Raw genomic sequence first — 223359 nt, 5'->3', positions numbered from 1 at the left:
ATCAAATTAAAATTATTTACATGAAATATATTCCTGCGCAAACATAAAATGCAATTTTATTAATATAAAAATGAAACATACATGTGAAAATGTAACTAATGACAGATTAAGTAACAACAACAGATTACATACATGCATATGTATATCACAGTGTTATTCAGAGGGATGAATAAAAGCAGAGACAAAATAAAGCTATAAATATGTAATCAATAAAAATCCATTAAAGATTTTGGAAATAGACCTTCAATATGAATTAGTCAAAACATTAAAACACATATTGTTTAACTTGAATTCAACTTCACATATAGTTGAACACATATTGAATTCAAGTCATAAAATATATTAAATTGAATTACAATTATACAAAGTCGTAATGAAACGTAACTAAGACCGGATTTGGAACAGAATAACCGACGTTTAAAGTGTTATCGACAGTTTGGAGTCACACAAGACAATAATGTTTGACTGTTACTTTAACCGTCGGTTATTTTATTGGAAACCGGTGTTATATTATGAAAGCCAAGTCGACGCTCCGGCCCCATAGTGCGAACGAGCGCGCACCGACGCCATACTAACGCAATCGCTACAAATAATAATTCCCTATCAAATATCGACCACACAACCACTAGACGCCTAATGTTAGCTTACTATATTATGCAACGTCATTCATGTCATTATTTTTGAAAACAACTAGTATAAAATCGCGATCCTAAATAGTTTTCGATAATTATTATCGATACAATTTACAATCACAACTGGTATGTCACTAGTTACACGTGCCACACCATAGAAGAAAAGGAAGAAAAGGGATGCGTAATCAGGTGCATACGAAAGAAAGAGATGCAAATATAATCGACGCGCTTTGTCAATTGACCAGTACCAGCGTAAAAAGAACTCCGGTAAAATATTGTTCGTAATATTTAAATTATACGCTTAAATCAAACTTAAATATGAAAAGTCATCCCGTCCTTCTGCGAACTTGAGGTTTTACTCGTTTTACCACACCATTTAATACTACAAGGAGCCATTGTTTCTTTTTTTAAAGGTTTTTTTCGGACGTGTTAACAGATCACGGAACTGGCCGAAACTGCTAGTTGCGGTACGTATGGCAGCGGTTATAAGTCCTATTAGACACATGCGTTGACAGAAACAGTTCGTCTGTTATTAGGCGTCTAGTGGTTGTGTGGTCGATGCTATCAAATTATCCACTTTAATAATTTAAACTTTACAATCAACGCATTACAAAACACAATACCCTTATAGCTGACGGTATTCGCTGGCCTCAAGGAATAAAGATTTACATCGCGAGTTACGACCGAAGGCCATTCGTCAGTGTGCAAACATAACTTATTATTTATTCTATTTCAATTCACGCTAAAGCCAATGTGTATGGTCTGGTGGCACATGCTCAAGTTTCTAGTTCAAATTGCATCAACGCTTCTCATGGTAAATACAGACTTGCAGGCGTATGGATAAAGGCCAAATTCCCTTGATCCACAACTATGCTTCTACTTGATCAAGCATCATGCAATATTAACAACAAACACGACCGTGTGGATCCACCATTGATTGATGGGTAAGTTGCTACTTAACTCTAACTAATGAACGCTTAAGGTACACTATATAAACAATTCAGCTATTATTCACTATCTAACAAATTATTGTGTAAACCGATCAACACTAACAACTAGCAATCTTGACTATGTAACACAAAATAGAAGTCATATAGAACTGATGTATTAACGTTATGTAGACGCGCTTTGGTCTTTGGCTTGAAGATAGCTAATTAAAAATCAATTGCTAATTTAAAGACGGTTTATTAATACTAATTTCATGATGGAATTGCAATCTGCAGGTCTATCGACTTTATACTTTTCCTTAAAGAATAATATTATTGATTTCTTCTTATACACTCGATTAGAGATATGCCATTTCTACTAATCAGTTATAAACATTATTTTAACACAAATATTACGAGTTACATAAGTGAATATACAAGGACACTTGAACAACAGACCCCATAACAATCTATTGTAAACTACTGTTCAACTCTCGGCAATGTAAAAGTAAAAGATAAAACTGTCAAGCATTCACTAAAACTAATCTTTGAACATCCTCATAACTGTCATAAAATTCGTCAATCTTATTCCTTGCCCAGCGAATGATCTAAAAAATAGAAAAATTAATGATTTAAGCGAACAATTGCTTTTCAATAAATATAGTCGACATCCGAACGGCCAAGTCGGCCAATCACTACACTTCACGTTAAATGATAAAATTACAATGTTCGCAAAAATAGATCTTTCAATAAATAGATCGAATCGTCTAGCTACATTTATAAATTGACGACTGTCATGCACACGACACTGAAGGAACGGAATGAAAGAGTTTCGTCACAGAACTGCTACGGCCTGTGTGACTCGTGAAGACCAACTGCAGACTATATAATCTCCGACTCACTGCTCAATCTCCACTCCCCTTTCTCTACACTTTCTTTTCTTATTCCAATTCGCTTGCGCTTCCTTTTTGGTCACGTTAAAACTGGATACCCCGGGAATCTTCTTTAAATGATTTCCAATAGCCTACCGAACACTGCATCTCAGTTACTCGACTTTCCACAGATTACTTCACAGGAAATCTTTTTCTAATGAACACCGTGTGCTTTTTCTTAACATTTCGCACATAAAACGACATCAATATCAATTATTTTCTATTGTTCTTCTGCATTATCAGATGATTAATAAGGTCTCATTGCATATTGCCAAGTTCTACGATTTCACATGCAAGTGTGGAACATGGAACATCATTTTTAACCCTATCATATAGTTTTTCTATGTATTCTTAAAACAATGCAGAAAACCTCTATTCTATTTACTCGGTAAGTCTTGGCCCACTTATCAATATTGCTGAAAATTTCAAAGACCTGCACATGCTGGAAACACTCATCGCTGTATCCTTCTTCTATTTAAACAGTACATAGTGAATCTTTACCTACATCAATGTATCATCAAAAACTATAAACCTGGGAAATCTATTTTAAACTGCATCCGCCTGAACTATGTGAACATATTCTGCTTCTATTTGACACTTCCGACGCTTCTAACTTCACCACAATCATCACTTCATTACAATCCATGAAACCTGATCCCCACTAGCTCACAAGCAGTCACACACCCGGCCGCTGGTCCAAATACGTCTAAGCTGTCACACGGTACTGCGATGCACGGTTCGAGTCACACGTGACACCGGGTGTGACGTAACTGCGCGCCGATCGCACCGTCAGCCACGACGGTGGTAGCGCACACTTGCCCCGGGCGGGCCGCGGGCACGTGCATCCCGCGCGGCGGCCGGGGCGCTACTGCGCGCGCGGCGGGCTGGCCGGCGTGGAGGGGGGCGCGGGCGCGGGGGGCGCGGCGACCACCCCCCACCGCAAACCCTAGTCCTCCGACATGAACGAGTTCTGCGACTTGAGCTCCTCGAGCCGCGATATTTGTTGGCGTAGGTACATTATCCTGAAAATGTCAAAAGAGATGGCCTTAAATTCGTGTACTTTATTAAGTTTTTCAAATATAATGTGTATTATTCAATTTATAGGACATTACATCATCCTCAAATAGATCTCAAGGGAAATATTTTATCAAGGTAATATGCTGCAGGCAAATTTAATATCACACTAGCAGTCCCAAGTAGTTTTTTGGAAAATTTTAAAAGCTTTTAACCTTTTATCGTAATACAAGTGCAGACAAATCGATTTAGTTTTGAATTTGAAACAAACACGACAAGGTGATACCAATAAATCAAAGTCTACCAAAAAAACAAATGTATAAATTATTCAAGACTACCGCCCGCAGCTTCGCCCGTTTTGTCTAAAACCTAATAAATTTCATACTAAAACCTTCCTCTTGAAACACTCTATCTATTAAAAAAAACCGCATCAAAATCCGTTGCGTAAGATTTAAGCATACAAAGGGATATAGGGATAGAGAAAGCGACTTTGTTTTATACTATGTAGTGATTAACATGTTTATTCGTCTTTACTAGTATAAATACATCAGCTAACTAAACAGCTAACAATAAGCCTCCTAACTACTTACTATTTTAATACACGCCCTGGAAAAAACATTTAGTCACAAATCAAGCATATCAAGAAATAAATTTTGGTTTTGTTTTTTTGCTCAGTATAGCACACCAAGAATGCGAACAAGACAAACAAATCAAGGCAATTTAATGTAAAAAAAAATGTATTTTTTCTATGATTAATTTGAACAAATAATTTATCTTTAACTTTTTACATACATGTCGAAAACTCAAAAATTTGTAAAAAAAAACTATTTTCTTTTGAATAGTAAATACAACGACCTGTTTCAAGAATTGCCTTGACCACATCAAAAGCTTACGACACAATAGGCTTTATACTCACACACAATTGCATAAAGAACAAGTTCCACTCATCTATTCCAAAATATAGTCCAGCAGGTTAAATGTATTTTTATTGATAAATAAATAAAAAAAAGGTACGCTTCTTAAACCGGCTATTCACGTAACTGCAGCACAGGCAATATTGGAATTGCACCCTTAATTGGCTGCTTAATTATGATGTGTATAGGCAAGCAGGGGCAATTTAGAGAACAACTGAAATTGCTCCGACCGCCGACCAACCGAGATTGTTCCAATATTTAAAAAGAGCAACTATGGAGTTTCTTGCCGGTTCTTCTCCATAGATACTTTCCAAATCGGTGGTAGATGTAAAAATTATGTATTGACGTTTCAAAAGTGCTTCTCGAAGAAGTCTAATTGAATAAATAAATGTTTGAGTTTGAGTTTATTGCCTCTGCGGCAGTGAGTAGCCAGTAGGCTGTACACGGGCAGATCGAGCATTTAACGGCTGAGCGACGTACACGGACTGCTCGAGCGGTCGGTCGTTGACTGCTCGAGCTGTCACTAAAAACCGAGCATTTGACGGCTTGAAGCAGTCGCGACTGCTCGTGCAGTCATGTGTACGGCGAATGAATGTCTATAGTTCACCATATGGTCGCGGCTTCAAGTCGTCGGCCTCAACTGCTTGAAGCGGTCCGTGTACGGCCGCCCTTAGGGGTATTTCTGTTATAACGCGAATCATGTAAAAAGAACGCTGGATGAAAGTGATGGGGTGTGTTTTGGCATGTATTGAGTTTAGCACGAAAGTTATTTGCTGCTTATTTTATTTTTGAAGTAGGCTCTCGAGTCGTGGCTTCGCAACTACATATTTGTTATTCTTATACCACCTCATAACACCAAATAGACCAATAAATCGCCAATGCGCAGCTTAACCGTCAGCGTTCTTTTTACATGACGCGACCTATAACACACACAAGGGTGTGTATAGCTCAAAGCACACACGCACACACACACACACAAGGGTGTATAGCTCAAAGCACACACACACACACAAACACACAATACACACTTTTGCTCCTGCAGCGTGGCCTGTATCTCGGTGTGTCGCACTATAGAGCGGGAGCACTTGAGCTCGGTGGACACACGCGTACACTGCAGGCAACCAAGCTGGTACGCTTCCTCTGTATATTTGTTGGCCTGCAGAGAAAATAATAGACATTATTATTTGAATTATAGCTATAGTCGAACAGTTTTTGAAGTAAAAACTTCTTTAGCGGCGTTAGGTATAAAATCTTAAACTTGCGTCAGGACACGTGGCCTGATCGAAAAAGCGTAATACGGATGTTTTTTTTTTTTTTAGCGCTGAATAATCAAGTTTTCACTTCTTCCGACACCCCCGGAGTGCAACCCGTCTTTTTTTTTACCAGTACAACTATATATCACCTGTTTCTCCAATATGTCCGCTGGCCAGCCGGTCACGTGCGCGGTGAGCTCTGCGCGCACGTGGTTCAGCAGCGACGGCGTCAGCATCGGCGCCGCTTGCTGCAGGCTGCCCACTACTGACGAGTAGCTGCCGAGGCACTCCACTGTAACCGAGGTGATGCTTTAGTACTGTGCTGTCACACCCCGGACACTCCATACAAAATTATCGTTTTGACAGTCACACTGTAGACTGCAAATGTGTGTGTTAACGCTTTATGGTTGGCACATTTTTGACTAGCGTAAAAAAAATTCGCGTTTTTCTGATGAAATACATCCGTAAACAGCACAATATCTAACCATTTTCTACGAAAAACGATAATCACAAATCCAAAATAATAAAATTACTTTAAGTCAATTTGATTAATGTTGTCAATCTTAGTTGCGTATCGTCCCTGTAGAAAAATGCGGACCATTTATAGCATGATTGATGATCGTGCGGGGTGAGGTAAGTGTTTAATTTTGGCGGGAGGTGGAGTGTCCGTTCTGTAGCGTTTAGCTACTATTGTGTATTCTGTGCTAACATCGAGAGACACCACACAGAAATAAACTCACTCTTCCTGGGCAGCGCGTTGTCCAGGTGCAGCGGCGGCGCGTGCGGGTCGACGCTCTCCGAGTGCGTGGGCGTGGGCGGGCCCGCGTCGCGCTGCGGCGTCTCCGAGCGGCTGCGCGGCGTGCCGCCGTTGTTGCACGCCGACGTCGACGCGCACGGCGCGGCCACTATGCGCGGCAGCGCTGCGGCCAGCAGCGACCCGCTCTGTGTACACCATTTATTATTTATTTATTAAACATACTTAAATACAATTACAATTACAATATACAATTAATATCCATGTAAAAGTATATAAATATAAAAAGGCTACTAAAACAATTTATACAAGCCAACGTTTCCCTAGCTAGGTTACTGGGCAACCTGTGTTTAGGAGAAACAGCTTGCCTCTAAAATAAATTCACAAAAAGCCTCTTAGCAAGTACTCAATTATAAATTAAAATTGGTTACAATAGAAAGTAAGAGAAAAAAAAGACAGGTTGCACTCCGGGAGTGCCGGCAGAAGTGAAAACTTGATTATTTACAACGTTGAGCATGTTTGATATTTTGGAATGGTATCCCCATTATATGGATTAATTTTGGTGCCAATTAATAAGGAGCAGCGTGTAGCTAGTCGCTCGTTACACGATATACGGGTTTATTTTAGCACCAATCGCAAGACAATAGTAAAAGTGAATCCAGAAAACACACACTTAGATGAACTTTAATATTAGCTGTATTTATTTGATACAAAATTGCCTATTTACCTATATTATCCATACAATAAAATTAAAAAAGTATTTTTATAGTAGAGTTCGTAACAAATAAACTTAAAAATGTTTTTATCAACAGAAAGCTACATGAATCCTCACTCACCGTCTGATTAGAGTTATCCAAGACAACGACCGGCGGCACAGCGCCGGGCTCCGGTCTCGGAGGCCCGCCCTCTCTATATGAGCCCTCCGATAGCGGAGTACTCCGGTCCGGCGATATGTCCATATCCTGCAGCAAGTGGTGGCCATCTGAAAAACGTTACACCTCTTATAGGAGACTATAGATCGCCACGTACGCCCGCCCAGTTTTGCATACCTCATACATAATACGGTCGACCATTTAAATAATTCTTATATCATTTTTTGTCATGGCGATACATGTTTATGTTCATTTTCAGTGTACCTATGCTAATCGATGAATGATATAGAAATATTTTATTGAATTTGTAGTGTGAAACATCGACTCTGTATATTTTTTAAGATTTGAACATAGACTAAGTGCTTATTACTACAAAAAAATATGCAGTTCATTTAGTTATTTAAGATAATTAAAATTATCTAAAATTTTACGAGAAAGTAGGAATTTACGATGATATGTCATTATAAAGCAGTATACAAAATAAAATTTTAATAAACGACATCAAAGGACACTCGTACATAATAATAGAAGATGTCATGAATGTTAAATTGCGACAAAATTATATTGAATTATACATTTTATTTCTAGAAATCAAAATGGATAACACAAACTTAAAAAAAAAACAACTCCGAAAATAAAGATCATAAACTAACCTTCGAGATATTAAAAAAAATCACATTTATCAAACTAAAGCTCTTCCTCCAACTTTCCTACAAAGATCAGCACAGATCAATATTCAATATTCCAGTAATGTAAAAAGTATAGTATCAAGAAAAAAAATAAAGAAATTCGTATAACCTCAAAAAGTTATGCGAAGTTATTGCGACAAAACGAAAGATAGAACGATTTTTGTCATGTTTATTTAAAAAAAAAAACAATTTTTGTAAATTTAAAATCAATCAAATAAATTCTGCAATATTAACTTAAAACACACATACAAAAACAAATATTGTATAAAAGTTTTAAAACACCACGATACGTACTCTGGGACTGTTTCCATATCATTTTTATTCACAACACGTATATTATGCAAAATAAAGAAAAATATATTTATTTATACACAACAAAACCTTTGTCAAGAATAAATCGCAACTCGCAACAGCCGCAGGAAAATATTGTGTATGAAATACAGTATCAACACAACACGATAACAAACGCAAAGATGTCATTGAAGAATATATAAATAATTCTCGTACTACCTACATCAATGTGTTATAAAAATCAACCTATCAAAAAGATATTTTGCAGAAAATTAAAAAAAAAAAAATTAAATTGTTATGACAAGTGATGAACGTAATATGTACTAGATATTTGTCAACTTCTATGCATAAAAAATAAGATATATTACTGGAATAACATATTTAGGGTTGGATAAAACTTATTCGTCGAATAATGTATAAAACTACCATTTTAAAAACGTATTCTAATTGCCCGTATTTGACAGTTTACGTGACATTTTAATATTATCGTGCAATACTTTATTGGACGGATAAGTTTTATCCAACCATTGAAAAATCGGCCCTTAGCCCAAAAAAACCTAAAAGTTCTACCAACTCCCGTGGCCCCGTCATTATTTGAGCTGGAAGGTAATCAGTGGGATTTTGGTCGGTAGAAATCCCTCATAACCTACGGCACTTTCCCGGGGGCCGTGGGTTGTCTATGCATGATTTCCCCACATTTTATGTATGTCGACTTACAAAAAAGTCTAATATAGACCATTGTCGATAATTTTAAACAACAAAAAATATAATATTAGAATGAAACTCACTGAAAACAGAATACTTATAACAAAAAAAGGCAAAAACAATTTACAAGCGATCCGAGGCCGAGAAGTGGGAATGACATTTCAAAGGTTTTTCAAAATTGTTTTTCTCAATCTCCGGCAAAGTCGTACAGAAAATAATACAGATAATAATATTTAAAGATTAACAACGTTTTGACTTGTACTTTTTTAGGGTTCCGAACATCAAAGTAAAAGGAAAAAACGAAACACTTATAGGATACTTTGTTGTACATCTGTCTGTCTGTCTATCAACACCCTTTTTCTCAGGAACGGGTAGAGGTATCAAGCTGAAATCTATATCTATATATTATATAAAAATGATACCCGTTTTCTTTGGTCACGGCATCACGCGTGAACGGGTGGACCGATTTCGATTTTTTTTTTATTATATTCCTTGAAGTACGAGGATGGTTCTTATGGAGAGAAAACGTAAACATGTACCACGGGCGAAGCCGGAGCGGAACGCTATAGTTATCTATAGAATAATCAAGTCGGTCCCTTGAAGCTATGAACAAATCAAACTTATAAGCCAACGCAATCTAAAGATACAGCCATAAATGCCGAATATTTTCGCTAATTTCGACATTCGCAAGGGAATCATAACCTACAATGTACTTCCCGTAAACACAGAGTCTTGAAATTTGGTCAAAAGCAATGTCTTATAGCACAGATAGCAGGAAAAATTGCTAAACCATACATTCTAGAGTTACAACATAATAAAAAGTAGGTTTGTTCGGAGCACTCAGTGCACGAGTCCGACGCGCACTTGGCCGGTTTTATTTCGTATCGTCAAAATCTCAAACAAACATGATAAAAAGTTCGAATAACCGTGTTAAATAAATATTACATTTTACTAAAGTCGGCCAAAAGGAGATACATTTTTATGTCTTGACCTCCACAAAAATATGTTAATTCATAACACTCGTAGCTGCCAACTTAGCGGAGCGTCAGTGTCGCTGGTAGCGAGGGCAGACATCTTGAACGTCACTTTTGGACAAGACGTTCCTCGCGAACCACGCTTGTGGCGAATCACCTATTATCTTGGAGATCACATAAGTTAATGAGTTCTGTTGAAGGCTCTCAGCCCATCCTGGTCCTTAATATATGTATTATACTAGCGGTCCGCCCCGGCTTCGCCCGTGGTACCTACATGTTTAAACTATCCTATCTCTCAAGTTGGATCGAACTGCACATGGTGTGCGAATTTTATTATAATCGGTTAAGTGGTTTAGGAGTCCATTGAGGAGAAACATTGTGACACGAGATTTATATATTATCTTAATCTTAATCTTAATACTATTATAAAGGCGAAAGTTTGTAAGGATGTATATGGATGTATGGATGTTTGTTACTCTTTCACGTAAAATCTACTGAACCGATTACAATGAAATTTAGCACACATATAGAGGCTAACTTGGATTAACACATAGGATAAGTTTTATCCCGGAAATCCCACGGGAACGGGAACTATGCGGGTTTTCCTTTGAAAACGCGGGCGAAGCCGCGGGCTGAAAACTAGTATTAAGATAAATGATAAGTGACGCACCTTTCCCGTCGTGCGCGGCGTGCGGCGCGTGCTTCGTGCGCGTCCGCTCGACGACGTTCTCGCGCGAGCCGCTCCAGTACCGCTCCGACGTGCTGTTCGCGCGCTTGCTCGACTTCTCCGACTCCCGCCGCCGCGACCGCGAGCTCGATCTCTTGTCGCGATCTAAGGATAACAACGCTTTTAGAAAAATACATCTATTCTGAGGAGTTACTATTTCTTTTTGTTTGATAATCATTTATTTTCCTCAAAAACATACAACAACCTATATAGCATAATATCATAATATACATAAATTGAAGAGCGCTGGTGTCTGCGATAGGCAGATCCTGTAATGCAGATCGCAAGGCTCAGTCAAACTGCCTAAAGTTTGCCAAGTAGCATTATTAAAAACATGGAATACGTCGTTTAGAGGAACATACTACTACGTAGAAGTAATTCCAGTGTGACACCGCCTCCGTGGTACACGCTTAAGCGTAGAACCGAGGGAACCAATCATATCGCTATCGTTTGAAGCGATACTATTGCTTCTTTACAAACACATCCCTTTCTACGCATCCTCGCACATCTCTGGAAAAGCACCCTAATACCACCACTCTCCCAAACTGGAATTAATCATGCTCACGTCATGTTAGATCACCTTTTACAGTTAGCCTGTCTGTTTGGACTGAAAACAACCCAGACGTTTATTTCTTCACATTCTATATTCGATTCGAAAAGGCTATGTCTGTGATGATATCTTTAAACTCTGTCTGGGTCGTAGTGCCTATAAATAAAGGTGTAGGTTCTCACTCGATTCCAAGAAAAGCTCTGACTCGGGCTTAAGTATCTTGTTTATACTGAAGTATAATGTTTTTCTATTTAGATAATTTTATTTATAAGAAGTCGATACCGAATTCTGTTCGATAGTAGTTAGTTAATGGTTTCATTGTAAAACCTATCCTAATCAATTTACCAAAAAATTACTAATTAATAATATATCCATACTAATATTATAAATGCGAAAGTAACTGTCTGTCTGTCTGTTACTCAATCACGCCTTAACTACTGAACCAATTTGCATGAAATTTGGTATAGAGATATTTTGATATCCGAGAAAGGACATAGGCTACTTTTTATCCCGGGAAATAGGATAGGTTTTACCCCGGAAATCCCACGGGAACGGGAACTATGCGGGCTTTCTTTGACTGCGCGGACGAATTTTATAAAAATTTCTTATCGAAAGATGCATCGTTGTATTATATAAAACCATTAACGAAGAAGAGGGCCTTCGAACAAGACGGCTTATTGAAGGCAGCGACTGATTCTTCTATAAAGTAAATCCATATTTAACAAAGTTAAATTCAACAAAATCGTACGGTGAACCGATAGGAGCGGAAGATCGAATAATTTCACACCTGTTGGCATTTCTTTCGATCGATTGCGCTAAGACTTAGTTATTCTAATGAAATAAATACTAGACTTAGTTCTCGTGCTGACACCAAATCAATAAACCAACCAACCATTTCGTATTTCCCGTCCGTCTAAGGATTTATATTTCCCCATTTTTTATATCTAAATACATTCACTGAGTCATCAATCATCATATCGAATCTATAAGCAACTGATGAATATTACTTTATACTTACAATACAGGGCAAATCAATACAATGTTGATATTAAGTTTCGATCAAATTTCTAAGAATCTAACAACCCTTTCTGGCGATTAAATATTAACGCAAAATGTTTTGAGCCACCAAGGCGCCTGGTTTAATTTTCAGTTATGGCTGTCGAATGACGCGCCTCTTTCGGTTTATTACAAATTTATGAAAATTAGCTTAGATCTTAGGCTTTAATATAAAAAAATAAACGGCATCTATTAAGGATCGAAGTTAGTAACTTGTAGGATTTTCCCACAACGACAATGTTAGCACTTACTAGTTACTACATAAGAGGCAATTTCTAGAAGCAGAATTTAATTTCCTCTTTATATAATTTATTTTAGTATAACTGTAAAAATTAACATACAAATAACAACTAAAAGCTTATCGTTACAAGTAATCTAGAATCAATATTATAGTAATACTGCATACTAATAGAATTTCTAAAGACATACGTTCGGATTTACCCATTCTTAAAAACAAGTAAACCTTGTTTGTAAACCTTGTTTTTAAGAATGGGTAAAAGATTTACTCTACAATACTATCAAAAGAACGATCGAATACCGAAAAAAAAAACAGATAAAAACACAATACACAATTCAGGATAACAAATACCTCATTTCATAATTACATATTATTCCAACGTAAATATACACAACGGTTTAGAAAAAATTCGTTGAAACTACCAACAATTTAAATTTGATCACTATTAATTAGAGACTATTTTATCGAAAAATTAATTTAACAAAAGCCACGAGTGGTGGCAGAGATATGTATATTTTTCAAAAGTACCAACCTGCCATGTCAGGAGCTGGAATAACATTAAAGAAATGGCCATTAAAATTGAGTATTGCCAATAATAGACACAATTTAACGAGATACCCGCGTGGGAAGTTCCAGGAGAGCGTACATCCGCCATCCGAGTGAGGAATCGACAACTTATTTCCAATGTTCATGTTTTCACAATAGGTGTGCCAATTAGGCGAGATTACAGATATTATAAGTGTCATTATAGGCTGAGTTCAAAGGAAATCGCGTGTGGAAAAGCCCACATTCAAGCATTATTCGAGCAATCTATAATCAAATAAATGCCCTTGAGAAGTACAATGAATTAGATATTTTCACAAATGAAAAATATTGAAGAAAATCAAGCTATGAAAAGTAACGTTACAACAGACTTATTTTGTTTTGACCAACCATTTTTCAACTCGCTCTTCTCCATTCTAGCTGAATTTTGAAAAACAATTCCAAACCAACAAAGATTTTGAGGTTTTATTACATACGATCGAGGTCCTATTAACCCACTCCGAGTTCAGTTCATTACTACCTTTATTTATGCCCGGGATTTCTCATATATACTAGGCATTTTGCGGAGGAAGGAATCAAACGATGCAGTAAACAAATTACGTCCAATCGAAGGCATTCAATTCTAACTTTAGTATCTCAAGTAGGGATGCAACAGTACAATAGTGTTGAACAATACGATATCGATAATTCAGCGTCCAATAGTTGCACTAAATAGTTAGTAACTTGTAGAATTGAAGTTCTGTATCGTGTTCTCGCCAACTATTGAGTGAGAAACTCAAGAGATGAGTTTGAGATTAACTCGAGCGTCGTGGGAACTTATTGGATTTCCTAGATAAGATGACAGGAAATGGAATGGCAGGAATGAATGGTTCCATAATGTTTACCTCTTCGTGGTAAAGCGAATGCTTGTGTTTTGAAACTCTGTAGTAGGTATGTTCCAAAAATATAAAAAGCAGACATAAAACATTAACTTTTAAAACAAAATAAGTAACGAACAATGCTATAAGTTTACTTAATAGTTTATGTTATGAATTTTAGATTAAGAATTCACCCAATTCAGTAATGTAAAACAGTATTGTGTTGTAAATTATAATGCCTTTATAATAATTAAGTTAGGGTCGTAAACATAAGCCCTAAAGCACTGGCCAATTGTTTGAACTACACAATGGTCTATTCTCACGACTCTTAATTGAAATAGTTACCCACCACCATTTATCAAATAAGCTATGTGCTCTAAAGCGTTCCCGTTTCTTTACGTCGAGGAAATCATTCTCTATCGATAAAAAACATCACTATCCGCCCCGTTACGTCCCTGATTTCAACCCACTTACAGCCTTATTACTGTTCCCTGCTGGGCGTTGCAATTCAAAGGAATTGATCGTGAAAGTCCTTAGCTCCATATTTGCGAACTGGGAGATAGACTTCCTTTGAGAGTTCCTATTAAATCACTGCGACACGGTTTCCAGCAAATTGTAGACAGCACTTCCACTTTGAATGGAAATACCCTTTTTCTATTTTCGTTTTATAATTTTAAAACGTTCTAGATGTAAGCAAACTCCATCAACCTATAAATATTCATATTTTTTTTAATCGAGCAGAAAATTATTTTCATGCAAATGTTTTTCCTCCATCGTAAATTTTGAATGTGAATGTAATCTCGGACCTAGGTATTCATGTATATTTCAAGTATATTTTGATATAAATTCAACGAACCAACTAATACTTGCTTATTGAAATAAAGTGAATATTTTCTAGAGGTGTATTATACTAATTTAATAAATTATCGAATATTAATAAAAACATCCTTCTACCCACTTCTACCCTTTTCTAAAGCCCTTTCTACTAATAAATATTTATTAACATTATCGCGTTGCCATAATTTGTCTCTAAGAGTATTTTATTTTTATTTTATTTTATTTTGGTACAGTAACAGATTGCAGAACAATACCTTATATCTAGCTCTTACCTAAAAATACATATAAATTCTACAACCCAATTAATACCGTACACAGCTTTGAACCAAAAAAGAAAAACAGTTTACATTATGACCATGTTTTTTTGTTCCTAATCTATATCTATACCAAGCTATAGCTAGGAACAAACATAAACCAAGAACAAAAAAAAATTCTAACAGATATAAATTAAAAATCAATATCTATCTTAGCATTCAGGGTATATTCAACAGAAGCATGAATATTTTATTGTTCTTTAAGTAAATAGGTCGAGGAAATGACGACAGTGTAAAAAGTTTCTAGTGACCCTCATTGAATTTATTGTTCTATAGCCAAGGAAAATATATTAAATTTAACATATATGAAAACCTACTAATGTTATAAATAGGATAGTGTATGGGATGCAGGGATTTTCTTGTGAATTGTTGCGAATATGTTAATTGATACCCATTATTCCAAAATAATTTATTGACAAGATTTTATGTGTTGATTCGACAGTGTAATTTGTTATCTTTGTACACACATTATGCAAATAATGAGATTTATTTATTTATTTATTATTTATTGATCGCCTCTTTGGAACAGTGGTACGCGTGAGCGTAGCACCGAGGGGTCCTGGTTTCGATTCCCGGTGGAGACGAAGAAAAAAATGTCTCGGGCTGGTAAGAAACAGCAGGCTGTACACCTACTTGTCCCTAAGAAAATCGATCAGTGAAACAAATGTATAATGCATCTACCCCTTACCCCACTAAGGGACATGGGACTCCTCACACATTCCAAAATAATTTTCCTACAAACAGAATAATTTTCTTTACTATTTTTACAAATGTAAAGAATGCATTGTGGTCGTCCTTTCATCGGTACCAACATGTAAATAAATTAATATTGCCATATTTCTTACTTCACAAACAAACAAAATATAACATAACAATAGACATTAAACCACGAAAACGTTCAGTTTAATGTAATATAATTGCAAATATATTATACCCTCACGTTTATTATAATATAATTTTATTATGTCGAAAAGCGTGACGACTCATAGATTTTTTTTTTTTTATGGCCAATCAATGCTTATTATTATTTAATATTGGCAACCTCAGACCAACTCATAATCTCGACTCAAATTCGCAAAATGAGGGAGATAAAAATGTAACAAAAATGATGCATAAATATATTCATAGAAAAGGAAAGATAACCGATGAGTGAAGTTCAGAGACATTCTTCATAGTTGCTATTAGTATCGAGAATCATCAGACTCGTCTTTGAATACAAAGTTTCACAAACAAGCAACTTGTTATTTAAGTATTTATCAAATCTACATTGAAACTGCGAAACGTACGTAAAATGACTGTGAGGTTGATAAGGGAGAATAAAGCATACATAATTGCGCTCACCGTGGTATACATTCGGTAGAGGCAGGCGACAGTACGTCTTCCATCGTTATAGTTCAACAGGTCACGTTGAGAAAGACAATCAAGGAATCGTGGCACGTGACATCGGTCGCGCTGTTGCCTGGAGAGAGAAGTGTCCGTAAAGTTCGGGGACTTGGGATTGTGTCGACAGCTCTGGCTCGATCGATTCGTGGTAACTTTTATGTTTTTAAACGCGAACAACGCTCGTCACGTTGCCTAATTTAACGTGAGTTACAAATATTTGCGTAATGACAATTCACGTTGGGCCTACTTCGAAAATTATGTTTACCACAAAAAATTTTCGAAATCTTACGAGATTACCTGAAATAACAATTAATAAACAACTAATTGACCAATATTCTACCAAGATAGTACCTTCTCACTTAAAATAAAAAGCAAGTCAGCGCAACGTACGTTTCACAGTACTTTATATCTTAATGAAGGCTTTCCTATAATTCTGTCTAGCACAATTTTAGATAATAAATAAGTCTTGGAACAATGTGCGCTATGCACCACCATTTATTCCCTTAATTTAATAAAATAAATCCAAGAAGACGTGCTCGCTTCTCTCCATTAAGTCTATAAATCGTAATTAACTCTAAAGCAAAAGACGGTCTAGAAGCGGCCGCCAATTTAAATCCTAACTGCATTTATTATCGCAGTCGAGGCGGGCTTTACGTCGCCAGCTAGAAGGGAAATTGAAAAATCCCTCCGTATTTATGTAAATAGAAATTTAATTTAACAGTGCAATAAAACTATGACATCGGGGCGAGAATTAAAGTATGACGTTTTATTATTATTCACCGATTAATGAACGATTCAAGTCAACAACACGAGCGTGATATTTTAATCATCAACTATTGAGCGGCCACAGAAGGGTTGATTGCCGTCGACAAAACCTCTGCCCTAACAATAGGAATTTTCAATGCATCTGATTAAAAATTCTCATTACTAACACCGTTTGTTCCGATGTTGGCTGTTGTTGTTTTGAATTTATCCGTGATTTGGATTGTAATGTAAAAATAGATTTAGAAATCCATTTCTATTCAAGTTTTTATACTCGATGTTTTTAACTTGAGCAATTATAACTTCTTAGCTTTCTTTATTTTATATCGGATCGAGATAAAGTTCTCAAGCAAAGTTTACAAGTAAATAAGTACCAAGATTGCTAAAGAGACTAGTTGACAAAGACTAGACTTTAGCTTTTGTGACGTTGACTTTATAACCCATTACTTATCTAACTTACAAACGGGCGTATGTTCAACGACTAGATTATTTAGATAAAGTGTCAACAATGTCGGGGAAATACCTATTTTTACCTTAAAATATAAATTATATATCGGTTTGGGAGAAACCACAATCCAACTTTGCTTAAATCTATGCTAATATTATAAAGCTGAAGAGTTTGTTTGTTTGAACACGCTAATCTCAGGAACTGCTGGTCCGATTTGCAAAATTCTTTCGGTGTAATGTATCATCACGCTAAGACCAACAGGAACGGAGCCACGCGGATGACGAGGAGATAGAGAGAGACGGAACCGCGGTGCGCAGCTAGTACGAAGTAAATTGAACGAATTCGTTATACAACCAGATTTACTACAAAAGATTTACCCAGACACTTAACACAGTTTTTAATGGACTGAAGAAAATAAGACATATAATTTCGTGCCTATGTTATGTGAATACACTAAAAATAAGAAGCACACAAATTCGTAACTCATTTCTTTTTCAGCTATAAAAACTAGTTACTTATTATTTTCAGTGATATGTACAAATTTTTCTCGTCATCAATTTTACTTTACATATTTTATTCTGCGTAAGTTTTCAAACAATTATGAAAAACCTAGTTTTCTACGAAAAAACAACGTATTCCAAAATATTGTTTTTTAAACCATTACCTAGATAGAATCTTTCATAAACTCGTAAAAATAAGCTGAGAAGGCTAAGTTACTTATTTCAAACACTTTAAAAGAAGGTTCAATAGAAAGCTGCTTAACGATATTACAAGACGTTAGCTCAATAGAGCGCTTTTCAGGTTGAAAAATTGCTAGAAAGTCGGAAGCGACCTACATAGATTATATTCAAGATCATAAGTACTAAGGGGACCCATCAGAGTAATTAATTATAATGCTGTTGGTAGATTACCTTTATGATTTTTTAAAAAATAATTTCTACATTTTATGCAAAATTTTTAAGATAAATTAAAATTATAATATTATGTAATCCATACTAATATTATAAATGCGAAAGTAACTCTGTCTGTCTGTCTGTTACTCAATCACGCCGAAACTACTGAACCAATTGTCATGAAATTTTGTATGGAGATATTTTGATACCCGAGAAAGGACATAGGCTACTTTTTATCCCGGGAAAATGACGCAATCCCGGAAATCCCACGGGAACGGGAACTATGCGGGTTTTTCTTGACTGCGAGGGCGAAGCCGCGGGCGGAAACCTAGTATAATATATAATTATATTAAACTAACTACGTAGTACGTCATGTGCGAGATCCTCTGATACGGGCCTCTTTAGAACAAACACATAAATGTGTTATTTATGTCTTTGAAGGAAACATTACCATCTTCTGCGTTCCCAAACGGATTTGACGGCTAAACCTTCAAGAAAAGGGCATATTTATATCTCAAAGGCCGGCAACACATTCGCGGTGACCCTAACATCGCGAATGCTTAGGGCAGCAGGCATCACTTTCCATCAGGTGACCCCACCTGCTCGTTTGCCCGCTTTAACGATTAAAAATAAATAAAACACTGAACATTATATAAGCAACAAAACATTGGGAAAAGGGACAGCATGTCAATTATGTGCACCTATGCATGAAATATGCCAATCTCCTAACAACGGGGTTCCAACAAAACAATATAATGTGTACCGTGGCTGTAAATGAGTTATTTCATATTCATACAAATTATATATAATATGCACAATTATTTAAACTCAATTTAATGATTTCGTGAGTATATAAACGGAATTTTTACACATATTTTATGTATATAATAAGTTAACTGTTTGAGTTACATTTAACAAATTTGTAATCAGGCGAAAATCTTAAGAAAATGTCCGGCTGATTTTATTTATTTATTTATTCAGGTCTGAATAGGTTGAAAAATATTTTTTTTTTGTTTTCTCTGTGAGTGTGTCCTGACAAAAGGTGGACAAAATATATTTAGGGAATCTAATTACGAAACAGCATAATAATATAATAGACATAGATAAAATATTGACAAAATTATGGATGAGAGTATAGTCTAATGATTAACATTATAACATACCGATATCATCAACATCAACCATACATATTTTCATGATCTATTTGAAAAATTCTTATATTCTAAAGATCCTCTAATGAAGTACATATTTCATCAATTTCTATATTGCCAAAATACAAATATGAATACCACTTGTTATGCTTAATATTGTATGTAATTTATTGTGAGAATAATCAATAAATACAGCAACTTGCACAATTCCTAACGTAATTTCTTTCAGCATTCCTAATAAACGAAATAAGTAAACAAATGAAACAAGTAAATAAACAAAATACTCACTACTTCTGGACGATGACGATGAATATGTAGTCTGGTGATCTTTGGATGAATTCTTCCTCGAGTCCCACTCCTTGGGCTTCTCCCACTGTGACACTTCAAGCTCACTGTTATAGTAATATTTCTTGCCCGACGAACTAATGTGTTCCGACCACTCACTAGAGGGCGCACTCGAGGGGGGCGCACTCCTTTTATAATATTTGCTACTCGAATTAACACTACTGTTCATTCCACTAGTCCTTTTTTTCTCGGATTCACATCGCTCGTGGTTGTTCTTCTCTCGTTCACCTTCTTTACTGCGTTTCTCCTTCGGCGATCTGACATCTGAAATTTGGATAATTATTATATTTGTATTTTGTTAACATTATTAGTTTTTCCTGAACAGAATTTAATAAACAATTTTGTAACTTATTTTACTAAATGCCAAATCAGATCATTTACTTGTTATTATTATGGACTATAGATATTATGCGTAATCACTACATAGTATAAAACAAAGTCGCTTTCCCTGTCCCTATGTCCCTTTGTACGCTTAAATCGTTGAAACTACGCAACGGATTTTGATGCGGTTTTTTTTAATAGATAGAGTGATTCAAGAGGAAGGTTTTAGTATATAATTTATTAGGTTTTAGACAAAGCGGGTGAAGCCGCGGGCGGAAAGCTAGTAATACTGATAAAAAGTTGGAATAATAATTTAAATGGGAGCATAAATAATTTATTCTTATTTGAAATTACTTTAGAACATTTTTGAATATTGTTTGCTAAAAAAAATCTACAAATACCTTATGTACCATACTTCTTACTTTCTTAATGAAAATTTGAAAATGTAATGGGAATGCTACACTGTTCAAACATAATTTTTAAATGCTAAAAATACAATTGCATTGCCTTTGTAATTTATTTCTATATATTATTGCAAAATTTCGCATTGTTTTTTGTTTACAATCATAGGAGTACTCATTCAAATAATTAATTGCTGAAAATTATTTTAGGACAAAATGAATACCACACTACCTTATGTGAGAATCTGCAGTAATATTCGCAGAATCACAGATAAAGGTTGCTGTTTTCTGATGCTAATATTCTAAATTCGTTTTTTGTATTAGTGATCATTATCTTGGAGCTTTATGAGGTAGTCTTGAAAGTTGTTAAACCTAAACAGCAAAAAGCCAGACTCATTCTTTACTTGTTTTATTTTAATCATGATTAACAGGAGGAGAAAGATAGTATATAATCTTCTTCTTCTTCTTATATATAAAAATGAATCGCAAAATGTGTTGGTAAGCGCATAACTCGAGAACTGCTGAACCGATTTCGATAATTCTTTTTTTATTATATTCCTTGAAGTACGAGGATGGTTTTTATGTAGGGAAAACGTAAATATGTACCACGGGCGAAGCCGGGGCGGACCGCTAGTAATAAATATAATCAACACAATATTGACTGAATAAGTTTTCAACAAGACTTTAGTATCTTTGATTAAACATGAAATTAAACTTTAACTCATGTAAAAAAGGGACAAGTATATGAAAATTAAAAATATTTAAGACAAATGTTTCCATTAAATGTGTTTTATTTGAAATAAAGTCTATGTATAAAAATTTTGCATTTGCTTTATTAGGTTTGTCATATCTTAATGGAAATTTTGAGTTTTTGTTATTGTTAAAATAAATAAAACATTATAAAAAGAAAAATTATAATGATTCAACTGCTATTAGAATTATTTACTTCTTGAATATATAAATGTGAAAAATATTTTACTTAAATTGTTCATCTGATCAAAATAGTTTAAAATTAAATAATAGAACAATATAATATATTGTAGTAATTTTTGATTAATATTTGTATATAAATAACCTGTCTTTGTGATTTCATATAATATTCACATTTCATGAAGTTTGTTGAAAAATGTTGCTAGGTCAAGAATATTATTTATATTTTATAAGCTATTCTTTAATTCAACAATCTTGCTTTCAACTAGCTTTTCAAAATTTAATTCTAATATATAATAATATAATATACGGGGATGTTTGTTTTATAATGCCATTTAATAATTTTTAACAAAATTAATGAACCTAAAAAGATACCGTAAAACGGGGTGAATAAGGACTCAGGGGTGAATAGGGTCAAATCGAGGAATCTAGTTTCGAAGCCACAAAATAAAAAAACAAGAACTTCCAATTGCTACCTTTTTTTTCTTCTAAAAGTAGAATATATTATCTTCTAACTGGCAACACCGAAGCGTTGTGAAGTTAGTAAAAGGTGTCAAAAATCTTTTTTCAAATAAGACTGTAGATGTGAGGTTGCGGTATTGTCCCATAAGTTGACCGTTTTTTGGAAATTCAAGTGTTTTTTTGACAACGTGTGGAGTTAGCCAACGATATAATATCTTTAAGAAGCTACACAAAAAGAGAAAAGTCTAGATTTTACATAGTTTTTGTATGAGATCGTTTTCTTTAAAACCTCTGGGATTATTTATTTTTCGAGGTGAATAAATACGGTAACGGGGTGACAAGGGACGGCTAAAGTAAAAATAGAGTCGCCTATACTTGGTAAATAGGGACATATGAAAGTTGATTAGGAACGGTAAAGTTTGAATAGGGTCAGGGCTGCTACAACATGAATTGAACATTTTACCGCATTGTTTTGCATGATTTCACTTTTTATTAAAATAAGGCATTTTCATTTTATTTATTTTAAACTTATATACAAGCATGCGTACATAGGTACGAACTTGTATGATTTAAAAAACAAGCCTACAAACAAATAATAAAAGTACGTAGTGTGTTTAACTAACAATATATGGGTCTTCGTTGTTTTATACATTTTAATATTTTACTTTTATAGGTTTCTTTATTCTTTGAATTTCTTTACGCTTTTTTTCAACTTAAAAAAAACCTGGAGGTTCTAAATTCGACTGTATGTTTTTTGTTTGGTTTGTAGGTATGTGGCGCTATTACTCCGTCATTATCGTGAATTGATTTTGATTATTTTTTTGTTGTATCATCAGAGCAGGCCTAATAATAACTTTTATCGAAATTGGTTCATCATTTTTTTTAGAAAATTGACGAAAAAGATAAACATGTATGCACATTTTTACAGAGATTATATAATAATATTATAACGCTAAGTAGCTTTCTGCACGATATCGAAGTCGATCGGTTTTAACGTTTTTAGCGTACAATAAAAGATTTTGGATTTATTGTATTATTTTTATTTCCAAAAATTTTAAATTTAATGAAGAAAATTAAACTTTTAGCAGAAGGTAATTAGTTCTTTTTTTTAAATAGGAAAGAGACAACCCTACTAGTTTTTCCCAAGTTACCCATGTCTCGTTCCAGGTCACCCCACTTCAAGTATGAATAGGGACAGCCTATATTTTTCTTAAAATATCTAAATTTTAACTAATTCTGGGGATATTTTTAACATTTACGAAAAGTATTAACTGCCGGAAACCCTTGGAAAGAGTTATCAATATTGCATTTGTCCTACAACATCGATTAATTTCAGTGACAAGTTCGATTTTGTCCCTTTTCACCCCATTTTACGGTACATTAATTGTGCTAAATACCATCAAAGATAAACAGTTAGTGTTAATATAACAGAAACTAAAGTAAGCTAAGACTTATATTGTTTTTCTAAAAAAAACTGATGGACAGTAGAGAAATTTGTTTTTGAAATTCTATTTTGGATTTTTAAAAAACTTTAAAAATATATACCTGTATACTTATTCCTAGAGGATTTGTAGTCTCTATCTCTCTCCTTTTCTGAACCTTTCTGCATGTAGGAATTTCTAGATGTGACATATCCTCGTTCATCAACCATGTGGTAGTGGTGGTGCGAGTGGGCAGAGTGTCCCATGTGCCCGTGGGACATGTTCCCATTGGGGGATCTGAGTGGTGTGTACCGCTCAGATGATCCATACTCATTAGTCCTCTTCGAATTATATTTCTGCTTTAAAAACATGTTTTAACACTTTTATTATCGTCCATATCACACTTACAGTCAATTATATATGCCAAATAAATTCAATATTATCATGCTAACACAATCTGAGATGTGTCAAAACTTTCTTTTACAAACTTTGTTTTGATGCAAATCACGGAAATAACTTTTCAAAGGAGAGTGGTGAGGAACGTAACTTTGATATATTTACAAATATGACACAAAAACATGAATTTAATTTACTAATGATACTGTTAGGTCGCGTATAAATAAGTAAAATTTTCGAGGACGATTGTTGCTATCCTTATCGCGTTCGTCCCTTTAATATAATATTATGAATTATCTGGAGCGAACATCGAGTGGTTAAAAGTAGGAAAAGAATGGGCGCAATGTGTTATTACGTAGAGTACTAGTACCTAAACGAACTCAGTACTTTAGTTCTTAGAAATCGTAATAAGTTAACAACTTTTACTTTAAAAGTTTCCCGTATATCTTACCTGATATGGATGGGCCTGATGCTTCTCAAAGTACCTGAAATCAGACAAAAACATTTAGTCTTCTCATCTGAGTTACAGTAAAACTATCGGCGACCGCCATCTACAGATTGCTAGGTTTATGCATCAAAAAGTTTACCGTACCCATCGCTTATTCGGTGAGGTTTCCTTGCATGCATTACCATCAATGCAAAAATACGATTTTTACGGCCTCAGTAATAAAATTTAAACAGAGACCACTGTCATTAAAACAGATTTACAGGAGGCCGTGATATATCTTGATGGACGCCATGTCACATTCGAGACACTCAAGAGAGAGTCGATAGAGACGCGAAAGAGATAAAAACTAACCAACGATGAGAGAGGAACGACGAGGACATCCGACGTCTGTTTAGTTTTGTCTATGAATCATAAATTTGATTAGCTATTTTCTGAATATTTCGTTTTAAAAAATGTTTCAAAATGTTTTTATAGAGGATTAATAAAATAGTAAAGCATCTATGAATAAATAAACCTTTTAGATAATTTTTTTAGCTCGATAAACTTGGACACTGGACAGTCTTATCGCTCTAATTAAAGTATTAATAGACGTTCGAATATGGTACGGGCCGCTAAAAAAATAAAAACGAAAATCAGTAAAAAAAATGTATGCGTGTACTAGAGTACACACGTAAGAAGTGAAACTTCTTTATGACCTTAAAAATGTCACGAGTATGGCGTAACGCAAAAATGTCACGCGTACGGCGTAACGCAAAAATGTAACGCGTACGGCGTAACGCAAAAATGTTGCACAAAATTTTTGTCCAACCCCGATAAAGAAGTTTCACTTCAATAACAATACTTTTGCCTCTATCGACAATATCGAAAATTTCAAAAAGGGATAAGTGCGACGTCCTCGCTGTCCAGTGTCCAGTAGCACGGAAAGCACTGGACCGATTGGTGCGGTCTGGTGGTGTGGCGTGTCGATCGCACCGCACGAGTGCAGTGGTCCTGGCGCACCAAGTTCAAACGTCTATTAATGCTATAACATTGCATGTTTCGTACGTGAACGTGAACTAAAGGTGAACGATGAAGATTGAAGTTGTTTACATTTCTAAAATAATTTGCTTGATAGTTTATATATTATTGTCTATATTTTATTTACTACGCGGTTAAGAACATTGTATTTGGTCCAGATCGTAAGACATGATCACATTGCATGTAATATTTTTTCTAAGTATTTTTTAATAATTTTATTGTATAATTATTAATCTATACATTTCATATTCCAAATCAAAATTAGAGATGGGATCAGATATGGCAATTTTTACAAATACCAATTTCAAACATTGTTTTATGGTTGTAAATAATTTAATCATATGCATGACATTATTTAAGTCCGCATGCAAGGTTTGTGTCTGAATAAAACATAGGCCACATCTCAACTTGCCTGATGGAGCTCGTGGTCAAGCGCTTCCATATCATACAATAAAAAAAAGACGGGTTGCACTCCGGGAGTGCCGGCAGAAGTGAAAACTTGATTATTAACGTTCAGCATGTTTGATATTTTGGAATGGTATCCGAAGGGTATCCGTCTTACGCATGGAATATAAGATCTAAAAAAATCCGTCTTAAAGGGGTGACAGACGTACGAGTAAGTACGCGAACTTGTGGCTCGACGAGGGATCATCATGTGCGAACTGTTAAAAATAACTATAGGTACAGCTCATGTACAGCTTCTATTTATATAATGAATGACATATATTTTCTGGTAAATTCGTTTTTCTGTTACTATGTAATCTGATGTTAAATAGGTACAGTTACTATTAATATAATAGATACGTTATTTTCTGATAAACCAATTTTGCTGTTACTTCTCACTATATACGTTACTAGTGGTCCGCCCCGGCTTCGAATCAATCCCTTTACGCTTTTTCGATCAGGCCACGCGAGTTTAAGATTTTATACCCAATGCCGCTAAAGAAGTTTTCACTTCAAAAATAATAATAAAATCACAATAAAATACAAAAATGCTCTAAGTGCTCATAAAATAAAAACTAGCGGGCATATCCGAATAAAATTTTTGTGGGACCAATTCGACACCATTCCCCATCAAACAAAAAAAGAAGAAACAGAAGAATCACGTAAATCGGTTCAGAAACCTGGGAGTAATCGGTGTACATACATAAAAAAATATACCGGCCGAATTGATAACCTCCACCTTTTTTTGAAGTCGGTTAAAAATTAGAACTGATCAGTTCAATGGATTTTTTGTGCATTCCACGTACATTATAGTACGTGTACCTTGACACAACACATATTAAATAATTATATTAAATCTAAAATATTTTTTTAATTACTTAGTTCTGTGACCTAAATAGATAAATAGAGTTTTGAAGGCATAATCTTTATAATATAAATATATATCTTATATATAAAAATGAATCGCAAAATGTGTTGGTAAGCGCATAACTCGAGAACGGCTGAACCGATTTCGATATTTCTTTTTTTATTATATTCCTTGAAGTACAAGGATGGTTCTTATGTAGAGAAAACGTAAACATGTACCACGGGCGAAGCCGGGGCGGACCGCTAGTTATATAATATATATAGGTCTTAGGTATAATATATTAAATGAAACCCGTTTTCCTCGGTCACGGCATCACGCGTGAACCGATTTCGATAATTCTTTTTTTATTATATACCTTGAAGTACGAGGATGGTTCTTATGTAGAGAAAACGTAAATATGTACCACGGGTGAAGCCGAGGAGGACCGCTAGTACATAAATAAGAATAAATGTGGAGAGAAGTAATGTTTATATACCTGTGGGGGAGAATACTTTATATATTTATCTGTGGAGTATGGATTATTTAGAGTTGGTAGCCCTGATTCCTGACGTCATTTCGAGGATTATTGATTACTGAATTCACAAATGAATTTTAAAAAAGAGAAATAAAGATAACCTTACTCACAGTTGTTAGTTATATATTAGAAAAAATACAAAAAAATCATGTCGAAGCCGGTGGATTTAGAATTAAAAAAGGCATTTGCCGAACTCCATGTGAAAATGCTCGAAACAAGTAAGAAAATACAAGTAATTGATACACAAATGGATGTACTAAGACAAGTCATGCGACATGTTGAAATCACCCAACATGAATTGGGTGCTTTACCACCTGATACAAAAACTTACGAAACCGTCGGCAGAATGTTCCTTCGTACGGACCTCGATGACATTAAACGAAATCTCAAGAACAAGGTGAATAATTTCAATTCGCGAACCGACGAACTTCGAGAGAACAAGTTTTATTTGGAGAAAAGTCTAAAAGAAAGCCAAGACAACCTCAGGGAAATGGTGCAACAGAAAAAGGAAATGGGTGAAAAGGCTACATAAATCCTAGCTAGTAAAACGATCATCAGTTCTTACGATTTGGTCATCACATTTGAGGCAGATATGCAACTACAGGACATAATATTTTATTTAACTAATCGAAAAATAACAACTTTAAATTGAAATCATTGTAACTCACAAACTAGATTCCAGAGTCGAGCACGGGATTTATTTCAATTCATCAGCCCACAACTGTCTCCAGGTTTATTTAAAAATGATTCCTCAAGTTCTTCATTTATTTCTACTCTCATTGCATAAATAATTCTAGTTATTAATGATTACATTTGTATATTATTTATTAATAAAGAGTAATTAAGAATTTGTGTTATTTTTAAATTATAAAATCCATTTTGTAGATTAATCATTTATTTTCTTTCTGCAACATATACTTAAATTTATCTTATAACAAAGTAAATCTGGTTAGATTCTACACACTTAAAAGCTTAATAATTGTAGAAATATATGTAAGAAATTAAACCATTTACCTATTGACATAAATGCAACAGTGAGGATGTTTGTTAAATAATAACTTATACAATCATAAAATAATATACTTAGTTGAAAAAGAAATATGGGTCACATACAAAAAGGGATTTATTTTGAGTATATTGTACATTTAGTTGCCTGGTCAATTTTTCTTGTAGGGCAGTTCACTTTATGCTGCATGCAGATGAAAATAGTCTCCAAATTAGACACTACCTGGGATTGCAAGTTAATAGTATAAATTTAATTTTCAAAAGGATTTCTCTAAACTATCACTTCCGCAATTTAGTTTTTAGATCAAGTGCCTTGAATAAGAGTTGTCTTAATCTGGTATAAATATTTAATATCTTGTCCTTTGAAAGGGGGTAATTATAAAGAACAATGCATAAAAGATGTTAATAAATAGACATTCAATGTTGACATGAGGCTGGTAATAGTGCATAAACAATCACTTATTATATTTCAACTATCGTAAATAGACATCTAATTTACTAGAATAATACGAATCAAAATTGTTAGGCATTTGCAACAATTTTCCAATATAGATAATTCTAGTAATCCCATAAATGCCATCTAGTTGCAAAACAAAAAAACGCTTGTACTATTAAACTAGACAATCAATTAAATTACTTAAATACACTTTTAAATAAATATTAAACACCTAGATATCAGAAAAAGACAATGTTCATCGCTCCACACTTTTCATGAATGGGAATCGAACCCACTCATGTAGTGAAGATAGTATAATTATTGTACCAATCAACAATATTCAACATAACATCTACGTAATATTATATGCCAATACAAACTAACTGAAACTGTATCCCTATTTGAGTGAATACAAATCAAAACACTGAATTTACTTGGATCATCAAAATGGTTTTCTACTACTCTTTATGGTCACTAAAATGAATATACACTTGCATTAATTAAACTACAAATTGTGATTAATAATTTACTACATTGGGATTCAAATTTTGGGTCATAAAAATTTGCACAAATATTATGCATTTACTGCATAATGTAAGGTGAAGTTAAATATTCTGAAGCACATTGAAAATCTTTATTTTCATTTTTACACAGAAAATTATTTCATAGATTCTTACATCAATCTTAAATCTTAACACTAAAATCCAGTGAATTATAATAATATTCAAAATTATTCGTATATAGCGAAAGTATAATTATATGTATATTTAATAAAACATGATTTTAAACAATTATCAAAATATTTACACAACAAGGTAAAGAAAATTTAAACATAAAATTTTAATTAATAATAACAAATACATGATGTGACCTTAATAAGCGATAAGTAAATTAAAGCTAAAAGCTTAGAAGCGAAATTCATAATCATTTATTTATTATAATTATAATATTGAAATAATATTATTAAAAAATTGCTACTGATATTGCATGGCCTGCTCAAGAGAATGAGAACATCGCATAAAAAAGTTAACTATAAATGCTAAGTATGCTAACAAAATGTACAAGTAAAATAAAAATAACTTCCTTATACTAACTTCAGACACAAAAATGCTACGAACTGTTTTGTTCACATTTAACATTTATTTATTTAATAATAATTTACTATATAATAATATTGAAACTGACAGCAAACTACACATTGGGTTTAACATCGATTCGCTTCAACATTTACTCGAGAATATCTTTCGAAATGGACCTAAGAGGGATTTATGCTTGAAACGCTAACATCAATAATTTCAATATAACACGAACATAGAAGATTGCACGTACATAAATATTATGCATAAAAGATAAAATTGTCATGATGTAGAACAGCGATCGTTATAATATTATTATGAAACGTTCGTAAAATTCAAAAAACGTATGGCAAACCTACAAACAATTCAATCGTTCCGATAACATCCTGAGCATCCCGGGTCGTAACACGCGTAAGTCGAGTCGCCTTGAGGTCAGCCGTAAAGCCAATATTATATCCAGGAGGAGCGGTTGATGGCGTCGTAGGGCTGGCGCACGCCGAGTGGCGGCGGGTAGGCGGGCGGGTACAGGCCCATGGTCTGCCGCTGCAGCTCCGCCTGGTAGCGCTGGATGTACTGCTGGTAGAGCGGCGAGCCCGCGTCGCCCACGAGCCCGTAGCCGGCGCGCACCGGCGAGTGCGCCATGAAGGGGAAGCCGGCGCCGGTCGGCTTGTCCGCGCCCGCCTCGCCGCCGCGCTGCTGGTGCGCCACCGCCGCCGCCATGTAGTTCGCGGCCATCAGCTGGCTCGTGCTGTTCCGGAAGTCGTCGATCGAGAACCCCGCGTTCTCCCCGTACATGCCGCTCAGGGCCATGTTCGTCGACGCTCCGAAGTTGAACGCGGTCGTCGGCATTATGCTCGTCTTGACCGATGTCAACGCGTCGTTCCCGCAAGATGTTGGATGTTGGTAAGTTTGCGCGGTGGGAACAGTCGGCTTCGGGTCTGCGGTCCTCTTTCTTTTCGGCTTCGCTTTAGGATCGATTTGAGCGGTCGCCGGTGTTGTTGTATTTTTGTATACGATATTATTATCCTTGCTCATTGACACGGCGGGTTGCGAATAAATGTTGCTATGAGAGACGGTCGTGTTGACGTCAGAAACTAGACCTTTATTGAACATGTGTGCCATTTGAAATGTTTTGTCGTGGTACAACGACGAAGTAGTGGTGGCGAAGCTGGATAAATAGCGCTCGTCGTTAGAATATCTCTCCAACATTTGAGGAATGTTGGGCAAATTTCGGAGTGAATCAATTGGAAGGGTAGAATGAGTGCTGTAAGGGGTTTTGTAAGAGATAGAGGAAACGAGAGGATGGTTTTGAGCCAGTTTTTCTGCTTTCTGGGCCTTAGCCATTGCGTCAATATTTTTAGCTATAGCGTCATCAGCACTCGATGTCACAATAGCATTCTCAGGTTTGTGCATTCCCCGAGGGTTGGGAATCCTTAGTTCAGAAGGAATATTCTGCGACAATTCCGGCGTCCGTTGGTTGGTTAGTCGTGGCATATTTGCATAGTTATTGTACTGCTGATGTTGCATATTTTTATAATTTAAGGCTGCTGCAGTGTCAGCCTTGTTCTTTTCTTCATTATTTACTGCATAGGTAGAAGAATAGTCCGATGGTAGGATATCTTGTTTACGCATTTGGTTGGTGTTCTTCCAGTTTCCATAGTCCAAGGCAGTAGACGATGCTATGTTGTTGGCATATAACTTTTTATTGGCCAATTCAATATCGTTGAGTGAAAAATTGCTTATTGCTTGACCAGTTGAGTGGTCATATTGATTTTGATGAGCGTGGGCTATATTTTGATTAATGCTCATGTCAGTGTGTTGCCGCTCATGCGAATGCGCTGGAGTCATGTTGCAACCAGTTATATTGGGTTTAGAAAGCGGCCTCGGTAACTGTTGGCTGTTCATTCCGAGATTAATAGCAATCGCTTCTATCTCATAACCCTTATGTGCTTGAGTGGATGCTTTCTCTCGTGCCAGATATTCCACTTCGCGATTGTCGGTGCTATTCCTTCTATCTTCTGTATTGAAGTATCCCATATTAACCATGTCCACGCCGTCCTTCTTAGTCATTCCGAGTGGTTTAGTTAAGTCCACATTGTTCATGTCACGTTTATTTGCATGCGCCGGCTCATTATTTTCATAGGCGGGCTTCCGAATGTCGTACTGTTGCCTGTCTGTATATTCAGGCGGGCGCATGTCCCTGGCGTTGTTCAATTTTGCCATTTGAGATCTTTCGCTCAAAGCGAGAGCAATATCGTCCACTGACGGGGTATTCATCACCATATTGTTGACTTGTGTTATCTTAGCATAGTCATTCTTCGGTGGTTCTGGTTCTTTATGCTGAACAACTTTATCCGGCTGAATTTGCTCGGGTTCGTTGTAAGTACGCTTTTTCACTGGGAACAACGAAGATTTCGGTTCAAGCATCAGTGGAGCATTGTGATTAACATGGGAATTAGAATTAGCCGTCGGCTGTGGTGATATTTGGGGTTGTGAGTAATTTGTCTGCACCGGTGAATACTGTACTGAAGATGGAGAGTATGGGCTATTGAAATGACTGGGATACATTTCAGGCGCTGCTGAGTTGTAATCGTCATTGGCTCTAGTCGATTTATTGATAGCTGTAGCTTTAGCTGAATCATAGTAAGGGGGCGCGTTTTGAGTGTACGTCGGTATCGGGGATTTGTTATGGTCAATGAAATAGTTTGGAGTCGCGGAACCGGGTGCGCTAGATGATGACGCATACACGTGTTGAGGATACGGAGAGTATGGAGACTGTGGACCCTCGCGAGGACTGCAACTCTTATCTGGGCTACTCTTAAGCGATGTCGTATCTTGGTAGAAGCCAGCTCGGACTGTGCCGTTAATTATGGGGTATGTGATCTTTTGGAAATCGTCATTTCGCGGAGAAGCCGGAGATCTCAATAGCGGAGATGTGTGTGACATTTGATGTCGCGGTGAATCTAAATCTTGACTGAACGATGATCGTTCAGAAATAGAACTGCCTGTGCTCGTCCTTCTTTGACGAGGTGTCGCCGACATGCTCGGGTGTGGGCTGTCTCCTCCATCAGGGTTTGGTGAGTTCGGATCGTTAGGAGAGTCAAATTTAACTGCGCCCACCCGAGGACTAGTTTTAACTTCATTATTTTCAACTGGTTTCTCTTCATTTTCAGTTTCTTCAGCCTTTTTCTTGGTAGCAGCAACGGGCGCGGGTGTTTTAGGCGCTCCAAACGCTTTGAACCAGGCGCTAAGATTCGGTGTGGCTTTTTCCTGGCTAGGCTTCATCATAAATGGTGGCTCAGTTTCAACTTCTGCATCTTTTTTGTTACACATAGCAGGTATTTTTTCTGGTTCTTTTTCAATAATAATCTCAGGTATGATTACGTCTCCTTCTGTTTCAGTAGCTTTAGAAGCAGTTGTCTGTTCTTTGTCGTTTTCATCTTTACCAAAGTTATGATCATCACCGAGGGTAAAATCAACAGTCGGTAATACAGATCCCAGACTCAGTTTAGGACTCGGTTCTTCATCCTTCGAATCTCGAGCTTTATTGGCTTGACCTGATTGATCAGTGTCGTCAGATTTATCAGCGGTTTTATTAACAAGATTAGTCAATAAATTGCCCTTGCTCTTTCCGGGTTGAAGTCTATCAATAGTTCTTTGTATTTCGCGACGTTTAATCAGTTTCGGTTCGCGCGAAGAGGGGCGTTTCCTTGAAGCTTCTTTTCTGCTGGCGAGTGGTCTTTCTCCTTGCGATAGTTCGTCGTCTTGGCGACTGCTGCTATCTTGTTCTTCAGTCGAGACTGTAGGAGCAGGGCTGTCGCAAGGCGAGCTCACAGTGGATCCTTTTGGAGCTTCATCGAGCCATTTACTGATATCTTTCACAGCTTCTTCTAACGCCTCAGATGCGGATTCGTTCTTGGCTGAACTCTTTTTAACCTGCTTTTTATTTGTGCACTTTCCTTTAACGGTTTCAAGGGGCTCATCATCAGAGCAGTCGTCGTCACTATCCTCCTCTTTATAATCTTTTTTCTTTTCCACCCGCCTAGTACTCCGCGGAGTGAACAGACTAGCAAATAGTGATGTATCTTTGTATTTCTCATTTTTAGCCTTCAATTTTTCAATTGTTTCACGTAGCTTTTGATTCTTTTCCTTTTCTGGAATATTCAGATTTTGCTTGTGCTTGTCACTCTTTTGCTTATAATCAAATAGCGATTCCCATACATCTTTGGCTGCATGTCGCCGCCTTTCCTTGATTTTATCATATTTGTCTTTGAGAAATTCACATTCAGCATGATGTTTTGATGTTGCGGGTTGATCATAGTCAACTTTGTCAAATTCGGCTTTGCTGGTGTCTGGTTTGTCGAGTTCTGTAGGAGAAGGGGAGGGAGTGTGTATGGAGGGCAGGGGACTGGCGCTGCGACTTCTATTCGAGCTCGACACCGACTCTTGAGAGTCACTACGCTTTAAAATCTCTGGTGGCTCTGGTTCTGGATCTTGATGCTTACTCTTCTTCTTCTTTTGCCTCGACTTTTTGCCTTCCTTGTCTTTATTCTTGCCGTGCTTTTTGCCATGTTTACTCTTGGATCCATGTTCTTTATTCTTCTTGTGATTTTTGGAATGTTTTCCATGCCGGTGATGGTGGCCCTTGCGTTTTTTCTTCCCCTTATCCTTGTGAGATTCTTTAGATTTTTTCGCGTCAGCTTCGTCTTCATCTTCGTCACCTTTTTCATCTTTTTTCTTGTCGGCTCTATCTTGAGCTTCGTCATTATCATTGTCACTCGCAGGATTTTCTGGCTCGTCATCATCAGATTTCTCCTTCTTGATTGAAGAGGTGCTTGATTTTGGTTCTGCAAAATAATGAAAAAAACATATAATAAATATTATAAAAAAAATACCTATTCATGTCACTAGTAACTTGTGTAATTCATAATAATATCTGCACACTGGCGAACTTAGGAAAATATCTTTCTGATAATAATTTCTCTTGCTTAAAAGATAATTGAGTTATGAATGAACGGTTGCTGATAACATATAAGTAATTGTTACCTACATTCTCATTCCACCTTTTCCATTTACATCAAATTAAAAAATCCTTAAAGTATTTTTTTCGAACCACCATCTTAATCATTATCTCTGACTTTATGAACAAAACTAGATTTCCGCCCGCGGCTTCGCCCGCGTTTTCAAAGGAAAACCCGCATAGTTCCCGTTCCCGTGGGATTTCCGGGATAAAACCTATCCTATGTGTTAATCCAAGTTACCCTCTATATGTGTGCTAAATTTCATTGTAATCGGTTCAGTAGTTTTTACGTGAAAGAGTAACAAACATCCATACATCCATACTTACAAACTTTCGCCTTTATAATAGTATTAAGATTAAGATGTACACCTACCCGCATCTTCGGAATGTGACTTTCGTTTTTTTCTCTTCCCGGGCGCGTGTCTGGCCGGCGAGTCGCTGGCCTTGCGTTTATGGCGCCTGGTTGGAGTCGGGAGCTGGTACTCTACTGCTATTTCTTCATCGGATGAGGACACACGGTATAGATACTTCTCGGTAAGGCGGTCGAACGCCGCTTGCAGGTTGTCCACCATTGCTGTGTATTCTGTGAGGAAAATTCGATTTTTAGAGTATACTAGAAGTCCGCCCCGGCTTCGCCCGTGGTACATATTTCGCAATAAAAGGTAGCCTATGTCCTTTCTCGGGTATCAAAATATCTCCATACCAAATTTCATGCAAATTGGTTCAATAGTTTAGGCGTGATTGAGTAACAGACAGAGAGTAACTTTCGCATTTATAATATTAGTATGGACGATAGGTATCAACATATGTTGAAGGAAGGGTATTTAGGTACAATAATTTATACATGGCTAATTTTAATGTATTAACGTAAATTTTATGACGATTCAAAAGTGCTTAAGAAGACTAATTGAATAAATAAATGTTTGAGTTTCAGTTTAATATGTCAAATAAGGTCAGACACCGATCATTTTTTATCCATTACAATAAATTAAAATCTTAATATATATAAATCTCGTGTCACAATTTTTGTTCTCAATGGACTCCTAAACAACTTAACCGATTATAATAAAATTCGCACACCATGTACAGTTCGATCCAACTAGAGAGATAGGATAGTTTAAACATGTAGGTACCACGGGCGAAGCCGGGGCGGACCGCTAGTATTACAATAAGGATGTTTGTATTTTTTAATTACAACAAAACCTACATAAATAAATTACCCATCTTACCATTATCATGTCCATTGTACAATCTGCAGTTATTGACAATCAGTTTGAAGTCTGCTTTGAACGACGAGAAGTCCGGGTAGAAGCCGCTGTCCAGCCTTTCCTCCATCTTGTGGAGGTCCATGGGTCTGCGGATCACCGTGTAATAGTTCGGAGCGTACTCCTCCTCGACCGGGTCCAGGAACGGCCAAGCGTCTTCGTGGTTCGTCAGCTGTTCTAGCACTTTGTACATGTCGATCTGGATGTCTTCGTCCGTCTGGCTGAATCTGTAATCCAATAAAATTTATTTTATTTTATTTATTTATTTATTTACGCTTTATTGTACAACAGTCTTATAAAATAAAAGTACAACAAAACCATTCAAAATGTACAAATGGCGGCCTTATGGCTCTAAGCCATCGGCATAAGCCATTTTAACGTGATAACGTTTTTAAAATCGTTTTAGTCGGGTGACATGTTCAGAAACTTGTGTCACACCAAAACCTCACGATCGCGATCGCAGGTATAACGAGAGAGAGACGGACCGATCTCCCGTCTCATCTCGAGCGCTGCCACCAATAAGACGTTATCACGTAAACATCTCGATCGTATACCGACTTTACAGGCAACCAATTTTTTTGATATAGAATGATTATTGTGGTTTTAGTAAGCAACAGGAATTGTGACAATTTAGATTATACATCAGTACAAGATCTACCTGTTTGTATCTATTAAATTTTCACTTTTTGTGAAACAGGAAACATTCTAATTAACAAAAAAAATCTGCCATAACCACCTGAAATCTGCCAGCTATGTATACGAGAATTTCATGTTGTGTTTGATTCAACCGATTAAAAAAAGGAGAAGGTTCTAATTTGACTGTCTTCCGACTTTTTTATGTTTGATAGTTTTTTTTTACTAATCTTAATATATATAAATCTCGTGTCACAATGTTTGTCCTCAATCGACTCCTACACCACTAAACCGATTATAATTAAATTCATCAGTGCAGTTCGATCCAACTTGAGAGATAGGATAGTTTAAACATGTAGGTACACCACTAAAACATTAATTTGTACCACAATTTCCAAAAACAGTGTCACACTCACATCTGCGACGTCTTCACCTTGCGCCTAGTGCTGTTGACCGGCTCGTCGTTGTCCGGTATCACGATCTGGCCCGTGGCCGACGCGAGCGAGTTGTTCGTCTTGCGCCCGGTGCGTATCGGCTGCTCTGGCGGTGGTTCGCCCTGTGACAACGTTATGAGGTAATAAGTCAGGCCTTATAAAACAATCAGAAAGCGTACGAAAGTAGAAGATTTGATCTGTAAAACACGGAAGCTTAAATGGGAATGGACTGGCCATATATTAAGAGGATGTGAAAAATGGAATAGAACATTGATTTTCTGGTATCCCAAAAATGGAAAAAGGAAACGGGGGAGACAGATTAGAAGGTGGGAAGACGAAATCGTAGCAACAGCGGGAAAAACATGGACGAGGACAGCACTGAACAGAAAAGAGTGGAAGGGAATGGAGGAGGCCTTTGCCAAATTAGGGCAAACAGACCAATCTGCCGATGTCGACTCATCAGAGTCTTAATTAAGTTTTTAAATGCACATATTGTTTACTATTGTTGTGTTTGATTAAGGCTAATAAATAAATAAATAAGTCAGTCCCCGGAACCATAGACACAATAGAAAATCTATTGTGTCGTGGACCGATCGGGCCACTTGGGGCTCAATGGGTTAAAACGCTCATAAGCAACATCCTAATTCCTATCCTACTTAATATTATAAATGCGAAAGTTTGTGAGGATGGATGTGTATGTTTATGTTTGTTACGCTTTCACGCAAATACTAGTGAACCGATTACAATAAAATTTAGCACATGTAGTTATAGAGGCTAATTTGAATTAACACATAGGATAGGTTTTATTCCGGAAATCGCACAGGAACGGGAACTATGCGAGTTTTTCTTTAGAATGCGGGCGAAGCCGCGGGCGGAAAGCTAGTATTATAAATGTGAAAGTTTGTGAGGGTGGATGGATGTTTGTTACTCTTCCATGCACATACTACTGAACCGATTACAATTAAATTTGGTATGTAGGTAGCTGAAGACCCAGAATAAGACATAGGCTACTAAATTTATATCCCGGAAATCCCACAGGAACGGGTTTTCTTTGAAAACGCGGTCGGAAATCTAGTTTTTTTCTATATAATAGAGCAGGCCGTATAGCTTATGGATCTAAAATAAAACAATATTCAGGCACATAAAAAATCTACAGAAGGAAAAGCCAAACCTTCTGAAGAAATATAAATAATAGAGAACTGTGAAAATGGCACAAATATAATAGTAGAAACTAAAGCCCTAGTTAGTTTCAAACTGAGTTACAGGATTTGTAAAATAAATGTTATGCCATCTTTAGAATTTCATTTTAACTGCTTGAAGTTCGCGGAAATCTTATTAAAATGGACGGAGTTTATTGGAAATGCATTAAATATAATTAACTAGCGGTCCGCCCCGGCTTCGCCCGTGGTACATGTTTACGTTTTCTCTACATAAGAACCATCCTCGTACTTCAAGGAATATAATAAAAAAAGAATTATCGAAATCGGTTCAGCAGTTCTCGAGTTATGCGCTTACCAACACATTTTGCGATTCATTTTTATATATAAGATTAGCGTAAAAATAAAGTTCTAATTGAGTTTGTAGAAAACCAGGTTCTATCTTATTATTTTAACCCGTGACGCGTCCTACGTACAGGCGGTTGCTCGTAACTCAAAATGGTACTGTAGCGTCCTGCGTACAACGCCTGTTCATAACGCGGCCAATGACTTTGAAGGTCACCTGTAGTTCTTACAAGTGAATGTTTCCAGTATAAAAAATATTTCTCTATGCCTTATACATTTTTAATTCGAATCGGTACGACTCCGACGCTGGCAATAAAGACTAAAACCACAAAATAAAAATAAAAAGTGAATCATTGATTGAGTTGCGTCATCGGCCATAGTTTGTGACATTTGTCTTGTTCAACGAATATTTGGATTGTGAATTATGCCGAGAGGAATAATTAGATGAGTGATAATTGAGACGTATATTACTGGAAATTTTACGTAGAATACGTTTATGATATTGGTTTTAGGGATATTTGAAGAATACTCAGTGAAAAAGTGTCTCAACTTTTCAGTGCGGAAGACGCAAAATGGCGCTTTTTTTCTTGTTTGTGAATAATGGAGATTTGTTATTATTCATAGTGAAATACGTTGTGTTAAATGTGTGAAAATATAAGTGAATGTATTTGGCAATCGTGTAGTGATATGAAAACGTGAATATGATCATTTGATGACTCAGCATTATCATGTAAGTGTTAGTATGTAAGCAATTAAAATTAAAACAAAAGAAAATCAATTTTTTATAATTTTATAGAAAAAATATATCGTCATGATTACATTTTTATGCTATAACTAGTTTCTTCCTCTTTCCAAAAATATATCATACATGGCATATTATTATTATTATTATACAATAGGGTAAATAAAATTTTCAAACTCGGTAGTCATAAAAAAGCTAGATTTCGTGAACTCCCTTGACACTATCGGGATCGGTGCCGGCTGTGCGCCGGACGCGTAACGGGTTAAGCGTGTCATAAAAAAATTATCTTAGATTTCCAAAAACGACGTTAAAGTTCTCAATTAATAGCGTATCTTTTTTAACCACGTTTATATTGTCTTCACCTGTATGTTCGTATGTAACCGAATTCTTTAGACTCGATTTTTACATACTTTGTTTTGATAGATTTAATTCAAACTTTATACAGTTATCAAAGAACAGTGGCAATACAACAATTTATTATATTTACTTCTGTAATGTCGCATTTTAGTTTTAAGATTTTTTTTTCTTTATTTTTACATTTATTTATTTGTTTAGTTTAAAGTCCTTGATTTTGTTTTCTCATTCAATAGTGTGGTATAAGAATAAACACTTTCTTTCTTTCTCGTTTTCTTATTATCCTGGATAAAAAAAAACGACGTGTGGCACTCGGGGACTGCCGCGGTAAAGCTATTGCATGCTATGCCTTCAAGCCACACCTCCACCAGTCGGAGTGGGGAGCGTGAGGATTTTTCGTTACGGAATTTCTGATTCGGTCCCCGCGCTCAAGGCCCGCGATAGAAGCTATGCAATAGCTTAATAAAATAGTAAATTTTTTTGGTTGATAATATATTAAGTCTTGAAAGGTTGTTTATTAACTTACTTTATGCGTAGCGGATGAGTTTTTTGACTTCTTTCCCTTGCTCTTGGTCTTCGACTTGCTGCTGCTCTTCTGCGGCATCTCCTCTGGCCCCGAGCTGTCGGAGCTGTCTGATGACGACGATATCGACTTGGATCTGGATGTGCAAATACAATGTTACTTTGAATTATGTCCCTATGTATGCTTAAATCTTTAAAACTCCGCAACGGATTTTGCTGCGGTTTTTTTAACAGATAGAGTGATTTAAGAGGAAGGTTTTAGTATATAATTTGTTAGGTTTTAGACAAAGCGGGCGAAGCCGCGGGCGGTAAGCTAGTATATATGTATTACAAAATCGTAAGTATTCATTGCTTGCAATTTGTTCGGTTGATCCCTATCCAAGATAAAACATGCAGATTTTCCATTTTAACTTATTATTTTATGGTACATACTTGGATATAATAATCATTCATTTTTTATTTGCAATTGAACATGATATTAACTTACTTATAACTATATAAGATACATTTTGAACAATAATAAACATTCTCAATTATTTGTAAAACTCGTATTTGTTTACTGAATTAACTCATTCTCTAATCTCTACATAAAATTTAAGTTAAATTAAATATTTTTAATTCTATAATACCGAAAACAAGGATTGTAAATGTTATGTTTTAAGAAATTAACACAATCGTTCGTAATTTTACACTACGGTTATAATAAATATTTGAGAAAATCTATGAAATTAAAATGTATACATTTATTTAAAAAAATACCTGTCACCTATGATATGGCTGCACTCCACAAATAAAATTGGAAACAAACTAAAAAAAAATAACCGCGAGACAACATTGACGATCGATTCAAACTGAATCTAAACAAAAACAAAAATATTTTATTTTTATTATAAGAAAATTAATGTTTTATTATTATTTGTTATTTCCCCGACAATACGAGAAAAACCAAATTCACGATACAAAAATAATAAACAATAACATCGTTGTATTCTAGTAATTTAATTTTCACCGCTCATTTCAAAATAATCCCGAGACAAAATTGCCGCAACCGTAACCGAAGCTTAAAAACACAAACAAAAACAAAACTTTTCAATTGAAAACATCACGTTTCAACAGTGACTAAACTACACTACACTGACCTCAGCAGATTCCTTCGCTTGGCGCGGTTGCGGCGCGCGAGGTCCTGGCTCTCCTTGCTGTCGGAGTCCTTCGACGTGTCCACATCGGTGGTGGCCTTGCTGCTCTCCTCCTCCTCCTTCTGCCGAATCTTCTGCAGCACGCGGCTAGACGTGCGCCGCGGGGCAAGTTCGAGCAACCTTCGAGGCAAACGCAACCTATTAACCATAATTACAAACCGCTCGATACACAGTACCAAAAGGGACACGGTTAATTACAAAAAAATAAAATTTCGCAAGCATCGCGCGCACTCCGCGTGGAAGCCATTGCCATGGCGTTGTGACGGGGTGCGGAGTGGCGCGTAGCGAACTTTTATTCGCAACACATGTAAGTGTTCAAAGCATTGTAAAAGCGCGATGGGATGAGACAATGTGCTTCACGCACTTTGCCACATTATAATGTGTGACGATGAGAATGCATCTTGATCGAATTAAAAAAAAATTATAAATATGATCATTACAACTATTATATTCTATACGAACTATTTTTAAGTATTGAAAAGCAAGTGTCTAAAATTGAATAGGTATACTAGAGGAAATTTTTTGGTTTATTTTTTTGTAGATAAAATAAAAACTTATGAAGTGGTATTTGATTTACTCAAAATTGACCTACACAAGTTCAAGAGGAATCTCAAGGACAAGTGTTATCAAATGCTTCCGTTTTGGCATTGTGAAAACTTAGAGAGTATTTAGAGAAATTCAAAACTTATTGCAAGTTATTCTTAAGCCCTTGGTAAGGTGACTTGTCCCTTGCAGCCTATCGTTGAAAGTGAAGCTTTGAAGTATCGACTGCAACGAAGGGAGCTAGCTAATAGCCTAACCATTTAGCTGACTTCATAAACAGCACCCATAATTAATGTGATCGAAGAAAAACCCTACACGAGAACTTTGAAACCAACCTATTAAATTTTAACCATTCTTAACACGCTACCATGTGTTCAAGTTTAGGTAGGTACATAGAAGGTCTTCATTATTATGAGAAAAAGCTCAACACGTGCCTTACATTATTATCGAATTTTCTTGACTACCTACGCTCCTACTCAAGAGCACCGAGAGTGGGCCGTATGGTTTTCTTAATCCTTTCATACATTATTTTTAACACACGTAGGTGTATCAAGTATCAACACACGTAGGTAAAGTACATGCGTTAAATCGATAATGTTTTTATATAGGCATTTTTTATATATTTAGGGTTATTTGTTTAAAAGAAAGACATTTTTATGTGAACTCGATAAAATATCAAACATTGAGATAACTCCTAAATATAAACTGTTTGAAATTTGAAATCTATTTTCCGGGAAAAATTGAAAATATAATTTCATCCGACTCAGAATTTCATTATAGTACTTTCAATAATGTAACACAAAAGATGTAACTTTGCTGCGCTTTTTGTGCTTTTTGGTCACGTCAAAGGACCGTAGTTTGAAAACTAAAGAGACGCAAAGGCGGTTGAGTCGTTTTTCAAGTACTCGAAGGATGTAAAAAGAGCTTTCAACAGGTACCTTCGCAGGCATCTGTACGTAATTGCGCTCTGTCTCCGGGGGCCATAGTACGCTGGTCGCAAACTCTAATTAAAATTAAAACCCCTGGAGCAGAAACAAGCGTCAAAGCGTTTGCGAGAATCGAGAAAATAATATTTCATTCGCGAGCATCCCTCTGTAGTTCCCATAACTTAGCTGAGAGTAAATATTGCGTCGCAAGCGGACTTCGGTCCTAGAGTTTAGGCTGTGTTCCTAATCAATAACGACAAGGGCATCTCGCATAATATATTGTGAACGCACAGCAGAGCGCTGTTATCAATTACGCAGGTCATCGGAAACGTAGATACAGATATGTTGTATCGTGTATTGTAAATTAATTGCCAATGCAACGTGATAATGTTCATTAATAACACCCTGATACGAATATCCCATAAAGAGGCGGCATCATTGATTTTAACCAAATTAATTGATTCATTTAATTTGACAAAGTTCCACTAAATATCATATTAGCAAAAATGAAACACTTATATTGTTGTAATATTTAAAAAATCCGTGATATAAAAAGTAGCAAATTATAAATAGTTAACAGATATAAATTAGAAAATCATATCAGGAGAAGCAATAATATTATTTCCATAACGAACAATGACATGAAAACTAATTGCGGATCAGGCGAATTGAGCTTTCGCTGAAATTTATTGACGCTTAACTTTTGTATTTTAAATACTAGAAAATATTATTATAATTGCAATTAGTTTATAGAAAACAGGATGAATAAAAATATGATGTTTATTTCGCTATCGATTTTGTTTTAATATGAAAGAGAACTGGAAAAGCTCTTATGATCAGAGTCGGTAAACAAAATTACGTCCAGTGGATCGAAAAGGGCCACAATAAAGATCATTTTGATACAAAATGCTTTCACAATGCTCCCACGTGGCACGTGGACGATGGAATACATGCCGTATGGTTTCCTTTACAAGTCCAAATGTGATACGCAATAACATTTCTAATAGAAAACTCGCGCATTTTGTGGAAAAATCTCATTTACTTGTCCAAGTTTGATTAATATTATAATGCGCTTTTATGTTTTTTTTTGTCCTAGAGATCAATATTGATAAATATTCAATTAGAATTATAAAAGAGTTCTTCGCGGAATCACACAGCATTGTGTTTTATTATCAACAAATTTATTGCTCTATTGTCGGAATCGTCATTTGTCTTAATCGGAATTTCCAAATTTTCGATCAAAATATATATTTCGCAATTTCGAAAAATTCATTTTGCTGCTTGCTGCAATGCTTTCATATAGCTATTAAAAGTACGTCATACTTTATAACATTCGCTCAAAATAAAAAAATTCGCTTTGCATATAATGTAAGTCACAAACATAGTAAATGGTTGGCAAGCAGTATCAATACTTGATGGAAACAAACAGCTAACAGCCAGGTGCAGGCTGCATCGGTAATCGCCTGCATTACTTACGTCATCGATTTTCAATTATTTTAAATATTTTATTGTCTCAAACAAGTTAGTAAGTTAAAATCGATGGAAGTACGAAAATAGATGCAATCGTTAGTAATATCCTACTTACTAAACATTGCCTTTGCCATGTGGTGGAAGTAGGGTGGTTATGACAATGTAATGATCAAAAGTTATAGAAATATAAAGTGAAACATTCTAGCTGCAGATAAAATATAAGTTACTGAAAAATTATTAAAATCTCCTAAATTTTAAACATCATAATAAGTTTGGCTCCAATAAATAATGTTCTGATTTATTTCACACACATACAAAATTTTACAATTTATGTGAAATATATGTAACTACATATATCTTATTAGGTACAACAAATAGTTCTGACGCATTTAGTTCCATGAAAGAGACAAGTAAGGTATATTTATAGGACACATGAACCTAAAGAGGTGCTATTGTAATATGAAGGAACATTGAAAAATAACAAAGAATGCTTTGCACAAGAATAGTGATAACAAAAGAAAATGACTTGTGTTATCCAATTACATCCTTTCAGTGAGTTACATCTTAACAAAACATTTCTTCTCCTATTTAGACTTTCAATCTGATATTCTAAGAACAGAAAATTGGACAAGATTATTCAATCTTGTTCAATTCTCTAATACCTAGAATCAAGTTGCATGTTCTCATATTAAAATTATTTTTATACTAAATTCAATGAAACCAGAAAATTTCCTCAGATTATTTTTGCTACTTTATCAAATTTAAAATAGATTTAAGTCTTCAGTCCCTGATATTAAATAAAAAAAATTTAAATATCACATTTGGTAAATGTTGATTATGGCCTGTACCTTCAAAGGAGGCCTAATCCTGTGAAGTTGGAACATAATGGGCTGATGATGATGATGATCAAAGAGCGCAATTCAATGTGTTATGTACATTTTATACATATTTAACTTACCTTTTCCGCTGTAGACGTTCCTTCTCTTGAAATAGTCTTGGTATTTCTGGCATAAAATTCTGTGAGAGCGATCGGAACAGTTCCTTCTCAACCTTGCTGGTGGCCTTGCTGAACTTCTGTGTCAGGTGGGTCCAATCCTCTTCCGTAAAGCACACGACCTGCCACACCCTCTCTGTTTCATCATCGTTCCACTCTTCCCCATGTAGCCAGCCGCGCTTCTTATCCTTGCTCTTCTTTTTCTTTTTCCCTTTCGGCTTCTTCACTATATCCTCTCTGTACAATCTTGTGCCATAGAAATACCAGTACGCTGAGTCATTGTCATCCCATCTAAAGAAGCAAAATCCCACCTGAAGTATTTGTTTCTCATACACATTGCAACATTTGTACTCAATATGTTAATTACTCACCCGAGTGGTTCCACCCTCAGGCTCTCGGCTTCCAGGTTCTTAAACAAATCGAAAACATCCTCAGCGTCTAATCGGAAATCACATAGTGCATACAGGATCTCAACTTTTCTGCGCAGCGGCAGAAACTGAAAGTCAATGTCAGTATTGAAGGGGTTGTATCGTCCTGATTCTTGACATTTTTGCCGGAATAGACGTCTCAAATACATCTGAAAAAAAAGCTTCAGTTAGTCCTATATCTAGTGCGTAGTACGCGAAATAACATATGTTTACAGTATTGGGTATATTACCTGATAATTAAACGCTGAGATGTCATTGTTGCCCAAACACCCATTTAGGAGTCGAACAATTAACTCTGTCAGCAAAGAACTACCAGAGTCCTCGGTTCCGTCTGTTAGAAGAGCTTCCTCGAGCTCCTACAATATGTTCATGTTTTTTGTTTATAATTATCAATAAATAAGGTCTATAAAGCGTAACAACGTAAATATATGAGAGTTAATGATTTTACTCACTTCAATGTCAAAATCCAGAAGATTGAAAGCAGTCCGAAATAATGAGCAAAAATACGCAATACTTGGTACTTCCCACCATGATTGTATGTCAAGGAACCGTGAGAAATTCATTCAGGGATGTTGTGTAGAGAAAAACACAAACTGATCCTCTTTTTTTCACAGAATCCTATCTAGAACTCGATAAAAGATGGTAACATAACCTTAAATCACTATTCCTTCACTGTACGATGAAGGAATCTATGCGAAACGCGCTTCCATATTATCGGGGTTGCTTTAGAATGATGTAATTAAGTTTTGTAAAATTTATTTTTTATTCTCAAACACAGACACGAATATGCGTTGTGTATTGGAGAACACAAACGCCATAACAGTTTACAAGTTATTCAAGTACAATACTAGCACGAGATGATAAATCATCTTCTTGTCCTAGATCTGATCGCAATTTAATTTATAAAATCTTTATATATTTTTTACAATGGTATAGTTGTCTTATTATCTTAAATTTTATCCATAATATTACTTTTGAATAAAATAAAGCACTCAACGATTTCAGTGCTAACGGAAGTTATTATAGATAAGTATATCTTGTTTTGTTTTATTTTTGCTCTGCCTCTATAGTCTCTCATTTCATTGATCACAAATTCGTTCAATACAACATAGACAATTTTAGTATTACCAACACAAAATTTGTTATATATATTAGAGTTTAGGCCGTGTTTCCATCTGCAAGTAAACTTCAGTCTGTCTGACAGCAACAAATTATTACTATTCTTTAATTACGACAAAATATGGTTTTTGAAGTGAAACTTCTTTATCGGGGTTGGAAAAAATTAAGTGTAACATTTTTTCGTGACGCGTGACATTTTTCCGTTACGCGCCTTTTTCTTATCCCTACCACGCGTGATTCGACGTATTTCTGTAAAGTTGCATAAAATAAATTATTTTTTGAAAAATATGTTTCACTTCTTACACACACTAGTGCACGTACACATTTTTTTTTTCTCTTAAAAATTATAGAACTAACATTATATATTATTAGACGACTTAACTGATTTATAAAAAGTCAATTTTATAAATATTCTCCATAAAATACATTTATAATACTTTAACCGACTAATAAAAACAATATTTTATGCACATCAGACATTTTTTATTTTCATCGATACTTTCGGCAATAATTGTGGTCCGATTTGTTCCAAAAGCTATCATACTGTAGCAGGTGGTCCTGTGAGGTGGTCCGACTATCATCAAATCAGGATGTTCGAATCATAAATCGAGGCTAAATAACTTAATCGATAGCAGTTTTGACTGACTTCCCCGTTTCCGCTTCAAAACTATAAATTATGTAAGATAGGTCACAAATTACAATGGCTCTATCTTAATTTTTGATGCGGTCAGGTCGGTCAGGTGGTGCAAAATGGTACCTACTCTTCAAAGCTCAACAGCGAATAGCTAGGACTTTTTGACAATTTTGTAAATGGATTTAACTACAATATTCCTAGCCTGTTGTAAACTTCTCGGTAACATAGGTCATATTATATGATCTACCCAGGGCTGGCTTTCAAAGATGAGTACATACTACCCGTGAATGGTGAATAGGAAGAACATTATTTTTGTTTAAACTTGCACTTTGAGTATAAACCCACCCATGGGTCTGTACTGAAAGATCTTGCGTTACATTTTTTATTCGTGCTAAATATTACTTATAAAAAAAAATCTATGCGTGTACTAGAGTACACACGTAAGAAGTGAAACTTCTTTATGACCTTAAAAATGTCACGAGTATGGCGTAACGCAAAAATGTCACGCGTACGGCGTAACGCAAAAATGTCACGCGTACGGCGTAACGCAAAAATGTTACACTAAATTTTTGTCCAACCCCGATAAAGAAGTTTCACTTCAAATATTTTTAAATAGTTTATGATAATACCTATATTTATGAAATTAAATTACACCAATATTAAGTATAAAAAGAAAAGATTTTTTACTGCATTGAATAAGGGCTTCTTAGGCCGTGTTTCCACCTGCAAGTAAACTCGCGGAAGTCTTGCATGAGTTACTTGCAATATCGTTTACATGTCCAGCAATTTATTGCTACAATAACTGTCATGCGAGAAGCTCGCGGATCATACTATCGCAACTTATCGCGGAGGTGTTTACACACCAGATCTTGCGAGTGTCGGGATAGGAATTAGTGTCACAATTTTTCTATTCTATTTTGTGAATTAATGTCGTCATCTTGACGCACGTGTAGCAGCATTAACAATTTTATTTTCAAAAAAGAAAAAAAGATCAATTTGGGTTCGAGACTGGATTTCTAGGAGACATGAAGCTGGTACTTACCATAATTTACTGCGCGAAATACAACTGGAAGATGGTCAATAAAAACAAATTTATATAAATATATAAAAAAAATATCAACTTGTAATAAATAAAATTGTAATATTGCTGTACTATAATTTATAATGTGTACAGTGCGACACAAAAGAGATGAAAATAAATGAGGGCGCCACCGTCGCTCATATAGCAACACTGATACTGCGACGCAAGCGATCTTGATACTATAGAATAAAAATCCAAAAATCTATATAATATAATCTAAAATAAATACCGCGATTTAAACCGTTATAATTGTTTCATTGTAGCAATAGCGTAAAATATTTAAGACAAAAATACATTAGTATTTTAATTGACCTACCTAGGTCAAATTTTACTTAAATGTATTTGGAATTAGTTATTTTATAAAAATCGGTCAAGTGTTTAGACTGCAGAGGCGCACATAGAATCAAACATACAAACAAACAAGCATACATGCAGCTCAAACACATTACCCTCTTTCTGGGTCCGTCGGGTAGAAAAAAACAAGGCGATTTGAAAACCACATATATTTATTTTTTTTGTAGATAGATTTTGTACATTAATATAATTCATCAAAATTTAAATATTCTACTCCTTCAAAGGACTGATCATCAATCTGTTTCGAAGTACTGGCAAGAGGGTACGCGGCATCTTCAGTATCTGTAAATATGATACAGTAAATATGATTTTTTTTCTTATGGTTTGATTGATTAATAGATAGATAGCTGTATGAAAACAGTTATCACTATACTATGTAGTAAAATCTAAACTAGGTACTTTATTTGAGGCTGGTTGGATTGGATATAACTTCTTGACTCAAATTGTGCTGGTCGCACTATAAAAACTAGTTTTTGTTTACATACAAATAACCTCAAATTAAATTGCGAAAACGTAATAATCGCCATACATACATACATTAAACACTCGTCACTAATGGAATATTCTATTTTACGTAGTACTGAGCAAAAATAAATGGAATCTCACCGGTATATTCTGATGTACGTTTGTAAACGTTTTCCAAATCAGTCAATAAATTTCCAGCTTGAAATTCGGACAAACACCGAATAAAAACTTTATACACCACATCACGGACACCGCTACGTTTAACCTTTTTCATGATGACTCCTTTTTTATTTAAATTTCTTGTTCTAAATAACAATTTTATCTCAATAATTCTCCACTTCACGAAAAAAACAAAAAATTTTTATTCAACTTGACAGCTACATTGCCAATTCAGGGTTGCCAGGTAATGAAAAACGAATTAGTTCCAAAATAATTAATTTCATCTCTTTTATGTCGTACTATACTTTATAAATGTAAAATTATGAACTATTGTGAATAATATATTCTTTAAATAAAAAATGTTGTGTGGTTTTATGAAACCACGGTAAAATTGAAACTGTTCGAACGGTTCCGAACACTGCTTTGTGTAGCGCATGTCGCGTGACGGTCGGCTGCCGAGTAGGTATACCTACTCGGCAGCCGCGATACACGCGACATGCGGTACACAGACCATAAAGTTTGAGACGATGTAATAAAAGTTTCACTTTAAAAACTTACGTAAATTAGTTAAATTATATAAAATTAAATAAGCATAATATAAATATTTGTATGCCAATTTGTTGGCGAATTGTGCGGACATGAAATTTATTATAAAAACTTTCTAACCACAATTCAACAAATAAATTTTCATTTCATTTTCAAAAAATAATCACTTTATTCCATCTCTAAGATCTCATAAAATTCTATTTACTTTATAGTTTCTCCACAAGAGCATTCACGACTCATTATTTTCAAATAAACAAAAATAAAAGCCGTGCGGGCGATACTTGCAGCTTGCTGCGAGATATACGGAACTAGAGCGAGAAGCAGCGAGATCTGTCGCGAGTAGACCAAAGACTACTATGTTGTATATAGAGTAGACGCAGTCATGTTTACACACGCTTTCGCAACTTCTCGCAAGAAGCGCTTGACAAACTGTCGCGACAGAACTTGCTACATCGTTTACACTTGCAAGCTGCTGTCAGACAGACTGTCGGACAGTTCTTGCAGAAGTTTGCTTGCAGATGGAAACGCCGCCTTAGATTTATATGTTCCTAGTTCCTACATTATCTGTAGACCTTAGTTTCGTTAACAACAGTCAACATCAACTTCAACAATTATTTTAATTACTGCCAAGCACAGTGCCTAGTGCCAAAATTTAGATAAAAGTACATAGGTATAAAATTTATTTTTAGAAAAAAGAAGAAATTGTTGTAATAATAAATACAACTTGCATGATCTAAATCTATTAAAAATGAGTGGTGATGTATTACAAGTGAGTCTTAAATGAATACGGCTTTATAGGGAGTAACCCATCCAAAGCATTGAAATGTGTAATCAATAATAATTTATCGATGCTAATTGTGTATGTACCTATTTTATTTGCATTGACTACTGTATTTCTTAAATGTTCTGTAAAATACTATGTAGTCCATAAGTCATAATAAGTAAACATTAATTAAAGTTATCAATCTGGTTATACATCCAAAATTCGCTGAATCCATATTTTAGTAGTTACTTGCAACAATGTACCTATCCACTTTGTTGCATGTTATGATTTGTAAGGAAGTGATTACGAACAATCGCCCATTCTTATCCTAATCATTTCTAAGAAGACGCGATCTCCAGATCGTGGTACTGTTTAAACATAGAATAAATCAGTTACACACTAACCATCTTATTGTACGGACCTTAATTAAATTCATATAAATTAAAATATATTTTTTTAAAAGACAACCCGCGGTCGCTGGAACTTGACTGGCGCAGCCGGTAGGATTTTCGCGTGGAAATCCTTATTCAGTAATCCTTATATTACTGTTTTCGCGCAAAAACTCCAAACTCAGTTTTACGCGAATATCTATGTAAAAGGACTGTCTATACGCAGCTGCAAATGCGAAAATTCCGAACCAAATAAATTCGTCAAGTGATTGTGTGAAAGTGTCGTGCAGTGTGTGTAACTCAGGAAGAATGCAGAGGAGCAGCTTGTGAGTAAACCTTTTCACTTCCCTGTTTTGTCTCATTTTCCACAATTGACAATCAGCATCATTGGACCATATGTTAATCTGATTTTGTTAGCACAAAAATAGGCTTGCATAATTAGTTTACATATAATAGCTACAACTTGGCTACAATGCGTAGTACTAGGTTAAGTAAATTAAAAGTAAAGTAAAATTGATTTTGGTATAATATAAATTATGATTCCCCAGGAAATATTAAATATTATACCTAAATAGGACGGTACTGAACTTATTTATAGCAAAAAGCGAATATGTAATAAGAAATTTTAAAGTCGAAGGAAATAGGAATCAAAACGAATACTTATTTCACGCAATTACAAGTAGGCTAGTTGGTGAATCAGCTAACTTATTAAGCGAACATCAAGATATTGTGTCTTGGGAAGAGTTCAAAAAATACTTTCTCAACATTTCTGTGATACAAGATCCGAAGAGTGCATAGCGCTAGAGCTAAAGTCATTAAAAATTAAACATGGCGAATCGTACAACCAGTTTTGTCAGAGAATACAAAGCATAAGAAGTAGTTTAGCATTTAAAGTTAATAGGCTAACTGACACAGGTATAAAATCCGCAAAAACTGTAATATATGATAACGCAGCGCTAAATGTGTTTTTATATAACTTACCGGAAGATTTGATAAGAATTGCCGGCTTAAAAGGAATTACAAATTTAGAAGATGCTATAAGCACAGTTACGGAGGAAGTAAATTTCTTAAAAATAAAATAGTAAAAGGCAACGCGCACAATTAAATGCGTCCAACGCAACCTTTTATACCTAATTTTAAACCAATTTCATGTATCTTCTTATATATAAAAATGAATCGCAAAATGTGTTGGTAAGCGCATAACTCGAGAACGGCTGAACTGATTTCGATAATTCTTTTTTTATTATATTCCTTGAAGTACGAGGATGGTTCTTATGTAGAGAAAACGTAAATATATACCACGGGCGAAGCCGGCGCGAACCGCTAGTAACAATCACTACATAGTATAAAACAAAGTCGCATTCTCTGTCCCTATTTCCCTATGTCCCTATGTCCCTATGTCCCTTTGTACGCTTAGATCTTTGAAACTACGCAACGGATTTTGATGCGGTTTTTTTTAATAGATAGAGTGATTCAAGAGGAAGGTTTATATGTATAATAACATCCATTAAATAGTGGAGAAGTACTGTTATTTTTGAGGTTTCTAATGTGATGTCGTAAATAATTACATTTCTTCCGCTTACATTGCAAACGCAGGCTGAACCCTACGAGTTTTATCAAAATAATGTACTAAGTATTGTACACATTGAAAAGGTCTACAGAAAAGTCCGCGATGGCATATGTCTATCTCTTATGGATAACCCACAATAACTTTTTTTTGTCATTTACTTTTTACGACAAATAATGGCTAATTTTCGAAGCGATTTTAACCAATACAGCATTAATCCTTAACCAATTAAATACCTTGAATACATTGTTCATTTAATATAGATCTATATGGCCCTTTACACCGTATGATTTAAGTGAATATTTTCGAAGATATTACAGATTTAAAAATTTCGGGACGTACCGTTTGCGGCGGTACCGGCCGGCTGGGCCGCTATGTTACATATATACAACGTTAAAAGTTTTTCTGTAGTGTATTTAGTATCAGCATTGCACCCGTGCGAAGCCGGGGCGGGTCGCTAGTAAAAAAATAAATCGCAAAATGTGTTGGTAAGCGCATAACTCAAGAACGGTTGAACCGATTCCGTTAATTCTTTTTTTATAACATTCCTTGAAGTACGAGGATGGTTCTTATGGCGAGAAAAGTTGTAACATGTACCACTGGCGAAGCCGGGGCGGACCACTAGTATAACAATAAATTTAATCAATGAGTAGGTAATAATTTTAAATTTGATATTCCTAACCAACCGCAGGGATACAAACCCAAATTTAATCAAAATAAAGGATATAAACCTCCTATTTTAAATCAACAACCACCAAACCGAAGTTTTGGCCAATTTAAGCCACAAATGAATAATTTTAATAATAACTTTAAATACGGTAACTATTCCGAGTACAGGAAATTTTAAATTTGTTATACCTTACCAATTCAAACAGAATCCATTACAAGATTCTGATGTTTCAATGCGCACCGCGCCAATAAGACAAAACATGTTGGAAAACAAGAATTATGAAAATGAAGCAAATTTCTTAAAAAATCCGTCACTCGAAATGTACATATGGATAATGAAAATGTAAGAGTATTATTATAATAAACAATTAAATCCTAATGAAGAAAATTTTCAAGAGAATGCCTCAATAGACAACCCGAGGTAATAAACTTAAACTATTGTGACAGTATATTTAGATTACCTCCCATTGTAATACCGGAATTAAATTCACATTTTCTTATAGACACTGGTAGCAGTAGGTCTTTCATTAGCCTCGAAAAAGCGAATGAATTTTATTCTAAGCACAAATTTCATGGCACTTAGAAGTTCTTTGCGTTTAGGTGTAATCAACCTGGAGCCCCAATAGGTATGTTTGGCCTTAAAGTCACCACCAACAATAAATCTGTCGCCAAAACTCTTGAGAAGGCTAACGTATTTCTCTTTATTAAAAGATTCTCTCGGTGGGAAATACAAGGCTGATATAGATGCAGAACCACGCTTGGTTTCAACGCATACTGATACGGCCTGTACTTCTTGTTCTTCGATTTTACTTATATCATAGTGCTTCAACTTTTCTTTTATTATCACTGCACTTCCACCTCTAGCTGTATTATTTGGGTGAAGTGCGAGATATACTTTGTAACCTTTAAATTTAATGTATGATTGTTTGGTGAAGTTTGTTTCCGATACTAGGCACACGTCAATATTTTCTATTTCAAGGACAGTTTGTAATTCATTGTGGTGTTTAAGAAGCCCATTGGCATTGCATTCTATTATGCTAAGTATTTGAGTCATTTTTTAGCAGTAGATGTAGCATTTCTATTGCTACTTTCCAGTTTCCTTAGTCTCTCGTCAAATGTGGACATAAGGCTTAAAGTTTGGTTGAGTTTTCCTTCAACGCTGGTTCTTTTTTTTTTATATTAGGGCGGGCAACGGAGCAGGTGGGTCACCTAGTGAGGTAAACACCACCGCCCATGAGCACTCACAAAGTTACCTTTGTGAGGCTGTTGCCGACTGTCGAAGGTAGGTATAGGCTCTCCTTTTAAATAAATTCATGTCATACATGTGCGGGAATACTGAACGGGGTAGATTGTTCCACAGGGTGGTGGTACGTGGAAAAAAAAGTTTCGCGAGAAGGGTACGGTACTCGTTCGCCAGCGGTCCAAATGATGTGCATGGAACTTGGCTTTGTGGCGGGCGGTGCGATGATGAAATTCCGCAGCAGGTATGAGCTCAAATTGCTCGTCTGAACACTCCCCATGGTATATGCGATAGAAGACACACAGTGAGGCAATGTCCCTTCGCAAAGCAAGAGGGTCAAGCCGATGGCTAAGTTTTGGGTCGCCAATCATTCTAACTGCTCTACGTTGTACGCGATCAAGTGGAAGGAGTTGGTAAAACGGGGCTCCAGCCCAGAGATGTGAGCAGTACTCCATGTGTGGCTGTATCTGAGCTTTATAAAGTAAAAGAAGGTGGTCAGGCCTGAAGTACTGCTTCGTTCTTTCATTTGGTTGCTTCCTTTCGATGGTAACCACTCGCGATTTGTGCAAAGGTGATGTGCTTACTTACTTGCCTGCTTTCTTTCACAGCTGAAAAAGAAAGAAAGAAAGAAAAGAAATTTATTGCCAAAAAAAAATAGCCAAACAACATTATACAATTTATCTTACAATTAGGCAAACGGATACAGCCTCAGCAAAATGCTGCACACAAGTAGCGCTGATTTTCAGGCTGTACCGGCTATTGCAGTTCGTCTTAATATTAAAAAAGAATTTGAAATGAAAATTTGGAATGGAAGAAGATGTAATGTATTATTTACATAAATCATTCTGTTTTTCGCGGCAGGTTTAATTTTAAAGCCGCCCCCTGGCGACTTTTCTAAGAGGAGATCAAAGAACGATTGGTAGTTCCTGATGTCATCTACTATTATAGGTGGAGGAAGTGGCACCTTTTTGGGCTTTGCTTTCTCCTTACTTTCCTCATTTCGCTCTTCTTTATCGGAAATATGAGTGGGTGAAGTGTTCAGTTTGCGTTTTTTCCTGCTCTTGGTTCTAATCCACTCCGTTTCTTTGGCAAGTTCTTCTTCATCAGTGCTGTATTCTACATGGGGAGAAGACTTCTTTTTAATTTCTTTTTTCTCTGAAATTTCCGTTTCCACTGGAGTCAAAGAGTTAAATTTTTGTTGAAGAAGTTTTAGTTGTTCCTCCTCCTTACAATTACAATTAGGCAAACGGATACAGCCTCAGCAAAATGCTGCACACAAGTAGCGCTGATTTTCAGGCTGTACCGGCTATTGCAGTTCGTCTTAATATTAAAAAAGAATTTGAAATGAAAATTTTGAATGGAAGAAGATGTAATGTATTATTTACATAAATCATTCTATTTTTCGCGGCAGGGTGGTCAGGTTTTATTGGCGATATGTGCTCACTGAGACCCAAATCCTGCATCATGTTAAGTGTGTTAACCAATTACACCCTTGGGCCTGATAGTTCTCGGACCTTGTTCAAATACAAGTCATAGTCTTTTGTTCGAATGGTCTTTATCCATCCTCCACACTTAGTTTTTTCGTCGCTTTATTTTTAAGCGTCTGCATTTCTTTTGCTACCATGCATCCTCTATAGTTCGCAGGATGTGGAGCGCCACAATGCACACACTTTGGCTTTTCTTCTGCTGGCTTTTTACAATCTTTTGTTAGATGTTTACCAGTGCATTTTACACATCTTGGATCCTTGGAGCAATATTTTTGGGTGTGCCCGTGGGCTTGACATCTTTTACACTGAGGAAATAATTTACAGGTTTTCATGGGATGGATTTCCACCCTGCATACTAATATAGACGTTATCTCATAGATTTTGTTTATTTCCTCTCCGTTATTAAAGGTAAGCATGAACATAGTGAGAGGTGTCTTGTCCTTCCACCTCAGCTTGTTAACTGCCTCCTCGTCTTTGAACCCTTTTCTTTTCAGGTCTTCTACAATTCTATCTTGGTTGCATGTATGTTGAAATTTCTTAGCTATAACTCGTATTGGTCTTAATTGTTTGTTTTCGTAGGAATGCCAATGAAAGCCATCGGCAGTGAAAAACTCTGTGATGGTCCGATATACTGTTTCATTTTCGGTATAAATTTTTACGGTTTCTCCGTGCATAATTTTAATTTTAAAGCCGCCCCCCCCTGGCGACTTTTCTAAAAGGAGATCAAAGAACGATTGGTAGTTCCTGATGTCATCTACTATTATAGGTGGAGGAAGTGGCACCTTTTTGGGCTTTGCTTTCTCTTTACTTTCCTCATTTCGCTCTTCTTTATCGGAGATATGAGTGGGTGAAGTGTTCAGTTTGCGTTTTTTCCTGCTCTTGGTTCTAATCCACTCCGTTTCTTTGGCAAGTTCTTCTTCATCAGTGCTGTATTCTACATGGGAAGAAGACTTCTTTTCAATTTCTTTTTTCTCTGAAATTTCCGTTTCCACTGGAGTCAAAGAGTTAAATTTTTGTTGAAGAAGTTTTAGTTGTTCCTCCAGATGCCTTACGTGGGTTTGAAGTTTTTCACGTACAATTTTCTCTCTGGAGTAGTACTCGTATCCCTCGTACACCCTTGGGCCTGATAGTTCTCGGACCTTGTTCAGATACAAGTCATAGTCTTTTGTTCTAATGGTCTTTATCCATCCTCCACACTTAGTTTTTTCGTCGCTTTATTTTTAAGCGTCTGCATTTCTTTTGCTACCATGCATCCTCTATAGTTCGCAAAATGTGGAGCGCCACAATGCACACACTTTGGCTTTTCTTCTGCTGGCTTTTTACAATCTTTTGTTAGATGTTTACCAGTGCATTTTACACATCTTGGATCCTTGGAGCAATATTTTTGGGTGTGCCCGTGGGCTTGACACCTTTTACACTGAGGAACTAATTTACAGGTTTTCAAGGGATGGATTTCCACCCTGCATCCTAATATAGACGTTATCTCATAGATTTTGTTTATTTCCTCTCCTTTATTAAAGGTAAGCATGAACATAGTGAGAGGTGTCTTGTCCTTCCACCTCAGCTTGTTTACTGCCTCCTCGACTTTGAAGCCTTTTCTTTTCAGGTCTTCTACAATTCTATCTTGGTTGCATGTATGTTGCAATTTCTTAGCTGTAACTCGTATTGGTCTTAATTGTTTGTTTTCGTAGGAACTATACTGTTTCATTTTCGGTATTAATTTTTACGGTTTCTCCGTGCATAATTTTAATCGTAAAGCCGCCCCCTGGCGACTTTTCTAAGAGGAGATCAAAGAACGATTGGTAGTTCCTGATGTCATCTACTATTATAGGTGGAGGAAGTGGCACCTTTTTGGGCTTTGCTTTCTCCTTACTTTCCTCATTTCGCTCTTCTTTATCGGAGATATGAGTGGGTGAAGTGTTCAGTTTGCGTTTTTTCCTGCTCTTGGTTCTAATCCACTTCCTTTGGCAAGTTCTTCTTCATCAGTGCTGTATTCTACATGGGAAGAAGACTTCTTTTCAATTTCTTTAAAGATTTAAGCATACAAAGGGACATTAGACTAGAGTAGATAATTTTTGAAACAAAAAAAAATCGCAGTCGGATGAAACCCATTAGAAAAGGAGCGGAATATGATAAAAATGTAAGGAAAAATAAATTACGGTCAATCCGAGTTGGGGAAGCGGGAGGGGGGAGCTTTTAAGAGAAAAAAATGGTTTCTCTCGATTTCCGACAAAACTACAAGTCCTATAGAAAAAAGTTCAATCGCAAAGTTGTAGGTAATTAAAAGTTCTACAACTTATGTATTCACAATTTTTTCACATAACCTAAAAATTAAGGTGAAAAATTCAAAAAACCAAGTTTTTGGTCTTTTATTTTTATCTACTTCAAAATTTATTTTTTTTCTACGAAATTTGGTGGAATAATACTTTATTACGTCCCAAATACACTGTAATTTATTTGATTGAAAATATTTATTTTTTCGCTTTATTTTGAATTAATACCAAAAAAACAACCTTATTTTCAATCGAAAAGTCACCCGTCAAAATATCAGCCTTTTTCAAAAACTTGGGGTGCCTTTTATTCATTGAAATCTCTACTTTCATATGGTGTAAAAAAAATAAACACCACCATAGTAAATGTTCTCAGGAAATGCATACAAACAGTGTGAAAATTAGCTTTTACTAAATCAGGCACACTTCTCGAACTACCTGAAATGTTTTTATCGATATCATTTTGCTTTTGAATATGCTGCAAAATATTAAACTTAGAACAGATAATTATTTTTCTTTTGAAATATTACCGAAAAGCCGATACAAGAGAAGATATAGAGTTCAAGAAGTGTGCCTGATTTAGTAAAAGCTCATTATTACACTGTTTGTATGCATTTCCTGAGAACATTTACTATAGTGGTGTTTATTTTTTTTACACCATATGAAAGTAGAGATTTCAATGAATAAAAGGCACCCCAAGTTTTTGAAAAAAGCTGATATTTTGACGGGTGACTTTTCGATTGAAAATTCGGTTGTTTTTTTGGTATTAATTCAAAATAAGGCGAAAAAATAAATATTTTCAATCAAATAAATTACAGTGTATTTGGGACATAATAAAGTAAGTTTCCACCAAATTTCGTAGAAAAAAAATAAATTTTGAAGTAGATAAAAATAAAAGACCAAAAACTTGGTTTTTTGAATTTTTCACCTAAATTTTGAGGTTATGTGAAAAAATTGTAAATACAAAAGTTGTAGATCATTTTATTACCTACAACTTTGTCATGGAACTTTTTTCCGTAGGACTTGTAGTTTTGTCGGAAATCGAGAGAAACCATTTTTTTCTCTTAAAAGCTCCCCCCTCCCACTTCCCGAACTCGGATTGACCGTAATTTATTTTTCCTTTTATTTTCATCATATTCCCCTCCTTTTCTAATGGGTTTCATCCGACTGCGATTTTTTTATCTTTTCATTATTTTTAAAGGCTTCTACCCTAGTCTTCATAGGGACAGAGAAAGCGATTTGTTTTATACTATGTAGTGATATTGTAGAATATATTATTCTCTACAAATTTTGTTTAAATTTTTTTTTTATACGGTGAACCGTTTTCGAGATAGAGGGCGGAGAGCGCGCGGTCACAGCATCACTTCAGGTCAACCGGTGTGCGCCATATATAGTTGATGAACTATCAATGATTATAAATATTTGTCAATTTTTATTAACTATTATATTATATTTTATCATTTTTTTCCTAACTTATCCACTTTTTATTCAGTATTAATTTATTTAACAACACTTACCTGCCCATGTAATTGCAGAATTGTTAATGAAAATATAGGAATTATATTAAATGTATGGGAGTGTTTTGTGTAAAATTTTTGAATATTTCCCGTTTTATTTTTAAAAAGTTATTGTTGTCATTTTACTCATTAGGTAAAGGGCTTTCGATATCAGTATAAAGTTTTTCATATCTGCAATAGTTACGGAATAATCGCCTGTGCACACATAACCATGTTACACCCTGAATACGAGGATTTAGGGTTAAATTTGAATAATTACAGGTAAATTAGCTTGGAGAAATTTTTGCGTTTGTAGTAGTGTATGGTCAGCAAATAAAATAAAACAACATTTTATTTTTAGTTTTTATTTTATATATTTATGGGATTTTAAATTAAACTATATGTGTTTCTCCTCTGAAAAAGATGAGACTTTATTTTAATATTTGCACATTTAACATACATATAACTTTTACATTAACAATGTTACTAAAATGAAAAATTTACTAACCTGAAAAAGAAACGACATTTAAAGTTTAATTCTTTAGTTTGAGAAGTCAAAGGCTTGCCTCGACCATGTTTTAACACTGGAGCCATTTTGAATTAACAATATAAAGTTACAACACTTACACACAAATTAAACACTAGTTATGGCCCTGCCTTCATACAAAACTGCTGAATACGCCGTTCGCACGGGAATAGAATGTGGATGCGATTTCCCTTAGTTAAAAACACAATAACACGATTTAAAAGTTTGTTGACTTCGATAATTCACAAAAATGACATTTATATGAAATTTTACACATGCTGTAAATGTAAATGTCAGTGATAGTTTTTGCACGCCTCATAAGCGAAGCGTTGAGGTGGGTACTACTGTCACTTCGCGCAAAACATCTGATTTTTCAAACTTAAAATGTCTTTATGTATCATACATTGCACTTGTAAGATAATACATACACACACATATTAAGAAAAAACGCTATTTTTAACATTCATGATATTTTTGATGTCATTTTTGTTATTTAAACTAGTTAAAAAACAGTTTAAAAAAGTTCTGTCTTGGACGTCCGTGTAGACACACGTACAGACGTATGTGCGGAGGATTTTCTTGTTAACACGATAGCGACCGAAATACTTTACTAATCGAGTCTTTTTTTTTTCTCTTACGCTTGAGTATGCTCAGGAATAGAACCCTTTCATTTTTCAGGGTCTGATTCGATGTGGTTTAATTGTTATTAAATAAACAAAAATAATAATCAATAAATAATTATTAAAAAAAAAATTATGACGCGTGCACTTTTGGATTTTCCAAACTATTTTTTACTTCTTTTTTAATTTGGATAAGGCGCATTTTTATTCCTCCGTATGTATGACGTCATCATAACATTTATCGTTTTTATTTAATTTCTCTTAAAAAATGCGATTAAAAAATGAAATAAAAAATTTCTGTAATCGCAAGAGCAAAATAAAGAAACGAAAGTTTTTTTTCTTTCATGGCCTTATAAAAAATTAAATGTTGTCAATTACTTAAATGAATATGTAAATAGTTGTTTTAATATAAAGAATTTTGATTTAGATTTTAAAGCGACACAAATTCAAACAGATTTTATGATGAATATTGTTTACTAGCGGTCCGCCCCGGCTTCGCCCGTGGTACATATTTACGTTTTCTCTACGTAAGAACCATCCTCGTACTTCAAGGAATATAATAAAAAAAAATTAACGAAAACGGTTCAGCCGTTCTCAAGTTATGCGCTTACCAACACATTTTGGGATTCATTTTTATATTATAAGACTAGCGGTCCGCCCCGGCTTCGCCCGTGGTAAATGTTTACGTTTTCTCTACATAAAAACCATCCTCGTACTTCAAGGAATATAATAAAAAAAAAATAATAACGAAATCGGTTCAGCCGTTCTCAAGTTATGCGCTTACCAACACATTTTGGGATTCATTTTTATATTATAAGATATAGATATAGTGGTTATTATTATATAGATATAGATATACGGGCTCAATGGCGTGCCATAACTGAGGCCTATGTCCAGCAGTGGACAAACATAGGCTGTTAATGATGATGATGATGATAGTGGTTATTACTTATTAGTGCCATCAGTTAGAATAAAACGTGGTTTACTTAACCCAATTGGTTCTTTTATTAAAGCAATTACTGGTAATATGGATAATGAAGATGCCATAAAATATGAACAGTTAATTAGTAAATTAAATAACAAGCAAAACGCTATATGGATTACAAGGTGACTGTTATTACAGAAGTGATGGGAAAACTTAACAATATTATAAATGTTACAGGAAGCAATTTCATTCAAATGAAAGAAAAACTTAATGAAATTAATATGTACGAATTTAAATATAACAGAAACATTAAGTCATAAGATAATTCATTTTTATAATATTTTTACACATAATTTTCAAATTATTTATATTAAACTGAATGAGATTGAAACCGCATTAGCTTTTGCAAAAATTAAACTTTTTCATCAATCAATTATTGATACCGATGAACTTATGTAAGTATATCCTTAAAGAAATATAAATTACAAATAAGTTAGTATATCCTGTAAACTTAAAAAAATATTGTTAAAATAGAGCAAAGTATTGAGCTTAAAGCATATGTAAAACAAAATCAGATTAAATTCATCATGCATTTACCGTTAATTAATAAGGAAATTTACAATTATTATAAATTACATATTACCGTTACCTGTCCAAATTGATGTTGATAATCAAACTTCCATTATCCTGCCTAAATATCCTTATATCCTAGTGAAAGGGTTGAAAGTAAGTATGCTGACGCAGTCCTGTTTAGATTTCGACGAAGCACGTTTCTTATGTCCTGAAATGGAAACCACATCCTTGCTGCAGGACGAATGTATTACAGAACTTATTAATTTTTCATCAATCATAAGTACATGCCGTTCATTACCCATTATTATTGGATATTTAAAGATTGAACTTTTACAACTCAATCGATGGCTCGTTTACACCAGAACTGAAATTATTATGTCAAAATTTTGTAATAATGAGGTAAGCCATGAAAAACTCCGTGGTACCTACCTGATCACTGTAAATGATGATTGTTATGTTAGAATACAGGACCACACTATGAGAAAGAAACAATCTCAAGGAAAGAACATTGTTTCCGCCAGTATACCAATTATTAACTTACCGCATATATGGAAAATAGCATTAAACGGTGAAAGAAAACCTTTAAATTTAAAGGAAATTGACCTCACCGATATTCAGCTTTTAAACCTATTACTGAAGAAAAGTGAAGTGATAAGTGAAAAGGCAATTAGTGAAAATAGTGGAAACAGTGAGCTTTTAAGAGTATAATTATAGAAAAAAAAATTGTTTTAACAGTTTTAATTTTAATTATTTGTCTTGTTATCAGCTCGTTTGCCCGCTTATACTTAAAAAAATATATTTGTCTTGTATTCATAGTTTATAAGAAATCGTATAAAAATGTAATTAGAAACAGGAATGTTCGAAATCATCCCCAACCCCATGAGGATAATCTCGAACTTAATACGTAGGGAGGAGTTATACATCCAAAATTCGCTGAATCAATATTTTAGTAGTTAATCTAAATATTAATACTTGCAACAATGCAATAGTTATGATTTGTAAGGAAGTGATTAGTGAGAATCGTCCACTCAACCGTCGCGACGACATCCCTAATCATTTCTAAGAAGACGCGATCTCCAGATCGTGGTACTGTTTAAACATAGAATAAATCAGTTACACACTAACCATCTTATTGTAATACTGTATGTACGTAATTAAATTCATTTAAATTTAAATATTTTTTTTTTAAAGACATCCCGCGGTCGCTGGACCTTGACATAAACAAATATTTATTATTTAATTAGCGGTTATCAGTCGTTACTGGCGGTAGATGTAAAATTATTTTTCATTTGTCTCAGACTTGTGGTGCGTTGAAAGCGCGTGGTGGTTATTGCAGACAAATATCAGTGGCGTGAAAAATAAATCTATAATATTAATCAGTTTTCGAACTATGCATATACATGAAAAACAGCAATGCCCCGGGATATATTAAGTGATAGCCTAGCTGTATTACGTATTGTAGAGGTAATATCCAAATCTGTTTTCTTAAAATTTCTCATTTGAGTTTAATCACTTTTAGATCTTTGAATTTTAAAATATTCTTTCAAATTTCTTGAAATGTGTTTTAATTATTTATAACAAATATTATCTTGCTAATATTCATAATGATCTTTGAAATATTGTTGGATAATATTGTGTTTGCATTGGAACCACATGGAAGATGTGAATATTAAAAAATATAATCAATCATATTACTATGCTATAGATACCATAAAATAATTCATTTTCAACCTAGATTCTATTTATAAATTGAAATGAAAAATTTTAGATTTATAGGTAGTTTATTTGTTTAATAATATATGTTATTTTAATGAATTTTTATTTTTATTTAAAAATTTATGACTACACATGACTTCTTGCTTGTTTGTTAGTAAAATAACTTGATTCAATTTTAGCATGAAGATGAAGAAGATTGGCCACTTGATGATAAAATGTCGTGCAAACAAACAGCAAAGAAGCCAGTGAACGCAGCAAGCAAACCACAGGGACCCGCCAAGGATGACTGTGCCTGTTATTACAACTATGGGTATGTATCTCTTGAATAACTTGACTTATTATCTAACAGAATATCTTAATATATATATAAATCTCGTGTCACAATGTTTGTCCTCAATGGACTCCTAAACCACTTAACCGATTATAATAAAATTCGCACACCATGTGCAGTTCGATCCAACTTGAGAGATAGGATAGTTTAAACATGTAGGTACCACGGGCGAAGCCGGGGCGGACCGCTAGTTAAATAATATAACTCTATTAATGTTGGTAATAACATTAGATCATTCCTTTATTGTTCTTGCAAGGAATGTGCTAAAGTAATCAAACAGTTATTATGTTTCCCACATGATTGTAATAAGATTGTGCATTTAGTAATATGCTTTTTTTATTTTTTAACTTTATAAATTAGGTCCAATGTTAATTATTGTTTAGTTTTCTTTCTTCTTTTGTAGTAATGCCATTATACATATATTATACTAGCTGTCCGCCCCGGCTTCACCCGTGGTACCTACATGTTTAAACTATCCTATCTCTCAAGTTGGATCAAACTGCACATGGTGTGCGAATTTTATTATAATCGGTTAAGTGGTTTAGGAGTCCATTGAGGACAAACATAGTGACACGAAATTTATATATATTTAGATGTACATAATGAAATATATACTTTAAAAATACCATCAAATATCATTATCATACATATTTTATGGGGAGATTAAAGTTAAATAATATAAAAACAATGCATTTTGTAAAAATAAACATGTTTTTTTGAATATATTGGGTTGCGCATCTTGACGAGATCTCTCGTTATCTCAAATCTCTAAACACCCACATTTAGCAGTGAAAGGAAGCAGTTGATTTGTTGAGTTAGTATTTATGTATCATGAAGTCATGCTCATATTATGTAGATTGTTTCTAAACCGAATATGTACTACATTTTTAATCCTTAATATATTATATACATCCATGTAAATTCCATAGTAAGTATAACTGTTATGTGTTACATTAACAAATAAGGTGAAGATTCTAATTATTCTATTTCATAATACTTTTTCATAACAAACTAGTAATGCACTCTTGATTGTGACTACATATTATATTGTTTCATAATTCTTAAATGATTACTGAAACAACCAAATAAGCCTGAGCAGAAACATGAATCCAATAATTTATATTGATTAATCTATACCTTATTCAGAACTAAGTTTCATTGTCATACAATTGTTATCATTACCTATTTAAGTTAATATTATGCTATAGTTCTATTATTATTGTGTCATTAAGAAAGGTGGACCCCAAAATGCAGGCTGTCCTAGTTTGGGGTCCAAATGTGACATGTTTGTACCTAACCCACAAATTGTTCAATAAATGATTTTTTTATTTTATTTTTTATTTATATTCTAAGCTTATTGAATCATTTCAGTCTCGGAGACGCCACAACAAACAGACAGAATGACCCTGTATACCAGTACAAGACCAACAGCCTGCCAGCGACTGGCATTATACAAACATGGGACAACCTGGTGTGTTCTGCGTTACGAATATCACCAGAGGATATAGCCAATCAGCTGTCGTTGTTAGATCTATCGTGCTTCAAAGCGATACGGCCAGAGGAGTTGGTTAACTGTGGGTGGACTAAAGTGAACAAAGCTACTGTGGCACCCAATGTTGTGGCGTTCACGAAGAGGTTTAATAGGGTGAGTGGTCTTTATAATCTACTAATACACATAAATTTAAATAAACAATTACAAACAAAAAAACAACATCTGTCTTAAGACAAAAAACTTTAGACCGGGTTTTACTTTACATGCAGGTTCTCTTTAATCTGGTTTTGTCATATTTCACATCGACAACTATTAAAGTGACAGATCCCTGGTTTAAAGTTAGACTGTGTTTAAATTGTTTTGTGGTAATACCACATAACTCTTATGATGCACTATTTCTGACTTGGTTTAAGTCAGAAACAGTGCATCATGAATGGTTTTCAGTAGGGCTTGTACTCAGGATCTACTCAATAAAACAAACCAGTTAGGGTGACTTGTCAATCTATGACGGAATTATTGATAGATGAAAATAGCCCTTTAATTATTGAAATATTCAACACAGATGCTTACAATGAAAAATGAATTGAGTTTCTTTCTTGTAGCCTGTAGGTATTCGTTATTGACTATTAAGCGCTTATAAATACGATTTGTTAATTTCCAACCATGTTATACTAAATCAAAGAAAACCTAATTAGTGAATGCCGAATGGGTATCATAAACAATACATTCTTGACACTATTATATTCCGATATATAATTACATAAGCAATTGTATGATGAATAAGGAATGCATTCATAAGATTTTAAAACGATATGCCTGATATAAATGGTGTGTATTCATTGCAAATTAATAATGATTTTGAAGGCATGCCAAATTAAATGTATTACAGTTCTTAAATATGTAGGTCAATAATTAAGAATACCCCTTTTTTATTTAGATAGTTTCAAGCATATTAAATTCAACAAAAAGAAATCAGTATCTAGTTGTCGTTTTGCGATTTATACTGACTACATAAAACAAGGAATAAGTATGTTCGGTGTTGTCGTAAATAGTGAACAATTCCTGTCATATAACATACTAACTGCTCCGCGCGGTTTCACTCCCATGGCTCCACTCCTGTTAGTCCTAGCGTGATGATATAATATAGCCTATAACCTTCCTCGATAAATGGGCTATCTAACACCGAAAGAATTTTTCAAATCGGACCAGTACCAGTTCCCGAGATTAGCGCGTTCAAACAAACTTCAGCTTTATAATATTAGTATAGATAAATACTGAGTGAACTTCGTCTTCATCAACACGCAAGCACTATTATCAAACATAGTATTATTACTCGTAATTTATCCAATAACTTATTTTAACATGATAGTAACAAATAGTATTATAGATTAATTATACATATTATCAGTCGCTGTTTTTTGTCTAAATAATTTTCTAATTAATCATGAAAATATGTATTTGAGTTAGATCGACGTTTATAATGATACTAGAGGTCCGCCCCGGCTTCGCCCGTGGTATATATTTCGCTATAAAAGATAGCCTATGTCCTTTCTTGGGTATCAAAATATCTCCATACCAAATTTCATGCAATTGCTCCATACCAAATGCATGCAAAATAATTTATCAATATCTTATTACTTTAAATAAATTATAAGTAGCATATTAAATTCCAGAAGATCAAAATGTAGACCAGGACGTAAAGAATATTCCATCCCTATCCTATTTTTCACACGAGCAAATATAATCGTACATAATGTAATATTGTTATCAGTAACCACCCACTTGTGAATCGTCGGTTATGACGGATTCTTTGTTTGTTTCAAGGTAATCGGTTACTTCCTTGTTTTATTTGATTTTGGTCTATATACGATCGTTTATTTACTTGCTAAATTATTGCTAATTAGTTGAGTATCTTGTGTACTAGGTGGCGAACATGCGGGTTCACGTCTTTTTTATTTTCAGGTTATGTGTAGGATAATTAACTAATAGTGTTGTATTTATATTTTTAAATTCGTTTATGACTTAATTAAATGCATGTTGATCTAAAATATGTTATGTGATTATTAAGGAATAATCGTAATAAAGATTTTTAAGTTTACCAATTGTTAACCTACGTTAAAATTTGTAACATAGCGTTGTTGTGCTGTGACACAAACAAATTCAGCTTTATTATATTAGGATAGATAGTCACCATTTTGATCGTAACTATACACAACCCGAGCACCAAGTAGTTAATTTAACTCCCGCTCACAATAAGTTTAGTATCGACGATGCATCAGGCAGTATATTGGTTCTGACAATATACCGGAAATTGGATTTTACTTTGTTATATTATAAGAAGAAAAAACAATGTTTTTAATGCGTAGTTCTGCATAATTTATCTGTGTCAAGACTAGAAATTTAACGGGATCAGCATTCGATACGCGTTGGTCAATTATTGAGATTGAGACGTCTAATAATTCGCGAAAGTTTTAAAATGGTTTTAATATCTCTTGATCTACTATTAGTTACTGTCTTAATCTTAAACTTATTTATAAATCTTTTAGCTTTTTAGTGTAACAAATATTATTGGCAAAAGTTGCATTGTTTAATTTAGAATTGTATATATAATAGATTAGAATATTTTACATGAGTAGGCAATGTAAGAGATCTCAAAACAACCGGATGTTGTAGACTTATTAGGTAGTTGGAATGTCTATTCGGCACATCCATATAAAGAATAACATCTTATAACAATAACATTTACCTACACTGTAACAAGAGATGTTTACATTTGAGGTTGATGCGAAATGTGACGATCATTCAACTTACAATCTAGCGAGAAAAAAATATTCAAGCTATTCTACATTCTGCTTAGTCTTTTGCGCTTATAATAATAGGGATGTATTTAAAATACTTAATCGTAGTTATTATTTCATAGAGAGTAATTTTTGTAACCTTAAACTGAGCTATAATTCCTCTATTTACAATATCACAAAATTCTTTATAGATTTTTAGATATTTTTACAAAATATTTAACTTTATTGATGTGTGTATGTCCATTATTTTATTGATTTGTTTCCGTTACCCCAAGGTCTAGTCAAATATTCATCAACACGTATGTAACGTATGAAAAATCAATAAAGGGAATTCCTAAGCTAGTTTCAGCATGAAATTATCTACTATGTAAAAATAAGTCGTGTTTTCCTTCCGCTATAACTCCAGAACGCACGAACCGATTTCCACGGTTTTGCATTCGTTGGAAAGGTCTCGTGCACCGTGAGGTTTATAGCAAAGAAAAGGTGTTTCTGGTGGCGAAACGGAGTTCGCCCGGTTTGCTAGTGTAATATACAAATGATAGATTAAACGAAGGCCATTGTTATATTTTGATTCAATTTAGTTGTTATAATACTTGAGGCCAAAAACAAGTATTTCTATAACTTGTTACATATATTCTGGTATATAAGCTACAACACTGCCGAGTATCGTCAAAATACTAATCAATAATGTAATCGCGTGAATGACGAACAAACATACATAAATCAATTCTCACAAACTTTTACGTTTATAATCCTTTGCGTAGTTTTAAAGAAATAACCATACAAAGTCGCTTTGTCTGTCCCTATGTAGGGACAAAAGGTCAAGTTTTATACTAATATTATAATTTTTTGAAAGTATTAGCCAATTATAAATGAATTTCAGGTAAGCTTCTGGACGGTGCAAGAGATACTGAACGGGCAGTCACCGAAGGCGAGAGCGGAGACATTGGCACATTTCATAAAGGTCGCGAAGAAGCTGTACGATCTGAACAACTTGCACTCACTCTTCGCGGTTATATCAGCGCTCCATAGTGCAAGCATCTACAGGTGAACAGACTTGTATATTTGTGACTCTTTGTATTTTTATTTGCTGTGTAGTTCTATGACTCTTTTTAATTAACTTAAAAAAAGGTTTTTCAATTGGACGGTTATTTTAGGTTTGTAAACTCAAGAGTGGGTGAACCGATTTTGGTGAATCTTTTTTTATTGCTTACCGGTTGGTCCCATTTAAATGTTGTCCATTTCTGACCATTTGAAGGCTTAGTTTTCTGTTAAAGAACAATGATATAAGTAGGTATTTTTATTCGTATGTGAATCGTTTATCGTACGGTGCATATAATTCCTGTGACTCGTCAAAATTCTTACTGATATATACGAGACAAACATCAAACATGCATCCGTAAGCAAAAGGAATTGTAAAACAGGATATGATTAACATCCGTTCCTATGTTTATTCTTTGCACAAAGACACGGTGGTTTTTATTGCAGATTTCAAGGCTTTTTTGTGTTACAAATATAAATTATTGTTTATTTTTTCGTTTATACACAGTTAATAATAATTAATTTGATATAAATATTTTTTAATAAAAAAATAACTCGCTTTCAAATTGTCAGAGCTAGACAACATTTTAATGGCATCAACTGGAAGGCTTTAAATAAAAAAAAGAAGAATCAAAATCGCTTCACCCAGTCGAAAATTAAATAAAGAAAAATACAATGGAATTGCAAACCTCATCCTTTCTTTTAATTAGGTTGTAACTAATTGGTGATAAAATTATGAATTTTAATATCGTCATTTTTAATATAATGCAGTAATTTAAGAATATTTTGCTTTGTTAAACAGATTGTCGAAAACATGGGCGTGTCTATCGAAAAAGGACAAGCAATCGTTCGACAAGATGGCGGAGTTGTTCGGCGAAAAGGACAACTGGACCGCGCTCAGAGAGTACATGAGGAGTATACCCTTACCCTGCATACCTTATTTAGGTAAGATTCACTTGTATATAGCCAACATACCGCCCGCGGCTTTGCCCGCGTTATTGAAATTTAAATTTTGCACTACAACTTTCCGAAAAACAAACTATCCATTGGTGAAAAGATAATAAAAATCGGTGCAGTCGTTTTTTGATCTTTTATTGTTTGCGATATAATTTTGCGTTCTCCATTTTACTATTATTAGCAAGAAAAATTTCTTGTAAGTACTTATATTTGGGTTTATTTCAAATCTTAAGACATTACAATTATATGTAATGATGTAATCAATACTTCTTATTGCATTAGACAGGGCCAATAACCATTATTAATATCGGCATTCAGTAGGATAGTGGAACACTCTTATCAAATAATAGTCTCATGACATTCACGGGGATTTCCCTAATAGACCGGACTCTCAGTGGAGTTTCGTTTGCAAAAATCGCGGACCTAAATCTGACTTCTGATATATATTGTATAGATCCCAGACATCCTATAGACAGATGTTGCCAACCAGTTTTGTGGTCCCCCTGCCCGCACCCCGGTAATTAAATATGGCATACAAAAGAAAAAATAAAAATTTCCAAAACATGCCGTATGGGGTATCAAATGAAAGAGCTTATTGAGTAGATCACGAATATATAGCATACTATATACATTTCTTACACTTTCTCTAAGATTTTTTAGAAAATTTACGAAAATGGTCCATTTTTGTGTTAACTTTAAACCACTATAGATTGAAAACTCATGAATATATTTTTTAAATTATTATTTTAAATAATTAACAATAGTCCATTGTTTACGATTCAATATTTCGTACAGTGAAATAGTTGCATGGGGGAGTGGGGGGAGCATTCAAAGATGGCGAGTATATTTTCAAGTTCATATAGTATATAGTTATTTTCATCAAATCCACCACATAGCTCACTTATATTATATTACGAACTATTGTATCATAAACAATGGACTATTGTTAATTATTTAAAATAATAATTTAATAAATATATTCATGAGTTTTCAATCTATAGTGGTTTAAAGTTAACTCAAAAATGGACCATTTTCGTAAATTTTCTAAAAAATCTTAGAGAAAGTGTAAGAAATGTATATAGTATGCTATATATTCGTGATCTACTCAATAAGCTCTTTCATTTGATACCCCACACGGCATGTTTTGGAAATTTTTATTTTTTTCTTTGTATGCCATATTTAATTACCGGGGTGCGGGCAGGGGGACCACAAAACTGGTTGGCAACATCTGTCTATAGGATGTCTGGGACCTATACAATATATATCAGAAGTCAGATTTAGGTCCGCTATTTATGCAAACGAACATCTCCTTGGAGCCTGCTCTATAAGATAAAATGTATATTTAAATAAGGAAAATTTATTATACCCAGTTTTAAATTTATGATGTATTCTGTACTAGCTGTTAGCCGCGGCTTCGCTCCCGATGTTATCAGAATTTCCCAAAGCCGAATTTTTCACTGCAGTAAAAAGTAGACTAAATCTCTCTCTAGCCTCCTAACTATCCCCTCACCTTAATATTTAACTTTTCAATTGATCCGTTGCGACGTGAAAGAGAAACAAACAAACAAAATCCAACATTTATAATATTAGTAAGTATCTAAGGATGTAATCCATACTATCCATACTATATTAATTATATTAATTAAGTAATATTATAAATACGAAAGTAACCCTGTCTGTTTGTCTGTTACTCAATCACGCAATAATCTACTGAACCAATTTTCATGAAATTAACATGGTATGGAGATATTTTGATACCCGAGAAAGGACACAGGCTACTTTTTATCCCGGGAAAATGACGCAATCCCGGAAATCCCACGGGAACGGGAACTATGCGGGTTTTTCTTTGACTGCGCGGGCGAAGCCGCGGGCGGAAACCTAGTTGCATAAAATATGCATGAATAAAATGATTTTCTAAACTACAGCTTAAGTAAGAATTATATCTCTTATATATAAAAATGAATCGCAAAATGTGTTGGTAAGCGCATAACTCGAGAACGGCTGAACCGATTTCGATAATTCTTTTTTTATTATATTCCTTGAAGTACGAGGATGGTTTTTATGTAGAGAAAACGTAAACATGTGCCACGGGCGAAGCCGGGGCGGACCGCTAGTATAAGAAAGAAAATAACATTGTTTGATGACGCAACAGGATATCTATTTATTCAAATTATAGTTCCCGTAACAGATAACAGAGTTATGTGTGTTTGTTCGTTATCGATGTGGCCGCATATCTTTTGCGTATTTCATTTTTTTTGCTGCTGTATTTATCGGTCAAATGGTTATGTTTGATTTTTTTATAAATTGTTTATTGGTGAAGATAATATATTTGTGGCCTGTTAGATTTGTACTTACTTATAATTACTTACTACTTACTTATAATTTGAAATAGGCTCACTTGATACCTACAGATTGGATTTTAACAAAAAATTATGACGGATCCTATACTTGCACCTGAAAATCTGATGTCAAATACTTCTATCTCCCCCATAAGCCAGGAGGGGTGCAGTATTACACTTTTTTTTAAATAATACACTTATTGACTAACTCAATCCTTATTAACAACTTTATGATATAACTAGAGGTCCGCCCCGGCTTTGCCCTTGGTACCTACATGTTTAAACTATCCTATCTCTCAAGTTGGATCGAATTGCACATGGTGTGCGAATTTTATTATAATCGGTTAAGTGGTTTAGGAGTCCATTGAGGACAAACATTGTGACACGAGATTTATATATATTAAGATTCTTGTGTGTTAAAATAGTTAGAGAGTGACAAAGGCTACTTTTTACCGCTTACATTGTACACAGTCAATAAACAATTTACATATAATAGGTACTTAGTTAAAATAGTTCAGTTATTTCCGTATAACAAGCAACAGACATCCTCATACATGCGGGTTTAAAATAAAATAATAAGATAAGAGAGGTTATCTGCAGTGTTATCTCAACCTTAGTATATGCATTGTGCATCTGCGTACGAAAATTGACGCGTATGACTAAGCTAGTTCTTCATAGAAATACATTTATTTTTATTGTGTTTTCTTTGTGAATAAAATAAGTTTTCTTATCCTGATATATTCTTTTCTTAAAATAACTGTCAGTCAGAAAATTCTTATACTATGACGTATGTACTAGTCGCTCATCCCGGCTTCGCCCGGGCTGGTATGGGATAAAAAGGAATTAAAATATAGTTTATCTGAATCAGAAAAAATTTAGCTTTTTGATGGTGAAATAATTTTTATCAAAGCATTACAAACATACATACAAAAATATAAATGTTTCCCCTTCTAATTTGTATAGATAGTCCAAGTTCAAATTTTTATACTGTGTTTTATAGAATTGTAAACTAGTTATAGATGATACTTAAGGCTGATTTTTCAATCCTTGGTTAAAACTTATTCATCGAATAACGTATTAAACTACCATTTCAAAAATGTATTCTAATTGTCCGTATGACAGTTTACAGGTGACATTTTAAAATTTTCGTGTAATATTTTATTGGACGGATAAATATTTTTAACCAAGGATTGAAAAATCGGCCCTTAGTAACCTAAAAGATATAAAGTTAGTGCTAGCGATAGCTAATTTCAATTATTGAAAGAATTGCTTGTGAAACTTATACGTAATCTACATATTGCCCGTATGTTGTGATGAAACGTATGAAAATTAGAACCTATTTGAATGCGAGCTTAGAACAATGCATAGTCACTGCAGTGGTGACACAAAATATGAGACGAAATTACTGACGCTACATGCCATATCCATATTTGGTGGCGCTTTATAAAATAATATTGAACTAATCGAATTACCTGTTGCTTAGTATTTGTCTACAATTTTTTTTATTTAATCTATATATGTAAAAATGAAATTCGCTTCGCGTTGTCACGGCATTACGCGTGAACGGCTGAACCAATTTCGATAATATTGTATTCCTTGAAGTACGAGGATGGTTCTTATGTAGATAAAACGTAAATATATACCACGGGCGAAGCCGGGGCGGACCGCTAGTATATATGTAATATAATAGCGATCTGTACCCTTTAATTGATGTAAAAATATATAGCTTGAAGTTTAAATTGTTTAAATATTTTACCACCTATAAAATTTGTATTCCCTTTGTCTTGAAATCCTAGACATAATGGATATGATTTTTTTTAATAATTTTTAATAACATGGTAGTTATTAAAAATTATTTACAATATCCACAGCTCATCTTCTACCACGAGCACTGGCAGGTTCACCATGTAATGGTGTATTAACTATAGTCATAAAAAAGAAAATTAAATATAAAAATACATCAATCAGTCCACTGAATTTCAAACCTTTCAACACGCGATCTAACTAATAAAACAACACAATTGTTCCAGGTATCTTCCTCACGGACCTAGTGTATATAGACATGGCGCATCCCGCGGGTTCCCCCCACCGGGCCACCAAGATGGCGGTCGTGCTGAAGGCGCTCGAACGGTACCAGACCTCCGAGTACGAGATACCACCTGTTGCACATGTGGCCAACTTCCTGAACAGCGTCCGGTATATTGAAGAGCTCCAGAAGTTTCTGGAAGACGATCAATATAAGTGAGTTTGTTTTGTGTATTAAGTGCAATAAGCATGCAATCAACAGAATTCCTCTCCATTACCAATTTACAATTAGTTCTGGTATAGTATACTATTTTTAAACCAATGTTTTAAATACGACGGAAGTTCAATAAAGCCTGGAATCGTCAAAAACCTTTAGCACACATCTTCAGCCCATATATTATGTTCGCACTGCCGGGACACGGGCTCCTATGAGGATACAGGATACAACCCCCCACGATGGCCAAGTGTGGGTTGGCGGATGTCAAATGTCGTCGAACTTAAGACACGATAGATTTAACTTTGGTTACGACTAGATTTCCGCCCGCGGCTTCGCCCGCTTTTTCAAAGGAAAACCCGCATAGTTCCCGTTCCCGTGTGATTTCCGGGATAAAACCTATCCTATGTGTTAATCCAAGTTACCCTCTATATGTGTGCTAAATTTCATTGTAATCGGTTCAGTAGCTTTTACGTGAAAGAGTAACAAACATCCATACATCCATACTTACAAAATTTCGCCTTTATAATAGTATTAAGATTAAGATTAGATACCTTTAGCACAAAATTAAAAAAATGCAACGAAATTGCAGGTTATCCCTAAAGCTGGAGCCGCCGTCCCCCGTAGGCAGCCGTTCAGGGTCCAAAGATTCCATCATCAAGGAGGCCCCAGGGTCAGGGTCCAGCCCGTTCACGCTGTCCCCGTCGCACCGCCAGGGCTCCGGGTCCCTGCGGGGCCAAGGGACCTTCACGCAGAACAAGTTTGTGCCGACCCACCGGAAATGCAGATCGCTAGGATCCAAGTGAGTGATTTTTTGATATTTTTTTTGTAGTTTTTTGTTGGAATTCACGTTTTTTTTATATTTTTTTGGTGTGATAATTTCTTTCTTATATGGCAATTAGTAAATGTTAGGTTTTCGTGCTGAATTATGACTTAAAACAGATTTTGCAATGAGATTATCTTTGTAGGTACTTATAGATTACTCAAGAATATTTGGGACCTAAAAATATAAGTAAATTCATTGCAAACAAATAAAACTTAATTTACTATTGAAATTGATAGTAACATTTGAATATGATATGCTTAATATTTTTAATTTCTCTTTCCAATACAGTCCCGTCAATTTTGTGTGTTTGTTCGAAGGGTAAGAAAAAAGTCCAAAAAATGGCTATGTGCATTGTGCATACATCGAACATTATGCTCCTTTTAATTAAAACTTCATGTCTCATTAGTGACTAATTTTATCTATTGTGTGGTGTGTTGTCAAACTCTTCCTTGGCCAAATATATCGATCTTGTTACATTTTCGTAAAAAATCGAAGATTTATTGGTTTTCCAGAAGTAATATTACTGCATTATTTTGCGCCCTTAATTGGTTTTACAGTATTAAATTAAAACATGTTCTAGGTAGTTAGGACTTTAGGCCTTTTTTTGATATATTTGGTCAAATGTAACATAAGTCTTTGATCCTTTCAGCCCTTCTTATTGTTATTTGTTGTTAGTTAAATCCACTTAGAACCGAGACATAATCATAGTGACGTTGTATGGTTGGTTATCTGATAGAATATGGCTAATATTATTGATTGGTTATTTTGTTTATGGTTAAAAAAGTTGATAAATATTTGTTTGATACACTTTTTGTTAAAAATCACAGGAACACAAGCCTTACAACTTAGAGGCAGTCATGTCTCAACCTTCGCTAAAAATAACTGTTAAACTCACACTTAAATACTATTTTAAAAAACGTAATAAAATCTAAATTAGCCTGAAAATGAGTCATTTTCCATTGGAATTAACCGTACAATTGTTTCAACAACCACCTACTAGGTTTCGAAGTGCGAGCTTGCCAAGAAATTTTCACAAGGTCAATTTTGGTGTTGGGTGAGTCGAATATGCTATAAGCCTGTGTATTGGTGTTAGTTTAGGATAACGTGACTTGGTATTGGGAATGCGATATTGGCGCCAAAAATTGTAATTGCGAGATTTCTGCAATGATTTAAGATGTAACCTTTGTTTGAAAGTTTTCTTCGGAAGTTCAGTTCAGTATTAGTCAAATTAGATTTCTAGAATGTTCTATGATTTTAATCTTGGAAAGAGTTAAATGTTTTCTTACAAGTTTAAGTGGTGGGGATGGATAGTCAGGCTTTTGAATATGAAACTTTTTTTATTAAACAAATTCTTAAAAAAAAATAATTTGATGACGATTCTATGAAGATATTTTGATTTTGACAAACGTTTTAATGTTACATAAAATGCATGATTATATACCATCATCACTGTTACTACTTAATTGTTATTTTTTACAATTAACAAAACATATCATGATACGCTTTTTAATAGCAATGCTTGTGGACATTAACATTCACTTGTTTTATCATGTTTTTGGCGCCAATTTCATCGCTTTTTTAATTACCAAGAGAGCATGCTATTCGCCTATTGGGGAAAATCATACGATGGCTCAGTTAAATAATTATCAGATATGACATAATTATTATTAGACATGGGTTAGCACGGCTTATAAATACATTATACACAAAGTATCATGTTGTAAAAGGTATGCTTTTAAATCGCATTTAGTATTATAATAATGATTGCTAGGTATTTTAGATTATGAGTTGGCTTAACGTATTTAGAGGTTATTCTAAGAAGTTTTGTTAGGTTATTAAGATTTTGTAAAAAATAAATATATTGAATTCTAGACGAGTGGTGCTTTGCTTAGTTTTTATTGTATTTTATTGGTATGAATTTTATTTATATTTTTTATGAAGTTAAAGAAATTAATAATGACTTGCGTCGGTTAAAATTATATATTTTTTAAGTATTATATTTTTAAAATAAATATAACTATAAAATAAAGGCTTATATGAAAATATGGTTATGTCTTGTGATATTAATATATCGTACTTATATGTTATTTATGCATGCTTATTACCATTATTACCATCATTCAATTGCTTTTTCATATTTACAATTTTCATTGCTTTTTTTCAATAATACAAAATATTCTTTACTATGCTTCCAACTGCTAAAAATACAGTGTCATTGAGAAAGTACAAGCTGATCACTATAATTTCTAATTTTATTGGAATAATTGTTGAGTGTAATTTCATATGTTGTTTTATAAAAAAGGTCATTGTGGTATTTTTAATTTAATATCAAATATAATTTACATACTTATACTAATAAAACAATCATAATTTCAATATGTGTGTTGTTCCTTGCATTATGTTCTGCGATTTATTTTGCATGTATACTTTTTATTATAGATTTTAGATTTTTCAGTATTTAGGTAGTTAACTTATTAGTATGAAAGATTTGAAGTAATAACATGCATTTTTCTTTTTGTTATTATTTAACCATTTATTGTGAATATCAGCATGACTTGCTTTGAATGTAGGTTTAAAAACTTCAAAACAAAATGTATGTTTCCCTTCTTGCTAATATATTATACTAATGCATATAGTCAACTTACATAACTAACCTTATAAAATTATAACATATCTTAAAGAATATTAACTAATAGCATAGTTCCTACAAAATTAACTCTAATATCAACTTGGTTATTTTTAAACTGGATTGTAAATAATGGTAGATTAGTACTTTTTCGTGATTATATAACAATTACAACGAATGTGTAATTTAACATTATAGAGAGATGAACTAAAATACTAACAGATTTTATTGTAACATCATTCATTTTAATACTTAAAAGATGGAAAAAAAATATTTCAGTAAGTACATAGGAGGTTTTTATTTTCATAATATGATTAAATAACATATTAATGACAGTTCAAGATATCTGGGCAGTCTCAGATTAATATGACGTAAGTATAAGCGGGTCGGCTTCCATTTTGATCCATTTTGAAATGTATATAACAAGTTATGGATATATATAATATATACAGTGGTGGTCACATAATTAAAGACACTAAGAGCATTTTATACTACCCAAGACACTTCTCTCAACATTTCTTTTTACACTACCATTAGGACTTGTTAAATAATCTTAAAATATTCAGGTATGAGTTGTCTAATGCTAAAATAAATTTTATCTACAAAACTTGTCGGTTTGTTAGATTTTAATCGGTTCATCCTTACTACTAGCAGTTTTAACCTAGCAAAGGTCTGGCCATATAATTAAAGACATTAGACTCGCTTATGAGAAATATAAAAAAATATTATTTTAATGAGATTGTTTTTCCAACTGATAAATGCCTGACGTATTTACAAAACATTTTTACACTTTTCAATATTTATTGCATATCCTTTGGCAGTAATGACGGTTTACATCTCTTGGACATTGAAGCAACTAATTTTGTACAAGTTGCATCACAAATTTGGTTCCATTCTTCGAAAATGCTTTTCAAATTTAGTCGACGTTTGATGACCGCTTTGCGGCGACTTCTTTCTTTCCTGATTCCATAAGTTTTCGATCAGATTTATATCCGGACTGTGGGGGGGCCAATCCAAAACAGTAACAGATTGGTTCCTTAACCAGCACTTCACTACTTTTGCTGTGTGCTTAGGAACATTATCGTGTTGAAAAGTCCAAACAAAATGTAAATTTTCCTCAGCATAGGGCAGCATGGATTGCTCTAAATTATTCTGGAATTTATCCATGTTGCCTTATGTCTTTTTGAAAGGTCCAACACCAAGTCCAGAAAAACAGCGCCACACATTGATATTTCCACCCCCATGTATGACTACTTATTAGTGTATCTTGGATCCATTTCCTTATTGAGATGGCGTCTTACATATTGTTTACTGATAGAATTAATCATATTAATCTTAGTTTCATGCAAAAACAGCACATGTTTCCATTCTCGTTCAGTCCAGTGTTCGTATTTTGTAGCAAAGTCAAATCTTGACTTCACATTTTGTTTTTTCAAAAGTGGTACTTTCCGAGATACTCTTCAGTGCAAGTTTTCCTCACACAGTCTCCGTCTAATTATCCTTGCAGACACCCCCTTCAAGCCTGCTGCACCATACAACTCTGAACTGTATCAGTTCCGACCCTTTAAATGGATCTTTTTTAGCCAACAACACCATTTTTGAATCTTTCGGCCGAGTAGTTTCACTTGGTTTTGCTTTTCTGAGTACGTTTTCGGTCGTGTGGAACATCTTGACATGTTTTATAGCATTCATAACCATATCGTTGGAACATTTTATTTATCATGGAAGTTAAAAATAATTTTTCTTGTGGACGAGTCGCAACTCTTGTTTTTAACCATAATAATTGATATTAAAACAATTTAACATATGAATTTTAAATTTAAAAGTTAAAAATACTCAAAAAAATTATGGATTGTCAACGATTTATGAAATTACGCGGCAAAACGAAGAAAATCACAATGCTGTTTATTTTCATTTATAAAAAATTCTAACGCATTTCTTGTTGTCTTTAATTAAGTGGCCAGCTACACGTACATAAACAAAGTTTGTGTTACATTCCCTCAGAGAGCAAGTGTAGAAACTAACAAGGAATATAACTATTTTTATCCCTCATTTTAAAGAACATATTGTCTTGTATGGTTTAGTAAAAATAATACTAGATTAAATACCTTTTTCAGATAATTGTACTTCCTAATGTAAATCTTTTATCGTCAATTAGGGGGTGTCTTTAATTATGTGACCACCACGTATGTATATCAATATTATAATAATGTACGATAATAATTGTGTAATATATTGTTAATGTGAAGATGATTAAAATTTGATTATTATCTAAATTATTAACATTAAATTTAGATCCTTTAAAGTAATTGATTTCAAAAAGTACTCATGTGAAACTTTAAACTTAAGAAAACACTCTGAAAACGTAAGTTTTCTGACCTTATGGTATTATAGTAAACCATACTATATTACCATTGTATAAGATTGAAAATTACAAGAATACATAATTTCGCAGTATATTCGGCAAGGGCCACTCGGAAGACAAGGATGGCAAGACGCCAGCCGGTTCAGTTAATTTACTGGATGATACGCTGCTGGAATCGCCTAGCTCTATGGTGGATAAGATGTCTGAATCGCTGCCTTTCACGTAAGAAAAATTTAAATTATTACTATTTTTAGGGTAAGTTGTTCATGGTATATCTGATGAAGTAATTAATATCGAGAGCTGTAGAAACAGAAAAAATAATAATTTGAGATAGTATGAAGTTATATCTCAGCTCGATAAGATGTCTGAATTTCAGTGTTAGGTAATAACCAGAAAGATATACCCAGTGTATTTTACATGTTCTCTTATAAAAAAATGTCAGTATTTTAATAACTAATATAACAAGTGATAACTGCGTTAAAAACAACCGACTTCAAACTTGCATTTGCAACATTTACAAATATACATACAAAAACGCTCATAAAATAAAAACTACTGGGCCTATCCGAATAAAATTTTTATGGGACCAATTCGACACCATCCCGCATCGAACAAAAAAAGAATCACGTTAATCGGTTCAGAAACCTCATAGTAATCGGTGTACATACATAAAAAAAAAAAAAAAAACATACCGGCCGAATTGATAACCTCCTCCTTTTTTTTGAAGTTGGTTAAAAATAGTAATATGGACAATGTTTAGTAACTTTGTGTAGAAAAATAAGAGTTACGTTAAGTAATAAGAGGAGTGTCTCCTATACAGTACTTCAATTTAGAGAACTCAAAGTTACTTAAAGTATTGATTCTATTTGGCTCTAAAACAGCTCTGATTTAAGGAATTATAAATTCTGACTATTATTTTACCAATTTAGATTCTAACTAGTCCTAAATAGGTCGGATCAACTCTCGATCATAAATTCTTGGTTTAAACATATCTTTCTCCATCCAGCGATCTCTCAACGGCAGAAGCAATAGGCTGCGACTACCAGAGCTACGTGCGACGGAAAACAATTGTTAAGGAGGGAAGGAAGATCTCACTGTCTTCTTGGCAACGCTATTGGTTGCAGCTCACGGCCAATATCATGATATTCTTCGCGTCCAAGTCTTTTAAAGGGTGAGCATTTTTGTATCTATTTGTTCTATCATTATTGTTCTATTTGTTATATTTTATATGGTAATGCGGGTGAAATATTGTGATGTTATATTGTATTTTAATCGTAATTGAATAATGTTCTGATCGCGTCTGGCTTGCTTGATGTGCTTCTTTTCATTGCTACATCGCTGCCGAATTTATAGCATGCCAGTTAGCTATATGATCTATTTGTTATTGTTACAATGGGTCATGAGCCTTTCCATCAGAGCCATAACCCGAATTTTGCGATGAGGATCCTTTGCCTTTCATGGGTGAAAATCGCTCCGTGAGCTCTTATTTAGTTTATTTTATTTATTAATCTTTAATAAAATTATACATGGGAAAGTTATAGCTAATGAATACAAAACAAAAAAAACCAGTATAGTTTATTAGGCGGCCTTATCACTTAGAAGTGATCTCTTCCAGGCAACCTGGGCAAGCTCTTAGCTCATAGCCTCCATATTCAATAAATTCATCCCATTTCCCTATTCAATATACTATAACTAGATTTCCGCCCGCGGCTTCGCCCGCGTTTTCAAAGGAAAACCCGCATAGTTCCCGTTCCCGTGGGATTTCCGGGATAAAACCTATCCTATGTGTTAATCCAAGTTACCCTCTATATGTGTGCTAAATTTCATTATAATCGGTTCAGTAGTTTTTACGTGAAAGAGTAACAAACATCCATACATCCATACTTACAAACTTTCGCCTTTATAATATACTAGATTTCCGCCCGCGGCTTCGCCCGCGTTTGCAAAGGAAAACCCGCATAGTTCCCGTTGCCGTGGGATTTCCGGGATAAAAACTATCCTATGTGTTAATCCAAGTTACCCTCTATATGTGTGCTAAATTTCATTGTAATCGGTTCAGTAGTTTTTACGTGAAAGAGTAACAAACATCCATACATCCATACATCTATACATCCATACATCCATACATCCATACAAACTTTCGCCTTTATAATATTAGATATTAATTTGATTTGATTTGATTTGATTTGATTTGATTAAGATTAACAACTAATTTTGCCCCACAGCACAACCCGCAGCGACTTCAGCAAGGAGCGCTGCAAGGTGCTGACGCTGCACGCGGGCTGGCGCGCCGTCTGGCTCGAAACAGAGGCCAGTGACGCGTTCCAGTTGCTGGACCAGCACGCGCACACCGTGTACAAGTTCAAGTGAGTGCTACAGTCACTTAAGCCAATTTAGGTGTCTCGGAAAATAAATGTACCCAGTAAATTTGCATGTTAAAATTGGTATTTTGGCATCATAAAGCATGATTCACGCTACATTGTACCGAGGTATAACGGTGTGTCAAATCTATATTTAATATTATAAAGCTGAAGATTTTGTTTGTTTGAACGCGCTAATCTCAGGAACTACTGGTCCGTTTTGAAAAATTATTTCTTGTTAGAGAGCCTATTTATCGAGGAAGACTATAAGCTATCTATAAGCTATACACCATCACGCCAAAACCAACAGGAGCGTAGCAACGCGGGTAAAACCGCGGGACACAGCTAGTGAAACATTATCCATACACATTTCAACGCAATGTCCCGTCCGGGCAATGTTTGATCGGGCCCCGGACGGAGCACGGCTCGGTCGTAACACAGTGTAGAGTGAATCAGCGCAAACTTTGCGCAACATTCTCATATCATTGGATAATTGCAAGTTTTAAAGTCAGAGGAAAAGATGACAAAAATCGATTATTTAACATTATGGTGCCGGCTGCACATGGCGTAGTTGTGTAAGACTGCAAACGGAACGAGTGAAGCATTCCAGCTTAAATATCTTCAGCATTCATAACAAGTGTAGCGGTTTTCAATTATAGGACAGATTTACTTTTTCTATTTCAATGATCTACCTATCATAACGGGTTAAGAGAAGTCGTGTGCTTTTTTTGACAAAGCATTACCCTTAGTTAATGTCAACCCAAAATCGAAGCAAGGACATTTCAGTTCTACTCTGACACTTTTATTATGTACCACCCACCATACTAGCAGTCAAATGTCAAACATATTATTATGCTAATATTAATGTTTGTCCCCAGAACCGGGTCAGAAGCGATTGCAAAACAATGGGTGATGAAAATAAACGGCGTCACGAACAAAATGGTGCAACCCCTGCCGGCGAATCTCATGTCCTTCGAATAGCGTAAGCACTAGACTATGTTAGTGTTACACTATCTATTACTTAAGTGCAACTTACATGCGACTTAATTGCGACTTAAGTGTGTCTCAAGTACAGATTGCTACAATATAGTACACGGAAAAGTAATTTACGCAACTTTCTTGTAGATGGCAGGATACTGATTTTCGTCCCGTGTTCAATGTTTAATATGAAATAAGCAATATTTGTGTATAATTTTAGTATCGGTTGATTTTGCATGTTATTTATTGTATAATGTGCTAGGTCGGGTTCGTTAAACACGAATTTATACACAATATCTTCGAAACTGTGACGTGTTGAGTTTTTAAGGCGAGAACTTTCTCGAATTTTCTAGATTTACAGCGAAGAGAAATTGTTTTGGTCAATGTGTTGCATGTATGAAATTGTCAATACGGCAGTTGCTAAAAAAGTTGCATGTATAATGATTTTGAAGCGATAATTTTAAATACGATATTATACGTCAAGCGCTTGGAATTAGACAATAAAATCTATCATACAAGCGTTGAACAATTTGTATAGATATTTAGCGATAAGTTATTACCTATATAGGAATACTTTCGATTTAACACTATATTCTTTTATGCATGTAGATTATAATTTTCATGAGGCTTAATCTAGGTTATAAGTGCAAATGTGTTCGGAATCTCAGATTGCATTAGTGTGCAATGTGTCCGCTAGGTGGCGTTATTCCTAATTACGAAAAACATGATTTTTCGTATGCCCCTATGTATGTTTGCGGTTTATGAATGATATCGGAAACTAATATGCTTGCCAAAAAATTATTTCGCACGGAAAAGTATAAGTACAAGTGGTTTTTTTACCTTACGTATAATATTATCTGTGTACTGTAGAAGTTATTTTTTTGTTTCTATTTCGGTATTATTTTGTTTGTTTAAATTTATGTTTTTGTTTGAAATTTGTGTTTAATTATAATGAGCTACTGATTTTCTTTTTTGGGTTAAAAAGAAATCGGAATTTTTTACGTAAATTGTCTCAAATTAATTTATAAATACGGATATGGCAGCCAATGATTACCTTTTATAAACAGTTATAGAGGTCGCAGGTTCGATTCAGCAAAATAGTAATTTGAAATATTTTAAATACAAATAATTGATTCTATATTATATTAAGGGCCGATTTTTCAATCCTTAGTTAAAACTTATTCATCGAATATCGTATTAAACAACCACTTTAAAAATGTGTTACTTGCCCACTTTTTGACAGTTTTTAGGTGACATCTGTATATTATTGTGTAATACTTTGTTGGACAGATAAAATTTTACCAAGGATTGAAAAATCAGCCCTAAAACATTTTATTGTCCTGTTTATCGCGTCGATTACTGATCTATTAAATGTCAAAATTCTCTTAGTGAATAAATATTTTTACGTTTGTACAGGACGAAATATTATGATCAATAAAGGGGAGAAAGGGGTAATGGGAGTGTCTTTTAAAATCACCTCTTAGTCTTGTTTCTCACAGTCTTGTATTATATTTTCCCTTCCTCTCATATATCTGTTTAATTTTTCTTGTCTATTCTTAATTTCTTTTGGCTTCTTACATATAGTTATTTACTTTTCTGTCGCTGCTTCTTTTTTTATTATTTTATTTTGTGTAATTCTTAGAAGATTTTGAAGGTACCGTGCTGTAAATGCAATGCACTTTCAAAATTTTACAAACCTAATCTCATGCATCTACATATTGCTATTCAATGAAAAAAAATATTTTTCAATTATTATTTTACAACTGACTTCAAAAAAGGAGCCTTTCAAGTCGACAGTATTTTTTGTTTGTTACCTCAGTACTTTCGATTGGATGAACTGAGTTTGATGATTTTTTATAATATTACTGAGTGGACACGATCATACCTTCCAAGCGCTTGGCGTAAGCTTAGCGGACTATGGCAAGGGTGTTGTGACCACGATGGCCCACTGACTCCCAGCACTTCTCTTCCTTTACTTTGATTGTGATATTCGTAAATCTGTTCAAATTCATTGTCACAAATTTAGATTATTTTTAAAGTAACTGTATTAAATAGTTTATTTCGGAATAAATTTTCAGAGATAATACATATACTTTAATAATTAATAAATAAGTAATTGACGTAGATATTAAATTTCATATTCAATTTGTCACTTAACATAAAAAGTACACTATATATCGTCACTTTAGTGAAAAGATAACTTGGTTCACTCGAATACGTTTGGTGTTATTTTTTGTTTTTTTTTGTTATGTTTATCCTAAGTGCTAGTGACGTCACTAAAATTAATTTAAAATCATCTCAGTCTATTGTACACTAGTGATTTTAAATTAAATTTAGTTTGTCACCTTATACTCAACTCGAATGTTTTTTTTTTATTTAATAAATCATATATTTTTGTATCATTTTATTTTTGTTTTTTTTTTTATTTCTTCCTTTCCTTTTATTTATTTGGCATTCTTAAATTTTATTATTGGGAGGTGTATCTAGGAAATATAAAATTAAAATAGTAATGAGTAGGTTTCTTAACACTACCATTTGTTCACTATTAACAAACTTTTTTGGGTAGCCTTTTAATAACGTGACGTCACAAGTGTCGATGTTTTATAAATTACTGATAAAGTTTGAATCTAACCTAAAAGTATTGAAACAAATATGAATGTTCATAGTCTAATCGCCAATTATACTTATGATTCTAATGAATAGGTATAGGTTGTAGGCGTTGGTTATAGGTAACCATATACCTAACACATGATGACATGAGATACAATTTTTGTGTATAATTTAATCAATTATCGTACTAATTACAATGCTCAATAAACTTTTCAAGTTATTTCCCATTTCCCTATATTTATCTAAATGTATTTTCCAGCAAAATATTTATTACTAGCGGTCCGCCCCGGCTTCGCCCGTGGTACATATTTCGCAATAAAAGGTAGCCTATGTTCTTTCTGAGGGTCTAAAGATTATCTGTGCCAAATTTCATCAAAATCGGTCCAGTAGTTTATGAGCCTATTCATTACAATCAAACAATCAAACAAACTAAGTTTTCCTCTTTATAATATTAGTGTAGATGTACAACAGTTAAGATCTTAAAAACCCACTGTCTTTAGATAAAGCATCTGTAGATGCTAAACGAAGCCTACAAGCGGATTGTAGCAAGCATATCTGTTAAATTCACAGCCAAATGTTCTAGAACATTCCAGAATTAAAAAAAAGTCGGTCAAATTTTAACGAAAACTAAGACATAATAGTTTATGAAAGTTTACGCAAGCAAATGGCGCGAAGCGGATTGTATTGCGAAAACTAAATAAAACTGCGTGAAATGGAATATCGCAAATGGTAATGGATCCGTGCTTGCTTTTTAGATATTCATTTGATTTAATTTTTCTTACATGTAGCTATAAGTATATTATTTCAATAAAAAACTTAATTTTCATTATTAAATTATTTAAACGTGATATTTATTCCTCAAATCACTACATAGTATAAAACAAAGTCGCTTTCTCTGTCCCTATGACCCTTTAAGCTTAAATCTCTATCTACGCAACGGATTTTGTTGCGGATTTTTTTTATAGATAGAGTGTTTCAAGAGGAAGGTTTTAGTATATTATACTTTATGAGGTTTTAAACAAAGCGGGCGAAGCCACGGGCGGTAAGCTTGTTTATTATAAGAAGAGCGAGGAGAAATAAAAAAATGTATTCCCTTTTCTTTTAAAAATTTCTGCGACGTGCGTTAGTCGCATATGTCTTACTAACCATAAAAATACTTGCGTATTGATTATTAGGAAAAGCAAAGCTCAAAGAAAAACAGTCTAGTGTAATATCCCTCGTAATAAATGTTGTTTCAAGGATCACGACATAGTGCACAAATGTGTCTCGACTCCAGAATTTAATTAACTACGTAGTCGGATGAAACGAAATCCGATAGGACTACGAAGTTCTACAATTTGTTTTATTTAGCTTTCCAATCAGATTACGTAGTCTTTCTATGTTTTATAATTTTTCTTTAAATTAGGTATGTTTTGCTTTAGCATCAAAATTCTCATCAAAGATAAAATCTATAAGGAGACTATTTTGACGTAATCAATAAATAATATCAGTATTATGTATTAAGTAGATAATTTTAAAAATAATGTTCTATATACAAAAAAATAGCAATAGGCACTTTTATCAGTTTAAAAAAAACACACAATACTATTCCAAGATTTAACTCATAACATTGCACCTCAACCACCCACCAAATAATTTCTAACATATCTCAGAAATAGCAAACAACATTTGCGAAGCGTTTATAAAATCCATGCTAAACGTACGATTAAATGTACGTCACTATCTACTATGAATTTTCGCTCTCCACGTCATATGTAGGTGACCCAAAAGCCTATAGGCTGAACAATACCTCAATGGAGTCGGATAACGCAAAATTGCAAAGCTTTTAAAAGCTTTACGAGAATGCATTCTCATAATGCTTGGGTATATCGAATATAGAGGGATTTGTAAACGAAAAGCATAGTTATTCGGTTCATAGTATCTATTGTATTTTATCGCTGGCAGATGTATTAGTGTTATTAATACCTTCTTATTACTTATCTACATTAACTCTTCAGACCAATATAAAATGAAAATACAAACACATAATTGTTGCTACAAATTAATTGCTACAAGTTAAAAGTACCTACAAATTACTACCTACAGTTGCAATCCCGGACGGTAAATTTGTTCAAGCAGTCTAGGTATTTTGCATTCATCAATGATGTTTCGATCGAATGCACAATTGGCATTCGATCGATACATTTTAAATTGGTTAACGTAAATTCACTATTCTAGAAGCATTCTAGATAGAGCAACTACAGAATTTCTTATCGGCTCTTTTCTGTAGTAAAGTAAGTAAGTTGTAAGTATCAAAAGCACTTTTGATAGACTTTTGATTGATACGTCATGTCTAATTGAACACGTTTAAGTTTTGTGCATCGCTCCAGACCCTTTATATCTATGTACCTACAGTGTAAACGTCATTAAAAGCGCTTCAGTTCAAATACTACTTAGCGACTGTCAATACCGCACCCTGTACATCGTTTAGCAGTTCGCTAATGAGAACGTCGATTTCAATGTGCACTGTAATGTATGTATGCTAGGGAAAATCTAAATTAGAAAATCTACGTAATTTAGTAAGAGACAAATCTATGTAGCTACAGAAGCTGTAGAAAAACAGCACATTACTTAAATGTATACTAATAATTATTATGCCGGATATAAAATTGTGGCGTACCAAATTGGGGTTTTAAGCCGAAGACCTATCTCAACAATACTATTCATTGAAGCTTAAGAATATAATACTACAAAATCTTCTCATTCATAGATCACAACACAGGATCACAATTTACATTTTCATTTCACACTTTCAAGCTAAAATAAAAGAAACGCTTATAAATGATGCCCTAAAGCAGACAATTCCACCTGAAATGATCCTGCCCGGCAAGTCCATTAAGGTTATTTTAAAATGTGTAAAATTCGTTGCGCTATTTCCAGCAAGATTGAATCCTGTTCCGTTCCACTGAATCCAATCTGTTTGAAACCTCCAAAGGCAATTCATTCGAACTTTTCAGCTTATATCTTCGTTTACAGAATGCTCTTTTACGTCCCGAAAAATCATTCCGGGAATAAGTTTAGCAACCCGAGGTGTAGCTCGGGTGATATTGGCTTGTTTTTACTTCGTGTCTTCGTATGACCTATTTTCTTTTGCACGGTTTTAATTCTTACATTATTATAATCGAGCTGGCCGATTTCTGTAAAAAATCTTATGGGGTCACTTCTTAATTCTTATGGACCCAGCGTCTTCAAATATTTTAATTCTAACTACTTAATTGGGATTTATACTATGCACTTGGGATAACTTTTTAAAAGATCGTGTATGTTGTTTCATAACCCTCGACATCACAACAATTTCAGTGTTCTAATTTATTTCATTCAAAATTACACAGTCTCATTAAGCAACAATTTATCATACCAAAACGTTGACCAAAACCAAGAAGCTTATATCTAATACAATGGAGATTTCAGTATGAACATTCTTGTAACAAGAAAATATGACGTTGAATGACTTGCCAAGTTAGGTGTGAAAGGGATAAAAAAACATACAGGCGTCATTCAAGGTCATATTTTCTTGTTACAAGTTAATGGTCATAGTGCAATCTCCAGTGTTTTAGATATAAGCTTCTTGACAAAAACAGCGTTTAGCTGCTATTATGTATTCTGTGCCTTAAACTAAATCGAACTGTCAATTACTCGTGTCACAGTCACCACTCACTAAGTCACTAGTGACCAGACATTATTAACCCAAATATTTGCGGTATATTTAGTACAAGCCCAAATACTATTAACGTTTTAATATAAATTCCACCTACCGCTCGGTTAGACCTAAATGCAATCAAAATCACCTGTTCGCTGCTGCAGCGTGGGGTAGGTCAGGCATGTATTGACTGTACGATTTAAAACGTAATATGAACTTTACTACGCAGGAATTGGATTTAAAATCAAACGTAAGGCGAACGTATTGTGCGAGCTCAACGTCGGCACTTGATCCCGTTATTAGAAGGCTTTGTTGTATTTTACACAATAAATAATTTTTCATTCAGAATTAATGTTTCTTTGTTGGCTTATTAGGACATTGCAGGTTGAAGTTGAGAAAATAAAGGTAAACAGAAATGAGAGCGTAGTTAAAAACTAAGAAGCAGTTAAGAAAAGGTTAAAAGGAATAATTAATATTGCATTCTACCTGTAAACTCATTAGAGCAGGCTCCAAGGAGATGTTCGTTTGCAAAAATCGCGGACCTAAATATGACTTCTGATATATATTGTATAGATCCCAGACATCCTATAGACAGATGTTGCCAACCAGTTTTGTGGTCCCCCTGCCCGCACCCCGGTAATTAAATATGGCATACAAAGAAAAAAATAAAAATTTCCAAAACATGCTGTGTGGGGTATCAAATGAAAGAGCTTATTGAGTAGATCACGAATATATAGCATACTATATACATTTCTTACACTTTCTCTAAGATTTTTTAGAAAATTTACGAAAATGGTCCATTTTTGAGTTAACTTTAAACCACTATAGATTGAAAACTCATGAATATATTTTTTAAATTATTATTTTAAATATTTAACAATAGTCCATTGTTTATGATTCAATAGTTCGTAATATAATATAAGTGAGCTATGTGGTAGATTTGATGAAAATAACTATATACTATATGAACTTGAAAATATACTCGCCATCTTTGAATGCTCCCCTCACTCCCCCATGCAACTATTTCACTGTACGAAATATTGAATCATAAACAATGGACTATTGTTAATTATTTAAAATAATAATTTAAAAAATATATTCATGAGCTTTCAATCTATAGTGGTTTAAAGTTAACTCAAAAATGGACCATTTTCGTAAATTTTCTAAAAAATCTTAGAGAAAGTGTAAGAAATGTATATAGTATGCTATATATTCGTGATCTACTCAATAAGTTCTTTCATTTGATACCCCACACGGCATGGTTTGGAAATTTTTATTTTTTTCTTTGTATGCCATATTTAATTACCGGGGTGCGGGCAGGGGGACCACAAAACTGGTTGGCAACATCTGTCTATAGGATGTCTGGGATCTATACAATATATATCAGAAGTCAGATTTAGGTCCGCGATTTTTGCAAACGAAACTCCACTGAGAGTCCGGTCTACATTGCTTTTATCAACTCACTCAACTGATTTGCCACTCAGAAACAACACATAAACATACATCACATCACGTCAATACTATTATATTTTTTGCTTTTCCCAAACATCCATCAACCTAGTTTATGAGGTTGTCATTGCGAAAAAATGGAATTCGTGTGCTTTTGAGTCTGAATTATAAATCTAGATTTATTTTTAGCGCAACACAAAATTTGTGTTGCTTAAATAACGATGTACTGTTGACACAAATCGAATACGTCTTACTTATCCGAAAAGATACCATTTTATGGGTAAATTTTTACAATCTAATCACTTATTGTGTCCGTTATTTGCTCATAATATTATGTAGTTTTACGTATAACAACGAATTACATGATTCTTTTAGAAAACAAGATTCGAAAGAATTCAATATTTACGGTGTAGTTATAGGGGTTATAACCACATATCCTCGTAAGTTGTGAATAAAGCTTGCCTTGCCTTAATAGAACAATTTTAACACTGCCTTTCCTTGGTGATCATGTGACGATATGGTAAAAAAGCTTATTCAATTTACACTATGTGTATAGAAAAAGGCTAGAAATTATAATTGGAAAAATAAAATTAGCGTGAGAAATGAAGCGTGTTTTGTTCGGTTGACGTTTCACGCAGATTTATGTACCTATTTTGATCCTAGACAACTAACGTGCATGACAATTATTGTATTCAGTTATAGTGATACTATTCAAGAAGATTCTACAATAAGTTTAGGTATATGTAGTGTACCTAAATGTGCTTCATAGCACATTTAGGTACACTACATTTAGGTTAGGTATATACATGGTATATACAGTTCTGGAGCATGTTTCTCCTGGCTCTTAGTACAGTTCGCACCGAGATGCTTTGTCAAAGGAATGATTGATGAGAAGTTTGCTTTTAGCAGGAACAAGAATTTAAAATTTTATACCGCATCATAGAAATACGAAAACCACGACTATCTCGGAAAATAAATAAATGATCGAAAGGTATGACGTTTAATGATGTGTAACGAAAGTGCAATTTTATAGATTTAAAATAACATTTAAATAAAACTTAATATAGTAATGGATGTATTTAAGAATCTGTCGTCTTTTTGATATTTCATTGTTTTTCTCGTCAAAAGCAACACCTATTTGGACTTTACATTTGAATTCATTTTTGAAGTAAAACTTCTTTAGGCGCGACTAGGGAGTAACTCAGATTTTTTTTCTGACGGAAGTAACGCTTACTGTCTGCGTAGTTTCCGCCATTTAAAAATAATAATTCTGATTGGTTGTAAGTATATGTCATATACTACACGCTTCTTGACTTATACGCCAGCTAGTGGCAAATATCATAATCAATTAGGATTATTTATTTTCAAATTTTCAAACGGATCAATTGTGAATAGCAAAGTGAATGAAAAATTCAACAGTTTTAAAAACATTATTTTAAATTGCAAAATTTTTTGAAAATCTCTAAATATACTTGTTTATTTATTACTTTTAAAATAAGTAAATTAAAAATAAAAATAAACATGTTGCGGATTATAATCAATCTATTTTAAATATTGCTGAAGACAAAGTAGTATCCATAGCAACAGATATGTATATAGGTTGTCATTCAGTTGAACAAGAAGCATATGTACGCCAACAATTTCATAAAATGTCAGTTATTGATACAGGAGGATCGCCTTATGAAATCATATTAGTTCTTAACAAATTTTACATTATTACAACCAATATTGATGTATCTGATGGCTTAGCCAACGGTTGTGTTGGAAAGTTAGTGTATATTGAACGTGATGACAGTGATAACATCATACGCTTATGGCTTGAGTTTCCTGGTAAGATAGGAGAGAAAATTAGGAAAAAAGCTGCCCATCATATTCAAACTCTAAACATTAGTAGAACAGCAGTCCCAATTTTACGAAGATCGTCATCTGTACCAATGAATAGAAATAAGACAATATTTGCAAAGAGAAATCACTTTCCATTAGTATCTGCTTGTGCGCTTACGTCAAATCGTTTATGAATACAATAAAAGTCACAGTCAGCAGCTGTTATATGTAGCATTATCACGAGTAACTGATATAAATGGATTGTTCATTGTCTCAAACACCGATGACAACAAATTTTATCATGGAAGAAAGCGTCCAGGGGGAATAGTTGATTTACAGTGTGAATTTGAAAGACTTTCAAATTCTCGCCTAATAACACAACAGGAAGAATTATATAACCTTGTAAATGAGAGTAACATTACACTATTTTCCTTCAACTACCAAAGTTTACGTGCTCATGTTTCTGATCTGAATGATAAAGTATTAAAAAGGTCCACATTGCTGTTATTTTCCGAAACTTGGATGAAAAATGACGAACAAATTCTTATTGAAAATTTTTATTGCGTTACCCAATACAAACGACCCAACTCAACTGCTGGTGGAGTAGCTGTATATCATTCATCTACAGATACACTGAACAATGTAACACCAATTAAAAATATTTCACCAACTATATTATCACAAATTTCCGATGAGGTTTCACAAATTGGTGACATCGCCTTGGTTCGATGTGTTAATACGAATGACCAACCTGTGATTATCGTTGTTATTTATATTTCTACAAATACTAGCCTGACAAATATCATAAAATTTATTCATCAGCAATTACTTCACTTCACAATTGAAGGTTCTCGACTTTTAAATAGTAATTATCATGAATTACCGATGATTCTAACTGGAGATTTTAATGTTAATTTTCGCTCTCAGGAATCTCAGCCGTTAATTGATTTTTTAGAAGAAAAATTTGATTTATCTATGAATACTTCTCGACTTCATTCAACAACGCGTTTCGGTACAACGATAGATGCTGTATTTTCAAGAAAAGTAGCAAATTTAGAGAGTAAAATTTATGTTTCACATTATAGTTACCACAAACCTATAATTTCGTACGTAAGAAATTATGATGACATTCAATTACCTGTTTCGAATGAATAATATTAATATAACATTTAAATAATCTTTGTAAAGCACATGAATAATAAATATAATTAAATTATAATATAATATTTATTTATTTAAGTTAATATTTAATCATTTCAGTGATATATGTCGTCAACGCCAAAGAAGTTTTACTTCAATCGCGCGTAAAGGTTACACGCACACACTTTTTTTTTAGTGCCATCTGTAAAACATAGTCACAAATCCCCATATATTTTTCTATTGAATTTTATAAGTAATCCTGGCGTTCGGGAACAATATTTTAATAATTTTATGGCTATTTCATGCACTTTCGGTCAAAGCGAGGTCGTAGCTAGCACAGATGAAATTTTAGCATATTTTTATTAAAGAGATATAGATTATAAGTCATGTTATCATGCGCTTATTAAAAGGTAGGAAATGCATTTCACATCTGTTCTGTAAAATTAGTTGTATAAAAAGAGATTTATATAGTATGCACTGATATATTTATGTTATTTGATAGTAAGGAATATATGTGCTATAAACCAATAAAGAGATAATCCTTGGAACAATCTTTATCGTTCGGTTTGTGGTCAATCCGTCAAGTTGATCAAAACGTCAAAAGCGTTTGAATTAACTTACTAACTACTGACAACTTAACTTAGAGCTTTGCGTGTTCCTCCAAAGTATGAAGGCGCCAACCAAAATTCACCATCCAATTCTGTCCGCTTTTGTGGTTGCTCAACCCCTAGATTATATACTGATTATTCATTGCAACTAGCTAGCTTACTACCATATAATAGACGTAATAATTTCTGATATTCCATTTTTTATAACTACTAAAACGTATGTATTCTGACTAGCTACGACATCGCTCAACAAATTTATACTAAAACAGACTTATAACAGATGGCAAATCAGTATGTATCGTCGTTTATACTCTCGTCACTATTTTTATAACACTGTTATTTGAACGGACATTGAATAAATTATAATTAAAAACAATATTTATTGACGCACGTCCACAAACAAAAATAGCAGATACAAATCAATTATTTAAATAAACACAACTGTCTAAACCGTACCTGATTTTACTAAGAAAATGTATTTTTAAATAGAGATATCGCAGCATAATATGAATTATTCAATGTCCCACGAGAACCAAAAGGAATGTATTTTAAAGTTTACAAAAGGAATCTAGATAAGACCGAATGTATAATCTTGTCGTATTTCGATATTTCCGATACAATAGATGCGAGGAAATACCATGCACGAATGGGTATTACAAAATAGTGTTGTTTTGCTCATCCGACTCGCAATCGAGTTATGCGAAGCCTTCGGTGCTTTTCCAACTATTTGAGATTGCGTTCGTATAACTAGCAACCAATAAATTAGTAAACTTGGGTATCTTGTTACCTATCCCTGGATATAGATTTGTGTTCATTATTTTTAATAAAATACTTTAGCTATTGAATAAATACTCGAATGTATTGTGAAGTAGGTATACGCGCATACGGTTTATCTTAACGTTAACGTTATAGTCGTTAATAGAAGAAAAGGCATATATCATCTTACAATTTACTATAAAAGCAATTAGTTTTCTAGGAACAGAAAGCTGAGATTCTATTTGTACGGCAAGTTAGGTCTTTGTATTTAGTGATGATATTTCCTAACTATTTATTATTTATAACAATTTGGCACATTTAAGTATTTATATTCGGATATTTGTAACCATTTGGCAGCCAATAAGGGCAATATAGACGGCGGTATGGAATCTAAAAAATGGCTTATAATAGCGGAAACTGTATTGTGGAAACTATCTTGTCACATCTACTTGAGAGCAAACAAAAGAGCCATTTTTCCATACTAGCATTGTCCCCTGTTTTCTCCCTGGATTGTGCCACTAGAGCAATATATTTTTTTACTATTAATCTATGGTAACTTTATCCATGTTCCTACGTTTTCCTTTTTGTCATATCGTAATTATTAAAAAAGATATGAATCTTTCAAAACGTAAGAAATAGGACAGATTTTCCGTTATGTTCCGTCTTCCATAAAACTAATTTTTGAACATTATATAAAAAAAAGCAAAACGTAGGAACATAGCCTATACTTTTCTCTACTAAATTATGAAACAAGTAATTAAATCTGTTCAGTATTGGAGGAGGAAACAGGGGACTACGGAACGTCGAATTTGCGTAATTTTCCTAGGTATTTTCGGCCCGAGCTGAAGTTGTCCCTGTCGCGCTCTACGGGGGAGGCTTGAGGCATAGCGCAAGAACTATATTATAATACACAGATATAGATAATAGAAAAACCTAATTTTGAATTCTCTCACTCGTTTTGTTGGCTCTTAAGTGAACAATGTTGTATAATGTTCCTCTCAGAAATTACATAAAAGAAATATATCACACGGTGTTGAAAAGATGTACGTAATTGGTTTTACCCGGCAACACGTACAATATGAACGAGAAAATTAGATTTCTATTCCTTTTTTCAATCTGGAGCGTATATAAAATTACCGTTATGAAAAATAAGCTAGCCTCAGAAAATACTGGTTAACCAATGCCTTTATTAATACGCTTTTTGTTGACGAAGATCCTATTTGATATTTTCCCATATTAATTTGTTATTTACAGACTCTCATGAATGTATGAAATCTCTTCATAGATATAAAAGATTTTTCCAGGAAATGTTTATTAAATCTATATTGTAGTGAAGGAAAATACAGCCAATCTCAATCTCGTCGTGTTATTAGACTGTATTCTTTACAACCTTTTAAAGTGAAACTTCTTTAGGCCCGTTGAGAGTAAAATTTCAAGGTAGCGTCATGGCGATACCCTCACGTCATGAAGTAAGGCGATTATTTTGGTATATTTAAATCTTGCCAAAGAAGTTTCACTTCTGACGCGTTCACAGGCTCTTTTTTAATATATTTTAGTTCACAAAAGTCCACAGAGAAAGTAGAATAGACAGACTTTCATTTGACTTTATTTCTGCTAAACGGTTTTGCTATAAATAGACGAACAATTACCTTTATATTGTGCGTATTCAATGCGAAAAAACCTTTTGTATCTCACACCGTTCGCGTTTGTGTGAAATATTTCCATTTATACAGTGTTAAATGAAAATATTAAATTTCACAGGTTATTTCTGTCATCGATACTAGAATAAAATGAAGCGTAGTTAATATTAGGACATGTGGCTACCAAAATATATCTGATTGACCTTGTACGCCGATCTAGATAATCCTCTTTAGGCGGGCTCTAGCAAAATAATAGAACGGAATAAATTTACTTTAATAGACTAACTTTGTTATGAGAATCAAGTGTTACCTAAAATTTAAACGAATCTACATATTTGTAAATCGACATACTTAATATGAAAAAATGTATGAGAGATAGAGGATAATAGCTGTGCCCCGCGGTTTTACCTGCATTTCGGCTCCTATTGGCCTTAGCATGATGATAAAGTATAGCCTTTAGCCTTCCTCGATAAATGGGCTTTCTAGTCTATGTACTTACTAAATAATAATAATTATTATACATAAATCCCCTGAAACCTTTGATTGTTGATTATTTCAAAGGTGCTTTTGAGGGTCTTAGTTGAAGGGATTACGCTCGCTCGAATAGTTACGACCCTAGTTGAAGGAATATTTTAGTAATTTAGAGAAGTAAACTAACTATTATTTACTTCAACAGATCACATTCTAGCAATGAAGTCATAATAATGAATAAACTTTCGATTGCGGGTGGTAAAGCGAATTTATTATCACAAGGTTTTTTAAGACCTCACCACATAGAAAAGCCCTACCTTTTTCAGCAATGTAAACCAAAATAAATATCGAATATATTATATTCTACATAGTATGACGTCACGTGAGACCTGGCCCCATACGCACGACGAGGTTCCCAACAAATCATTTATGCATGGTTGCTTACTTGGCTAGCGTCCAATTTATTTAGGTGAAGCCTGTATTTAGTTGTATGTATAATATACTTGTGACGATCTATATGTATATTATGGTTCCATACTGCACACATACATAGTTTTTCAAATGACTAGTTACCTTCACAGTGAAGTTCCGTGGCCCCTAGTGTGGTAAGGGGCAGATACATTATGCATACATCTGTTTCACCGATCGAGTTTTCTTTAGAGACAAGTAGGTGATCAGCCTTCTGTGTCCTGCCAGACCGAGACATTTTTTTTCTTCGTTTCCACCGGGAATCGAACCTAGGAACGCTCAGTTCTACGTTCACGTGTCAACCACTGAAACAAGGAGGCGGTCAACTAACTAATTACATAATATATACTCGTAAATGAGAGAAATGAACTTCCCAAGTTCAAATTTCAACTACATTAGGTTCAGGCGTGATTAAATAGTTTGCTTTCATCCATCATAACTTTCAAATTAAACAGTAGACATTAATATTGTTCTATATTAAATGTTGTTTCAATTTATTGTTACGTATTTGCACTACGTACACCTGCTAATTGCTTCGTACAGAAACTTAACAATTACCGCAATTTGAATAATTATACTTAGTCGTAGCATTGCTACGGTGCGCGTTGAAATCACAGAAACAATCCTAATCGCTTTAAAAATAAAAGGTTTCATAAAAAATATTTATTTGCTTTGTTTAGAGTTAAGATTAAAATAGTCACTTGGTCGACTTAGTTTTTAGGTCACTGAGGTCGACGACTTATCTCCAAGATTGAACTTAATCCAAGTGACGATTAAGAATTCCGGTCTAAAGATGTAGAGTCTAAAAATATAAGGCAAGAAAAGTATAAGTTTGGTGTGACTTTGCAAAATGCAGATGGCTGAGGAGGGGCCATTGAAAAGTACCTTTGAACGCCTTTCAGAATTGTTAATGTCGCGATACTAAGGAAACGCTATTTTTGAACGTGAGAAAACTGTTTAATGTTTATTTATGTTATCTTCTTAAAAATACTGTGGTATTTATAGTTTGTACATGGTTTCATCTTAAAAGTATTATTACATCTTAAAGTGTGCTATTTCTTATTTGTACAATCATCTCCATATGTATTCTAGGAGGATAAGTATTACGACATAAAACCTGCCTCTTCTTATGAAATTATTCCATTTATGTAATAAATACAATTTAAGTAATTAAGGTTAATACTTAACTTTAAAAACGTTCCTTTTGGTTCAACATTAAATACAACAAATTATGTATAAATTGTAATCGCTTCGAAAAATGTAAATAAGATTTGAATATCACTGCATTTGTGTTCAATAAAATATGAACGATTTGTGTTGTTTTATTTCGGAACCCGTTACAGTGAAATACACAGGAAGCTTAATTCTCTGAGCAGCTTGTTAGCGCTATTGTTTATACAGACGTAATCGTCTGAAGAAATAGAAAAACACCACTGGTGTCGAGCTGCGAGTGTAATGAGGCTAATCATATCTCATTATCTAATTTAATTATGTATTTTTTATTACAACATTTTAGAAACAACAAAGTTTTATCATTCTATTTGAGATATATATTTGTGTAAACTTCAAAAAATAGAAAAAAATTTTTTGCAAAAAATATAAAAAATATGGTGTCTAATCGCTCGGATTATCCGATTTAGTGACCTAATTGTTTTATTTAAGTGACAAAAAGTGTAAATGTTGAATCGATGGTAAGAAAGTGTAGGTGGGGTGTCGGTAGTGCGCGCGCTGTCCTGCGGCACGCTCACAGTGTACCGCGGAGGCTCAGAGAGGGCGGTCGCGGCCCTCGGTCCCCGCGCGCGCCAAACTGCGGCCTTGAAGTAAGTACATCGTAAACTTTGTAAAGTTTCGCTCCAGCTCGCACCGGGCTTACATAATCTGTGTTTGGGTATATTATAGACTTAGATTTTTTATTTTTTGTACTCAAAATACGCATTGCGAATTTTTTTTGTAACTGGTATATAAAATACAAAAATCAAACAATCAATTTTTTTTTATTTGATAAATCGTTTTCTTAAATAAAATATAGTCTAAAAAATAAACAACATTATTTTCACAGTGCTACGGAATTTTCGTAGCGTGAAAAATATCCGTAGCGGCCGCGTAGCACTTATTATTTCGTAGCTGCTTTATATTTATTCTTGTGCGAATGTACGATTATAGTAGTATTGTATGGTATCTACTATCAATATTATACAACTTATTTACATAGTATGTAATAAATAATTCGATAAAACGTTTTGTGTGAGATTTTATATTGGAATTTTGTATAACACTGTTGCCTGTTTGCAAAAATATTATATTTATAAATTCGTTTATTTTCTTGAAGTAATGGAAATAAGATTTCAGATTGTTATTTTATAAATAGGAACATCCCAAAAATACTACATTTCAAATGATGGTAGCTTAATTTTAATTGACCCTTCAATTTATGAAAATTATTTGCGAAAGAACTGATATTTATAAAGAATTCGAGGCTAAAAAATGTAGCGTATAGGCCTCAAATGATACTTACAGTAAAAACATAATTTTTATTAATGCAACAGTTAAATTGGATTAATAATAATTTGATATGATTTAAAGGCCCGTTGCCTCTATCCACATAAATAAATCATTTCAGTATAATAATATACCTATCTACTATAAACCAATCATAGAATTAGACAAGACAATCTCCAGGGAAATGAGACTTTTTAAAATGAGTATTATATAAGAATTTTAAAATATTATAATATCGTGGTTGCCTTCCTACGGTAACGGTAGATTAGAAATTGTTATTTTTCAGTGTGAGCATATTCATTTTTCATAGTCTTTGGGGTGTATTATACTTAATCTAAAAAAAATATGAACCAAAATTAAGAAGAAAAGTATTTAAATTAAAAAAAAATCCTGTCCATTTGTCGATCTTTTCGCTAAACATTCAAACATAACTGCACCGATTTTCATTATGTGTGTTTTGTGGTTTTAGAGGAATAGTGTATATAATTTTAGTTTTATACGTCTGTACGAAGTCGGGGGCTTAATGCCATTAATGGCAATTATGTACTATTAATAGTACATACTACATATAATAAGTAATATATACTAGTAATATATAATGTACTATTAATAGTACATATTACCTATTTACTTCTATGAAATAACATCACAATTGAGACAAACAGACCTGTCGGAATTAACGAAATGCCTTTAAGCGGTTAGTTTGCCAAGAACACAATCTGATAATTAATTATTAACAACGCGTTAATATTAATAATGCACAGCACACGATAACGGCTGCAGACGCTGAAGTAGGTCACAGAAATGGTATTTGTCATAATTGGATTTGTGGTGATCGAAATAATTTTAGTGCACGAAACAGTATCGTCTCTAGCGGTTTGTGTATTGTGGCGCGAACAGTACCTCTATGTTTTAAATATGAAAATGATACAAAATTGAAAGAAGCGCTTCACTACATAGTATAAAACAAAGTCGCTTTCCCTGTCCCTATGTCCCTATGTCCCTTTGTACGCTTAAATCTTTGAAACTACGCAACGAATTTTGATGCGGTTTTTTTTAATAGATAGAGTGATTCAAGAGGAAGGTAGTTTTAGATTATGTATAATAACATCCATTAAATAGTGTAGAAGTACTGTTATTTCTGAGGTTTCTAATGTGATGTCGTTAAAAATTGCATTTTTTTCGCTTACATTGCAAACGCAGGCTGAATCCTCCGAATTTTATCAAAATAATGTACTAAGTATTATACACATTGAAAAGGTCTACAGAAAAGTCATCGCAATGATATATGTCTATCTCTTATGGATAACCCACAATAACTTTTGTCATTTACTTTTTACGACAAATAATGGCTTATTTTTGAAACGATTTTAACCAATACAGCATTAATCCTTAACCAATTAAATACCTTAAATACATTGTTCATTTAATATAGATCTATATGGCCCTTTACACCGTATGATTTAAGTGAATATTTTCGAAGATATTACAGATTTAAAAATTGCGGGACGTAGCGTTTGCGGCGGTATCGGCCGGCCGGTTATCTATTTATTACACGCTTTTTATTTACACGCTTTTTATTAGCTTCACCTGTATGTTTGTTTGTAACCGACTTTTTTGGGCGCGATTTTGACCCACTTTAAACGGCCAGATTTCGTTCAAACTTTGTAGATTTATTGAGGACCGACGACAATACACTAATTTGATAAAGCGTGTTTTTTAGTTTTTTTAAACTATCATTTATTCTGTAGTGTATTTAGTATCAGCATTGCACCCGTGCGAAGCCGGGGCGGGTCGCTAGTTATTTATAAAATATTCTATATTTTTTAACCAGTAATTTTATATTACTTGCTTGATGTTAACGCTTTAAAAAAGACATCAGATATATAATAAACTAGATGTCGTTGAGCACTTTTTAGATCGCGCTATCGAAGTGTTTTTCTCGATACGTATATAGAATTTTGTGTTTGTATGCGGCAAATCGGTTCAGTAGTTTTTGAGTATTTTTGAATGCACTGTCCTAGTTCTTGTGACTATGATAGTGTAATATAACAACTGTGAGTGTGAAATGAAAAGCTATAATAATATAGTTGAGTTGATTGTTAAATTAATAATTTATTATTTTATTCTATATTCTATTCTATTAATAATTAATAAAACATTCATGAATCATGCATATTGTATACTAGTATAGCCTGTATAGGTAATTGTGATCTTTGTTGATTTCACGATTAATATGAATTATGTTGAAATATAATATATTATGTATGTATGTAATTTATATAATAATTCTTAGCATTCTTGTGACTATAATAGTGTAATATAACAAGTGTAAAGCTATAAGTAATTTATATAATAATTCTTAGCATTCTTGTGACTATAATAGTGTAATATAACAAGTGTAAAGCTATAATAATATAGTTGATTATTAATTATTAATTTTAACTAATAATCATTAATAAAACATTCATGCATATTGTATACTTGTATATCCTGTATAGGTAATTGTGATCTTTGTAAATTTCACGATTAATATGAATTATGTTGAAATATATTATACTGGCTTTCCGCCCGCGGCTTCGCCCGCGTTTTCAAAGAAAAACCCGTTCCCGTAGGATTTCCGGGATAAAACCTATCCTATGTCCTTTCTCGGGTATCAAAATATCTCTATACCAAATTTCATGCAAATTGGTTCAGTAGTTAAGGCGTGATTGAGTAACAGACAGACAGACAGAGTTACTTTCGCATTTATAATATTAGTATGGATTTAGTTGTTTATATTTTATTGATTATAATAAAAGTTTATTATAAAAATACATATACATATACCATTAATAAAAAAAAAATCGAATAGGCCTTTACCTTTAAGTAACTGTGCAAACATAATTTTTGAGTTTTGTCAATGACGATATAAACAAATTATTTGAGTGCACACCGTGCCGTCTGTAGTACGGTTTGTGGCTCGAACAATAAATTTTAAATAAGGATGTTATATGAATACTAGCTTTCCGCCCGCGGCTTCGCCCGCGCAGTCAAAGAAAAGCCCGCATAGTTCCCGTTCCTGTGGGATTTCCGGGATTGCGTCATTTTCCCGGGATAAAAAGTAGCCTATGTCTGTTCTCGGGTATCAAAATATCTCCATACCAAATTTCATGAAAATTGGTTCAGTAGTTTAGGCGTGATTGAGTAACAGACAGACAGACAGAGTTACTTTCGCATTTATAATATTATAAGTGTAACCTATGTCATACACCGACTACCTATATTGTCTGAATGGTTTGGTATAAGTACATATATAAACACAAGCATCTACACAATTAGTGTTCATTTTATGATAGTTTACTAGTAAAAAGTTTATTAAACAATTTAAATAAATATATATTTTTATCTATATATATATATATATATATATATATAAATGAATCCCTATTTCCCTTGGTCACGGCATCACGCGTGAACGGCTGGACCGAATTCGATAATTCTTTTTTTATAATATTCCTTGAAATACGAGAATGGTTCTTATGGAGAGAGAAAGTAAACATGTAGTACGGGTGAAGCCGGTGCGGACCGCTAGTATAAAATAATGAGACAGTTACACATTTAATTTTAAAGTTTTCTTGTCTAACCTTTGCAATGCTTAAATACATCTCTACTATGAATTTGTGTTTGTTACAGAAAGTTTCTCATTTCATATTGATAAAAGTAATTCAACACAAACTTAATAGAATATTCTGATATGCCGTGCGAAGAGAGCGAAAAAATAACACAACATTCACAGAATTCATTACACATTTACTGTATCATGTTTCAAATGGAATATTAATGTAATTTTATAACGAACAGTTTATTTGTGCAGTAATAATTAATTTTCATTCTCATTGTACAGTGTAGTGGATACAATTAAAACATTTGACTGACATTGACTGACCGGTTGGCTAGGTTGGTAGTGGCCCTGCTTTCCAAGCCAGAGGTCGTGGGTTCAATTCCCACCCGGGGCAAATATTTGTGTGATGTACATAGATGTTTGCTCTGTGTCTGGGTGTTAATTATCTATATATATATGTATGTTATCTGTATATGTATGTTTATCAGCGATCTGGTTTCCATAACACAAGCTAAAGCTTAGTATGGGATCAGATCGTGCCGTGTATGAAAATTGTCCAGAAATATTTATTTTTATTTTATTTATTAAAGTGAAACTTTTATTACATCGTCTCAAACTTTTTGGTCTGTGTAGCGCATGTCGCGTGTATCTCGGCTGCCGAGTAGGTATGTCACGCGACATGCGCTACACAAAGCAGTGTTCGGAACCGTTCGAACAGTTTCACTTTTACCGTGGTTTCATAAAACCAGACAACATTTTTTTACTTTATTACGTAATGTATAACAATAATCTATATCAAGTTTTAAAGAAATCCTGTAAAGTGAATTCGCTTTACATTTTATAAGTCGATGGAAATGAAGTATAAAAATTGTGAAACAGAAAAGCTTGCACGACAAAACCCTGTCACGGCTTTTACAAAGGGATATTTAGTTCGTACGCTCCACTTTCTGACTTGTTTACAGCATCACAACTAATCTGTTGATGCTATCTATTTATAGGATTTCAGTTAAACCTCTTTGTTGTGTTGTTTTTTAAAAATCTATCTATCTATCTTTAAAAAACAGGATTTCCACGCTAGTTAGTTTTTTCTAAATCCATACTAATATTATAAATGCGAAAGTAACTCTGTCTGTCTGTCTGTTACTCAATCACGCCTAAACTACTGAACCAATTTTCATGAAATTTGGTATGGAGATATTTTGATACCCGAGAAAGGACATAGGCTACTTTTTATCCCGGGAAAATGACGCAATCCCGGAAATCCCACGGGAACGGGAACTATGCGGGTTTTTCTTTGACTGCGTGGGCGAAGCCGCGGGCGGAAACCTAGTCACTTATATATCTGTCAACTGTGTATATAGTAAAAAAAAAACAGTTCTGTGTGTTCCTATGTATGCTGACATCTTTAAACTTACACAACGGTCTTGAAGCGGTTTTTTAAATAGATAGAGCTGTTCTCAAGGAAGGTTTAAGAATTTATTTTATTAAGTTTTAGACAAAGTGGACGAAGCCAGGGGTGGGAAGCCAGAAATATTGCAGGTGATAATTATGACATGCTTATCAACAACTACTGATCAAGTAGAAATAGAAGTAAGTAATTTTATTAAGGGACAAACTCAACACCTAGATTCTAGAAAATAAATAAAACTTTGTGATTTGATGAATTATAATATTTATGATGCAAAAAAAAAAAAACAACTTCTTTAGTGTTAACACGGAAGTCCAATAGTTTATAGATTGTAGAATGAAAAGAAACCCGGCTCTTAGCGGGATAGTTTTAAAGCGGATCATTTTATCACGTCAATATAATTCATTGCTTATATCTTCTTAAAATAAACTTATTAAGACGCTGTCTAAGGCTTCAGCTTAAAATGCTCATTTTCTTTTAGGGAATAAATAAGTAAATACGATACGCTTTTGTTTTCATTTCATGTTTCCTATTTTTGTGAACGTAATCTGGCTTTTGTGAAAGAAATAAATTTAATAAGTAACAGAAGTAAGGTTCTAATATTAGATTAACTTTCGTCGAAACAAGTATTCGCAGATATTGCGGTGAGAATATTAATTTAAGATTTATAAATTTAGAACTGATTATCAAGAATTTTCGTATTATAATATAAGTTAATGTAGGTAATAATATTGTATTACTCTTATTAAAATAATAATGATAGTTGTGCCTTAAATCGGCATTAAAAATAAACTGTGTCTACAAATATAATATAGTCTACTAGCGGTCTGCTCCGGCTTCGCTTGTATTACATAATATACTGTAAAGGTAATTGATGAATTAATAATAAATCTATACTAATATTATAAAGAGGAAAGGTTTGTATGTATGTATGTATGTATGGTTTTCACGCATAAACTACTGGACCGATTTTGATGAAATTTGGCACAGATAATCTTTAGACCCTGAGAAAGTACATAGGCTAACTTTTATTGCGAAATATGTAGTACGGGCGAAGCCGGGGCGGACCGCTAGTACATTATAGTTTACACTTTACTCATAGTACTCATCACGTTAGTAGATACATATTTAACAGTACTTTTTTAAATCAGGGCAATAGTTCTTGATTATAGCGCGATCAAACAAACTCTTCAGCTTTATATATACATACTAGCGGTCCGCCCCGGCTTCGCCCGTGGTACATATTTCGCAATAAAAGGTAGCCTATGTTCTTTCTCAGGGTCTAAAGATTTTCTGTGCCAAATTTCATCAAAATCGGTCCAGTAGTTTATGCGTGAAAACCATACATACATACATACTTAGATACATACAAACCTTTCCTCTTTATAATATTAGTATAGATATAACTAGCTGAAGACCGCGCCTTCACTTGGCACCGGGGTTAAAAGTAGGCTAAGTGATAATCCAGACGTCTATCTACGTAGTAAATTTCATTCAAAACTATAACTTCCAATCCTTTAATGTTAAAACTTTCATCTTTAAAACTAGAATAAACGAAGATTTATATACCTACACATTGTTAACTGAACTGGTTATAGTTAAATATGGGGCTATTACCCTCTGAAGTGATCAATATATCACAGCACCGGGTTACATTACTTGGCCCTTTAACTTCCGCTAGCAATGTATGGGAGGGCTCTAATTAATGCTCCGAAGTAGGCCATACCACAACAACCAGGCCAAGTTTTAGCCTCGAACAAATTGTGTACAAAATTGTATCTTCTTTTAAAAGTAGCTGTCCCGGCTAACGTTGTTCTGACTTACTTAAGAGTAAGTGATAAGTCACTTAGCGATATGAGAATTGATGTTGGCTGATTCTCAGATCTACCAATAGGCACACAAAATTTCACGAGAATCGGTCCAGCTTTCGGAGGAGTATGGTAAAATAACATTGTGACACGAGAATCCCTACTAATATTATAAATGCGAAAGTAACTCTGTCTGTCTGTCTGTTACGCTTTCCCGCTTAAACCTCTCAACCGATTTTGATGAAATTTGGCACAGACAATCTTTAGACCCTGAGAAAGAACATAGGCTACCTTTTATTGCGAAATATGTAGGTACCACGGGCGAAGCCGGGGTGGACCGCTAGTTTCATATATATAGAGATTCTTGTGTCGCAGTGTTTGTAGTTAAGCTCCTCCGAAATGGCTTGACCGATTCTCATGAAATTTGCTAGTATAGGTAATGGTTATCATACACTATTAATAATGGAAATTGAATACATTATGCTAAAATTACCTTTCATTATAAGGCAAAGGTAATTTTCCGTAATTGGCCTGAAGTGAAAATGCGCGGAACGCGAGTAAAATAGTTTCTAAATCGTATAAATAAATATTAGTATATAGTTAATTACTGTACACTTATAAATTTATAAAGAATAGAAAAAATTCGATCACGAGGCGGGACTCGAACCCGCATCCTTCGCGCCATTCCTACTGTACACTTTGTAATAAAACGTAATAAAATGGTGTTCGTTAAAAAAGGGTTATTCGTTTATAAATTATACGAACGGTTTCGTTGAACTAATATTTGAGCACTGGTATATTTTATTTCACATGAAATAATCCGAATAAATCAACTTGATTGTTAATATTCTGTGTAACATGTGCTTTATTTAAAATACTAGTGGTCCGCCCCGGCTTCGCCCGTGGTACATATTTCGCAATAAAAGGTAGGGCCCTATGTCCTTTCTCGGGTATCAAAATATCTCCATACCAAATTTCATGCGAATTGGTTCAGTAGTTTAGGCGTGATTGAGTAACAGACAGACAGAGTTACTTTCGCATTTATAATATTAGTATGGATGTGAGATAATGAACAATTGATTATAATATGATATTATATTGTTGAGTAAAATATGTAGTCAATAAATATTTTATTCTAGGTATACTTCGTTATATTTATTTATTTCTATTAACAGTAAGTGTAAAATTATTCTTTGGTGTTTGTATGTATATATTTGGTTACTTGTTAATCCGAATCAGCTGGATCGATTTTGATGGCCTTCTAGCAGATACCTCATAACACATTGACCGAATTCCTCGCATTGTTGCGTTTGCAATTATTGTAATCCAACCTGCGTGTTGATATAATATAGTACATAGGTACTATATTATACATATATAAATTTCAGTAAATATACATTTATATTACTAATAATATTACCAATATAAATTCATAAACTAAAATTGCGGTTTGTATCGGAGAATCAATCCAGAAACCGAATAATAAATAATTTACGATTTATATAAATTAATGAAGTGCCTCATAAACTTGATTAGAATTATATTTATCATTTACTAGGTTTCCGAACGCGGCTTCGCCCGCGCAGTTAAAGAAAAACCCGCATAATTCCCGTTCCCGTGGGATTTTCGGGATTGCGTCATTTTCCCGGGATAAAAAGTAGCCTATGTCCTTTCTCGGGTATCAAAATATCTCCATACCAAATTTCATGAAAATTGGTTCAATAGTTTAGGCGTGATTGAGTAACAGACAGACAGAGTTACTTTCGCATTTATAATATTAATATATTCTGTGTTTATTTGTTTCTATGATGGACGATACTTATAACTTATAAGTTTTAATTTTTAAATTGCGATGTTCAATATGTACTAGAAAAATATTATTTTTATAAGTCTTCATCATACGAGACTATAAAGATTAATTAGATATACACAAGTCATTAAAAAAAATTGGTTGCCTGTAAAGTCGGTTTACTGACGATAGTTGAACGTGACAACGTCCGATTGTGCTTCTTTGTCGCTCGTTCCGCGCTCTCGCTTGCACTTTAAGCCTTACATGGAACGCCTCAGAGTGAGGTAACGCCGCATGAGTCATGTTTTTTTCGTGCGCGCAGCCGGCGCTGTCGAATTATAAGACGTTGTCACGTCAAAAATATAGTAATAAACGTCAAACATACACTGAAATAGGTCTCAAGTATGATTATTTCCCAAAGATCCTACTAATACGCTTAACTAAAAAAGATAACTTCGATATATATACTCAAAAAGTGATAACTACATTATAAAATAATCTTTTCATTACTTACATGAAAATAATACTAAATTTTTCGTTCATTGACTCTTATGAAATAGCGTGAAATGAAAATTCTCTGAACACTTACAGAAGTTACATTTTCAATTTTCATAAATTCTCATTAAAATGCTTTATCGTATTTTCATATATTATATAAGTGAATTTATTTAATTCATGGACATTTTAATGGGTATTTTAAATTCATAAGTGTTGTATTTAAATAAATTATCGAAGACTTTTTACCTACTATCAGAATTATAGTTGTATAATATTTAGTATAAAAGCAATCAATGAAACATAATTAAATTTTAATAATAAGAAAACATTAAAAAAATAACAAAAGTCTTTATAAAAATTTGGTGGAGCAACGAGAAGGCATTTTCTGGAAGGAAGGAAGGAAGGAATTTTCTGCGGGCAAAAAAGAAGAGAGCGCTTACTATTTGAAATCGTATTTCTACCGCCTTAAAAAATAGGGAAAAATAGGGGGTACATTATTTTTTTTGGAAATTAAAAGTAAGCACAAATAGTAACACCCATTTGTAAATTTCCATTTTTAAGAAAGTGTATAAATAAAATAAATGCAGTTAAATTACGAAGAAATAAGTAGCACACAAATTATACATAATCTGAGTTCTAAGTATCATACCTATTTATACCTATTTATACTAAATGAATTAATATATTCATATTTTCCGATGTAACCTTTGAAAGCATAAATACCATATAAATACCAATTACCTTATTCAAAAGAGCTTGTCATTGAGGACCTTATACAAAATCAATATATAAAAATAACATTTTTATTTCAATCATTGATATACTAATAATTATTGATATACCAATATAAAAATTATATTTATATATAGCAAAAGTGTAGTGTTTTGTCTGGCAGTTTGTCCCAGCTCATCTCCGAAACAGTTGGATTTAGTATCAAAAGGTAACTTTACGGCCGGTTTCTAAGTTATATTATATATATTTTCTTGTGTATGATATAAGTTTTCTCAAAAATTAAAACCCTAATCAAATCAATTCTCAATTCAGAACCCGAGATAAGGCCACTTTGTTTCAGAACCTATTGCTCATTACCTATTGAAATTTATCACGGGGAAATGTTCCCAGGCGCCAGCTTGTCTACGTCTGAATTTTAACCTTCGATACTACATGTCATCATCACTACATAGTATTAAACAAAGTCGCCTTTTCTGTCCCTATGTCCCTATGTATGCTTAAATCTTTAAAACTACGCAACAGATTTTGATGCGGTTTTTGAAATAGATAGAGTGATTCAAGAGGAAGGTTTTAGTATATAATTTATTAGGTTTTAGACAAAGCGTGCGAAGCCGCGGGAGGTAAGCTAGTTCCATTATAAAAATAGAGAAAACTCCAAAAAGCATCCACATAATAATAATCTTACATTAATAATTACTTTATTTAAACATACATGAAATAATACGTGTTTGCAACACAAAATTACACTTCGACACAATATCACGAAAGCTTTAAACGGAACAAATTGTTTTCCAACGCCAACGGTGTCGGCTTTGTAAAATAATTCCCTTTAACAATAAACCTATTTCGATGAATTGAACGAAAATAATTAAAATATTTACAAACATCTCAAGTTTTCGTAAATACCGTATTCGATTTCAGTAATTTTATTCTTAAACGTTTCTCAGACTGGTTTCAATCCTATAAATAAAGAAAAGCTTTTTATTAATTTTAGTAGTCTTTCCTTCAGTAGACATTTCATTTTAATTGCTTAAAATACCAAACAGTTTTCTGTACGAGCCCTTGACCTCTTTGGTGTAGCCTTTATATTCAAAAATCTAGAATATTATTTAAAAATAGAATCGTGAAAAGATCTCTTTGGTAAAGCTGTTAAGCCCTTCATAAACCGTGTCTCTGAAATGTTACACATAAGCTGGGAACCTTCGATCAATGTTTACCTCTAATTTGAACGCATTCATTAGTGCTAACCGATTGCATATATCATACAAGTTCATCAGATAACAAGACCACGAACTGAGCGATTAGAGGTCAACACATTGCTCATATAATGGCAGCGAAAAGGTCCGTCTGTCTGTAAATAATGCATTGCTAGAATGTCTGCCAATTATGAGAAGATGCTATCTATATTTCTTTCACGTAATATAAAACCGTTTGATATAAAAACAATATTTAGTTACGAAATATATATTCGAATAGTAAACAAAATTGCGCTGCTCTGGAAAATTGGCAGTTTAAGCGTATAAAGTTTAAAATTGAGCTGTATCCGAATATAACGAAATTCAAACCTATTTTTTCATAGCTAACCAATATGCAAATATTTTATATAAATTGCTTAACTATATATTTTAACACTGCAGGTGAGATCATGTTCTAAAGTAAAATAAAATAGATACGAGAAATAACAATGCAATTAAAAATCTCTTAATTAGAACGTTCACAACATGTTGTTTACGAACATGCGTGAAGATTATCTAGACAATTGAACAGTCGTACAATATATAAGCTGAAATGACAGACACAGGCGCGAATCACAGCTATGTATGTATTGATTGTGCGCGGGGGGTATAACCTTGGTTCTACGCGGCGACCTTGACTGCTTCTGCCTTAACCGCAGCATAACTGAGTTTACTTTCAAACTAATCGTGTGAATTTTGATACGAACCGTAATAATTGTGGTTTCCAATGCATTACGCCTGATGTTTTGGTCTGTGTGCTGTATTTTTTACCGCCCGGTAGTTATGCATCGTGTGTGATGGTGAAGAAGGTTAGTGTTAGAGTATTTTTATGAATTATGCGAGTGTTTATCATGTTTTTATATAATTTTGCAATGCTTATATGTGTGCCTGGTGTTTTAAAATGTGTATATAATTCAATAAATAAACAGTGGGATGTCAAAGGTCTTTGTGTCGCATTCCTTTGTAAGAATAGTTCGTGGAACGTAGTAATGCATGAAAACATACCTGGTATTTGGTTATAATTTTAATATATAAAATTGCGATAGTCTATTATTTTTTTAACTCGATTTTCTTGTTTTCTTTTAATATACTAGCTTGTTTATATACTAGCTATATTGAAAACTAGAGCCGTATATTTTTTCATTTATTTTTGCATACGTTCATGTATGCAGTATTTTATGTCAGTTGTATTAAAACTCTTAATTTAATCAATTACTTTGTAAATAAATTAAAGAAGAATAAATTAGATTCCTTACTAGGGCTTGTATCAAGACCTCTTACGTAATTAGGCGTTATTTTGTAGCGAATGATATTCTATTTTCATTATTGGAAGATGCTTTAGCGAGTTTCTTTGATGTTTCTTCTAGAAAATATTACCTTTGAATTTGCTGTTGTATTAATTAAACCTTAATTGCTTACAGACGACTTATTGTACACGATATTTAAATATACCGTGAAAATATATTTAATTTGTGTCGATTTTCTTTTGTGCTTTTGTTGGCTGTAACTGATATACCTACTTATAGTTTGTTGATCTGATATCACTTCATTTAGTGAATGAGTTTTTTTTTTCAATTAAGATTTTATATAATTGATCAGGTAACCGATATAAGTACCTACGTTGGTAGCCTTTTGTTTGCAGTATTGGCTTCATAAAATGCTACGAGCGGAGTGTTAATATTATAATATCTATTTTAGTAGCCTGCCTGTAGCATACCTACATAATATACCTACCTACATAAAGATTTTAGTTTTATTATTGTTAGAATATCAAATTAATTACTGGGTTTTTAGTTTATTATATAGCTGCCGATATGTTCTTCATTAATAATACTAATTATTGTCTCTTTAGAGTTTAGTCTTTGTATTTATTTTGTAGCAAAATAAGAACATTATTTTAAATTTTCATTTTAATATCTGGCTTCTTCATCGTGATTTTTGCTTTTATTTAAAACTCATCTGTCCCAGAAAATAAATATACGTTTGCTTTTGCTGGATTTGCATGCGATGTGTATTTGTAGAAGCCCTGTGGCGCAGTGCAACCTAAATCACGAAACGAATCAGGGGATTAAGATGTTTTATAGCAGTATTACTTCCAGTGTGGGAAAGTGATGGCGCTAGACGACCTATATATCGCTGTCACGTTTCTACACGGGATATAACACTTCTTTAAATTAGCATAGTACGGGCACAGATAATATAATAGGTCTACGTACGGGTTAGGAATGCTTGAAAAATGAAAGTGTGACTGACTGTACATAGCTACAACCGCAGAGAGATTCCTATTTCTGAATTCCTGAAAAGTGTGCCTGGTACCTGAAATACTTCGCATTGTGACATAGCTGCGAGCTGCGATGTATGAACGGATTCTATGAAATGGTAGAGCGTCAGGTTGCTTATAAATTATAATATGAGTTTTAAATAAAATATATCACTATATGAATATTATATTTATTAATATAAATTACTGGTAATTTTTTTTTGTGTAATTCTATAATTACTTTTTAGTAATAATATTAGATAATATTATAAATTATAATACCTAATCTTTTTGGGTCGGAAAAATGCCGAATGATCTTCAGTGTCCTCTTGAGGTATTGGGCATTATGTATCTGTTTTTATTGATCGATTATTTTTAAGGACAAGGTAATTAGTTTTTCGAGTCGTAGAGCAAAATTATAGTTGTATACGTTTACAAAATGAATGCAATATTTGAGAATCCTGATTTGCTGGTTATAGCGTCTAGTTATGAATATCAACCTTGTTCCAATGTTATACAGAGTAGGTACAAGTAAGGTTAGGTATTCAAAATGGCAGCAACATTTATTATGCATAGTGGCTGTGTACCTCAAGGGTAAACTTGAGTATGTAATTTAGTACGTGGCGCACTTTTATACTTTAACACGTGAGAAATGAAGATGCAATTAAAAATGTGGCTAGGTGCGAAATACGTAATGTGAATACTCTTAGCTGTAACTTTATGAGAAAAATTATGAATTAACTGTGTGAGATTTTGATTAAAAATATCCCCTTAATTAGTTCTTACATATTGTGAGGTTAAGGTAAACAGGTATCATATTATTTTGACATAACTAACGTTACGTCCACTTGTTTTTAAGTTGTACTAATTCGTAGATTATACAAATTTGCATAAAATCTCAAACTCAAATTCAAACATATATTTATTCAATTAGACTTCTTATCGTACTTTTGAATCGTCATTACATATTTTTAACATTTACCACAAATTAAACTACATAGAAAAACTATAACTTAATCAAAAGATATTAATCAAAATATTACCCGGATAAGCAACTCAGGTTAGTTATCGTTGACTATAATCAAACCTATGAACACGACGTGTAACTACAATGTTCGAAAAATATATTTTGCCGTGCATTTATCCGAACCGCTTTCCGTACACGGATCTAGGTCAGGAGCGAGGTAATAGCATTACTTTATATTTTTTAACCTTTACAAGTCTAAGCGTTCATTTCGCTTGCCTAAATCAACGTGAAGGGAATGTTTTTACTGTTAAATTGTTTAAGTGTTCATTTCTATTGAATTTGTATGTGGTTTTATTTAACATTTAAGTGAAGTTATAAGTTAAATTATAAATCTGAGAGTCTGTTTGTTTATTACATTATCACGGGTAAATTGAAGGACTGTTTTGGATTTGATGGTAGAGGTAGATCGGCTATTACCTATTATAATTATCACTATCACTACATAGTATAAAACAAAGTCACTTTCTCTGTCCCTATGTCCCTATGTATGCTTAAATCTTTAAAACTACGCAACGGATTTTGATGCGGTTTTTTTTAATAGATAGATTGATTCAATAGTAAGGTTTTAGTATATAATTTATTAGGTTTTAGACAAAGCGGGCGAACCGGCGGGTGGAAAGCTTGTTTAGTTATTAGGAAGAAATAATGTTCATGTTCACTATTAACTAGTTTTATATCAATTGCTGCGACATATAGCGAATTAACTTGTGAAAGTAGGCCAAGTTAATCATTTTGTGTGCTTTGATCAACTAACACGTTTAGCAAATTGCTCTGAGTGGGCTCGTTTAATCCAATTAGTGTTTATTTGAACTTTCGCTTCTAGCTTATTTATGATTTCCTTTACAAATAATAAAATACAATATGTTTTAGAAGAACAGCGCCCAAGAATGCGTGTTGTGCATTATTTACAAAAAAAAAATCTAAATTTTTTCCCTATTTTTAGTTTTATAGTTTATTCGTCGGCTTTTATTTTTATTGTTTTGTATTTGTTAATGTTTATGTACAACAATATAGTTCATGTATTTTTATGTTAAAAGGTGTGGTAAAATTAATGAAATGATTTTATTCTTTATTCTTTCTTTATTTTCACGTAAAACAAACGGTATTTCCGTTTATTTTATTGAGAAATTAATAAATAATAATTGAAAATTGTACTTTAATTGGACAATTATGGTTGAAGTGGCTGAAGTGACTGCAAAGGGTGGATTACATTAATTGGTAGCGAATATTTGTATACGTCCAATTAGTACCTGCGTTTTATTCAATTCTCTTAATTTTTATGACCAAAAATAATTTGAGTGTTGTTTTATTATGTAACATCCACGTAACATCATTAAGAAAAAAAAAGAGTGTTAAATACTCGATATTGTATTTTATAGTTATCTTATATATAAAAATGAATCGCAAAATGTGTTGGTAAGCGCATAACTCGAGAACGGCTGAACCGATTTCGATAATTCTTTTTTTATTATATTCCTTGAAGTACGAGGATGGTTCTTATGTAGAGAAAACGTAAACATGTACCACGGGCGAAGCCGGGGCGGACCGCTAGTTAATTATAATTATTATCATGATAAGTTTGAAAACGTTGAAACTTATTTCAATGCTCTTATGCAGACTGCTTTTCTTTTTAAATTCTTTACAATATGTAAAGTATTTTCTGAATTTTCTTCCTTGCCATATTGGAATTTGGTTTTCAACGAAGTGAAATATTAAATACGCATGATATTATAAACTGTTTAAACATGTATTTATCTATACTAGGTAATACTAATATTATAAAGCTGAAGAGTTTGTTTGTATGTTTGTTTTTTTGTTTGTTTGAACGCGCTAATCTCAGGAACTACTGGTCCGATTTGAAAATTATTTCGGTGTTAGAAAACCCATTTATCGAGGAAGGCTATAGGCTATATATCATCTCGCTAAGACCAACAGGAGCAGAGTACTGCGGGTAAAACCGCGGAGCACAGCTAGTAAAATATAAATTGAAACACGTAACGTTCACGTGTCCCAGCAATACGAGAAACACACGTGCGTCGATTTATACTTGCGCAAAGTTCATGTTAAAAAGATAACAATAGTGTCAATGCACTTAACATTACAATACAATACAATTTATTATTACGTACGTTTATATCTTAATATATATAAATCTCGTGTCACAATGTTTGTCCTCAATGGACTCCTAATCCACTTAACCGATTATAATAAAATTCGCACACCATGTACAGTTCGATCCAACTTGAGAGATAGGATAGTTTAAACATGTAGGTACCACGGGTGAAGCCGGGGCGGACCGCTAGTTATGTTATAAAATATTCTCGTGAAATGTTTATTTTATATAGATATAGGTAGAATAGGTTTTAGTAAAGGTAATTGTGATAGGTTCTAATTTGAAGTTTATCGTATTATCCTTTTTTTGTGTTTCGATTACATTTCTAGGACTTATGTTATTATTTGTATATTTTTGGTTAACGGTAATGTAGGTAAATAGTTCGATGTTTTCTTTTGTATATGCTTGAATGAAAAACGACGAGCATTAAAAGAGAAACTTTACATAATATATAAATGGATAACATTATAAGAAAGTGTAATAGGTATTATTAGTTTTGTTTATTTATATATTCTAGAGTATATTTTACATAACACTACAATTTAAAACAAGTCAGAAAAAAAAGATCGTACGCAAACCATGTTTTAAATTTTAATAACCTACTTCTAAATAAACTGCCTAATTATCTTTCTGTTTGTATTTTTTCACGCTAGCTATACATGTATCTAATAGCAGATTAATTTGATTAATTTATCGGATCGGTATCCGATTATAGCGTGGGTATGAGTCGGAAAATCTTGTTATAATTATTGTAATTATAGGATTTCCGATACCTTAACTATAACTGCTACATATATGTATTACTAGCTCACCGCCCGCGGCTTCGTCCGCTTTGTCTAAAACTTATCTAATAAATTATATACTAAAAACTTCCTATTGAATCGCTCTATCTATTAAAAAAAGTGCATCAAAATCCGTTGCGTAGTTTTAAAGCGTACAAAGGGCCATTGGGACAGAAAAAGTGACTGAGAGTATTTCAACTGGATAACAATTAATTACCTACAGTTATTCCATGTATGAATTCAAAAATAATGATTTATTTAAAGATCTGCAGTATTTTTCATATTACCAGTGTAATAGTTATTTCAATATGCATATTGATCTTCACAAGTAACCTATATCGAGAGCTATATACTTGATTGGATTGTGAATTTTTAATCTCGTATTCGTTATGGAGATTGCAGAACTTTCTGGAAAATTAGAATAAGCCTACGATGAAATGAATCTCAACGGTATCCGAGCTGGGCGGCTTTTAATATCATGGAAATTATTAAAGGTATACTGAGACCTTATATTTATGATTACATTTTACTAAATATTAATAATTAGGTAATTTATATAATTTAAGAGGGGTTAGGCGGTCAGCGAAAATTCAGATTTCGTAGCTATTCGCGCCAGAGGTGAGGGGTGAGGGGGTCCGCGTTTAGTATGGAATCAACGTGCTCGAAACTAAAAATCGTAAGCGCCATTCACATTTTTATCAAAAAGTGAATGAAAATATTTAGTATTTTCTAAATCTAAAACAGTCACGAAATCGAGAAGGTAAATACCTATGTATTTGTGATTCTATACGAATTATTATCGTAAAATACGGTTGTATGAGCATTTATATGATATTTTAGGGGTAACTTCAGGATTTTTTTATCGAGCAAAATTTTTCCAATCGTGTTTTGGAAACAGTCATCCCATCACACATACCTGTAATACATATTGGAAATTTCAGTCCGAAAAAACTTCAATATTTTCAATTATAGCTCATAGATAACAGTCCATTTTGCCGTTTTCACCTACTAAGGGCCCTTAATGCACATTCCAACTGGTGTTTAAAATCATATGTTAATTATAAGCTCTGTAGAGTTTTGATTGTAAGGTTTATAACAACCTTTTCTATAATTATTAGCCAATCAGTTCTTTTGGGTAAGTATATATTCTTGTTCAAAACGGACCAAAATTTGCTATAAATACCTACAACGTTTATTAAGTACAACATTTACGTAACATGATAATTTGTAGGGTGTTTTGAATGTGGCTCCGTGAACAGTAGGCACGCCTCGATCGATACCCGGGACGTAGCCCCGCTGCCGAAAAAGGCCTCTGTCGTTTAATGCAATACTAGTTGGTTCCCGTGACGATGTCTGTGTTTTTGGTGCGCGGGCTTTAGATGAGACGTAGTGCGATAGTACGACGATAGTTACAGGTATTAGGATCTAGTATTAGTAGGTGTATAGTATATCTTAATATGAGTTTTTGTGTGTGGTGATATGTTTATTTTATTTCGAATGGAAAGTTCTTTAAATAGGCTAAATTCTTTTTTCTATTTTAGCTTATATTTGTATTGACGTCAGCTACTTATTTTTATTCAAAATTTAACAAGATTCGGTTCAGATAATAGTAGATACAGACAGACTCTTACACTTATATTATTAGTATTGGTTGACTTTTTAATTCTTTATTTTTTGATAAAAGAAATAAGAATTGGTGTTGGATTAAAATGATAATTGACGACATAGCCGTCGGCAAGACAATTACAATTTGATTTTTCTTAAAATAAACACGTTTATTTTAATGGAATCTCCAACAAAATAAAATTCTATCATATCAAATGCCATTTGGCATTTGCCAACAAAAGCAATTTTAATTAACTGTTGTGTCAAATAATAAAAGCACATACATCAAATACTAAAACATTCACTTAAGAAAACAAAAAACCACATCAGCCACATCGACTCGGTCGTTCTTGAGTTTTGGTGAGACAAACAGCAATTGATTTTTATATATATATATATAGATAATATTACACCAACGTACCAACCCTTACGTGCCCTTCGATTGTACGCACGTGTGTTTGAATGTATATTGTATACAAGTACTGTGGGTTTACTGAACTCGCCTACGCCGTGGTTTCTAGGAAACGGATCCACTCTCACTTTTCATACGATTCAACGTAGTAAGGGAAAGGGCCCTTGTTATATGTGAAAGAGTTAATAATATAACAATTTGTAGGATGTATGAGGAACACTTTACTTAAATTTGTTTTAATTCGGAAAAGATATTACAGGTAAGCAGTCATAAAGTTAGTGGATACATATCCACAACTCCTTTAATCATGTATTATTTAAGTAGGTGTTATATTAGTGTTAGTAACTTAGTAATATATGACTCAAATAAAGAGAGATCAGCCGGAAGCCCCGAAAGAAAACCAGATTTACTTAAGAAACTTCATTTAATAATTAAAATGAAACTTTTACACCCACGTTTGTTTGTTTGAAAGCGCTAATCTCAGGAACTACGTGTCCGATTAGAAAAATTATTTCAGTGTTAGATAGCCAATATATCGAGGAAGGCTATATGCTATATAATATTATCACGCTAAAACCAACCCGCCCGTAAAACCGCGGAGCACAGCTAGTGTAATATAATAACTAACATGTTTTTCATACATAATTGTTTAAAAAGAGACGCGTAAAAGCTTCAAATATTTTTTGTATATAATGAAAAATCACTGCAACGCGAACGTTAATGATATTACTGTATAAAAGCTACTCTGTCCATCTGTCTGATATATTTTCACACGAAAATGTGATTTTGTAAATGGATGGAAATGCATTTTGGTGCGAAAATTTTAGAGGAATGAAATGAATTGGATTGAAAGAGTAATATTGATATTATATAAAAATAAATGTGGAAGTATGTTATTTAATATTATAAATGCGAAAGTAACTCTGTCTGTCTGTCTGTTACTCAATCACGCCTAAACTACTGAACCAATTTTCATGAAATTTGGTATGGGGATATTTTGATACCCGAGAAAGGATATAGGCTACTTTTTATCCCGGGAAAATGACGCAATCCCGGAAATCCCACGGGAACGGGAACTATGCGGGTTTTTCTTTAACTGCGCGGGCGAAGCCGCGGGCGGAAACCTAGTATAAAAATAAATGTGGAAGTATGTTATTTATGCATTTGATCATCTGATGATCTTCAACAAAGTTCTGTTTAAGCCCGCAAGGTCTTGGTTCCTACGACCAATCTTCGACATTGAACCACAGAACCCCGCACAGCTAGTAGAATATAAAAGTATTGATCTAATTTCTCTTAGCCAAATTCATATTTTCCTTGTCGTTCATACCCATAACCAGATATACATATTGTTAGAAATAAATCCCCAACTGGCAACCCGAACCGAGAGGGTGGTTATAAAAATGAGTTGAACAGTGGATTTGACACACTTTGTGTTTGGCTCTCGGACGTAACGGTCGTTTCTGTTGTGTTTAGTTGTGTTGTTTTGAGTCGATTATTATGTTATTGTTGAAGGTAGACATATAAAATTATTTTGTAAGGAAAAAACTTTTCTTGGTTGAATTTAAAATCCCTAAGAATATCATATAAACAGCTAAACTTTTGCGGTAAAATTACTTAATCCAAAACCTTTTTATACAGGTAAGTAAAGCTTTTCTAACAATAAACGTCTATTTTTAAACCTCTATAAAAAACAAAAGCGCTGCGGCGGACATATTTTCTCTTCATATTTAGATCAAGTTTTTATATTCTTCATAGTGCAATGGCTGGCCTATATTATGGAATGACAATAACCCTCGATGGAAGCTGATATTTATACGTATATTGTGTATAATTTCACTACAGTAAAGTCTATAACCAGTCAAGCACAACTTGACTGGTTATATAGACTTTATTGTAGTAGGTATAATATCTTATATTAGAATGTCGTAAAATGATGTTCCGAATTTTGAAGTTGTGTTCCCACTGCTGGGACACGTCACACGGGCCTCCCGGATCAGGCCATAATCCACCAGCTGGCCAAGTGCAGGCCAATACAATAAAAAAAATTTAATCATCAAGCCTCATAAATAAATTATAATTATACTTAAACATTGCGTTGTATAATACATACGCGTTAATAATAATTAATCTTCACTTCGCGGTCTCATCGTTTTAAAGCGATTTCTTTCAAAACAACTATAGGATATAGGAAAATAAATTCTCATTTCGTGGGACACTCATAGAAACTTCCCCATTGCCAAATTTGATTTAATATTAATGTAATAATTTTAAAAGCCTTATTACCAAGAACATGCACACTGAATTAGACCTACATAACTATTGTGACAGAAATTTAAACAGAAAACGGTCAATCGTAATCTCTGTGAAGTCACGCAAATGAAACTGATTTATAGCACCTCTGTTAAAGGACGACAAAACTACAACATTTCATCAAATATGTATTAGTTTGGATATTAAATTATCTGTCTCTGTTATTGTTATTCTATAAATTAACGAACAAATAAATATAAAGTTTCAAGTTCTATTATTATAATTATCTCGCTATAAAATAAACACACGTGAATATTTTATAACCTGTCTTTATTGCCTAGCATATCAAATCGACACAATAACAATGACCAAACGTATCATACAATTTTGCCGTATTAAACGAAATGATATTTCGACAGCTGCCGTAAATAATGGATGCATTTCTGCCAGCTTATCTCAGTTTAAACATTTTCCATGTTTCCGAACGTATCTTAAAACCTTAAAATAAATTTAAACAATATTTTATCCTATATCATCCGTCACAATATAGGATAAAATGAATTTACGCCAAAATTAAATTCACTTTCTTGTTAAATATTGTGCTTAAAATAATGAACATTAAAATGGAAAATTAATTGAACGTTCATATTATAACAACCAATAGAGTATGTAACATAGAGAGAACGGCAGTTTTTTTTAACGATAAAAATTTAAGCTAATCATTTAAGACTGCCCATAAAGCACTTCGGGAATTAAAAATTAAATACTAATTATTATTAGTCATTTACAAGTGGTATTGTCGTGTCCCCAGGATGCCTGCTCGCCTTCTGAGCCGGGGATCGCTGGGCGGCGCGGAGGTCAGCATGGCCGACAACCCGCTCGCCACATTCGAGTCGCTCACACAGGCTGGCATCATAGCCGTCATCGGGGTGGCCATCATCATCTCCAATCTGCTCATTATAGCCGCGTTCCTTAATTTTAAAGGTGAGAAATACTTTTAATCTTTCCTATAGGCATTTTTATTTTCCCTCAATCAATCCTTTTTTTACTGTCAATAAGGAATCATTAACTCAAACTCAAACTCAAACTCAAACTCATTTATTTGGCACCACATTATACAGAAATAAGGTAATTATATAAAAACAAAAAAAAGAAGAAATACAAAATAAAATTAAAATTAAAAAATAGATAAAATTAGTGTGATGCCAAAACGGTCCCCACGTCAGCAAAAGTTACAGAGTGTTTCATTACACAGCAATCTCGCCTGATGGTAAGCTAAACTTAACAGTCCAAGATGAAACACCTTTATCTCTTATCTTTTAAAGCCATCCTCTCTCAAGCGGGCTTATGCAAATTAGGCGCCAGCTACTTTGTCAAATATTATGACGTATAAAAAAAATCAGTTAGAAGTAGGCTTATGCCATGAATCTATTTCAAATTTCAAGTATGTATAAGTACCTACGTGAAAAGAAAGTAAAATGCGCAAGTGACATTTTTTTTAAGTAAATTCATCTTATAAAATAACTGTACACTTTCTATCCATGAAAATTTAAGGGTGCATCGTGTATAACTACCAAATCAGAGATTTTAAGAAACGATAAAACAATTTGGTAAATATGTTTGAGGTTTTTATTTAATATTAATAATATAGATAAATATATAGTTATTGTAGTCAAAGGGGTCAAAGCTTTGTCAAAATATCACAATTGAGAGAGGCTTTCTGGTGCTTTCTGTTTCACAACGTTGTCAAATATTAAAATATGATGTCACGAGCCACTGTCGAGATTTTTCCGTTTATATTTAGATAGAATATTTATTTCCACTTTATTTCCATATTGCGAATTTGAATTATAAAATGGACGACAGTTTTCATAAATCCATACTAATATTATTAACTCTGTCTGTCTGTCTGTTACTCAATCACGCCTAAACTACTGAACCAATTTGCATGAAATTTGGTATGGAGATATTTTGATACCCGAGAAAGGACATAGGCTACCTTTTATTACGAAATATTATGTACCACGGGCGAAGCCGGGGCGGACCTCTAGTATTGAATAAACGTTACATTTTCAACGTGCATATCCATTAGATATTATAAAAGCTTATTTTTACGTAGCTATGACAAGTTTATTTCACTATTTAGCGTATCTTTATTTTAAGCGTGTTTTTAAAAATAAGAAATTACTTTAGGAGAATATAATCTATCTTGTACCATATTATTAAAGTGAAATTTTTATTACATCGTCTCAAACTTTTTGGTCTGTGTAGCGCATGTCGCATGACGGTCGAACCGTACGATAATTATCGTACAAATACGATAATTTTGTCCCTAAGTTTCACTTTTACCGTGGTTTCACAAAACCACACAACATTTTTTTATTTGGTATTTTTTTTTTGAAAATAAATGATTTGTTTATTTATTTATTTACTACAGCTGTTTCTGGCTGAAACCAAACAATTAATAGGATGTTTTTTCGAATATAAATAATATATTTATTTGAAACACGCTTTTATTAGTTTAAGCTGTGAATAATTATTTTGTGTTGCGTGCTAAATAAACAGTATAGTATTTCTTTCAACGCCAATAGAAACTTCTCAATGGGTAAAATTTTAACGAGTTTCAAATTAAAGAAAGTTCCATTACTCTGAAAGTTTCAATTCAGGTGAGGCGAAGATTCATAACCTACTATTAAATTTGTATTTACTTTCTTTTAGAGGTAATATTTGTATAAGAGGACTAAAAAACACAGTTATTAAAACCCCGAATAGGCGCTAGGTCAGTGTAATAAATTGTTTTAAAATTTTAAATTATTTTTGCGGTATGTTATATATTTTTAGGCAAAACCAATTGAATTTTTGTATCGAAATTGAATCAGGCCAGACATACAGGTCAGGCATGAAAACGTAATAAACGTTTTATATTAGTACCGATATAGTTATATTTCAATACCTATAAGGTATCTGGGTTAACTATTTGTGCATCTGATTTAATATTCCTGAGTGAACCACTGACCTACTGAGCCTACCGTAGATATCTAAATATACACCTTATCGAGGCTAGTGGCACTAAAGTTCGACTGATCGGTTGGCTAGTGACCCTGCCTTCCAAGCCAGAGGTTGTGGGTTCGATTCTGACCCAGGGCAAATATTTGTGTAATGAACATAGATGTTTGCTCTGTATCTGGGTGTTAAGTATTTATTTAAAATTAAATATGTATGTTTATCAGCTATTTGGTTTCCATAACACAAGCGAAAGCTTAATTTAGGATCAGATCGTGCCATGTGAAAAATGGTCCTGAAATATTAATTATTTATTTATTTAAAGTTGTATGTGGTACGTTCCAGGGCTGTCGAACGAGGTGATCAACTACTACCTGCTGTCGCTGGCGGTGGCGGACCTGCTGTGCGGCCTGTTCGTGGTGCCGCTGTCCGTGTACCCGGCCATCACGGGCCGCTGGATGTTCGGCGACCTCATGTGCCGCCTCGTGGGGTACCTCGAGGTCACTCTCTGGTCCGTCTCCGTGTACACCTTCATGTGGATCTCGGTCGATAGATACCTCGCCGTTAGGAAACCGCTCCGTTATGAGACGGTTAGTTTGACGGTAGATATCATTTTCTTTATTACTCTTTCTTCCACGTTATCGGTGATCTGGTTCTAATGACGTTTCGGAGTCAAAAATACGTAAGCTCGGTGTGTTTAGTGTCCCATTAGCCGTACTGCATCGGTAGAGGCTTCACGTAGCGATAGTGACTCGAGGTAGGGTTCGTTCGTTACCGTAAGCATCGACTCGTCCGTGGAGATCCCATCTGCATGCGTATGCATTCCGATGTGTACATTTCGATGATTATACAGTACATCGGTCTGAGAGCATGGATTTTATAATTTTTCATAATTAGCATTCATTTTGCCAACATTGTCACAAGAGCCAGAATGCCTTATGGATCTGGAAACACGCTACATTTACTCACAGACCCCAGTCAGACATTTGCTATTAACTAGATGATCAATTTTAAATTACTTATTCCCCCTTTTTGCTTTCGATAGAAAATATAGTGTGTTTCTAGTGTTATTATATAATTAGTAGCTGCATGTTTTACCCAATTTTGATCTAACAATGAATACCTACCATTTTCTATTCTTATCTTTTTCATTCTTATGTCAACCTCTTCTAGACTTTGCAAAGTTTGTATAAAATTGGCGGCCTAAATTCAAAATTAAACTCAAATAATAATAAACGACATCATCGTAATGTATAATGTATCGGTGAGGTCGTTACGCAAGCCGTTCATAAATTGCATAATTAATGGAGGTAATTAAGTATTGATAACAAGCAATTTTGTGGTACCTACATAATAGTATGAACTTTTCCACAATAATTGCTTAAAAATTATCGTATCTATCTTTATGTATAAGACAAATATTACAATTTGTAATTTAATTATTAAATCTTGATAAAGTATTAGAAATATAGCAAATAATAAACATTCTTATTAAATTTATTATTTAATTTGCCTCTTTCTATTAATGTCTATACAATAATTGGAAATGAAACACTACGAATGTAAGCAATTTATTCATTATAATTGAACTCGACGTTTCTCTCGGTGGATTACGTGACCGAGATCGCTTTATAATGCGTTCGAAACGCCAGGGAAATGATAATAAATAAAGTATTTACATCGTGTAAAAAATTATCCTTATTAGTATGAATACAAAATTCGAAATTGGTGTTTATGAACGGCCCCTCCAATGATATTTTTTATCCGCAAATAATACTACATTGCTTGACTAGGTACAAACCCGCACGCGAAGCCAATGTTGGATGGTTTTCACCTGGATATCGGCGGCCATGCTCTGCTGTCCACCGCTCCTCGGTTACAAGAAAGACGCGAACTTCGACAAGGAAACTTTAATCTGTATGTTGGATTGGGGTACGACGTACGCGTACACAGCAACGTTAGCGATGCTAATCCTCGGCCCGAGCGTTATATCCATCGTCCACAACTATTACTACATATTTGCTATGAAGAGAAAGTTGAACAGCGGGGCTCCGATCCACGACAAGGAATACGCGACGGCGCTCGCCGAGAACTTGGCCAATCCCAGCCACTGGATGAGCTTTGTGATGGTGACGACGTTCTGGCTCAGCTGGGCGCCGTACGCCGGCGTGCGTATGTACGAGTACTTCACAGACCAAGAGCTGAAGATACCCATGCTACACTTCGGGATGGTGTGGCTGGGGATCCTCAACTCGTTCTGGAAAGTGATCATTCTCATATCGCTAAGCCCGCAGTTCCGGCTCGCGCTGCGCATACTTTGCCTGACCGCGTGCTGTCGGTCCAAAGGGCGCCTGCAGGCCGAGCTCGTAGGCATGGACAATGACGACTAATATAGATTATTCGGCTGTGTAGTGGTGCCCGACGAACCTCTCACGCTCTAAAAGCAATATCCGACCTCGTATGGACAATGCGATCGCTACGAGTCATTCCTATAGATCGAAGACCCGTGCCTAGTTTAAGTAGAGTGACAGATTTAGGTTTGCTGCGTGCGAACGTTTCGTTTGATGTTCTATATCAATATGATTGAATTTTTTCAATTTTTCGACAATAAATTTATTTGTAACAACAAATGTTGCGTGCCGGCGATCATATCACTTATGAATTTGGCTGTTTTAGATATGATAAGTAAGAGTTTACAACAAGCGTTCATTTATGTGCCTGAAGTTTAACTACTGTGACATTAGTGCAGACTTGCGTTCCCAACACGATAGTTGTTCACTCGATAGTCAATTTCTCTCGGAAGTTAGGAGTTATCACGTTTTGTATATACGTAAAGCCATTAAAATAAATACGTTTTGAAAAGAATTACTTTACGATAGATATGTATTAAAATATATTACATATAACCAAATAATAAAATACGATATTATCAATTTAAAATCTTATTTCAGATCCCTGAAAAGTTAATCTTTTCGAAACGTACTTAAATTTACTTAAGTATAGACTAGTTTCAGATTCTAAATAAATACCTCTAAGTTAAATGTGTATATAATGTATATTATTTTTTGATACGTTATAATTACGTTATTAGTATAAAATGTTTGTCGAGTATTCAAATTTTATATAGGTAATTAAATCTTGTTATCTGTCATCGAGTCATTTTCTCGTATATTCACTGTTTTCACTATATTAATGTATGTAGGCACTCGGCTGAAATTATTAATAAGCCATTTTAATATATTTAAAAATGGCAGGTCCATCGAATACAAAGTTCTCCGTAGATTTTATTATAATGTTTCTGTGATCACACGACTGCCCGTAAAAGCTATGTCATTCTTAGAGTTGCCATACTATCTACTATTTAATATCGTTATATAAACTAGTCAAATAGATCACGTTACTAAAACACATACTATCCATGGAAGTAGTAATTACTAAAATGTACTTAATACTTTCATGAAACTGACCTATGCGGAAATTGATATACTAAGACAAATAGAAAAGTATGTGCTTTTATGTAATTAGTGGGGCTCAATCACATTCTAAACTTGATGGTGTTTATATACATATTTTCGTATGTATATTTTATTAAATCGTTATTAACTCATATCTGTATTTTGTATGAGTTAGCTTAGATACATATAGCGATCTCAAACGTAGAATATAATTTTCTGCCTTATACACGTTACTACTGATGAGAAGCAATATTACTGAGCGAATAAAATTGAGCTTGGTTTAGTGTCTCAAGAAATGTTGGAAATTTAGAACGGCAATGGTAATATTGATGGTATTTAGTGAAGAAACACCTTGTTAGATGGTGATGGTGGTGATGGTTCGAGGTTAAGAGGGAGTTCGACTTGACATATTGTGTTGTACCTATATTATAATGTGATACGGACTTGATATTATTAGAATCGGATCTCTTTATAAAGTTATGATTGTATGAGTAAAGTTTACGAGAGTTGTTTGAATTATTAAGTAGAAGGTATGCTGTGCGCAAAACATTTTATTATTAATAGCAATAAATAAATCACATAGCGCGACCGTTAAAGCCGGTTACTCACATACCTACCGCAGGGGCAACATTGGTACAATTCCGGTTGGTCGGCGGTCAGAGCAATTTCAGCTGTTCTCTAAGCCCCTGCTTGCCTATACAGTTATACACATCACAATTGAGGCCAATTAAGGGTGCAATTCTAATATTGCCTCTGCGGCAGGTACGTGAGTAGCCGGCTTAATTCAAAAAGCTAACAATAATCCGCATGTTCTTATGAAATGTTTAAATGTCGGTTCAGTAGAAATGGTTGTTGTAAAATGTAAATGTACAATTGCGTTGAGTGAAGGCTGTATTCAGATTTTTGTGCTTCTGAGTTCTGATGTGGATTGTAATGGTGTCATGTGTGAAACCAAAGAAATACATATGAATATTATTTTCTTGTTTGATTTTACGCAGGTATGGTACAATTGACACTTGTAAATGGATTTTAACGCGATTTATTTATTAAATTTTTATTCAAACATTTTTGATACTTTATAGAGTAAACATAGTATGCCTTTGGCCATATTCGCTGTAAGTAGTGATTATAGTAATAGATAAATGGCGTTTAAAATCCATAAAATATATTCCTAGAGTCCTATACATGTAACTCGATTTAATTGACTAAGTTAACTTTAGTTTCACATTGTTATATTAGTATCACATTGATTGTTGTTGTTAACAAAACATTGATTTATTACTGTACTAAATCTTTATTTTGGTGTATTTCTTTGGTTACATATTAATATGTAATGTATGTTTGTTTAATCTAAAACAAAATCATGACAAAGGATTGTAATTTATATTATGTCTATTGTTATTTATATTATATTATCTTATAAATTCCAGGAAAATTTCCTAACACATTTAATAATTATAAAAATGTTATAGTTACTAAATAAAACGCATAGACAATTTTTGCAACTGAAGCGAACTTTGAATATGTACTAAAATACTCGTAATGCCTCAGGCCTTAATTAGATTTCATAATATGTAAAAAACTAATCACGTAATTTCTCATCTTATATTAAAACACCGTTTTACTAAAAACATTCAATTTACGTAGTTGAATAGTTGTGGTATATATGACGAAAGAAGGGGCCCAAAGGCTATTTTTAAAAAGAGTGACGTCAGCAATTCCGACGTCACCATCATCAGAGCAGACGCTCATACTCGAAGTAGAACGCCTGTGGGTATTTTTACTGCCTTTTTAATCTACGTCTAAATTATAGAGAGAGCTCCGAACGCTCCAACGGCCGGCGTGTGAATGTGCTCTGTGCCGTCGGTCGCTCGTATTTAAAGCAAACAATGACTCACAAGAATTAGTTTGAGTGTTGCCACTCGAATTTTTACAATGAATTTTCATCAGTTTTAACAAACATTAATTATTTCGTTAATTTAATTATTTCATTAGTGGTTGATTAATGAATCAACCACTTATTTAAAAAGATCAAAGTAAACTTTAGCTAGTTATAATTATTTAGTAGTTTGGGGGTAGTCGTTTATCGTCGTTGCGCCGACACGGCCATACTGACAGGCGGTGCGCGCTCTGCACCAGATCGTTGTAAATGTCTCGTTGTAAAAGCAGGTCACTAATGCGCTGGACTGACCAAGTGAAATCTGCTATAGGAATTTGTGTATCAGACTGCACCAGACAGTCTAGTAACAGGAAGACATAGCGGGAGATCGTGCGAAAAGCTGTGTCCGCCTCCACTACCAATGTGGATGTCTCAACGTGACCACGACTACTCTGCCAAGAGTGAATCGACAAAGAAGAAGAGAACGATTCTCGGCGTATTTTGTGTCGGTTCTCGGAGAGTCTTGAAGGTTCTCGTAGATTTCTCGGATGTTCTCGTAGATTTTAAGTCTAACACGGCCATATTGACAATCGTACGTCCTCGTACGCCTTTTCTCGTATTACAACACTACGGTAGTTCATCTCGGGATTTCAAAAACACACTGCCTCGGCCACACTGACCTTTCAAAATACTGAACACTCCACATGACAGAGACAGTCTGTTCGCGTATCATGTGATCAACACCTACTCATTTGTGATATAGGCAGATTCTCGAAGGTTCTCGTAGATTTCTCGGAGGTTCTCGTAGATTTATGCTTATCACAAAGGGAGGCGCAGCCCAGATAACACACACAATTCCTTCGATGAACTACACTCCCGTTACAATAATTCACGTAACAAACTTTTACTTTACACAACGCACGAAAAAACACAAATGCCAGTATGCCGTTACAAAACTACGTAAACGTTTAACATTTAAAAAGAGAGAGCTTGAATTCTATCCAACTTCTGATGACGAAAGAAGGGGCCCAAAGGCTATTTTTAAAAAGAGTGACGTCAGCAATTCCGACGTCACCATCATCAGAGCAGACGCTCATACTCGAAGTAGAACGCCTGTGGGTATTTTTACTGCCTTTTTAATCTACGTCTAAATTATAGAGAGAGCTCCGAACGCTCCAACGGCCGGCGTGTGAATGTGCTCTGTGCCGTCGGTCGCTCGTATTTAAAGCAAACAATGACTCACAAGAATTAGTTTGAGTGTTGCCACTCGAATTTTTACAATGAATTTTCATCAGTTTTAACAAACATTAATTATTTCGTTAATTTAATTATTTCATTAGTGGTTGATTAATGAATCAACCACTTATTTAAAAAGATCAAAGTAAACTTTAGCTAGTTATAATTATTTAGTAGTTTGGGGGTAGTCGTTTATCGTCGTTGCGCCGACATATATGAATTAGTACGACTGTCTGAATGTAGCCAATATTTTTAAATATTGATGTTGTTGTTTGTCGTCTCTGTACAAATAGTTCACGTTGATTAAATAATATATTTAATATTATTTCCGTTGTTTTATTTGGTCTACGATCGCCTTTTAGTGCGAAACAAGTGGCCTACCTAGTACCTACGCTCAATGCGTGTGAAGTCCCGTGTTCCCTTGTGGGGTATGGGGCAGACGATCGCCTACCGGTGCTAATGCCAAAGTTAGTGGCATATCCTAGGTCAACACTTGTGTTAAGTCCCGTGTCCTCTTGTGGGGCATGGGGCAGATGCATTAAATATCTGTTACACTTATCGATTATCTGTATAGACAAGTAGGTGATCAGCTATTTGTGTCCTGTCATACCTTGACATTTATTTTTGTTAGTCATCACCGGGGATCGAACCCAGGACATCGGTTCACCACCCCTACGCTCAAGCGTTAAGCACTCAACGCTTTGCGTAGCGTAGGTAGTTAGGTACCTAAGTCCTAAATTATTATAACTTCATATCGTGTATCCGCTTGCCCTCAGCTCGTTCAAGTTTCTAATGAAAATTATCTACATTCTGTTTGCAACAGATATGTCTCCATTGTTATACGAGAACAAGGGTGTATCTCTTATCGTGTAATGTGGAGATAACATACATGTGATACCGTGCACTGTCTCTATAATAGTTGCTAGCTTGGTAGTTAGTAATATGAGAGTTGGCTTGATATTTATATATTTAACTAACGCCCGCCCCGGCTTCTCCCGAAGTATATGTTTACTTTTTCTCTCCATAAGAACAGTCCTCGTACTTCAAGGAATGTTATAAAAAAATAATTAACGAAATAAATTCAGCTGTTCTCATGTATACAGAATAGAGAAAAAAGGATTGGATCGAAAACGAACGAACGTTTGTTTCGTATGAATTCTTACTAAAAGTACTGAATTGAGTTTATAACCCAAAGGAAGAAAGATAAAATAAATAAACACATAGGTTTTTTAATAAAAAAGTTAAACTAAGAGGGGAAAGTTCGTTTTAATAACTCAGAAAAGTTGTAAATTAAGTTTATTTAGCGTGAGTTTCACACCCGGGGCTTTAATTAACCTTCATAAAAGTACGCTGTTTACATAAAATAAAACAGACTTCTACTAGACTTTGCAATTTGAGGTTTTGAAGTTCAATGGTAATCACAAGATTCACTTCCAGATATTGTCCGAGAAATTATTTTATTATTATTTTTCAGATTTTAATTTTAGTATTAATCTATTCTACATAGGTCAGAGACCGTATTCATAAACGACTAACTAAGCGAAAAGCTTTTCGACGACAATTATATTTAAAATTACAAGAAATACATTTTTATTTGTTAATTTTTTAACTGCTCAAATAAAAACATTTATAGTGTGTGTGTGTGTGTGTGTGTTTAATACCAAAATTGTCTGCAATCGAGTCGTTTGTGCATCAACCTAGAGGCGCAGAACTGACAGCTTTACGCGCTCCCAATTATGAAGTGAGGGACACCGGACACTGTGTGCTTTTGATATCGCTTTAATAACACTTTTTTATTAAAAGATGGTGAAAAGATGAGAAAAAGATTTTTGTAGGAATTACTATAACACTTTTTTACAGCTAGAACTTTTATTTCATCTAAAATTGGACGTAAGTGTAAATGCTAAACCTAAATATTCTTCTACATACAGATTACCTACGTGTTGGATATATTTTTGGTGATGCATTATATATATACACACACATGTATGATGTGGCACTTGATTAGGGAACTATGTTATTAAGAATTAATTTTTATTATGTTAACTTGCTTCAGTAGAAAAATATTCAAAACTTACGTTCCTTCAATAATTAAATATTATTAATAAGGACAGGATTTTTTTTGATAATTACCTCAAAGACAACGAAACAACGACGAGGTGTATTTATTTTTACTTAACATTTTATTTTATTGTCCATTCCAACAGAATCGAGTTATAAAAAACTAGGTTACAGCGTAGCTGATTTTATTGCCAGGATGAACAGACAACAAATTAAAATTGAAATTAAGCACCATTTTATTGAGTTAATCAGTATGAACTAATATTTTTTGTTTGTGAGTCGATAACTTAATTTTCTAGATTTTATAATTTTTACTTGTAATAGATATCTGTAAAAAATACATTATTTGAATGTAAAAATACGGTATTCATATATTAAGCCCTTACCACAACAAAAATGCTAAGAGTGAAATGCACCTTCAAATTATCACGGCCACTGAAAAACTTTTACAAACTTTCGCTCTTATGCTAAACTTTAGTTGCCGCTACTTGCCCCTAGATGGCGCTGACCGCCAAGCGGCGCGCGTCAACTCCCATCTGGGGCGGTGCATATTTACCTTCCCTATTGCACGTCGTAAATTGCAATAGTTGTGACAGAGATAAATAGATTTTCGCATCCGTCACGCAACTACGGCGACCACGTGCTTCGCCCACGGCCTGAAAGTTTGAACTTGCAAGTTTTGGTAAACAGTAAAAGTTTTGTGCAGCGATTTCATTTCGTTTCGCGGAAATCGCTTGCAACTTTCCATTTCCATGTTGTCGTCTAATAGATCGGATATTTATTTGAGAACGATGTTTACAGTCGCAACTTGAATGAGGTTGTATTTCCTATTTATATAAAATACTATGGAATGTCTCGTAGCTTTCGTAACGACGTAGTTCGTGCAGTGTGACTTTGTTGAGTGTAAATGTTTTTTTTTGTGTTTTGTTAGTTTGAATGAAATATAAAGAAGTGTAATATACTTTACATATATTTAAGTAACATAATGAAATTTCATTATATGTTACAAAGGATTTTTTTACTCTATACATCCCATAAAATGTTATAATATTAATGTATATAGGTATAAGCTTAATTATAAAGGATAGGATTTGAAATAAAACACGACTAATCTGCTTAAACATATAATAAACCAATTGGTTCGACCAATTACACGTAAATACATTTTAGATTTATATTATAATTTACTACTATGGGTCTTTGAAGAAAATATTATCATAAATTTTGTAGTTAACTTCACAAAATGAAAATATTCACCAAATCAATGTATGAACTGAAATCTTTTTTTTTGCCAAAATTGAATTGTGAGCTATTGCAGCTATTTATAGGTGTTGATTTTGAAGCTTACCGGTTTCTATATAAATATTTTAATCACTTCTAAAATATTATAATTCAACTGTTAAACCGAAATTTTGTTAATCATCATAGAGATAGTATGTACTACGTAGTACATATATCTTGATGTTAATCATCTACTAATTTTTGAATTTTTTCTTAAATTTTTAGTTGGCACATCACATAATGTTTTACGGTAAGCTTCACAGAATAAAAATTGTTAATTTTTTTTGAATATTAAATGTGAATTGTGTCAAACCAACTATTTTTGCGTGTAATCTTTCACTACTACAACATAAGCTTATACTAACAAGAATTTATTATTATAAAGGGATGCATACAATAATATTTTTTTTTTCATAAAATTTTTTTAGTCTTTACTCACATTTGAAAATTTATCTGAATAGAATCATTACATCAAAAAGTAGACGCGTTTTTATACTTGGCAAAATAGTAAATAACTAAAAGACTGCAAGAGTACTGATTTTTTTAAAGATTAAAATTAATTCTTTACTATATCAAAATATAGATAAAAAAAATAAACATTGTTCGTTCTATCTTGCCAAGTCAATAATAATTTTAGATGCCAATTTGTTTTAAAAAAAGTCGCAAATATGTAAATAAAAATAATTCTCACATCAAATCATCTGGCGTTGTTTATTCTTTAGGTGTATCTTTGTTTAACGTTTGCCAGAGTTTCACTAAAATGGTTCCTTCATTTCTCGATGTTGCCAGAACTGTTCCGCTCCGATATAGATAAATTAGTCGAAAAATAATTACTTTATACAGGTCAGACCCGCGAAAACTACGTTTTATATACTATAAATACATAGAACATCCAATAACATGTATTATAACTAAGCTACAGTATATAATGTTATATATTGATACGTTTAGGATAGTTTTGGACAGGGTCCTTTTAGAGACAGATGTAGGTACTTACTGAAATATTGACCGTATTTTATTTTAATTTAAATAGAAATACTTGAAAGCCAATTTTTAAATTTATAAATGCAATTGGTACGTAATTTTGTTTTTATCAATAATTCAAATAATAATAATAAAAAAAAAACATTTTTTTGTATATAATATAAAAATACAGATCAAAATTTGAGTTGCCAATTTAAAAAATAAAGATTTTTTGACGAAAGTTTTAGGGTCAAGTCAGTAACTAATTTGTTTCGTTGAAGTTAGAACATCTGTCGTTAAATAATAAAATAACACACCTACTTGCAATCGCTTTATAATGATTGCTGAGATCAGCTGAAAACTTAACTAGTGAACAAAAGTGCATAATCAAATATTATGTGTATCTAATCTTGTATGTGTTGCCAATTTCATTATTTCCGTATTTATTTGGACAATTTTGTAAACCGACTGATTTAAATCGGTCGTGTTTTAAATTAATTTTATGTATAAATAATTAATACAGAAATTCTACATCCAATAAAATACAATTTTAGAACATTTCATTATACACTTTTACCCTTGAATTACATCTAACATTAAATATGCATACATTTGCAATAACTATAACATCAATAAATATATTCTATAAGCATAATTTGATAAATTGTTAAAAAGGTAAATTGTGCTATGGATATGTTATATTTTAAATTTCTGTAAAATTTGAGGTTATGCGTTTTAATTGTAAATATTTTTTTGAAATGCAATACAGTTTTATAATTGTATTGCCAGTATGAGCATTAAACAATGAATAACTGTAAACACAACCTAATTCTAAAATCACTTCAAAGCAAATTTTAATAAAGGAAAAAAATCCAAATATTTTTTTTATGCTTTTTTGGTCCTTTGAGAAAGAGCATCGCAAAATCGAAAAATGGTAAAATCAAAGATTTCCTTTTTTAATCGAACTCGAAAAAAATCTCGTAAAATCGTAAATTATTTTATTTTATTTATTTTTTTATGGTGCTTTATGTCAAAGCTGAGTCAAAGTGAGGCTGTGATAGTTTTCGGTACCAGCACAATCAAAGCATAGGACTTGAGCACACTTAGTCTATTGGTACATTAAAACATTCTCATAAATTCATAGTCAAGTTTCTTACGATAATATTTGATACTTGTAAATAATTTTCTTACAACTAACACCGAGCAAATCTTTTGAAGCGAATAATATATTTCCTTACTTTATGTAACGATTAATAAATCTTTTTTTATATTTGTAATATGATAATAACTTAGCGTAATAAAAACCTGTAATTTTGACTAGGAATAGGCCAATTAAAGTGTAATATTAATTTTACAAATAAATATTTTATAACAACGAAACAACAAATATAAATATTAATCATTTAAAAAAAATACACAATTAAACTCAATAAAAAAGCTGAACATATATAAAATCTTGAGTCCAACTGTGTAACTAAAAAAAAACGCATAATAAAAGTAACTTTTTTTGTTGTTTTTTTGTTGCTGTTGAAACGATAGCTATGTAGACACAGTATAGTAAATTGACGTAAACAGTATGGTAATACGTAACGTTAGAATCGAATTTATTCATCTTTGGGTTGGTTGGTTGGTTCCTCGCTCTTGGCGGGCGTGGCTGGTGTCGGCTCCTCGTTGAAGAGGGGATTCTTCACCTCCATGTTCCCAGTCTGAAATTATACACTGAACTATGTTTTACTGTTTTTCAATTTTTTTTTGTATTGTTTGTTTTTTGCTTCATGTCAAATTCTGTCTTTAATGATGTGCTCAAAATATTATCACTAAATAATACAAATTTTAAAATATGCTCTTACTTTAAGCTATGTATAAGGTACTAAGGAAGACGTATTACATTGTTATTCTGTAAAATCTATATAAAAAGAGTTTCTAATAAAGTTAAATAAAGTTTAAAGTTTAAGCTTAGTATTATTTACGTTGGAACTAAACTTCTGTAATTAAAATGTTATACTGACTAACTATAGTCTATGTGTAAAAAGCTAAAATGTGTAGCAAAACTTTAATCTCTATGTATCCGGTTTAATGTTTAGAACTTTCAGCTGTAAGCGGAGATGATATATTTTATAATGAGTATGTGATATAAGAAGCTTTTATATTTCTTTTTTAATTTAATATAGCTCGGCTAGCTCTGTTTGTCACCATAAAAAATCGATACATTTCGATTCCAATAAGCCCCTCTAATTGTATTATTTTTAGACATTCACGACACTATTATTTTATTTATATAAACATCTACACGAAGACGATACAATTTTATCCTGATTAATCAAAAATATATATACATAAACTATTTAAAATACAACTAGAAAACTTTTGTACACTGTTAGTAAATTGATTTTATAAAGTTTAACAGAAAAGCTGCGGAAGATCGTGAAACTTTTAAAATATTGACTTTTATTAGTTCCATGCAACGACGTTGCTATTTATGATTAAAAAAAATTTAGTTGTTGGAACATTGTTGGCAGAGTAAGGTAGTTTGTATTAGAATACTAACTACCTAACTCGTTCATTGTGCCTATAATATTATATCCTACTAGATTTCCGCCCGCGGCTTCGCCCGCGTTTTCAAAGGAAAACCCGCATAGTTCCCGTTCCCGTGGGATTTCCGGGATAAAACCTATCCTATGTGTTATTCTGATGTATAAGCTATATTGTGGTAAAGTTTCATTCAAATCCATTCAGTAGTTTTTACGTGAAAGAGTAACAAACATCCATACATCCATACTTACAAACTTTCGCCTTTATAATAGTAGTAGGATCCTACTAATATTATAATTGCGAAAGTTTGTGAGGATAGATGCGTATGTGTGTATTTGTTACTCTTTCACGCAAATACTACTGAACCGATTACAATGAAATTAACACACATATAGAGGGTAACTTGGATTAACACATAGGGTACGTTTTATCCCGGAAATCTCACGAAAACGGGAATTATACGGGTTTTTCTTTGAAATATATATTAGCTATTATAATTTACATTACAACTTTAAAAGAGCATAAATACTTTATTCATACAGAACAATCCTTGCATTTGTATAAGTTATACGATCCTGCAAGCATGGCACGTTCAGCATGTCATGCAAGGAGTCTTGGATTTGCGAAGCTTAGATTACGAACGACATTTCTGTACGGAGAAATTATTCTGATCACGTCTGCACAATCCTGCTGGAATACGCCTTAAAGCAGTATTAATTCCAGTGTGGAAAAATGACAGAGCTATATGTCGTCTAGCGCCATCCCTTTCTCACAATATTGTTTTTATATCATGGAAACTATTGTTGTATGTATTCGTGGCTTTTGTCCCGTAAAAATAGTACAATAATGGCTGATAATTTGACCTGATTAGTGCTTTTATTCAGAATTTGAGGTCAATAGGTATCTTCGGTATCGATGACAGGTATAAAAATGAGACCAATATCGCCAAAAATAGACAAGATGGGAACAGAAATATAATATTTCGATTTGAGGCTTATTTTAACAAATATAGCTAGATTTATTTTTCGACTTTTCCTTTCAAATAAAGCAATATTGTTATAAATCAATATTTCCACCATCCAGAAGTTAGGGATATACCTACAGATCTACATTTTATCTATCATCTGTAAATATTTGCAATCACATTGCTTAAAAATACATGATTTGAATTTGAACTAAGTACCTAGTATATAAAACACGTAGGTACTCCGAGTAAAACGCGTCTATAAAAATGTATTATAATTTTAATACTCCAGACGGTTTCATTTCAATCGTAATTTATACTAATAACTATTATGGCTCTTCACAATGGGCAGCGTTGGCCCAACAAATAAACGTCGATGTTTGCAGCCATTACGGCGATAAGAAACATCTACAACTAGCTGCGCTCCGCGGTTCCACCCGCGTGGCTCTGTTGGTCTTAGCGTGATGATATATATAGCTCATAGCCTTCCTCGATGAATGGGCTATCTAACACCGAGAGAATTTTTCAAATCGGACCAGTATTTCTTGAGATTAGCGCGTTCAAACAAAAAAACAAACTTTTCAGCTTTGTAATATTATAGTTTAGATTATGGCTGATCAGAGACATTAGGCTCTACTACCATGATTGCCTCTACTCGCCCAACGCTGCCTATAGTGAAGACCTACTAAGAAGAAACTTACAGTAGCGAATCCAGGACACTCGTACACGGTGTAGTCTCCCTCCTCGTTTTCGTCCTCCGACTCCGGGTCCGACACGGATCCGTTGCGGCCCATGCAGCTCCTGTTACAATTAATTTATTTTAAAATGGCGAGGGTAAAACGTGGGATATTTTGCTCAGTTAAATTTTCTTTACATTTTATTTGTAGTTGATCGAAACATCCGAAACCTCCTTTGTTTTGTGGTACAATTTATATATTTTTATATATTTATATCTCGATTAGTTTTGTTATTTATGTATTCGAAATATAAAAATATATGCAATCTCAAGTTTTACACAAATAAATATTACATCTATATATATAATAAAACTAAGTCGATAAAATGTGCGTGCCGATAAAACTTAAAAAGGAGTCCCGACACGATAAAGGGACTTATGTGGTGTGATAGCCCTTTATCCCCCCTCGAACAAGAAAGTTCCCGTTTTAATCTAAAGGGCATGTTTTTAAAGATATAAGGGACTTTCCGACCCTTCAACTTGGAAATTAAGTGCAGTGGCGCCATCTGTTATCGAATATTTGAACTTCGGAGACTATATTACACTCCAATAGACATAGTGTGTAGTCTCCATAGTTGTGAGCCATTGCAGCATGTGTAGTAGTGGCGCGAAATTTAAAATTCCAATTTCAATAAAATCTTAAATTTAAATTTTGTGTATTTATACGTCATTATTTAACGTATATTTTGGAGTTAAAGCGACATAATTTTAGTTATCCAAATTAATTCTCAAAATATTAAAAAATTTAGGTTTTTAAATTTCGCGCCTTTACTACATACGCTACCGCTACAGAAGCTAGAAAGTTCCCGTTTTAATCTAAGGGCGTGTTTCTAAAGATATAAGGAACTTTCCAACCCTACATAGTGGCGCCATCTGTTATCGAATATTTGAACTTCATTCAGGACAACGATTGTTTGGGTTGCATTTCCAAAAGCGTTGCGAGCAAATTTCAATAAAGTCTTAAATTTAATTTGATGCTATAATAAAGTTATTAAATTTTGTGTATTTGTACGTCATTAGCTAACTTATATTTTGGAGTTAAAGCGACATAATTTTAGTTATCCAAATTAGTTCTCAAAACCTTAAAAAATTTAGGTTTTAAAATTTCGCGCTTTTAGTACAAATGCTACCGCTATAGAACCTTTTATTATGGCGGACGATAGTGACCAGAATACTCTAGAAGGTGTGAGAGAGAAAATATTTTCAAATTTTCTCGAATATTCTAGAGCCTAGCTCTCTGAATATATAAGAGCCCGGTGTCGCTCACCAGAGTTAGTTTAATTTGAACAGCGAAACGAGCGATTTCAAAACGAAAATAAGAGAAGTTATCTGTGAGCCTTTATTTAGAAGTATCACGTGTGAGTATTTTTAATAGTGTGTTTAATTAACTCTCGATTTTGAAACGAAATAGAAATAAGTTATTTGTGGGTTTTTTTCGTGAAATTTCCCTATAATATTAACAACATGTAACCCATCAAACCCAAAACAGCTATGGGACTCTTTCAAAAGGAGTATGAGTGATGATATATTGTACCAAGTCCGACAAGCTAATCCTGAACTGACTATAGAATTCAATGACGAGATCTTCAATGAAACACTCATTCGCTTAGAAGATAAATGTTTAGCAATAAATAATCAAGCCTAAGTAGAACTTGGAATGCCAGCACCACAAAGAAATGCTTTTAGTGTGCTAAACTACGAAATTATGAAGGAAAAAAGTTACAACATCAATCAACTACTTGAATACAATGCTCACAACTCTCAATGACAATAAAAAAAAAGTTTACGACGTTATAATGAGCCGGATAAATAACGATATTGGTGGAATTATTTACTTGGACGCACCAGGAGGCACCGGTAAAACGTTTCTCATAAATCTAATACTGGCGGAAATACGTGCTAAAAAACTCATCGCACTGGCACTAGCATCATCTGGCATTGCAGCCACACTTATAGAAGGAGGACGATCTGCCCATTCTGCCTTACAACTACCATTGAATATAGCCGAACAACAATTCCCGGTATGTAAAATTTCAGGAAAATCTGGACGTGGTAAATTCTAAACCAAGCTAAAATTTTCATCTGGGATGAATGCACCATGGCCCATAAAAAATTTATAGAAGCCATGGACAGAACATTACAAGAATTGCGAAAAAACTCTGAAATAATGGGAGGAGCTCTACTCATACTCTCAGGAGATTTTCGACAAACACTTCCAGTTATTCCCAAGACAACATCAGAAGACGATATCAATGCATGCTTGAAAAAATCACATCTCTGGCTACAAGTCCAAATACTGCAATTAACAAAAAACATGAGAGTTGAATTATCAAGAGATGAAACAACAGCACAATTTGCTAAAATACTTTTACAAATCGGCGAAGGTACATATCCTACTGACCAAACGACCGGCCTCATTGAACTTAACAGTGATTTCTGTAATATAGCCACTACTGAAGACGAACTAATCGACAAAATTTATCCAAATATTATTCAGAACTATACTAATGCAGAGTGGTTATTTCAAAGAGCAATTTTGGCCACTAAAAATAATATTGTTGACGATATCAATTTTAATATTCTGAAGAAAATACCTGATGAAGAGAAAATATATAAATCGATCGACACGATGGTATCTATTGAAGAAAGTGTCAACTTCCTCACTGAATTTCTAAACTCTTTACAAGTACCAGGAATGCCATTACACTGCCTTCGTCTGAAAATTGGAACTCCAATCATACTACTCAGAAATCTCAACTCCCCAAAATTATGTAATGGAACTAGAATGATCGTAAAACAGCTATCGAATAATATCATTGAAGCTGAACTTATTTCTGGAAAGACCAAAGGACAGACAGTATTTATACCTAGAATACCACTGATCTCTTCGGAATTGCCATTTCAATTTAAAAGACTGTAGTTTCCAATAAAATTAACCTTTAGTTTTACAATTAACAAAGCGCAAGGACAATCTTTAAAATATTGTGGCATTAACCTCAAAGAATCCTGCTTCTCTCACGGTCAGCTATATGTAGCTTGCTTCAAGAGTAGGAAATCCGAAAAATTTATGTATATATACTCCGGACAATAAAATGAAAAATGTTGTTTATAAACAAGTATTGTAAATAATGAGAAAACGTTTTCAATAAATTTTTTTTTTACTTTTTACGTCATAGTTTATTTTTTTATTTCGACTCTACCACGTCATCTCATATCAACTCCCGGGCGAAGCCGGGTTTTTTAGCTAGTATAATATAATATTATATTACTACTAGCGGTCCGCCCCGGCTTCGCCCGTGGCACATATGAAAAATAGATGTTGGCCGATTCTCAGACTTACCCGATATGCACAGAAAATTTCATGAGAATCGGTCCACCCGTTTCGGAGGAGTATGCAGACTAACATTGTGACACGAGAATTTTATATATAAGATTTTTTTATTTTACTTTTTTCTACAGTTTTTTTTATAGATGGTATAGGATAGAGTACAAAATACATATTATGTATCATCAAGAACTTTGGATGACCACAACTTGTACAATTTTTTTATTGCTATTAAGACGGTAATTTAATGTGTTAACAAGAAGTAATCTGAAAGACGATAATAAAAAAAATGTTTCCCTGTTTTGACCATTTCTAATTTTAGTAAAGAAATACTAGTTATCTAGTGTAACACAATTTATCGAAACAATATGTAAATACAACACAGAACTACGTCACGAAGATATAACCTATGCGCAATCATATTAAACCTAGTTATAGTTGAAATACAAACAGACGTCTAACAATATTACTCTATGCATGTCGTAATTGCTTCGTAATTGAACAGAAGGGTGCGAATGAAGCGAGGCATGGATTGATATATTAAGTTTCATAGAGCGAAGCAATGTTTAACAATATCGGCATTTGAATTTTGAACTGAGGTCATTGAAATATTGGTTGCATAAAATGTTCAAAGTTACGTTCCTTTTTATGGATAGGAATTTATAATAAATTTGCGAATTTATTCAAGTCTTTAATTTATAAATTGAGGTTTGTAGATAATTAAGAAGAAAAATTATTTAGCTAAAATTTATCGCGAGCGTAATGAGACGGCCGTATTGCTAAAAAGTTTTTTTTCGAATTAATTGAAAATTTCAACAAAAATGTTTTTTTCAGGTTTAATTATTTTTCTATACATTTTAAAATTTAAAAGCATTATTATAAAATGTAAGTTCTTATAAAAGGGACACAAGGACGCCCTTGTTTGATATTTCAGACATATAAAAGCTGCCAGTTTTATAAATTTAATTTTATATTGCCTGTGTTATTTCATATACCTACGTTTAATATTGTGACACTCAAGGAAGCGTTTTCCATTTCCTATATCGTATTTTCTATTACGAGCATGCCAAGCGAGCTTTTAGCAAAGCACACTCGATTGCGTTCACACTATACTCGATTGACTCTCACACGATTATAGCATTAATGCTTTGACATAGGAATATCTACTGCACAATTATAGTCAAAGCTGTTTGATTATTCAAATTATTATAAGGCATTTGATTGCATTGAACATTCTACGTTATGCCGTAAACCCAATCACTATGGAATTAAAGGAAAAGCTTTGGATCTCATAGCCTCACACCTTCATGATAGGATACAGACCGTAGTTGTTAATGGAGGTGCGTCAATTAACATTGGTGTTCCATAGGGATCAGTTTTAGGCCCCCTTTTGTTCTTCGTATATATCAATGCAAGTTTGCCAAGCCAGGATTTAGTAAAGCACACTTGATTAAGTTTACGCTATACTTGATTGACTCTCACACGTGATTATAGCAGTAATGCTTTGACATAGGAATATTACATGGACAATTATTGTCAAAGCTAGTTTTATGGATAATTTTGTTCTTTAAAGTATAGTCTTGTTACAGTTTTATTATATTTGTGTTATACGTCATATCTCTCTGTCTGTTTTATATAAGCTTTGATCTTTAAAACTAAGCAACGGATTTTGATACGGTTTGTTAAATAGATGGAATGATTCAATGAGTTTTAGTTTATAATTTGTGTTTTAGACTACGCTAGCCACAAGCGGATATAATATATATAATTAAACCTATAGTTTGATGTTGCGAAGGTTATGCTGAATATTTTAAACCGACATATTCATGTAGATATTCAAACATTTAAACAGTTTATTCGTGAAAATGTTATTTAATTTAGAATTAAGAACACTTTAGAGTGCGGTTACTGTTAGACTTTAATACCTTAATGATGGTATAATTAACTGCGGCAAACAAACACGTTCAAATACCACATACGAATTTCATGATTTGCGTAATTATAACGTATGTGGAATTATTTAGAAATATCACAAAGTTGTGTACAAAAATCCCAAATAAAAGTGTTCCTAAGTTGGTATTACCACTCAGGTCTATGATTGATTGCGGTAAATAATAGACCGTGTGTACATAATAAAATTGAGTGAAATGTGTACTTAGCCTTATGACTTGAAACAAAAGGTCAACGACATTCGTAGAAACTTTCCTACGCGACGTTTGAAAAGAAATAACATTTCAAAGCTCATTGAAGACTTGTAAGTTCATAGTTCACATTAATATACAATTAAAAATAAACCTAAATTATTAGACACTATAATTATACAGATAATGTTGTTATAATAAAAATCTTGTTTTCAATAACTTTGAGCAAATATTATTTTCTCTTTTCTATATTAATTTTACAAGATACTCATTAAGTTGATGTAGGTACGTTGTTTTCATATTTTCTCAATCTAAAAATTTCATGAATGGATAATTTTATTCATTCTGTGAAAGGAGCTTAAAAATATGAGCGCAGATAATAAAAATCAATCAACTTCACGTTGTTATCAAGCCACGAAATGTTTTTGTGTGCTTAGAGCCATACATCCATTATCCTATTTGTTTATTTTGAAAAGAATATTCGATTTTGCAGAAGCTACGTTTTTTTTTAAAATAAGGAACACGGTTGTGGATTATGGATTTCCATAAATGGTTTTATATTTTTTTTAATAGAAAAGTTTTACAATAACAGAATAATTAAAATATTTTGTCATTTTTGTTTAGTGCTAAATTTAAATGTATTTTAAATTAATTTAATTCTTCTGTAACTTACAAAATACATAATTATAATAAATTAAATATTACAAAATAACATTGAAGTTTTTCAAGGTTATGTTTATTATCTGTGACCGCGTTCATTATATTAATTCGATATTCGTTTTAGCTTTTCGTTAAACGTTATTCATTCATTTATTCATTATAATTTACATAGTGTTTACATACAATTACAATTACAATTTATTACAATATACAATTTTATATTCATGTAAAAGTATATAAATATAAAAAGCTTAAAGGCAAAATACAATATATTTAATACATACAATTCCAGTAAATTAAAACAACTGTATGTTTAATTGCATGGATTGCGATGAAAGAACGTTGTAAATACGATAATACTTTATTATAGTAAATAAAATTATATTTTATTACAGATTGAAACGCACTTCGAATAATAAGAAATACTTGAGAAATGAAATACAACTAGAAGTTTCTGGAATTAGTGCACTTTGTTGTTTATTACAAAATGCAAGAGCGCTTTTCGTCGAAAACTGTAAATACTGACATAAAAATCTTATAAAATCTGTAAAAATTATTACGAAATATTTCTGAAATGAAATTTTCTATAATTAGTGCACGAATTGTTGTTTATTTCAAAATTCAAGAGCGCTTTTAAGGGAACTCTGGTTTAATGATAAAAAAATTTAGTTTATATTTCATTTACTGAAAAATTATTATGAAATATTTTTGAAATGAAATTTTCTAGAAATAGTGCACGAATTGTTGTTTATTACAAAATTCAAGAGCCCTTTTCAGGGAAGTCTTTTTTATGATACGATTTTTTCACTTTATATTTTGAAAAATTATTACGAAATATTTCATAAATAATAATTACTAAAAATAGTGCATTAATTGTTGTTTATTACAAAATTCAAGAGCGCTTTGAAGGGAAGTATGTTTTTATGATAAGATTTTTTTATACTTTATTTACTGAAAAATAATTGTGAAATATTTTCCAAATGAAAAACTAAAGGTGGAATATCTAGAACTAGTGTACTGAATTGTCTTTATTACAAGTTTACAACATTTTAGAGTGCTTTGGTTTGTATGTGTTTTTTTTATATTTTGTTTTAATTTTTTATTTATTTATTTATTTATTTATTTCACCTTACCACCACCAATATAATATTACAATGTAACAATTTTAGTCTTTGAAATCATCAACATAGATTCGTAGGTATAAAAGGCACGAGATAAACTTTGTGACATACAAAATATGCTTGTTCTTAGAGTATAAATACTGAAATTACATACAAAAAAATGCCATAAATTAATTAAATGCTTGCTTTACAATTATGCTTTACAATTATGTAAGTTGTAATTGAAATTTGAAATAGATTGTGGATAAAAATATTTGCTTCAATTTAGAAGTGACATTAGATCGTTTGTACATTTTTTATATGAGAAGGTGTGAACTGGTTTTTCTATTTAACCAAACTAATGTGATGGAAAATTTTATAAAAATAAAACAACTAGCTAGAAACTTATGCAGCTTTAATGTCGCTAGGAGCTTTCGCTCTGCGAAATAGTTTCGTATTCTTCAAAAGTTTGTAAGCTCATTTTCTAAAATAATGGAAGAAGTTTATGGTCTCATTCTTTGGTTTGGAATATTTGAAAACTATTTGAATTTATATGTTTGTATATAGACCGGGAGATATTGACACAAAATTTCGAGTCATTTGTAACAGGATGGCGGTTCTACAGGGGTCTTAGTACGCAATGACAAAAAGAAAAATGATGGTGTGAACGCTGGTACCGGCGGCTTAGTCGCGTGGGCGTTAGTCGAACTCGTCGGAAAAATAGCGAAAGTCAATACTTTAGTTAATACTTTTTAACATAAGATGCGGGAAGTGTATTTAGAAACCTGTCCTGGCATCATTTTTTGGAAATTAATGTCTTCTTTGAGTTTTTAACATGTAACTAATACATAAAAAAATCGTTCTACGTAAGGGCAGCCACGGCTTAAATGATGAAACATTTTTTATTATCTTTATTTTTTAAAGTATAAGTACTAACAAACTAGTATAAGTACTGAAATACTAGTTATTAAGTACTTAGTTATTTCAGTAATAACTTGATCCAAGTAGGTACATAATTATTAAAAAAAAGTCTTAAAATATGTAAAAAAAATTAACTTCAAAAGCAATCTATCGCCGGTGAAATGCAGAGTTGGGAATAACTTAGAACGTACTTAAGCGCAGTCGGATGGCAGCCAAGTTATCTTAAGTGAATTTACGATGCAGCCAAGTTGAAGAATAAAGATCAGCCTTGCTTCAAGTTACATATCGCTTCATATGTTTTTTATTGTATCATAACATATGTTTACATCAGTTTTCGATTAACGAAATGAGAAATTTTCCATTTTTTTGTTTAAAGTTATTGGATAACTTCACGGAAAATGTATTTTTGTTTTGTAATATTTATGAAGTTTTCGTGTACTGTAAATATTTATGATTAATTAATACGAGTGGAATTGGAACATTCAGTTTTTATTTGAACTGTGCTATTTTAAAACTCACATCTAAGGATAAGATTTAATTCAAAATTCTTGACTTTAATATTACGTATAGATTGGGGCCCATTACTTTATATTAAGTGGTTATAAAGGGGGTATAATTGCTGCATAATAATTTATCATCAAAGTCGAAGAAAAAGTCGATACTGCTTGAAACAAAAAGGCAAATTATTAAATATAAACAAAAATAAAACTTCACTAGGTGACCTAAAGAAACTTTGTTCTGTTATTATGAATAAATAAGACTTAGCGTGTGTTCCGTTCCAAACCACGCGGAAAAACCAAGACAAGTTTTTCGTTGTTTCATTTTTTATATCAATTTTATATATGGGTTTACCCAATCTTCATATTTAAAGGATTTTAGTAAATTAAGATTTCTTATTGCATTTAGAATTTTGTTTATTTAAAACATTTTATGTAAGGTAAAAGTAATACAAGAAGTACTAAAAAATAGGGGTAAATTATCAAAAAAAAAAAAAAAAAAATACAGAATATGGCAATTTGGAGGCGAGTGCGAAAGGGGGTTCAAATTATAATTTAACGAGAAGTAATTCACATCAATGTCTTACTTACGTACTTGTCCTCATTGCCATATTACTACAGTCGCCTTGCTCTTCTAAAGACCTGTTAGCTTTCCGTTTATTTTACTATAGCTACATTTTACTTTTTCAACAGCCGCCTCGCTGGGTCTTCCCAAGTCTTACCTTTCCATAGCCAAGATCTGTTGTTTCTGGTGTTGGTAGTGGTACATATGGGCAGAGTGGGCCAGCTTCCTATCGCCACTGGGGTCCACGGTGGGGCCGGTGACGCCGTACGCGGGGTAGTCCACGTCAGCAGCTGCTTTAGCCTTCTTCGAGAGACTGGGCAGATATATGATACTATAATGCACGTTAGTTGGACTCAAGCGGATTTGATAGTTGAAGTAAAAAGATTAAATCATACATAATTGTGAAACTAAAATGTCATAGTGGTTGTAAGTTTTTAGAAACGTTTCGTTAGTTTACGACGTATTCGACGTAAGAGTCTTCTTTGTTTATTTTTAAAAGATGCTTTCGTCAACGCCTTGTTTAATATTTAGTGTGAATCTATATATATTGTATTCATTGTTAACATTTTAAAGTTAGGTATATGTAGCCGTTTTGATTATGGTTTGAGGAGATCACATATTTTTATGAATTAAAACTTTTTAATACGCACTGGGTATGTACCTATAACTGGTGCTATAATTATAATTAAACAGTAATAAATAAGAGGAACTAAAATACATAATGACGTTTATGATTATAACAAAAACATAAAAGGTATGAAAAGATAGTTTAGTTCACTTCAAACATTACAAAACACACATTAAATAAGTTAGTAAATACAAGAAAAGAAGAGTTTGTGTTAGTAAAGTTCGCATTACAAAACACACATGAAATATGTTTGAAAATACAGTACAAAGGAAAATGCTATAAGGAAACTACTTAATAAATTTAATCTAAGATTATCTAGCGGAAAATAAATTGAATGATAACTTGTGTGCGAGGTGTCATGCTGAGACGTGCTAGGGTCACGGAGTGGGCAAATTGAATACCTTCGATGCTTGTCTTGCTGATATCACTCGGAATTAATTAATATTAATCTTCTTTAAAGTATGCGGATGCAAGATCTTTTTAAATTTATTATGAAGACACCTTGTTGGCTGGCTATGTTAATGGTTGCATTAAAACGTCTCATTTATGCATTTTTTTATGAAGGATTATTTTTAGGAATGAATGTGTTAAGTGGTTAAATCATAGCGCTTTTTGAGATATCTGTGTAGCTGCGGATAGACCAAACTTCCGAGATGTGAGATAAAATTTAAATAGTTTGTATCCGTTCGCTTATTTTTGGATTAGCATAGTTGATAATCAATCACTCTAATCCAAAATATAGAGTGATAGCGTGCCAATAATTGTAATAAAAAGTCATTCCTTAACATTTCTTTTGGATCCTAACTACTCAAATCTTCCATTTGACCTTCTCTATGGAGCTTATAAGAATGATTAAACATGATACATGGAAGGAAACTTACGCATACCATCCGAAGACCAAACCGACTAGCGCCATGGACACGGCCGCGCCGATCGCTGCCAGCAGAGCGTTGCTGTAGATCGTATCCACTGGTTTTGGGTTAACCGTCTCTATGATGTGAATGTGGTGGGGTCTCATCGTGCTTCCCGTGGCCCCATCAGTGCTGCTAATAGATTAATCGCCATTTTATTTCATGCGTATACTGTCTCTTCTGTTTATACTGTGCTCAGGTGTAAAAAGGTAGTGATTCAACCAAGTTATCGAAAATCTTTGCCCAAAATAAAGCTTTAAATTAAGGCAAGGAAAATCAATTACTACTTCAAAAGGAATAAATTACGATAATCTTCTTTCATAAAGAATTTTAAATGCACTATTTTCAATTCAATTTTTTCGCCAATTCGTTGGACAGATGGATAGCTTTTAAATCGCGGCGACAAAAGCAGTTATCTGAATCTTTATTGAGGGGAATCTTCACTATAATGAGAGAAGAAAAGCTTTCGCTCAATCTTTAATGACCTGGTTGAAAGTAATCTTTTGAAAACATATTATTGGTTTTCTGAGACTTTCTATAGGTAGTGATTTCATGCACGTTTTGCTCACACAACAGTTTCAAATAACCTTAATTATAAACACATGCGTTCACAAACAAAACAAGAAGCGAACTTATACATAACTCCTATACTGCCAATTCGTTTTTGTCTTGATAATTTTGAAGTGCTCTTCAAATTGCAAAATATACAGACGAACACCGGGATATCTGCTAGTGGTGGACCAGGATGGAGGTTGTGGAGCGTCATTGTTGGCCTTTGCACACGAGAGTGTCGCAACTTCGGTAATATGACGTTATTGATATAGTGCCTTACAGCAGTGCCTCGGAGTTGCTCGCCTTTGAACTTCCACGATAGTGTGATTAAATTGTCTGACATTGTTTCTAAAGTTATACAAGTTATAGTTCTCACTTCTGCATAGGACGTATACATAGCTAGATAGTTAGCAGTGAGCGGTTAAATTAAATCCCTTAGTATCGTTGGCGTAAAAAGCTTTGACCTACTTACTAATAAAAATAAATCAGTTAAAACAGCGCAGAACAACTCCTCGGGGCATTTCAGTGTCTTTTGTATCGCCTCTCCTCTAGAAAATGTAAAAATAAATTGTCTAGTCGAGGCTTGGCGGCACTACGTTACCGGTCTGTGTAAGGTTTAATAGAATTAACTAATTACGTCGCATTACCGCGCTAATGTCGCTTCACTTCGTCTGGAAAGGCACTGTGTGACGTTTACCGTTAGGCGATGTCTTTGGGGAGACTTCTTAATTGTTTACAGTACCTTAAGAAAGACGTTAAGAAATTGGTCCCGTATTAAAATATATTATATAAAAACGTTTGAAAGCATTCGTTCTTTTTCTCAATTTCCTTTTCACAGAGAATCCTGTTTTTTCCGATTCGATTTCCGTACCGTCTGCGAATATTCTCTATCGTTTAATTAGATCATTTTTATTGAAAATTTTCTGTTGAAGAGTCTGTTACAATTAAGAACCCATCCCAAAGTCATCGCTTTCCTAATTTTGACGTCTCTCCATGCTTCTAAAGGATCCTAGGAAGGTATCTAATATAGTCGATAAAGTTCACCTCTCCGTATTAGCCTGTGATATTTTCAACACGCGCAGATTTGTTGGCAGTAAGGAGACAGGTATACGGTAGACCTTATTAGCCCTGGAAGTAATACTGTATAGCTATTGCGTAGTTTCATAAAAACGCCATGATGATACTCCAGCGAGATTGATATTTCGATTTTCGCGCCAAAGAAAAATCGAATCGGAACAGCTTTTGGAATGTCATCTCTTTTACACAATATTGCTATCCCGCTCGCACTTATGAACTTTTAAGTTCCGGGAAAAAGCGGATGTTATTTAATAATCGTTCTTTAATTGACGCGAAAAATAGAATCCAATCATCGAAGTTCAGTTTGTGAAGTGGTTTTACTATTTATTGAAGCTAAAACGATTTCTAAACGATGTCGAGCTATCATGGCGTTTGTGAATTAAATTGTAGATGTAATGCATTTACACGATTAAATATATGACACAAGAGAAAATAAAATGTTACATTATAATGAAATGTACAATATTGAGGCAAATGTTACGATATATATAACATGGCAGAATATGTGATTCAGTTTTTCTTACACTTATTTATGGAGCAGAATCATTATATCCATTTCAGTAATCTTAATACTTATGATCTTTTAAATGTAAAGAAAAACCGATAAAACAGATACGTGATAAAATATTCTTTGCTTTTAATAGATAACTTAATAATTTTGCTTCATCTTTGAGTATTATAGAAACTTATTCGACAATGTCCAGTGTAATACAAAACTTACACACACACATATTATTATATTATAGAAGTTTGGGAGTGCCTTTTGTCTATTGAGAATCACTACAGTATCTGTACTGTATCATAGTACAATGACTCGAATTCGCTGTGAGATAAACGAGCTGACCCATAAATTGTATTTCGTACATTCAACTGTGTCCCGAACATACCTATCATAACATATGACAAGCTTTATTAGATATAGGTCTGTGGTTTCAAACACTTTCAAATGTAAAATGTTATAAAATACATTTAAATTAATCATTTGTATCAAGTACTATTCTTATTTTATATCACATATCTATACAATTCAATTGAATGTATAGAAGAATGGGAAACTCAGCGAAAAGGAAAAAATCAGAAAGCATATGTTATTTATTACAATTGAAAATAATTCCTTTGTAGTATTGTCGAGAAAATAATGTGAGAATATATTCTACAATGTGCGGATTTTCACCTAAGCTTTAAAGGTACTGTAAGTACTCGCCCTAATTCGTAAGTATGGCCCTGTGGGTTTTTATCACAAGCTTTTGTTACCAAACAATATTTCGACCTACATATTTTGAGTCGATTAATTACCGCCTCGATTATTCGTGTAAAAAGAAATTTACGAAATTTGGAATGGAATTTTTTATCCCTTTAGATGTAAAAGTATTTGCTATATATTTTAAATCGTAAATGTTGTAAGGATGATTAATTGTTTTTGGATTCTTTAACACAAAAATCTGATACTGTTTGAAATCGGGTGCAAGTATATATTATACAATATTAGATATAGTCTGCACAGTTAGTCTAGTTGAAAAATAGCCCAATTCACGTGTTATTCCAAAATACACTAATTTCGTCAATTAGTTTCCAACGAACATACATACCCTCAGATCTTTCCACTTTATTAGTGTAATAGTGCAGAATTATGCTTTAATAGATCGAAGTAAGGGCCACATGGCACGATAGTTAATTAAGAGCTTTTAAGCTCTTCCAAGTGACTAACAGTGTATAGGACTAAGGAGCTTACGTGGACTTAGTATCGAATGCTGCATTCACAGTATTAATACCTTTAAAATGTCTATTGCTAATTTCTTAATATTTGGGTTAGATATTTACGGATAGGTTTACCAATTTATACTTTTTTTAACTATAATTTTAAATGTATATATAGTCTGTGCTATAGTTCTTAATAAAACAGAATGAAGTATAAACGAAAAAATATATACTGCATTGGGGTATTTAAAAACGAATGTGTTATTTAGACGAAAATTGAAAAATGTATGTACAAGCATTTAAAATATAATTATAAGAATATAAAACAACATTTTCATCATACGATTAACCATTTACCATACACTCCGTATCGGTTAGTTTAAAAGCCAATAACTTTTTAAATTACAAAACTATCCCCCAGCCACGGCTATAACATCGTCGCGACGTATCACAACTTTGTCTAGACACAAGACGGTTTAGTTAATCCTAGATCTTCCTACACACTTTTATACAGTATGAGCCCCGCGGTTTTACCTGCATTGCTCCTAATGGTATTAGCGCAATGATATATGGATTCTTCGATAAATGGACTATTGGAAATAATTTTTCAAATAGGATACGTAGTTCCTGAGATTAGCGCGTTCAACCAAACAAAAAAACTCATCAACTTTATCATATTAACATACATAATACGACGATAACTTTTTAATCATTTACATTCAACATATTCTTATATATTATAAAAGAAAATCGTGTAAGTTACACCACTTATAAGTTAAGAAGGTGAACGGATTTTAATGATTACAGAAATAAGTCTGCCCTGCGGAGTCGAGACGAACAGTTATTATTTTGTATATTTTTATATAAGTACTTATAAAAATACAATATAAGAATAGAATAAAATAGGCACTTTAGTACAAAAAACGAATGTGAAGTATCATTAATTTAAATAATATTAAAATGCATATGAAATGTTCTAGCGATTAAGTACCATAAAACAATTTTTTATTTATGGATTCGTTATCAGTAACTTATACTTTCCCATTATCTGGATTTAATACTAAAGTCATATTTATCTGGAAAATACCTAAATGCAGTAAAGATCCCACGGGATCTGAGGGTTGAACGAACAGGTATGTTTGTCTCCGTTATAATGAGTCTCGAAACTTATCAACTTGTACAAATAAATTAACTATGTTCCCATAAATAACTAGGATTGTAATTATGAGAATATTAGTTTATAGTTTTTAATTATTTGCCTATGTGAAATTAGTTCATCAAAAATATTTATTCTCTTATACATATATATATTATACATATATTTATGGGGGGGCAAGTATCTCGCCTCGCGGCGGTGTTGGGAACAACTCCGGCTGAGTGGCCAGACGGCCGGAGTCTAGGGCGACTGAGTGAGGAACCTACGGACTATCCGAGCGTTGTCCAGCAGGACTATAATACATATATATTATTTATATTTATATTCCTAGAATTTTTGGGTAATTAATTATAATAATGAAATAAACCTCAAATTATAAGTCCTGTACCTAAGTAAACTTTTAAGAGTATAGGAATTGTCTTATAAACGTGCGCTCTCATATAGAAAAATATCTAATCCCTCATATACCTAGATTTGTAGGTTTATTGATATAATATGACAATTTTCCCAAAATTGGGTCATTCTCTGGGTCATGTGCTGGGTCTGTGTCATATTATGCTGAATGTAGGATAATTAAAATGGAAATTAATCCCGGCAATACAATTAATACAATTGTGATATCCATTTAAGGCGGAATTGTATGAATAAAATAAATAAATAAATTAATCCGTAATATGTTTGTACCGTTAATAATTGTATAATTTATATTCAAAAACATTAAGATATTTTTTAATAAGATCAAAATAGTCAGCTATTAGAATACAAAATTCTTCATATTATTGTATGTATACCTACCCTTCGTTTTCAAGTATGCTTTAATGTTTAAACCAATTGTATCAAGATAGATAAGCAAAGAATATTCCATCGACCGAGAATAAAAACATTAAAGAAAAGCTGTATAAATAATAAAATTGTTAGTACTCACACGCCCAGACGCAGCTCATCCAAGTTATCAGCGACCAGAGATTTGGACCTACTCCAGTTCGGATTCTGCCTCGTCTTGCGGGGCTCCACTAGTTGGTTATCTTTTGGTTCTGCGAGAGAACAGGTCATTATTACAAAGTCATCACACACACGAACGTGCATTAAAAATTATTTTGTAAGAAAAATGAAGTCACACAAAAAATGTTTTTTACCATTTTTTGTGATAACGTAGGTATTGTCAATTTGATAATTTTTACGTGATATAGTAATTAATTTAATATGAAGAGCCGGTTTCATCGCTTCTCCCTAATGACCATTATTGGACATTTTCTGATGTAAATTTCCATACATTATAATTTGTCTTTCTAACTACTATGAGTGAAAAATATCAGGACGCTGTAAGCATGAGTCCTGGCCCTGAATATTTCTTTGTTTATGACTAATGTAGATAAATTACAATATATGTAAGTGTAACACCTGTAAACTTTAAACTAGTTGAAACAGGTATCAAAACTAAAGACAAGTTTACTTACTCACACATTGCCCATATCGTTAATGTATATTTACATAATACCGCACTTAACTTAGGGCTTAAGTGCCCTCCGTGAGTTCAATATCAAACTTACTTGCAATTAGCTATTTATAGATCGCTTCATGGTTAATTGGTTATCACAACGTCTATTTTAAGGTAAAACAAAAGCTATTTTCACACTTTACCTGCACGCTTTTTATAGACTTTTGAACAATGTGTTTAATTTTATTAAAAGCATATATTTCGTACTAATGTTAACATAGATTTCGTACTAATATTATAAATAGGAGAGTGTGTTCGTTTGTGTGTATTTTCACACACAAATGAAAGAATAGATAAGTTTTGTTATACAGGAAGCGTCGAGCTGCAGTATACTGCTTTTTATTCCGATGTTTTTAAGCAAAGTTAGTGTACTATCGATAAATAGAAAAACGTTTCATCGTTTTCTGTAGTCGAACTAGAAACATAAAGTGTGAGTAAAAACTGGAATATAAAGTGAGTAAATAGAAAGTTATTCTTAGCGGTCTAATTCTTGCTATTGTGTTTACAAACAACCATTCTACGCTTGTTTTTGCCAGGTCTTTTCCATACATTCGTCCATACGTCAAATGTATGACGCACAATAGGGCGCGCCACATACGCTGTGACTTGTGAGTGAATAAACCTTCGTACATGTAAACTTTGTTAACGAATAAACATTATTTATTACTCCTGTGTTTTCATACTAATATGACATTATAGCACTTCTATATGTTTTTACTGTTCTGTGATTACTCCAGTATTAGGGGCTCATTTGAAGCCACAGGTATTGGATTTTGTCCAAACTAATGTTATAGAGAGACAACACGATTGTTTTTGACAATTTAACTCGAAAACATCTCGACCAACCAATCAACCAATCTAATATATTTTACCGAACATAGTTTTTTTCCTGATAAACTTATGCAAATCCGGGACATGCGGGTAGTACTTATTATGAATAAGTTCTTCTACAGAAGTGTTGAGCCCTCGTTCTTAATGCATGAATTTCTTTACGAGCGACCGTGTTCTAAAGAGACGATCGTTTTACTAGTCCCCGCTGAGATCAAATCAAACAAAGTGTACATTTCTATCAAACTAAACCTTCCAAACAAATCAAAGTTGATATAATACCTATGTTACATCTATCTACATGTGATTTGGTCTAATGTACACGAACCATAAAGCCAAGTGTTCGTGATATTAAAATATTATATCGTAAAGGATTGGCCATGTGCGAACGACACGGTGTTTAACTTATTGACGTCATCGCGAGGGGACGCTGATTATACGCTCTCGATGGCTATAACGCTTGATGCTTTCATTATTGTATGAAAATATTGCGTTTTATACACTTTAGATTGTGCTTATTATGTTCGAAAACGATAACATAAGATGAGAAGAGTTTTCAATACTAATTGCTGCAATAATGGGAATGGATATAAATACATCTCAAGACACATCTCAAGATTTAAAAACAAACATTACTTATTACAAACCAAATTATTTAAGAGTAATGTAAACATCTCATCTCAAAGAAGACCTAAAAATGTTATAGTCATAATTCACTAAACATAAACCTGTTTATTAGTCTTAAGTCTTAACATATCAACTAAATCAACATCGACCCCGAAACTTTAATCAAGTCCGTACCAAGTGGTCCATAGCTTAATACCAATAAACTGATGCAGGATCGTTAACGTTATCTTGAGTCTGAAGACTCGTATAGTTTTTCTCTTGCAAAGACAATATATACATTGTAACTTACTCTACAAAACTGCATCGTTTTGCAGCAAGAATACTCCGACAGGCGTTCTCCCGTTCTTTGAATATTTTATTGAGTTACTTCAAGTACTTGCGCTTAATATTTATTAGAAGAGCAATACAAAACGTCTTGAAGCGATGCTATATTATGGATGTCAAGAGCTTTTTATTGGAATTTGTTGTTGCTTCTTGTGTGAAGGCTCTCGAGCTCTTTTGTTATAATGAGGTAAAGTATCAGTTCTATTCCCATATGCATAATATAGAAATAATAATTCTTAGTAGGACAATAAAAACTGCTTGACGTATGTTGTTCGGAATACACATGAAAAATAGAAAGAATATTTTGATTTCTACATGCAGGTGACCAAAGGCCGGTTTCAGAATTGGGAATTGATTTGATTAATGTGTTATGTTACATACAAGAAAATATTTGAGCAGCTTTTAAGTATGGTTTAAGACGTTCTTAACATATTCTGTAAGAAAACAAAAGAATAAAGAACTCACCTGCGGTATCCTCCGTGTCATAGTACCCCTCATCCAGCGGTGTCAAGGCGAACTTCCTGCTCTTCTCCTTATGCTCCAGCGTCTCCAGCTCGATCTCCTCTTTGGTCTTCTTCTCCTCCTCGGTCTTCCGGACTTGGCTCTCAAGTCTATCTTCAGACTCTACATCACGATTTTGCTCGAAGGTCTTAAAGGATCTTAGGTTAGGTGGGAGTTCAGAAAACTTGCGGTAGTCTGCCCCGAGGCCCAGGATTTTAGCCAACAGAATTGAAGGTTGGTCTTGGTTGTATTCCAGGAACAAGCTGTAGGGATCTTGCTTTGGTGGTTCTTGGCGTTCCATACCCTCCCAGCGGCGGAGTACGGCGATCTCCTGAGGAACAAATATTTATGTTACTTTACGGACGATTTAAGATCTTAAATATGAAAGATTTAGATCTGATTTCGAACATTCTCCACTCTTAAATACCATATTATCTAGTACTAAAATTCGTTTTATGATAATATGACAATTTACTCTATAATTAAAACTCATTTGATGAATAATTAATGAAATCATATTTTAACAACGTGATCAGTTATGAATTATGCTCCTGTAGAATAACAAAATTTATATCAAGCATTCAAGCATTTATTTGCATGTCAATTGGGAAAATGAAATAAATTTGCCTACTAGCTTACGGATTATCATTATAGTGATTGTATTTATTTATATATTCATGGTTTTTTAAATTATTTTTGTTTACTTCTTGTCATAAATTCGAAATACCCTCGTTTCGTAAACAAACATTTTATTCTTAAAACCATCGTAATTATTTAATATTCATTGAATAAAAGTTAAAGTAATACGAAAATAAACATAAAAAGAGATAATTAAAACGTTGACGATAAATAGGTTTTTTCTAGAATTGACCTTGTTTCATTTTCCTATTATTTCTTCGAATAAAAGATAAAAGTAAAAGGTTGCGGATTAATAAAATATAATTGTTTATTTTAAAAGTACGTACAATATTTACTATTAACATATTATTATGATTGCAAATTGTTTTTCTAAAGTTAATCCGCCTGATTAACTTGTTGTTGCAATGTAAGTACGAATCTTCTTAACTTTTCTTAAATAATTTTTATACACTAAGTAGTCCAGCAAAAGATAGAATGATGAAGGATATTTTTTAACTTAATTAAAAAAAGACGTGTGGCACTTGGGGACTGCCGCGGTAAAGCTATCGCATGCTATGCCTTTAAGCCACACACACCACCGCGCCCTCGGAGTGGGGAGCGTGAGGTTTTTCGTTACGCAATTTCTGGATTCGGAAAGAAGCTATGCAATAGCTTAAAAATAGAAGATGAAAATGTATGAAGATTCATGCGGCTCTACAAAGTCCACATTAGTTCAGATTACTTTACTAAACAGTCGTTATACGAAGGCCTACGCTTTTTGGTCTATCTTTAATCTAATCATGCCTGTAATATGCATTATGGTTGAAATTATTTTATGTCCCTTGTATTTGTAGAAGTTAATCTAATATTACGGAATCTAATTTTCTTTACTAGCTTTCCGCCCGCGACTTCGCCCGCGTTTTCAAAGAAAAACCCGCATAGTTCCCGTTCCCGTGGGATTTCCAGGATAAAACCTATCCTATGTGTTAATCCAAGTTACCCTCTATATGTGTGCTAAATTTTATTGTAATTTGTTCAGTAGTATTTGCATGAAAGAGTAACAGACACACACATACACACCCTCACAAACTTTCGCATTTATAATATTATATATAATACATATTTAGTTAGAATTAGTAGGATGGTTGATTCGAATAATTTTAGGTCTCTAGTATTGAAGTAATTATAATTGCTGCCTCGGCAAACGTTGTTCTGTCCTATTGCCCCTTTTTCTTCTCTTCTCTCTATAAAAATCTTCCTTGAGTCTTAACAAAAACGTTAAATAAATTTGCCGCTTTTTACGATTACCAACACATTTGACATTTTTATTACATAGATAAGTAACTTAAGTGTGAAAAAAACTTATTTCCACAATCTTCCTAAACCTCTTTGTATTATCACATGAAATCCAAATACAGAAACTCAATGAAATCTTTTGTGGCTTTTCGATGTAACTACACATATTCCATAGCTGTTATAATTGACACACGACCTTTAGGGCCGATTTTTCAATCCTTGGTTAAAATTTATCCGTCCAATAAAGTATTACACGAACATTTTAAAATGTCACCTGTAAACTGTCAAATACGGACAATTAGAATACATTTTTGAAATGGTAGTTTAATACGTTATTCGATGAATAAGTTTTAACCAAGGATTGAAAAATCAGCCCTTAAAGGAATATATACAATTCCCTAGACAATTTTCACTATAATAATACTACATTTCGACAGTATATCATTGCTGTAAACCTAATTCTTTACCATCAATTCTCGTAAGCCTCTTACGTCATATTACCTTTTCGTAGAACGATCGTTCGTAGTTCGTAGACTTCGTAGTAGTTATATTAAAAGACGTAGCTGGGAAATAAGCCATTTACCGCCATAAAAGTATTATGTTTTTTCATTTATTTATTAAAATTACAAATAAACTATCCATACTAATATTATAAATGCGAAAGTAACTCTGTATGTCTGTCTGTTACACAATCACGACTAAACTACTGAACCAATTTTCATGAAATTTGGTATGGAGATATTTTGATACCCGAGAAAGGACATAGGCTACTTTTTAGCCCGGGAAAATAACGCAATCCCGGAAATCCCAAGGGAACGGGAACTATGCGGGTTTTTATTTGACTGCGCGGGCGAAACCTAGTAAATAAATATATATAATATATCATATCATATCTTAATCTAATACATATTATAAAGGCGAAAGTTTGTAAGGATGTATGGATGTATGGATGTTTGTTACTCTTTCACGTAAAAACTACTGAACCGATTACAATGAAATTTAGCACACATATAGAGGGTAACTTGGATTAACACATAGGATAGGTTTTATCCCGGAAATCCCACGGGAACGGGAACTATGCGGGTTTTCCTTTGAAAACGCGGGCGAAGCCGCGGGCGGAAATCTAGTATATATTATATCAAATAAATAAATAATAAATGAATAATATGAATACCACGTTTTTACGGCGAATCAAATATGGAAAAACAGAGATTTTTTCTATAATACTTTCCGCCACAACTGAAGTCTTGTAAATTCTTCGAGAAGAGTCAGAGTAATTTTAAAATATTACTCCACTTACAATTCTGTAAATATATTCATAACTTTATATGTATACTAAATAATAAATCCGGCTCTGGAGACGAAAACTTCGATTCAAATAAGTGAGATGCATTAGAAGTGTTCAGCGTGGTTTAGCGTCACAGGCTGACGTTGATACATCACTACAGAAAATTCGCAATAACCGAAAGGTATTCGCAAATGTAATAACGGTACGTTGGATAATACACGTGAATATTCATGGATCATTTGTTATTTTATTTTTCGAAGTTTATACGTATCAATCTTTTAATATTTGATTTTATGAAAGGTAGAATATGTATATGGAATGTTCGCTTAAAAGGTTCTAGATGTTTACTTCATTCGTAGGTATACAATTGGTGTAATGGATAATTATATCTATAAAGATTATAGATACATATCTATACTAATATAATAAAGCTGAAGTGTTTGTTTGTTCTTTTAACGCGCTAATCTCGGGAACTACTGGTCCGATTTGAAAAATTCTTTCGGTGTTAGATAGCCCACTTATCGGCTTTACATCATTACGCTACGACCAACAGGAGCGGAGCCACGGGGGTGAAACCGCGCGGAGTAGCCAGTTGTGAATAAAGAAATTAAAGCTTATTATTTAGCATTTGACTCTTTTGCTATTTCTTTGTGTTCTTAAGTGGAACAGATGCAAACTGCCTTTGCTATTCAATAAGTTACATTATTCAGAAAAACAAAATAAGCCTGTTAAGTGACTTAATTCTTTAACGCATTGTTCGTTGTTTACGAGCTTCTTGGAAAGAAACCGAAGCTTTTCAATAACTTTTGCTGTTTCTTCTTAAGTCTTGTTTGCAGACAATCTACGTTTTTGAACTCACTGAAATGTAAATAAGTAGTTGGAACTCTCTAGAATGAACTCAGTGAAGTTTAATCGTCTAGAATTTTCATTATAATGAAAATATGATTGAAATTCATCGAAGTGACATTTTAAATGAGAGTGAAAGTTAAAAAAAAAGAATTGAGCTGAAAACTAAAGGCGAGACTGTTTAATTACTTTCTCGATGGCTTGCATTATATATTAAGTTGCCTATAAATTACTCTGTTAATTAGTTCCAAGTATTCATTAGCTATTCTGTTTGTTCTAATTAAATTATAGAGGTGTAATTTTAAGCTGAAGGTTGACTTTGGTTGATATTTTATTCACACTAATTGAGAAAAGTCGCCCGTCATTTGTTCGGAGTTGGCTTAAAGTTATACGAGCTTCGTATACTTATTTTAATTTACAGGTACTCGAAAGCCAAGTTTGGAAAATAAGTTATATTAGAATCAAAATTTGTATCATTATTATTCGTTTTGGAAGTGGAATAACAACCTGTCTCATTTATTCCAGTTCAAGAATCAGAAGCGTAGCGTGCCTTGGCGGGGCCCCATATAAAAATTTGTTTGGGGCCCCTTAGGAAGGGTAAAGATTTCTCACAAAAGCGCACGTTGGGGGCCCTCTTGGCGCGGGGGCCCCGTATAATTGATACGGCAGATACGGCGGTAGCTACGCCCCTGTCAAGAATCCCGATGTACATTATATAAATATACCATATATCATATTAAACAGGAAAATAACAAGGAGTATATTAATAAAAAATATGTAACCTTATGCTAGAGAAAGCACTTACTTAATGATCTAAGGAAAGCACTATAAAATAATAATTTAGTTTAATTTGCTTATTATAATGCAGTCGTGCGCTAGACGCGTTCGGAATTGGACGTGATTAGTGCTAGCACTGCAGTAAGGAATAACAATTCGCGCCACGCGCGGCTCTGCCGCTGCATGAACTTTTATAATGAGTTGTAAAACACTCATTGTAAATGAGCTGTTGGCGTTCATCCAAAATGCCATCGATACAATGGACGAGGTTAGCATCATGCAAATCTGCAAAACTAACTTTAACGAGAAGGAAATCAGCAGTGGCAAGGTGCTACTCTTCCAAACGCTAGACAAGATTGCCACGATGCCGTCCCGCCGCAGGAACGGGGGTGAAAAATGCATACAGGACATCATCAGCCTATTGAAGGTGACTGATCCCGATGACGTGCCCGATTTCGTCGCAAAGGAGTTGCATAAACTTCCACCGGTGGGATTCGACCACGTCGATGTTACGAGGCTCCTTAAGGACATCACATTCCTTAAGGCGAGTCTGGCCGAGGTACACACCAAGTTGGAGGCCTCAGAGAAGACCATCTCCGATTTACGAGTCGAGTTAGCGACATATCGCGATGCGCATGCAATATGTAGGTCACCCGTGCCGTCATATGTGAATGCACGTCGCGGAGCGCAAAATGCATGCGTCGGCATTTTAACTGCTGATGTTGACGTGTCGCCGACCGCCGATGACCCGAGTGATGCCTCGCGCCCCGCTCCCGTTACCTCTCCCCCGGAGAAGACATCGCATGTCACGTTGCCAGCTGCTCCTCAACGTGACTACGCCGCTGCAGCCGCAAAAATGACTGCGACCCCCAAACCAACAAAAGGAGTAAACGCACCCGTGCGGAAAAGTTTACCTTCAAAAACGAAGGGCGTCGACGAGGATGGCTTCACAAAAGTCCAGAAGAAGAGGAAGCTGACTCGTCAGAACAAGTGTGGCACCGCAACGAGGGATCCAAACTTGCGGATGCGCGCAGAGGTGCCGACGACGCCGCTCTACGTGTCTCGTGTGCACTACTGTACCAAGACTGAAGATGTTGTCGAGTACTTGCATGCGAAGACAGGTTTGAGTCTGCGAGTGGAACGGCTGGAGTCTCGCCATAAAGTGAGCTTCAAGTCCTTCGTGGTGAGAGTACCGACCGCCAAGCTGAGCGTCTACATGGACGAAGGGTTTTGGCCGCAGGGAGTTGTGTTTCGCCGCTTCCGCGGACGGATACCCGGCCCCCCGGAATCGCGTCACACGCCGAAGACATAGCGTGTATTAATTTAGTTTAGTTTTAAATTATTATATGTATGTTAGTCTGTAAGGTATTTATTCTATGGGTCCGTACAATTTATTGTCTGTTACCTGAAATAAATGTTATAAATAAAAAAAAAAAAATAATAATAATCCATACTAATATTATAAATGCGAAAGTAACTCTGTCTGTCTGTCTGTTACTCAATCACGCCTAAACTACTGAACCAATTTGCATGAAATTTGGTATAGAGATATTTTGATACCCGAGAAAGGACATAGGCTACCTTTTATTGCGAAATATGTAATAATACGTGTCTATAAAAATTCAATTTAAGATTTTCTAGCCGATGTTTTTGTATTTGATTTGTATAGTCTTATTCCATGTAGCTGTTACATTCTTGTTGATTTCAAAGAAGCTTTGAAAGAAGCCAAGTTCAATGAATAAATATTCGAGTTTGTGGGAGAAATTACAATTTATACTTTAACGTAGAAACCGTTTTGAACCTCTGTTCAAATAGCGAATATTTTGTATTTTAATTTTGTAATAATCCCGTTTTTTACTATAAAAATTGGTGCAGGGTTAATAGCCCTGCATATTTTAGATTTTTTCAGTTTAGGAGGATGTGTCTTTCTATCAAGATGATGATCTTAATTGCTTATATTTAAAACACTACTATACTATCTTCTTCTTTATATATAAAAAATGAATCGCAAAATGTGTTGGTAAGCGCATAACTCGAGAACGGCTGAACCGATTTCGATAATTCTTTTTTTATTATATTCCTTGAAGTACGAGGATGGTTCTTATGTAGAGAAAACGTAAATATGTACCATGGGCGAAGCCGGGGCGGACCGCTAGTTACTACTATAAAAATATTTGCTTAAACGGCAACAGCTAGTTTTTTCTAATAAAACTAGCTGACTCGGCAGAAGTCTTCCTGCAAGGGCGTGAACTGTCAAACGCCAAGTTTAATGGAAGATAAGTTTTCTTGAATTTTCACATTTTCTTATCAATCTTAATTTATTCATTCCTTAAGAACCGTATATAAGGTATTAGAATTAAAAACGCAGGATGGAAATATTGATATATTTTTAAAGATATATTTTATAGTAGGTATAGGTACCATATTATTACCTAACATAGAACATATGCTACGAGGAAATTAATAAAAATAGTTTATACAAAGTAGTCATGTCTATTCTTGTATGTATAGGTATACATAGTATAAAAAAGTCGCTTTCTCTGTCCCTATGTCCCTATGTACCTATGCTTAAATCTTTAAAACCACGCAACGGATTTTGATGCGTTTTTTTAGGGTTCCGTAGCCAAAATGGCAAAAACGGAACCCTTATAGTTTCGTCATGTCCGTCTGTCCGTCTGTCCGTCTGTCCGTCTGTCACAGCCGATTTACTCGGAAACTATAAGTACTACAGTGATGAAATTTGATGGGAATATGTGTTGTATGAACCGCTACAAAAATATGACACTAAATAGTAAAAAAAAGAATTGGGGGTGGGGCCCCCCATACATGTAACTGAGGGATGAAATTTTTTTTTTCGATGTACATACCCGTGTGGGGTATCAATGGAAAGGTCTTTTAAAATGATATAAAGTTTTCTAAAAAACATTTTTCTTAAAGTGAACGGTTTTTGAGATATCAGCTCTCAAAGTCGTAAAAAGTATGTCCCCCCCCCTCTATTTTTATAACTACGGGGTATAAAATTCTAAAAAAAATAGAGGTGATGCATGCTAATTAACTCTTTCAACGATTTTTGGTTTGATCAAAGTATCTCTTATAGTTTTTGAGATAGGTTGATTTAACTGTAATTTATTATATTTGCTGCTACGGAACCCTTTGTGCGCGAGCCCGACTCGCACTTGGCCGGTTTTATTTAATAGATAGAGTGATTCAAGAGGAAGGTAAGTATATAATTTATTATTTTTTAGACAAAGCGGGCGAAGCCGCGGGCGGAAAGCTAGTATACTATAACTTATTTTAACAAAGAAAAAAGTTTTCATTCTTCTATACAAAAAGCTAGAACCAAAACGAACCAGTCGAGTACGAATTGATACGAAAATATTTCAATACCATAAAATCTCACTGTATAAAGTTTCCTAACACCTCTGTTACGAGAACACCTTTGATTTACGAACCACGTGTTTTATTTTAACAAAAGATATTTTATCTTTTGTTAGTATTGACGATAAAGAAGAAGTAAGAAATCGTAGACTGAAATATAAGCATTTTTATGTTATATTTTACAAATTATATTTTATTTTCTGGATTTAATTTCGCTTAGGAACTGTTTAAGTCGTTTTTATTAATTAAAAGGACAATCAATGAAAGTTTTAGGAGCTACGATACAAATTGAGATAACAGTTTTAAAGTACATGTGAATCTAATTTAATTGAGTGATGTTAGTAACTTAGTAAGTATATTTTCAACATTAAATATCATAGCAAACCTAAAAATTCAATTTTGTTAGAATCTCGTTCTAATAAATCCACATTATTCACAAAGCCACAACACATCACGAAATCCATACAGCACTGCTAATTAATGTAACGCAAATTTACGGGAACACATTCTAGCACAGCTTTGTTTCGTGATTTCGGCGAAAATGTAGGGAATTGGAAATTCCGTTTGGTCCAAAGTTGGCATTCACTAAATGCAGAACGATTATTAATTATTGACGTATGTTTAACTCGAACACGTCTATTTGAGAACTGTAGAATTGTGTTTAGAGCTTTAGGTATTATGTATGCGGGTCAAACTGGATGTTATACGATTAGCAATTTGGCTTCATTAGCCGCAGCACGAAAATGTTTTGAATTGATTAGTTCAATTCTGATTGTCTAGTTTAATTATTTTGTGTTACTTCGTTTAACTGCTTTGATGTCATTAACACAACAAACATCGAGTTAAAGATATTGTTCTTTATAACGTACATAAAGACAGTGTACATGTGTATTATGTTTTACCGAAACGGATGAACCGATTTTAATTAAATTTAACTTTGAACTTAACTTATACGTACAATGTCTAGGTACTTTGGTAAGCTGAAAGCATTTTCATATTTCATACAATGCGTAAAACTATCGATAAAACATTAGAAGTGCTAAAGTTAAATCATTTGAATTTACATTTTCCCTTTTTTATTTAGTGTGGGCTTAATTTTGAAGGTTTTAATCCTTGGCTTAAGCCTCAACTAATACTTATACTCTACAGTTTATAACAGATCAACTAGTTTAGTTCAAACACAATTTGCTGCAGCATGTAGTAATCTGTAGATTGGGGCTACACTTTTGCCCTCTCTAAACCTACATGCTGCCAAGCTCCTAATGATTAAACTGAGAAGTTGTATTCGGATAAACACTTGATAAAACTATATACTAATATTATAAAGCTGAAGAGTTTGTTTGTTTGTTTGTTTGAACGCGCTAATCTCGGGAACTACTGGTCCGATTTGAAAAATTCTTTCGGTGTTAGATAGCTCATTTATCGAGGAAGGCTATAGGCTATATATCATCACGGTACGATTAACAGGAGTGGAGCCACGGGGGTGAAACCGCGCGGAGCAGCTAGTTGAAGATATAACTATAGCCTCGTAGAATAATTTCCATACTGGTTTAGATGGAGTTTTTTAGTCCAATAGAAATAAATAGTATTTGTGTAGGAAAGTATAGATTGTAAAGAAAATGGAAACGTATCTGTCCTTTAACCACGAGGGTAAGCTAGACTTAACTTTTTGAATATATTTTCTTTAGAGTAAGCTCTTGATGGATTTTGTTACATTATTATTCAACGTAGCAATGTCTGAAACGAGGCTACGCGTGGTTTAGATACGAATTATTTCAAAATTTTAAATTAATAGATCTTAGGTGTTGTATGTTGTCATGTTTGGTCTTAATTTAGCTAAGTTATAGCGTGGTTCTAACTAGTTTAAGTTTCGATTTTGTTTTTAATATTTTCACATTAATTAATGAGTCTTAAAAAGAAATAATTCTCTCTTTTAAAACACTGCACATTACTCTGTAATCCTTTCTCATGTATTCTTTACTTTACATAATTCTTAATGAAAAAGCCCAAACGTTTCGGATTTTAAACATTACATAAAGGATGTATAAATGAGGATCAAAGTAGATAAATACATTTATTCTATTTAACTAATAATTAAATTGTGCTAACACAATTAAAATACAGACATGCCTTAATAAGCAAACGAGTAATACACGGATGAAATATCAAAGCAAATTAATTGTAACATGTAAGGGTATGCGAGAGAACGTTTGTAATTGTAACACAAATAAATTTAATTTTAATAAATATGGGAAAATTTTAATTCAAGACTCGGTGTGTCCCGCGGTTTTACATGCCAAGTCCATGGTTCAAATTTGGATTTACTTAAATTATTTAGATGTGGAAGAAAAATAAGGTAATGTCAAATGAAAGACAAGAAAATCCGATGAAAAACATCGGTTTTTATTTTACACCTTCATTGAATTTAGGTACACCCAAAAATATCCTAAAAATCGGTCAAGCCGTTACGGAAGAGTTTGGTTACAAACACGAAAATTATATAAATTAAATTTTAGGTTATTATAATAGATTTTTAGTCCTTCTGATTATTTATTTATACACACACATAAAATACGATACCTACAGAGTATGTTTCGTAGCACTCACAAAGCAAGTCACTCTATTATCAACAAAGATAAGTTGTTATCACTACTCCACTTGTTCAACCATTTCTATACAGAGGACTCATAATGAAAATATTTCGACCATGTTTTTAGTTCACACAAAAATATGCTTTATATTCATTAATTTAAGTGTTTCTATGCTTTATAGACATTTTAGTTAGATCATTTATTTTTTATTACTATTTAACTTTAGAAGAAGCTCACTTTTTTCAATATAAAATGTATTTAAATATGGCGGTTTTGCACGAAACGTGTTATCACAGAAAGCCTATATATAAAGGAATCTATATTAATATTGTTTTAATATTTGTAACTATTATAAATTTTAAATCTCTAAACCTAAGTATACACAGTTCCAGTATATTTTACAACTAGCTGCTCCGCGCGGTTTCACCCCCGTGGCTCCAATCCTGTTGGTCGTAGCGTGATGATATATAGCCTATAGCCTTCCTCGATAAATGAGCTATCTAACACCGAAAGAATTTTTCAAATCGGACCAGTAGTTCCCGAGATTAGCACGTTCAAACAAACAAACTCTTCAGCTTTATAATATTATAGTATAGATACTCATATAGATTAGTATAATTATTATTAGATATGCAAACTTGAGTACAACTGCTATAATAGTACTGTTGCTATATCAAGTATGTTTCTCCAATGATATTGTATGCAAAATAGAGGATTATCTCGAATAAGATATATGTTGTAAACTAGGTTAATACCCGAAGGAATTCGCATTATTCATATTGCATATCATTACGTTCGTACACTATATTTTATATTTTTATTTATTATAATGATTATTTTAATCTTAACTGATTGCTTATAAAATTTCAGTTAAATTATGAAATGAATTAAATACGGACAATAAATTTATTGTTATTAAGTACAAAGTTTTGAGTTGCTGCAATTTCAAACTTATCAAACGCAAACAATTTTTAAATATGTTTGTTCTTTTAAAATGTTGAAATACTAATTTTTTATTCATAAAACATTTCTCTATAAAACATCGAATTACAGACTAAGTTAAAATTAAATTATTAAAACACGAGCTCAATCCTTATCTCACACAAAAAACAGAATAGAATTTCGCTTAGTATTATAAATTAAATTACATTAGCATTAATATAGAGTATTCAGCAGATAAGCAATTACTGACGTCATTAAATATTCAAAATGGCGGGCTAATGCTAAAAGCTTGGCATTCAATGGAATAAGCGCGAACTAGGCAGTTGAGAATGATAAGATTATGTACGAAATAAACCTGTTGAATCTCGGATCAATAAGACAGGTAGCGTTTCGAATTTTCCAAACAGATTTTCCAACTTTAGGCTTTTTCCATGAACTTATTTTAGACCGTTGCCGCGTTGACGTAGTAGCTAACTGTTTAGTAATCTGCGCTTGGTCTCAGACTATTAAGATTAATCGTTATTCGTTTTGTTCTTAATTATTTATTTATCGTAAGATACTGCTGGTTTTATAAACAAAATATATTTGTTATTTTCCTTTACAAAAGGAAACAAATTTAAGAAAGATCGAGCATGCATTGTGAACTTCAACAAAGAATACAACATATGAAAGACCAATATTGTATCTTCACCATACAATGGACTATTTGCCTCACCTTCGAGTTTGAACGCACTTGTATAGAAGAAAGTTTCCAATGCAATTTGTCAATACGGGAAATACATTGTGATTCTATTACTTATACTATATAAGTTTTAACGTGGTGGTAAATTTATTGAAGTGAAACTTCTTTATCGGGGTTGGAAAAAAATTTAGTGTAACATTTTTTCGTTACGCGTGACATTTTTCCGTTACGCGCCATCTTTTTCTTATCCCTGCCACGCGTGATTCGACGTATTTCTGTAAAGTTGCATATAGTAAATTATTTTTTGAAAAATAAGGTCATAAAGAAGTTTCACTTCTTACGTGTTTACACAAGTACACGCACACATTTTTTTTATACTCAAAAACACACTGCAAAAATGAAGTATTATTTGTCAATTACAAATATGAAATCTATTGAGAAGATACTTATGTTCTTTCACCGTTTACTAGTTAATAAAATGTTGTTACAAACGTAATTGAATAGAAATATAACATTAAAGCTGAACTAGGAGCTATAAATTTCACGGTTTGCTTGCTGGTGAATGCTAATATACTACGGGTTTCTAGGCGAGGCATGTTGTATTCTGTTCCCTATTATTTTGCTAAATTCAACGTTTTCGGTGTTTAGGTATTAGGTAAGAGGATACACAGGTGAATAATATTAGTTTAATACCCGTTATAATACGCCTAACTATATCAATAACCCCAACAATTGATATGAGTTTTATGAATGTTCTGGTATACACATAAATTACCATTATTAATCTCAAATTAAAGTTTAATTTGCCTGCTTCACAATGTTTATTTATTATTTTATTTATCAATACTTTATTGCACTTAAAGATAATAAATTATTTTTTTGTTATTCTTCTTGTATAATTATTTTATTTGTTTTATGAAACTACTTACTACATACGTACAACGTTAAGCGAGCAAACATGTTTATAATAAATTTTATTATTATTTCTCTGTAAGTGATTCAAATGTAATCTTTTTGAGAAATAAATGTCTTAAACCGTAAAAAATACAAACACTTAAAGATAGCATATACGTAAAAATGGCGGTCTTATCGCTGCGTATTTCCAAACTATACATAGCCAGAACGCAACCATAGGAAACTGCTCGTGTATACATTGTAATGCTGTTTTTAAGTTTGTTATTACAATATATACACGAATTTTGCGTACTGATCGTGTATACTTTGTAACGCGGATGCTTGCTTCTTCGTTCCAAACTATACACGATCAGTACGCAAAATATGTATAACTAAATATAGCTACTACACCACTTACGCTTGAGCGAAATAATAAATATATAGGCAATCAAAGACTTGTACAGCTATATCTATCTACTTTTATTCTTCTTGATTGATTCAGTAAAATATGGAATAAAAATATTATTAAGTAAGCTTAGAAAAATAAATAGGTAACAGATATAAGGGTTACCTATAGGTTAGGTTAGGTTCGTGTTTTTTTTATCTACACAAAAATAGGAGCCCCGCGAAGCGGGGCTCCGTCGCCTCGCAACCGTCTTCTTCTGGACTTATTAGATTGTTACATTTTAGCACTATTGTCAATTGTAAGTCGTGCAGTATACCTAGTCGGGAACGAAGACACAAGCATCCTCGATACAAAAAATATACGATCAGTACGCAACATTATATACACAATACACATGCATTTTAATAATAGATTTCAAAACAGCAATACAATAATAATATAAACGCGAGCAATGGAAAGACGCCGCGCTTACTCCGAAACATACACGATTAGTCCGCATGCGTACTGGCGCTGTATATTTTGGGGCGCTATTCTTTACTTACTTCACTACAAAGTATACGCGAGTATTTGCGTACTGCTGTTGTATAGATTGGAAGAACTTTGTAAAAAAGTTATTTCCAAACTATACGTGATTAGTTTCACACCGTTGCGTACTGGCCTTGTATAGTTTGGAAAGACGCCTTATCGCTTTAGAGCGATTTCTTCAATACTACATTTCATAATTTTAACATTATTTTGTTCATGATGTGTGTACATTGTATGGCAAAACATTTGAATTGTGTTATTCAGAAATCGGGTAGCAACCAGTTAAGTGATTTTAGTCATTGAACCGTTACTGCTGTACTAAAAGTGATTACTGAGCTATCCTTCCAACCCGCTTTCTGTCCTGACCCCTGGTGGATTTTGACCTAATTCCCTTTGGTCAACGCTTCCACTAAGTGGTCTAGCCAGTCTGGTAATTTATATTTTAATATTAAATAAATGCTAACTGATGCTGCAAATGCTCGGACACCTTTATCAATATTTTAATTAGACCGAAGGATTGTACGAATGTACATGTATCTCAATGGAACAATGAGTAAAATTCCACCAAGGCGTATCAACAAGTACATGTTATAAAAAAAAACATGAATCCTTTGTCGTAAAAAAATAATTAAAAACAGATCTTCGTATTTCAACGTACATTTGTATAACAACAAAGTTCTTAAGAGAATAGTTAAATTAAAGATATAAATAACATCAACGTAAAACCTATTAAAACTTTATAATTGTAATAATACAAACTTTGATCTAGTACTGCAACAAAAGTATAATATGAAGTCATAGATTCTGATATCACGAACGAAATAAACAACAAGAGAACTTGTTGAAAACTTTGAAACTAACTTTATTACTAATATTATTTTACCTGAAAGTAAGTTTAATGGAAGCGGTCGTGAACGAAATTATATTTCGGCATTGAAACCTTAAATATTTACTGAGAAACCAAAAAAGTTAAACATAGGTAATATAATTTTCATTAAAAGTATAAGGAAGAATAAAAAGAAAATAGTGGAACCAACTACGTACTAGATATATATTTAACTCTTGGAGTCATAAAGCTCTCTACTCATTAAATATAAGTGGTGCTAAAATAATATGAGTAATGAACGGAATCGACTTATTTGAATTATATGAAAACATACAATGCACATAGAGATTGCAAAGCAAAGAAATTGCCTCTATAAAAATACCTATATTGATTCAGCCGTCTATTGAGGACATTTTTACTTTAATCGTATTAGATTGCTTTCATATCTCGAGTTCAATAGGCTCACATATTGGAGAATACTTGAGTATTAAAACAAGGCACAAAGCAATTTCTTAGATGCAATATCGACGGATGCAATCCTTCTGTAGATTGGCGGATGTGGAATGCTATTGTACATACATACTTACTATACATGTTGTTTTTGTTATTGACATTATTGCAATCAACAAAAAAATAGTTCTTTACGATTATTAAATTCCAAATATTATTCTCTTATCAAAAAGATACCTGTTAGTCGTTCAGAGGAATAATTATTATCTTCGTATATGCATTTACATCAAACGTACATAGAGCCTTTTTTTCGTGATCTTTTAGTGAAAACGAAAACTCGTATTCAGTATTGATCAGTATTATAACATTGCATAGAATCTTTGCGAACGCAGTAAGAACAACGAAATAATACTCTACGCCTGTTTACACTAAAATATTTTTACATAGTGGGGTTGGAACGAGTATTCGCTGGTTTGATCTAAATAAAACTCGAAGCTCTTTTTAAAAATATATTCAAAATGTTAAACAACTATATTCATCAATGTTTCTCTGGTAATGTCAAATACACAAAGGACTATTTTCAATACGCTTTGATGTCATGCTGTAACATTTGTTTTACATCAAAGAGGCTATAAAAATCTTTTACTATTTCACAAATACATTAAGTTGTTGTCGCTGTCTGGCAGAAATCGCTTACAGCGATAAGACCGCCCTCTGTACATGTTATTACTTGTATGGCTCTTAGTTTATAATCCTGTATTAAGTGTGCAATAAAGTATTTTTCATTCATTCATTAAGTTGGAACTACGAGTGAAGTCCCGTTCCCTTGTGAGATAGATAGATATCGCAGGATAGACATCGCATCGCTTCAATGATCCATTTTCGACACGTATTTGATACATAGCAAGGCACGGGAGGTACAATTTTTAGTTTACACCGAAGCTTTATAGACCATTAAAGTTCCAGCAAGAAAACCGTCAAGCTACGTCGTATTATTTGTAAATAATTATACAATCATACTTTAATTTGTTTATGTCTTATAACATGATAATTATTAAGTATAATTTTATTATGAAATCGTTCTAAAGCGTTGACACGCATGAGCAAGGATAGCTATATCGCTTCGCTACACAAGTCGTAGCTGCTACGTCTTTATTAATTGTCTTTGAGGCTCGGATATTCTTGGATATCATTCTGTAATGAGGTCTGTATTAATTACGGAGTTGGAGAAGTTTGAGTCTATAAATATTATTCTGTTAAACGTATATAATTAGCGGTTTCAGCATTTACTTTTGAAGTAAAACTTCTATAAGCGCGTTCAGAGTAAAATTTCAAGGTCGCGTCATGACAATACCGTCACGTCGTAAGGCGACGATTTTGGTATCTTTGAATCTTGCCAAAGAAGTTTCACTTCTGACACGTGTGCTTTAAAAAATAATAATTAAAAATTTTTAATAGTTTTTTTCTTGTATTTAACAGCTATAAAGATCGTTTTAAAATTAAAAAGCTACATTATTATTCATTTTCGCTCTATACGCGTCGAGAAAGTGATAGGTGAAAAGTGTAATTTAATTTTTCGCTTGCAAACCTTTTTCAAGGAAAATTACGTGGCTCGGTCGTTTGCGATAACAGCCGGGTTAACCTTTTTACTTGCAATTTTGCGTTTCACAAAGGCTTGCAACTTTTATACCTTAATTAATATAGTGTTTTTCCCAACACTTGCTTTTGTGAAACATTTTTATTGACATTAATAGTAATTTTTGTTCCTTTTCTTTATTAAGTCTGTTTGACATAAACTCTCTATTTTAATGAATAATTATTTCAATGTAGATGTTTTATTTACATAGAAACTTTTCTTCATGAACTAATATTAAACATAGCGAATGATCAATATTAATTAATGCCAAACTAACACCAGAGCAAAAATAAATTAATATATTTCAGTCCTAAAATATCGTAGTTTGCTAATAAATTCAACTGTCACAATATGTCTAGACGTAACTGTTTTCATCAAGAAAAGTAGCAACAGAATTTGGACACTCGTATAATATTTTCTTAAGTCCGTTATAATGAATATAGTCTGGAAATGATCGCAGGTAAGCTATGAGCCTTTTTGAATCTGCTAAAGTTTTATTTTTCAACCCTTTCGCATGCAGAAATGAAGTTATCCTTATCTAATACTGTGGGCGAGAAATAATTTAAATTAATTAGACTTCATGCACATTCGTTAATTTCATATTACGTTATTTTTCCTTTTAAATGTATTCCAAGTGAATCGGTGGTATATATAATTATACGCGTGGAAACTTATCGAAAGTTAATATCCAAGTAAGTAATTTTTTTCAAGTATTGATAATTACCGATACTTACATCAGTAACGACATAGCAATTATAATAATAATACCTTATTAAGTTTATACAAAACTAAGAATTTCTCTTAAGTATTTATAACTAATCAATTATATTATTCTTTCTCTATTCAGTACACTTCAAAACAACAACAATATTAAAATCCAACCTGTAATAAGAAATCTACAAACATTTCATAATAAAGCAATCAAACTCAATTGCGGCTTGCATTTCAGTGATATTTTAATTGACCTTTATCTAGTTAATAAACCTCGTTACCATAGTTTAGTTTCGCGAGACAACGTGACAGATAATTGTCAGTTATTAATCTAATAGCTAGTGCTAACTGTTTGAAGTGGGTCCGGTGTCCCGATTGACCTGGTTCCCGTTATCTCAATATATATTGCAGTTGTCACAGAATTAGATCAGGGGAGGAATATATATAAACAATACTAGCTTCCCGCCAGCGGCTTCGCCCGCACGGACTAGTAAAAAAAAGCCTGCGTAGTTTCGCGTTCCCGAGCGATATCCTATCCCATCCCATGTCCTTCCTCAGGTCTCAAGCTATCTCTGTACGAAATTTGAAGTAAATACATGAAGTAGTTTTTGAGATTATCCCGGACATACATACAGACAGACAAAAATTAATGTAGATCACGCCCCAAGTATTCTTTAAAAAAATATTCAATGTAGATACAGTTTTGACTTTCCTACGATTTTATTTTATGTATAGATTTGTCCCACCCTTTCATTGGACGGACAATTCTTTTAAAATGTCACGTTAGTTTTTGTTTGCTATTCCGTACGTGCTCCGGTGATGTGAAATATTCATGGATGTGTATTTCTGTTTGTGTTATTAACAAGGGATCATCATGCGTGCGTATATAGGTACAGCTACTATTTATATAACGAATGACATATATTTTCTGGTAAATTCGTTTTTCTGTTAATATGTAATCTGATGTTAAATAGGTACAGTTACTATTAATATAATAGATACGTTATTTTCTGATAAACCAATTTTGCTGTTACTTCTCACTATATACGTTATTTTCTGATAAACCTATTTCGCTGTTACTACATAAGTAAAAGTTTCAAGTGACTCAACCAAGAGCATTGTGATAGCAATATCTTTTATAAATATTGTACTACTATAATAGTAGATCGCATTTCAGCAACCTGAAGAGCAGAAATAAAATTGGCAATATAACTTGATTCATATCAGCGGGTTTCTGGTTTAATATTGTGTTCACAGGAACGTTTATTTAGCGAAAAGCGATTTAGAAAGCGTGAGAAGAAACGCGGGCGGACAAAAAAAATAGATATTTATGGTATTACCACAAAACAATTTAAACACAGTCTAACTTTAAACTTAATATTATAAATGCGAAAGTAACTCTGTCTGTCTGTTACTCAATCACGCCTAAACTACTGAACCAATTTTCATGAAATTTGGTATGGAGATATTTTGATATCCGAGAAAGGACATAGTCTACTTTTTACCCCGGGGAAAATGACGCAATCCTGGAAATCCCACGGGATCGGGAACTATGCGGGTTTTTCTTTGACTGCAGCGCGGGCGAAGCCGCGGGCGGTAACCTAGTGTGAAATACGACAAATCCAGATTAAAGAGAACCCGCGCTTAAAGTTAAACCCTGTCTAAAGTTTTTTTGTTGTAAGACAGTTAATTTTTTAGTGTGTATTGTGAAAGCATTACCACACGGTCGTCTTAATTGCAAAAATAATATCTCTATCTGAAAGATATTACATAGAAATAAGATTACCAATGGGAATCCATGATACTCGTGCCCCATATTCGAACGGACCGCGGGTGACAGCTGATCATATTTCCCTTAAGGGGGCGCATAAAGCAAAATAACCAATCTTCTATTAGATGATACGTGTAATATGCAAGACCAAATCTAAAAAATAAAATATATATCAAACTAGATGATATGTTCAACGATTCTGTTTAATCAAAAACATAAAATATTAAAATTTACTCGATAAAAAAAATCACCAAGTTAGCTCTAATTTTCACACTTTTACGTTTTCTACTTGACATGGTAATACTTATTATGATTTTTTTTTCATAAACATACATATTAAAACATTTGCAAGATATTTGTCAGAGCATTTTGTGTAATTACTTTTAGTTTTGGTTTTATCTGCGATAAACCACTTTTATCGTGACAAAATCAAACGTTTATCTCGAGAAAAAAGAGCGCCAAAAGTGGTTTATCGCAGATAAAACCAAAACTAAAAGTAATTACACAAAATGCTCTGACAAATATCTTGCAAATGTTTTAATATGTATGTTTATGAAAAAAAAATCATAATAAGTATTACCATGTCAAGTAGAAAACGTAAAAGTGTGAAAATTAGAGCTAACTTGGTGATTTTTTTTATCGAGTAAATTTTAATATTTTATGTTTTTGATTAAACAGAATCGTTGAACATATCATCTAGTTTGATATATATTTTATTTTTTAGATTTGGTCTTGCATATTACACGTATCATCTAATAGAAGATTGGTTATTTTGCTTTATGCGCCCCCTTAAGAGAATGTGGCACTTTTATCTAGAATGTTTACTTTACTACCTCTTAATAAAATGTATCTTAATTAGTGTTCAATAATTATTAATGGATAGTTTATTATATTATAGAAACGACGAAGTAATAGTATTAGACTAGTAAAAATCTGAAATATTAGTATTCCAATTTTCTGCGTGTAGAACCTTAGTTTCATATCAGCATGAACTTGACTGCCTTATCACTGGCTAGATATCTAAACCTGCACTGCACGTGTTTTTCAATAATGCTTGTATCTGTTCGATCAGTATGTAGGTCAGAACTTGCTTAGAATGCTTAACTGTTTCGCTACGGGGAGCAAACGTGAGTCGTGTTGTGCCTCGATTAACTGATCGAGAAAATTGTCAAGAAAATATCTTCATTGAATGTTTAATCGTTCACCCGTGGACTCTTTTTGTTGGGAGACTCGTGTAAGAGTTAGGAACGTTATTCATGTTTTTTTTTTATGTAGTTCTTGTTTCAGTATCGTTGTAATCTTCTTCTAAAATAATAACATTAACATCAAAAAGTATTATGTATATCTCTTGTTACAACTTCCAATAACGCTACTATTCTTAGAAGAATATTCTTCATGTTAACAGGTAATATTAACATCTAAAAATTCGTAGCCTAAAGAAATGCCTTAACAACAGCGCACCCACGCTAATGCTATTTCAGAAATCATACAATCAAAGCCGATACGAGCGCTCTCGTTGTGCATTCCGCACAATAATATTTCAGGAAATGCATTATAATACGAACAATATATGGAGAAAGTAATCGCAGTAAAAGGCATGCACAATATTACTATATGTGTTCCGAAAAGGCGGGACGCTTTGTGCATCCTTGGAGCATTTCAACATTGTGCATTATTCAGCTACATGAAAGAAGCGATGCCTGCACTTGCATTTATTCGTATTACATGGAACTTTAATAAAACTTGCATCTCGACTCACAACTATTCGCTACTAAAACGAGCGCACTTTGTAATTAATTTCTCTGTAAGAGTACACCGTTTGAAATGTTTGACTTTTCAGCATATTGTTTGGAGTGCTTGTTTTTATTTGCTGAGTTTTGTGACGTCACCGGCCTGTAAGCGGCGAGCTTGTAGCAATTATTTGTGAAAAGGAAATAAAATATTATCGTATTTTAGTGAAGTGCTGAAATATGATGTAACGCGGTATCGTCTGATAATAATATCGTTTCACTTTCTTACTCTTTATATCAGTCTACCATAGTTAGGGCAATATAATAACTACATAATATAATATAATACGTTCAGTTCACAGTTTTCGTGTGGGAACTGAAACAGAAAAAAGGCTCAGGCTTTTGTGTATCTTCTACCCAACTGAAACGCATTGTCTAGACTTGAAACGAAAAATAGGACAACTTGATTGAAAGCCAGGTAGGCTATAAAAATATTTATTCTTCACTATCCTTGTATAAAGGCCCAGCAACCTGAAGAGCAGAAATAAAATTGGCAATATAACTTGATTCATATCAGCGGGTTTCTGGTTTAATATTGTGTTCACAGGAACGTTTATTTAGCGAAAAGCGATTTAAAGCGTGAGAAGAAGCGCGGGCGGACACAAAAAATAGATATTTATGGTATTACCACAAAACAATTTAAACATAGTCTAACTTTAAACCGGGCATCTGTCACTTTAATAGTTGTCTATGTGAAATACGACAATTCCAGATTAAAGAGAACCCGCGCTTAAAGTTATACCTCTTAAGTTTTTTGTTGTAAGACAGTAAATGTTTTAGTGTGTATTGTGAAAGCATTACGCATTAAGACGACCTGTCTTAATTGCAAAAATAATATCTCTATCTGAAAGATATTACATAGAAATAAGATTACCAATGGGAATGCACGATACTCGTGCCCTATATATTCGAACGGATCGCGGTGACAGCTGATCATATTTCCCTTAAGAGAATGTGGCACTTTTCTCTTAGAATGTTAGCTTTACTACCTCTTTATATAGTGTATCTTAATTAGTGTTCAATAATTATTAATGGATAGTTTATTATCTTATATATAAAATTCTCGTGTCACAATGTTAGTCTGCATACTCCTCCGAAACGGGTGGACCGATTCTCATGAAATTTTCTGTGCATATCGGGTAAGTCTGAGAATCGGCCAACATCTATTTTTCATATGTACCACGGGCGAAGCCGGGGCGGACCGCTAGTTATATTATAGAAACGACGAAGTAATAGTATTAGACTAGTAAATATCTGAAATATTAGTATTCCAATTTTCTGCGTGTAGAACCTCAGTTTCATATCAGCATGAACTTGACTGCCTTATCATTGGCTAGATATCTAAACCTGCACTGCACGTGTTTTTCAATAATGCTTGTATCTGTTCGATCAGTATGTAGGTCAGAACTTGCTTAGAATGCTTAACTGTTTCGCAACGGGGAACAAACGTGAGTCGTGTTGTGCCTCGATTAACTGATCGAGAAAATTGCCAAGAAAATATTATCTTCATTGAATGTTTAATCGTTCACCCGTGGACTCTTTTAGTTGGGAGACTCGTGTAAGAGTTAGGAACGTTATTCATTGTTTTTTTATGTAGTTCTTGTTTCAGTATCGTTGTAATCTTCTTCTAAAATAAAAACATTAACATCAAAAAGTATTGTATATCTCTTGTTACAACTTCCAATAACGCAACTATTCTTAGAAGAATATTCTTCATGTTAATAGGTAATATTAACATCTAAAAATTCGTAGCCTAAAGAAATGCCTTAACAACAGCGCACACACGCTAATGCTATTTCAGAAATCATACAATCAAAGCCGATACGAGCGCTCTCGTTGTGCATTCCGCACAATAATATTTCAGGAAATGCATTATAATATGAACAATATATGGAGAAAGTAATCGCAGTAAAAGGCATGCACAATATTACTATATGTGTTCCGAAAAGGCGGGACGCTTTGTGCATCCTTGGAGCATTTCAACATTGTGCATTATTCAGCTACATGAAAGAAGCGATGCCTGCACTTGCATTTATTCGTATTACATGGAACTTTAATAAAACTTGCATCTCGACTCACAACTATTCGCTACTAAAACGAGCGCACTTTGTAATTAATTTCTCTGTAAGAGTACACCGTTTGAAATGTTTGACTTTTCAGCATATTGTTTGGAGTGCTTGTTTTTATTTGCTGAGTTTTGTGACGTCACCGGCCTGTAAGCGGCGAGCTTGTAGCAATTATTTGTGAAAAGGAAATAAAATATTATCGTATTTTAGTGAAGTGCTGAAATATGATGTAACGCGGTATCGTCTGATAATAATATCGTTTCACTTTCTTACTCTTTATATCAGTCTACCATAGTTAGGGCAATATAATAACTACATAATCTTCTTATATATAAAATTCTCGTGTCACAATATTAGTCTGCATACTCCTCCGAAACGGGTGGACCGATTCTCATGAAATTTTCTGTGCATATCGGGTAAGTCTGAGAATCGGCCAACATCTATTTTTCATATGTACCACGGGCGAAGCCGGGGCGGACCGCTAGTATAATATAATACGTTCAGTTCACAGTTTTCGTGTGGGAACTATTTTTATAGGGATAAAAATAGTTAACTGAAACAGAAAAAAGGCTTAGGCTTTTGTGTACCTTCTACCCAACTGAAACGCATTGTCTAGACTTGAAACGAAAAATAGGACAACTTGATTGAAAGCCAGTAGGCTATAAAAATATTTATTCTTCACTATCCTTGTATAAAAATCATTATAATTTCACTACAGTATTTTGTTTTACTGCTGTTATATGTATTTGTGTCTTTTGAACAGAGTCCAAAAATGAAGGTTTTCAATTCGACTGTATTTTTTTTGCTTTGTCCTTTTAACTCTTTCTCTGATTATTTTTTTATTTAAAAGATAGTTCCTTCTTTTTGGTCCCATTAAATTTTCCTGTTCTTTTAAAGACTAAAATAATTAATTTTAACATATATATAATTGACTAGCCGCTCCGCGCTGTTTCACCCCGTGCGGATTAGCGCGTTCAAACAAACAAACAAACAAACTCTTCAGCTTTATAATATTAGTATAGATTTTAATGATACTTTTAACGGGGCTTTACTATTAATATATATAAAAAATAACTACTCATACCTACTTAATGTCAAGTTAACATGAATAAAAGTTTAAGTATAGGTACATATATAAGTTTAAGAATGATATTTTACCTAAGTATGTGCAGCAATCGTTTTTAGCGAAAAAGCTCGAAAGACATGATTTTAATTCTTCCTAAAAAGTTTTACACGTTTAATATTTAAATTAAAGCCATTCATTCATTTTCATTCATTCATTACGCAAAATGTAATCCTTCATAAATACAAAGCCAAAACTAGACGTCAGGAACAATGGTGTCTAGACACGTAGTGTATTGTAGACGGAATACAACCAAATGCTCCCCGTTTGTTCTGTAAATATTCCTGCTAATATTTACTCATATCATAGGGCTTTGTTTGTTTGTTTATCTTCATACGTTGAACGAACGAATCTCAGCAACTACGTATCCGAATAAAAAAAAATAGTGTGAGATAGAGCATTTATAGAGTAAGGCTATAATATCATCACGCTAAGACCAATACGACCGGAGCAATGCGGGTAAATCCGCGGAGAACAACTAGTATATTTATGTAAACAAGTGGACCGTGGAAGTTGTGAATATCTAACTAACTTGACTTCAAACTTGTTACGTGAAGTTAGTTGAAGGACCAATGGCCGCGAAGATTATGAATACAAAATATATACTTGGAACTGCTGAGGTATTATTGAATTTAAATAAATATTTCTATCAAGGAACTAAACGCTTTCGAATTGGAAGATATACCAAAGTTAAATGGGCCCACCCGGAGGCACCATCTTCTTTCAGATAAAACAAAATCATCAAAATCGTTTCACTTAGCCAAAAAGTTCTGACGCAACAAAACCAAAAAAGATACAGTCGAATCGAAAGCCGCCTCCTTTTTTAAAATTCAGCTGTAAACGCATGTTTGGTTTTGTATTGTGAATATTATTCCAGAAATCATTTGTGGCGAATTCAACCGAAAACAATTTAACTGCGGTGACATGCCCGAAATTTCCTTGCACAAAAAGCCGTTACACGAATTTTCATTTCGAGTTTACAAATAATTAAATTGAAGGGTTTGTAATTTCAATTTAACGGTTTTTATCACTGCTTCTCTTCGCATTTATTTTACAGTTTATATCCAAAATGGCGGAGCATTTAAGTTTATTAAAAAAAATCATATAATAACATCGCGTGGCACAAGTCAATATACAATTTGATTTCATAAACTAAATGAGACTAATCACTTACCAGGTATCAATCGAATAGAATATTCTAGACTGAAATAGCTAGGCAATAATAAATTGCGATTAAAAGACATAATGATTGCACGCATGTCAAATAATCACTTCAGACGTGTAATTACGTCGCAGGCAAGTGTTGGGAAATGAATAAAACATTTTCTTGATTGGATGGGACGGCGGCGGGTGGCAACACATGGAGCGGGTGGTTCTAGCTTTTGCATTCATTTTTAATATGATTGCAACAAATATATACAGGGTGTACGTCAATGCGGGAAGCTAGAAAACATAGAATTGAAGGAAAATTTTACCAAAAAAATGACGTGGTTTTGATGTTTAAGTATCTTTTACGTAATCAGTGTATGCAAAACTATAAGTCCCTTCGGGCTTGATACACCAATGATGGGACACCCTGTTGGTTTAGGAAACTGTTGGCAGCTTTGTAAATTGTAAACAACTAAATTGACTGGGCAATACCTAAAGGATTAACTAATCGAGTTTTGCATAATATTTATTTTCTTATAAATATGATTATTATTTACTATTAAATATATCTACTAATATATACTAATACAGAATTACTTACATTCATTTTCTGTACTGTTAACACTAAATAATATCTATCAATAAAAGTTAAAAGGATGAGACTGAGAGGCTTCTTATCTGTGAACGGAGGACGCTAGAGTAGGTACTCATCCAATCGCCGTTTGGAAAGATATAATAAAGAAAGTAAATATATTGAGAATCGAATAAACTTCAACTGCGAGAGAAAAATTAGGGTCACTACATCACTATTTTCTATACTGCTTTTAATTTATTATTCCGCAACGCCATACAAAAATCATGGAGACAAGGGGAAAAAATCTCTACCTGTACTTTCGAATTCTCATCTGCACTCATGTGGACAGCTTACAAGTGACGGCATAGTGCTGAACCTTATTATTTTATGCTCTTATATCGTTCTAGATAGGTCACCTGGTGGTTCAAATGACCCATAACTTTTTCAACATGGGCCTGTAGTCTAATAAGCTCTGTCATTTTTCCACACTGGAAATAATACTGCTTTAAGACGTCATTGTAAACTCTCCAAACTCGATATAAAGATATAATAATAGTAAAAAAATCACTAACCTTATCCAGCAGGTCTTCAGGAGTGATCGGGCGGGGGTAGTTCATCAGATCCTCCTTGTTGATAGAGTACATTGTTGGATTATCATCATACTGGGGGTAGTGCTCGTACGGCATCACATCTCGATACAACTCCGGGTCCACGTCTTTGTTCGCTCCGTATGCGCCTACCGGCGACAGCTCTGCAATGAGTTAAGTGTTAAATTGACGACTGTATTACGACGATTATTGGCATAAGTGGAACAAGGACAAATCAAATCGGGCCATTATTTAATCCGAGCGAATGCAATAGAATGGATTGTATAGATGTACTGTCAGATGCATTAATAGAAAAGAGAAGATAAAGGCTAGTTTTGTTTGATTGACGTGTTTCAATTCAATACAATAAAACGCTGCTTTATTTATAGTATTTACGAGTATTTTATATAAGTTTATTCAAATGTAAGCATCATGTAGGTATTATTTTTTTGTGATTGTATTACTCCTCCTTTTGTACATATCTTAATACTTTGAAATAATTATATAAAGACGTGATTCAAACGTAAGTACTGAAAAAAAATACCACAAACAAACATCAATTACTTTTATTCCATTGCAAAATAAAGAAAAGCTACACTTCAACTTCAATATTTCCTCTAAGGCTGTAATTGTTTGCAAAGGCTTCTAACAACGTTGAAACAATCTACAAAAGGTTAATTTATCGAACAATACTATTATAATATTGCTTTTGCCCACAGAAAACTAAAAGGATCGACTTATTACCACGACATTATTTAAAGTTATAATATATTTTGAGATTCACGATCCTCAATAAGAACACCTTTCAGTAAATCTTAAGATCTCAATAAACTCGGTATAAATGGAAGTTTTATTATTGCTAAGGAGACATTTAATGGGATAGGATCGTAAACGAGAACCTGTTCAGGATTTATTAGTAACATTGTCAACTGGAAATTAGGCCGCCCTAATTACAGGTTTGGATGAGGAAGGCCATATCGTCTCAGTAGGGTTCAATACTACACGATATGAAATAAGATCTAATAAGTTCGATTTTTATTTATTTAAATGTTGTTTAGCTTATTCCCGAAAATGTATCTCATCCATAAATTTTGCAATGCCTAAATTTGCCAAAATGAAGCAGCGCTTATTTTAGCAGCAAACTCAATTAAGCGGGCAAACAAATCTTTGAAAATTGGCCGCTCCACTCCCAACTATCTATAAGGTTAAATGGACAATAATGGAACGGAGTCACCTCAATTTCGTATTAATATTTCATGCCACTCGATGCCCTGAATTAGTAAATGAACGTCGCTCCCGTAAAAAATATCACGAAGAGAAAATAATGTTGGGTACATTAGCGGATTCAACCTATTTAAGCCTGAAGATATTTGTGGTTAAAATCCAGTTCTCTTTTCCTAAAACCATTTCCATATTGCTCATTTAAATTATAACTGAATCTATTTGCTCGGGAAGTGCCGGCACTCACCGCAGGCCATCTCGGACGTCGTGACGTGAAATTCAATAAATAGGAGTAATCTCACAATTATAACAACGCTGGGAAACGCCAGCTGCTTCTGATTAAACTAACCGACGGATATGCAAGCAGATGCAATTATAATGCGAGTTATATTTCGGGAGAGATAGTATAGACATGCTGTTAATATATCATATAATATTCAAGTGATTTAGGTTAACTTGAATAGAATATTAAAAAAAAAACGTTCTTATCGATCTCAATGAAGCGAGCGATTTAATAAAACAATAATCACAAACAAGCTTTTTTATATGAGAGGAAGATTTAAATCAAACATTTTTAACGTTTCGGGAACTATTATAATAGTAATTATCGTTTATTCTAAACGTCATATCATTATCTGTGTCATCTCATCCAGTTTCCGTGTTTATAAACTAACACTGCTACATAATTCTGAATTTCGGGCCTCTAAATACCTACTCGCAATGGATCATTCAAACAATCTACCAGTATGAAACAATGTATTCAGCAACAGAGTCCACAATGCATAGTACCAAACCATCAGGTAATAACGACTAAGTATACAGTTCGGATACAATGGACACGGAAACGTATTTCAACCAATGATTTCAGCTCAAATTCGCTGAAGCGAGGACCGTGACGTGTGACGTTGGACTATTCGAATTTAACTCTCTTGAATTTAACTACATATTTGTTCTGTGGAAATATGTTTTGATTTCACACCATGTATGTGGAATTGTGGATGTGTGACTATTTATAGAATGCTGACTTTTATTTCGTTTATTTATGTAGAGATTGTAAATTGTGTTTGAAGAGGTGCAATTTTCCTGAATTAAGATTTATTTATATACTAGCGGTCCGCCCCGGCTTCGCCCGTGGTACCTACATGTTTAAACTATCCTATCTCTCAAGTTGGATCGAACTGCACATGGTGTGCGAATTTTATTATAATCAGTTAAGTGGTTTAGGAGTCCATTGAGGATAAACATTGTGACACGAGATTTATATATAATAAGATATTGCGTTTCGTAGAACTGATTTGCGTAAAACTGGCATGATTCCTTTAGAAAAGTGGCTGTAGAGTGTAGAGTATGATTATTGATTATACCGATCGAGCATGATCGAGCATTAAATCTAACTAAAGTCAGATAAAATTATCGCCTATTAATTAGACGCGACCACGCAGCAGATGCCAAAGGTCAACGAACATGGCTTTATATTGTAGATATTTTTAAAATGTATCATGCCATCCCATGTTAAGCAGCACCACGCAAATAATTTATATACTGAAAATATTTTTAAACTAATTAAAATTAAACAGAATAAGTAATGAATTAATCGAATATAATAATAGAATCTTATATTGATTGTCAGTTGTAATAATGTGTTATTTTTAACCGACTTCAAAAAAAAGGAGGAGGTTATCAATTCGGCCGGTATGTTTTTTTTTTTTTATTTTTTTTATGTATGTACACCGATTACTCCGTGGTTTCTGAACCGATTTACGTGATTCTTTTTTTGTTCGATGCGGGATGGTGTCGAATTGGTCCCATAAAAATTTTATTCGGATAGGCCCAGTAGTTTTTATTTTATGAGCATTTTTGTCTGTATTTGTAAATGTTGCAAGTGCAAGTTTGAAGTCGGTTGTTTTTAACGCAGTTATTGACTTGTTGTGAATAAATGTTTGTCTATTGTCTATTGTCTATTGTCTTATACTAGTGGTCCGCTTCGCCCGTGGTACATATTTCGCAATAAAAGGTAGTCTATGTCCTTTCTCGGGTATCAAAACATCTCCATACCAAATTTCATGCAAATTGGTTCAGTAGTTTAGGCGTCCGCGTGATTGAGTAACGGACAGACAGAGTTACTTTCGCATTTATAATATTAGTATGGATTATTATATAAAACTCAAAGGCGACTGATATAGTGATCTATCAACGCACAGCCCAAACAGTATCGGGCTGAAATTTAGCATTCATGTAGATGTTAGGACGCAGGCATCCGCTAAGAAAGGATTTCCCGAAATTCTTGCGGGAACGGGAAAAAACGGGGATGCACGTACAAAGTCGTGGGCGGAAGCTAGTCATAGGTACATATAAATATTAAAGACGTTTCAATCAATTACTGTAAAAGCAAAGCTAAGGCCGAGCTTTCAACGTCACTTTGTAGAAGTTTGAATATTCACTATAAGTAACATTTATTCTATAATAAATTATCAGGAGCGAAATTATTAATTGGTCAACACTTATCTCGTGACGATAACTAAACGCAGCACCTGCGTACGTTTTGATCAAATATTGAAATAGCAGAAACGTACGAAATTATAGCGCCATTACTGTAGCGAGTGGTATTGACTTTATGAATGAATTACTAATGTGGAAATGCTCTCGTGATTTCGAGCGTTCATGTTCGTGACGTGGAAAGAGAATATAAATACAAAATTAAGATTGATAACGTTAACAAGTTATGACACTTTGCAGCATACTCCGTTTGTTTTTTTTTAGTAAGGGCTGATTTTTCAATCCTTGGTTAAAAATTATTCATCGAATAACGTATTAAACTACCATTTCAAAAATGTATTCTAATTGTCCGTATTTGACAGTTTACAGGTGCCATTTTAAAATGTTCGTGTAATACTTTATTGGACGGATAAATTTTAACCAAGGATTGAAAAATCAGCCCTAATTCGAAAACTGTTGGTTTGTCTTGTAAAGACTTTAATTCCTAGATTTTATTTAAATAGTGAGCCGTGGAATATGGTAAGTATGCGCAGAAAAATTTAAACTCGAAGCAACTATTTGGACGACATTCCGTAAGATTTAGGTCTGATTCTAGCCATGAGTGCTTTTGTGAATCCCACAATATAATGATACATTTTTATATTTTAAAAGGAATTTCTGTGAAGGTTTGTAAAACGACGATTTAAATTCTCCAAGCTCGCCAAGTCTAGCGTCACAAATATTCAGATTGTAGGAGCAGCGGACTCAGCTGTTTTGTATATGGTATAAAAACGGTCCCAAAGAACATTTCAAAAGAAATTCAAAGGGCACATGCAGACGAGAACCGTTTGTCGTATAAACTCCGAGAGTTGATTTTCATTGCTGCCGACGAATTAACTAGTGAACAACTTTGTAATGGCGTCGTGATGGAATTTCAAATCAGTCGCGCCGCAACTTGGAAATTATTTGACGGCACACTAAATAGAATTAAAGCCGTCCTCGATTTAAAACTTTAATGAAATTTATTTGCCATATTGCGAATAAATCCCGCCTGAACATATTGCGTGTAACGGCGGGGGCACACGATGCGTTGCGGCGGCGGTCCGGCGCCGGAGCGGTGTCGCTGCGTCGTCTTACATAGAAATATCTGTGGCATGTCACACGATGCGCTCCGGCGCCGCACCGCACTTGCAACCACCGAGACGAGGCGGGGAGGGGTGAATGCGGTGCGACGCCGGAGCGGCACCGCTCAGTTGTTTTGCGTCACAAGGAAGGACTGACTGTCCAACGCTGCTACGGCGCCGCTGCGACAAAACAACGTTACGGCGCCGCACCGCTCGTGTGCCCACTGACACGGTGAAATCTTTGCGGTGCGGCGCCGCAACGCATCGTGTGCCCCCGCCGTAACGTTGTCAAAGAGAGTCGTTAAACTAAATCCTTTCATCCGTTATTTGGTCCGCAAACTAAGAATTCAATTTAATATTACATCTGTAATCGTTAAATTCTTTTTTATTACTTAAAATAAATGTCACGTTGAGTTTTTTGGCGTTACTTTCCGAAAATATAGATATAATATCAGTTAACTGTCGTTTAGAATATGACAAGCTGTAATGTAATGCGTGAGAATCAATTTGAATATTAATAAACCGCATTGAAATGCTCTTTATATAATTGAATTTGGGAGTGAACAAACCTCATGTTAAATCAAATACAAGAGGATCAAATTATATCATTACGCAGCATATTAACCGAGGACCATTTGCAAAGCGTTCTGTAACATTTTCATACGATTAAATTGAAATGGGATGGAAATGAAACTAGTGTTAATCTAAGTATGCAATCAATGTTCGGTATCGAGAGTTGGGTTTCACAAGAAGTGGGTCAGAGTGGGCCTGAGTATTGACAACACCCTCGGAGTGGTTTTATATTAGATTTACTAATACAACCGTTTCTGTATACATTAGTGTAAAAAATGCGTAAATAACGCTTCCTTACGTTTTCAGATGTTGTTAGATTTATATCAACTTTGTCGTGAACATTAACAAACTTTTATGAAGAAAAACATATTTTTATGAAGCACAAATGCACCACATTAAATTGTTGACTGAGTGAACAATGTGTTTTTTGTTAATTAAACTTTCTAACGGATTTTAAGCCCAAAAAACCTAAAATCTAAAGCGTACATGACCGAGCCGTGGTTCGGTGTTAATTTAATAGAATTTTTATCGGACAGTATGGAAATGATACAGATATTATGAAGTTATGTAGGGTGTAAAATCACATGCGATGTAATATCAATACTAGTGGGGACTGGGGAGAATTGCAAACAATAGTTTACAATTAAGATAGCTATTATTATTTACAACATATTATAGCTACGCAAAGTGAACAGTCTGGAATGCTACAATAATGAAAAACAACTACTTGTACTCATTATTTCTTAATGAACAGCTTTTTATGATAAGTATATAAGATTTTTAAAAGACCATCAATTCGTTAAATATATAGATACAATTTGAGAACGTATTGCTAAGAAACTAATTGAATCGATTACCTATGTCTACTCCTCTTTGTGAAAAAAAAAAACATACGATCGTCTTTCTGTAACAATATCCAGAAGCAAACAATTTATATGTTCTGGAGAGTTGCAATTTTATGTTTTATTGAAGTTATCAAGAATTTATCCCCTACAAATAAAGAGTATCGTTATAAAATTGCAAAGACGTTCTTAGAACCTGCATGTGACTCATTTGTTAGAATAGTAAACGCATTATGCAAATATATTTAAAGTCTCCTATTAGAGCTAGAGAATCTAGAAATACCTATCGTCGAGCCGATACGTACACGTGCCTTCAGTGACATGTATTATGGTATTAGAAGAAACTTGAATACAAAAGCATACTATTATTATGATATGGAAATCTTGTCAATATTTAACATATCAATACAAAACATTTCTACTTCTGAATACTTTTATCACCATCAGATTGATATTTCAATCGTCAATAGGCTAAACAATAGACCTTTAGTTTAACAGTCGAATAGCTTTCAAAACAACGGATAAATAAAAGCCGATGAATGTTTGAACGACTTCTACAGGTATTGTCAATAACACGAGTAAGTGAACTCCACTGAATTGATACTTCAAAATCAATAAACGATAAGAGTATGACAAAATATAATATATAAATTACTAGCTGTGCCCCGCGCTTTTACCCGTATTGCTCCGCTCCTGTTGGTCTTAACGTGATAACATATAGCCTGCCTTCCTTGACAAATGGGCTAACTAACGCCGAAAGAATTTTTCAAATCGGACCAGCAGTTCCTGAGATTAGCGCGTTCAAACAAACAAACTCTTTAGCTTTATAATATTACTAGCTGCTCCGCGCGGTTTCACCCCCGTGGCTCCACTCCTGTTGCCCGTAGCGTGATGAAATATAGCCTATAACCTTCCTCGATAAATGGGCTATCTAACACCGAAAGAATTTTTCAAATCGGACCAGTAATTCCCGAGATTAGTGCGTTCAAACAAACAAACAAACAAACTCTTCAGCTTTATAATATTATAGTATATACATAGTATAGATGTACAGATGACAAAAAAATAATTATTATTAGTTTCCAACTGATTTGTGACTCCCAAAGATGTCAAACTATTCCATTCCTCGTAGGAAAAGTAAAGCCTATTATATAAGTTATTGATCATATCATGTTCGTTACATTTTCTGTTAGATTAGTGCAATGTTTGATTGGCGTTTCGGTTCATTAGTTTTGGTTTACGTTGCCAATTAGCTCCTGCGTGGGTGTGGTTTTAGGTCCGACGGTTTATTTTTTGAGTCATTATAATAGAGCCTAGCCGGATAGCTCGATATAACGAACTAAAGATTAATCCATGTTATATATATAACTCTTTAGGCGTTATATAACTCTTATCAGTCAAATAATTGAGCGGTAAAAAGGCTCCAAATGCTACCTCATACCAACTTATATTATATCTTTGCCTCATACAAATTTCAGTAATTTCTAATACGAGTAAAATTTCCCATTAAAATGATATTGGGCTTGTAAAAGTAAGCTGTCGTTTATATTCTAGTCGCGTCTTTATGGGAGTATTACAGGCACTTAAGCAAAGCTGGCGAGATGTGGAAATGCCTACTACATATGCACCACTCCTAACGAATATAAACGTGATGTTATTATACGATAAATCTCTTCATATCTGCTTTGGCATACGAATTATCTTGATTATTGGAATATGTTCCATCCGTTGAGATTATATCACAGATTTGGACGAGCTTCTTTTGAACTTTGGAAGTTTGGGGACGTTGACGTTAAAGACGTGTTTAAGACATTTATAAATATTACTAGCGGTCCGCCCCGGCTTCGCTCGTGGTACATATGAAAAATAGATGTTGGCCGATTCTCAGACTTACCCGATATGCACAGAAAATTTCATGAGAATCGGTCCACCCGTTTCGGAGGAGTATGCAGACTAACATTGTGACACGAGAATTTTATATATAAGATAATGGATTTAAGAAGCGATTCAACATAAAATTATTTATCTCGTCGTTGTAGATATACCTTTAATTATTTGTCTATACTTATGGATACAAGGGGGTATGATCACTTTTAATCCCATATATGAAGTCGTTACTTTCTAGGCCAAAGCTCCATAGTTAATCTGAAGCAGCAAGGAAAAGCATATAACGACGCTATATGCTAGTAGTCTTATCGGTACGGAAAAAGTATAATTTTTGGCTTTAAGAAGTGATTCAACATAAAACCCACAAAATTTCGAGTCATTTGTAACAGGATGGCGGTTCTACAGGGGTCTTAGTACGCAATGACTAAAATAAAAATGATGGTCCGAACGCTGATACCGGATGCGTTAAGATACTGTAATATAAAATATAACAGTATCTTAAGATAAAATATTATAGTATCTTCACCGTGTGTGACGCGCTTTAAACGTGTCATAATAAAAGTTCACATTGTTCATAACCTATCACGAACGCACAACAAATCGCAACACTGTAATATCTTCTCTTTAACATCTTTTGTTTACACTTCCATTGAAACTACGTAATTAGACACTTAAGTCTTAACAGTTACAATCGCTAGCAGGTAAGTGCAGGTTTCTTGTTACCAAGCCCTAATTAACAGCGTAATGCATCTCACAATCAAGATACTACTTGAGTACTTCATCTTGAGTACGTGGGGCACACGGGCCAAGACTCAAGTACAACATTATAGACTCGCTTTGTCTATCAAACTGTGTTAGGACTGAATGGAAACCAATTATCTCTCTGAAATTCGACTAATTTATTTGACTACTTCTAGAAGCACTTTTGAATCGTCTTAGCCATAACATAACTTCACCATTTACCACCGACTCAGAAAGTAGTATCTAGGGAGAAAAACCGAAAAGAAACTCCATAGTTGCTCCATAGGTCTCTGAAGTTCGTATATCTCTGTATTTGTAAGAAACAAAAATCTTACTAATATTATAAATGCGAAAGTTTATGAGGATGTGTGTGTGTGTGTTTCACGCAAATACTACTGAACCGATTACAATGAAATTTAGCACACATATAGAGGGTAACTTTTATTAACACAGAGGATAGGTTTTATCCCGGAAATCCCACGGGAACAGGAACTGTGCGGGTCTTTGAAAACGCGGGCGAAGCAGCGGGAGGAAAACTAGTCTTTTATAACGGTAGCGTATATTATAATTGTATTGAAGTTATTATGAATTGGAGTTAATAAATTCTTATTAATCTTTCCATTCTCAATCAACTAGAAAGCTGCGTATAATTGCTTTCTGGAACATTAACATTATTGAAGTTCAATTTAAATACAATGTTAAAATTGCGTTCAGGCAATGAGCCACGCGAAAGGGAATCGAAATTAATCAATTTTATTTAACATCTAATCGGATAGGTTTTAGGTATAACAATTTTCATTAATTTAAAAAGTAATTGTCAAATGGATTTTACGGACACAAAGTCATATATAATTTAGAACTTTATCTTTAACCATAATTTTCGATTGATATAGGTACCTACTACAAACAAAGCCGTCATTATTTAAAAACCCAATCTAATCTAACCCAAGTACTTAATAAGCATAACAAACACATACTTACTAATTAATAGGTTAGATTGGATTTTTAATTATTGACGGCATTGTTTGTAGGACTATATTCTATCGAATATTCGTTTACATTGCCTACTAGCTGCGCTCCGCGGTTTCACCCTCGAGGCTCCCCTTCTGTTGGTCTTAGCGTGATGATATATAGGCCTATGGCCTTCCTCGATAAATGGGCTATCCAACACTGAAAGTATTTTTAAAATCGGACCGGTAGTTCTTGAGATTAGCGCGTTCAAACAAAAAAACACGTTAAACAATATTAGTATAGATAACACGACTAATATATGAAAATTCCGTCTCCATGTTAGCCAAGGGTTCACAACAGATCACAAATGATTCTGTATTGCGAAGGGGCGACAGTAATTACATTTGATGACCCGCATGTTAACAGCCATAAACTAGGTACTCTGCGTCGCTGATCTAACTGTACTTTGGATATTTTGAATAATACGTCTTTATGATGAAAATGACCGAGTTTTAGACCATATACACAGAAAAACAGAAAACAGCAAACGCAATCTAAAGTCATATTTGAATAAATTTCTAAAAAACCGCTGAAATTTAATGATTTTTCTGTTTCTCAACACATGTTTATTGCAATCATATGTCTGAATAATCAAACATTCGATAAAGAGAAAAATGACTTCTGATGAATTGATACATAAGGCTGAATTCAAACAAAGGTGTAAGGTGCAAGAGGAAAAAAATGTGCACTCAAATTGATACTCTTTCGAATTCGCTTGAAATATTTGGCACAAGCACATAAGCTGCACATCAAACTGCAAGTCAAGCCATTAGTCCATTTGTGCATTCTGAATATGAATGGCGCTATTGTTTGCGTCTTGAAAGGCGACAAATTGAGGCGAACACTGTCTTTTGTATACTATAGGACTATAGAAGTATAGGAGGCATAAAGCTGCCCCATTTGAACGTTTATCCTCTGAGATAATAACCGAGTCATACTTAGATTTACTGTTTAAAATTGTCGTAGAAATTTATCGTAGATATTATAAAAAATACTTCAGAGGATTAAAACGAGAAATTTTCTTATTACATTACCCTACGTTTTTATCGTGGTCATAATGATGGCATCATCATCATCACATAAGACCTACAGTGTGCCTTTTCGAAATGTGAACATAACGATTGAGAACGGGTTTATTCAGTTCAAAATGAAATACTAAAACACTAAAAGGTGACACGTGTATGGTCGTACAAGCTAGCATCAATCAACGGGTAAAAGCGTTATTTTTTATCGGGTTTTAGCGTAAAACGGTTAGGGGTGTCAACTCTTAGTAATTAGTTTACGGGATACGCTCGTTGTCGTTATGTGCGCGTGACACCGCAACAAAACTGTCCAACAACACTGAAAATTATTAGGTGTCGAATATTAATGTGAAAGTTGTGTTATTTTGTATAAGTATACTATTACTAATGGATCCATCCCTTATAATTAGTAAAAAATAGTTTGAAACTACATATAGTTTGATTGCTCTATTTTTAATGATAGTTAGCGTACATTATTTTGTGTTTTGTTATCGTCACTTCAAAAAAAAGGAGAAGGTTCACAATGTTTGTTTTTTGTATGTATGTTTTTTTTAGGGATTGGTTATCTTACTTTCACATGGGTGAACTGATTTTGACGACGCTTTTTGTTTGAAAACTAATGCTTAGTGCCTTTCGATTAGTCCGAAAATTGTCCAATCTGAACTTTCGCAGGCAGCTTTGTTTTTGCTTTTAAAATAATTACTTATTTATTTTGCAAATTATTATTTTGTACCATATATTATACGATAGCAACCCTATCTTCAGTTGCTGGAATGTTGCAGGTGTGAAAGAGTTTCATGGCGGGTTATAGTAATTCATTTTTAATCGAGAACTCCCACGCTTTTAGCAGGTGTTGGTAATACATTTGAACTAATTTTTATCAGCATTGCGGATTAACTATCTTTTATGTGAATAATTCTTGCCAATGTTTTATTAATCTTTAAAATTTAATTACCGCTTGGTACGTAATTAATGATTTAGAGGAAACTTACGATTAATCTACAACGATTATTTTTTTAAATTATTTTATCACAATAATTATGTCAAATACTTAAATGTTGATACGTAAAGAATTAGATTAAGATATTTTGCATACAGATCCAGGCCAGTTGTAAAAGATACAATAGTTTGAAATTATGTGTACTATGTATATTAATGCATAAATTAACACAGGTACTAATACAAACTGTGGATTTATTGTACAATGTATGGTTTTAAGTAAAAGCTCAATTAATTAAATAAATTAAAATGTAAAAGGATGCCAAATTGCGATGCTAGAAGCTGTTTACAATTAAATACATTTGATACAGCGTCCAGTTTAAATATAAATATGAAAAACTTCCAAACCGTGCACATAAAAATCGGTTCAATTTTCGTGTGAATAGACTTCAAAATCGATTGTTTGTTCGTGGCCGCCAAGTTACGCCCTTGTTTGAACTGGAATTTCCATTCATTTTATTTGATTTTCATACGTTTACATTTTTGACTATTTTCACGCCTCTAATATATAAACAAATAGAAACAACGCGTTCCATTTCACTCCATATTTTTCGTGACTATTATTGGAATTTATCTATGTCAGAAGTTGAAACAAAAATAGGAAAACGGAATACTAACAATGAAAACATGGACCTATATTTTTAGATCTTATACTTACCGAACAAATGCGCGATGAAGTAATCACATACGTAAGAAGATGACCCACTGCGTCTTAATTAATATAGAAGAAGTTAAGAAAAACAAACTTAAGAAGTTTAATTGTACCTCTAGATTATAATTATTTAAGTTGATATGTAATTGCAAAAATTACGCGTTTAGGAAATATTAAAACTTAAGGTAATGAAATAATATTCTAAGTGATGGAAAACCGATTTGTATTTGTTTTCGAATGTAGGTACTTTAACTAAACGTATTTTCTGCTTTTCCTTATTCCTTCTTATTAGAAGGCTCGAAAGCTCTTAGCTTACACATACAGTCGCTATCTGCTCCCATTTCCCGACTTGTTGGATGTCAATTAATTATCCCCTAGATATGCTCCAAGGCATTATATATTAACGATTCGAAAGAGAAATCGACTTAAGACGGAGTGCTCTGTGATGTACGCTTTCATTTGATCTTATTAATTAGAAAGGAAAGAGCGGAACTAGGAGGAACTTCTATTGATATAATCTAGTTTTGACTTGGTGAAAATTTTACAAGAAATTGGACAAACACTGGAGCTCTAACTTGCTAGAATAGATTAGCAAAAGAATTAAGAATATTGAGCTGATAGTCAATTAGTATGTGCTGGTTTAGCTTCTAACAAGGGTTAAAATATAACGCATAGTTATACGCTTATATAACCTATGTTGAACGTTTAGGGTGAATATAATAAACACTGTTACCCCAGTCGGTAGTCGGTAGGGTAGGTACGTTTAATAGACCCGAATAGATATAGATATTATTCTGTTTTAGAGATGCTTTCTATTTTAACCAACGATGAAAAGAGAGTTATTTTAAATTCGTAGATTGTATAAACGATAATCGTCTCAAAGATATAAAACTCAGAATTATTGTATAGGTACAATTTTGTAGTAGCAAAATCTTCAAAATAATATTCAGTAGTACAAACGACTTAAATACTAAAGTCTGCAACTGATACCTACAACATAAATTCACGAACAGTTTCAGCGAAACGTTTAAAACTTCAAGTCGCTGTTACCACAAGGTAACATGTAGAAATAAACTAAAAAACAGTTCAAAAGCGTAGCGCAGTTACGTCGCACTAAATGTCAAAGCACTCGGTCACTACGCTTTGTTGCTTTTTAGCTCCGACGGTTCCAGCACTTTCTAGAAATTGGATCACTTTTACATGAAACTCTCGATGGAAACTGAAACTGATAAGTTGTTGTGGGCTAGTTCGTGATACGAGTTACGTTCTACTATTGTTTTAAATGATAGGACAACTTCTGTAACTAAATTATTTACTGGATTGAGTTGTACTTCATGTTCATTGTAATTACCTATTTTAAATAAATTTTAAGTTCTTGAACTATATTGTTTTAGATGATGGGAAAACTTCTATAGCTAAATTGTTTACAAGATTGAGTCGTATTTCACGTTCGTTGTAATTACTTATTTCAAAAGTAGTCATTAATTGTTCTAATTAGTAAAGTTAGGATAATCATGTCACTCGTTTCTTAACGATCTTTTAAAGTATGGATACCTACTACGTATCTGTTTTTATGACTGTTATATTCTACGAAAGCCGTAAGCATCAAAGTTTTATTAAATACTCTCAAATTAAAAAAAATACTTTTCTAAACCGTTATAAAATAATATAATAATTACCTTTGCATTCTGTAAATGTTGATGTTCTCGTTTTATTTTTTATTGCTTTAATTAAAGAGTGTTTTTAAAAGGAGTTATTAACTTTAGATCTTCTTAGTTATTTTGATATTTTTTGCCGTAAATTGCAAAGAAGGCTTGATTAGCTTTCTCAACAAAAAATTACAAAGCAAAACTAATTGTTATCAAAGCCTGGTAAGCAAGACTGTTGTGTCTGTCAAGTTTTAAATAATATTAAAAAAAATATGCTTTATATTTGTACACGTGGTAACATAATTTATATTTCACAACAAAATCCCTTTTCTAATATAATATGGACTGAATATTATATATTTTATTTTTATCTTTTAAATAGCGTAACTATAGTCCGTTGTCCAGTACACTACAATAGACGTTCCACGCGCCAACCCACGGTAGAGAAATATTCAAGACAAATTCAATAAGTCGGATCAGAATATCCATTTTAATTCAGTCTCACACAATATGGTAGTATATTCAGCGAATAATTCAAAATATCTATATTAAGATATAAATGAAACGTTTAGACTTTTTTACATCTAAAATATTTGAGTAGATTCTATATTTATTTATTTAAGTTCAATGTACAAACATCAATGGACAAAGCAGAAAAAAGAACAATATCACAAAAAGGCATCATTTCTACAAAATGCGGCCTTATTGCTGAACAGCAATCTCTACCAGGCAACCTTTTATAGACCTACGTCTTTAAATAAAAAAGCAAGCAAATTATTTAGTTATCTTGTCTCATTAACTATGTAACCCGTAGGTTATATCAGAAGAGCGCTGTTAGTTTAAACACAGCACTTTAGTTAAAGCTGTCCAAATAATAATTTGCTCACAAAGGTTTACATCTGTTTACTATTACTGGGTTTTGTGTTCTTATCTATATCTTATATATAAAATTCTCGTGTCACAATGTTAGTCTGCATACTCCTCCGAAACGGGTGGACCGATTCTCATGAAATTTTCTGTGCATATCGGGTAAGTCTCAGAATCGGCCAACATCTATTTTTCATATTATATACCACGGGCGAAGCCGGGGCGGATCGCTAGTCTTATATATAAAATTCTCGTGTCACAATGTTAGTCTGCATACTCCTCCGAAACGGGTGGACCGATTCTCATGAAATTTTCTGTGCATATCGGGTAAGTCTGAGAATCGGCCAACATCTATTTTTCATATGTACCATGGGCGAAGCCGGGGCGGACCGCTAGTAAATATATAAAAATGAAACCAGTTTCGCGCTGCCGCGCTGTTTCGTGTGAACGGGTGGACCGATTTCGATAATTCTTTTTCTATACAAATATTATAAAGAGGAAAGGTTTGATTTTTTGTTTGTTTGTTTGTTTGTATGAATTGAATAGGCTCCGAAACTACTTGGCAGATTTGAAAAATTCTTTCACTGTTGGAAAGCTACATCATTTCTGAGTGACATAGGCTAGGGTTTATCCCGGAAATCTCACGGGAACGGGAACTATGCGGGTTTTTTTTTGAAAACGCGGGCGAAGCCGCGGGCGGAAAGCTAGTTTATTATATTCCTTGAAGTACGAGGATGGTTCTTACGTAGAGAAAACGTTAATATGTACCACGGGCGAAGCCGGGGCGGTCCGCTAGTTTAATATAATAATGGATAAACGTATTTGTAAATTGCGGCATGACTGTGGATCCTATTGTTTCGCATAATAACGTGATGATTTCCGATCGTTCAATCATACATACACTATTGTTAATTGTTACGAATTGAGGTTTAATGTGCTTACGTTTCAACTATTATTATAGTTGTTTGATGTTAAACGATTCATTATGCTGATTTGTTATTTGGTCGTATAAACAAATCAAGCATGATTTTCAATATATTTTAACCGACTTCAAAAAAGGTGTATATTATGCATATGTATTTATTACCTCAGAATTTTTGATTTGGTGAACGAATTTTAATAATTGTTATGTGAAAGATGCCTTTCGCTTGGTGTCATTTGTATTTCCTAGTTCTGTCAGTTGAAGTTGGTTTAGTTATAGACCGGGAGATATTGACGGGGCTGGTAACGGTCGCGTGGTGACTTTCGCTATTTTCCGACGAGTTCGACTAACGCCCACGCGACTAAGCCGCCGGTACCAGCGTTCACACCATCATTTTTCTTTTTGTCATTGCGTACTAAGACCCCTGTAGAACCGCCATCCTGTTACAAATGACTCGAAATTTTGTCTCAATATCTCCCGGTCTATTAGTTACCTATCTGTTAAAAATATTGTAATTTATACATATTAGTCCAGTCTGTGGGGAAATGTAAAAGCCTCTGCTCTACAAAAGGTGGCGTAGAAAATGTTTTGAAACGATATTGTTTAGGTATGAAAGGTTAATAAAAATCCAAGTTTTCGACCTTGACGGACCCAGGCGCTAGCCGCCATCTTGAATTAAAGGTGCTAAAATTAGGTATATTTTAAATAACTTCTCAATTGTTTACTAAATCACAAAAGTGTCTATGAGGGGTTCAAAGAAGACAAAATTACCTACATTTTTTTCATACATGATTATTCTGTAAGTCTTAAAGGTAAAAAGTTACAAGCGACGGAAATAATAATATTTACAGAAATCATATAATTTTAATTTTGTTTAAAAATTGTGCAGCAATCTTTTTTTATTCTTTTTGATGGCCCGGGCTGGTTAATGGTGGCTTCTTCATTATCGTCGCTGAAATTTTCTGTTTCATTGTCTGTATTTTTAGTTTCCAACCATGAAATTTCGTCGATTAAATTTACTTTTTATTGATAACTTTACGAATCGTTCATATCGGATATCTTCTAAGGATTCCTTATCCATGTCCCCTCCGTAAAAAGTTACTAGAAAGCGTGCTCCAGCGTCTTCGATTTCTTCTGGTCATGATGACGAAATTTCATGGTTGGAAACTAAAAATACAGACAATGAAACAGAAAATTTCAGCGATGATAATGAAGAAGCCACCATTAACCAGCCCGGGCCATCTTAAAGAGAATTAAAAAAATGATAGCTGTACAATTTTTAAACAAAATTAAAATTATATGATTTCTGTAAATATTATTATTTCCGTCGCTTGTAACTTTTTACCTTTAAGACTTACAGAATAATCATGTATGAAAAAAATGTAGGTAATTTTGTCTTCTTTGAACCCCTCATAGACACTTTTGTGATTTAGTAAACAATTGAGAAGTTATTTAAAATATACCTAATTTTAGCACCTTTAATTCAAGATGGCGGCTAGCGCCTGGGTCCGTCAAGGTCGAAAACTTGGATTTTTATTAACCTTTCATACCTAAACAATATCGTTTCAAAACATTTTCTACGCCACCTTTTGTAGAGCATAAATACCTACAGACTGGATTATATGTATATGTCAGGTTTTATTTGGCTAAGTGTCCACCTTAATAAAGCGTAGCTCCAGCAAAAAATAATAATTTATAAACCCTTTAAAATGTAACCGCTCTTATTTTAATAAACCCAACCAAAGCTTTGTGAAGTATCGCTTAGAGCAATCAACATTCACATTGGTATGAAAAAGCGTAAAATGCGGGAATTAGAACGAGTTACTTCAGCCTCAGCGTTGAGTCTAGTGGTTTAATTAACAACATTGTTGGTCATGTATAAAATATTTACACGACTGTTTTTGTTGCTAAATTAGAAGACACCTGCGAATATGTGCGTGGTAAATGAGAATTGAATTTGGATTTTATTTTACATCATAGAAGCTAGTAATCTTTACTATAATTCTTACTAATATTATAAATGCGAAAGTAACTCTGTCTGTCTGTCTGTTACTCAATCATGTTATGTTTCTAATGTTTACAGTCATCATTCTAATGTCATAATTCTAATGTTTACAGTCATATAAGCAGACAGTTAGGAAACATAAGAAATAGATATTCTTGTAAAAAGCTACCTATTATTTTAATTTAAGTTTCATGAAAGTAACTTTTTACCTTCGCCTTTTCAGTAAATGTACCTCACATCACTTGTCATACATTTGATACAACGTCTACACATTTAATCATCATCCATACTTAATATTATAAATGCGAAAGTAGGAACTCTGTCTGTCTGTCTGTTACTCAATCACGCCTAAACTACTGAACCAATTTGCATGAAATTAGGTATGGAGATATTTTGATACCCGAGAAAGGACATAGGCTACTTTTTATTGCGATATATGTACCACGGGCGAAGCCGGGGCGGACCGCTAGTAATATTATAAAGCTGAAGAGTTTGTTTGTTTGTTTGAACGCGCTAATCTCAGGCAGTACTGATCCGATTTTAAAAATTCTTTCGGTGTTAGATAGCTCATTTATCGCGGAAGGCTATGTGTCTAAAACCAACAGGAGCGGAGCCACGCGGGTGAAACCGCGAAGCACAGGTATTATCATAATATACAATAGTTCAATCGTACACATAAACTTAATAAATATTTTTAAATAAATATAAATAAATAATTCTTTTTGTTATACAAGATATATACAGGTTAATGCAATAACTTAATCAAAAAGCATATTATAATTTGTAACATTCAAATTACAAGTATCTTACGTATAATATTATATACTACCTATCTGTGATTTAAATACGATATATTATAATATAATCAAGACTATTTCATTGCAAACCAATGAAACCTACTTAATTGCTGAATGTTGAGTGAATAAATATTTGAGTTTTAGATTACGCAGTATGCTACTAATCAGGATGCTAATTTTCAGTGCAATTTTCAAATACGGGTAGTTTCGATTTACGTTGTTTACGTTTCCACCATCGTATTATAATGTATAGGTAGGTATATAAGTGACTTATAGGTAACTAGGTTACCGCCCGCGGCTTCACCCGCGCAGTCAAAGAAAAACCCGCATAGTTCCCGTTCCCGTGGGATTTCCGGGATTGCGCCATTTTCCTGGGATAAAAAGTAGCCTATGTCCTTTCTCGGGTATCAAAATATCTCCATACCAAATTTCATGAAAATTGGTTCAGTAGTTTAGGCGTGATTGAGTAACAGACAGACAGACAGAGTTCCTAGTTTCGCATTTATAATATTAGTATGGATTAAATGTGTAGACGTTGTATCAAATGTACGACAAGTGATGTAAGGTACATTTACTGAAAAGGCGAAGGTAAAAAGTTACTTTCATGAAACTTAAATTAAAATAATAGGTAGCTTTTTACAAGAATATCAATTTCTTATGTTTCCTAACTGTCTGCTTATATGACTGTAAACATTAGAATCAGAGTAATGTGTAAATTACTGAAAACTAGAATAGCAAGCGTTAACGAAAGATAACAACTACCCCGTGGGACGTAAACTGCCATTCGTATTGTTATCTATACTGATAAAAATAACACGTCACCATGCGATATCCACTATCCATTCATTCATGCGTATCTATTTTAATCCATACTAATATTATGATGCGGAAGAAATTATTTGCTTTTTTTTGGTTGAATGCGCTAATCTCAAAAATTACCGGTCCTATTTGAAACATACCTATTTTCAGTGATATACTTATTGAGGAAGGCTATAATATATAATTACGCTAAAAATAATAGGAGCGGAGAAATGTGGGTAAACACGCGGGGCAAAGCTAGTTGATAACATAAAGCTGACGGGTTCTTGTTTGAACGCTTAATTTCAGGAATTGCTGGACCAGGCCGCTTTAAGAATTCTGTCACTGTTGGATTTGTTTGTGATTCCTGAGTGTTATAGGAAATACAATATACGTTACGGGTGACTTATTGGTCTATGGTACAACTGTGGTACAACATAGAATAAGCAATGACCTATTATACTAGTAGACGCGGCATACGCCAACATCATTGCACTAAAAACAGCGTAATTAATACATACCTACTTACTAACGTATTATCTCCAATAAAGTTGTTCTCTCTTTCACTCTCACGCACGAGACATAATACATGTCTCACTCATGTACTTCGTAATAACAACTGCCGATTAAAATATTAAAAGAACGTCCAGCCACGACGCTGAATGGTGCGTGACTAAGTGAAACTCGGGCACTTAGCTGAGTTTTTTCTTGCCAAAATAGAGAGCGGGTAACATAGCTTTTTTATATATCATAGAGTATAAGTAAATCTCTTACGCGTTATCTTTCCCTTTAGAGTCTTACTTATAAACCACAAGCTGTGTGTGAAACAGTTTTCACCAATATGTAAATAATAATTATATTATACGTATTTATGAGTAAACTAGCTTTCCGCCCGCGGCTTCACCCGCGCAGTCAAAGAAAAACCCGCATAGTTCCCGTTCCCGTGGGATTTCCAGGATTGCGTCACTTTCCCGGGATAAAAAGTAGCCTATGTCCTTTCTCGGGTATCAAAGTATCTCCATACCAAATTTCATGAACATTGGTTCAGTAGTTTAGGCGTGATTGAGTAACAGACAGACAGACAGAGTTACTTTCGCATTTATAATATTATAGTATGGATAACACATTTCATTTCACAGCTCACTTACGCTAATGACACCTGTGCAAATGGGCAAAATTGTTATAAAATACAAACTTGTATTTGTTGATTTTAGTGAAATTGTTACTTTTTAGTTTGAAACACTAGTTAAAAGTTATATTTGATACTAGCGGTCCGCCCCGGCTTCGCCCGTGGTACATATTTACATTTTCTCTACATAAAAACCATCCTCGTACTTCAAGGAATATAATAAAAAAAGAATTATCGAAATCGGTTCAGCCGTTCTCGAGTAATGCGCTTACCAACACATTTTGCGATTCATTTTTATATATAAGAAGAAGAAGATAATATATAAAATTCTCGTGTCACAATGTTAGTCTACATACTCCTCCGAAACGGGTGGACCGATTCTCATGAAATTTTCTGTGCATATCGGGTAAGTCTGAGAATCGGCCAATATCTATTTTTCATATGTACCACGGGCGAAGCCGGGGCGGACCGCTAGTCTTATATATAAAATTCTCGTGTCACAATGTTAGTCTGCATACTCCTCCGAAACGGGTGGACCGATTCTCATGAAATTTTCTGTGCATATCGGGTAAGTCTGAGAATCGGCCGACATCTATTTTTCATATGTAGATACCACGGGCGAAGCCGGGTATAAGAAAGATGTGTTTCATCAAGTCTAAGTCAATTTTATTACCGGTTTTAAATAACATCATAGTTAATGAATAAAACTACAACCAATTTTGATGTATCTTTTATTTCGCAAATGTTACTCGGTAAGACTTGAGTAACAACAAGTTATGTATGAACGTGCGTTCCTATTCACTACTAACTGTGTATAATTGTTTGAAATAAGGACATTTCGTAGATTTTAGAAAAGACAGCTTTTAATGGAATCGAAGTATAATTATACCAACATTGTTCATTAATTAGTTAACCTTTGTATATAACATTATTATTTATTTATCTTGGTGTATACTTTCTACCTACCTCCTATTTCTAGTTTATTATTTATCCTTCTATCAGTTGGTTGCCTGGAAGAGATCACTGTTAAGTGATAAGGCCGCCTTCTGTGCTGTTTTTCTTTTAGAATAAGTTTTGTTTGTATTTTATGTATTTTGGCAGCACAATAAAGAGTTTAAATAAATAAATAAATAACCCTTGCTATATTTCGTACAAACGCGTCTACCTATAACGGATAAATTCAGTTTGTCAATTACGAAATAAACCAGAACTAGGGAATAAAGAGAAAATTTATTATTTAACGCCTAACGCCTCAAATTCATGGAACTCAAATAGCGCAGACAAGCAATTGCGCAGTAAAATCTTCTTACTTATACATTTAGCGGATGATAAATATGATTTTCATTGCCCTCGTCGAAAAACCTAAGCCGACCGTAATTTAATCGAAGTTAGAAGTACGTAATTATAAATATCTTTGGGTATGACATGTTATATTTTATCTGTGGCAAATTTTATAACTATCTATAGCTTGTATTCACATAAGTATCCAAGTTCGATAGAAGTTCCAATCAAGTTTAAAAAGGTTAGTTACGCTTTGCAATAATAATAACACTTTTAAAACTGGTCATAAACCCACAGAAAGTCTTTAAAGTAGGTGCACGCAGGTTCACGTGTGTTATTATATTTTATTGAAGTGAAACTTCTTTAGGCGCGTTGAGAGTAAAATCGCGTCATCGCAAAACCGTCACACACGCTCTCTTTTAATGAAAATGCACATCAGTTATGTATTAAACATAAAGGGACGCAGCAAAAAAAAAGCGAAAATTTAACACCACTTTATTTAAACTCTATTTTATGTTCAGTTGATTAAATTACATTTTCATCACTGGCGAGCTGAACCAGCACATTTTGTAGAAAATGATTATGCGCACAAAGAGTGTCATGTTTATTGAATTACCGAGAAAATTGTATGACCTTGACAGTGGCGTTCATTGAATGCATCTTAATAAGATTCCAGCTTCAGACATGAATGCTTCATAAACGTTGTGTACGAGATCGTACCTACTTCCCTACTTATGAACTATCTATACCTACTCATATTGTAAACGTGAAGAGTTTGTTTGTTTGTTTGAACGCGCTAATCTTGGGAACTACTGGTCCGATTTGAAAAATTCTCTCGGTGTTAGATAGCCCTTTTATCGAGGAAGGATATCGATAAATGGCTATATCATCACGCAAAGACCAACAGGAGCGGAGCACTGCGGGTAAAACCGCGGTTATACTAGATAATAATTTCCCTACTTATTACGAAAGTAACTCTACTTTTCTGCAGTCTCTTCTACTAATATTATTAATGTGAAAGTATTTGTATATTTTAAAGGCTACTCTTATTCCGATTTAAGTGAAATGTTTGAGACCCGACAACGGAGATGGGATAGGTTTTATCCTGTAAATCCCATGTGAACGGGAACTATGTGGGTTTGACTACGCGGGCGAAGTTGCGGACTAAAGCTAGTTTTTAATATAGTTAAGATATTGCTTTCCCATGGATGTCTAGATTTCTTTTCTAAGGGATTTTTCTTTAATAACACAAGATTAATTACTTTTGAGAAGATATTGAAGATTCGTTCGGCGGGAGTAGCTGGGTCGTGATCTCTTTATATTGGTTTCATGAGCGATTTGTAAGCATATTTATTGGAGAGTTTATAACATGTCCTTACCCTATGGTCACCTGTTGCGGAAAATGAATATTTTTACTGTACATACTTCCGTAACTTATGCGCAATTGGGCGACTTTGTCGCTCATGAGCGTTTTTAAACGTTTCGGTTTTCAAAAAATATTTAATTCAAACTTATTAATTTACATAATTAAAAATTTATTTTGCACTCGTGTTACATGTTATAATATGATTTCTTAACGTAAATGTTTTCTTTATAATTTTATAAAAGGTTTCACGAACTTTGCAGATATCTTTTGTTAGTTTGTTTTACAACATTGCATTACGAAATAAATTATCCTGCAAAGTTAAAATAAGAAGTCTATTTTTAAGATTCCCGTGTATACGTTATTACCTTGATAAAAATCTAGTTTATTAAGGGGTAAGCCAGTTTCTCCGAGAATAGTGGAGTTGCTAGCTTTAAGACTGGATTTAAAAATAAGTGTTGAGATAAACAACAGCTCAGCAGGAAGTTGGTTGGATCCTCAGTGGTTCTTGACTCCTAAGTCTATAGCTATGTTGTTTTTGCATTAGCTATGTAGATTAAAAAATTGGTTGTTTGTAAAGTAGGTTTACGATCGAGATGTTTACGTGATAACGTCTTATTGGTGGCAGCGCTCGAGATGAGACGGGAGATCGGTCCGTCTGTCTCTCGTTATACCTGCGATCACGCTCGTGAGGTTTTGGTGTGACACAAATTTCTGAACATGTCACCCGACTAAAACGATTTTAAAAACGTTATCACGTTAAAAAAAGCTGGTTTTGGACCTTGGTAAAAAATATGTAGGTTTATAAAACACGTTTTAATAAATTAAACTATTGTTGACAAGGACCGAGGTGCTTGAAAAGTGTACAAAGTTTGAATTAAATCTGTCCGTTAAAAGTGGGTCAAAATCAAGACTACAAAGGACTAGGTTATTTATTGAAGTGAAAACTTCTTTAGCGGCGTTGAGCACTTTTTCTGTAATGGGTATAAAATCTTAAACTCGCGTCAGGACACGTGACCTGATCGAAAAAGCGTAAGACGGATACCATTCCAAAATATCAAACATGCTCAACGTTAATAATCAAGTTTTCCTCCCGGAGTGCAACCCGTCTTTTTTTATTAATTTAATTTAGTTACATACAAACATACTAGCGAAGCTAATAAAAACGTGCTTAAAAGGGTAAAAGCTCCTAATTCAATAGGATCCTCATAAAATCGTGATGGATTACTGGAAGATTCACACCGTGGGTGTAATAATTACGATACTGAGAAAAATAATCGGTTAATACAAAGAGAATCAATTTTAATCTTTGTTTAATTACCGTACCTTGCTTTTATACTTTTTACGCCTCGAGAACCAACATTTTGTAATTAAAAAGCGATTTTCTATCGAGAAAATTCTAGGGTTTTCTTTAGTTTTTCTCCTTATTTTGATAATAGGTGTTGTTTGTTGATAGAAAATATTCTTATTTTGATATCGTATCTTGTAAATAATTAATTTAATGATTTCGTTTTGATTATTTTTCTTTACTTAATAGGTTTTTCTTGTTGTTCATTTACTTCAGAAATAGTTATTTTATTTCATTTAAATTCAATATTTTTATGTTTTGTGGGACCGATTTTAAGTTCTAACGCAGATATCTCCGGAAATCATAACTCCAGGTTTTTAAGTAAAAATTAGCAGCTCATTAATTAACTATTTACTACAAAGTATATATATAAAGACAAGTCGATCTAGAGTCCAACATGGACCCGATCATTCGGTTACTGAGGACTAAAAAATTTAAATGAGCTTTTTCATCGTCGAATTTTCAAAGGTAAAAAAATACAACAATATAAAACTAACCTACTAAGTCGTTCCTCATACTGCTTATCCAAAAATAATTAAATTTCAAGTTCATACTATGTAATAAAGATATAAATTTAAAGAGTTATAACTTCACATAGACACGGCACTAACTCAACAACTTATTGTCTCTTCATCTTAAGGCGAAATGAGACCCAAAACAGACGTTTCGAGCTCACGGAGAATTAATTTTTTTCTTCAAAAACTACCAATTTGTTTTTTTTTATTTATCGATTTATTTAATTGAAGAGTTTGTCTAGTGACGTTTGGGAACCGAAACACGATTGAAAAAATTTTCCTCGATAGAAAAACGTTGTGAAGTTTCCTAAAAATTAAACGGAGAATCAATTTCATTTGGACAATAGTAAAGTAATATCAATAAAACTTTATCTACATCCACTTCCATTCAATTCTTGAGAGACGTACGGGATTAGATTTTACAATGAATACATCAGTAATTTAAAAAAAATATATTTATAAATTATGAGCACAAAATTGCGCGTAGGCTGGTCGCTGCCGCCGTTCCGCCTCCTGTTAGTCGACGCCAACGCGTCTTAGAGAGCAGACCTGTACAACTTTTTCGCGCGTTGCCGTTGTCTACTTACGTGATTTAGTGTTTAGTGGTACTGAAGTTTCACGTAAAGATGGTGAATAAAAAAAACTCTGGGAAGAAAATGTCACGATTGCAGTTCAAGAAAAATAAGTTATTGAACCTAAATAGGTAAGTTCATCATGCTAATTCATAATTATTTTGCCTTTTGGTCTAATTACCAAATTTTTTTATTTTCATGCACTCCATGTTTATTTTTATTTATAATAAGTAAAGTTTTATATATTTTTTGAGATAACTTCCAATAATTCTATTACCTATGATTTGTGTATATATATATGTATACAAGTCTAAATTTTGCAATGCAAAAACCAAAATTTTATAATTTTATTCACTCCATCTAACATCGTAATATGTCACTGGGGAAAGGCTGTCGCTAAAGAAAAGAAATGAACGGGTGACGGGCTTACTGCATTTCTCTTTTGAAAGCTTCAAGTTCTATTAATATCAGAAATTGCGACCTTGGTGAAAGCTCCATTGTAGTTCTATCGAAGAGTTAATTTAAACTCTAATCTGACGTCTGAACTTTGCAGCGATATTTATCATGCTGAAAGCCATTGTTTATTATATTTAGCTAGGTTTTATAATCATTATTCTAAAAGTTCAAACTCAAACTCAAACTCAAACATTTATTTATTCAATTAGACTTCTTGGAGAAGCACTTTTGAAAAGTCAATATATATATATTTTTACATTTACCACCGATTCGGAAAGCAGTATCTATGGAGAAGAACCGGCAAGAAACTCCATAGTTGCTCTTTTAAATCAAGTTCCAAGTAATTACTGCGCTGTGTGAATACGATTTAAATGTACAGTTCGTTTGCAATGTAAACTAAGGAATTTATTTTTTAAAGAGATAGATATTACTTTTGATTTTAAATACATATGATGACTTAACGGTATGGAGATAATTTATTTATTATAAGAAAAAATAATTAAGGTTATTTATCATTGTAGTTGTTCGTTTTTTTCTAACTTTTTCGTAATTTGACTAGGGAATCATTATTTATTAGGTACTGAAGTTTCTCAGCCTGTGATCAATGCCCCTCTATATTAATTCTTATTTAATCTTTATATTATGGAATACTTTTTAATAAATAGTCGAAGGTAAGATGACTATGAGTGAAAACACTTTATTTTGGCAAAGTAAGAACCACGTATTTTATATGCATGGAAATTTAAACTACTTTAGATAATACAGTACTAAGCTGATCTTTGCTTTCCAAGATTGCTGGAGGGTTATAATTTTATAAAGCGAGGTGGTTCACGATTTTTTAAGTTTTATGTTAAAGTAGGTTAAGGTAGCGTTCGATTAGTTTTTTATAGTAATTGTTTTTGTATTTTTTATATTATTTTTCTGCGAAAACATTAAATTGGCTTAATGATATGAAAAATGCAAGTTCACAATAATATGCAAAGTCAAGGTTTTTCAACAATTACGCTCCTCCGGGAGTATTTGTGTGACGATACTCGCGTGTTCAAGGCTTAATACACATTAGTTTTATTATTTAAACGTATCGTAATGGAATTAAAACAAATATACATTACTAGCTTTCCGCCCGCGGCTTCGCCCGCGTTTTCAAAGAAAAACCTGTTCCCGTAGGATTTCCGGGATAAAACCTATCCTATCTATGTCCTTTCTCGGGTATCAAAATATCTCTATATCAAATTTCAAATAATGTCCTATAATATTTATTTATTTATTTATTTATTTACTCTCGCATTTATAATATTAGTATGGATACCTATACTTTCATTTATTGTATAACTTCGAATAGGGTTTTTACGATAAACTAAAACTTATTTGAAACTTTCATAGTAACTTGATTATTCATATCTTATGCATGCATAACTAGCACAAACACGCGACGGCGTCTGCTCTTTTACATATTAACAAATATCGTCTAAAAATATAAAGTAACCGTGTGCCTTTCAAGTAGGAAAACTATTTGCATATATTAAAATTCCAGTAATTTTCATGTCATGTGACGTATTTATTTTTTATCAAAGTATGATAGAATATTGTATTATCTTGATTCTAGACAACAAGAACAATACTAGTCTAGAACTTTGAAGATCGTAGATAGGACTCATCTGTTGTACTTGGTTGTATCTTAAAACTTTAATCATAAACTACTTGTCTTGATTACGTTTTGGCAATTTCAAAGAGGATTTACATCTTTATATATAAAAATGAATCGCAAAATGTGTTGGTAAGCGCATAACTCGAGAACGGCTGAACCGATTTCGATAATTCTTTTTTTATTATATTCCTTGATGTACGAGGATGGTTCTTATGTAGAGAAAACGTAAACATGTACCACGGGCGAAGCCGGGGCGGACCGCTAGTTTATAATAATTATAGATGAGATTTCATGTATCATTTGCCAATGCAAAAAGTAAAAGTTAAAGTGAATCCTCACTTTTCTGATTTTCACTTTAATATGGGTACCTACTTATTTTGTTAGCATGTTTTTTTTTTAATTTTTTACTTTTACGCGCTTTTTCCATTTATGTATTGGAATCAAATTTAATATGTACCTAGTTGTGGCATTTTTATCACTCTGGTATCGACGTTTAATTGGATTTTGGCTGACTTTAAGTAACTTTTCGCGTATTTCTATATTGTGTTTTGGATTTTATTTTATTATGTTTTACTTTGCGGTCTATTTTTTTATAGCGGCAAATATAATATTGAAATTTTTTTTTAATTAGTTGGTAGGTCTCGGTCTTGTCTACGTAGGTACATTGTTCACGAGATTGGACTTGACTTGGTAGGTATGATCTTTATCTGGCTTTAAGAAGGACTACCGAATAAACAATACCGTAAGTATATTTTATGAAAGAAAATAATTTTAACAGATATAATTATTTATACATTTATATTAATTTTTAAAGCATACCTGTTAAAATTTGGTGAAAAAGTAGTTTTATGCCATGACAGGAGTTTATATGTACTTATTTTCTCATGTAAATTTATTGGCAATTTTAGTCGTAGTTCAATATCTTTTTAATAATGAAAAATGAATTATCTTTTTGTGTCTGTGCTCGATATTTTCAGGCAACGGCTTGCCTATATAGTAGGTAATTTATCTTGTGCGGTGCATTCTTTACTTTACTTTGCTTGTTTCTTATTTATTTTTTAATTTTTTGGTAAAAATAACTTATTATCATAGTGTGAATTTTTTGTATGCTAATGATTTCAGTTTTATACGATTGGCAGTTTTTTATTGGCAATATTTAAAGAAATAAGTAATTTAAATATTTTAAAGAGATGAGGTGTAAATTCAGCGATGAATTCGAAACGCATGCGGAAATATAGGATTCGCTTGTTGTTTATTGCTTATTTAAATATATACATACTTATAATTACTGTATTTATTATTTAATATACACAATTTATAATGCTTATTAAAAAAGTGAATTAAAATATAAATATTCTCTTAAGTACAATAGGAAATATTTTTTTAATAGAATAAATGCCAAATGCGATCTTTGTCTCGAAAAATATATTTCTAAATATGTCTACGCTAAAATAGAATTTTAAGACACACAAATAAGGAATCTTTTATTCGCAACAACGGGCAAAAGCAAGACCGAGGCGTGTTTATTTTCACGACAATGATAAAAATGGAAAACCTCGGCACAATAAATATAACACAAAAATAATAATTTACATTTTTGTGGTAAAAAATACTCTATTACTTATATCTCGTTTTAATTATTTTTTTTTAGATAAAAAAAAGTTCTAACTTCATAAACAAAGTGTAACAGGTGTTCACAAAAAAGATTACAAAAAAATTAAAAAAAAAAATCGCAAGCATAAAAAAAATCGCTCTGCAATATTTAGTAATTTTTTGTTACTTACCGGGCTGCCTCGCGGTGGCGCACACCAACACGACAGCGATAGGGAGCGCTATCGCGAACATGGCGCGAACTCTTGTGGCCAGTTATCGCTACTCGTATTTATCGTTCTGCCGTTCCCGCGCTCGACGGCCGCGCAGTCGCGCATCAATCGATACCGCCCACATGATAACCGCACGCCACAGAACTGAAACGTTCCAATTTTCTAAAACTCAACCTTATTTCCTTATACATAGATGTCAATCAAATTCACATACGACGTTTTGCCACTGATCGCATTCAGGACCATGCATCCGATTGAAAATGGAAATCCAATTTGAGTCTTATTGGGAAGTGATAAGAACTATTTTACAATATAAAATTATTGATTAAGGACCTCGTGAAGTTATGTGTTACAGATGACACTACGCATCAAAATGGGGGTTTTTATAACATCAATTTAGTTTATTTTATTAGGTTTGATATAAAAGGTTAAATATAAATTTTCTAAGCATGTGGGCTATAATATAAAGTTTAAAAGTTTAATTCAATTGAAAAGAGAGGAAATATACCTTCTAGTTCATATAATGAAGTTTGATGTATTTTATAATATCTACAGAATTTTATTAATAACGTATAATTTCAAATGCTTCAGGATAGATTATACAAAAAAACTATTAGGTAGTTGTACCTACCTATGTACCTACTTATTTCATACATAATTTGCAATTCATGAATTATAAGTATTTTACAATACAATAAAATTCAGTAATTATGATTTATGACTAAAATAAGGAACGAAAATCACTATCACTACCTACATAGTATAAAAGAAAATCGCTTTCTCTGTCCAGTGTCCATATGTCCCTTTGTATGCCTAAATTAAATTTAAAACTACGCAACGGATTTTGATGCGGGTTTTTTTAATAGAGAGGAAGGTTTAAGTATTTAATTTATTAGACGTGTTTGATAAAGCGGGCGAAGCCGCGGGCGGTAACTAGTATTCTTAATAAAAAAGCTTAACGCAAGTCCTAAGGCGCGGGACATATACAAGCGGCGCGGCGCGCATCGGGCGCACCGCGGGCGCGCCAGCCGGCGCGCCTCGGGCGCGCTGCCGGCGCGCCTCGGGCGCGCTGCCGGCGCGCATCGGGCGCGCTGTTGGCGTCCGAAAATGATATTTATATAGAGTGGTTAAATGCATTTTCTTCATGCATAATTTAGTAAAATTATGTTTTTTGTGCTAAAAGAGATTAACATTAATTTGAAAGTAACGATTTTGTTTTGATAATTCCTTGTAAGTAAATAGCGAGGATAACCCCACGATTGCAAATATATCTTTGTTGGAAATGTTGGAATTTACTTGGAAAATTTTATAGTACTTTTAAAGTAATTTTAAAGTAGTACTGGTGTAATGATGGAAGAAAAGAAGGTTAAAATAACACAAAATTTATATTGTACTAGCGGTCCGCCCCGGCTTCGCCCGTGGTACATATTTCGCAATAAAAGGTAGCCTATGTTCTTTCTCAGGGTCTAAAACCATACATACATACATACATACATACATACATACATACATACATACAAACCTTTCCTCTTTATAATATTAGTATAGATAAAATATGGTTTTCAAACACAGGTTTACATTTAAACCATATAAATCTTATCATTAAAATCTCAGTTCAAAAGTATTTACAGTACTGATCATTCCACAATATTATTACAATTACAAATAAATAAAAAACACAATCAAAATCAGGATTATCTTTATTTCTGACATTGTAAATACATGGGAACTTTCATTATGCTCTTCTTCATTTTCACTTTCCCTACTGCCATCACCTGTGTAAATCATTTCATCGATTAATTCAATTCACCTTTAAAAACAAAACGAAGAAGGGTATGTAATAGCAGCTCTATATAATTCCACACAGAGAGAACACATTTTTGACTGACAGGCTACCGTCTCCTATAGACCGGGAGATACTGACACAAAATTTCGAGTCATTTGTAACAGGATGGCGGTTCTACAGGGGTCTTAGTACGCAATGACAAAAAAAAAAATGGTGTGAACGCTGGTACCGGCGGCTTAGTCGCGTGGGCGTTAGTCGAACTCGTCGGAAAAATAGCGAAGTCAAACGATTTGTAACACAAAAATTTTAGAATTTACCGATAGCCCATAAAAAAGAAGTAGGCGGTAGTGTCATGCCATACTTTTCCGGTGTGACTTACAGCCCGCCATACCGACGCGAATGTGTTGATTTAAAAAAAACAATTCAACCATTTGTACCAGGCTAACTTTTGCACAGGTAACCATCGTCGTGCAGCCATTTACGAAAATCGCCATGCCATACTTTTCGGACGATTCCAAATGGTCGCCATACCGCCGAAAATCTGCAAATTTTTTTTTTTGTAAAAATTGTAACAGACAAATGACTCGAAATTTTGTGTCAGTATCTCCCGGTCTACTACCACCCGATTTGTTTTTGATTGTGTATGACCGTGAATTGACCTCTATTTGGATGCGATGGGGGAAGCGCGCCTGCGGTACGCCTGCGGTACGCCCGCGGCGCAACCGTGGCGTGCCGCCTCGTCGCCTTTCCAAAATTCTTTCATACAAAATGTATAAGAAGGACGTGGTGCAAAACAGATTCAAGAGGTGCGCTTATGGCACGCCCGCGCCCGCGCCGCTTGTGTTTGACCCGCGCCTTACATATTTATATCACTTCACACAAACTTCACATGGATCAATTATTAAAGTAAGATTAAAGTAGATACGGAAAAATAATTCAAAATTAATTTGTACATTTATCATACATAATTAATCAACCCAGAAAAAATATGATTAGGTAATATTATCTATCGTCTATCATCATTATAAAAATTGAAATCGAAAAGGCATATCGTTCCTTTAATAATAATTAATATTCTCAGTTAATTTTACACCTCTTTTCTAGCTAATACCGGGAAACTAGCTCCATCTAGCGTCGAGCGGATGTACCATTTGTTTTTCCAGTGTATTGCCGCCATAATTATTGCCGCAAATTATCTACATTGGACCTATAATAAATGTTTTTGCAATATCTTATTATACAAAATATCTATCAGTCAACGAAAGGCTTTTGGCAAAATTGTTTTATATTTTCTCAAATAGATGTATCGTTATTTGAAGCTTTTTATGATAAAAATATCACAAACTAGATTTCCGCCCGCGGCTTCGCCCGCGTTTGCAAAGGAAAACCCGCATAGTTCCCGTTCCCGTGGGATTTCCGGGATAAAAACTATCCTATGTGTTAATCCAAGTTACCCTCTATATGTGTGCTAAATTTCATTGTAATCGGTTCAGTAGTTTTTACGTGAAAGAGTAACAAACATCCATACATCCATACATCCATACATCCATACATCCATACATCCTTACAAACTTTCGCCTTTATAATATGTATTAGATTAATTATTATTGTAAGAACTAAAACAGAAGGTTAAAAATAATATTATATCATTTCATAATAATTGTTGTACTCTCTTTGACTAAATTATCTACATATTTTAATCATATTTCTGTCATTAAAAATAAAAATTGGACTTTACGATAATTATCATAAAATATATAATTATTGCACATAGGTATTTTCAGGTACTTAACTATTATTAAGTAGATACATACTTATTATTATTTGTATCAGTTAAAATTAAAGTTATATATACAGTGTAGGTACGTACTTTCATATTTTAAAATAGTAAACGTATTGAGTAGTCGAGTAGGCTAAATACTGTGAAACTTGGTTAAGTGGGACCTGGATAAGTGAGAAACCTCTATAACTGGAACTCATGCTGAGGTCCCAACACTTTGGCACTGAATTACCTCTTTTAGTGGGAGGAGGTAAACCTCTACTTATATCTGGGATTTGTTCTTTCGATTTATCATCATAGTTACCTCTAAAAATGAGACAGCGAGTAAATTTTATATGCATAAACCTGTACTGTAACTGAGATAACATTGTTTGTTTACTAATTATTCTTATTCTACACACAAAATCCACAAGTAAAATTTCCAAGTACGTAAGTACAAATTTTAATCTTCAATTACCTTCAGTTTTAGTTTCGCTTTACTATCATACAGATGTTTATTTGAAAAATGTAATTTATTGTTGGAACCCTCTGTTAATGAGACAGATATTTATTTATACCTGTATATCTGAGACACTGGGTAAGTGGAATACCTCTATAAGTGAAACGACATTGCCGGTCCCTTGATGTCTCACTTAACCAGGTTTCACTGTAGTAAATATTATATATAGGTAGGTACATACCATTGAGATAATATTACTACGTATTAATATTATCTCAATGGTACATACTTACTTATTTGAAAAAAAAAATGGTTGTTTGTAAAGTAGGTTTACGATCGAGATGTTTACGTGATATAGGTAAACCAGAATCTGATGGCAATTAGGGAAAACAAAATTTAGAGTGTGCAACCCTAGGGAAAATGGACTGAACGATCTTGATACTGCATATTTTTTATTTTGTCCTCAATATCATTAGTCACATTACACAAGTGGATAATACTGTATTTAATAATGAGATATCCACGTAATATTATGTAGGTACTTATTACATGTATAATATACATATTACTTTTCTAAAATACATAATAATATTATGTATTTACACATACCTACATTTGAATATATATAATTATGGCATGTGAAAATATGGATGTAATGATAATGCAGATCAAAACTCATTTACTAGGTATATTTAACGATTGTTTATAATTTTTTATAAAATAAAACATTAAACAATAATAAAATAAAATCATGTTTATTTTCGTAAGTATTAACACATTATAAAATTGACGTGTACACCTTGGACTTGACAAATAGCCGAATTGGAAACTCCTGTAATAAGTTTTCATAAAATTATATTAATCAACAAACAATATTATAGTTACCTATTTATAACATTTTTAAATTAAAGTATCAAAACCGGGTAAGTCCAACTTAGCAATAAAATCTTTCACGCGCTTTAAAATTGAAAATTGTGATGTGTTTGACCCTTCTTCATCGAATATTTTTCTATACACATTGTAAACAACACCTCTTGCTTGTGATCGCAGCGGTTTTATCGACATTTTGAAGATTTTGAAGACAAAATCCTAAAAATTAATCATCAACAAAAATAATTTGACAACCAATTTGATAGTTGTCAAATAAAGTTGCCACATGAAAATCTCATATTTTTGAAATATAAATATGCCATCAGATTCTGGTAGACCTATAACATAATGCAGTGGCAGCGCTCGAGATGAGACGGGAGATCGGTCCGTCTCTCTCTCGTTATACCTGCGATCGCGCTCGTGAGGTTTTGGTGTGACACAAGTTTCTGAAATCTGAACATGTCACCCGACCAAGAAGCTTAAATATCTAATACACTGGAGATTTCAGTATGAACATTGGCAACAACCCAACTTGGCAAGTGGGTGTGAGAGGGATAAAAAACATACAGGCGTCATTCAATGTCATATTTTCTTGTTACAAGTTAATGTTCATACTGAAATCTCCAGTGTATTAGATATAATTATAAGCTTCTTGCAACCGACTGAAACGAATTTAAAGACGTTATCACGTCAAAAAATTGAATTTAAGCAATTACAACATTGTTAATTCTGAGGTTGTTATTATTTAGATTCGTTTACAGAATACACAATAAATAAGGAACAGCCTTATAATTTACTTAGAAGCAGGTAAGAGTAGGTATGACCCTACACAACAAAATGGGTATCAATGTAGGTACAGAAGTAAAATAATCCATTTCTATAGTAATCCAGTAGAAACTGGCATTGTAATTAAGAAATAATTGTAAATAACATTAAAACCTTTCAATTGCAATGTACTTATTTCTTGATACATTTTTAAGTTTCTTTATTTTTGACCGCCTCCTTGGTACAGTGGTTGACGCGTGAGCGTAGAACCGAGGGGTCCTGGGTTCGATTCCCGGTGGAGACGAAGAAAAAAAATTGTCTCGGTCTGGCAGGACACAGAAGGCTGATCACCTACTTGTCCCTAAAGAAAATCGATCGGTGAAACAGATGTATGAATAATGCATCTGCCCCTTACCTTACCCCACTAGGGGACACGGGACTTCACTTTTTTTTTATTTTTGCAATTTATTACTTAACGCTGTTACAAATCATAAAGCTATCGACA

The 223359-nt window shown here is 33.6% G+C and overlaps 8 protein-coding genes across 21 annotated transcripts; 4 read left to right on the top strand and 4 right to left on the bottom strand.

The window, feature by feature from the left end:
• Window positions 1-3347: 3347 nt before the first annotated feature.
• On the bottom strand, window positions 3348-24755 carry wcy (WW domain-containing adapter protein with coiled-coil wacky). Of its 2 annotated transcripts, none has more exons than XM_090119946.1 (10): window positions 24584-24755; window positions 24443-24476; window positions 23720-23954; window positions 20004-20324; window positions 10627-10788; window positions 7262-7407; window positions 6412-6613; window positions 5821-5963; window positions 5447-5574; window positions 3348-3512 (listed from the first exon to the last, which is right to left on the bottom strand). In XM_090119946.1, the coding sequence occupies exons 1-10, from the start codon at window positions 24622-24624 to the stop codon at window positions 3437-3439; spliced, it is 1488 nt and encodes a 495-aa protein (XP_089976072.1). In that variant the 5' UTR covers window positions 24625-24755; the 3' UTR covers window positions 3348-3436. The 2 variants fall into 2 exon arrangements, with proteins under 2 accessions (XP_089976072.1, XP_089976081.1); XM_090119955.1 differs by having other exon boundaries at window positions 23720-23951.
• A 2550-nt stretch (window positions 24756-27305) lies between these two features.
• On the top strand, window positions 27306-27816 carry Pfdn1 (prefoldin subunit 1). The gene has a single exon (XM_090119909.1). The coding sequence runs from the start codon at window positions 27431-27433 to the stop codon at window positions 27812-27814; it is 384 nt and encodes a 127-aa protein (XP_089976035.1). The 5' UTR covers window positions 27306-27430; the 3' UTR covers window positions 27815-27816.
• A 1527-nt stretch (window positions 27817-29343) lies between these two features.
• Window positions 29344-46643, bottom strand: dikar (CECR2 histone acetyl-lysine reader dikar). Of its 2 annotated transcripts, none has more exons than XM_090119889.1 (10): window positions 46281-46643; window positions 46059-46184; window positions 45772-45977; window positions 45365-45691; window positions 41411-41605; window positions 40276-40408; window positions 37134-37273; window positions 36049-36311; window positions 35193-35402; window positions 29344-34646 (listed from the first exon to the last, which is right to left on the bottom strand). In XM_090119889.1, the coding sequence occupies exons 1-10, from the start codon at window positions 46389-46391 to the stop codon at window positions 30250-30252; spliced, it is 6108 nt and encodes a 2035-aa protein (XP_089976015.1). In that variant the 5' UTR covers window positions 46392-46643; the 3' UTR covers window positions 29344-30249. The 2 variants fall into 2 exon arrangements, with proteins under 2 accessions (XP_089976015.1, XP_089976022.1); XM_090119896.1 differs by having other exon boundaries at window positions 41411-41587.
• Window positions 46644-50717: 4074 nt separating this feature from the next.
• Window positions 50718-87186, top strand: RalGPS (Ral GEF with PH domain and SH3 binding motif). 8 transcript variants are annotated; one of them, XM_090119840.1, is made up of 13 exons: window positions 50718-50856; window positions 64010-64175; window positions 64607-64737; window positions 66130-66403; window positions 69932-70095; window positions 70892-71034; window positions 75416-75626; window positions 76217-76426; window positions 77451-77504; window positions 81532-81663; window positions 82448-82612; window positions 83667-83807; window positions 84680-87186. In XM_090119840.1, exons 2-13 carry the CDS (start codon window positions 64125-64127, stop codon window positions 84780-84782), a joined length of 1779 nt encoding a protein of 592 aa, XP_089975966.1. In that variant the 5' UTR covers window positions 50718-50856; window positions 64010-64124; the 3' UTR covers window positions 84783-87186. The 8 variants fall into 8 exon arrangements, with proteins under 8 accessions (XP_089975966.1, XP_089975995.1, XP_089975974.1 ...); XM_090119824.1 differs by having other exon boundaries at window positions 50767-51045; XM_090119832.1 differs by having other exon boundaries at window positions 50767-51049.
• On the bottom strand, window positions 55782-58009 carry LOC149910855 (uncharacterized). Its single transcript, XM_090106439.1, has 3 exons — window positions 57875-58009; window positions 56387-57497; window positions 55782-56328 (listed from the first exon to the last, which is right to left on the bottom strand). The coding sequence occupies exons 1-3, from the start codon at window positions 58007-58009 to the stop codon at window positions 56291-56293; spliced, it is 1284 nt and encodes a 427-aa protein (XP_089962565.1). The 3' UTR covers window positions 55782-56290.
• A 13999-nt stretch (window positions 87187-101185) lies between the features above and the next one.
• On the top strand, window positions 101186-130932 carry DopEcR (G-protein coupled receptor DopEcR). Of its 3 annotated transcripts, none has more exons than XM_090120028.1 (4): window positions 101186-101244; window positions 124261-124433; window positions 126798-127042; window positions 128246-130932. In XM_090120028.1, the coding sequence occupies exons 2-4, from the start codon at window positions 124262-124264 to the stop codon at window positions 128840-128842; spliced, it is 1014 nt and encodes a 337-aa protein (XP_089976154.1). In that variant the 5' UTR covers window positions 101186-101244; window position 124261; the 3' UTR covers window positions 128843-130932. The 3 variants fall into 3 exon arrangements, with proteins under 3 accessions (XP_089976154.1, XP_089976138.1, XP_089976147.1); XM_090120012.1 differs by having other exon boundaries at window positions 126798-127054; XM_090120021.1 differs by lacking the exon at window positions 101186-101244 and adding an exon at window positions 113696-113806 and having other exon boundaries at window positions 126798-127054.
• A 5262-nt stretch (window positions 130933-136194) lies between these two features.
• On the bottom strand, window positions 136195-217299 carry LOC149910851 (uncharacterized). 3 transcript variants are annotated; one of them, XM_090119969.1, is made up of 8 exons: window positions 217176-217299; window positions 187480-187658; window positions 160533-160899; window positions 157716-157824; window positions 152278-152442; window positions 150926-151099; window positions 141525-141624; window positions 136195-139033 (listed from the first exon to the last, which is right to left on the bottom strand). In XM_090119969.1, exons 1-8 carry the CDS (start codon window positions 217234-217236, stop codon window positions 138932-138934), a joined length of 1257 nt encoding a protein of 418 aa, XP_089976095.1. In that variant the 5' UTR covers window positions 217237-217299; the 3' UTR covers window positions 136195-138931. The 3 variants fall into 3 exon arrangements, with proteins under 3 accessions (XP_089976095.1, XP_089976111.1, XP_089976101.1); XM_090119985.1 differs by having other exon boundaries at window positions 150926-151081; XM_090119975.1 differs by having other exon boundaries at window positions 152278-152439.
• On the top strand, window positions 165590-166784 carry LOC149910852 (uncharacterized). Its single transcript, XM_090119997.1, has one exon. The coding sequence runs from the start codon at window positions 165590-165592 to the stop codon at window positions 166703-166705; it is 1116 nt and encodes a 371-aa protein (XP_089976123.1). The 3' UTR covers window positions 166706-166784.
• Window positions 217300-223359: the final 6060 nt, after the last annotated feature.

The sequence above is a fragment of the Colias eurytheme genome, chromosome 1 (genome assembly GCF_061535395.1).
Source record: "Colias eurytheme isolate Ceu_HAF_F1 chromosome 1, ilColEury1 Martin Lab GWU primary, whole genome shotgun sequence".
In the NCBI taxonomy this organism is placed as follows: Eukaryota; Metazoa; Arthropoda; class Insecta; order Lepidoptera; family Pieridae; genus Colias; species Colias eurytheme.
The sequence above is the reverse complement of the archived record's forward strand: the minus strand, read 5'-3'. Positions and strand labels throughout refer to the sequence as shown.

What these genes read in the sequence shown, in the direction of transcription:
- wcy (XM_090119946.1), bottom strand. Translation starts at nt 24,624, where the DNA reads ATGGTAATGCATGCAAGGAAACCTCACCGAATAAGCGATGG. An exon ending in CCTCACCGAATAAGCGATGG is followed by an intron (nt 24,477 to 24,583) that starts GTACGGTAAACT and finishes GTCTGATTTCAG; the next exon opens with GTACTTTGAGAAGCATCAGG. An exon ending in CGCCGCGCACGACGGGAAAG is followed by an intron (nt 7,408 to 10,626) that starts GTGCGTCACTTA and finishes AACGTTTTTCAG; the next exon opens with ATGGCCACCACTTGCTGCAG.
- RalGPS (XM_090119840.1), top strand. Translation starts at nt 64,125, where the DNA reads ATGCCCCGGGATATATTAAGTGATAGCCTAGCTGTATTACGTATTGTA. An exon ending in CTGTATTACGTATTGTAGAG is followed by an intron (nt 64,176 to 64,606) that starts GTAATATCCAAA and finishes ATTCAATTTTAG; the next exon opens with CATGAAGATGAAGAAGATTG. An exon ending in ACCCTGCATACCTTATTTAG is followed by an intron (nt 71,035 to 75,415) that starts GTAAGATTCACT and finishes CAATTGTTCCAG; the next exon opens with GTATCTTCCTCACGGACCTA.
- LOC149910855 (XM_090106439.1), bottom strand. Translation starts at nt 58,009, where the DNA reads ATGAAACAGTATAGTTCCTACGAAAACAAACAATTAAGACCAATACGA. An exon ending in GCTTCAAAGTCGAGGAGGCA is followed by an intron (nt 57,498 to 57,874) that starts GTAAACAAGCTG and finishes GAAAAAACTAAG; the next exon opens with TGTGGAGGATGGATAAAGAC. An exon ending in TAAAGCGACGAAAAAACTAA is followed by an intron (nt 56,329 to 56,386) that starts GTGTGGAGGATG and finishes TATTTGAACAAG; the next exon opens with GTCCGAGAACTATCAGGCCC.
- dikar (XM_090119889.1), bottom strand. Translation starts at nt 46,391, where the DNA reads ATGAATTTCTCACGGTTCCTTGACATACAATCATGGTGGGAAGTACCA. An exon ending in AAGGTGAAGACGTCGCAGAT is followed by an intron (nt 36,312 to 37,133) that starts GTGAGTGTGACA and finishes ATTGGATTACAG; the next exon opens with ATTCAGCCAGACGGACGAAG. An exon ending in GTACAATGGACATGATAATG is followed by an intron (nt 35,403 to 36,048) that starts GTAAGATGGGTA and finishes TTTTCCTCACAG; the next exon opens with AATACACAGCAATGGTGGAC.
- LOC149910851 (XM_090119969.1), bottom strand. Translation starts at nt 217,236, where the DNA reads ATGTTCGCGATAGCGCTCCCTATCGCTGTCGTGTTGGTGTGCGCCACC. An exon ending in TGACACGGAGGATACCGCAG is followed by an intron (nt 157,825 to 160,532) that starts GTGAGTTCTTTA and finishes GTTCTCTCGCAG; the next exon opens with AACCAAAAGATAACCAACTA. An exon ending in AGTGTCCTGGATTCGCTACT is followed by an intron (nt 139,034 to 141,524) that starts GTAAGTTTCTTC and finishes GTATAATTTCAG; the next exon opens with ACTGGGAACATGGAGGTGAA.
- Pfdn1 (XM_090119909.1), top strand. Translation starts at nt 27,431, where the DNA reads ATGTCGAAGCCGGTGGATTTAGAATTAAAAAAGGCATTTGCCGAACTC.
- LOC149910852 (XM_090119997.1), top strand. Translation starts at nt 165,590, where the DNA reads ATGAGTTGTAAAACACTCATTGTAAATGAGCTGTTGGCGTTCATCCAA.
- DopEcR (XM_090120012.1), top strand. Translation starts at nt 124,262, where the DNA reads ATGCCTGCTCGCCTTCTGAGCCGGGGATCGCTGGGCGGCGCGGAGGTC. An exon ending in CGCGTTCCTTAATTTTAAAG is followed by an intron (nt 124,434 to 126,797) that starts GTGAGAAATACT and finishes GGTACGTTCCAG; the next exon opens with GGCTGTCGAACGAGGTGATC. An exon ending in ATGAGACGGTTAGTTTGACG is followed by an intron (nt 127,055 to 128,245) that starts GTAGATATCATT and finishes TTGCTTGACTAG; the next exon opens with GTACAAACCCGCACGCGAAG.